Source organism: Pseudopodoces humilis, chromosome 3 (assembly GCF_049639895.1).
Source record: "Pseudopodoces humilis isolate 2021_Gansu_Grassland_sample_001 chromosome 3, ASM4963989v1, whole genome shotgun sequence".
Classification (NCBI taxonomy): Eukaryota; Metazoa; Chordata; class Aves; order Passeriformes; family Paridae; genus Pseudopodoces; species Pseudopodoces humilis.
In genome coordinates, this window is record NC_142202.1 from 9,015,721 (window position 1) to 9,269,323 (window position 253,603).

General features: G+C 44.1%; 5 protein-coding genes, 1 long non-coding RNA gene and 1 pseudogene across 12 annotated transcripts; 3 read left to right on the forward strand and 4 right to left on the reverse strand.

Moving 5' to 3' along the window:
• Positions 1-10,718: 10,718 nt before the first annotated feature.
• On the reverse strand, positions 10,719-18,545 carry LOC148184570 (uncharacterized; annotated as a pseudogene).
• On the forward strand, positions 18,203-76,461 carry SPRED2 (sprouty related EVH1 domain containing 2). Of its 4 annotated transcripts, none has more exons than XM_014254706.2 (6): positions 18,203-18,316; positions 50,802-50,979; positions 52,331-52,499; positions 55,029-55,093; positions 72,446-72,595; positions 73,012-76,461. In XM_014254706.2, the coding sequence occupies exons 1-6, from the start codon at positions 18,270-18,272 to the stop codon at positions 73,660-73,662; spliced, it is 1,260 nt and encodes a 419-aa protein (XP_014110181.1). In that variant the 5' UTR covers positions 18,203-18,269; the 3' UTR covers positions 73,663-76,461. The 4 variants fall into 4 exon arrangements, with proteins under 4 accessions (XP_014110181.1, XP_005525467.1, XP_014110183.1 ...); XM_005525410.3 differs by lacking the exon at positions 18,203-18,316 and adding an exon at positions 43,020-43,104; XM_014254708.2 differs by lacking the exon at positions 18,203-18,316 and adding an exon at positions 43,365-43,446.
• A 21,455-nt stretch (positions 76,462-97,916) lies between these two features.
• On the reverse strand, positions 97,917-120,985 carry ACTR2 (actin related protein 2). Of its 2 annotated transcripts, XM_005525408.3 has the most exons (10): positions 120,829-120,985; positions 115,115-115,225; positions 112,254-112,268; positions 109,968-110,183; positions 106,396-106,468; positions 104,388-104,524; positions 103,462-103,611; positions 102,626-102,771; positions 102,105-102,237; positions 97,917-100,959 (listed from the first exon to the last, which is right to left on the reverse strand). In XM_005525408.3, the coding sequence occupies exons 1-10, from the start codon at positions 120,874-120,876 to the stop codon at positions 100,789-100,791; spliced, it is 1,200 nt and encodes a 399-aa protein (XP_005525465.1). In that variant the 5' UTR covers positions 120,877-120,985; the 3' UTR covers positions 97,917-100,788. The 2 variants fall into 2 exon arrangements, with proteins under 2 accessions (XP_005525465.1, XP_005525466.1); XM_005525409.3 differs by lacking the exon at positions 112,254-112,268.
• Positions 120,986-127,663: 6,678 nt separating this feature from the next.
• Positions 127,664-143,691, forward strand: LOC148184571 (uncharacterized). 2 transcript variants are annotated; one of them, XR_015772289.1, is made up of 6 exons: positions 127,664-127,797; positions 128,492-128,643; positions 130,072-130,223; positions 136,080-136,172; positions 138,843-138,991; positions 140,757-143,691. It is a non-coding gene; the product is annotated as an uncharacterized LOC148184571 (long non-coding RNA). The 2 variants fall into 2 exon arrangements; XR_015772288.1 differs by lacking the exons at positions 128,492-128,643; positions 130,072-130,223; positions 136,080-136,172.
• Positions 143,692-147,249: 3,558 nt separating this feature from the next.
• On the forward strand, positions 147,250-160,848 carry RAB1A (RAB1A, member RAS oncogene family). Its single transcript, XM_005525406.3, has 6 exons — positions 147,250-147,635; positions 153,820-153,892; positions 155,924-156,019; positions 157,380-157,475; positions 158,454-158,585; positions 158,803-160,848. Exons 1-6 carry the CDS (start codon positions 147,250-147,252, stop codon positions 158,998-159,000), a joined length of 981 nt encoding a protein of 326 aa, XP_005525463.3. The 3' UTR covers positions 159,001-160,848.
• An 887-nt stretch (positions 160,849-161,735) lies between these two features.
• CEP68 (centrosomal protein 68) lies at positions 161,736-170,185 on the reverse strand. The gene is given in 8 exon segments (XM_014254585.2): positions 161,736-162,110; positions 162,805-162,835; positions 162,837-162,948; positions 163,410-163,506; positions 163,732-163,854; positions 164,919-166,379; positions 166,902-167,330; positions 170,155-170,185. Coding segments are annotated over 7 exon segments (2,259 nt in total). The 5' UTR covers positions 167,286-167,330; positions 170,155-170,185; the 3' UTR covers positions 161,736-162,059.
• A 6,670-nt stretch (positions 170,186-176,855) lies between these two features.
• Positions 176,856-210,420, reverse strand: SLC1A4 (solute carrier family 1 member 4). 2 transcript variants are annotated; one of them, XM_005525405.3, is made up of 8 exons: positions 209,897-210,420; positions 200,629-200,671; positions 199,390-199,452; positions 194,609-194,775; positions 191,673-191,906; positions 190,291-190,485; positions 188,726-188,860; positions 176,856-186,501 (listed from the first exon to the last, which is right to left on the reverse strand). In XM_005525405.3, the coding sequence occupies exons 1-8, from the start codon at positions 210,418-210,420 to the stop codon at positions 186,267-186,269; spliced, it is 1,596 nt and encodes a 531-aa protein (XP_005525462.3). In that variant the 3' UTR covers positions 176,856-186,266. The 2 variants fall into 2 exon arrangements, with proteins under 2 accessions (XP_005525462.3, XP_087908670.1); XM_088052544.1 differs by lacking the exon at positions 209,897-210,420 and adding an exon at positions 200,744-200,760.
• Between the last annotated feature and the right edge of the window lie 43,183 nt (positions 210,421-253,603).

The window sequence follows — 253,603 nt, forward strand, 5'->3', positions numbered from 1 at the left end:
CCTCCCATCCAAACTGATTAGCAAGACTTCCATATCTCCAGGACATGCGTAATGAATGAGCTTCCTGTGATTATAGCCAGGCACACTGAGAGGACTCTGGTGTTGGCATTGACACCACTGGATCAAAAGCTGTGAGGACCACACAGAGTATCTGCTCATCAGAGACAGCAGCAACTTTTTAGCATGGTGAATGATAACCCCTGTAGTCTTTGACATTGTAGACATTAGTAATCTGGACTAAAAAACAATTTTAAAAAAACCTGTTTCACACCACACAGTGCATTAGACTAATGGGAAAACACTGGAGTTCTGGATTCCCTCAAGCAGGCCAGAGCAAGGGGAGCAATGCCAGTTTGGTCTTCCTTTACAAAATGTGAAGTGCAGCTTGCTGGGAGAAACACGAAAGTAATCAGAAGCTTCTATCTCTCAAAAAGACAAAATGCTGCCAGCAATTAATGGATGGTATCTTGCTTTCTTACACAACAAGCCTCACTCCCAGTGAGACGGGAATTCAGCATGAGCTGGAAGCTGCAATTTCTGACAGCTCCTTCTCTTGTGGTGGCATGGTTCCCAGTTGCTGATCTTACCATGTGCCAGGCAAAAATCTGTCCTCTTGCTATCTTTGGCCTCCATGCTATCAAATGCTGACCTTGATTCAGAGCTGCTCTGGTTTGAATTAAGTGGCATCACAGCCAGACAGCAGGGCTTCTCTGCATTAATGTACTCCCTGTTGCTAAAAAGGATGGGAAAACCAGGCTGGAGATCCAAGCAGGGACATGATGGTCACCCTTCTCTGTCCGGTCCTTCAGATCAGATGTTGAGCCAAAGCCTCTTCTCCAGCTGCTTTCAAGGTAGAAAATACAAGCTGCCACTGTCACTCTCAAAAGAATGAAAAATGAAGCTCAGCCTTAGCACACAGGCCAGCATCCCCCTTCCCCCTGGAGGAAAATGGTTTCTGTGTTAAACTTTCACAACTAAACCCGAAACCCAGAGATGTTTGTTTTAGGTTTTGTTACAAAGCTAGAACACAGGCCAAGTTTGGGGAAAAAAAAAAAAATCCGGGCAAAGTTTCAAGCATATCAAGACCGATTTATGGTTTTGAGTGGAAACCCTACTCAATTCACTACTTTCACAGAGGTTTGATGTGAAACCAGGCAATCTGGCAGCCTCAAGCTGACTTTTGCTTCAGGTTACACAGAAAATCAAACCCAGCACATCTTCCCAAGTATCCAAGCCCATAGCATCCTTATAAAAAGAAACAAGTCACAAACACCAGTGCTCTAGAGCTCCCATAGTTGCACAGCAGTACCTACAGACTGGTGTCACTCCAGTCTCACATAAGCAATGTATCTGCCATCAAAACAAGACTGAAATATATGGTGAGAGTTTTTAATATAAAATGTGTTATACAGTTCAAATTCTAGTCTGTAATTTTTAATTTGTTGGAATTTCCCTCCCTCCATTTCCTTTAATTGTTTGTTTTGCTTTTAATCTCTTTGCTGTTTTGGTACAGTTGGCTTTTTATCAGATTTCAGACCAAAATTCTGGTGGTCTTGTATCAAAGATGGTAAATTGTTGCAGTAATTGAGAACACTGTTGTGGCACTGATAGTAATTCACAATTTTACTGAACAATAAGGTGTGTGCCTTACTACTTGCACATACTGCATATCTCTGAGCTTTCTCTTCTTCTGCCTAACACTGATACTTGTGGATTTGTCAGACTTGCTTTCAAAATATTAAGCAAAAATGTCCATTTGGAAAAAGTGATGGCAACTGTGTCATTTTTAGATGGACAGCACAGGAGTCAGCCATTCACAGAGGCAGAAGGAAGGCTGAAGTAAATAATGAACAACCAAATCCATTATTTAATGATCCTGTACCTGGCTTCTACCATTATTTCCCATTGTTAAATGTAACTTCTTGCCTATCCTTTCCAGCCCTCCATTTATCAAGTCCTACTTAATACCTTGTAGATGCAGACAGTGAGGGTTCAGGCATCCCTGAGTTTGAGGACATGCTCCAGACATGGGAACATTCTCACTAAGTCAGCACATCAGTGTTAGGGCTGTGCAGTCCGTGCCTTATACAGATGTATGTGTGTGCTTGAATGCACACTGGGAGTAGACTTTCATGGGATTAGCCACTGGGAACACTAAGTGCATGCTTAAGTTTTTGTGGGCCTGCCAGGCCTATCTATTAACAAAAGAAACAGATACATAAATACTGCTTTGCACATATCCAGTCCCCCATCCTAATTCTTTGTATTTTCATCAGGTTAAACTTTGCAGAAACATATTATTTCATGACAAAAACACCATAAGGAGCAATCCTTTGTACAGGGTATCAAAGAACCATCTTGAGACATGGCTCCAGTTGAGCTGGCACGGAAAAGGTAAAGCATCCCAGCCACGAATCCTCCCCAAGCCGGCAGGAAGCCACAGGGAAGTTTGCTTGCTGGAGCCAGGCTCCTGGAAATGTGCTGCTCTCTGTAGTGGTTTCGACAACAAAAAATAAACCAAAAAATATGACAGCAAATATGATGGGATTAGCATATGAGTCGTTCTCTATGCTGCCTGCTTGCTTTGCTTCAATAGATGCAGGCAAATTGTTTCATAGCCCCCTTTTTCCCAGGTCTTTGCTGAGCTGGGCTTTGCCTCCCAAGCAGCCCTTTCCCAGAGGGAGGATAGGGGTGGAGCTGCACATCCTTCTCCAGCTGCAGCTGTGCTGCTTGAGTTGCTCCCACCACCAGGCCCCAGAGGTCCCTTGACTTGCTCTCTTTAAAATCTGCTCTTTAAGCCATTTGTCATGTCCATTTTCACCTTACTGTGACAAGGAACTGGAGAGAGGCTGTGAGCAGCAAACATCCGCCTGCACCGTCACAGGCACGGCTCCCACTGGCCAGGGGAGCTGGATGCTTCGGCTTCCTTCTCCGGGACACCTTGAGCCATGACAGCCACCTCTAGGTAGTTTTCTGAGCTGGGGGACAAGGGGGATGCTGGCCTGTGTGCTAAGGCTGAGCTTCATTTTTCATTCTTTTGAGAGTGACAGTGGCAGCTTGTATTTTCTACCTTGAAAGCAGCTGGAGAAGAGGCTTTGGCTCAACATCTGATCTGAAGGACAGGACAGAGAAGGGTGACCATCATGTCCCTGCTTGGATCTCCAGCCTGGTTTTCCCATCCTTTTTAGCAACAGGGAGTACATTAATGCAGAGTGGATTTTGCCTGCAATTCTTCACCTCTGCATGGACTTTGTAGGGGGTTAAACTGAATTAGTGAATAGCCCAGCACTGCCAAGAAATCTGAGTAACCCCAGCCCTCGCCAGCCAGAAGGCAGTTTGTGTTGCTAGTGTTTTATGTATCCTTCCCAAATTTACCAGTCTGTGTGATCTTTTCAAGTGCAAATCACCTGAGGTGACTAAGGTTAGGAATGAGTTTCTAGATTTTAATAACAACGGCCAGTTTGTGCACGAAGCTGCCAAGTAGCAGACCAAATTCCTCCCTAATATAATCCAATTGAAAGGAAGGTTATTCCAGTAGGGTAATTTTTACTTCTTCATGCTAGGCACATGCCATTTCTTAAAACAAGTTTTCTATTTACATTTAAAGTATACTCCTCAGAAGACAAGTGAGTCAGGCAGCCACACTGTCTACTAAGACTGACTGAAAAAATGAGAAAAGTTGTCCAGCTGAAGTACAGCTGGACAACTTTTCTTGTTCTTATTATTTGATGCCCTTCAGGATATAAAGAAAGTCTGTGCTCCATTGTTCCAGTGACAGAATAAGGCCTGCTGAGACCCTACCACTTTATTACAAAGCATCTCATGATGGAGCAAACACAGAAGGCCACAGCTGGCCAGCTCTGGGAAAATCAGAAAAAGGGGTTTCTAACTTAAAATGGCTTGAATTCAGAATGTCTGTCCCCTGCTAGTCAATGCACACCGCATTATTTCTTCTTTGGGAAGGAAATGCCTGTCACCTAAGCTGCCAGTTACCCTACATCTGGTTTTAAAGGGCTACTGCCTCCACAGTGGATGTTGTGGCTGCAAAGAGAAGCTCTAGGACCTGACTGTCCACTGGACATCATAGTGCAGCGTGGTACCCCTGGACCAGCTCCCCCTGCCTCACTGCGCCAACAAGTCAGGCAAACACTTGTGCTGCAAACCACATTCTGCTTCAGTCGGTTGCTTGGGTTGTTTCCCTCATGCCTATCAGCATCACCTCTCTTATCTGGAGTGAGCACAAGGCATTTTGCTCCTCCATACACCCTGAGCCTGCCTGGAGAGCGAGCAAGCCCACATCAAGAGCAGAGGGGTAGCAGCTCCGAGAGCACCTCCCTATCTCCATAGCCCTAACAGGGCAAACCCACCGAAGGAGAGAGCCCTGCAGATCCCCTGCAGGAGACAGGGTGCACAAGAATAAAACTAGTCCCCAACATCCCTGGCATGACCCAACACATGGGCCCCAACACCTGAGGCCTGACAGCAAACAGAAAACCCAGGATGCAAGGCTTGTGACAGTGATCTGGCTGATGGAAAATCAGCCCTCCAGTGGCACAGCCACTTAAAACTGAGCACCCTAAACCTTCACACATCCATCCCCTGTTGCCTCATCTCTTTCCTCACTGCTGTTTCTTCAGTAGCTTTGCTGGGAAATATGAGAGCGCTGCTTATGCTTTTGCCTTCAGCCATACGTTGGCCTCTGCCCCAGGTGTTGTTTTGAGCCCTGTCCTGCTCCCCGAAATCTCCCATTCCTCAAGCTACATCTTCCTTTTGTTGTTTCTACAGAAGCAATTCCTTCAGCAGAAATTGAACAAGGCCAAAAAAAACCACAAAAAAAAAAAACCACCAAAAATAACCCCTAAAATATCTAAGGAAAAAAAGGACAAACCCAAACCATGCAGTTTTGGAGTTTCCAAAATGAATGAAACATGGCAAACATTTTCAACTGTACCCAAAAATTTATGGAGGAAATACATAAATATCTACATTTCTTGAAAGAAATTGTTTTGAAAATGCCACAGCATTCTGTTTCACTGCCTCTTAAACACAACCCTCTGATTTGCTATTTGAAGTGGCATTTTCCACTCAAAAGAGACGTGAAATAAAAGAAAGTGTGAGAAACAAGAGGGGTAACCTCAAAACAAAATGTTACATTCAAAACGCAATTTGGGCTGACCCAAAATAACACATTGGGGTTTTTTCCCATTTCCCCCAAGCAAAAACAAGTTTAAAAAATCTATTAAAAAAAAAAAAAAAAAGGAAAAAAAAGAAAAATTACCTTTGCATTGATGCAATCTAGTTCTTTTACTCTCCATTTTCCAACTCAGCCCCTGAACTGAGGCAGCTATTATTTCCCCAGGTCTTTCAGAGGTTATCTTCTCTGCTTTGTGCCTTCCTGACACACAGTACATGGGCAGACATGGAGTGAGCAACAAACCTTTGCTCCTTTGGGCCAAACTGAGCCCTCAGGTACTCCATTTTACTCCATCCTTAACTTCTGCATAAAAAGTGAGTCAGTATTATCCAGGCCACCTGACTTCAGAATTTCAAGAGCTTCTAAAATTCTCAATGCAGATTCTGTTGTCACATGAGCGTGTGAAGAAGGCAGGGTAAGGGCAATCTGTTCATATTTAATCTTTCTACCTCTGTCACATTTACTGTGTGACTTTGGTGAGTTGATTTGCTCCCATGGCTCAGTTTACCTAATGCAGAGCAGAAATGAGCTTTATCAGCACAGCAAGCTGCTGTGCCTACTCATGGGTGAGCTCTCCTGAAAACATCACATTAACCACTGCACTAGTGTGCAGTGAAGTTTCTTTCCCTCTACTCCACCATCTAAAGAACTCCAAAAGGATTTAGTGGTCTAAACCTGCCTAACCATGTGGTCTCTTTTGTGATGTTACTCTGCTTGCAAGGGTAGCCAAGCTTTGAGAAAAACATTTTCTTCCCTCCCTGCCTTTCCCCTTTTCACTTTTGGGTTTTTTTTTGCATCTTCCTCTGTGGGTTTCCGGCAGTTCCTTACAGCCCCACAACAGACAGCTGTGCTCACTGTACCTGTGTGTGTGTGTGTCTGACTTTTCCCCCCACCAGGAGATTTGTCTACAAGATAAGCACCAGCTTGCGGAAATCCTGTGTCACCGATTTTACAGCAGCTTTTTGTACTGGGGATCCCAGTGATATTTTTTCCTTCTGGAAGTCTTGCTGACAGACACATCCATTTATTTTACACCCCTTGGAAATGTGAAGTAAAGATTTGGGTGCTTTACACCATCTCCACAAACACTGGAGGCTCCACCAATGCTCTGTGGTTTTGCTTACTTTCATTTTCACATGGTCAGGGGAAAGGTGGTGTCTGGGTTTTGGCCAGGGAATCCTGGACTGAGGTTCTGCGTGACGCACCCTAAAGTCACTGCATGCACAGGAATGATCCCTCTGCATGGGATTTACAGGGAACTTACCCTTGAGAACTGGGAGAGCAGGGGTATAACTGCAGTGAAGTTGCAAAGCTCTTGGGTGATAACTTTGAAGAGGGGAAAGGAGCAGTGAAGGGAGGATGAGTTGAGCAGTGAAGGGAGGATGAGTTGAGGAGGGTGGTGAGATGGGTGAGGCACAAGTCTCCCATGGGAGACTCCTGTCTTCTTGATGTGGAAGATCAGGTCACTGCAGATGAAGAAGGGCTTGCTGGGGAAAAAAAAAAAAACATATCCAGAAAAAAAAAAAAATGGGACAAAACAATATCCCAAAGATGCTTGTTAGGACTTCAGAATGGACCCAGGCCTTGGACATCTGGTTATCCTGAGCTAGTGGGGTGCAGAGTCCCTGTGGTTTTAGAGGAGTTCATGGGCACCTAAGAACAGGCAGCCACATTTCAGCCTTTCCAACAGAGCCACCTTAGTGCCTGGAATTGCAGCCTTCTCCTCAACATCACAGTAAAACTTCCCAAGACTGACTCCTAAATATTGGTAACAAAGACACACATATACACATAAGAAGACAACGCCAGGCTCTCCTTTTCCTGAAGCTGGCACTGCATATGAGACAAAGATGTTCCAATTCCACTCCAACTGAACAGGTATACACATGCATTTCTTTTCCTAGTTTACAAAAGAAAAAAGTATTTATTTGGCTTTTGTTTCAAAAATCACTATGCTGTGACATTTTTCAGGAAAATGTTTCAATTAGAGTTTTATTGCTCTATATTTTTTTTTCCAAGTAAGATGGATTTAGTGTCTTGTTCCATATACTCAGCAAGAGAGTAAATCAGAAGTTTTAGGAAACTGGGAAGTCTCAAGTGAAAATACCTGAGTACCAAGAAAAGATTTAAGATTGGGGGCATGGAAGTAAAAAGAACATTTCCTTTGGGAGGAGAAGCTGCAGTTTAAACAGAAATGTCTTCCCTCAGCAATTTTGCATTGCTGGCAAGCTGGGAGATGCAGCCCAACTAAAAGAGGGAAACCTCTAGGACTCGATGACAACGTTAAGGAATTCCAGAGACCCTCCTACAGGAAACAAAAGTCAAAAAATGAAAAGGAAAGTGGCCAACAACACCTTTCAGTTAAAAACTCCCTGTGATTTCTGCCATTGTTTTACAGACAAAAATGCCAAGGGAGACAGTGTATTCTGGTGGCATATATTCCCATATTTCCTCTTCCTTGTGAGCTTGGCTAGGACATTTGTGTTGAGCCCAGTAATCCCACAGGAGGCTGAATAACATCTACTGCAAGGTCTAGACATGGGAGAGCCTTGTGCTTCCCAGGTTAGCCCAGGATACTCTCCAACCACAGCACTTCAGGAGAGGGATTGCCAATATCCCATACTTGAAAGAGATTGTGAAAAAAATCTTTTCTCTGAACAGCTGCAAGTGAAACTGACATAGAATAGGGGCAGGAAGGGAAGACTCACTCAGGCTGAAGTTTGGGGGGGTACCTCTGATTACCCTCAGGCTAATAAAGCTGATAGCTCTCTGAAATTACTGTTTGGTTCCTGGGAGCCATGGATGTGGAGAAAGAATTTGGCATTAATCCCGTGAACCCCGAAAGGAGGTCTCTGATTCTGCAGGGGTGCCTGTGGCAAGCCTTGCATGGCTGCAGGGAGCGAAGTTAAAGGCCAGCTGCTGGTCTCACCATGGAATATACATCCAAAATAAATGTGCAGTGGTCTTACTCCTGATGTATATCACCATACCAGAGAGGAAAAAAAATTCTCCAATGACTTTAATTAGGAGAAAGACATCTAGAGCTAATCAAATAATTCTTTATGCAAGGCATGGCCAGCCCTTCTCAGCCTGCAAACTACTAAGCAAAATTTTCATGCCATGGGGAGCCACCAGATTCTGATCCCTGAGCCTGAATACCATGCAGAGGAGGAGCTGAGAGGCAGAAAGTGAAAGCTGCCCATGCCTGAATTCTGCATCTCCCTGGGTCACGTTGGGTGTTGGACCACAGGGGCTCCTGCACAGGCTCACATCCACCAGGCAGTCGGCCACCCCTGATCCAGCACTGGGCTTCATTTTCACAGTCACACACATCGCCAAACATCGCTAATTCAGTGGGAATTAGAGGCTTTAAGATCCGACTTCCATGATTCAGAAGCTTACAATTTTGTGGGACGTGGGTGCGCTTCCCTCACGTGGGACATCTGAAAGGCCAAGGCTTGCTCATCTTCAAAATTACACGTAGTGTTTGGATATCTTTCATGTCGCAGTGCAATTTCCAGGATGAATGCATGTGCTGCACCCCTTTATGGTAAGTGTGTTTTAATTTAGGCCTCTGTGATGTAAGACCCTGAAAAGTGCATTTAAAATTGAAAAGGCAGCTGGTCCTCAATACTAAAGGCACAAAGGCGATACCACAAAACATCTTCTGAAGGGTGTGCCTTCTTCAAACACACCTTCATTAGAAAGATTAAAATTCAGAAGAGAGACGGCACATGTCTTACAGTCATTATTAAAAAACAAAACCAAAAAAGTCAGTGGAAGCATTATAACTATGCATCTAAGTTTAGTTCTTTATCCAAGCTGCATGTTGGCACAAGTGCAAAGGAAAGGGCTCCTGTTTAGGCAGCAAGTATTTGTAGGTGAAAACACTACTTTAAAGGGTGAAAAACGTGTTTCATCTCTAGAGAGTTATTTTTGAACTTGGAAATCAGGGCATAAAGGATTTTCCTAGGGCAGAAATGCACACTGGAGCACTTTTACTCAGGCCACACAAGGCAAACAACTACAACCATGTTCTGTTTGATGGGGCACCTTCACAGCAGCATTTCATTTTAATCCATGATGATATAAACTATAAGAAGAGAATTTGCAGTGTGCTATTTAGGCTTGAAGCATTTAACTTTGCTCCAAAATTCTTCTAAGTTTGGAGTAATTCTGGTATGTCTCAGAAATATGTTAGAATTTATTTCTGTCCTTTCCAACAGTAAATTACAGAGGAATGGAGGGTCTCAGGTGATTTATACATCACACACAGCCAAGCAACAAGACACACACAGTCAAGCAAAGAGAACTAAACTCAAGTGGATGTTTTCTTCCTGTCTTAAATGACTCCCAAATGCTCCTGAGTTCGAGTCCTCTTCCTGGCACCAGGTATCTCCTTGGGCTGTAATTCCTTCTGTTGTAATGGAAGACCAACAGACTCCTCCACCCCTACAAATGACTGAGAAGGACAAAAATTAGCATATAAGATCAGACATGATTATACTGATACCCTAACTAAATCAAAAGTCCCAATATATAACTTATTATTAATTTTTTTTCAGGATCTTATGTTTCTCAGTGATTATCTCCACCCCAATACTTGAAAAATCAATAGAAGAAAATACTGTGTAACGAAGTGCCATTGTTAAAAGCCCCTTTTGGGGTAGTTGTGTGCAGCAAAGTTACTGCAGAGCTTCCACAGCTTCCTGCAATAGGAGACATTATGATCAAAGAAAGCCCTGGCTGTGATTTTGGTGATAGCTAAATGGTAGTGGCACAAAGTCCTTACCACTGCTTGCACTCCTGAGAAAGCACAGGGAAACAGGCTCTGGTGACCTTTCTCAAAAGGTGCCTTGCTCATACTGTTAGCAGGGTACCTCCATCTGCAGGGGGGAGAGAATTGACCTTGCCACAGGAAAGTAGAAATCATCTCTGCTTTCTGCCTTCTCAGGATTTTAAAGAAAACAGCCATCCCTGTTTCTTTCAAGAAAACAAAGACTTGTCCTGCTTTGCTTGCAAGCCAGAGAGAGGCCAAAATTTAGACTGCCATTTCACAAGACTTTGATCAAGTCTTGTGGGAGAAATTTCACGTTTGTTACTTTCTTAGACTGAAAACCATCAAAGAGAAGACCCAAATCTCTTTAGAGCTGAGCAGGAACCAATTTAAAGGAAGTGTTTCAATGTCACAGCTTTCCAGAGTATTTTGTGCAGCAACAAATTAAATACTGGTAGTGTGGCCATGTCTTTGGCACTAGGAGAAGCAGTTATGTGCAAGGTATTGCATCCAGATCATGTGGTTATAGAGCAGTTATTTTACTCCTCTGTGAGTGTTGGACTACAACTCCCATTGTATAGAAGGAACAGATCAGGTGGGAAAGAAGAAGCAGAATGCAAAAAATAAAGGAAGAGCCCAAACTCTGTGATATGTTTGATGAAGACAAAACTGATAGTATTAAAAAAATACCATCATTCACCAAAATGTCATCTTCATAAGCTCTCTAGCTCTCTTTTAGTTGTTTGGGTTTTTTTTTAAATGGTGACAAAATGCAGAGATTCGTGTCCACACTGAACACATGACCATGAAGTCATGCATGGTTCCAGCATACGTGTGTGCTCTCCACTGTGTGAAACCAGGAGGCAGGGATTTACCATAAGTCACTGAAGGTCCATAATGGCTGTTTAAAATAAAATATCTCTTCTGGATCATCTGATCCTGCTTCCACTGCCTTCAGTGGGGCTGAATCAGGCAGTTATCATCAGTGCCATGTAACTCCTCCCTTTCAAACCATCCCTCCAGCCATACTTTGTAAAGCTGCAGTCAAATAATTATCATGTGTAAAAGTACATGCAGGAGGGGATTAAATTCTCTTCCTAAACATAGCTTACAGCACATCCATTTAAGTGTAAATGCTGGGGTTTCTAGACTTGAAGAGAAAAAGAGAATCAAAGGCAAATGTTTACCTGCCATGGATATGGAGGTTTCCTTCATAGTCTCTTCAACTTAAGTCAGGTACTCCTGGTTAGGGAAGTGAAGCTTATTTTTCAGAATGTTGTCCATTTGCTGTTTTCTAAATAATTCTTTTTGGTCACACTAAACCTTAAATTAACCCCCACTCCTACCCGCTTGCAATTTTAGCACGATGGCATTAACTGCAGAAGGGACAAAAAAAGCCCTTCAGCTGCCACTTCAGCACGCCCCATATCTTGGATTGTTTTTACTTTCAGCTTTTAAGGCCAGAACAGGCATCCAGCAATAACCAGCCCTTTTCTGATTCCTCTAAGAGACTGGAGAGTCTACTGTCTTAAACAAGGGAGTTCTGTGAGCAGGATCAAGCTTGTGCTTTTAGTCTTGTTGGTGTGAAGCTCTCATAACCTGGGCTTGCATTTCTGGGCTTTGTTAAGCCTGGCAGAAAACACTGCTGGGGATGCAGCTGGCAGTGGGCACCTGGAAGACCTTGCATCCAGTACCTGCAAATAGCAGCTTCTGTTAACAACCACACACAGAGCAGAGCTGTGAGCCCTCAATCCCTTCTAGATGGAGCTGGCATCCATACTGGAGTATATGTGCAGTCCCCAAAGGTTTTTGTGTGCAGTGACTAATTACTTTTCTCCTTAGAACTGGGCAGGGAAGCATAATATGTGTGTGATTACCAGAACATAAAAGGAGCACAGGATTATTTTCCATGGGAATCCTTGGGAACATCTTGGAGGGTGGCTGTCTAAAGAGGTGTTCTCTTTAGGACCATTAAACTCCCCTCCCAGCTTCTTCATCATGTCCTGCGATTTATCCCAAAGCTATTCCGTGGTGCATGGGGTTAACCATGAGCCTTCTTTAGCTCTAACTCTCCACCTCTGAGTCCTTCCAGGACACTCATAAGCCATGTGCTATATTTGCCTAGCTGGAGTTGTTATGAGGATGTTGACACAAGGGAAAATATCTGCCTGGAGAAGAGGGTGGACTGGCACCCTTTGAAATTAAATATGGCCACGCATCTGCAAAGGACTGAGTGGGTCAGTGTCACTGAGCAGCCCTGAAGCCAAGGGCTGTGTAAATGAGGATCCAGGCAGGCTACATACAACTCATTTCCTCTGTGTACCATACACCATCAAACATCTGACCCAGCCATGTCAGCATATCCATATTTCAAATGCTTAATTTAACTCCAGAAGCCTTTCCTGATTGATACCTGTGCAGGGGTTTCTCCCACAGACAGGTCTAGACTGGGTAAACCTGCAATTATAACCACTCAGACACTGAATAGGACCCTGCACTCACAGCAAGACACCGGATGCAAAAAGGAGGTCAAGCCACAAAAACTGGTTTTGCCAAAGTAGTCACTCAACTGTTCATCATGTCACCTGCTGAGGCTGATCAAAGAGCTTTGCAATAAAGGGGATGTGGTGTTCAGAGGGGATGGTCTCACAATAGCTGTGAGAGAAAGGGAGGAACACCCAAGTGAAGTTTGGCTATCAGAAGGCAGCTTTCTGAAATGCATTTAAAGGTTCAAACCTAATTCAAATAACCGTCAAGGAGGGGAGGAAAAGGTGTGCACAAGTCCAGTGTTTTTCCAAGAGCCATCACTTTTGTGCTCCCTGAAGTAAAACCAGATTATTTGGCATCTGTTTATTCAGTTCCCATGAGGCCCTGGAAACAGCTGTATCAAAAATGCAGAAACCTCTCAAGGGTGGAAAGGCATCTCAAGAGAAGAGCAGCCCTTCCCTCATTCCAGAAGTAGCCTGGCTTTAGGACTAATCCTGAGGTTGCAGTGACACTTGCAAAGTTCCTGCACACTTATTTTTCAGTTTGATGGGCTGGGGCATGCTGAGTCAGGAATGCACAGGAGCAAAGCACTGCTGCAGAACTGGCAGCAGTAAGTGAAGGTTTCGTCGCAGTTTTTCTTTCCAAGCATTCAGCACAAAAAGGTATGCAAAAAAGTTCAAGAAGCAGCGGTGCACCCATCTCTTCTTGAGTCCATGCCAGGGACTTGACTCTAGTGGCACTCCCAAAACCATCATCCTGCACCACTATGTGTGAAGGAATCACCCCCACCAACACTGCTGCCTCACTAAACCTGCTAATGCCACCCTCTCACCAGGGTGGAATTTGGGGGTGGGAAGGCTGAAGTGTTGAACTCAAGATTAGAGCATTTTCCTGCTATCTGCACCACAAAGACAATGTGTCATGTGCTTGTGAGACTACGATTTAGGTTTGTTATCATCCCTTTATATCAAAAGGAAGTTATGCACACAAAGGAAACACCAAACCACCATGTCAGGGGGGCTATAAATCACTTACTGCTGAATATTTAGAGGGCAACAGAGTGCCCAGTAGGAAAGCAAAGGTTTCGAAAATACTGCTTTTCCTCACCATCTTCCCCTATTTCAATAAACTTTGCTTTTATTTTGGGAGAGGATGAAGGAGAGCACGAGGTTTGAGGAACATAGCTACGAATGACACCAGATTTGTCCCATAGGCATGACTCATGCCTGGCTGTGTGCACTGGTCAATGCCTTCCCAGCCATCAGCACATTCGTTGCTGTTGCCCAAGTTGATTCCACGGTGTCCTGAAAAGCCATACAGCTTTCTAAAAGGCAACAGCACAGAAATCACCTTAATGCTGCCACTTTCTGTCCTAGTAAAATGCAGGTTCACAAAAAAACAAAAAAAAGGAGAAGTGGGATAGTCAGCTCATCTGGCAGCAAGGGTCCTTTCTGCTTGCCTGCTCTGGTCTTAGCAGCCTCCAAAAGGACATCCTGGGAAGACTGCAAGGAGCTCTCCACATCCTCTTCCCCTGGCAGGTGCCCAAAAGCATCCTGACAATTCTCCAAACCATATGCTAAAATCCCTCTGTATTTTCAAAAAGCCTCTGTATTTCCAAACTCTGTGACCTCCCAAAAAGTGTCGGCCCTGAAAAGACTCTACCCTACCTAAATGTGGCAGATTGTTTCTGTAGCTCTTAAATTCTGAGCAATTATGATGGGGAAAAGCACAGATGTAATCATTGCTTTTAAAATATGATTGCTGCTTGAAATAATTATTGGGGTGGGGGGTAATTGTCTGGAGGATGGCATGATTCAGGACTGCTGACTTCCAGTCCTCACTCATTCAAAGTCACCAAGTGAGTCAGTGGAAAAATCATTGACTTCAGCAGTCAACAGGGTACCAACATTCATATTTAGGTTCCTAAATCAACAGTGTGAAAGATTTCAGCTCAAAGGCTGAAAGGTTTTACAAGTGAGAGCAAGTGAAGGCAGAAGGCTACATTGCAAGCCTGCAGTAAATGCCATCCTAAACTCTGACACTTCAAATTCCAGTGGTTCTCACCCTAAATAAGCGCTAGCTAAAGGTGTAACAGCACTCAGGGAAGTTTATTCCAATCCAAGCAGAAGCAAGGTTCTCTGCAAGAACTAAAGTATTACTCTGCCAAATAAATGTTTCTTTTGAATTTAAAACACAGGACAGTCATAGCAGGCAAATTGTTAGTATGCAGGAGGTGCTGCCTTGAAGCTCTGCCACCAAAGACTAATTAATTCTAGGTACCTTAACAATCGCATCACAGGGAAGCGCTATTCTGTGTCTGAGCAGGAGCTCTGTATACAAACAATATAACACACAAACAGAAATCACACCTCTGAGAGAGAGCCTTTTCATTCAGAAAACTCAGTCAGCTCAAAAACGCTACTTACAAGAGCCGGCACGGTAACCTGAATATTAGAAAAATAAAATTCAATACTTGGGTGAAAGTAATACTAAGAGGTTTTTGCAGTGAGTGAGAGAAATCATTAAGAGACTAAATCGCTTAGCAGCTTGCAAATTGGCAGGACAGTGGAAGCAGAGATCAGAGATCTTGCAAATCCACAGGAAATGACTCAAGAAGCTAGATCAAGTAAAATTTCAGCTTCCAAGCCTCAGACACGTTTGCTTCTCACCATCAGGGTAAATATGTGCACACACAACATAAGCACATAAAAATACATCCAGATCACACAGACAAGCTCTCAAGTATTAATCAGGCAGTGATTAATACCCAGTCCTCCTCAGAGGTATAACCATTATAATGGCCTTTTAATTACATGATTGTGCCCTGGGTTTTTCACGCAGCTGTAACTCTCCCCATATTCTGCTTCTGGTGTAACCAACTGCTAAATGCCACGCTCCCCACTTCAGGCACATCAATGTTCCTGCTAATCACAGAAATTTTTGGCATGAAAGATTGTGAGGATGTTAGGGGTCTGTGTAATCTCAGCATCCTTTGGGGGGAAAAATAGACATAGGATGGGTGGAAATGTGTCAAATCATTACATCTGGTCTTTTATTGTACAGCAGCTGAAGACGTTCCTGCCATTTCCTTGCCCCCAACCGCTTACTCCTGCCCTGACACTTCCTTTTGCTGCCAGCTCAGCTTTGCCAAGATGTTTACCATGCCATTCTGCAAGCTGGATCCTTGAATAACTTTCCAAAAGAAAGAGGTATTGGGGGGTATTATTAGCTGGGACCATTTAGCAGATCCAGCAGTGTCACTCCTCAGCGGGGGATGCATTAGCACAGCCGAGGGGGTGACAAACTGTGCTTTGTAAAGGAATGGCTGGGAAGGGAATGGGGGGATAGGCAGCATTGCCACCCAAAAGAGCACCCACAGTCTGCCAAAGGGAGGGCAGCAGGCTTGCACTCTCACACATTATCTGGTGTTAGGGCCAAACCTCTAGCAGTGACAGGAGCTTTACTATAGTATTGTGCCACAAAGCTGCAGATTCTGGTACCACCTCCGAAGGACATGCTGCTTCTCGCTGAGGAGAAGACCTCAAAGCTTTCATCACCTCTTGCCTCCATCTCAATACTAGCAGTCCACAAATTTCTCTCCGAGTTGCCACTTCTGCTCCTGAAAAGAAAATTTACAGCACTTAGAAACTGAAACCCAGCAGAGCAGAAATACAATTTCCACACCAAAATCTGAAGGCCCCTTCAAGACTAAATCCCACAGACTAGACTTGAAAGTCAAATCAGTATGTGACTCCCTTAGGAGCTGCAGCCATATCGAGACTGAATATCCCAAGGCAGTGAGAGCAGAGATGGCACATCTCCCTACCTGCAGCGGGAAAGGGATGCTGCAGTGGAGGGGCCTGCAAAAGCTGGAGTGAAAGGTGATGTGATCTGGTGGTACAGACAGATTTCTTCTCCCAGGATTAACTGATCACAGAGAACCCAATGGAGGAAGCAAAACCAAAACTCATGACTAGTTACTCAACTTCATGGGCCAAACTATCTTTTCAATAGTCAGCTCCTGTTAGTTCTCCTCTGTGGACCAAGCAAGTCCTGAGGGCAGATGTCATGGTGTAGCTATGAACACGACACAACTTGGTAGAGTGTTTACAGTCATGGCACTGTTCAGTGCAGTAAAAAACATTTGAACTGACCCACGAGAAAAGCCATACGATGTTACCAGCATGTTAGCATGCACCCCACAGCAATTCTGAATGTGGCTCTAAGGGGGGGATTTGAGCTCTTGTAGAGGGCGAGGTGGGGTGGGAAGATCACAAGGGTGGTGAGAAAACAGCACCTGAATCTCGGGACATGCTGCTACGGGGACAACATTGGCTCTCTGGGCTTCTTCCACTGACCAGCTGCCAGCCGCTCCCTGGCACACGGCATCACTTTATGGAAACACTTCCTATGGGTCTCATCAGCCAGGATGAGGAGCTGCACCGAGCCAGGCTGCCCTGGGCTGAACCAAACCAAGCTGAGCCAGGCTGGGCTGAACCCAGCCAGGCTGGGAAAAGTCAGGTTGAGGTGAGCCAAGGTGTCCACAGAAGGGCAACAAAGTTGCTGAAGGGTCTGGAGCACAAGTTTCATGAGGAGTGACTGGGGGAGCTGCGGTTGTTTGGCCTGAGAAAAAGCGGCTCAGGGGTGACCTTATCACTCTCTACAACTACCTGAAAGGAGCTTGTGGCTAGGCTTGGGGTTGGTCTCTTCTCCAAGTCAACCAGTGACAGGACAAGAGGACACACGCTCTGACGCTGCACCAGGAGAAGTTAAGGCTGGGCATTAGGTGGAATTCCTTCACAGAATGGGTCATTACACATTGGAATGGGCTGCCCAGGTAGGTGACACCACGTCACTGCCCCTGGAGGTGTTTAAGGGAAGACTGGACGTGGCACTCAGTGCCACGGTCTGACACCGTGGTGTTCGGTCGTGGGCTGGACCCGATGTTCCCAGAGGTCTTTTCCAACCTAATCGATTCTGTGATTTTTGAGCGCGGCCTGGCAGGGCTGAGCCAGGTCCCGCTGGCTCCGGCTGCGCAGGGCTAAGCGGGGCCGGGTGAGGCTGAACCCGGCGAGCCGGGCCGGGTCGGGCCGGGCCGTACGGCACAAGCCGCAGCCGGGCGGGCCCCGCCGCCCCGGCCGGGCCGAGAGCAGCGGCGGGCGGGGCGCGGGGGCTGCGGCGCGGGGGGCGGCGCCAGCGGGCGGAGGCGAACGCGGCGGGACCGCACCCCGGGCGCTGCGCTGCGCCGCGGGGGCTCGGGGGGCCGGGCCGGGGCGGCGCCACTGCCGGCCGCGTCTCCTCCTTCCCCGCCGCCGCCGCTGCGGCTCCCTCCCTCCTCCCTTCCCTCCTCCCGCCCGGGTCCGGCGCTGCCCTGCCCGCTCCCGGCGGCCGCGGCAGCGCCGCCGCTTCCTGCCGGGGCTCCCCGCTCCCTCCCTCCCTGCCCGCTCCGCCGCCCCCCGCGGCGCCCCGCCATGGCGTGATCGCGGCCATGGGGCTGGCCCGGCGCCGCCGCCTGCCCCCGGGCGCTGCGCCGCTCCCCCGGGCCCGGACCCCGCGCCGCCGCCGCCGCCGCCGCGCCCCGCCGCGCCCCCGCGGCGCGCTGACCGCCGCCTCTCCTCCTCCGCCCCCGGCCGCCGCCCCCCCGCGGCCAGCGCGGGCGTAGGCCCCCCCCTCTCCCCCCCGCCGCCGCCCCCGCTCCCGCGCCGTCGGGCCCGGCGCGGCCGCCAGCCCCGGCCCGCCGCGGCGCGGCCTCCCTCGCCATGTGAAGCTCGGGAAGATGCGGAGGCGCAGCCCGGCCGCCCGCGGCGAGGGATGAGCCTAGACGGGGAGAAGATGACCGAGGAAGCCTACCCTGACGAGTGAGCGGGGCCGGGGGCGGCGGGCGGGTGGGGGGCACGGAACGGGGGGCGCTCTTTGTTGCCCCGGCGGGAACCGGTGCGGCTCGCTCAGCCCCGAACCCCGTGGCGCGGAGGGACAGACGGACCGGCCGCGGGCGGACGGAGGGACGCGGACACGCGCGTTCGTGTGCGCGCCGCCCGCCCGCGCATCCGCCATTTCGCGCTCCCCCCGGGCCGCGCTCATTTGCATACGGCCCTTTCATTCATAAAAACCCCCGGGAGGGCGGCGCGGCCCCGCCGGGGTGCGGGGCCTCGGGGCACCGCAGGGAGGGGGTGCAGCCCCGCGCCGCCGCCGCTCCCCGCCCCGGCCGAGGGGCTCGGGGCGCCCGGCGGGGGCGCTCGGAGGCGGAAGCGGCGGGGAAGGGAGGGGGAAGCGGTGCGCGCCCCCGCCCCGCAGCCCCGGGCCTGGGGAGGGTCGGGAAGCGGAGCCGGGGAGGGGGGACACACGACGTCGCGGATCCCCGCCCCGGCCGCCGCCGTTTTGTGAATAGGAGGGCGGCCGCCGCCGCCGTCACATGACGCCGCATTCATAAACCCGGTTCACCGGCGGCCTCCCCATTCACCGTCACCCCCCGCCGCCCACCCCCGCTCCGCAGCCCTCCCGCCGCCTCCCCGCTAATAAACCCCCCGGGAGGCCGCGCCGCGGCTTTCAAAATGCCCGACGGTGCCCTTTTCCCCTTTTTTAATGCTTTCTTCCCCAAAAATAAAACCTGAAGCTACTGCGGCGGAATGGCAGGAAGGGCTCTTTCACGCCGTGCTGGCCCAAGGGCTGTTCCTGGCTATCTCCTTCGGGGTTTTGACAGTCAAGAGGAATGACTCACTGGCGTGCAGGACTGGGCTGGTGCCAAGCGCCATAGGATGTACCGTGCTTTAAAACGACTCCTTGCAGGGCTTATAAAGCAGCGTCGAAATTGTGCAACTTTTTCGCTCGGTTTTGAGGTCCGAAAAAATCCTAATTGGTGGCGTGTGTCACGCTTGGAGCTTCACCGTGGTAAACTTACTTTAGGGCGATATACTGGAGAAATGTGAGTGGCGAAGGAAATGGCTTCTGCCCCCAACGTGTGTGTTGAGAGGAATTGTTATTTTGGCAGCTCTTAATGAAGAGACTGTAAATACGTGTTTATATGTAGCTTCTAAAATTGTGGTTATTTTGAAGTTGGTAAGGTTCTTGCAAAAAATCCAAAAAACAAAACAACCCAAAAAAAAAACCAAACCAAAAAAGAAGTAGTTGCGTGCAGATTGCCATGACATAACAGGCTGGAAAAACGTGACCAACTCATTTCCAGTGAAAACCTGGTTCTTCACTTGGTTTGGTTTGGTTTGTTTTTTTTAACTTTGTAAATTGAAGAAGACGAAGATAAGTGGGTCCTTGTCTCTGAGTTTGAGAACACGGGGCTAAACCTAACCCAATTCAGTGGACAAAAATCTGGCGCTCACCGGCCTTCATCTTGAGGCAAGGTACTGCTCCAAAGGTGTTTTCCTGCAGGGCTCGGTGCAGAGGTGAGTGTGTTGGTATAAAACACCAAGCACTTGGCTCTGATGGTTAGCTGGGGATTTTTTTTTTCCCTAACTGTAGGCTGCAGTTTGTTTTGGAGTGAATTCTTCTTCCACGTGCTGCTGCACTGCCATAATGACAGAGGCTTCAGCTAATGGTTTTCATGTGTGTGGAAGCTCTTGGGTCATGCCACTTCTCCTGGGGTCACCTGTCAAGCCAGCAGCGTTGTGCTTTGGTCTCTTGGAGGTGGGGAGTGCTGGTGACCACAGGGAGCTGATACCCAACCCATTCCCGGGCCACTGAAAGCTTTTTTGTTGGGGTCTGGGTGTGTTGACTTTCAGGGTCAGTGATGCCTCGTGGTCCTTACCTCAGTGCACATCCCAAGTGGCTCTCCTGGAGGCCGTGTTGGGCTTGTCAGAGTTGAGTGCAGGCCTTGGCTTTGTAGGGCACGGAGAGGTGTTTTAGGTAAGCCATGGTTTCCTCTGTAAGCTCCTCGCTTCCAGCCTTGCATTGATTGATAGCGTTGCTGAAGTCGGTGACTCATGGGTTGTTTTTTCATTTCAGTGGTGGGTGAAGTGATTTGATTTTTTTTTTTCTCCAATATATATGGTGTTAAAAGAAATAAGGACAGGCTCTCCTGATAAGTTTTCTCAAGCTGTCAGAACAATGGTAGTATAGCGCGCTATTTGCCCTAGATATCTGGCTTTAATTTGCATAGCTATTCTTGTTTCACTGAGTGCACTGTGAGCAAATGTTAACAGCCAGATTACAAAAAAAAAAGGACCACTGTCAGGATGCCTTTTAAAATAACCCTCTTCAAGTAAATAACAAGGGTTTTTCGCCCTTTTTCTTCCTTTTTTTTTTTTTTTTTTGGTAGTTTCTTAAGAACGGCTCAATTAGACTTTGAGTCTTGAGGTAAATTTATAAAACCGAGGAGGGAGACAAAACAGGGCTTACGATGCTGGAAACTCATCGGTCCCTTCAGAACTGCACCATTTCGGATCGATACTTAGAGGTCAGTTTGTCATTGCCAAGCGAGCGCCTCTCTCTGCATCTCTGCCTTTATTTCTGCTTCCCTCCTTGCCCCTCGCCCAGCCCGTGCTGCCTCGCACGTCGCAGGATGGGGGCAGAACGGGGATGCCAGGTAATAAATCAGCCTCGAAGCTGCGGCGCTGGACCTGAGCCGTGCGGGGATTTCAGGCAGCGCTGCACCCAGAAGATGGGCGAGCCTCTCCGAAACCATCCTGGATGGGCTGCCCGTGGCTTTTCCGCCTGTGAAGAGGAGGAGGATGGAGCTGAACCCTTGAAGCTGTTCGGTTCTGCCCAGAGGCTGCCGCCTGCTCGTTCCAATGCACAGTTCCAAGAAAGTCACAGGAAGTAATTAAATGGAAAAGGTCAAAGAACGAGGAAGTGTTGGTCCTCAGCCTTTAGCTGCTTGGGATGGAGCCGCGATGCCCTGCTCGGGCTGTGTCCCGGAGTGTCCCTGCCGCTCCAGCGCACGCCTGATTTATTCCAGCGAGCTGGGAGCGCTCCTGCCAAATGTTTGCAAGTGGGACTGGTCCCCCGGAGGTTTTTAACCAGCTGGGTTAAGTGACATATGTGTATAGTCGCTGTGGTGGTGTCCGGGACAGCAAAATGTGGTGTGAGATCACACCGATGTATTTTTCCAGACTAAGGAAAGAAAATTAGACTTAACTTGCTGGTTCTTTTGCTCTTCCCAAAATCTCACTTCCTTCCACCTCTGAGCAGACACCAGCGAAGTTTCCTCTGAATACTGAGTCCATCAGTATTGCAGTTTGCCCTTTGTGCTGAAAAAAATTATTCCCCCCCCTCATTTTCACTACATTTTTCCCCCATTCTTATGATTTTTCTGTACGTATCAAAGGCAGCTCATTCAGCTAAAAAATTTTGCTGCAAGTTTCAGCCAGGGAGGAAGGCATAGGACACACTGTGTGTTATGACATTATCGTTCACAAATAGGACAGGAAATGAAGGATTGCCAAAATATAACTGTTTATTTCTTGGCCTGAAAACATGCCTGTTTAAAATATGACATGTAAGTAGCTGCTTTGTTTGGTCTCTGGGAGAAGTTGTTGTTTATAAGGGAATAATAGATCTGTCAGATGAAGAAGAGGGAGAAAGAAAGGAGGGATTTACCCTTTCTACTCTTTCTGCTTGTTTTGGAAATGCCTTGAAAAGAAGTTGTAGGTGGAAGATGTATGGAGAGGGTGTTTGGTCAGACAGCTGGAAGGGAAACATATGGGAAGAGGGTTGCCACAAGCAGAAGGGAGCTGCATTTTAAATTTCTCAGCACGTTAGACCATGTTATGGGCCCATGCAGCCCATAGATAACCCAGATGCAGCACTGAAAAAGAGAAACCAAGCCAACCTGCCTTTGGGCCAGAAAGTGGGGTTTTTGGTACAGCTCCCCTCCTCGCAGAGTGTGGTGGGACGGTGTTTGAGTGCGGCACAGATGCTGCACCAGCAGTGGAATCATCTTTGACCTGTTTTTGCAGCCTGTTTTTTATCTCACTGAGGCACACCCTGGAGCGTGGGTTAAAAGGTAGGTTTTATCTACCTGTTTAATTAAATCCTGAGGCTGCAAACAAAAGTGCGTTGTGTGGCAAGGCTCACTCTTAACATGGGCTTGGTTTGCTGTTAGCCGGATTTAAACCACAAAATTGTTTCCTGTCGGCCACCAAATTGCAGGGAGATGATGGTAGTTGTACTCCTTCTTCTGGACCAGGCTGGAAAATAGGAGCTCAGGAATGAGACACAGCTTAACTATTGGTTTCAATCCCTCCTTTTTCTTTCTTACATGCTTGAGGAATCGATAAATTCAATTTCCTTCCCTCCGCATAATGGACATAGGAACTGCTCCCTACAACAAATCCATTGAAAAATGTGGCTTTTTTTTGTTTTCCTTTTTTTTCCCCTTTTTAACAGCACGAGGTGATCTTTCTTGAAAGAGCTGTGCAAGGGTGGAGAGGGCACAGAGATCAGTGAAACTAAAAGTACAGCTCTGGAGACTGTTTTTGATATATGCCCTGTTTGCTAAGTGGAGCATTTGATTTTTGGAGAACTTAGGCTTCTAAAGCAGTGTAGAATTTAAAAAAGAAGTAAAATGGAAAAGGTCAGTTGACTAAAAAAGGCACAGATAGACTGTGGAGTTGATTGACAGGAGATAGGAACTGCAGCAGGTCCCCATTTCTGTAGACTACCAAAAGCAAGCAAGAAGCTGTTGTCACATAAATTCCAGCACTGGAAAGAGAGGTCTGCTCCAAGCCTGGCAGCAAGCAGAGCAGAGCAGCATCTCTCAGCATCTTTCTTGCACTAGCCATTTCTTTCCACTTTTGCCATGGGTAAACTCAGCTGATGATTTCTAATGATTTCTCTTTTTTCTTTTTTCTTTTTTTTTTTTTTTTGGTTTATTTTCTTACCTATTGGTTTTCTGCCAAGATCTTCTGAGTTTTCCTTCCTTCCCATTTCTCTACCCACGTCCACCCCCTTTCCTTGTCAAATTTCCTTTAATCATTTATTTTTCTGGTGCTTGCTCAGTGCTGTAAACCTGACCCTCTCAAGCTGCAGAGAAATGCAGCTGGGCTGTGCTGGCCACCTTCTCTCTGTGTCTGACCCTTACCTTGGGTTTTGCATCAGCTCTTGGGAGCAAAGGCTGGGTTTGCCCATGTGATTTCTCAGGATTTGGTTCCTTGCAAGGCAAGGAAAACCATCTGCTGGCCCCCACTGCTGGATGAGTGGATGCCATGGGGCTGCAGGATGGAGCTGGGATGAGGGGCAAGCCCTGCTGATGCAGCAAGAATGGAAAAGCAATGTACTATTACTGTACTTCTGCTCACCAGCACAGCGGTTCTGGGAGGCGTATTGCCATCAGTCTTGGTACCCACAAATGCTCCCAACCTCTTTTTTTCTGCTCCAGCTTGATGTCAGACAAGTGTTGTGTGGGCAGGTGGACATCATCTCCAAATCCAGGAAGATGTCTTCACTCCATCTCATTTCCCTTTCTCCATTTCCCTTTCTCTGCACTCTCAAGGGTGTTATTTTGCTTCTTGCCTATTTTATTTCTATTCCTTCATGTGTCACACCTGTCTGGAAGCAGGACTTCTACAACTCATGCCTCATGGCAGTATTTTCCCCTCACATCAGGAGAAGGTGATCCCTATAACATGCACCCAATGTAGCCAGTGGAGTAAAAGACTGTCTACCCCATGCAGCAGAAGTAGATGCTTCACCTTAAAATAAGGTGTTTTTTATAAAAAGCACTATTACAAAACCTGCTTTCAAGGCTGATGGAGACCTTTCTGCCAACAGCCAGCAGGTTCTACCTGTTGCAGTAGGTCTAAAGTGAGTTTTAACCCAGATTACTGTTTTTGTCTCTAGTCTGCTTGTTCTTACAGTCCTTGAACAACTTCATTCTTTGACTTCCTTTGTTTGCAACTTGCACTTCAAGTACTATGTTTTGGGGATATGTTGTGTTCTCCCTCCACTTTGTTCTCAACTCCTACGTGTAATCAGAGAGATCTTGAGTCTATCATCTGAGTACTGCTGATGGCTATTCCAGCTAGGAAGGAAACTTCTTACTGGCAAGCTTGGGGAGGAGGGCTTACGGGACTTTCTAAGAACAGAAGTTGATTTCCCCATCTGTGGTGTTTTCAAAAGTGGGATTGCAGGGTTGCCCAAAGTGCTTGGACTTTGACAGCAGTGTCTGGCAAGGAGAAAAGCATTCCATGACCTGAAGACTGAGATGGTGATGAAGCTTATTCCTTGCTAGCTAGAGCTTTTTGTCTACAGAAACAAGGAAAAATGCAAGCCAGAATTAGTGTCTTCAGTGAACTACTCAAAGGATTAATGGGCTTTCAGAAGTAACATTAGGACTCATTACCTGTGTACATCTTTCCCTAGGAACAGAAGTGTTTGTGTCTTGTTAAGACTAACCACTTCCCCCTCTTTTTTAATAGGAAGGTTGAGTTGGTCACTGTTCCACCTCTGCTGCTGCTCTTTGCCAGACTGGCACTGATGGCGCTGGGAGATGTGTTGTAAAACCTGATAGCGTCTTTTGATCCTGTGTATGGGAAACACATCTCCCGGCTTGTAGGGACCTGTGCTGCCGTGCAAGGACAGGAGCACGTTCTGCACATGCACTCAAGTCCCGAGGAGGTCTGGAAACACTTAGGTTGTTGGTTTTTCTAACTGCATTATACATACATCCTGTTTGGATAGTCCCATTACTTTTCTTGTTAGCTAGAAGTGGCCGCTTCCCTCCTGTGCATTAAAATGTAGAACATCGCTTGCTGAGTTGAGAGCAAGATTCGTTTCCATTGCAATACTTGAAATACGCTGAAGGCATTTGTACAGCAGTCAGAGTTTCAAAACACTGTGGGAAATCACAAAGCTTCTTCCCTAAACACTGGAGCCTGTTGCAGCACCACAGTTCGCCTACCAGCTCCTTGCTGGTCCTCCCCTCACCTGCTAAAAAAGCCATTTCTTAAATGATGTGGTTTAATAGGAATTAAGTTCATGTTTAGGATTAGTTGATGCCACTAGCAGCAATTAGTATCTGAGCTAAAGCACACCTGTGTAGTTTACCTTTTTTGTTTGAGTCTCTAGACCATTTTTTCTTATTTATTTATTCCCATACTGGTGGTGGAAAGCATTTTTCTGGGGGACATACATGGGGTTAAAGAAGGGTCTCCTTTCTAGTTTTCTTCCTTTAAATATTGGCAGTACTTCCTTTTCTGCAGCTGTAATGACTCCTAACCCATAGCATCTTCAGCAGGTCCCTGTTCCGAGGGGAATGCTGCCCAAAAAGAAAGATACCCATCATGATCACCCCCCTCACTAAAAGCAGAGAGCTCAGCTTACCTCCACTCGCTGCATTTCTTTGCTGACATGTCCAAACACTCCCACCTTGAGCTTCCAAGTGCTTGGAAGGCATGCTGGCTGTTTACCTGGTTTTACAAGTGGAAAGGTATGCCCCGGAGCTGAGAGGAGGTAACTAATGCTTCAAGTTGCAGCACAGAGGGAAGCATGTGCTTTGCCTCAAGTTGGGACAGAAGGAGGCGAGGGGCGGGTGAATAGCTGGGATCATGCCTTGGTAGAGCAATCAGCATTCTGGGCTCATCACCACATCCATCTCTGTAAAACCTTGAGGGCTGTGAAGGGGAAAAGTATCCAGGTTCTAATACTGGAGAGGTATTTCTTTTGTGATCCAAGGGATGCCATAAAAGGGCTGCTGGAAGGCATCGGCAGAACCGGCGAGTGCTGTCGGCTGCTGCTGTGTGGATCTGGCTCTGGAGTTGCAATTATTTACAAACTGTCACATTCTTAAAAATAATGTAGAGGTTTGAAAGTATTACCTAGGTTAATTTAATGCATGCTTGGAGGTTTATAGATGAGTAGCTTAGTTTTTGTTCAATTACTTACTTTAGTTTCATTTATTTTTGTGTGATTACTGTGAGGCTTGGATCTTTGCGCCTCTCCATCATGCGTCTGTACTGTGTGGGTGAGGGTTTGAGGTCAGAATTCCAGTGGTTCAGTGGAGTGATGAATGCCTAATTTTGCCTTAGATGCCCCATGCAGTGGGTCTTGATGATGTTAACAAGGTGAGAAATTCACCCTCCTCTGCTGGGCAGGTTGTCTGTGAAAGAGCTGCATGGGAGAGAGGGGATGTTGCTGAAGGTGGAGACCAGACCTGGACCTGCCTTTTCCAATTTTCTCCACAATTTCAGCAATGCAGCCACCTTACATGATCACATTGCCTAAAATGAAGGTGCTGATTTATTTTTAAAGTTTTTATGTGCATTTTTGAAGTTGTATTAGAAGCCCTGCTTGCCTTGGTGGCAGTGGAGGGCTGGGGTACAGACACATCTGTTAGACCTCAGTGTAAATCTCTTTATTTTAGGAGCTTGTTATGCTCCATGTATTTCAAGTGGGTGTGTTTATAAATTACGGAAAAAGCCACTGATACTTCAGTGGTGGTTTTTTTTTATTTTAAGTACTGCTGAAATTACAGCAGAAACTTCAGAGATTTATAATGCTGCCAATGTAATTCAGTCTTGAAACTTGGCATGGGAGGTGTTAAGCTGGTTGCAGCCTGTCATTGCTTTACTTTTTACTGTGTGTATGCAGTTTGGTGGCTGTAAAGATAAAAAGGGTTAGGAAATGGTATAGAGTTCTATAAAATAGTAATTCTCATACTTGCATTGCTTAAATGACCTTGTATTTTTAAAAAGGCACTTGATGTTTAGTTGAACTAGGACAAAAAGAGTGCAGAGCTTGTTTTCTGTGTTTAAAAGCAAGAATAAAAGGCTGCAGTACAATTAAGCCATTAGAGCTGCTTAAGGGAAAAAATTTCCTTCTTTTTCTGTGCAAGTATTCAGCATTTTGTTACAGTAATATATCATGAGTGTATTGAATGGCTGGAAAATTACTAAGCAGTGCTGGAGATGAGCTTCTGCTTGTTATTTGAAGGAAGTGACATGCAGAGTTAACTAGATTGGTTAAAAACAATAAATAAAATGAAAAAATTAGAGGGGTATTGATAGGAGAGGGGCAGGCTGGTGTGGAGAGGGAACTGGAGGAACACAGGGAGCACGATCTCACAAATGGAGTCAGGAAGTTCTAGAAATACCCTTTATAAACACCGCATCCTACAGGAAGAACCTTAAAGTCCAAATAAACCTTTTCCCCTTGTGCCTATGTATACATAAACTCCACTGATTTGGAAGATCTTATCAGGTCAGTGATGTGACTTTTTACAGTAGTTTCTAAAACAAGTTATATGATAAATATCAAAATTTTTTTTAGCTATTTATTGTGTTTCTTTTTGTTTTTGTCAGTTATTAAAGTCTGTGTCTCCCTACCCAAAAGTCCTAAGCCTTCCCAGGTCAGTCTGCCTGGATAAGTGACCATTTTTGGTCAGTATCCCTACAAACACAGAGTTGTGTGGATGGACAGTCAGGAGGAAGGTGAGGGATTTTTATCTCCTTGACTTGATGTGTCCATGGGGGAAGATGATCTTCCCCTACATCAAAAGTTGTGATTATAGGAATGTGGCATGCATAGAAATGCTTAGCAGACAGCAGATAAAGGGGAGACAGAAATAGCCTTATTTTGATGCCTTGGATTGAACTCCAAAAGAGTTTGTTGGTCCTGGGATTGCTGTGGCCATCTTGCATGATGCTGGGCTTAATGATGTTAAAATGTGCTTGCCTTACAGTGATGTTTTACCCAACTTCTCTCCTGTAGTTGCACATTAAAAATCTTGCTTCTCTCCCAGGCTTTTAAAATAATTTTTAGTGTCCAAGGAATAACTGTGTGCCCAGAAGCCAGGATCTAGCCAGGGTCTCCCAGTTTCTGGGTGTGGAGGTAGCAGTTGGTGTGCCAGTGACTTCAGCTGTGCTGATCCTCCCCCAGTGAGCAGTTGAGGAGCCCTTTAAAATCACAGCCTATGAATGAAAAAAATTACAGCTTAACATAGTCTGCCACCAACCATTCATTTGGTTTGGTTCTGCATGTGTGCCTTCAGACAAGAGTCCTGAAATAAGTTTCTAGTGCGTGCAGAAAAGTCCCCTCTTCATTCCAAATCCCCATTATCAGCAAAAACGATTGTTCCCTAGAGTTAGTAGCCACATGGACTATTTTAGAAATGGTGGTCCTGAAGATCCATAAATTGAAACACAAAAAGCCCCCATCTGCTGCAGTTTCATCTTGGTTTGGCTGTGAAATCCTGCTTACTGCTTCTACATCTGTGTACTTTGTATTTTCTAATTCAGGAAAGCTCTGGGTGAGCTGTAGACTGGGTTAATTAGTTGATAAAATTTGCTGTTCAATCCAAAAGTCATTAACTAATATATTTAGCAGCTTTGTTACTGGTGGGGGTGTTTTGGTGGGTTGTTTGGGTTTTTTTTTTCCTCCTTCCCTTTCTTATATCCTTAAGGAAACATGGGCTACCTTTATCAGAGTATTGGTGGAATAGCTTCCCCAACCTTTCATAATGTCAAATAAAAAAATAAACAGCCTTTCTTATGGCAAGGAAGGGATGGGGAAAGAAGGATGTTTGTGTACACTTTCCCATTCATGTTTTAGAGAGAAAATACATAAACTTCTGAAGTCAGTGCTGCATATCTTGTGCCATTATAGGAGTTGAGAGTTGGAAGCTTAATTTGCTTTCTCAGTGCTGACTTAAACAAAACCAAAGGGGAATAGCAGTGAGCAGGAGAGCACTTCGCTGCTTTGGGTTTGGCTCTGTTGGCCAAATGCACTCCACGTTCTGCAGTGATTGAAGCAATAAAATCACAGTGATTTTGCTAATCCTTTCTCTTTGGATTCTGAATATAACTAAGGTTTCTATGTTGATTTGGGGTAAGGTGATACAGAGGAGAAAATACATCCTTTTTTCCATCCACTTAAGTGATGAGATTTTAAAAGGCATACTTTTTGTGCAAATTTCATATAAAGAAAAAAAAAGCAATTAAATGTTATTAGACTGTTCCCTCTTTTGCTTGCTCTCTGCTGCAGGAATTGGAGGAATAATTTCTCACAAGACCATTTACCAGGTTTTGTGGTTCTATGTGAGTCTGGTACCCTCCTGAAAATAGTCAACTGAATGTAGTGCTTGCTTCTACATATCTTAAGGAAAAAATTACTGAGATTTGTGTGCTTGGGGTACCAATGGTAGAGGTGGGACTGAAAATCAGCATCCCTGGTTAGGCATTCTTCAGATCGTCATTCACGTAGGGTCACAAGTAGTGAGCCCTGGCTATACCTGCTCACGGTGTGGGTGTTTTAAACAGCCACGTGCTGCCTTTGTCCAGTGAAGAAACCCCTGCCCTGTAAGCCAGGCTTGGAAAACCCAACTACTTTGCAGGAGGCATCTGTGTCTGTTGCCTCTGACCAGTTGTCTATGGAACAGTTAGACACAATAAGCTATTTATTGTAAATAATGCTGTAAAGAACTCAATAATGGGCTCCAGGGAGCTAGCTAAAAGCTGCTGCTGCTGGTTGCACAGAACATGCCTGCATTTGGAAGAGGTTGTCTCTTGAAATGGTCAACACTGACTCTCCTTCAGTTGAGAACTGAGCATCAAAGGTGGATCCTTCACATCCTCTCTCATCTTTGTATGAAAGTGACTCTTCAAATCTTAGCATGTATTAGAAAATGCTTGGTAGGTAGCTACTGATGTTACTTCTGAGTGTGGTTAGAACTAGATTTATTTTACAGTGGATATTGAAGTAAACATGTCTGTGTGTAATGAGAGCAGTGGGGAGGAGCGGCTAGAATGGAATGGCAGAGAAATTTACCTTAATTGGTGATGGGTCAGCAGAAAAAACATACCAATTTTTTTGTACTGATTAATTTCAGCTCATGGTTTTATTAACTGCCACAATGTGAATTTGGGCCACTTGGGTCACCCTTTGCTAGAGAGGGCACAAGGAGGTGGTGACTATTTTTCTTAGACCAGTAGAAGTGAACTTTCTTTGTGTCTGCAGATGGTGTCTTCCAGTGTTAGATGGTGAGTCTTCCTTGGTTTATTGTTGAGGGGTGCATTCCTTACCTGAGCACCTGGCAATTTCCTTACCTGTTAAACCTAATCATATCTTATGTCGTGGATTCTGCACTCTTTTAAGCTCTTGTTTCCTTAGGTAGATGGAGTAAATGTTGAGCCCCTTTCCTTTACTTCCGCATGTGACTTTTGTCAGCAAGAAACTTCTGCTGCTCCCCGAACTTCAGAGTAAAGCCAGCTCCTCAGGACAGAAAGGGGAAACTCCTTGAGAGCGCTCTGCAGCATCGAAATGCCCCACATAAAAGCACGTTTGTACATTTTGTTACATGAAGGAATTCCTGGCCGTACCCAGCCCTAGGTAAATAGCCAGGGAGAAGCAGCTGAAGCATGACGGATGGCGGTGGTTGGAGAGCAGGGACGTGAGGCGTGCAAGTCCACGGTGCAAAGCAAACAGCGAAGGGAAACCGTGCTGTGTTTTACAGAGCTGGTGTTGGGTTAGGACAAAACTGTCTGGCGCCTAAACTTCTCCTCAAGATCCTGTGCAGCGAGTACAGAAAGCGCAGGAAAGCTTGTTGAAGTTTGTTTTTTTTTTTAATCCATGGGTGAATTTTCCTATTATGTCATGCATTTCAAGACACTTGATAAGTATTGAACAATGAAAGAAGTAACCCCTTTGGGGTGTTTTGCTGATTTGGTGTTTTGCTTCAAATTCTGGACAGCAGAAAACTTGGAAAGTTTATAATCTTTTTCTGAAAAATGTATTACATAAGGTCCAGGGCAGTCCTACCTGTCAGACAGCCAGAGCTGTCCTTAGAGCTCCCTAGGTTAGTGAGATGGCAGAAAACCAAGGAGAGTTTTCCTTGGATGGCTTTAATGGGATTGTCTTGGTTGAGCACCTGTTTCAGACATCTCTTGCTATGTAATTCATAAAGGGGATTTAGAAGCTCCCTTGACACCAAAGGGAAATCTTTGAATCCCAGGAAGAAACATATGCCTGGAGAGAGGGCAAAGTGTGATTTGTTGGAAGCTGCTGCATTATAGGGAACATGAATGAGTTTCTTCAGTTAATTGAATAAAGAAAGGTTGAAAGGTTTGTGCTTGTTTACAGCTTGTATATGTTCTTGCTGTTTTATATGTAACTTATTTTGAAAGCTAGACTTTAAATATGGGGGAAAGAAATACCTAAAAGGCTAAAATCCTGTCCCTGTATGTTAATTTTATTTTGGAGCATTTTAAATACAGGAACTTCTTCTGCAGCACTGTGGCTTTGTCATTCCTGAGCTAATTAAGATGTTAAATATACTAACCTCTTCTGTGCTTAAAAAAGATACTTGCTTCTCTGTGTGATAACTTCCCCTCTGCAGGATAATCCTTAGTTTTGTCGAGAGTGCTTTGTTGGCATCTCCAAGGCTGGTGCAGGCTATCCCCCCACACTGCATAGCACAGCACTCCTGGCTTGTGTTGTCCGTGGTTGTACCTCTAGTTTTGTGAGCACTTTTTGGCATTCAGCACTCCTCTGCCTTATATGCAAATACTAGTCAGTTCATGTCATGGAGCAGGGTTGTGGCAGAGTGGGTTTTTATTTTTTTGTTTGTTTCTTCAGCTAGGCAGTGTGCTGACTCTGTTCTTCCTTTTGGCTAAAATTAAACCTTCTCCCCACCCCACGCTGCTCTCCCACCCTTGGACTTCTATTACACGAGGCATGAGAGACATGCAGAGCAGACCATAGGTTGGCATGAAGTTTCAATTAACTATTAAGTTTATTTAGCTAGGGATGTGATCTAATTAAGCTTGAAAAAGCATGCTTGCCCCAGGTGAATAGAAAGCTTGCCGGAACAAGCATTGTGGCACCGCACAAAAATCACTCCCTATCAAAGGAAAAGCTTAATATTATCCCTGCAAATCTAAATGGGTTGTAACACCTTCAGCAGCTTAAAGTTAAGTTAATAAGGCTAAAGTTAATAAAACCAGCTGTGTGGAGACAGTGTGAGAACCTCTGGGCTCATCAAAGCCCTCTCTGCCCATTCCACAGCAGCATTTCAGGAAGGCAACTGAGGAGCCTCTTGGAGCTTGCAATGCCATGTGCTTGGCAGAGGAAGTCCCAGGCACTATCCAGGAGTGGGATTTTTGAAACAGTGCCTGTACCATCCTCCATACTGGCAACAGCTGGTCATTATAGGCATGATGGGTATTCTGGGGTCCCTGGCACCAGAGCTCAGCCTGCCCCATCACTACCTTGGTTGGCAGGAGAGTCCAGAGTCTGTAAATGCCATGAAGATTTTCAAAGCTGATTGAATTTTATTATTGTTGTTGTGATTTTATTTCTCATGTCATTGGTGTGCCAAGTACTGATGGACCTCTAACACTGGTTGATTAATGCATAAGGCAGAAATGCCCCATGCAGCCAGGACTGTGCAAAATGAAGCCATGAGATGTCCCAGAACAAAAGTCCAATGCTTTCAGCATCATCTGGCTTACAACTGTCCTGGACACTGTGTCCTGTCACCAGAGCTGCCAGAGCTCAGAAGCTGGATGAGGCACCCACCATTTTATTGTGCTTTGCTGTTACTTCTTACTGTTTTCATATGCATTTAAGAAAAGGACTTGTAGAGCCAGTCCATGACTTCTGAAAGTATCTCTTGAGTATTGGCAGACAATGGAGTAAAACACTATTGTATTTTGCTAGTGAGCTCTCTACTGATGACCTGCCTCAGTGGCAGGAGTGAAAGTTTGGTGCTTTTGTGGAAGCATTGCACAGGGTGTTTTGATGGCTCATTCCTTCATCTGGAGCAAAGGGGTGAAGTCAGGATATCTGGGTGTCATTTCAGAGTTGAAATGAGTTTTCTATGTGACATATCAGGGTGGAAAGCACAGGAAGCCTTGGTAAGCACTGTGTATGGGTGCAGCTCCTTACCACCACCTCAAGTACTTAATTATTAGCCAGAGAGCATGAACTTCAGCAGTGTTTCTGGTAGTGATTTCCTAGAAGCTGGTGCTCATGAGCTCCATCTATTATTGTTGTTATTATTATTCCAATTTCTGTTTGTAATTGATGCAAGTTGTTTAATTACCAATACCAGTACTTAACAGGAGGAGCTACAAGGTGGTGTAGAACGTTTGGTCCCATAAAACCCTGGTACAGGAGCACACGTGGTGCAGACAAACCCAGAAGGTAGCAAAGGTAAAAACTGGTCTTGCCATTTGCAGCAGGTCAGCAGGATTTGAATGCAGGTAGTCATGTGGAAAGGAAATGTGAATTGGTAAAAGGTGGGTACCCACTGATGACTGTACTGTTACAGGCAGTTCTGTTCTTAATACAAAAGCAGAAGGCATGTGGCTTGGTGTAGCATGTGTCAAATAGCAACTGCTTAATATCTGATCCAGTATAGAGATACTAAAATATTTGTGTGCAATAACCGTACAAGTAACATCTGCATCATTACTGCAGTCATAGTAGAGGTCAAATCCAAGTGGAAAGCACTGATGGTGTTGCACTTGCATTTTCTTAACGTGTATCATTTTCCCTCTGATAGTTAACTAACATGCACTAACTAACGTGGAAATTTAATTGTATTTTCTAAACTGTGAATGCCCTAGTTCAAAGGGATGACTTTCAGTGGACAAAAATAATTCAACTATAAATGGTACTGAGGAGTGATGAGGACATATTAGGAGCATAAATATTTAAACCTTTTTTTCAGGTTAAGTTAAGCTTATTTTCTGCATTGATGGCTTTCTGTGCTCTGGGAATTCTGCTCTTAGGTTGGCATTGAGTACATGCACATGGCATTGGGTGCAGTGGGAATTATCTAAATTTTTTGCAGGCTTTTGCAAGAAAAAGATGCTTCTAAAAGATCCTGAGTGAAGACAAATTGATGGGGGGGGTGGGGGTCCCTGTCTCCTACTCTCCCCACCTCCTTTAACAGCAGAAGACCCCTGGACAGTGCTGTGCCTCAGCCTGACTCACTCATGGAAGATAAGTTATGTATGATGTAAAAGGAGTCTGAGGGCTCCTTGTGATGCTGCCATGAGTGCACACAAGATGTTTCTGAGACAGAAGTTTGGTGCCTCCAGACAAAGTGATGGGGTCTGTTCAGCTTTGGGGACCTGTGCTGGTCTGAAAATAGTGCCACCAGGTTGCTGCAGAAGTGATGGTTGGCCCCAGCACACCCCAGCTGCATCCTTGTCATTCACAGCGGTGATGTTTTATTTTCACTTGAACGAAAACTTAAGGCAGGAAAGTCCAGAACAACTTTTCTGTTTGTGGCAGAGCCCTTGTTTCCAACAAGCACTGCCTTAATACTGCTACAGTAAATATACCAAAATACATATCTGGAGGGAACGCCTAGTCCCGTGCCTGTGGGGGAAATGCAACTTCAAAATAACTTGATTTATTGGTGTCAGCTACAGAGCATTGTCCATGCATCAATTCACAATGGCTTTAGATGAGGTGAAAACTGAACTACAGTGCTGGTTAGGGAAACAGCAGATCTGTAATGTGCAGGATGGCCTCCCCATCTGACAGCTCTGGGGACCTGGGTGAGGAAACTCACTGCAGCTGCTTTTGTATAGAGAATAGTATGACCTGCAGATGGAGGTTTTTGCTGGTATCTTAAGCTTCAGAAAAACAAATATTCCCTCAAAATAACATTAAAAAAATAAACTTCCACTTCTTCCTGTTTTTATAGTTTGCTTGTTTCCTCAGTGTCATGGTTTTGTCTCCAGTACTGTAGATTGTTAATCTTCAGAGGATCAGGACCTTCATAGAAGTATTTCCTGTACATGTTTATCTGTCTTTTTTAACAAATTAGTATCTGCTTGTTCTCCTCTGAATTTTCCTTTAAATAATAGGAAACTCCCCTTAGTAATAAGGCTTTTTTGCTAGAAAAAATATCTAGATTAATCACTGCCAAGGGTTAAAGTACCTTTTTTATGACTTGGTTGATGGCATCCTTTAGGACATATGCAAGTAGCACCAGATTCCAGAGGTCACTGTCATTGTGTTAGTTTTGGCAAAACGTTGTTTCAGCTAAACTTCATTTACTTGGTTGTGAATGCATCTGGAGGACTCCTGTCTGAGTGCTAGCTGGAATTCCAGAGGAGGGATGCTGCTACATCCTAGGCTGTCTCTTGAGACAGCCACAGATTTCCACCTAATCCTTGAGCAAGGTCAGCATTGGCCATTAGTCAGCAGGGAAGTGCCTGTTTTCCACATCCAGATGTTGCATTGCCTTGTTATAATGGGATGGAAACAATCTTTTCAGCTGCTACACTACTAACTTTTGGAACTTCTAGCTAATCTCAACACAGTTTGTAAGTATAGGCACTAAATGTGTAAATATATTCCTCCTAAAACATGCATTTGTGTATGTGTCTTAACTCCCAACTCCTTGCTGGTGTCATTGCAGCCCAAGCACATCTGGACAGGGTGAAGACAGGAGAAATGTGATTTCTCCCCTCTCAAAATTGATGGTGTGCATCATCCATGCATTTCCAAGGGAGATCACTGGATTTGGGTGGGTAACTGACTTTCCCCCTCAGCTTTGTATTTCGAAAGGAGCTGTTGTCATCTGACTCCATCACTGAATCCGCTGGAGCTGGGCCTGTAAGTCAGAGCTCCTTCTGGCACCGCCTCGGGTTTCCGTGGCGGAATGCCCTGGGTTGTGTTGATATCCACAGCATCTGCTGGCTCCCAGGTCTGTCCCTGTGCTGGAGGAAGCACAGGTTGGGCAGCAGCCTCCTGATGGTGCTGACATTAATAAAAAGGCATCCCTGGACAAAGGAGCAGCTTGTAGGCCTTTGCCCCACCTTGCAGAATAAAGCTGGAAATATCCTTTTATCACACTCAGAGAGGCGTGGAGGAGTTTTCTTTTGTTTGGGGTTTTTTTCAGACCTCTTGTCAACTTGTGATTTCCCATTATGGTGCAAAACTGCAGCAAAGTTTGTACTCATCTTGCTTCTGGACAATGATATCTCCTTTAGGAGGCTGGAAAGCCATTGCTGTTTTCTCTGATTGTTAATTTCTAGTGGAAGAGAAGGCCTTGCAGGGCAGTCTCGACACATCACTCTTCTGCTGCCATTTGTCTGGGAGCCAGAACATCACAGCAGAGTGCTGGGCATAGAGCTGACCTCCCTTTGCACAAATACAGCAGAGACCCATCTTCAGACCAAGGCTCTCCTTGCTAGAATTTCTCTTGCTCCAAGGTATTAGTGGACATGGTGGCAAAGACAGATAAATTCTAAAGTCACACTTGTAGCTGGATGAAACTGCCTTAAGGGAAAAAAAACCAAATTTGTAGGTGGAGCATAAAAGGGTAAGCATGTACCTTTTGTCCTTGGAATTAAAACCCTAGTTAAATCTGAGTTTAAGGGGAGGAAAAAAATTAAGCCATTTTGGATTGAGATAAACACTTGCGGTTTCATTATCATCTGCTGAACATGCGTAGAGTGGTTGTTACACAGCTTGAGACAGAGAAGAACCAGTGTGAAGTTAGAACAAAAAATCAGGGTATACCTTCTTTCTCCCGTTTAGATACTTCAACAATTTATTGGAAATTGATGGTATATGGTATGGGGCTTTGCCTGAACATAAAAGGTAGATGCGTTCTTCCCATAGGTCATCTGCAAGGAGATAATGTTGCTTCTCTTCAGGGTTCATTTTTTGTTGCTTTTAAACAGTGCTGTGGACATTTAAATTAATAGATTTGCATAAGCTCTTAGCAAGTTTTTTTGGTCTGATGTGGTATTCACCAATGAATCCAGAAGATTTGAGATGGCACCTCCCAGCTAACAGTGAGTGTACCAAAAACCCTGGTGGGTACAGGATGAGAAGCTGCTTCACCATCTTTGCTGCTAAAAGGAAAGACCATGGGAGTCTTTGATCCCCTTCATATGTATCAGAGGACTCCAGCTGTCCCTATACTGAAACTTGTCAGAAGGAATTGAGATGTGAGAGCATGAACGTGCAGTGTGTTGAACAACTCATCCTTACCTGCCAGAATGAGAAAGTAGGATGACCCCAAGATGATTCCCCTGGTTGGCTCCTCTGCTGTGTGCAAGCAATATCCCTCCTGCCAGCGACACATTCAGCAGGCACTTGGCACCACCGTATCTTTCAGCATTTAAAAGATTCTGCCTGTTAAAGCAGAGCACAGGAAATACAAGCCATTAAATGCATGTGACAGTGTTGTGACCAGGCAAAGGACAGTGGTAGGGAGAGAGGCAGAGGCACGCAACTGCCAGCATTTTGAGGAAACGCTTGTTTGTTTGTCCTTTTTCCAAAGCCCTTCGGCTGTGCAAGGGAAGCGCCGGCAAAGATGTAAACAGGAAAGCTGGCTGCAGGGAGAACAAAGTAGGGGTTAGGAGATGCACACAGTTGGCCAGAGGAAACCAAAGGTACTGGTGAGAAATCTCTGCCTGCTATTGAACTTAAATAATAAAATCAGTAAGCTAAGAAATAGAATCATAGAACCATAGAATGGTTTGGATCGGAAAGGACCTTAAAACTCGTCTTGCTCCAAAGCCCCTGCTGTGGGCAGGGAACATCTCCCACTAGACCAGGTTGCTTAAAACCCCATCCAGCTGACCTTAAACACTTCAGGAAGGGGCCATCCACAGCTTCTCTGGGCAGCCTTTGCCAGTGCCTCACCACTCTGTGAATAAAGAATTTAATATTTAACCTAAACCTGCCTTCTTTCATCTTAAAGCCATTCCCCCTTGTCCTACACTGCATGCCCTTACGAAAATACTTAATGCTGGATCCAAGGCAGTCCTGTTGACACTTGCAGTACCTCTCACAGGAGGGGAAGCCTGCCTTGTGTTTTATTCTGTGCTCCAAAGAAGGCAGAATGTGAGGATCGCTGTCATAAATGAGCAATAAAATAATTCCCACATTACTTAAAATGAAAGTGGAATCATAAGCGTTAACCATCTTCCTTTTACGTCTATAAAAGAACAGCTTGTTCCCAAGAGCACTGAAAAGAAGAGCTGGACAAGGTACATTTTAAGGGCAAGATAATGTTTTACTAACACTGACAGAGAGGCAGAGTGATCCTGAAAACTTAAGCTGGGTAGTTCAAGTCAGTCCCTGGCAAAACAGGGAGCTGGCTGACAGGAAATACAGTCAACATCAGATTGGAGAGTGTGAAGCTGGAGCTGGTCAGCACAGTTTTACAGGAGTTTTCAGTGATTTTAGGAATGTAGGTGGATAAAGGTTATCATATCCTGGTGTGTGCCTCTTGGTCTGCAGGTGGTTTTACCACGGAATACTGAGTTGTGGCATGGGGCTTTCCAGAAGATAGTGCCAGCCTTCAGAGAGCAGTAAAGATTATTTGAAATTTAGAGGGAAGAAATTGGAGAAGACAAAAAATAATACATCTGGTTTAGGATGTGCATAATCAGTCTGAGAGTACTCACATGGTAAAAAAAAAAATTATCCTGAAGAAAGGGAAAGCGAAGATGCAATGGTTAAAAGATTCACACTTGAGTACCTCTACTTTGAGCTACGTATTAAAGTGCAAAATAAAAAGGGAGGAGCAAGGCCTTGGTTTTTTAGTAGCTTGCTTTTAGACCCAGTTTCCTATCAAGAAAATGAAAGTTTGCAGTGTGCCCTGTGATGACTGAGGCCGTGTCACACAAGTAAGGCAAAGTACAGGGTTAGATTTCCTGGAGTATATTACAGCTGTTTGTCCAGGTATCAATTAGGAGCCATGGAGGAAGGGTTTAATTAGAAGAAAAGCACATGAGGCTTTTCCGGCGTAGAGGAGCTCGGTGCATTTCATTTGTGTAACCTCTTTTCTGGTCATGGATGTTTATTTGGAGTCGAGTAAGACGCTCTTGGCACTTTCCTTTGATCTGTCTTCAGGAAAATGAAATCCATATGGCCTCCACCCAAATCCTGGCTGGAAATACCCATCTGTGCTGGGGTCATTTTTTGTTGTCATACATATGTACAAAGGTCCATTCATCTATAAGAATGACATTCAAAATAGGGAAAACATGGTAATGATATGTAAGGAGGAGCATTTCTGTGCTCCTGGAATGTTTAGCAGCCTAAAACATATCATAAAATGTCTGAAGTCCTTCCTAAGGATCTACTTTTGTGCTCTTCTTCCTATTTTTGCCATACTTCCTGCTCTTCCCTATGACACAGCTTAATGAACCAAGTATTCAAGAAAGCTTTGTGGACAGCAGGGATAGCGTAAGTGCAGTGGGTGTCTCTCAAGTGTTGGGCATAAAAATACACTGGCCCTGTCTGTGAACTCTTTTGTTAGAATTTGTTGTTTGTTTGGAGGGTGTTTGATTGTTTGGGGGTTTTTTGTTTGTTTGTTTGTTCTATTGGTGTGGAATTTTTAATTTATTTTTTTTTAATTTAAACAAAAATGGTGAAGAGTGACCTTCTTCACCTCTTACAAGGCACAGCAAGCAGCGTTCAGACACTACTGCTGTCTTCAATCTTGAATGCTACACTTAAGGTAGGTTGCCTGGTGTTTCCAGAGGACGAGGAATAACAAGTTCCAGTATTTCTAAAATGGACCTGGGACTGCAGGTGCTGAGACACCTTTGTGCCCAGTTCACAGCTGCCAGGGCCTGCTCCTGGGTGCTCTGTTAATATTTTGCTGCAGAAGTTCAGCCCATTGACATGAGTGCTGTTAACAAGGTGATTGAATTTCATTCTCCTCTCCAAAAGTGCTCCAGCAGCTGCAGTGAAAATGGGCTCCTCTTGCTTCAGCCACTGTCTCAGCTCTTTGAATTGTGCTTGCATTTGGCTGGCAGGCAGCAAAAGGCAGATCCACCGCCTTGCTGGCTCTCCAGGTGCAGAGTTTACTTTAGATTTCTAGCAGCAGAACCCTGTAGCAGCATGAATTTTGCTGGGAAACAGCGAAAACGTTCATGTGTCGGCACAGCCACGCACCAGTCCATGTCAGGAATTGCAGGAAAACTTCAGAGGATATTTCACTGTAGAACCAAGCTGTAGGGTTGGATGTGCAATCTGCTGGACTGGGCAGCATTTAAGGGATAAAATACAGTTATTTTAATAATAATTTTTTTAAAATGGCAGCAGCATTGCTAGTCTTGGAGCTGAGGTTTGTTAGCGTAGCCTTAAGGTTAAAGAACATGTGCAAAGGTGAGAACCCAACCAGTGAGTGATTCAGTTGATGCTGATCCAGTGACTTGGTATCTGCTTCCCTTTGGAGAAAACCCTTGGGAGCAGGGCTGAATGAGTTGGTGATTCTTCTTGACTGATGCAACAGCTTCTGGATGTAGACAAAAGGCAAGGGCATTATTTCCATCACTATGGATTGAACATGCTGTAACATTTGTATCAGAGCTTTTCTGTCTTGCATTTTCACATGCAGTGTTTGTCCCCCTGCTCCTGACCCTGGGCAGAGCAGCAGCTTTGCAGAGATTACCCAGGTAGTGGCTCAACCCAGCAGGAGCTGAGAGCTGCCCCACAGCAGCTGTGAGATTGTGGTACCTGTACAGTGTGATGGCTTTTCTGTAATGTAATTTGTTATATTGGAACTGTTTGTTAATGTTGCTCATCTGTAAGAACCTTCTGATGGCCCCAAGTCTCTCTGTGTGTTGAGCCTTGAGTTTTTAGGAGGACCAGTGGCAGGATGGTCTGCAGACCAGTAGGAAGGCAAGAAAACAGGAAGGCTTTGGGGAGATGTAACTGCTCAAGATGTTGCTTCAAAAGCATGATTACAACACAGCTTATTCAAGGATAGTTTTGTCTTACACAGGGAGGCTAATTTCATCTTTCCCCATCCTGTGGGAGAAAAGCTTTAGAAACTGGACTTGCAGCAAAAATTGCCAGGCAGCTTCCTTGAATTTTTCTGGCTGAAGTTGCTTTAGACTTACGTTCTGAGCTCTTGCTGAGGATTGAGCTGATGGGTGCTGCATTAAGCATTTCAAGGTAAAAGCAGTGTTGCTGCAGAGCTTGAAGTGGAAAGTGAAGTGGCAGTCTGGCACATCTGGATAGGAGAAGATGTGGACTGGGGATGTGCAATTAAAATCTAAAAAAAAACCCACCTACTATTTTTAATTACTTGAATAGCATGATGCTCTGACTGATGATTTAACCCATTGGTTGCAAATGCACTTCTACCAACACAGACTATCCATTGGCCATTAAACTAAAGATCTTTTTATGTCGTATATTGAAATTCAGTAAATGTAGATACCCATTGATACCACTGTAACAAACTTTGCATGCTGCCTGTTGTCTTCATCATGGCTTTGGGCTGTAGCTTGATTCCATTGTCATGACAAAATCCAGCCAAGCTACAAATAGTTGCCTCGGCTGCACCTCCACACTTGCTGGGCACTGGCAAGAAGCAGTGAACAAATGTCAGAATGTCACAGAATCAAAATGGCTTGGATGGGAAGAGACCTTTAAAGGCCATCTAGTCCTACCCCCTGTGATGTTCCAGCATCCTCCATGCAGCCTGGTGTCTGCTCACTGAAGGTGGGTTCAAGCCTCATTGGTCTTTAGCTCAATATCCATGGTCCAAGTTTTCTGGAGCACTTGTGATTTTAGGTTGTCAGTGTCTGTGAAGTGGGGATGCAGCTTTCTGCTGAAGGATGCTTGCAGGCAGCATCACTTCAGTCACCATTCTCCACCTTGGGGAAAAAGGGATTTTTGTCCCAAATCAGGGTTAAAGCCTTTAGATTTAAGGCAGACAGAAGCAGCTGAGCCTGGAAACAGTTAGCTTTCTTCTCCTCTCCTGCCTAATCATGAGCATAGATTAGTTCAGAAACTGGGCAGATATTTTTAGACGCTGCCTTCAGAGCTCTAGTGTCAACAATTTTTATTCTTGTTACCGATGCTGAGGCATTTCTTGAGCAACATTTCTGCTTTAATGAGAGGGCATTAAGGATCATCATGGAACTTGTGGGGACATACACAACACCCTGGCTGAGTGAGGGATTCCTGCAGTTGGGAAGGTTTCTGAGCAGCGAGGGAGCGTTTGAGACCCAGTCTCCCAAACAGAGCTCCTGTGCAGGGATGTCACTGTTGGCACTTAAGTTGTGTGGGCTGCCAGCAAAGATGGGGTATATGAGGAGCTATAGCTGATACTTAGATATACCAACTTGTATTTAAAGAAGTATTTTAAACCCCATTAAAAGGTGCGATGGAGGCAGACACATTGGAAGGCTGAGTGCTTCCTCCAAGCCTTCTGTGTTGGTTGGACCCTTGGTCCCAGCGCTGTGTTGGCAGCTTTTGGGAATGCTGACGGGCTACCAGAGGAAATGACACCTGCATTCAACTTTGGACCTGTTTGCAGCCCTGGGTGCCTGGTGACAGGCCTGCCGAGCTGGGGCAGCCTCTCAGCTGCACGTTTGCCCCATCAGCTGCTGCTAAACACCCCAGTCATGAGTTTATGGCAGCTGTACCGTCATTATTTCATCTTTTTTTTTTTCCCCCAGCCTATAACCGGGGTGGGGAAACAAGGATCTTTGGTCGATGTTCCCTTCCGAGCCGGGAGGATATTGCAAATGAGTAATGGTCCGGCTGGGGCTGTAATGTGCAGAATACCTCTGGGATGACTCACGCCGCACAATGCAGCACATCCCTCAAGGAGACTGAATCACGCATGGGGGGAAGCCGCCTGCCCGCCCGCTGGGACGCGGGGTAACCAGCACAGACGGGGAGGCTGCTGCTGCCAATGCTGCTAAAACGGAGCAGTAAAGGTTTAAAATGCAGAGGAAATGGCATCCCCCAGCAGGTAAGCGTGCTCTGGCTGCGTGTAATTCCATATTTTTTACTCTTGGGGTTCTTTCTCCTCCGCCTTCCCCATCTGCCCCCACAGCCCTTCTGAATGTTGTCTAAATCAGCATATAATTTATCAGTGAATATGTATGAAGTCTTCTGCGAAACACAGCCTTTCATTTATGGTTATATGTAATTTTTATTTTTTTTTCAGAACTAATGGTTTAACATTCACCCTTTCTTTAAATACCAATAGGAAAAAGAGATGCTGCCTGGGAAGCTGCTTCCCTTGATGTCCCTCTCTATGGACATATGATGGAGTAGGGGATTTATAAAAAAGGTTGAAGGCAAAAACAATGTGAGTGCTGGTTTTGATATAGCCAAGAATGTCTTCTTTTCTTTTTTATGTTCATTTATCTGGCAAAAGATGAAAACCCTTTAGATTTAGACTGCAGTTATCCTGCTTACTCCCTTACCCCTCCTCTGATAAAGACCCAGCTGGAACCGAGTCACAGAATTGTTTTATTTTTTCAATATTTGCAAAATATTATCTACTCTTCACAGTTATAAAATACATGTCATTGAGGATGTTTACAGAGTGATAAATATAGTTGTAGTCTCGAATGATCAAAATGGAGGAGAGTGGGGGAAAATTCAAGTTCCATTGGGAGAAAGTTTTTTTTCTTTGTAAACTTGGCGTTTACAGGAATACTCTGTATATGCTTGTCTGCAGACATGTTCATTTTTATGGAATGCAGTTTCTGTGGTTTCCAGTTGAGATTTTTTTTTGCTAACTATTGCTGTTCATTAGCTAACATAGGGATAGCAGTAATGGAGTGCTTATGGTCAGTTTATTTTAGGAAAAAAATTAGGGTAGAACTTGGTTGTGGTATTTCTTTGAGGTGCAGGGAATCAATTCAGGATGCAGATCTTAAGAATCTACCTGTTTGGCTGGCTAAACTTTCATGTGATTTTTGCTTATCTCACACGTAATATAAAACAAATAACATCCGTCATGCAATAACAATTTATTACTCATTAATGTAAATGATAGTGCTAATTATCTTCCTTGTAATCTGTTAATATTTTGTACTTTTGCACAAAAGTAGGAGGACTTGATGCTGTAACTCTTGCCAGTACTGCATGAGAGGTGCAGGGCAAGTTATTCAAATATATTATGCTGTCCCTTTTAACTTTTCAAGACTTACCATGTGCACCTATAACCATTTATTGCAAAATTGATCTATTCAAGAAATTTGAAGGGAAGTCTTTTTTTAAGAAATTTCATTGAACAGTTGCTCATTAAAAGTTTTGTCATTAGTATGTGTGTCCCAGTGATGTCATGGCTGCCTTTTAGGAAAAAAAATCAAACACTGTTTTGGGTATTTTTGTAACAAGATTTGCTGTGACTTTTGATAGTTCTAACACAGTTTCAACAATTTTACATAAATGCTTCAATACAGACACAAGTCATAAGTTAATCTGCCCCAATACCATTAAAATGTCATTTTAATTCAATATTGTTTGTGTAATAAGCTAATTTCTGGGAAGAGACCTTAAATTCCATGTGCTTGAGCTGCATCAGTGGATCTTTGTTTGCCTACCTATCAGCATGCTTGTAAGCCACCTTTTTTCCCTAAAAAGCTGCACCCAGTTCATTTGAGGTTTTGCCCACGTGTACAGCACTTTGTGGGGATCATTGGGCAAGTTTGGCATAGGAAAGGATATGCTGGCCAAAAAAAACGGATTTAGTCCATGCAGGACTACATAATATGTATATTTTTGAGTATATATATATATATGTATGTATGTATGCATGTATGTATTTCAGGAATGAATTTTCATGTACTTCCTGGAAGGATCTGAACTAATTACGGGATTATGAAATCCCATTTGAGCTAGTTAGGATAGAGCTGTTTCTTGTAAACTCAATAAAATCAGCCTTAAATGTTGAACAAACGTTTTGGTGAAAGGGTTCCTTTGTTCCTCACTGCCTCGGCATTTAAGGGAGATGTGGAGGCGGGCGGCTGGGTTGTTGCAGGTGTCTTGGTTTTTTGAGAAGTCCTTTTTCTTCTGGAAAAAAAAAAAAAAAGAAAAACCAAACAAAACTGCTGTTAGTTTTTCCTATGGAGGATTTTTGGATGTGCTGCAGCACTGGAAGCAAACCCAGGCTTGCCAAGCACTGGCTATGGGGACCTGACCCCTCTTCATTTTGCCTTTGGGGCTGCTCTAGGCTCAATCAGCATCTCTGGAGCAAGGAAAGTGGAGACTGAATTGTTTGTATTTACTCTGGCTGTGTGGAAACTAAAATTTCCCAGGTGCCCCTTTATTCTGGTGGTATTTGATATGAAAAACAGAAAAATACAGGTTGCAAATTGGTTATACAGGAGTTGGGTTACAGATATAGTGGTTCTTTGTTCCTGGTATGCTGCAGAGGTGAGGACAAGAAAAATTTTTGGAAGGTTTTCCATGGTTTTCTTCTTCCATTCTAACATTTGATCTGGCCAGAGAGACACAGGTATCTTTTTTTCTTGGTGATACTTAATGAAAAAGTTTCAAACCTGCTGGAAATCTAAGTGGTATGGAAATACCAACTTCATTTGCTATAGCTGCATACACTCAGAAGTTTTGTTTCAAATGAATGGGTAAGTTAAGATTTGAGGAAGAAAATGCTGGTTATAATCTGCAGATACATCACCCTTGCTAGAAGGTTCACGAACCAACCAACAGATCAAGGAAGTGGGACTCCAAAAATAGCAGCTTTTAATGTCTTCCACCAAAATGTCCCTGCTTTCTGGCTGTGGGAGGAACTGCAGAGAGGAGCATCACAATACAACTTGCAGCAATCACCTGGGCAGAATGCGATGCCTTTCACTCCAGCTGTTGGAGCTGCTGAGGCAGGGAAAAAACCTGGCACTGTGAAATACATCCAGGTCAGCCAGAGACGGGTTGTGCCCCAGTAATCATAAAGTTACATTTGTCTGGCTCCAAATAGTTTAAATTGTGTTTATGTGCTTGAACTGCTTGACCTCTGCTGCTGTTGCATTAGCAGCCTCCTGCTGTCCTTTTGGCTCTTCCCTGAAACCTGGGATCTGGGAATGTCAATGCATGGATTAAAAGACCATGATGTTGAAGTCCAAAATGTTGGAACCCATTATATGCAGATACTTTTTTTCTGAGACCTGGATCTCTCCTGGCCTTGTGAACTGTAGAGTTGGGAAGGGTGGAAAATATCAAAGTGCCTTACAGCAGCAATAGTGTGGAAGTTTATGAGCTTGTATTTTGGTCAGCTTGGCTAGAGGGAAAAATGTTACTGAGTTATAGAAGGTGTCTGGGAAGTGTTTTAGATGCCAAATGTGACTCAAAAAAATAGTAAATGCAGTGGGTTGGACTACTTCCCCCCCCCGCCTTGGGATTTTTAGACATCTCAGATGGTATTTGCAGTTGCTGCTTTGGAAGCAAAGTGGAAAAGAAGAGCAGCTGGTGGAAGGGAGTTGTCTACTTTGACCCTCCTTTTATGAAGACAGTGGTGAAATTAAAGCCTTAATTAAGGAGTGAATTGTTTCGTGTTTAGTCCTGGATGCAGGATTGCAGCCATACAAGGGGCTCATGGTTTTTTCCCCCATTAGTGTTGCTGGAGATGATTTGGTTTATGTCTGAGAGCACAGGATGATGGCATCCCCATGTGTACATGGTAGGGGACAGCACTTCTCTCAGCCTCAAGTGTCACCTGTCTCTTAGACACACCAATGCTTTGTGAGCTGGACTGTAGATACCGAAACCAGGGTTCAGTGATGACAGAGGTAATATTCAGTCACTTCTTGTTTAGGAAAACTCTGTGTCCTCCGGAAGAGCAATTATACATGCACACACTCTATTTTACTTTTATAGATATATATGCATACCCACGAGCTATAATTTTTATAGAGTTCTCTTTTCCTTCCAATAAAAACAACACGTGCTTCTCGGCACTACCTTTACTACTCCCCAAGTTTATTCTGTTTCTTTTTTTTCACTCAGGGTGGGGCAGGCAGACAACCTGGAGCAGCCCTGGAACATGCTGGCTGGCTGCCATGCAGCTGGGTAATCCCTTCAGATACTTTCTTTCTAAGCTTTTAAGGCTGTTGAAGACAAATCTTTGGGGTTAAGCTAGCATTTAAGAGCACAATTAAGAATAGTTAGCATGAAATGCATAGAGCGTAGGCTGTAAACCCAACAGTTAGAGTAGTCTAAAAAGTTTCAAGAATCCAATAAAACAAGGGGAACTAAGGCTGCTGTGGGGTTTTCTCTAATTGTTTCATTTTTAGCTATCAGTACGTCATTAATTGTAATGGACCGAATATTTCCATGTACCTCATTAACCATCTCTTGTGAAAGAGTCAAATTGCAGTTACCATGATAGAAATGCAGGTGGATGGCTTGAATGTGGTTGTTCTGCTACTCTGGTGCACCAAGGTTTCATCAGTGGCACACACATGGGATTTGTAGATCACTCCTTTGCTCCTCAGGATTTGGAATACTTGGAACCAGCCAGAGCCTTGATGCAGTCGCGTAAAATTAAATAGCAAAGAAAATAAACAGCTTTTACACTAAGGAAACGAAACCCTTATATGGAACTGAAATATTTGAGTACCTCCCAAGTATTTATCAACACTGGCATGAGGGAAAGAAGCATTGCCTATTCTAGGCTTGTGGATGGAAGCAGCAGGCAGGATTTAGATAGAAGGCTGGAGGAAGCTGTGTGTAGCCTTGAAAATTCAATGTGCAGCTTCTGAGTCCTAATCCAGTGATTAAACCAAGATGTCAAGCCCTCAGAACCCTTAACCACCTCATTTCCTTTTATCTTCCCTTTCTTTTTTCCCAGGTCCTTTGGCACAGGTTGCGCTTTGGGAAATGTGGCTGGAGCAGAGTGGAGTGGGAGTGGGGACTGGGCTCTGCAGGGAGCTCAGCGTCACTGGTGACTTTTGATCGTGCAGGAAAGCCTGCCAAGGGATTATGTTAATGGAGCCAGGGCTCTGCCTGCCCTGCCAATGGTGAACCCTTCTTCTGGACAAGGCTCTTGTCTAATAGGGGAACAGAGGTCGTCTTGCAGTGGTAGGGGGATGGAAACTAGATTTTTCTGGCTTAATATATTTGAGGAGGTTGGTCTTCAGGATGGGAAGAACACAGTGGAAGTGGTGTTCTCTCAGTATGTGGTGGCAGAGTTTGTAAGGGCCATAGGTCATGGATAGATGTGGATATGAAGAGGAAATCCATGTGTCTCTGTGCCCCACCAGATTGTCGTTATAATGGGCAGGGATAGCCATGGCGACTAAATTTAATGTATAGCTATCCATTAATACTCAAATGTAATTATGAGCCTAAAGGATTCACTGAGAGGTGATGAAAATGTGTAAATAACTGTCAGGAATCATAAAATACTGAGTAGCTGCTTCTTGCTTAATTTTCCTTTAAGTGGACAGCTTCTGCAAAGTAACTGAAGGCAGCATTGCTTTTGGGACAGCCAAAGGCTCCAACTGCTGCCATAAAAGTGAATGGTAAATCCTGCAGGAAGCTGTAATGCCAGTGGCAATTTTCAAGTGTGGAAGGAGAAGCAGCAGTTTCTGTGGATGACTTTTGCGGGAGGATAGGAGGGAAGGTCGTATTGAGCGGCTCTGACTTCAGAGGAGAGCTAAAAATAAGTCCGGAAAGGATCCTTGGGGAATAGCAGAAAGATGTAGAAATGTATAGTTGGCTTTCTTTTTACTTCATCTGCTAATTGCTAATCCTTATAGACCATATGGGAAAGGTACAGAGAAGGAAACAAAAACTGTCTTGGATGGAAGCAGCTCAATTTTTGCACAGCAGGAAATTAGCTGAAGTATTTTGCTTGTTTCTGAGTATCAGGAAGTCAGGAGATTATAGTTGCCACTGTAAAATCTACAAACGGGTTTTCATTAAAAAATCAAAAGGTAACTGGATCCATTTATAGGCACACTTGCCCTGTTTACTGTTCCAGGAAGCTGCTTTAAGGATTTGGGCAAAAATATTCTGAAAAACATAGTTTCTCAGTTCTGTGAGTACCTTGTGTGTGTCAGCTGTGGCCGTGTATCAGATTGGAAAGCTTTTTATCAGCCAGTGCAAAGTACTTAGGACAGCAGGGGTTGAACTTCCAGCATCTGTGCACTGCTGTCCGGTAAAAAAGTTGGCATATCCATAAAATAAAGGCTGTGAAGAGAAAATGGCAGCATGTGTTCTGTGAGATCTGTGTAGCTGCAGAAGAGATGAGCTGATCCCAGAAGATGCTCACTGCTTCTCTTGGTTTGTCCTCAAACTGCCTTCAGGTAGGGTCTGTGAGGCTGCTTGCTTAGATGTTAAATCTGGTTGTGTTAGAGAAAGGGAAGCTTGGAATTTAAGTGTTAGCACCTGAACTGCTGCAAAAATAGTCTGAAAATGAGGCAGTTTTACCTGGTGCAGGATGAAGAAAGCTACTACTGCTTGTCATGCTGTACAGGATGCTGGTAAAATATCGATACAGGGAGGAATTTCTTTCCATGAAGGATGATATCTGTCATTTTGAAAGGCTGCGTTTTGGAGCTCTCTGTGTGTTGATCTTCTTTCTCCTGGTGAGGTCACCTGGTGGCCTGGAGATGGACAATCCCTGGGCACTTCCTTGACACGTCCCCTTTCTCGCCCTTGTTGATGTTCCCAGGTTTGAGTGCCCTGCAGCAGCTTTGTGGGCACCTTTGGGTGCCTCAGCAGCTCTGCAGCTGACAGCGCCGTGGTTGTGCGTGGCTGCCATCCATGCCATCCACATGGTGACTTCCCTGTGAGGGTGTCACAGCCATTGGCACTGTCCTCAGCATCCCAGTGTTAATCGGTGTCCAGCATGTGATGAGCAGCAGTGATGCAGTGTCAGCACGAGGACAGAAAAGCGAATTTGGGTATTGCCCAGCAGTTCTGTGCTGGGGACAGCCTGTTTCAGCTTGCAGTCTGTTGCATGTTCCATGCAAGGTGCGTGGCTTTTGCTTCCGTCCTGTAGGGGCTTCTCTGCTTCCAAATGACCCTGGTGATGTCCCCAGTAGATGATGGAACAGTTGCTTTGTGGAAAGGGTACAGGAGGAGGCCCAGAGTCTCTGGAGGGGCTCTTCTGAATCTTTGTGGTGGGCATCTGGATTATCCCCAGATCATAGGTGCTTCCAGAATAGTTTCTTGTGAGGTTTGATGCTCTGCCTTTCAAAACCCCATGAAATGCTAGTAAACTGTTTTAGGAGGAGTTTGAGTGTCATCTTCCAAAGCCCACTTCACAAATTTGATCACAGAAACCTTGAAACACTTTGTTTGGAGGTTATTTGAGTTCCATGTGTTTCTCCAGCACACTGGAGACCTGATGCCCCAATGTGGGAGTTGGCCTTGGGGTGATGCCTGGGTCGCCCACCCTCTTGGTCCCTGTCCCTAGCTGCTAGAGGCAAAGAATGTCAGGGACCATGGGATGTTTGATCTGTGTGTTGACATCTGGAAACCTGGCAGGTTCATTCCTTGAGGTTTGGAGGTCTCCTTCTTATGGTGGCTGGAGTGTTCCAGGCCATCCATGACAGGGGTGGACTTCCATCCCGGGCAGAAACGCTCCGTTGGGGTCAGCGCAGCGCCGTCTAAATACCTCCCTCAAGAAAAACTGCTGCGATGCAAGTGATGCTCACAAAAGGTTCTGTTTTTGTTTTGTTGCCATTGCAGTGACAGCTATATTGTGCGAGTCAAAGCTGTGGTTATGACCCGAGATGACTCCAGTGGGGGATGGTTGCCGCAAGAAGGAGGCGGTCTCAGTAGAGTTGGCGTCTGCAAGGTCACGTACCCGGAGGGCAATGGAAGAAGTGGATTTCTAATCCATGGTGAAAGGCAGAAAGACAAACTGGTAATAGACCCTAATTCAACTTTTGTCTGTTCTTATAATGAGAATTATCCCAAATCTATTGCTATTGTATTCTTGTGCAAGTTTTTTGGGTGGTGGTTTTTGGTTTTTTTTTTAAATATATAAAAAACAGACATGTGCAAATAATACCAGATCGGACAAAACAAACCCAGTCCTCATCTGGAATTGACATCTTTTGCTACCTAGGCTGGTGTGATGCCACCTGGAAGGAGCAGGTGCATTTTTGACATCCATGTGCAAAGATCCCCTTTGAATGAAAGAGGACCTGTGTTTTTTTCTTTTTTTTTTTCCTTAGACCTAGTGCGGGGGTAAGTGAGAAGTGAATTGAAGTGTAAAGAGCCCATGAAGCCAGTCACATTGCACTGAGTAATGCAGAGCAAGCCTTTTAAAAGGGCCATGAATTATTTATGCTGTGTGCTGTTCAAGGTTTGAACAAGCTGAGTGAGAATATGAAGACAAGTTGTCTCTTATGAATTGACACACTCAGTTTCTCCTGGTAGCTGTTTATCTAAAAAGGAGCTCTCTTCTATCCCTGCACAAATCAAATTAATAAAGCCTTTTCCTGATTTCCAGGGGCCACTTGAAATGTTATAGTTTGTTATCTTGTTTTTATGTATTTGATTCTTCTGAAATGCACTCCTGTGAAGATACGGGCTAGCTTAAAAGCAGCACTTCCTCCAGACTCAAAAAATGCATTATTTTGAGTCAGAAATGATCTTGGCTTTCAAAAAGACTGGTGTTTTAAAGCTGTTTCAATTATGGTTTGTCTTTTGAAATGCTGTTTTGCTTAGGATGCTTTTTTTGACATTATTTGGGAACCATGCTTATGGTTTTGAGGGGTGGAGTAAGACATGACAAGCCATTCCTGTTGTCCCTGAGCATCACTCTAGAGATGGTTTTTGGCACAGCAGAACTTGAGATGAGTGTCTGGCTGGGGGTGAACAATTTAAAAACAGTGAGGGGAGTGTTGCAGCACCTCCTAAAACTGCTGCTGGTGGATAAAGTTTCTGTTGAGTAAAATTATTGAGGGAAGAGGTTCTCCTTCCTCCTGAGCCCCCTGCTAGCTTAACCTGTGCCGTGCTGGGTCTAAAAAATGCTCCTGGGGTAGGGAACGAGCACCTTCTCAAAGCACAAGCAAAAGATGAATGTGCAATGGTTTTGAGAATAATTACAGTGTCTGGTGTTTATTAGTCATAATTTGGTAGGGAAGGATGTTCCCCTGTGCAAGGCATGACTTGGCTTGCTTTTTGGGTCCGGCCTGAGACGGTGTTGGCTGTGTCCTTGGGGTGGGGAAAGTGACTTTGCTCTTCTTTCGGGGCTCATGCCCTCCCAGGTGGTGCTGGAGTGCTTTGTGAAGAAGGATCTGGTGTACACGAAGGCAAACCCCACCTTTCACCATTGGAAAGTTGACAACAGAAAGTTCGGGCTCACTTTTCAGAGCCCTGCTGACGCTCGAGCCTTCGACAGAGGAGTGAGGAAAGCCATCGAGGACCTCATTGAAGGTACTGTGGGGATGGACACTTCCACCCTTGGAAGAGGGGGGAAGGAGTTTGAGTCAGGGAGCTGAGAAGAGGGATGTGTTTAAAATCAGTTCTTGGGCTTGGAGGTCTCTTGTGCACGTGTCCAAGTGCACCTGGGGCGCTTATCCTACAGTGAGCAAGCCCCAGCTTTTAAGAATTTAGTTTTCTCATCCCTTAGAGGAGATAAGGTGTTTCAGTCAAGTATTTTTCAGTCCTGTCTGTCCAGACTTCTCCCTATTATTTTTCATCAAGTTTGTTGTTACTGCTTTTTTTGATAGGCTTGGATTTCACACTAGCAATGGCAACTCAAACAGCCCAGGCTCTTAATTTGCAGTCAAATCTCATCTTACTGAATCTTTGTTAAGTCATAGGATTTAATTCCTGCCTGGAGTTGAATAAAACTCGAGTTTGGTTTTGATTTTATTTTCCAGTAATTAGTTTTGTCTGCATCCTCTTAGTTGAATGGTAGTTCTTGAAGACTTTGTTGTGTTTTGGGGTGTTGTTTTTTTAATTCTGTAAAAAATGTGTTTGAATTGTCTGTGCTTTGAAGTTGTCATAAATTTTTCCTTTTCACATTTCATTGCGATCAGGCAATCACAATACAGCTATAATTCAATTGTACTTTATTTTAATGAAATTTGATTCTTCATGCATTTTTTTTCTTTATTTGTTTTTTAGCCATACTGCTTTATGTAGGGACTTAGTAGTCCAAAGCCTTTTGCCTTCTCTTCCAGTGTGGCCAGGATATTTTTATATACAGATGGTACATTTTCTGAAGATACTAACTCAGATGTATGTATAGGTGTGTATTCTTTTTGAGGACATCAGCTCCATAAGACAGCTTAATGTTCTGTATGGCCTGTCCTTGCTTTAACATGAGCATGGTAGATATTGGGAGAAAATTAATCCCCCAGGGCTCCTTGCTGGTAAAAACCTCATCAGTTAGAGGAAGGATGTTCTCAGTTCATTTTCTTTTTTCTGTGCCATTAACATCAAGAAAGTACAGGTAGACATTCTTCTTTCTTCATCTTGTTAAAAAGCTGTGAAGCATTTTGAGTCATAAAAGTGATCTTTTATGTAAGTGGTATGGGATTGTGCAAAGTTTCAAGGAGATAATAACTCAGCTGTATTGAGTAGTATTTTGGAGATGACAATACTTGGCAACTCCTGTTTTGCTCTTCTTGATCCATTTTACAGTGGAGGTATTTAAAATCAAGTTCTGCTGCATCTCAGATATTCAAAATCAGCAAATCTATATTTATCCCATTAACAGTACAGGCTGATCCTCATGAATGTGTTCCTCGTTAACTTCCAAATAAGGCTTTCTGAATGAAAAACAATAACTTGCTCATGCACACACAGCGTCGGGCAGCGGATTTCATTTATCATTCATTTTTTGTTCACATCCTTGATCAAATTCAGCAGGTAATATTAAGCACAACTAAGTGTGCATTCAGGACTTCACTTCATGAAGTCACTGCTTTATTGTGGATATTTTAAGCAATAGTTTGTTCCCTGTAGGATCAGAAGTTTGGGGCACAGGTACAAGAACCCTATGCAGCTTCATAGAGCTTCAGGGGTTTTTTTAATTTTTAAGCTAATGTAGCAAATGGCACAAATGTTTCCACATTACTCAGTGTTTTAAGTGGGCTTTCACACTTAACTCTGCACATCTTCGTGATGATGCAACTGAGAGCAGCCAAGGCTGGTGCCAATAGCGTTATATAAAACAGGTTATTTTAACAGATTTCCAGAATGAAGGCAGTACAAACTGTTCTGCTGTGTTGGTCAGGGATGTGATGCAGACATAATTCAGTCTAGCAGTGGGCTTCCATCAGAAAAACAGACCTTTGGCTTGAGGGTTCTCCTCCCCAACAGATCCTCTTGCTGCACCCACCCCCCTTGGCAGCCTTAGGGTAGATGAAGCTAGCCAGGAATTGGGTCTGGGATCTTGATTGGGAGAGGAGTCACTCCTTTTTAGGTACAGCATAAATTTGGTGTCAAGTCCAGCAATGGTGAGGGCCCCCTTCCAGAATTAAAAGGAAAAAACATCATCTAACTCTCCATCGTCAAAGTGAGGTTCATTTTATTTTAAATTAAAGGTTATTTCCCCTCCACCCCCTTCCCCCTCCAGATTTAGGGAGTAAGTGAAGGAAAACTTGTACGTGGTTTCTTGACAGCTAAGAATCAGCCTGGAGCACTGATTAGTACATAGCTTTACCATTCTTCAGAAATTAGTCTTCTGTAATTGGAAATGGTAACTGCTATTTTTATCATTGTTAATTAGCATTGGCAGCCACACAGTTGTGTTTCAAGGAACTTTTTCAGATTTTACCTCTCCAACCCAGCTACCAGCAGATGGGTTGTTCTTCCTTAATTTGAGCCACTCTTCCACGCATGTACAACACAAAAACCTGTGAGAATCTAAATGTTTAACTGCCTCAAAAAAAACCAAAAAGTTTTATGGAAATGTCATGTGTTTAAAAAGCTGTTGTTTTGTTTTTTATCTAGGATCTACGACTTCTTCGTCCACCCTTCACAACGAGGCTGAGGTCGGCGATGACGATGTCTTCACTGTAAGTTCATGTCACCCAAGGGCCTTCTCTTATGTTCAGGTTTACATGGTCCAGTTAGAAAGGGTTTTTCATTTTATGCCTCAGGGTTAGCGTTCAGTCACCATCATGTTTGGACACTGGGTGTGTTTTATTTGATGGAAGTATATCCTCTATAGAATGTTAGGCCTCCTGTTGCCACGTGAAAAGCATGTCAGAGCAGGGGATGTCAGGGGCTAGAAGGGAGGAAATAATCACCCTTGAGTTTCTTTTGGCTTAGACTGAGCTGGTGCACACACCTGCCAATACTTCTCTCTGTCCTCAAGAAGCTTCCTGCAAACTCAGGTAGTTAGCAAGGGGACTGCTACTCAGGTAAATAAGGAAATAAGGTTTTGAATCACAGTTGTAAACAAGCAAACCTTAAAGGTATTTCACCTGTACATGGAATATAGAAAGTTCAGACAGGTGTTCTTCAGGTGGAGGAAGACACAGCAGTGTGGCATCTGTCTAAACAGCAGTGACTTAAACAGGAGTGAGCTCTTGGAGGTTGATTCCTTCTATTGTCCAAAATGTATTAAGTTTTGCTGAAACTAAAGCTAGTAACTTCAAAAAGAAACTTAAGAAGTTTAAAAAAATAAAACTTGCTAGGTGAAAATGTGACTCTGATTAGGACTATTCCATGGGCTGGAAACAAGTTGCTCACATTGTATACTCCTTTCTTAATAAAGTTATTTGCTCACCTTAATTCAACCCCCACGTGCACATATTAGTTGTTTTACAAATGCCCTCCTTGTGCTGCGGGGCCGGATAGCAGGAAAGGGCAAGGTGGAATATCCTCAGTGCAGCACCACCAAACTCAGAATTGTCCTTGGGATACTTCCCTGGATTTTTAAGTTGAAGGAGAAAAAAATCAGTACAAGCATCAGGCTGCTTGAAAATGAGTCCCAGGAAGCATCCAAAGCCAAAAGGTGTTTTTTGAGGGTGAGGCTGCACTGGCATGGGACCATGTCAGATTCCCTGCTGAGTTTTGACCGGATCTTCCCAGCGGCTGGCATGCTGTCCACATCTGTCCTTTTGTCACGCTCAGGGAGACAAACAACAGCAGGCAGGGTTAAAAGGTGACTTCCTGCACTCTGCAGCAGAACTATCATTAGCAGCTGCTTCCCAGCTACCTGCCAGAAGTGATTTATAGGCACTGGGACAGGACAAACGGGGGAGGCACCAGTGGAGCCAGAGCTTTTTACCAGTACGTGCTGCTTTGTTCCCAAATTCACTGGACGAGCTGTGTGCTCTGCTGGGGATGGACAGTCACTCTTGATGTGTGTGTAGCTCTTCTGTGCTCACCAGAAAGCGGATGACTGTCAAAATGTGCCTTGGATGGGCGTGTGCCAGCTCTCACTGGGTTACACATTGGAATACTCAATGTTTAAGCAGGGATGAGTGGCCTGTGGAGACAAAGAGAGTATATTTTTGCTAAAATCCTACTAGCTGATGTTTAGGCACCTGGGAGTGCTCCTGAATTTCTCCACAAGCTTAATCTTGTGGCTGAGTGTTGACTTTTAAACTCAAAAGAGTTATTTTTACAAGGAGGAAGAACTTGTTGCCTTTAAGTAGGTGGTGTTTTACATTGAAAAAGTCGGATGAATCCTGCTCCAGCTGCATCAAAATCACTCCAACTCCTGCATTCAAAATGAAGAGCCAGAGCTGCAGGAGGTTTTTCCCACCTACTTGACCCTGGAGAAGTGGCAGGAGACTCCCTCCCATGCAGACATTTATGGGTAGGATACCTGATGGAGAAGGAGGAACAAGCTGCACAATATCATTAGCAAGGAGGGAAACCTCAGCAGTGTTGACATCTTGTTGGGACCTGGGGAAATGAATTGTGTCCTGCCTGGCGGTGCTTTCTGCAGGGTTTTGTAATTTCCAGAGTGCAAGAGGGACCTCATTGGTGATGGGACCTCTCATGGTGTTGTTTGTCAAGATGGCACACCAGGGCGGATGTGTTGTCATATTCTAAAAATAGGGCTTTGGGGACATCTCCTTCCCCAATATGTCTTTGTTTTCCTGGGATGAAGTCTTTCCTTTTCCTGCAGTCCTTAAGCTCTTCAAAGCTCTCGACTTCCTATTTTTCTGGTAGGTTATGGTGAAATATGAAGACTGCATAAGCCAGAAATAACACACTGAAGCATAGAGCAGTTTAAAACTGGAAGAAATTGATAGGGCTGTGAAATGTTTTATTTTTACCCTTCTGCTCCATTCTTTCTTTGCACATATTTTTGACTTGTGTATCATAGTCCATTTGGTCATCCTTCCGCACAAAACTTCTCTACAACTTTCTGTAAACTCTTATTCAGACACAGCAATGGATTTTTTGGGTTTGGTTGGGTTTTTATCTCTGTTTTAAAGAGAAAGTACATTTGTTCTTTTTTATTTCCTAAGGTAGTTATTAAAATCTTCACACTCCTCCCCCTCTCCCACACATGCATGAATAAACTTAACTGCGTGCGGCAGAATTTTCAAAAGCATCTGCATGATTGAGTCATTTAATCAGTCATTTACCCGTCTCTGAAAATCTCAGCCATTGCTGCTGCACTGCTGCCTCAAATATTTGGCCCGAGGTCCCGCTCTTCTTGAAGATGTTTCAGTCTGTTCAAACACAGCGGCCCAAAACTTCACATTTCTGGGGCTGCTTTGTGGCCAGCCACCCCGACTTCATCGCGCACAGATGTTTGCCCCAACATAATGCTCCCAGCTTTAGACCAGCCCCCCTCATTACATACAAGCCCTGACCCCGATATGCTGTTGGCTGTTGATTGACACAGGGCTTCTGTAAAGCCCCTGATCCTGTTAGCTCCAGCTCTGTGGGATGTGTAGTTTTGTGTGTGCGACTGGTGCATCATCCATTCTGTGTATTCCTCAGCCAGTGTGCAGCCCTTCCTGGCATCCAGCAGATCACTTCCGCGGGGAAGAGAGGGTTTGCCCCAGAGGTAGAGCTCTCCTGCAGCCTCTGACCTTGCATGGCTTAGTGGAGGACCACTTGTATTGTATTTTCTTGTATCAGAAGGTGGACTTTTTTTTTGGGTTTTGAATTATCTGCAGCTGTGGCTGTGGGGGCATTCACTTGGTGTCAGTAGCCTTGTCTCCTCCCATGACTGTGACTTGCAGAGCCGAGATGATAACGTGGGCAGCAACATCCTGCCCCATCACTATGGCAGAAGCTCCCCATCCATCTTTCTGAAACATGGGTTATATCTTCAAAAACAGGACTTTGCCAGCTAATACTTCTCCTGTGGCTTAGACCTAGAGCAAACAACCTGTTCTGAAATTCATACCTGACAGGGCGGGAAACAACAGTATATAGAACTAAATGTCACAGCCTCGAGCTGAAAAATGCTTCTTTCTAGAATAAAATCTCCATTTAGGAGTTTTAACAATATGTAGTTGTGTTTCTTGAGTTTCAGATCCTCTGAAAAGCCCATAAATGTTTTCCATATGTTAGCAAATAAATTTCTTCTGTCTTGTACATTATAAATCGTCCTCTCAAGAGATGCAATCTGAGTAAGACTGGCCATCCGTTCTGTCTCCGTTGGGGGAAACGCTGTCATTGCAACGGGCTCAGATTGTTCTGTTTGTCTTCATCCATCCAGCCTGCATCTTGAGCCTTCTTTAATTAACATTCATTTCAGAAGTAAGGCTTAATACAGACTGAATGTAGTTCCTCAGCCACGGAATTTGCCATATAATTGAGTCCTTGTGTAAATTTTTTTTCCCTAATCTACACTTCTACTTTCAATTACAGATAATAATCCCACATGACCACGAAGTGAAAATTGTGAATTGATTCCAAGGAAAAAAGGTCAATGTCTTCCAGAGTCTGCAGAGTGCCTGAAATGGCCTCTTTTAGCATCCCATCTGAAAAAGCAGAGGTGTTTGTTCTGAAACCTTATGACCAGTTCAGCTGAAACACCACTCATGTGTTTTTCAGATAAATCTTCAGCCTTGTGCCTGCTTTAGTGCTAAAGAAAAGACACCCACTGGCAGGAGGAGCAGCAGCTCCCATGTTTGTTCTGGTTTGTGACTCTTAAAAATGACTGCAGTCTCCTTTTGCTTTAAGGGAAATGTAAGTGAGAACACAGCAAAAAAACCATACTAGATTTGATATTCATGTTAAAATCACAGGTATTTTATATAATCAATAATTTTTTTTTTTTTTTTTTAATCCTGGTTTTTGTTCAATATGAGACCTTCAGAGTTTGGCAGATCAAACAGGTGTGATCTGGAGGTGCATGGTTGAGCAACAGCTTGTGTTTCAAGGTGCACACACTTGATCCATTGCTTCTCTTGCTGTCTCCTGGCTAAAAGCTTACTTATCTTGGTTCCCCAACTGCAAGATGGGGGAAATACTCTCCAGCTTCACTATGGTGATGCGGACAGATCTTGCTGCCACTGCTTTTCTTTCTGGACTTCCAGCAGGAGTCTTCAGACTCATGTTTTCACTAACAAGTTGTGTGTTTGGAGCAATCGTGTGCCTCTTCTATCTGTTTCTTGTGAGACGTGGATTCTTGTGCTCGGGGGTGTTTGAGTTAGGAAGTTTGTTGCTGACAGTCATTTCAGAGACAGACACAATTACATCTTCTCCACCAGAATGATGGTGCATATTGGGGCAGATATTTGCATTACAGTCCCCCTTGCATCTCTCCTTCCTTCCTAATTAAATAAACAGATTTATCCCTGCTTTTCCTTGAAACATTTTGTCTATTTTCATCTCCCTTCTGAGCTTCAAGCATGTTACAGCCTCGCTATTAAAATTTATAAGATTTATATTAGTTAGATAAACACTAAATCTAATTTTTCTTGTTGGCTTGGTCGTTTCACATTCAGATGGTTCTTTTAAAGAGCAACTGGGTCTTTTTTTTCTTTAAAGTAGACAGTATAAACCCAGTCCAAATACTTTGGAATATATTTGTAAATTCTGTGGGATGCTGGAGCATCCTCTCATCCCAGCCCTCTATGGAAAATGATGTTGCTGAGAGTAGAACAACACTGAGTTGCAAGATGTGTTCCAGTCAGAAATTGTGCTCAGAGATTGAGCAGCTGCAAGAGCTTGCAATTTCCTTTTTCTTAATGCTGTCCTCAAGCAGCAGAAGGGGAAAATGCATTTTGGAGGCGCACAGCTCTCTGTGGGAACGATGGGGCTGTCACCTCAAGCGAATCCACCTTGTTTGCTCTGTGGGGCTGAGCAGACCAACAAGGGGATTGTTACAATTGTTACAGTGACAGGACATGGTGGCCCTACTTCTGTTCTTCCTGCCCAGCAGCCAGCTGTGCTCTGTGTGAACAGCCAAAGGGTTCATTGCTGCTAGCCACATCCTCTGATGTCTGGATTTTGGGCTTGCATTGTAAACCACAGCTATTCTAATTCAGATTTTAAAGGGGGGAAAGAAAAAAAAAAAGTACTTGCCAAGAAGGGAGAAATTCACACACAGAAAAACCAGCAGGCTCAAATCCTTCCCTCAAAAACCTAAAAAGGTCCTGACTATCCACCAGTTTTAAGGCTGTCTGCTTCTTATCTGTTTGGGTTTTTTTCCTGCCTTCAGGTTAACTTTGCCCACACAAATTCACATCACTCAATGGGAATGGATACCAGTGCTGAAAGAGATTTTTCAGTAGGGAAGGTCAAGTGGAAAGTTTTTTCTCTGGCTGTCAGGTTTATTTTCTAGTGTTGTATTTCTCCTTTTCTTTCAGGATCTCTTGTTTCTTTCAAGTGGTGCTGGAAATTAACCCATTTATTTTCTTGCACTTTCTGCCAATACAAGCAGGCTGTACTCACTGATAATTTAATACTATTGTCACTGAAAGTGGTATCATCTGGAAAGGCAGCTGCTCTTTTCCTTAAGTCCTTCAAAAAATGTAGGGGCAATTACTATGTACTTCAGCCTATAGATTGGCTTGCTTTACCCTTGCTCATAACCTGTCATTTGGACAGAAGGATATGTAAAAATTACTGTGGTGTGGAGCTACGCAGAACATAAAATCTGTTTATTCCTGTGTATATAGCAGATTCATAAGATGTAAGTGAAGAGCTCAGGGGAGCAGATAGCAGAAAGTTTGAAGATTTGTTTGCTTCCTTTAAAAGAAAGGAGGGGGAGTAAGGGTCTTGCGTGATTTATGTATTGCTTTATTGTATTTATCATGAGGGTTTTTTTGCTTTTGTGTCACTCTCTGATAGATAAGCATGCTTTTCTTACTACAGATCAGGAATTGGCTTTTTAGCACAATGCCCAAATGGACTGAATTTCAGTTGCTTTGGTGCTGTTTCACTCTTAGTGAATTACAAATAAGAAGGACAAATTAATAAACAGAAAGTATCTGCATTGCTGTCAGATATTCTAAGGCTCACCGCTGCATGCTTGTCTTCTGAAAAAATAATTTGGCTGTGTAGTAATATACTTACTATGATATCATAGTAATATGATATCCGTACATATTGTAATATGATGAGTTAGAGTGTGAAGCTGTTTATGAGTGTGTTCCCTTTTAATTCATCTGGAAATGAATGCTGTAGTGCATTTGTGTATTTAAGGCACAAATGTGTCAGAAGCAAAATACAACCAAGAGTGAATTGCTCTTTCTTAACATACAGTAAAACAGAGGGGGAAAGGGGTTTTTTGGGGTTTTTGTTTTACTTTTTTTTTTTTTACTTTTGCTTTTGTTCAGCCATGGTTCCCAGGGCATTTCTTTGGTATTATGTAAGGGGGACCTGATTTGAGTTAAGATGGCTATGAAAAGCAAGTTATTTTCCAGCCAGCTCAGTTCCCCCACCTTGCTTTTGCAGCACAGTCATGCCAGGAGTGAAGTTGATGTGGGGGAGCAGGATTTAGGGTTGCAGGAGTTATTTTAGCACCTACATGAAACCACAGCTGAGGGATGCAACTTGACTGATGCATCTTTAGCCTGAGCAGAGACGGGCTCTTCCATCCCCCTTTTCCTAGCACAGCTGACTCTGTGCTGAGCCAACCCGGGGAAGTGAACCAAAAACTAGCCCTATAAAAGAAAGTGAATGCTTTTCCGGTGGTTTAGCTCCTGGAGCCAGCTCGCTGTAGGGCTGGAAAAGCAGAACTGCTGGCTCAAGGGAAACTCTGGCTGATGGGCTGAGCAAGAGGCAAAAAACCTCTGCCACCCCACCAGTGTTCATGGTGCCACCTGAAATTCATTGCGTACCCCTGGCCCTGGATACAGCACCTTCTGCAAGACTTCTGCTGTGCTGGGGATACAAGAAAGATGGTTCTTGCACTTGTGTCTGGTTTAGGATTTGTGGCATTTTCCTCCTTCATGTTCCTACTGTGAAGTTCATCCCTCAGTTGAGACAAGGAGGAGATGCCAGGATAGCTGAGGCAGTGTTGATGGGGGTGTGTTGTGACCAAATGTATGCTTTTACCTTGAAAATACATGGTTGATATGACTGCAGCTTTCCATTAGATTCCCTCTTTAATCTGGGTTATGCAGTCAGCCTTTGAAGTGTATAGGCCTTTCTTTCAGCTTCAGGGTGCTTGAAAATTTGACAAAGGCAGAAAATGGCCTTTTCTATTACTTGCATATCCAACCTGAGGAAATGGCTTTCAGCAGACAGCTATATTTGTAAGCTGCAGTCTCACTGGCTGCTGTGTTGGAACAAAACGCCTTGTCCCAGGGCGCTGGCAGGAGCAGGCACCAGGGACAGCTGGATTTGGGGTGTCTTGGCTGGCCCCAGGCAGCGCCTTTGAAGGTGACAGGCAGAGCCGATCCAGCGCAGGGTGTAACCACTGTTGGAAGCAGGCAGCCTTGGCTGGGGGCAGAGTGATGATTGACAGCTTCCTGTACTGCAGCAGAAAGGATTAGGGAATGGCTGCCTGGCACATAACCCGGAGTGCCGGTGGGACCGCAGGGATGCGGGTCTGGAGCGAGCAGACAAAGCTCGGCCATGGCCTCCCCAAACGATGGAGAGGGGGAAATGCATCTGGCTCCTGGTGCTGAGCTTGGAGCATCCCTCTGGGCAGTGATAGGAAGGAAGGGAGCCGAGTAGGAACTGTGGGGCAAAGGAGGTTGCTCTCCTCTTCCTGAAGGAGCCTGTAATTCTCACCTGCTGTGTAAATACTGGCAAATGTGATTTGAATCTGTCGCCTTGTGTAACAGGTAGAAAAGAAAAACCCAAAACAAACAAGAGAGTTGAGCCTGCCTGGAGTGTGTCCTTGAATTTTGGATCCTCTCAAATGATTGGAGTTGGGGGGGATTTTTGTTTGTTTGTTTACTCTGGCTTTCTTTTTTTGGAGAATTTGGAAAAGAAAGGAGTAGTTTGGTAAAGCTTAGCAATGAAACATGCTTTTTTTATATCAGGCTTCAAGATTTTTCCTTAAGTTGACAGATTCCCCCTCTCACCCCTATAAAGAAAAAAGAAAGCAAGAAAGAACAAAAGAAAAGCCATAAAAAACCCCACAACTTTTTGATTGAGAAAGTATTGTAGCGTGGTGTTCCCTCTGTCCCCCAGTATGTTTGGTAGTAACTGAGGATGAACAATACAAGAGTCTGGGGACCTCTGCCCAGTACAGAAATGCATTATAAAGAACTGCATCTAAATAGGTTTGCTGCCTTCCCTCACCTGTCTAATGTGTTTTGTTAAGGGTCTGCTTGCCCTGTATCTTGTGAATACTTTATGAAAATTAAATCAGAAGTGATTATAGGAAGCAGTTCATAGGTCTCTGGCTCTTTCTGCAAAAGGAGAAGGAAAGACAGAAGTAAATAAGTACCATTACATTTTTAATCAGAGCCTGACATATTTGCAGTGCATATGAGGAGGGTATTTTAAAAGTTTGCATCAGCTGTTGGATTCTATTTTGGTGATAAATTCCAGCTAAAATATCATCGGTGTTCATAACTGTGTGAATAAATGACCCCTAACTGACTTCCTAAAATATTGTATCAGTCTGCTGTGGGAAGTTTGCATTTAATTTAATTTTTTCTCCCTCTGTAACCTGTTGTATTATATAGGAGGAGCATGGCTGAATTTAGAGGCTGCAGCATACATGGCAAAGACATTAATGATGGATTAGGTGCATCAAAGACATTAATGATGGTTTAGGTGCATAAATTCTTGTAACTTGGCTAATTTAATTTTCTTTATTGTTTTTCTTCCCCCCTTAATATTATTTCCTTCCACCCTCCTTGAAAGTTTTTATATAGAAGAGCATGGTGAGTTTTGTGGAGCCATCTGTTCCCAGCTGTGCTCAGCTGTCCAGTGTTTAACACCCCCTTGTGAACTTCCCTCCTTTATTTACTAGCATCCTTACCCATCTTGCAAAAGGAATGCTTTTTGGCAGTGTTGGACATGCTAAGTTTCCTGTCAGCACCTGAAAATTAGGAGTTCCCATTCCAGCCTCCCCCATCTCTGCTCTCTGTACCTCTGTGCCACCACATGGATGATCAGCTGAGGTCAGGGAGCTGATGCAAAAGTGATTTTGGGCTGCATTCCTGTGGTCCTGCACCCACGCATGCCCACAGAGCAGGTGATGGAACTGGTGGGGGGAAAAGCGGTGGCCATCACCTCTCCTCGGCGGTTCAGACCATGGTGGCCATTCTCCTGGCCTTAGCAGAGGACAGCTGTGGTAATGTGGATAATATTGTTAGAGAAGGAGGCTCTGCTAATCTTTGCAGAGCTGTACAAGCGCAAATGTTGGATGCTGGAGCATCCAACTATGCTGTAGTCCATACCAGGATGTAATTTTCAAGGTATAAACAGATTACCAGAGCCTCTGCAAAAGGGCAAGGCCAGCCTCTATCCCTAGATAGAGGGATATTAAGCAGTTGGTTAGTTTAAACAGTTCCCAGGTTTAAATAAAAAGATCCAGTTGGAGCAGTGTAGCTTGTCTCAGCATGGAGAAATCCAATCAGGCCGTAGCACGGAGGAGTTGCAGGAATGAGGAAGAAAGCGTGGGAGTCCTGGTAAGGAGAGGCTCTCCGCATGGATGAGGACACAAGCACCTTGTGGGTAGACAGAGCTACCCTGCTCTCACCACTGTACTGCAGGATTGCTGTGCTGCCTGGGGGAGCAGCCCTAGAAACTGGGCTTGTGGTTTGGGTTTTTTCCCCCTTAGAACATTCTGGTTTTCCCTTATAAGTACCTGATGCAAAGACTTTCCACCAAAGTGGTGCTCTAGCCCAGTGGTGGAGTAACGGGGAGGGGTATCCTGGGAGGGAAATGCTGAATAGACCTGCTCAGAGCCTCTGGTCCAGGTCTGAGTCCGAGCAAAATGGGGTACTCACTTACTTCAGTCCTCCTCTGACTTTTGCAGACAAAGTTTCTCTTTGTATCTCTTTCAATGCCTGCTTTTGCAGTCATGTCTGATGCCTTGTACAAGGCAAGTAGTGAAACAGGAAAATCTCCCTGAGGTTTCCCCCTTACCACATCTGAGTGTTTGTCATGTCATTTAATCATGTCTGGGTCGCATATATTCTTTTCACTTCTTGAAGTGAGCTGTTAAGCCACATCTGTGGCCCATGCAGAGCTGCCTGATGATGCCAGAGTCGGGTTTAGCAGGGGTTTAATGGAGATGATCTTGTGCGCTGAATTCTTGTAAATGTTCCTTAAGTTTTGCTGACTTCAGCCAGCACAGCCACCAGCATCTTTCTGGCATTAAAAGCTATAACCACAAAAACTTAAAATAAGAGAAGGTAGCAGTAAAAAATAGTTAACCTTCTGCACTTTACGTTGGTGTCTGTTTCGGGGATGACTAGAAAACAGTCCAGACATTTGAGAAATTCTACTCCTGTTCTGGTATTGGACATGTCAGACCATTGTAATGGTTGTGTATGGCAAATTTGTCTTTGAACTGAACTGGAATATGATCTAACATGAAACTTTTCCGTCAGACGTTCAGCAGAGTAGAACTACATTCAGCTCCAGCCATCCCCAGTGGATGAGAGTGGCAAAATGTTTCAAAAATGTGTGGAAGCAATTTTCTGCAATACAATTTCTATCTTGTCTTCAGTGATGGGAAACAAACAGAAATTTGACAAAAGCATTTTCTTCTGTGGCTTTGTCTTGCCATGACAAATTAAAAGCTTGTGCTTAGGAGACAGGAGTCTCAAATCTTAAGATTTTTCACACTGAATCTCTTTCTTAATACTTGGATAGTCTAAGCTGTCTTTGAAATAGGCTGTCTTGAGTATATCGGGCACACTTAGGAGTTGATGGAAAATGTCAGCTGTTCCCTTTTCTAAATTCCTTGAATAGAGAGAAAAAGGTGTTTTGAGACAAAATTTAGGATTTGTGCTGTTCTACTATCTGTGAAACTCAGAGTGCTGTATCTCTTTAGGCTTTAAAAATAAAGAAAAAAAAGCTGGAGGAGAACGGAAGGACTTCTTGTGGTCTGGCAAGATTAAGCTGAGGGAGTTCTGGGAGACTATATTTTATCTTAATTTCTTTGGAAAGGTGGAAGTTTCTCTGCCATGCATCCGAAATAACTCTCAGACTTCCTCTTTGTGAAGTTCCTAAACAGCGGCTCCGTAGATAAGGCCCGGGCCGACACAGAGCTCGGTATCACTCACTTGCTGCGCTGTTTTGCTGGCTTTATCATTCTTCCTTTCCGTGCTGATAGCACAGCTGTGCCTCCCTGTATTCCAGTGAAAGCAAAGGGTCAAGTGAAAATGTGCTGGGGCTCCCGAGGGATTGCACCTGGGCAGAGCACACCAAGGGCAAGTGGGGAGCCCATTGCAGAGGTGTTGGCTGCTGGTGGTTGGGCTGTGGCACAACATCTGGTTGGGATGCAGCTCTCTGGCTGTCACTTTTCTAGGTTCATCCTCAACCCAAGCAGAGCTGAGTTTCTTGTCCTGGGAATGGTGGGGGATGCTTTCTCAAAAGATGACCTGGCGCTGGGCCCTTCTTCAACTTGTTCAGGCCTCCTCAGGTGAACCCAGGAGCTGCTGCGAGGAGCTTTGGCTGTTGCAGAAGGACGCCTTTGGGAAAGATGAGACTGCGAGCCCCACCAAGTTTTGGTTTTCTGTGCTGCATGTCAAGAGGCCCCCTTGGATCTGGATGTTGTGGTGTGTGGGCTTGCATGGCAGTGGGAGATGGGGAAAAGTGGAGCAGGGCAGTAGAGAGCAGGTTGGCTTGTGCTTTGCAAAGGCCAGGCTGGCACTGGGGTTTTGATTCCCTCAGGACCATTTCTTGCAAAGCTAATTGTTCGACATCGTGATACATCTGTTCCCCCCTGCTTCATGCAACCATTAAAATTCTAGAGAGGGAAAAAAAAATCTCGTCTTGCTTGACCCACAATTATTTTTGACAGCAAACTTGCAAATCCTTCATCTGGCAGAGAGCACTTCTGGAAGTTTTAAGTGACAGAACTCTTAAAATTTCCCTCTGGCAACCGATTTCTGACAAGCTGCCACAGATTGCATTGCTTCATAATTCTGAGAGGAATCTTTCTTCTTTTTTGTAGTCAGCCTTGCATGTTGCATCACACACAGTGAACCTATTCTGTGAAGTCATTAGAGGCAAGGTGATCAGTCCAGTTCAGAAGTAGGAGAAGACTTCTTTTTCTCGTGTGTTTTTTTCATAGATGCTCATCTATGCTTATTGCTTAGGTATCTGATTAGCCTTCTTGTGTAACAAATCCATTTCAATGAGAAATAAACTGCAGTAAATGATTAACATAATCGTCTTTACTAATGACTGGGGTTTTTTAATTTAATGAGTCACTTCTGAAAGTCTGAGGGGGAAACAAGGACATGCTTTTCTTTTTTTTAAATTACCACAGTGCCATCATTTGCCTGTAGAAGCCTGGTGCTGTTTCTTTAAGCAGCCATACCACACTTGCAGTATGTGTGCTTGCTCAGATATATCCAGCTCTCTTGCAACAGGAAATGTGTTGCACAGGTTTTATAAAATTACCCTTATGGTCATGATTAATGATTTTGTTATCCAAGCAGTGAAACCACAAGAGTTTGTGACCGCTGTAGCAGTCAGAAGGTTCTGGTACAAGCAGCACAAATGTCTCGTAATTGAGCATTTGAGGGCATGTTAAAACAGAGTTTGTTATCAGACTCCCTGTTCCAACAACCTTAGTTTTGGACTCTTTTCTCTTTTGTGACTACCAGGCATGCATTCAGTAGTTTCCCCTCAAAGCCATATGCTGGAGCTGGCTTGGTTTTAACAGGTTTGAGAAGAAGATGGTGCTTCTTTGAGAGACCAGTGGTTTGGGACCTGATTTTCCATCTGTGAAATAGCCTGGCTCTGGAGGCCATGTCCTTTCTAGATGTGTATTTGCAGGTGAGTGTGTTGTATTTGGAAGACTTACAGCAAACATCTCATGTCTCCACCTTTCACCACCTTCTCCAGAATTTTCCCTGCTATGCTGATGGTAGATATAATCCCAACCAAGTCCCAGTCTTCCTGTGGGGGATGGAAGTTGTTCCCCTCTTCTCTCACTGACAAAATCTTGCCATCATTTGTTCTTAGTGGCACTTGTCTGAAATGAGTATATGTCTGATTTTCACCGGTCACCAAGTCCAGATTCAGTCCCAGTGGAGGGGCACTGAGAAAGCTGTACACTTTCAGAGGCCTGAGCCATCATCATGCCTCTAATCCTTGGTCACTTACTTTCTTCTGAGGGTTTCCCTCTGGCTTCTTGAACCGCATTTTAACCATGGCCACCATCAGAAGTACCTCGTTCTGCCTGAACCTTATTTCAGCCTGTTCCAGTGAATGCCTTGTAATCTTCCTTTCTGAAGGATACTAGAATTACCCCTTCCTGCTTGCATTCCTATGGGATTCACAATTCAGTAGACTTCTCATCTTCTTGGTCCCTTCCACGATCTCTTTCCCAGGCTGGAGGGACACAGCTGTTGTTGAGAAGCCATCCCATGTCTGCTGTGGTCCTGACCGTGGCTCTGTGGGTTTGCCATGGTGGAAATACCCTTATTGGGCCAGGGTGGAGGAGGACCAGCACCACAGACAGCTTGGAGCAGCACAGCAGATAGATGCAGTGCCTTAGTGGCTGTGTTTGCTGCCACTGGTTCTTTTTAAACTGTTTCTGAGCCACCAAGTGGACACTGTCACAAAGCCACCTATTTTAATCCCAAGACCTCTTTCCTGAACAGCAGTAACTGGCTCAGAGGACATCATTCTATGTGTCAGATCAAGGTGTTGATGTCAGGTTGCTCTTTAATTTCAATTATGTTTGGGGGTTTTTTAACATCCAGCATGTTAAAAGTCTCTCAGTATTATGAGATTCTTGAGCAAGTTTTCAGGGTCAGCTTTTGAGTCTCGTGAATAGTTTCATCCAGAAACTCTGTTGTCGTCTTGTTCATTTCTCTCCTCATGTCATTGATGTGTGCCCACCAGCACAGGTGAGGAGCCTGTGGGGTTCATTGGTGACCTTCTGCTTGGGAGGCAGGAGTTTCCTACCTCTTTTGTTTCCTTCAATCCTCAGACCACGCTTTCATGTATGTTAGGGGCACTCTCTCCCCTTACGTGAGTTTGAATCAGTGAGGGACCTTGGTGGAAAGCACCAGTGCTTATCTCAGGTGATATTCAGCAGGGTAACTCTGCAGACACTGCATTTGTCACCCAGCTACTGCCTTTAGTGTCACCAACCAGGGGTCAGCATGAACTTCTCCATGGACAGGTGAGCAGAGACCTAGTCTTGGACAGCTTGATTTCCTCTTTCTGGGTGCATAGAGTAAGTGTTTGTGTTGGCAAACTGCCCGTCTGATCTGAGGACACTGAATGTGGAAATACAGCGATTTTTAATAAGGTGAAAGCGGAGAGCAGCGCCGCAGACTCTGGTATGCTGCAAACAGGTTTTGTAGCCATGTCAACACATGTGGAAGAGAGGCTCGGTTGCCCTGACGGGTCTAAAGGGAGAAGAAGGTGTGGAGGAAAGCAAAGGTAGATACAAATCAGGCAAGATAAAAATCACTGCAAGCTCTTTTCCAGTTGCCTATTGCAAAAATGCTGCCTTCCCAGAGAGGCAGCAAATAGCACAATGCTTGGAGGGCTAGTTATAGCTCCCAGCTGCCCTGCTGAGATTATCAAGGAGTTATATCCAGTTTGGGTGGGATTTTTATTTTCATCCAGGACAGGGAGGCAGTTGCAGGACAGTATGTGCTGTGACCTCCCACTGGGTTGTTTACCCAGGCTGCATTGTTCGGACTATGAACACCCATCGTGCTTTCAAAGCATATCCACAAAAGTCTTGTCCCAGCAGGGCTCAGCTGTGGATCCACTGAAGGTGAAGGTTCCTGCTGGCTGCCATGGTACCATTTTAAAGCCCTGTGTCTCTTTTGCTTCATGCCAGTCAAAGTTTAGCTTTGAGAGCAGTCTGGGGGGCTGCCTGGGCTATGGGGTGTATTGTGTGACTTCCTTTGAAGCTTAAATCACAGCTCAACATCTTGGTCTGCACCACATACAGCTGTGCAGGAAAGGTACTTGTGTGAATACCAACATGGCTGTTGTAACTAAATCCTGACTCTTCTCAGGGTTTTCAAACAGGTTTTAAGCTTAATGTTACTACAAAACATTTGTAGAAGCTGCTCATTTTTTTTTTCCATTTTGTAAGTGTCCCCAAAATATGCTAGATATATTGTAGGGCCTGAAGTTAAGTGCACAAGAATTGGCTTTGAAAGGTTTAAACTCCAGATTTGAAATGCCTTTGTCTACTAAGTTATGAAGACTGGGCTGATGAAACCTCTTTTTTGAAAGAGCCTGAATATTGGTGCAGTTCCACTTTAGAGCTGTTATTAACTATGTTAAGAGTTGATCTGCTTCTATGTACTTGTTTAAAAAAAAAAAAAAAACAAACTAAAACAAACACACATGTTAAAAGTCTGTTCTTAATGGGAGTCAGCCAATCAAAACTCATTCTCCCTGTTGTACCTCTCAGATAACCCAGCCTGGCTTTACATCACACTGCAAACAACTGTGTATTTGCTTTCAAGAAAATTAGTTGGGAGTTCGGTACTTCTAAGGTGCTGTAAGAGTTAAAGAGAACCAACACCTATTTTTGTGTTGTAATGCTTCAAGGTGTTCTCACCTTTGGACAGAGTCTTTCAGAGTGTTGTTTTCAGAATAAACAAATATTCACAATGAGGGTTCTTGTATTCTTGGAGCAAGAAATGCGTCTGGTGCAATTCATTGGAAAAAAGTATTTGGAGAGTGCATTCTTGACAAGGAGAGAAGGTTTTTCAGGTAAAACCAGTCTTCTGCTACTACTGATAGGATTCTTCTCTGCTCTTGAGGCTGTGTCTCAGCTGGCTGCAGTGGCAATCCTTTTCCATGGACTTGTAGCTGCAGCATATCTTGTTAGTTGAGAGGGGGTGGGGTGGAGATTTCTTTCATTTCAGGCACCAGTGTTTCAGGCACATGCAGTGCTACAGCTGTGCTGTTTGTTGTGCATGTCTTTTACCTGCTCTTGGTTTTCTGGTGCATTTAACAACTGGCCATTTATATTCATGGTAATATGAAAAAGCCCAAAACCTATAAATAGAACGAATGGGAAAAATCCTGAATATTATATAGCAACTGTTTTAGTCAAGGAAGGGCTATGGAGAGATGATGGCTGACATTATTACCTCACTGTGTGTTTCTGCAGGAAGAGAAATATGATTGTCAAAAAGCAGTAGGTATTGGCATGTTACTGTGTGATGTTTTGCCCTTTTGTGATCATTGCTGCATGATGATGTAACTAATTAACCTAAAGAAAGTACTCACAGGGAGCCAGGAGTGTATAAAAACAGAAGTAACCTTCATTACACAGTAATCGTGAGTGGCAAAAAAGTAACAAAACAAGAAAAAAGAATCCTGAAGTTTTTAAGAGAAAGCTGATTATTCAAGTAGCCAGTGATGAATTGGAGTACAGTGAATGTTTGGAGAATGTGTAAAGGTTAACAAAATTGCCAGTATTTTTGTAGCCTGGGTAATTGGTGGGGTACAGCCTGGGCACACAGATGCTCTGTCTGAACCCTCAGGACCTACAGGATTGTGTCATTTGCCTGGCATTTAACTTTGCTCTTCAGAGGTAGTTCCTGGTGAACACTCATCATCCCGCCATGCCCAGGATAACAAATACCATGCCAAGCGAATACAAGTGGTGTTGGTGAATGTGTCACGGGCAGGCTATGGCATATTAGTTTTCCATGTGTGTGGCGACAGCTTTTACTGCCTGGCAACAGATCTGCCTCTTTCAAGTATTTTATGTGAAACTTCGTGAAGCCTCCAGCGGTCAGGCGTTGCCAATATTGCAGGTGTGCACAAAGTCAGTGAGTGGCAGAACATCTCTTAATGCCCTGTGTGGTAACAGCTGAATGTATGACTTTTTTTTTCCCCCTTTCCATTTAAAACAGAATGCTACAGATAGCTCCTCCAACTCCTCTCAGAAAAGGGAACAGCCTGTGCGAACTCTGGCTTCTCCTGCATCCTGCGAACATCGAAGAATTTGCACTCGTGGACACCTTCACGACCATTACAGCTCTGACCACTACCATCTAGAACAAGTAAGGTTTCTTCCCGGTGTTGCTGCCTCTGTGTCTGCCAGAGTTTGCCAGTGTTTGGTTTTCCTCCACATGCCTGAGAGACGGCTCCCTCCTGCTCTCCCCGTTTCCTTCTCAGTTAGCTTTAAATGGATTCCTGTTCTTTAAAAAAAAAAAGAGGGGGGGCGGGGCAGGTAGCACTATGGTTTGGCATGTTATGTTGTACCACATGCACACAGGCCATTGTAGGACTGTGACAGTTGTACTTCGTCCTGAGCCAAAGGCTGAAAGTCTGATGGATCACGGTGAAGGGCATATTAAGAAGGAGAGACGCAGTTGTTAAATAATGGCTCTTCAGGAAGCAAGGAGATAGTGATTACCAGTAGCAAAATGAGCTTATTTATATTTTCTCTCTCTCCATCTCCTTCCTACTTCCACAGTCAGTACCACGATCCTACCGGCACGTCAACTTTCCAGACGATGATGAGGAGATAGTGCGCATCAATCCTCGGGAAAAGATTTGGATGACTGGATATGAGGATTATCGCCATGCCCCAGCTCGAGGAAAGAACTTTGATCCTGATGACATGGACTCCTACGTACGTTTTGCCAAAAGCGAGGCCTCGAAACACGAATACACTTATCCTTACGTAGACAACTCGGACTTTGACCTGGGTGAGGATACCAAGGGTGCTGTGATAAAGACTCAACCTGTCAAATTCAAGCCCAGGCGGAAGGAAGATGGTGAGAGGTCGCGGTGCGTGTACTGCAGGGACATGTTCAACCACGAGGAGAACAAGCGGGGTCAATGCCAGGATGCTCCAGACCGCGTCAAGACTTGCATCCATCGAGTGAGCTGTATGTGGTGCGCAGACACTATGCTCTATCACTGTATGTCCGACCCAGAAGGAGACTATACAGATCCTTGCTCGTGCGACACCAGTGATGAAATGTTTTGCCTCCGGTGGATGGCCCTTATCGCCTTGTCTTTCATTGCTCCATGTATGTGTTGTTACTTGCCGCTTCGGGCTTGTTACCACTGTGGGGTCATGTGCAGGTGCTGTGGTGGAAAACACAAAGCTGCTGGATGACTACAGATGTATTCGAAGTGTTAGGTTTTTCCTGTAGTTCAAGGAACACGTTGGTTTTGGAGCACTGAGGTCACTCACTTTAATGCAGCCACTGTGCCCGACAGCATCCGGAAACCACCAGTTTGGATCACTTTACATTGGGTCGTCTGGGGCTCACACTGCATTGATTTGCTCATCAACTGTTCTAACTAACTAACCTACAGCATAGACTTTTGTATTATTAATCTGTAATCAAAACAGACTGTCTTGTACATGTTTATATTTTTGTTTTCATTTAAAATGAGTTTGAGAGAAGAACTGCTTTAAATGGTGGTGGATTGTAGAACATCTCCAGGTTGTGTCTGTCTTGCCTCCGCTTGTGTGGTACCATCAGCGTGTTAGCAAGCTTTGGCATTTCTAGAAATGGGGCGGTGTAGTGAATGAGATCTCACTTGGAAGATATTTTAACTTACCGTCAAGCTATTGTGCGTGTATAGAAGGTGTGCTAGTAACAAACTTGTACCACAACACAGTATTTCTGTCACTGGTTTTCTTTGGGTTTTTTGTTCTGTTTTCCGAAGCTAAAATAGCCATCTAAGCTGCAGTTTCTCTTCTAGGGTCCATCGTCATTTCCTTCAGCAAACATCTTAAATTATTCCTCTGTTCATACAGCTCTGTGAACAGAAAGTAAGGTTCAGTTACCATAGTCACATAACCATTGAGAATCTGATAGTCCTCCTTACCTGTAATCATTTCAGACCACTACTTGAAAGGGAAACTTAAATTTTAGGCTTTTCTCTTTTCCCTAAATAACATTGGAAGAATGTGTTTTCAGAGCTCTGCCCAAAAAAGAAAGGGAACTTCTTCATTAGCCAGCAACGTAGAGATCTGTGAATAAAACACTAAGGTTACAGATGAGGAAAATTGTTGATATGCAAAGAATTACTAACAATGCAATGTCAAAAGCACTATTATGGCAATTCTGGGGAAATGCTGCATTAAGTGGTGGATTATATCGAAAATTGTGTGTGTTTGTTTTCTGTATACATGAGCATGAGAACATTTGCATCCACTGTAGTAACAACATTTAGCAATCTAAGCAGGTATTTAAAAATCCAAAGCCAGGATGTTAACTACCACTTCCAGTCTCTGACCTGCGGTCCCAATCCGCCAGATACTTCCACATGTCTCAGAGCATTGCTGTGAGCCCATGTGTGGGATGGAGCATGTGAGTCTTTGCAGGAGCCAGACTGAGGCGTCTGCCTGGCTTTCCCCCTCCCCAGTTCACCACCCAGGTTTATCAAGTGGATGCATAAGGTGCATACAGCAGGATAATATTAATTTTTTTTTTTTATTATTTTTTTTAATGTCATGTTGTCTTGTGTACAAGGCTTGTAATTAGCTTGGAAAAAGAGTATTTTTCTAATATATTACAAGGAATAGCCAAATAATTTTTATTAAAAAATAAAAAAAAATGATTTAGCGCAGTGAGCTCTAACTAGCATAGTACAATCTGAATACTTTGAGGCAGCTAGGGATTGGCTTGTCAAAGCTGGCACTGCTGTTCCTGCCATAATTTCTTTCTGCAGTAAATTGCCAGTGGGCGCATGTCCTTTCCCTCCCTCTATTGCACATTGACATCAGTCTTAAAAGAGGATTTTTTTTTTGTAAGAATTAATTTGCCAAATAAATGTAAAAGGAGCGCTTGCCATTCTTTCTTAGTGGAATGTCCCAACGGTTCCTCTGAGAGTTAATCACAGCTTTTTAGTCAACCATTAAGTATGCAATGTGCTTATTATACACTATAGAGTTGGGTAGGTTTAATTCATAGCAGTTACTGGGGATTTTTTCAGTTGGAGAAAAAAAATTGAATGATAGTGGAAAAGGGATGGAGTGTTACACTCTGGGTGATGTGTCTGGGTTTGCTGAATGGAATACAAATATTTTGTGCCTAATAGCAGTTGACAAATCTCTCAATGGTGTCTAGTAAACATCAAGCCAGCCTCGTAAAAATAATTAATGAAACAACCTTTTCCTTTTATTTCTGTTCTCAAAAGTTGTTTCATGTAAACAAACATCTGTAAGATCTTCTCTCTTTAAAGCACAACACTACAAAAAGATCTTACAGTTTTTTGTCCGGTCTTGAAGTGCCCCTATTTATTTAAGTAAGGAAGACATACTCCAAGCCTTTCTGTATGTCTGAAGATAAAAGTTATAAAAAAAAAGTCCCTCTTTCTTTATTTTGTTTTCTTTCCCTCCTCTTTCCTCCCTCTTCTCTTGGGTTTTTGTAATACTTGTAGATTTTGCTGCGTACGTTACTTGGTTCATGATGGCAGTGGTGTAAGGGCACAAGGATAGAAATGGGTGGTTTTTTGTAAATATTTCTCCTTAATTTCCACACTGCTGCTGAACAGTGTGTAGCATTCTCCCAGTCAGCTTTGCAATACTGACATCAATCATTTGAGAGAAATTATTCAGATTTTATTTTTGTATCTGTGGTAACAAAAACATTAACCAATTTTTTTTTCCTGTTGTGGAAAGGTTTTGGTTTTATGTTTGTTTTTTTCCAAGCTATTGCTCACGTTAACAAATTAAAGTGCCTGAAGCCTCATCATTATGTATCTATATACTAAAAGTTAAAACCCTGTTGTATTGATTTTTATAAGCCTTTTTACCTCTGTGTAAAAAAAATATATATACAAGTGTATGATGTACATTTTAGTTCTTAACTTCTTTTTTTATTGTTTCTAATATGTATGATCAGTGTAGCTATTGCTTTAAAATGTACCATGTAAATACAAATACATCATATCAAAACGATGCCGTTTATTGTCAAAATTACGCTGTTTATTTTTGCTGAGGTGGCTGGGGAGTGAGGGGGAAACAGAATGGGAGCAGCTCCAGAGCTCGGGGTTTCTGAGGGAAAAAAACAGCTTTATTTTAGTTTTGGGTGGTAAAGGCTGCCTAAGCCTTGGGCACAGGCCATTCTCATCAAGATGCAGCAAGGGAGGATGAGGACCGTTGGATTTTGTTGGGTGGTTTTTGGGTGTTTTTCAGATATTTGGTGGGAGGACGTGGCCTGGTGGCACCAGGCCCCAGTAGGCCTTGGCAGCCATGGCAGCAGCGCCCAAGGCTCCCTCTTGTTCTCCTTGCTCTTCTCCCCTGAGGCCTCACCCTGCACAGGGCTTTGGGCTCAGCTAGAGATGCTGCAGGGCTGTTGTTACTTTACTTTGTTTCATCTCAGCAAGGCTCTGAGGAGAAGCGGGGAGCAGGGAAAGGCCGCTGATGTGGCTGCTGAGCAGGGGTCGTCCCACTTGCTGAGGGCACACGGAGCCGGTTTGCAGCCGCTGGGAAGGAGATGTGCCCTGCACTGCCACCCCTTCTCAGAGAAGTTTAGCATGGAAAGAGAATAACCCAATTTAAATGGAAGCCAGGCTGCCACAAATCAACAGGGAAAACCAGGGAAAAAACAGTGAGTATATTTGATTTTTTATAATTATTTCCAACAGCTTGGTCAGGCCAACACACCACATCTGCAGAGCCCAGGTTTGTTTTGCCGTAGGTATGTGATAACCAAGCTGTTGCTCCTTTTTTATGCACTGCTGGTTGTTTTGCTGCTGAACAAAGCTACCTGAAGCAGTATGTAAGAGAGGAGGCAAAGAGCACACATTCATTTATATTTGTTTACATATTCCTAGAAACATGATATGCTCATATAAACAAAGATTTCTTTCTACATTTATTATACAACTAGTGGTATATATATGTTACATGGTTTTTTTTTAAATGACTTGCAGCCCTCATGGGAAATGCTTGCTGTGGGTCAGGTGCTGTGTTCAGGACTCACAAAATTATTCAGGTTGTGTTGGTGTTTGGCTCCATCCACAGCAAAGCTCCAAGGTATTGCTCACAGTCCATCATGCTCTCTTAACTAATGAAGAACTCCAACCCTATTCCCTGGCCATTTAGATTCAGCTCATCCCACAAAATGCCTGGCTAAACCATGTTTCTTGCAGCCTGCAATGTTCTCTTGCTTTCATCCATAAATCAAAGGTGTTGCTTATGCTTGGAGATTTCTAAATTGAACCAGAAAATGTTATATTTGGGCACTGAATCTGTGGAAAATGTGTTATCAAGATAGGTACCAAGGTAGGTTGGTACCATCAACCAACTTTCTGCAGCATAATTTACTCCTGTTGTCCATCTGGGACAACATCCTCTTGGCAGGATGCACTCACAGAGACTCAGATTGGAGAGGACACAGATACTGTAAGCTTGCAACCATATGAAACCACATGTTGAATATTTTACGGCTTTAAAAAAAAATCTAGTTCACTAATAAATGTAATACAAAATACATTTTAGAATAATATCTTCACCCAGGCTGAGTTTTAGGGTCTGACAAATGCAGCTTGGCATTTTCTAGCAGGGACTTGACACCGAATGTGCAGCTACCATTGCCTGGGTCAGAGTGGCTCTCCAGGCGTCTCTTTTCCCTACTTAAGCAGCAAGTGTGCTGACCCAGGCTTTTCCCATGGGGAGGCATCCTTGGTTTCAGACAAACACAGTTCCACCTGTGTGAATTGTTCACCTCCTAGCCTGTGAAACTAAAGAGTCAGAGGGTAAGAAGAGGATTTTCTTGACTACTCCCTCAGGAAGCCTACAAATGCTTCTGAGCAGAAGCCTTTCCTCATAGAAGCAGCACCAGGTCAGGAATGGCAAGAGTGAGTGGAGGGCAACTGCAAGGGATAACAACCAGTGTGGCTCTCTCCATATCTATTCTTCTCGAAGGGACCAAGGTAATGAGCATTTCTCAGGAATGCAGCTGCCTGGCATTGCCTTCAGGGGCAGGATGCATGAGGGGAGTTCACCTGGCCTCCTTTAATCACTGGGTAGGAAGTTTTTCTCACTCTGCTTAGAGAGGTTGTAGTTTAAATGGGCAGATTTCCAGTTAGGAAAACAAGTCCCAAGAGTTTTAATGACTTCCATAAAGTCATATGGAGGTTTTGTGACACAGTCTGGCCTGGAGTATCCTGAGCACAAGTTCACCACCATCTTCATCCAAAGGTCATTTCTCCTTTCATCCTGGAGATTAATTGGGAAGTTCGGGCTTTGTTTGCAGGAGCCTTGCTGCATGAAGCATAAACCAAGCTGCCAGCAAGGGGTGTGTAAATCTCCTTTCTCTGCTAATTCCACTTAAGAATGCAAATTTGAAGTAGCTGTCGAGATGCCTGGAAACAAGAGGTATCATTGCATGTGTTCTCAGTACTTGCCACAGACACAACTTGTCTTAATAAAAGAAATGCAGTCTTTTTCTGTGAGAGCAACGAGGAGACACTTCCCTTTCTTCAGCACACGATGTTAGGTGAGTTAGCATCCTCCTAACACCTTGTCCTTCTCCAGGATCTATTTAGGCAATTAAATTCCTAAGAATCTTGATGACATATGTGGAAATAAATAGAAAAATGTTTGGCTTCCACCCAGAGACAAGATATTTAAATGGTGGAAAGTATGTGTGTATTTTTGGGGTCGTATACTTGGATCCCCACAAATATTTTTAGTTGCTTTTCTGCAGTAATGCACAACCATCTCATGCCATTCATCTCATTCCCTCATTCGCCGCTTGTAAATTCATTTAGGAAGAGTTGACAGGCTTTGGTTTGGCCTCTGTTAGATTCCAAGCCTGCTGCCTAAGGTCATGTGAGACGGGATCTCAGGGTAGCACTCTGGGTGGGTGTAAGGAGAAAGGTTTGTGAGGACTGTAACACATCCCATCTGCCCGCTTGAGCCTTCACAGCTCCCTTCTCCGAGGTGGCAAGGAAAGTACAAAGTGATTTTCAGACTTAATATAATTCATGTAATCACCTAAGGAGTCACTGATGTTAGGAGTAAGTATCACTGCCTCAGGGAGCGAAAATTAATGCATACTTCAGGATGGATAAGACATTGCCAAGTCATACACAGCCTTAAACTTAATTCTTATCTATATTACTTAATTATTATTAATTATATAGAAAATGTCACATGAACTGGCATTCCTTTTTTTTGCATTTTCTGAGCTTATGTCACGATGAGCTACTGAATTGGCCAACATCTGTTTTAAGGCAACTGACAGGACTACTATCAGGCTTACTGCTTTGAGCAAGCACTTTGCTGATTTTTACACTCTGAATTTCCCCACTTGTGCCAGTGTTATCTTATTAACTGATAGAGCTCTTGATGTTGCATTTTAGTTGTAAAAAAGAAGATCAGGGATAGGGAACTTGTCAATACAGTGAGACCCTTGAAGTATCAAGTCTGATATGTTTCCAAATGTACCCTATCTTCAAATCTGAGATTTCCAATATGCAGATTACATTTAGCTCTGACCTTATTCAGAAACTAAAAGCTCAGACACTTCTAAAGTTTGAAGCATTATCATCCTTGTCCCCCAGAGGGTAATTTCCAACTTTAAAAGCCCAGTTCCAGAACAACTGAACACAAGTGATTTCACTTTAAAAGTGCTTACTCTTTACAGCTTCCTGAGAACAATGATAAAAGCCAGGTTACAAAGTATAACTTTCAACCCCATTTTTTTTTGTGCTGGCCACAACTTATAGAGGAGAGTAATTTGGTATGGGCAGCCAAATAAGCAGTACTCTGCTGGTTTTGTTCAGGAGCCTGAACATTGCAAAATTCAAATCCCAATAAATTTGTTTCTGAAAACTCTGAACAGCTAAAACGAAAAAGGAAATGGAAGTTAGGACTGAATGCAGATGCGGGAAATATGGTTCAGCCTAGATATGACACATAAGAAAAAATACAATCTTCTTTTTTTATTTATTTTCTTTTGAGGAATACCTAAAAGGAAGCTCCCATTGTCACAGTGATGTATGGGTATGGGGCCTGATGTTCAAGCTGGAATGCCCCCATGTATTCCTGCCAAGAAGGACGGATGATCTGTGCCTCCAAGAAGAGCATTCAGACCAGCACCATGGCTCAGGCTGTCAAACTGGAAATGTGTATATAGATATGTATATACATATCCTTTTGGAACAGAAATCTGAAATTACCAACATGATCTAAAGGCCTAAGTGATAGCTACCCTTTAACTAAATAAACAGGTAAAACTCCAGCTGTAAGGCTGACCCTGGTGGCTTGGCAACAATGAATGGGGTTTTCTGTGCAGTGGCCCCAAGTCTTGCGGATGGCTGCAGGATTTCTCTGTTCGCTTAGTGAATAGATCTCAGTGAACATCCTCATCTAGGGCAAAACCCCAGAAGCTTATTAAGTGGTTGAGCCAGCCACAGAAATGAGAAGGTTTCCAAATAGCAAGCAAAATAGCAGTAGGGTGAAGCAGAGAGACATATTCTGCTCAGAGGAGTTTTCTGCTTTGCTGTGGCTCGAGGGTCACGTGCTGGATGGTCAGTGACACTGTTTCTTAGGGGCCATTGACTGGGCTCTGGGGAAACCATGGGCATTTTAGCAAGCAGGAAAGCCTGTGCATTCATTCATCTGTCTGAAATGGAGGGGTTTGTGGCAAGCCATTTGGCCATAGCAAGGCAGCCTTTGCAACAGTGCCAGTTCCACAGTTTAAATACGGTTTCTGCCACGGCTGAGACATAGTTGTACTTCCACATGTGGCCAGAAATGCCACAGGCCTGGAGGAGGCTGCAGGGTGAGCAGAGTCCTCACACTTACCCCTGTCTTTGCAGAAAGATCTTTGCAGAGAGATTTGAAGGGCTGCAATGTGATGAAGAGGTAGTAAAAATGCCACATACATTTAATTGCATAATTCTAGCAGCCATTACCAATGCAATGCTATTTGCTGCATTTGTGCTTCTCTAGACTTTGAATAAATGGACTCCTTCCAGCAACAGGTAGGAAACAACAAGACTGCTCTCCAGTTCCCTGAGGTAAAATCCTAATTCCACTTAAGTCAGTGGCAAAAGACCCATACAGTAAAGTGAAGCCAGGATTTCTCTCCTGGGATTTGAAGGGTTTGAGTGCCAGTATCTTAAGGTTTGGCACCCAAAGCACCTCCTCGACTGGCAGCTCTCTGAAGTGAACTTCCCATGCTCTTCTTGTTCAGCCTGGAGGAGACTGAGGGGAGACCTCACTGCAGTTACAACTTCTTCAGGAGGGAAAGAGGAGGGACAGGCACTGATCTCTTCTCTCTGGTGACCAGTGACAGCACCCAAAAGAATAGCCCGAAGCTGAGTCAGGGAGGGTTTAGGTTGGATATTAAGTTTCTCCATTCAGAGGGTGGTTTGGCACTGGAACAGGCTCCTTGGGAAAGTGATCACAGCACCAAGATTGACAGTTCAAGAAGCATTTGGACAACACTCTCAGGCACGTGGTGGGATTGTTGGGGTGTCCTGTGCAGGGCCAGGAGCTGGACTTTGGTCATCCTTGTTGATCCCTTCCAGCTGAGGGTATTCCATCATTCTCCTTCCCCCATCCTCCTCAGAGACACTGGGTACAATGACAGTCTACATCCATAAAGGGGGACTTACACAACACATTGCACCAGCTCCCCAGTTCTGTCTTAAAAGGGCTGTTTGAAATGGGAGCCACTTTCTGCTCCTGCAAAGGAAGAAGTGTCCTAGTGACAGATGAGGGTTTTGTGGGACCCTAGGATCACTGACTTTAAACTTAGCACCTTCACTTGTCACCCATTTCTTTCCTGCACCCAATTACCAGGATGTTTCATTTATTTGGACCTTCACGAAAGAAATATAGGTAGGAGGAGTAAACAGTTTTGACTTAAAAAGTGACAAATTGGCAGGGAGGTTCCCTCAGCCACCTTTCACTCATTTTTGGCAGCTTGCAGGGTTTCCAACTGGCAACAATTATTTATGATATTAGGCTGAAATTCCAATCAAAGATTTCGAAAAAAAGGCTGAAAGGATGCCTATGTATTAACATTCATGACCAAAAGGTCTCTGCAACAAAGAAGCACCTCTGAAAAGACTATGTTTTCAAACCCACTCACATACATAACATTTTAAGAGCTGCACCATCAGAGCACTTTTTATGGCCAGTTCCTGAAGGAAGTGGTTGTAAAGATGTGGCATGAAGAGCAGCAAATCCAGGTGCTGAGCAGAGAGCTTTTGAACTTAGAGCAAATGCATGATACTTTTTTCTAGCCACAACAACTGCTGTTTGTGACCATCTGAACTTTGAGTTACAAGAAAATGTCTTTGGGGTTCATCAGGCTGATATCCTGTCTCTAACCACAGCCTGTACCAGATACTTCAAAGGGAAAAAATACAAGAAACTCTGTATTGGAATCATCTGCTAGCAGAGGAAATTTCTTCCCAACATCAGACAATTTGTCATTGATTTATCCCCTCAAGCAGGAAAGTTTATGTGCCTCTTAAAATAAAAAAATCCAATTGAATGTAACATTGATGTAAGTTTATTCATTAACCCTAACAATTTTTTATTTTAAATGTATTTGATTTCTCTAAAATAACAACTCTTCTATCATTTTCTCTGGTGATTTTCCTAGCAATGAAATGACTGAGGTTTTTCTCCAGCCACTTTTTTATGTGTATTGTCCTTGAAATGTGACGATGTTCAGGACCTGTGGCCCTATGGCAGCTATTTTGCAAATGACAGTGTCTCCTCCCCCAAATCCTTCTCCTGGGAAGAGATTAAATCCTCTATTATGTATCCTATAACCATAATTTCCTTATTGTTGGGATGATACTGTGTTCTTATTGTTGTACAGTTTCTCTGGAGCCTCCTCCATGCCAAAACAGATTGAGGGTATGAGGCAGGTAGTGAAAACACAGCAATTTATTTGTTGTGTTTGTAAAGTTATTAAATTTAATATATTTATCAGATTGCTGACATTGAGCTGGATTTATAACATTTGTTTTCTAGAACTCAGATATTTTCCAAAGCAGCTGTGCTGTAGCTGTGAATATTAACTAGGATGAACAGGATGTCTGACAGGAAGGTGTAAAGCCTGCATTTAGGCTCAATGGGCTTTGCTCTGCGACGTGTTGAATGTCTTAATTTTTTCTGAAACCCATGAGCTTGGTAGGTGTAAAACATTGGCCCCAGCTAAGGTCATTGGAAAACTTCCTACTGACTTTAGTAAAGTATAATCACCCCCAAAATACAGAGTTAGGACACCAATTATTGGCAGCTATTTTTCTAAGAGCCTGGCTAATGCACAGAACAATACCAGAATGCCTCTGTGGGGTTTATTTCTTTGAGCAAAGACTATGCATTTTCCCAATATAATGAAATACAGGAAAATCCTGCAACCTAAGTTGCCATCACAATCCATTTAAGGGTCATTTATTCTGTCTTAGTCACAAACAACACAAAGACCTGCTTTGCTTAATATGAGGCCTGGGCAGTTGAGAAGTTCAGCCAAATGGTAGAAGCTTGGTGGTTCTTCTGCAGAAACTGGTTGATGTTTGGATCCTAATGTGAGACTTCTAATTCGGTTGTTTAGTGAATTTTAATTGCTTCAACATGAAGTACAGATGAGCAGCATCTCCGGAAACCAAGCCACAGATCACTGAAAATAGAAGGTACAGGGCTCTCTAAGATGTGGGTCCTAAGGCTCTGCGCCTCATTGAATTTAATTACAGCTTGGAGTAAAAAGACACATACAAATTCATCTTTGGCTTGGTTTCTTACAGATTTGTATTTGCACCATTAATCTGCTTATCCTGTCCGTCACTTCAGTAATGCTTCTTGAGCCACATGTCTAGGGAAAACCAAACTAAGGTCTCAAAGACATTAATTTCTTACAGGCTCCATAAAAATAGGCAGCTGGGTAAAACAGAGAGCTCTTAGTACTCTTGCTGAGCTCATCCCTGATTAGACACTGGGAAAATAGTGTGGGAAAACCCTTGTTACGAGTGCCTTACCTGTGGATAAACTCAGCTGGCAGTCATGCCCTGCTGGACACTAAACAGCCACCCTACACGAGCAGCTTTGCTTTCACACCATACCTCTCACTTAAACAGCTAGTCATGCTCAGACACATCCTTTAGAAACCAAGCCCTGTTTATTTCATCACTTGTGGATTACTTGTTTTAACATATACCAGTGATATCTAGGAGAGAAGTGACATGTTTTCCCAATCAGAGCAAAGAAATGTGTCAAGTAATGCCCTGGGTTTTTTCAGTCTGACTCTAGCTGCTAGAGGGTCTGCTTCACAATTTGTTGATTCAGCTGCGAGTGTTGGCTGCATCTTTGAAGGATTGTAGGTGGATGATTTTTTGTTGTTGTTGTCAGATTGAAGTCTGCTTTCACCTTTTTTTTACCGCATTCTTGTGCATCAATATGAGTATTTTTCCATCTATGAAGCTGAATTATTGTAGCTAGAAAGCTAGTGATTCCAAGAGATTTCTCTGGGCTTCTTGCATGATGAGAGAGATTCCTGTGCTCCAAAAGGCTTAAAATGTCTGGGTCTTGTTAATAATCACAACCCAAAAGGGAATAGTCCAGCTGACTGTATGTAGGCCAGACTTAATCAATTAACACACTGAGATAATGACATACCAGCCTATGGAGCCTTCTAAATATAATTGTGTGTGAAGAAGGCCACTGGCTACAGGATGGCTTCACAAGTTAAATAGCACAGAACTGCCAATATTTAGATCTGGGATTTCCAGAAGGCCACACAGAGACAGAGAGCAACAGCGACTTCTGAATAAATGTGCATCTTTCCATGCTAATATCTCTACTGAAACCACAGCTCAGGGGATGCTGAGATCAGAAATTCATTCCCACTGCTATCCTTCATGGCTGGAAGTTGCAAACTGATACCTGTTGGAGTTGTTCAGCCAATGGGGTTGTTCCCACATACATCATTGGGGAGAGCACACGGAAACTGTGCTTGCCTTGAAAGTTTCGGTCGTATTAGCCACCGTATTGTTTGAGCTCATGTGAGCTGAAGTTTGCATAACAGCTCTTAAAAAAGTGGGCCTCAAAATGTCAAAGGGAGCCCCCTTTCATGTAAAAGATGAAAGCCACATTGTCTTGGCTGAATTCCAGCATCTATGCTTGTGTGTTCAAGCGGATGATGGAGGATTTCTGGTGGTGGCTCCTGAACCAGGCACCCTTTTACAGCCAATAAAGCTGAGTCAATTTGCCTTGATTTTGCCATGGGCTAAGTTGGGTACAAAGGGGTTACAGTAAACTCTTAATTGGTGGCTGCTTGAATGTGTGTGTGAGCCCCTAGTTCACCCATGTGTACAAGGAGGGCAAAAGAGGGGTGCCTTCCTTTTTGACCCTTTTGTCTAATCTGGTTTGATTGTAAGATCTTCCAGGCAGAGATTGTTACCACATGGTTGCACATTGTGTGCTGCTCTGGAGACCCTGCTTCCAGAGGTAAATAACAGCCCTGAGCACTTACTCTCACTTGAATAAAATATGACCAGAGGAGTGATCTGAGTCATCTATCAAATAACCCCCAGCTCCACCCGTGTACAGCTCCTCCATATGAATCCTGAGGTTAATTAAAAGAATCTAAAGAATGGTAGGGTTAGAGTGATTTTGGTTGAGTACTGAAGATTGATGTAACCTCACAAGCTCCCCATGCTGTTCCTCCAGGCTTGGGGTTTTGCATTGTTGCTGGCTAGTCCCCCAAAGCCCAGGACTAGGTTTCTAGCTGCTCTGTGGAAGCTATGCCAAACTACAGGTTTAAATATTCATTGCATTCTTCACATGCCAAATCATCTAAGTTGGAAAGCAGGAGTCTAAGATTTTGCAAAGCTGCTCTTGCACAAAAAGACTATTAAAAATTCATCGTGACAGAGAAAAAACAACAACATTGCCAGTAGTAGGGAACTTTCTGTTGACTTGGCTAATGCTGTGTGGAGCTAACCCACATTAATCCACTTAAATGGAAGGGTGAGCCTGATCCAGTAAAAACAATAAATCCTCTTTAGAGCTGACCAGACTCCAGTTGCACTATAGGAGAACCAGGCTGAATGGCAAACAGTTGGCAGGAGGTAATTGGATGGGGCCTGAATTTCCAATGCACCAGGTAATTTAATCCACAGCATCTCCTTTCTCTTATATGTGCAAACCATTTGTGGGTGGGACCACATCCCAAAGTTCTTGGCACTAGAGGTGGAATGATAGACTGCAGGATGGGGAAACTCCCTGCCAACACAGAACTGGAAAGATTGAAGCAGCTCTCTGTCATCACAGGGACTGGGTACCTGAGATGCCTATGTTGAAAGAGTTACGATCCCAGGCAGCTAAAGCAAAAGGCGTGAAATGCAGAGAGCAGAGATGGACAGAGAAATGCCTGACCTAGAGCTGGTGGGCTCTGCCTTGCCTTGGAGGCAGCTTGCAGATGTTAAGAGAGAATGGTCAGCTGCTGCTGCCTTGCTAGGGCTGAGGGACTAAGCTGGTTGTTGTTAAACTCCACAGAATTATATCTGAAGCTGAACTGGCTTGGGAGCAAGTGGATCTGCGTGCCTGGGAAGTGGCTGTTACTATCAGAGAGCAATTTTCTCAAGGCTGACCCAAGACATGGAACTAAACCCAGACTGGGTGAATATCTCTGTTTCCTTATTCCTCTGAGAAACTGGGCCTGAATTTAAAAGGCTGTTTAACACTTTGAAGCCACCCACAGTTCTGTCTTTGCCTCCCACGCAAGCTCCAAGGAACTGACTCATTCCCACCGTATTTTCAGCTGTGCGTAGATCCTGCTCACAGCTCGGGAAGTTCCCCGTTCAGCCAAGCAAATCAAGTGCACATTGTGACTTGAGTTAGCTGAGCTTGAAAGGTTTTGCGACACCGGCTCACAGCTGACAGTATCTGAAGACATCTGGCCTGCCTTTTAAAGTCTTGTAGGAGCTGTATTCTTGAGTTAGCTGTATAATTTATGCCTTATCTGCTGTTCTCTATTCATGATGCTTCCTTACGTTAAATAGCTGTTTGTGAAAATAAGTGACACTGTCATCTGCTGTTAAATGAAAAGAGGTCTGCTCACAAGTAGGCATTCACCTCTCCTCTCCCCTTCCAAGTGGCAAACTCTCGTTTCTCTCACCATGGGGACACTGCTTTGGGTTTTGCAGAGCTTTCAAGGGTGTGAATGATACATACAGCTCTGGATGGTTTGTGACTCAGGAAAGCTTTTCTGCAAGGGGAGTCATCCCTCTGTCTCTTGCCAATCTGGTGAGCTGAAATGTTCTTTCCGGTTTGGACTAAAGTCCTGACATCCCTGGATTTCTAGCTCACTAATTCTTTCACTGCTGAGGAGAGTAACTCACTTCTTGCTGACATCATGCTGTCCTCCCGCTATGCCGTATCCACTGTGAGTCTTTAAAGCTTCATGCTATGCCTGAACAATTACACCCACGTTTTGACTGGGAAACAGAGACAAATGAAGGCAGTTAGAAGGAGGATGTGGGAGCCTTGCCTTCTATTTTCCTGTTCTTCACACTGGGTTCATTACTGCCATCTTTCCTCCTGCCTGGCAGCAAATTTCCAGCAAATGTATTGGGGTCACCACTCCTTTCTTCTCTGTAGAAAATAACTGGTCTTTTTGGGCTCTGGACCACTTCTGCATGCCATGACACCACAGCACAGTCTTTACAGATAAACATTTGCAGGTTTGTAAGCACAGTCCTACTCACTGCATCATCACAGAAGAGAGGGGGAGTAAACATCCTTTGGAGTACAAAGGAATTGTCAACAAACTCAGAAAGAAGGGGAGAAATATCCAAAGGCACTCTTCATTTTCAGCTTGTTGCATTTGGTTTCTTTCATGCTACTCACTGAGCATTTTCCCCCCCTCTGCAAAAATCCAGGGCAAATGCCTGGATGTTGTCTGCACTATTAACTAATGAAGTCAGGAATCTACCTCTGTCACCACCTGGGAATTGAATAATATAAAACCCAGCTCCTCCATCCTACTGGCACTGGGCTGAGTTCCATCAGCTTCTGAGGAGCTTTTTTGGAGCGCAGAGTCCTGACCTGCTCACAGTGGCTAGTATGAGCTGAGACATGAATAAACAATAAAGGAGATAAAGGAGAGGCTGGGTTGAAAGCAACAGCTGTTTCCTATGGACTCCTGAATAAACTCCAGCTCCTCTTGCTGATGGGCTGGGCTTTTGTCCTTGTGCAAAGGAATGAACTGCGCTGGGAATCACATTCTGATATGAGAGCAGTGGTGCTTGTATCAATAAATATAAAGGATCTGCTAAAAAACTTTTAAGAAGAAAAAAAAGTCTACTTCAAAATATATTTATTTCAGGTATTTCCCAAGCTTTTAGCTGTGTTATCTCACTTCAGCTATGGTTCTAGAAGCAGAATTGCACCCAGACTTGCGCATGTAGCTCTTATATGACAAAGAGCAAAGTCTTTAGCCCAAGATAGCCTTTTGCTGACTCCAGTTGTGCTCCTCTGCCATAAAACACTTTGGAGGCCCAATGCTACAATTACATAAGCCACTTGGTGGCTTTAACATTCATTTCACCAGGAGCAATCCCTTCTCTATGTAACTAAGCAAAAGGTTTGACTTGAGCCTGTTGCTATAATGAATTTCTAAAGCTGGGCTTGTGGGAATGACTCCATCAGTTAAGCATGAGCCTCTGCTCTGCTCTACCCTCAGGAGTTCACATCAGGTTTTGGAGCTTTAGGCATTTACTCCTGATCTCCACCAGTGGAGCAGAGAGATGAGCTTGGCCGGGAGAAGTGGACTTTCCTCGTACTTCTGTTGCATAAGCTTATCCCCTTTGCTTGGAAATCAAGCATGTTTCTTTTATAGAGGCAGAGGTTTTGGTTATCTCAATAGTACAGCAAGAGGAAATTCTAATATCAGATCCAGGAAACAGATAAATGTAATATATCTTAATGCAACAATGCCCTTTACAGTTTACTACTACTAATTTACTATATCTGAAAATCCTGAAAAGTCTATCTGAACGTCTATTCACTCAGGTAATCTCTTACTTTGGGGAAGACCTGGGCACTTTTATTTATATGTGTAGATCCTCCCAAATTATTCCAGATTAGCAAATCCCAATCCTTCCTCTCTGTCTCCCACCTGAAGAAGGATGGTCACAAACTGCCATTGACACTGTCATTGCAGAGATCTTCCCCAAAAATATTAAGGTCTTGTACAGAGCTAGAATTTCAAGTAGCCCATTTTTTTTTTTTTTTTTTTTTTAAGCAGAACCTGGAGTGGGTCCACTGGGGTGTACCTCCCTCTTCAATATGAGCCACTTGGCTTCAGCTGCAGTGGGAATTGAGGGCAGCTGGGTCTAGTGGGCTGCTCTGTGGGCATCTTTGTGACTCTGGGGTGCTTGCAGGGTACCTGGGCTGCTGGCCAAGTGGCCACCTTAGGAGAACAGAGCCCCCTCTCCTCAGTGAATAGCAAAATGGAGCTGTGACTCCATCCAGGTTGTCTGTTTCTTCCTTTTTTTTATAGGGGAAAGGGTAGGTAAAATCCCTGGAAAACTGAAATCTAAGGGCAATCAAGGCCTAAAACTTCTATTTGTATATTTGAAATGAGTAATGCCTTGCCTTAGAGCAAACTTTATATAAAATTACAAAACTGCTAAATTTCTAATGCTGTTTCTGAAGTCCGTGTATTTGTTTTAAAGTTCAGTGTTAGTTAGAATTTAATTCTTCAATATTTCCTTTTTAATTTCTATTTTTCACCAAGTCTTGCCCATCTCAATTGTTTTCCTGAGGCTCTATTTTGTTTATCCTACACAATTTCCTTCCTTCCTTCAAGTGCAGACCCCCTTGTTCCTCTGGGACTTTGTATGATAGCTAGGCACTAATCATGCACTTCTGCCCCAGAAGCACAGATAGGGGCTTCCTCCCCCTGCTTCCAGTCAAAGGAGGATGTAAGGCATAATGGTAATCTTAAACAACACTGCTATTCATTGTTTGGGAGATCTGGGAAATATCCTTGAATTCAGCTTGCTAAATTAGCTGCTTCTTGAGTAACCCACAGCTGCTGCGTATCTGTCCCATTACATTTTACAAAAGTGCAGCAGTTCTCATTACATATGATATTCTCTAAACATATGGATCTTCCACTAGTTTATGTCTCTGTGTAGCTCTGTTGCCATGAATGTACACACAGAAACATTTTCTTTTGTACTTAAAAAAAAAAAAAAACCCTAAACCCAACAATTCTTGAAAATAGATTAAAGACAGGCATTTGCAGTTACTCAGATGGAGCAAAGATGTTGGAGCGCTTCAGAATACAGCCTTTGTCAGGAGCCAATACTTAGATTAAAATGTTGCTTCTGGCAGTAAAAGTGTAACTACCAGTGGTTTTAAAGCTTCATCCTGCCTGTTGTGCACATGAACATCTCCCTTGAAGTTGGCAGGCATCTCTGGGTGCTTGCAGTTATTGAAAGTCAGATGGACCATCAGTGTAAGGTGATGCTTAACTGTCTATAGGAGGCAACGACATGGGGTTTGGATTTGGTCTTGTGTGCCTGCTTCTTCACATTGATTTACAGAGGAATTTGTTTGAGAGAAAATGTATTTCTGGTGTTACTCTGTTTATACTTCCTCCTCTTTAATAACTTCTCTGCAGGAGCAGGGAACTTGAGAAAATCTTGAAGAGGAAGGTTTCTGTGTCTCCTTCCTCTAGCGTGGTTTTCTAGGTTTTGTTCTTCAAAATGGAGCAGCGTCCTTCAGGAAAACGCAAACTTCCACCTTTACTGTGTTCCTTGTGGCATAGCTGGCTCCATCAGGGAGTAATTGAAGCATCAAGTACTTTAACTAAAAATGTAGTGTTGAACAAGTGAAAATTTTCCTTGGACCCCTCGAGCTCTGTTCAATGCCTCTCTGATCCCATTCAGGGCTTATTTCATTTATCTCAGGAGGAGTCTGGCCAGGGATGAGCATCTGCTGTACTCTAAACCTTTGCACATTTGCCACACATTTGCACATTGTTGTCACCTCACACAAAACAAGGGGTGACAAACTACGTCCTCTGTAGTGCATCCTTGAGCTATGCTTGATTCTGTGGTCACCAGCAAGGGGCAGCAAGTGTCTCTGTCACAGTGGTCTTGTCTGTGTTATTATGGTAAGCCAGTGGTGTCCATCTCCTTGCCTTCCCTCCCTCTGTTCCTGGTCATCTCTTGTCCCTTTTCTGTTTTACTCCTCTTTGCTCCTTTTATACCTAAAGATGGCCCCTCAAACACATCCACCTAAGTACAGGTACAGCCTGATTCTCTTCTGTATCTGAGCCTTCCTGCAACACACGTTTATATCCAACCCCTGCTTAGTGCTTTGGTGCTGCAGGAGGGGAGATCATCTCTCTCCAGCAGGAGCTACAGAGCAACTGGAGATGGGAATCCATGCAAGGAGGTGGCTTTCCCACAGCCTGGGAGAGCTGCCAGTTCTAAGGGCTCTCAGGTACCCCTTCCATGCTGGTGCATTTGGGAGGGTGTGTAATGGATCCCTAGGAGCCGGTCAGCTGTGGGCAAAGAGCTGCAAAACCCTGGCAAACTGGAGAGGTTGAAGACACAGCTGTGGGCCCTTGAAGCCAGCCAGGTGCTCCATCTTCTGTTACAAGGAGATGTCTCCTCCTCATCAGGATGCACAGGCAGGAACTCTGCAAGAGAGGCCCTTCTCACGAAATAGAGGAAGAGGGTTTGGGTTTCCTTTCAGTGGCCTCTAAATCATTTGTCCAGAACACAGAGCTGTCTCTTCCTGGAAATATTTAGGCTCATTCCTTTAGAAGTCATCTATGATTGTGTTAGTATTTGTGCATAAATGAATATTAATGGTGAATGTGGTCTGACTACTGGGCCCATTTCCTCCCACAGCTGTTTTTGTGAGAGCCCTGATCCAAAAACATCTTGTGCACACATCTTCCAGCCTGGCTCCTCCACAGGCGAGCTTGATGGAGAATGCTTTGCTGGTTGTGGTTTAGGCATGGAGGCAGCACATAGCTGCTCAGTGCTGTCAGGGTCTCAACAGATCTGCATTCATCTTACAGCAGACATTTAGGTACCAAGGGAACTTGTGTTTTAACTGGAAAAAAGCTTATGTGCCAAAGGCCTCTTGTTATAGGGTAGGTTGCAGCGGAGCAGAGGTTTGGAGGGGCTTAATGCTGGAGTTGGCTGCTCCAGCTGGCTAGGAAAGCCCACCCACAGCTTAGGTGGGACCAGCACCTGAAATCAAGTATTGAAACACCTGCATTATAACACTTTTATTTTATTTGGATATGATTCTGTGCAGTTCTGCATTTACCTGTTTTTGTGGATTTATCCCAAAGATAGTGCTGGTAGTGAGCCTGGGATTCCTGCAGAAAAAATGGTCCCAGAGATAACAGGTTCTGAGAAGAAATAATTCAAATGCCCCATTTTTTAATCATTAAATGAGTATATCCTAACAAATGTAGATTGATTTAAGTAGGGAAAAGGATTTTCTGTATGACTCATATGTCTGAACTATTGCTACTCATTTTTTGATGTAAAACCCTCTCAACTGCTTGCAAATGATCTGCAAAGGATTTGTGTGCTCGGAAACTCTTGAGCAAGTGATTTTGGCTTCGAACATTTCAAGAGGTTGTTTGCAAATGATGCACATGCTGACCACTCCTGTAGAGAAGGAACCTAATTCAGAGTATACAAGAGACAGCAAAAAGGTTCCCATTGGCCCAAATTAGTCACAAATAACTTACCTGACTCTTAGTTTTAATCACATGATCCAATTATGACTTAATCCCATCAACAGGAAATAAATGTTCCCACCTTTGATTATTCTCTTGGTGTGGAAAGCTGCTCACGGCCTCACGCCCAGCAGTGAGTCTGTGTTTTGTGTTCCTGTTGCAGAAGAGGAAGGGGGACACAGGAAGGCTGGTTGGGGAAACAGGCAGCTTGAAGATATTTCTTTCAGCCCGAAGTGGGAGCAGAGCAGCCCATGGAGATACTGTCACAAATCCAAGCAGGCTGGGGTTAAATGGTTTCCTCAGCTTCTCTTCCTAAATCAATTTGAATATTCTTGGCAAGCTCTGTTACTATGCATGGTGGGCAGCTGTGATTCAAGCAGGGAATTTTTTTTTCCCCTTTCTACTGTCCCAGTCTTCCTGTCTTGTGCAGATGTGATCCTTTCCTTCTGTCTGCCTAACAGCTAATTATTTTCCCAGATGAGTCAATAGTCTGAAGAAAACAGACCATGCATATTCTTGAAAGCAACAACTGTGTTAGAATGTCGGGGGGATGGGTAATTAAAAAAATAAAGAGTCACTTCCTTCTGACCCACTCTACTCCTTAAGAAAACCTCCAGAAATAGCAAGCATTCTGATTTACAAGGGACAGACCTACCTCCCAAGTTAGTACCCCCCACATTTAACAGCAGAACCTTGCGCTATGCTTTTTGGGAAAACAGGGAAAAAGCCAGTTTGAATATGTAAGACACCCAGCTAACAGCTCTGCAATCTATGGTAACCCAAAAACACACACACCTCTGTAACTGCAAGAATGTGGACAAGAGCACATCAGCTGCTCCCCAGAAACTGCCTGGGTGCTGCTGCACTCACTGAACCTTCAATCCTAACCCAAATTATGCTTTTCTGATTAAAATCGTTAGTCCCAGGCTCTGGAGAGGGCAGAATTTCTGCTTCTCATGTTTGGTGGTTACACTAGAGGGGGCTTTTCTGGTGGGGCAGATATCTGGGCTTTGTAGCTCACTGCAAAGCCAACAGCTCTAAACCAGTGTCTGCCACTGTGTCCCAGGTGTGAGCCGTGAGCTACCAGAGTGCACCATAACCACGCAGGTGTGTTTTACAGCCTACAGACTGTGTTTTGAGAATGTCTGCAGTATTGGGTTACACAGCAGGACAGGCAGGGGAACGCTGCATTTCCAAATCCCACAGAAGCTCAGCACCTGCTGCTTGCTGGAGCACCGCTGCGATAGGAGCTGAAGTGTGTGGTCCTGCCGAGCCACGCCTGCCTGTCTGCCTGCCTCTCTCCCCAGCACCCCAAGAACAGCAGGTCAGCAGTGTTGGCCCTGGGAAGGCAGGCATGTCCCTTGTATTTGGGGGACTCTGGTTTAAGCAGTGAGGGGCTTGGTGTTTTACCAGGGCAACAGTAGCATGTGAATGCTGAGAGGCAGGAATGAGGGCTCCAGAGAAAGGCATGTGGCTCAAGATGACATAGGGGATGTCTGGTACTTTTTGGAAAGTTAAATTAGGGCCTAAGGTGCTAATCATTGTTGCATTTGGCGCGATAAAGGTTTTTACAGAGGTCTACCACTGCTGGAGCAAAAGCTGCAGGGTCTAGAATCACAGGAAAATGCCACCACTTTTTTTTTGACAGGCAGCTACTTTTCCTAAGCAGAGGAAGCATGCCTCAATATGGAATAAAACCAAGGCCTGCCCATAGGACACTACATCCACACCAAGGGACCAAGTGGTCAGATTATTTTACCTTTAAAATTCTGTACAAGCAAACATAAAAAGTCACCCTTACTGCTCTGAAGGCCAGCATCAGCTGCCTTCCTGGATAACCTGGGTCAATGAATCCTTCTTCATTTTGAGCTGTAGCTTAAAAGTTGAGGTACTTTTGACTAAGCAGACTAAAAGTAAGCTTCCTGCCTCAATCCCTGCAGCAGGATGGAGAGAACTCTGTCCATCTTGGACTGTCTCATTCAATTCTCAAGGAACAAGTGACTTTGCTGACAGCAATGCAACAAGAGCCAAAAGAATGAATTTTCTTCATTTTTTTTGTTGCCATTTTAAGAGTGGATAACCATTTAATTAGTTTTCACCCTCTGGGGCTGTAAGTTCTTGTATAATTAGATGATGAGCAATTATCATTACCGCATTTTGTTCTCACATGGCACTACGTGGATTCCAGCGGTGACCACACTTCAAAGGCTCATGTTATTACCCAGTAATGCCATGAGAAGCCCTAATACCTCTTAGAAGACTTTAGAGGGGACAAATCTACCACAGGTGCTAACATAAATCCCACCTGCTCTTACTGCACTTGTCCCACATGATTTGTGCCAATACCCACTACAACACGAAAACCCTAAAATATTCCAGGGAGATTATGTGGTTGGGTGCTTCCCAAAATACCGCCTTTCATGTCCTTAATGCCACCCTTGATTTTCCTGCTTTGGCAGGGAAAGCCAAAACCAGGGTTACACAGAGTGGTTTAGAACAGAAAGCTACAGGCCAATGCAAAGGTTTCAATTTGGAGTAGCCCCCAGAAGCGCTGCTGTGCTAAGTGCCTGATGGGAGTCAGGACTTACAGGATCTACTTGCATTGAGGCCAACAACTAGCAATTAATTAATTCGTTAAAATACCTGGAGAGATTTAAAATGGGCACATAGTGAGAACATGCGTGCAAGAGGAGGATCTTGGAACCACTTAGGCTTTAGGGCAAACAAAAACCAGATGGGAGATGGGTGCAGAGATGAAAAGGTGTAGGCAAGGGGCCCATATCTGTCATTATTCCTGCAGCTACAGTTTAATTACTACTCCTAGGCCTTGGGAACAGAGGTTTTTTTTAATAATAATTAAAAAAAAAAAAAAGGTATGTGAAGGAACATGAGTTCTGAGGCTGAAGATGGCCTTTAGTACCATCCCAAGTATCTGCTAAGACTCTTAATATGCTTTATTCATGACCCAGAATAGAAACAGTTTCCCTAATCTTCAGTGTTAAGGTTGCTTTCACAAAGGAAAAACAAAATTTAAAAGAAACCCAAATAAACCATTTGAGAAACAAAGCCCCATGCTGCCTCTCCTCCCCGAACTTCTCCTTTTTCCAGAAGCACCACAACAGAATTCTTTAGAAGGCACAAAGAAGGCAAGAAGCTCTTCTCCAGCTGTTTGGGCAATAAGCAGATGTGCACAGAAATCTTGTTTTGTGCGGCTGTTAGTTGGTTCAATGGGCTGCAGCACCAGGTTATGGGAAGGTAAGCAATTTACATGAAGGATGTTATTAAAGAGCAATTTTAATGTTGTAATGCAGTGAAGGTAAGAAACAAAATTAGCAGCTTGTTCTGAATGGTTTTTTTCTTGAGGCCTATAATGGCAAAGTTGCAGCGACAGCACAAGGACAACAAACCAACCCATTAGGAAGAAACAAAGCATGACATAGCAGGGCCCAAATAAAGCAAAATTTTAGCTGAAATACTTACTGAAAAAGTCCAAATCAATTTTCTCTAATACCATTCTTAGTTAGAACATCGAAGCAGATATACTTGGATTTTTTTTAAAAAAAGCAAACAAAAAAAACCCAAAAAAAAAACCTCCAAAGACCCACACCAAAGCAAACAAACAACATCCCCCCCACCCCCAAACAACAACCAAAACACCCCCTCAAAACTAGAACTTCCACAGTTTTGGAAAAGCTAATGACACTTGTTTGTGGAAAATAGCTGAAGTGCCCACAGGGAGGAATTCACTATTGAAAAAGTTGACTAGTAAATGTCGACTGAGCTGTATTTAGTCCTTTCCACACAAAAGCCATGTCAGCCAAAACAAGCGAAAGGGGAGGAGCAGGGAACATGAATTAGTACTGAGCAGAGGTATAGCCAGATGTACTTACTTTTCCCAAAGAATGCAGAGTGATGAAACACAGATTTGGGGTTAAGGAGGGCCTTACTTTTTTTCCCATTAAAATCCTGTCTATCTGCATCTGTCCCTAAGATGGTAAGTGTTTGACCCAACCACTGAGACAGATGCATCCAGAGCCAAACTGCACGTAGTGGTTCCATCTAAGAAAAACAAACCCATTATCCTACCCGGAACAAGATGCCTGGGGAACATTCCTCCAGCACAGCATGCGCAGTGAGCTGGGGGGAGAAGCTGGTTGAGCTCATTTCAAAAGCCAGTTAAATGCACCATGAGTGGTGGACCAGTCACTAATCCACTCAAGTCCTTCTAAATGCTACAGGTCAACCCCCACATGCACTTTTTCTATCAATGAAAATCAGGGATGCAGGTGAAATAGCACATGAAGTCACAACGCCAAGGAAACTCTTCCTAAACAGGGCACCATTATGTGGCTTCTAAGCTTAGCAAAGGATGCTGAGGTCAATACAAGTTGAGGGTTCTTCCTATTTTGCAGTATGGAGGTTGAACTAGAAAAAAGAGTCCTGTCCAAGGATTAGAAATTTTTCTTTTTAAATAAAAGGATGGAGGGAGTGCAGTATTGGCTAAAAGATGGAGTATGACAGCAATCAGTAGACAATGTGTTATTTTGTCATGTCAGATTTCCTCAGCAAAAGCAGCTCATGATGGTTTTGTGATGGAAGTTAAGTTAGAGAAAAACTGACAGAACTGTGATTTCCCAAAGGAAACAAAGCAAACATAATCTACTTTGAAAAAAATCTGATTTTATTTTTGTATTGAAAAGACCTGTCAATTTAAATAGATGTTTATTTCCATTCATGGTCTCAACCAGTGTTGTGTGTTAACATTATTCAGAACTGTATAAAAAGCCATCTGTGTTACATTGGTTAACATCCTAGAACACTGGGGGAGGGGAGGGTTTGAAGCAGCTTAACATTAAAAATAGGATGTTCCCAAAAAACTTACAACTGATGCGGCATCTTCTATTCTAATTTTATAGGAGCTGAAGCATTTTGCAAATACAATTCAAGTTATTTGGTCTTCAAAAAAAACTTTAAAACCAGATTGCTTTCATAGCAGTATTGAAGCTGTCAGCTGAGAGAACACACACACAACACTCTTGTGTGTGCAAACACATACATGGAGAACCACACTGAGCACAACTGGAACACCCCATTCAGTATTTGGATTATGAATGTGTTCCTCTGGAACCATGATCACAGTTAATTTAAAATGCTAGTTGCTTTTTTTAATATATACATGGTTTCCATGGAAACCCAAGGTTCTGCACAATCAACTGACATTTATTACTCATGGTGCTGTGAAGTTCTTTAGTCAAGGGGCCAAATTCCAAAACCTTTACTCAAACATGCACATACCTCACTGAAGCCAGTGGACAGGGGAGAAGATGGTTTAGAAAAGGGGTTGCAGGGTCAAGGTCTAGATTTGAAAAACCACATGACAGATTGTCATTTAAAAAAAGGTTTTAAGTCATTCTTTGGTTTATTTCCATGATTCCCAACACTGTCTGAAAAGCCCAGAGACAGTCACATGAGAAATCATAGCTCTAAAGCAAGCCCATAGCATTTTTAAGTCTTGTGTATTAAATGTTTAGAAGACTACAGGAATTCAGAGTACCCCTTACATTCGTGTCCCCAAAAATCTAGTAACTGCTTAAGTGCATGCACTGAGGCACGACCGGCATGCCTGTAAATTCGTATTGTTCAAGTTAAGAGTAAATATAGCTGCAAAAAACCCCACCCACCTATAATTAAATGGTCATTACTAGCAATGCTATAGTGACTGTCTTGTTATTAAAGAAATGCAGACATGGTTTCTGCCCCTTTGGCTCGCTCAGCCAAAGGAAACTGTCTGCTCGATTTAGAAAGGAAGCACATTTTAACAGTCCAAGGGAGTTTAATATTTCCACGTTTCTGGGGTCAATTATTAATGTAAAGATGTAGACAAATGGCAAGTATATGAAAGCATCTCTCATACATTCCAAGGTTTGAAAGTCAAAAGCAGATCTTGACTTCCTTATGCTTAAATGTTATGGTAGGCTTCAAAAACCAGTAAGAAGTAATACAATATTTCTATGGAAAGCAAAGTGGAACTAAGTCTAGCTAGCATTTGTATGCAAGCAGTTTTTGCTATGCTTAATGTAAGGCAGATTTTATTGCAACGATAGTTAGCAGTCTGCTAGTAGGAAAAAAATACAGGCAACTATACTCAGAGAAGGTGGCTGATAATTACTAGTGACAACTTCTATTTTTTAGAACAACTCAGCTTTAATATACTTTCTGGAAACAGCATTTTCATCACTGGTTTTCTCTTCCTTCCCCATCCCACGTTAAGTATCAAAAATCAAGACTGGATAAAATGAATTGTGGCTATTTACCAACCAACATCTCCTATTTCAATATTATTCTTAATTGGAACAAATATAAGTTATTCTTTATAACCTACTGCCACTGGTTGTTTATAAATATTTGCTTGCTGCAATAAACACTGGTCATTGAAATATTCATTTGCAGTAACTACTTGGCACTAGGTTAATATACTTGTAAAGTTTAATGGAAGTGCTTCTGATGTACATACAAGCACTTAAAACATCAGACTTTTTAAAACTTTGTTCTGGGGGTTTAAATAACTATAGTTACAGTTTTCACGAGCATTTCTGAAAGAATTAAATATCTTCAATAAGTTTAGATGCTCCTTTCTCAGCATATCTAAGTTTCTTCAACAATTACAGAATAACCAATTTAACATTCTTGCTTCCTATGCTGAGACAACATGGTACCAAAATTTAGTTATGAAGAGGCATTTTTGGTCAGGCTGACCACCCCCCAGCTGTCCCTTAACAAAAAAGAAACACAGCTCAATCCTGTCTCCTCTCTCCAGAAAAAAGACACCTAAGGCCACAAATGTACACTTGCCAGAACATCAGGTGTTTCTCCATTTGTGGCAACCGTACATTCCCACTTAGAGAAATACAGTCTGAAGGCCCCACCACCACCTTTAAGGATGAACCACCTCAGAAGCCAGTTTAGGCAGCAGTGCATATGAAACCACATTACATCAAAACAGTGTGTTAAAGTCACTCCAGCTACTTCAACTAGTTTTTAACAATGTTTAATCAAAATTCCTAATTGCAGGAAAGAAAAAAAAACCAAACTTAATGTAGAGAGAGGCATAGAGATGCAAAGATAACCACCACAATGATCCAATAGCAAAAACTCTTGTTTAAAGGTTTTCTTATGCTAAAAAAGGCACACAACCCTTTGTGAACTAGAGACAAAAGCTAGCAGGACTACAGCAATAAACCCAGAAGAAAAAGCCTACCAGAATTACCCAATTGCCTACTGGGAGGGAACAATGAAGTCGACAGGCTGCTCTTGCTCCGTTTTGTTTGCAGGGAAGTGGTCAAATTTAATAGTCAAATTTAGCCACATTAAGAAACATTTAACAAAAGCTACCCCAAGAAACCAGAACAAAACCTCACGTTTGGGTCAAAAGGCCACCAACAGGCCCTTCCATAGCATGTAGCTGAGTGAGTTCAGAGATTGGCAATGAAAGAAAAAAGCTTTAGACATGTGACAGGAACAAGCTTTGGGATTTATCGAACAGTCACACCAAGCTTCTCCAGCACACGCACTCCCTTTTCTTGGTATTCTTGTCGGGTCATCCAGAAGTTGTCTTTGTCTTTCATGATGTCTGCTAGAACGGCACCCCCCAGAAACACCATGTGCTTCCGACGAGGGGGATCTTCGATTCGGATCTTAAATTTCTGAGAAAAAGAAAATAAATTGTTACTAGGATTCTTGAAACAAAGCCTTGCAAAATAAAATTGGGCTTTTTACCAGAACAATGAAGTGGAAACTGACTATTGAGAAAAATGCAACTAAAAAATGAAATCTTAGCACAGGGCACTCTGTGCGATCTTCCAGCTTGCGCAACCCAAGTAAAATAATGACTTTGCATTGGGAATTACACACAGTTACTGACACTTGCCCAAAAATTGTACTTTCAGTATACCAACAAAAAGTCCAGGATTCAGAATACTAACAGAAAATTAAAGACTCAATTTCTGCATTTCAGGAACACTATTAAAAGTGAAATAATTCCTAATCTTTGATGGCTAAACTTATCAGAAGTTACCAGATCATCAAATCACAAATGTTTTAGAATTATACCAATCTACACAATCTAAACCAGTTTAACTATTAATATTCCCTTAACTTCTTCAGTGCTAAAGCTCTAACTTCAAGAGCAAGAGTACAAAACTATGACTGAAATACTATCTCAGATGTCAAACATTCTGTACAATTGGGTCGTTCCACAAAGACCTCCAGAGAACACTGTATTAAGAACCAGGGAAATTCAATTCAGTTCACCATTAGAAACTCCACTCAAAGGAATTTTCAGTACAACACACTGTTACCTCTGTAAATGTGTGTGGCTATCGCCTGTTTATCACAATAACCAATGGAAAAGGGAAACTTACTCCACCTGAAAGTGTCTTAGAACTCTAGCCTCTCTCACTTTTGAGTATTTCACTTGTAGTATGAACCAAAACTTTCACAGATTAAAAAAAAATTATCTTTTTTTTCTCTATGACAACTTTAAGGCACAGAAATTCTAGCTTTGTTTAACCAACATAACAATTTGTGCCCTGGTATTTATCAGCCTATTTTACATTCGAAACAACCCAAGACTTCAGAAACTACCTGCTACTAGCAGGGTCTAGAAGGTCACTTTATTGCAAGTATGTACAAAGCAAAGGCAGGGGGGTGTGAGGAAGAGGGGCAGCGATTTTGCAAGCTGCAGGGAGAGCCACCCACAGCCTCCGTCATTTCTGACCACTTGGTTCCCTCTAGTGGGGATTCCGGGGAAGCCTCTGCGCCCCGTGGTGCAGCAGCCACCGATACCCACCGAGAGTTTTTCCACATCTCCTTTCAGAACTCGCTCCAGGTAGAGCTGTTTCAGTTCCCGCTCCAGTCGTGAAGGCAGCCCAGGGTACATGGTGGACCCTCCAGACAGCACAATGTGCTTGTAGAATTCAGACCTGACCCAAAAAGAATAGTCTTTGTAGCATTGTATAGTTTACTCTGTACTGTGGTAGCTACCTGAACTGACAGAGGCGTAAATACAAACCTAAAATATGTCACTACACAAAAAAAGATTGCACAATTTCAGCAGGCTAGCTCATGCTTTCCCAGAAAGCAGAAATAAAAAAAATATTGTGCTTTCAAGATTTTATCTTTGTTCATTCTTATTGAAATAGTTTCCAGACAATCTGTTAAGCTCCAAAAACTCAGCCTGAGCCCCACTCCCAGCATACACCCTTCTCCCAGGAGCACACATTAATGTCTAAAGCAAAAGTTGTTACTTTGAATACAGTTCTTGCACCACCCCTGCACCAAGACCAAGGATTTTAAATGTTCTGCTCTTACCTGGTATCAATGTCAGCAGCCTGGATGGTGTTGAACAGCAATTCAGCCACACCAACCCCTTCGACATTGATTAAGTGAGGCTGGAAGAGAGCCTCCGGTGCCTCAAACCGTTCTCCACCAACTTTGATAATCCTGCCATCTGGGAGCTAGGGAAGAAACACCACCATTGAAAAGACTACTTTTAGCCACTTGAATGCTAAAAAAAAACCCAAGAGGAAATGACCTGCATTGCTCCCAAATGTTTTAACACAGGAAATTGTTGATAATTTTCAGCAGTGCAAGAAGTCATTCAGTAGTACTGAAAGAATATACAAATTCTTTAATCACTCTGCAATTCACTTGGAGACATCAGGGACTAGACACATCGCTATTGACCCACCAAATATTTCCTTGCAATACCAACTCCTAGTATCAATTTTAAAAATTATCTAACAGCAAGAATAATGCTTTTCTGCAAAATTTTCCAACTGTGATCACGAAGTTTGCACTAAGAGCAAGTTTACCTTTTGTGACACCAGATATCAGTCTCATGTCTCACTGCTGCATGGATAAAGCTGAAACAATCTCATATGCTAGAATAAGTCCACTTTCTCTACAAATCCCTGTACTATAGTATTCAAATTTCAAAGATCTACAATGACAAAAATGAGAACCAAGTCTTACAGAAAATCTGAAAAGAAAGCCTGTAGAACATTTTCCCAGAACCTATCAATTTGATTCTCCAGGCCGAGAGGTGAATGGCTGCCAAGAAAAATTGTGAAGAAATCGAAGCTAAATGCTACCTGAATTTAAACCTAGGAAGTTTAGCACAAGGAAAGCCGTCTTGAGACACTCACCGTGTAGGATTCAACTAGAACTGTGGTCTCTAGTGCCAGCTTCTGCTCCTGTTCAATGTTGTATCCCACGTAACACAACTTCTCCTTGATCATGCGAACCGTCTCAAAATCAGCAGAATGGTTGAAAGCATAACCTCGCAGCAAGAGGAGCTGGAGGGAGCACAGCAGGTTAGCAGGAAATGAGAGGAACAGTCCAGATGTCAGTAGAGGGGCACATTTAAACACATATCTCTTCAACTCCCCTTTTTAGCTGCAAATTCGGGTATTAAGACAAATCTGTCCCAGTGTATCAATTATACCCAGAAAAGAAGCAGTGTTACTCCAAATGGGAAATTTTCTTTATCATTACAATTTTCAGCATAACCAGCACAAAGACAAATGAAAAAAATCCAAAATAATTCTTATCTTTAGAACTTCAGAACATTCCCATATATCAGTTTAACCATAAGATTTCTCAATATAAGGTGCTGCTTATATTTCAAATGCCCAAATAAATACATTGTCTATCAAACATGCTCTCTTATTTAATCATCAGGGAAGAATCATTACACTGTTTTCCACACTGTAAGAAAGTCTAAAACAGATGAGTAGAACTGAGAGAATACAATTTAGCTTTCACTTTAGGTATTGCGAAAGCCAACTTTGGTGCTTTTCCTTCTCAAATAGGAAATAAATTCCCATGCTACAAGGTTGCCACTAAGAAAATGTCTCTGAATAGCATCAGTATCATCACAAGTGATTTAGATGAGGAAACACAGTAAGAATAGACTGAAGTAACACAGAGAATACAGGAGCTCTTGATGTAATTAACATATGAATAATAAAGTGAAGTATGTAGTGGTTTTGTACTATCAAGGAAATTTGACTTGAACCAACATACCACAGATACCAGCCTCAACCTTAAATCCTCTTCCCTCCCAGCTTACCTTAATGAGGTACCTAGTGATATCCCTCCCAGCGATATCTAACCGTCTCGTGAGGTGAGGGAGGGAGAAACCTTCATAAACTGGGCAAATGTGAGTCACACCATCTCCAGAGTCCACGACAACACCAGTCAACAAACCTAGAAGAATGAGCAGGAAGCACAACTGTTATTGCACTTTCATAAAGAGAACAGAACAGCAGTGAGTTTAAGACAGGATTTTTCACTGTAAACTGATACAACCTCTCTTCCCTCAGTCATCAGTAGATATTAAACTTTAGGTTTCCATAGTAACAAATGCTCCATACATTTTTTGTTAAAGTATTACTTTTACTTTTACCCAGATGTTTAGACCTCTGCCATTCACAATTTTACATGGTGTTTTGACATCTTAAATTGCGCTCTAATTAAAGGGAGTATCTATGCTCATTAAATGCTTATTGGGGCAGAAATTCCTCCACTGGATTTAGTTGTGTGATCTTATATTCATTTTTGAAATATGAAGAATCTAGAGATATTCAAGCCACAAGTTTACCTTGTGAAATCCTTAGGACTTGTTGATTTTTACTGGAATTCAAAAAACCAAATACTTTTGTAAAGTGGAGAATATTAGGACTATATAGCACATGCCTAGTATTTCCTCTCACAAGTGGCATTAGGCTGAATGAGATCTACCTTCACAGACTATAAAATTCATCTCTCATGAAAAAAAGTTTAGCATAAATCATTAAATTATAAGGTATACAAAACAGGTATCATGAACATGTAGAAACAGAAATTTCTATACTTAAGAGGCAAAAATCAATATTGAAAGTTGATCAGAAACAAGGTACCTAAAGCAAGAAAGCATATTTTGAGGAGAGACCTTAGAAGTGTGGTGCACTGAAAGAAGGCACATCTCTATATAACTTTAGCCACTACTTCAATCTTTGAAACAACAGAAATGTGTAGGATGTTTTAAAGGACTTCTGTTTTTAATTTTCAAAAGCAAATGTTTGATTTATGTGCCACTTCATTTTTACAGCTTCGAAGATCTTCAGCTTTGTTTTAGATGATGGTATGTAGAAACACTGCAGACTGCTCTAAGTTCTCTCACTTTCTGTTATTCTGTTGAGCACTACAGAGTAAGGTACATGTACAATTAAAGCAGAATTTAAGACTGCAGATGTCAATTAACTATTTGTAAGGAATCAAACCAAAGAAAACAAACAAAAAAAAATAATAGCACATAAAAACATAAAAGGGGAAAAAAACCATAACAGCACAGATTGCAACAAATAAAATTAATATTCAGGTTTGCAAAAGCGGTTTGTTTTGGTTCAAGTAATTATATTGACTTGCAGAGCCATCCTTCCAGTATCCCATTGCTTTTGGTCATGGACTGAGACCCTACAGTGACATGTTAATGGACATGGATACTTATGTCCTGCTATGTGGCAGCTAAATACACCAAATTGCCAACAAACAGATACAAGGAGTCATGGCATTAGAACTGATGTGCTTTAGTAACTTCTTAAAATCCTAGATGGATTGAAGTCGATGGCAGAATTTCCATTGAATTCAGTCAATCCATAATTTTCTGCTCAGCCTGAGGACCATCTAGATCTAGTTTATCTACAGCAAAAGACTCAACTTTTTATTTATTTTCTTTCCCCTGAATATAGTGTAAAAGTCACATGATCACTTTCTTGAAGTTGTTGTCATGGTAAAAAGTTGTTCCTTTTTCAGAAAATCCAAAGTAAGCCATTAAGAATTGATGACAAAGGCAAAATGATTACACCCTGAAACAGTGAGAGCTCTGAGGAACCAGGTTTTTGCATTTATTCATGAAAATAACACCAACAGTGCTACCTATCCATAGTTCCTCAAAAGAAAATGCAAGCTGTCAGTCAGAGCTGAGCTTCCTTAGAGAACAGCACAGAATTAAGCCCAGGACCCAGTGATGCCATGTGAGTGCTTGGGCCCAGTAACACATCTGGAAACTGAAGAAATTTTAGATTAATTTTGCCTACCTTGAGCATACAGAGTAAGAACAGCCTGGATGGCTACATACACCCCAGAAAACTGGTATGTCTCAAACATAACCTGTAAGATGAAGGCAAAAATCAGCTTCCATAATTTCCAAATACCTCAAAGAAATTTCATCAGTGTTTGACAACTGTATTTCTAGAATTTTGTATTTTTACTAATCAAAAACACTTCCCAAGAATTTTCATCACACAGACTCTACATGAACATTCGAGACCTATGTGCTTTGGGTCAGTAAGAAGTACATTCAGTTTTGTACCTTACCTGTTCACACCAGACAAGCCAGACGAAATATTCCACCTCCCTTAAGCAACAAAAGCAAATACAAGAAACCCACACATCAATTTTTGCAGCTTTACACAAATTTTCACTTTTCCAAAGTGCTTAATGAGTGGGAGGCAGTACTTGTAGACCAGCCAAGCAGTTCATTACTGAAGTGTGACTTGGGAATAAAATGTTTGTTTAAGATGTATGCTTTAAAACAAAGTTCAGGCATTTTTCATTCTTCATATGAAGTGATACAGAGTTTGTACAACTGCACACTCTGTCAAATAAAGACCAGACTCCCTCATATCTTAGTCTAGAATAAGCCCAGTATCACAGGTTGTTCTCTGGATCTGGACCACTTTCTTTAAAGGGCAACCAATGAAGAACTTTTAAATTTACTGTAAAATCCACTACAGAGAGAAAACTGCAGGTTTGCAGAACACGTACTGAAACAGGAAAAGTAGCTCCTGGTCTCGTACACTAGGTTTCCCTAATCACTGAACTAGTTTCAGCTAAGAAGCAGGCCAAGATTAAAGGATGTAGAGTTTATAGGATCTTGTCTTCTTCCTAAACACAAGAAAAGGCCAAGTAAACAAATCATGCTGTACAGCAGTTTTCCCCTCAATAAGTTTTACCAGAAAAAAATGGATGAACTCTGATTATCCCAACATATACAGAAGATTTGCTTTTGCTACCCCCTGCAGCCTTCTGAACTCTTCTGCAACTTCAAGGATTGGAAACTGATTGAATCCTAAGTGCTCCCACAGCTCAAGTAAAAGATAACTAAATATTTTTGAAGAAAAAAGCTCATGCCTGACAATTTTAGAATTCTGAAATTCTATTTAAAGAACCTCCTCCGCTAGAACAGTGTGAAAAGGAACAGAAAGGGAACAGTTGAAAGGGCAGCAACTCAAAATAGATCCCCTTTTAGTAGTCATTGTCTAAACCCAACACTAATCCAATGGATATTTTCAAACAACCTGAGTGCTTATTAAATGAAGAAATAAGATAAGAAAAATCTAAATTATCAACTTCATACAACAAAATCAATATTCAAACAGCACTAGTTACTGCCTTCACATGTACTAAAGGCCTCTACAAAACCTTTTATAACCTTTGGGGGTTGTCATTCTTTATTTCAAAAAAAAAAGAAATGCATTCTCCTCTGCATTACTTTCTTTGACACGGAAAATGCCTTGACATAGGGCATATATGTTAACAAACCTTAACATATAAATACTGAGCAGTGTGTTTTCATGAAAAGATTCTTCTACAGCAGGTAACAGCAGATTCTGAATTACCTACAAAGTGATGTTCTAACTGGGTACAGAAAGAAAGAATTAAAACTGGGAAAAAATACAAGGAATCCTAGGCTGGATTAGATGAAGTGACTGCACTCCAGTGTCTCTACAGCTTCTTGATTCGCCACTACAGTCTGGCTGCTTCTGGGGGTGTTACACAATGAGAGTGCAGCAGATAAAGACAAACAGTAAATACTCCGTTAAGCTGAGGAGCAAAGCAGGTCTTGTACGTGCTATGAAAGGAAAAGAGCTTTTTAAATATATATTTTACAATACAGCTGACATGTGAACACTTGCTGCCTTACTATTGCAGGTGGGTCTGACAAAGTGATGAAATGAGGAGAGAGAATCACTGGAAACAGAATGAAGGACAGCATATATAATTATCTATCATCTTTTCAGGGTACAGATGACTGAGATTTTCTTCCAAAATGTTACTGCACTGTATCCCAAAATGCAGAGACATTATTATATTTACTGCAGGCTTTAGGAAGTATCTTCATTCAGTTCTCTGCCTCATACTGGGCTCGCCTCCCTGGAAAGGAGGAGGCCATGTCAAAAATGGAAGGAGTATAAAGACATGGTACTCTAAATATTGCAAGTTCTCATAATATTGCATTCCATTAAAAACATTAATAGAAACAATGAGCTTCTGTGTAACTCAAATTTAAATTCACAAAAATGGATTCTAGTTCTCGCAAATCTCTATCACGATTAAGAATCTGTGGTCTCTGGGGTGGTGTTATAAAGACAAGTGGAGCAAAGCAAATATTCTATCAGAATTCAGAGGCCATACTAGACTCCTGAATTTTTGGTATAAAATCACTTGGCACGAGAATAACTAGAATCCATCCTTTTGTATTTATCAGGAAAACAGAAACAAGAACAACTATTGTTGATAACTGAAAAGCAAAGAAGCCTGGACAGGATTCCTGCTACGTTGAGGCCACCCAGGATAACCTGCCCTGTCTATCACACCACGGGTGGCTGAGATACAGTACAGTATATTACTAGGGCTGCATTACCTGATACTTAGGTCATCAGACCCTAATGTCCAAAATTGCTAAAAAAACCACTGAATTTAGATTGCACTGATAGTCTGATTTTTTTTCACTCCAGTTTTCCCAACTCTGCTAGACTTCATTTGCTCCCTGGTCACTGAAAGAAAGGATTAGTGCAAATGTATTTGCTGCCAAGTTGCAGAAAGCACTACTGTAGCTGTGACATCAAGAAGATTTCAAGGAAAGGCAATCATAAATGTAAATTCTTAATAGACTAAGCAATTAATTTTTAATATATATATATACAAGCTTTGATATTCAAACTTATATTAATTGAAAATAGCTATAATGCTTATGAGAAAAAAATTCATCAAAATAGAAAACTCAAACCTGAGTCCTCATCACATGTACAGGAGCTAGACAAAATATATCTGACAACCTACACTGAATACAAGGTTCAGCTGGAGCTTAGACATCCAGGGCAGCACTGACTGAGGATGCAAGAACCAGGCTTTCCTTCTTAGAAGGCTTTCATTGATAATCCCTAGCACTAATTAAAGATTAGTGCATTGGTTGTCATCACACCTTTGTCTCAACTACCTTCAACAACACTGCTCCATCTGGTAAGCATCATCTAGCTCCAATCTCCTCTGCATTACTGGCTTACAGAAGTCCAAGTCATTTAAAGTAATTAACATTCATCCAACAGCTAGTAATCAACGTATCCTGGGTATGTGAAGGCAGACATGTATTTCCAATTCTGTGTTTTAATGCTGCTATTAATGCTTGAGACAAGAAACCTGCTTACAGATTGTGAATGAGATCAGCTGGTTTGAATTTAAGCACAGCAGCATTCATGCCTATGGCTGGGAACGGGTTTTGGTTAGAGAACAGAACTGCTTTGCTTCAGTCACTGCATGTTGCTGGAACAAGGAATCTCTTAGCAATGCTCCAATGACTGTGTATCAGCTCCTACTAGACACATACCTCCACAATCTTCTCCCTGTTTTTAGTTGGATTCATGGGAGGCTCTGTGAGTAGTATTTTACAATTTTTTGTGTCAATATTAAGTTTTTCTGGTCCAAACGTGTAATCCCAAAGGTGCTTCATATCATCCCAGTTTCGAACTATGCCATTCTCCATCGGATAATTCACTTCCAGCATTGATCGTAATTCACTGGCTTCATCACCAACCATCAGATCCTGTAAAATTTTAATACAAAAACATGTCAGTGTTTACAAAGTTTTCTAAACACCCAACTCCTCAAGAATGATAGTGAACTGCTTCAGCCTGTGTCCAGATGTGTTCTTAAACAATGCCCATATTTTTGAATCATTTGCAGGTACTTAGGAGAGAAGTAGAATATATTCCATGTAATATTTAAATTTGGCTCTTACCCATCCCAAAGCTTTTCCAAAATAAACATTATTAATTTTAGTTTTTCAATTAACCTTAAAGAAACCAATAAACCCTGTTAGAGCTAGAGACTACAAAGCCTTTGTAAGTACAGATGTTTCTCCACTGACACCTCCAAAATTATTTTAACAAATACTATTTTCTAAGAGCCGAGATGCAAAACAGCACATAAGGGTAGTAGGTGGGATTGGCAGAATATTTTTTCCATGCATGTTGCAAATTTCTGTGCACAATACCAAAAAAGGAATAATGAGTGGTGAATAAGCATACCGAACAGGAGCAAAAGCAAATAAGAGATTATAAATTCCACACCAGACATTAAAAGAAACAGTGGTTTACATATTGCCTGTGTCAATAGGGTGTGAAGAGACACATCTGAATATAAAATGTAACCTCATCTGTTCCTTGCCAAAAGTCCCAAGCCAGAAACCCCAGTAATGCATTCTTGCACAAACACAACCAACTAATGCAATTTGTATAGTCATTTCACACTGATTAAGCAATCTGTTTATTAACATTAGTTATGCAAACGTTGCACATTCAAATTAGTAGCATCACATCTTTTCCTTTCCCACGTATCTCCCACAGGAAGTATGCACAGTAGCATCTTATCTTTGCTCCTCCTTATATCCCATACTTTCCTAAAGAAGTCTAAACTGACTCACTTGTACTTTGGCTGTAAGAACATATTTCTAGGTACCATTAACTCCGTGTCCATAATATTAGTTGGAAAAAAAAAGAAATAAAAGAAAGAAAAAAATTTTAAAAAAAGAAAAAAAAAAGCCAGCTGCTTCATCCAGACACATGCCACAACAGTTTGCAGTTGCTGTGGCACAGTGGAAGTGTGGGTTACTCAACCTACTATTCAATGCCAGGGAAAAAAAGATGCACAAGAAAAAATCTGGCATCTGGTTCATAATGCCTGTTTCAGAAGTAACCCAAGCAGTTGCTGTTGGCTATATAAAAAGGAAGTTACTTGAAAATAGTTTAAGTGAAACCATTCCTCTTTCACCCCCTCTCCCTGACAAGGTGTTTCATTTGTTTTCCCCTGCACAGCAGAACACGCTTCAGCTCTCGACTGTACAGAAGACAAAAGTCAGGACTCCAATACTTTCAATCAAAAGCACTCTGGTAAAACCATACTATGAGAACTCCACCATGTAGCCACATTACTCATGAGAATTTAAGACAACACAAACTCCACCAGTTAGAAGAATCAGAAACCTTTTTTGTGCACTGCTCTTTGAGGCTCTAAGCTGTCCAATAGGACACAGCCCAGGAAAAGCTGTTATTCAAAGATGCAAAGTGAAAGTTGCACAAAACTTTCACATCCTTTTAAAACAAAACTAAAGGGCAGAACACTTGTTCTCTCTTGAGAACACCAGCACTAGCACACTAACAAACACGTACACTTGGCAGCTGAAGAGGAAGAAGGACAGCACAACCAAATTTGCAGAGAGGAAGCAGTATTGTGGCATCCAGTGTTTTCACCACTTCAGTACTCATTAATATCTATCTAACTGAAATCTTAACATTTCTTCAAACTCTTGGTTTGTAATGTTAAACAGAGCAAATTCTACTGTTAAAGATGCTGAGTTCATGTTGATCTTTCAATGTTATTCTTGCATCTTGCAAAACTACAGGTTACGTAGCATTTAAAAGCAATACATAAAATATTCTCATTAATTAGTTGCCAGTAAATCAAAGCAATGAACAATGTCCAAAATAATTATGTATTCAAATGTAAAATGTAAGACAAGACAAAACAATGAATAGCATTTATAAAATAACATAACAGCTACTAAGTCTCATCAAGCAAAAATGGAAAACAAAAAGCAAAGGGGCACCTCACTTACCATCATTTTGTTATTCTACTTCAACAGGTCAAGAAAGGTGAAGAAAAGGTAGAAGCAAGAAAGTCAGAAAAGGCCTAAATGAAATTCTCAAATTATTTTAAGTACACAGTAGAATTAGGCTGAAAAGAGATGCATGTACAGCAGGAAATGATCTGAGTTAGTTTAGTTAGGGCCAAACTAACATTATCAGGACATCAGATTAAATTGTCTCTTTAAAGAAAGCTATTGCTACATGTCAGTGGCAAGTCATGTTTAGGCTTCCTAGACTGCAAATAAGATCACTGTATCTGCTTATCTCTCATAAATAGGATTCTGTGTATAAATATTCTGTAACAGTGGAGTTTTAACTCTGGGCTAGGTGTATGTCTGAACTAGAAAAGACTCTGCACAGGACAATTGACCGTAACTAGCTCTGACAATTGCTAAATTTACATTTTGTTTTAAAAATTCACTTAATATATCCAAGAACTGAAAACTACTCTGTAGTACTGACTTATTAATACCCCCCAAACCTGCTGCAGACTAGTAAGTCAGTAAAAGCCAAGAGCAGCATCTATGCTTCTAGTTTGAGTTGCAATTTTAAGCAAAATAATCCCAGTAATAATTGAATTCCTGAGCAGGAGAAAAAGCCATATCCTTGCTGCTAGCTAAAATGAGAATCCCTAAGGAAAATATGGTCAAAGCAACTTGAAATTGGTAACTCAGTGGATGATAACTACTGTTCTGATCAGCTTCCAGGCTCCTTTCACAGAGTTTCAAAGGAGTGCAGTTTTCCTGAATAGTTTTGAAAAGTTAAACTAATAATCTCCTTGACAGCTTCCTCTACTCAGTTTTAAACTTATCCCATAAGAACTCACAGCATATGCCTAGAATTAAATTTTGGCATAAAACTCATCTGCTAAAATACATTTTTTAGGAAATCTGCAAGATTTTCACAAAGGAAAACGGCACTCACACTTAACAAGTCTTTCTACTGTATTATCCTACTGGGATACCCAAAGTGTCTGTGGCAGGGATTTCTTCTCTTGATACACTGCTGCCTTAAGAAAGGGTGACAAGCTGTTATAAGCAGATGATATAAAACTTCTAGAAAGAATCTAGACACAGTTTATACTCTTTGAAATACACCCACATGATCCATGCTCAAGCAGAAGACCAGTAATGCATGCAAGATGATCATTTACAGGTTCTTTTGCTGATCTCATAGCAATTACCCACGTCTACCTCCTATCTTTTCAATGCAGCACTGTTATCTGCAGCAATATTAAATTATCAGATAATCAGAGGATACCAAAACTGGTGGGACAGGCTGTATTGAATCAGCTGGAAAGAAAACACGACTTCTACAGTGAGATTTCATGCAAGAAAATTTCTGGGGGAGTTTAGACTCATAAATCACTGCATAATTTCATAAAATTTTACCAGGACCTCCTTTAAGAAGGCTCCTCACATTAAGTTCAAGAAGACACCCAACTAAATACCTCTCCCCAAATCTTACTAGAGAAAGGATTATGTTTTCTGTCCTCTTACAAAAAAAAATCCCCTCTATTGTGAAAGGGAAAGATCTCTATCCTCTCAGCCAAATTGTCCTAGCTGATACAAGGTAAAGCATTCTTGAGATAGTAACAAGACAAACCCACAATCACATTCTGGGAAGTTCTAGCATCTTGCAGCCTTTTGACCTCATTGTATGGCCTTCTGCTGATACTACAACCATTTCACAGGCAGAAGCAGAAACCCAACAACTCAAGTTCTTGTCAGCTACAGGGTTCTGAAAATAAGGAACAAGTCTGGACTGATTTTTTTTCCCTCTTCCTAAACTGCTGCTCAGAACCAGTAAGGAAAGCAAAATTGAAATCCTGTATATGTGTGATCCTATTTAACCTTCACTGGCCTAAGTGGGAACTTCTATAGTTCTGCACTGCCACCTGCTTCTCCCTCACTCTCCAACTGAAGTTTGCTCGATGGTCTTAGGAAGGCATTCACTACTTTACCTGACCAAGAAATCCCTCTCTTTCAGCTGGATCAGCTCACTAAAGCAGCTCACAACATGCCTGCACAAGCAGCAGGACCAACACAAGGTAAGAATTGTGTGGCTAGAAGCAAGAAGGGAGGATGTGACCACAGCAGGGCCAAGACATTTACCAAAGCCTACATAGCAGAAGCTACTAATAACATTTGAAGTGTTACTCTCTAATTACAAAATAAGTGAAAAATTATAGCTCCCTGGACTTCAGAAAATGAGTTCTCCAACAGTGGTTCTCCCCCCATGTCTTGGAATAATGCCCCAAGACAAAGCAGCCTGAACAGAGCCTCTCCATCTAACTGGTGTCACCCCAGGACAAGCACCTACATCCACCAACAGCAAAAGGAAAACAAAAACCATAGAAACAATGAAACGCAAACACAACCAAGATTAAACATCTCATACAAGATCACAGATGATCAACTCTGAGTAGAAAGCAAACCATACAGAAAAACCTGGAAGCACCAGCAGTTCTTCAACATTGTTTCAAAATGCCAGGGTACAGCTTGGTGACAGTCACTTCTGTCTGATTTCTGCCTTCTAATCTTGACACCATTTGCATACTGGCATTTGAAGCCCCTTTTTGCCCAGAACTACTCAAGCTCTACCTGCTGCCTCCTCAGGTGTACTATCTGAAGGCCTCCAGTGCTTTAGATTACCCTCTTCTTAACCTTGCAGTTTGTGACAGGCTAAAATCCAATACAGAAATTAATCAAGAGATACTGAGACAGAACAAAAGGGAATTAAGGAAAAAACATTTCCAAACATCACACAAGTCAAAAGCTGCCCTAAATATTTTTATCTGTCAGAAAGAAATAACAGTCAAAAAATTTACCTTGATTTCAATGTTTCCTACTTTAGCAGTTGATCTTATAATGGGTCTTCCAACCAATGCTGGAAAAATGTGCTCTGGAAAATTTGAGCCTGCGTAGCCACATTTCACAAACTGAAAAGGAAGAAATAATTTTATTAGAATATGCATTACTTTAATTTACAAATAGAAACCTGGTTTAAGTTAAAAAATAAAAGTCCAAATTTAAGAGCATGTGCCCTACTGGAAACCAGTCTGATTTATACTTTCAAATAAATTTTACACATTTTAGATGATGCATAGATTTTTAAAACTAAATAAAAGTATTTTGTAGAATGTTTTCTAAATCAAGACTACCAGATTTTTGAGAAACAGTTTAAAATTAATAAGTACATTGCAAAGTGTAAAAAAGAGTCCATGTCTGAATTTGCATTTCCTGCCACTCTATAAAAAAGTTCTCTAGCAACCAGAAATCTGTAATTTTATAATGGATCACCTTATAATGAGTACCCAATGAAACCTAATTAAATCACTTCTCCAATTAGAGCACATGGTAGCATAATGAATAACACACCAGGGAAAAACCCTAAACCTTGTGAATTCAAGTTTTCCACTCTTCTAAAAAGTGCTCAAATGTGAACTAGCAATTCACATGGATTTCTCAAAGTTTTGTAATTCTGAGGGTTTCCTTTAAGGATAAAGTCAGCAGTAAGCCCTTCTAAAACCAACAGCACAATCAAAACCTCAAATGATGGCAGTTCACACCAAACAGGATGCTCTGAAAGAGTGTTTGTTACCCAGATATATACAAAAGGAAGCTTTATATCACTGGGTTCCAAGATAGTATACACACTAAGAAAACAATGACAATTTACTGAACAATAAAAAAAACATATAGTCACTAGAGGAAGTTCAGTTGTAAAATGTGAACTTTAAATGTGCCAGCAAGAAGTTACAAGTTTAGTTCATGGGGATCAGCAAATCATGCTCTTCAGCTCTCCTATTTTGATAGGATATTTTAATGTATCGTACTCTGATGTTCCACCCGCACCTCTTACAAAGAAGACTCCTCTTTTATTCTTGATGCACCGTTTGTATACTGGACTAGTTTAACATGCCAAAACAAAAACATTTTCATCTGCAAAATTACCCAACCACTGAGGTGCAGCAGTGGTAACCCAGCACCATGGGATCCTTCAGGTTGGAGGGAACCTCAGGAGCTGTCTCATCCAACACTGGGCTCAAACCAGTCGCCGCTGAATTCTGAGCAGGTTGCTCAGGGCTTGGACCAGCTGGGTGCTGGCAGCCTCCAAGAACAGGCAATTCACAGACTCCTTGGGACCCTGTCCCAAAATGTAATTATCCACTGCAGGTTGTATTAAAAGCCATCTGCTAGAATTTTTCAAATATTCGCTGGGTTTTCTGAAGCAAGGTCTGAAGACTGCCACTGGAACAATTATCCCAGTGAAGAGTACAGCTAATTGCAGCTGAGAGGAATTCTGTCATTACACTAACGGTAACATGAAAAGCCACTTGTGCTGTTGCTCATAATTATTCACCTTACTGCAGTAAAAAAGGGCACCTGCTGTGGAAAGAAATGTAGAGAACCAGTTACAGAAAGAGCCATAAGATACTTTAATTAAAGCTGGGGTAATAGAGGGGAGAAAGGATTTTTATTTTTCTGTTTTGTGACCCTAGTTTCTTTCACTCCTTCAGTGCTTGCCCTCCAAACGCAGAGCTGTTTGGAGTATCTGAAGAATGACACTGTGTACACAGCTCATTTAACTCATCCTACTTCAAACCCGGAATACTCTGAAAAGGCAAGTATTTACCAATTCTTTTGGTTATACTAAAGCCAGAAGTGCCTAGGAGTTGTACAGATCTTATCTGTGCATTCAAGAATGCAGTGCTGCTATGAGAAAGCAAAGAGCAGCCACAAGCACTTCTGGATCATATACCTGAATGCATCAGTATACCAGAAGTAACAGGATAAACAGTATCTAAATAAGTATTTACAACTTAAAACTCCTAGAACACCCCCTCAAGAAGTTCCACTGCTCCAACTTTTAAAACCTGCTAAACCCCCAGTATTTATATAGCAATCCTGATGTATGCAACCAAAACAACTACTGCACAAAAATCAGTGCCTCTTGGCCAGCCTTTAAAACACCTCTCAGAATCACATACAACTACACTGACCTAAAAACTGCTGACCTACAAAACCACAAAAATTCTTACTATTTGATATGAATAGTAACTTCCAGCCTCTTTCTGCATGAAGACCTTGATGCATCTTTCTGGGAAATTAACTATGTTGGCAATTAACAAATCCTAGATTTTAAAAACAGATTGGCATTTCTCCAACCACCCTAAAACACAATCAAAACCAGATTTAATTGATGAGAACTAGAATGAGCAAGATTAAGCTTGGATATTCACAGTCTGTTTCCCACCTCCTTCTGGCCAGAACAGAGAGCCTTAAAAATTACATTTTAGAAAGTTTGATTGTTTGATAGACAGGCAGGAATTTTAACTTGCCTTCAAATCTGAAATTTCAAAAATTTGGTGAAGATAAGAACAAGCGAGAGTCTTCTTTGTCAGCTTCCCCATCAATGGGGGCATCCCCACTGTAGTATTCTCCCTGACACTATCCTGAATATTCAGCTGGTTCAGTAAGTTTGTGATGCCTAACACTGCCTATCATGGCTGAAGAAACTGGCTCAGTAAAACTACCCAACAGGTAAATGCACAGATTGGTATAATAAGAGATTTTGGACTCTTTTAGATTTTTTGAAGGGGTACAGTAGAAAGAAGATACCTCTCCCTCCTGCCCCTTACAGGAAATCCTTCAAAATATTCAAGTAAACATTATGAACTGCAGTAATCTGGAACAGCTTCTCCTTTCTAAGGCCCAACATTAAACGCTCACTGTTCTGCAACTCTCAGTTTGAAACTCTCTAATTTAAGTACAGTGCACTTGTTTCTCTTCCACCTCTTGCTGTGCACACCCCTCACAGCAATTATTGAACAATTTCAGTACAATACTCATGTTTCCAACAATAAAACAAGCACTCCATGAATCTACCCATTTCTGCAAGGACTTCATCATCATCATCTGTTTTTGCACACATTTGCTATACATTCAGAATGTTCTAAGAACAGCTATGTAGCCTGTGTGCAAGACCATGTATGCAAGAATTTTTACCATATATAGTTTCTTCTCCATTTCACTGTGGTTTATAGCGAGTCTTTCACTTCCTACTGAGTCATCAAACACTAAGAACTTGCATGTATAAGTGTTCTTTCAAACTAAAAGAATGAGGAAGCTTGCAAACACGTCACGTGACTGGTTTTAATATGAATACTAATATTCTTATCAGATCTCCGTGCTTGATCCTTTCCACTGATGCAACTCTCAAACAAAAACCCTAAATACAGTTACAACAACTTTACAGACCAGTAAGTAATGTTCCTTTTGGCCTCTAACAATAAGAACATTCACCCCTAACCCTTTAGACTTTTGAGGTGCCATTGCCTGCCTCCCACACTACATGTTGCAAGAAGTTCCTTTGAGTCACCCACCTCTTCCTCAAAGGTTGGCTGCAGCCTAACAAGAACAGTAAATTTCGAAGACAAGCCTAATGTTAAAAATTCACCAGATTTTTCCAAATATATTAGCCAGTTCTTATCTATAAGATTCCTGACACGCGGAAAGAGATTTAATTTCTATCATGCTTTTAAGTGTGAGATATCAGAAATAACTCTAAAATAAGATGTCTGTTGTCACATAGGAAAAAATATTATCAAAATACTGGTTTGACGATACAGAACTACTTGGTATCTCCACTTGTAGTTGAGACTCAAAAGTTTTTCTGAATGGAATTTTTGTCCAGCTTAGTTATCCCAATCCTTGTTCAATTATCCCAAATCAATCTAAACATTTTGAGCTGACTGATTTAACAATTACTTCTGACACTTTGCTCTCCCACCCAAGGAGATCTATGGCTTCCAGACACACATTGTTCTGCCCAAAGGCTGATCACAACCCAAAACTGCAAAAGCTGAAGTGACACAGGCCCCTCCTCTTGCACCATAAAGGCACCTTCCACTCTCCTGGTTATTTATATCCTGGTACATCAGGGAGGGAAAAAATGTATCGATTCAAGACCTCTCCGGAATTAAGAGCACGCACAGATACCCTAGGTTGTAAAGAAATCTGTGTGCCATGTGCAGCTTGGGAAATCTGATTGGAAAAAGCACTTTTACCCCCTGTGTCACACCTGAGACCAGACAGGGTTCAACACTGCTGTCACCACCAATACACTAAACATTTTACAACTCAGTGATTATTGCCATATAAAGGACCACACCAATGGGTGAAGCTCTGATTTTTTATTTTTTTTTAAATCTGGGCCTCACAATAGAACATTAAAGAAAAAAGAACAAAAAAAAAACTCTAACAAAAAACAAACCAACCATAAAGAAGCTTCCATATCCCTCTGTAACAAGTAAATGCTACTGACTGAGACAGCTATCTTTCCTTCTTTCCTTTTTCTAAATGATAGTGTAAGAAGTGCCAAAGGCTCTGAACCCTAGCCCTATTAAAAATAATTTTTGCTATATGAAGGTTAACAAAGACATCAAAACTGTCAAATCCCTGAACTTTCAAATATGATGTTCTTCTTCCCAAACCATTCTAACAATTTCAGATGCTAACTGAAAAACCCTCTAAGTTAGGATGCTGAATCTCTAGTAACAGCATCTTTTGTCTCAGCTATTCTTTCCTAGGCTCATTAAAAAAGAAAAAAAAAAAACTCTTTATTGCAAGTATATAAAATACACTTCCATATAAAATGAAGCCTTGCTTTGTTTTGCCATTCAAGAGATTTTAATGTACCACCAGTTAAGGTAACTCTCCAAATAATATTGCTTTACTAGGGGAAACCCTAGACTGCTAAAAAAATTACCAAGGGGAAATATCCACTGATAGCATCTGATCTCTTTCTGCTTTAAAATGGTATCTTTTTCACTTCCTGCCAAGGTGCCTCACAGCCTGACAAAAGGATGGATTTCCAGCGGGTGCCTGCAGAGGTGCGTGGAAAAGATGGGGAGAAAACCTTTCCTTAAAAAAATGCCAATTTGGAGGTACGTGGCAGATCAGAGAGGTATTAAGGAAAGGATGATGCTCTATTTTGAACAGCAGCTACCAAAAAAAAAAAAAATTTAAATCAAACAAAACCCCAACAACAAAACCCCCCAACATTTTCCTAAACTAATAATGCTGCAGACACAGGACACATCCTGACTGCTCAACGCATAAATTCAAAATTCATTCAGAATTTTTAAAAATCGCTATTTTTGTCTAAACGCTCGTTGCTACTGCGAGACTCGCTCAGGTCACGTAGAGAAATCGGGATCTTGACGGTAAAATCAGAACGCCGAGGGGGTGGGGGCGGGCACAGCAGCCCCAGCCCCGGAGACCCCCGGCGGTGCCTCCGGCTCGGGAACACGGGGGCACCGGGCCGGGGGCCGCCAGCCGCCCCCGCCCATTCATTCCGCGGGCCCGCGCGAGCGCCGGGATGGGGGCCGGGCCCGGTGGCGGCAGCAGGGCCGGGCGGGCGCGGCCCGCGGGCGGTGCCGGCAGGAAGCCGGGCCGGCTCCGGGGGGAGTCGCCCGGCTTCCCCTTCCCCTCCGCCCCGGCAGCAGGGCGGGTCCCGGCGCCGCCCGCAGAGACTCACCCCGGTGCCGTTGTCGCACACCACCACCTTCCTGCCCAGCGTGTCCATCGCTGCGACACCGACACGGCTCCGCACCGGGACCGACACCGACCGCGACACCGGCACCGCCCCGACCTCCGCCGGGCCCCCCGAGCGCGCCGCCCGCCGCGCGCGCACGCCGGAAGCCGTCAGCGCGCGCCGCCGCCCCGCCCGCCTCCGGCCCCGCCCCCGTTGCCATGGCGGCGGCGGCGGCGGCGGCGCCGGGACGGGGGCGGCACAGCGGCCTCGAAACCGAGGCCTCGAGGCGCCCCAAGCCTCTGGGAGTCACCCCAACTTGCCAGGTCGGCTCTTTGTGTTCGTCTCCTACCGATGCCGAGGCGGGGATGGGTCACCTGAGGGGCCGTTCGCCTCCCTCCCTCACGCCGTCCTCTCCCCGCGGGGGTCTGTCTGCTCTCTCTCCTCGCACTCAGCGAAATCAGGCATCTCTTAAAAGCTTCTATTTGCTGTGGATGTTGTGTTATTCCATAGATCGACATCCCGGAAGAACTGCTCCTCCCAGGAAGCCTTGCCCAGGTCTGCCTGGCGAGCAGTTTGCATTTGTGTGATGGGTTCTGAATAAAGGAAAAGATCAGTGTGATCTCCTGGCTCCTCTCTGGCAGCCCAGTATTTGTGAAGGGTAAGTATGACCTCCTACATTGTCTCTGGCAGCCCAATATGTTTATTGTGTTGCCTCAAATCCACTGACTTCCACCGGCAGTCAGGAGCAAACCCCAGGTGTTTCCCTCCGTGCCATGAGCTATGCCGGTCCACTACCAGCAGCCTGTAACAATTACAGGTTACAAAATTAGGTATCGCACAATGTAGCCACGAGAGGGGTTGTATAGTTAAGAGAGTTACATTTTGTGTGGAAAAGCATGCTGTGAAAGGCCAGTGTCCACAACGCAAACGGAGGAATCCAGCAAAAATCAACTTGATTTGAATAAAGGGAGAGAGCCCACTGGGCCAGACCCCTGTGGGATTTCTCTTGACTTTTTGGAGGACACGTGGCCCTCATCCTTTCCCTAGGTGCAGCCTTCCCAACCCATCTACTACATATATTCTCTTGACCATGTATGCCCCCCTCATCATGCATTACATGACCATTAAAATTAACCATTAGCCCACCCTGGGTGGAGAAGTTAATACTCATAAGTCTATTAGGTCTGTTCATTTTCCCACGAAGTTCAGAAGTTCACACTGTGCTTTGCTCTTCAGCAAACTTGCACAGCTTGATGTTGGTAAAGACCCCCACACCCATTCTTCCAGAACCTGGCAGATCCTTTCAGACTGAGTCATTTGTAAAGATTTTAAACCCATTTCTCCTGTCACATGTGGAGAGATGTTTATGCTTATGGTTGTGATTATTTTCTGCCTTTAATTTTACAGGATAGTGATAACAATCCGAATTTTTAAAAATACCAGAATATAGGCCATAATATTTGACTTTTTAAAACTTTAATCACATCCAAATATTGAGAATGAGGAAACAGGGTTGTCATACCTAGTAGGACAAAGAGGCTATGGAAACAAACACAGGCTAATCCAGTGGCATGCAGCTGCGATGGAAAGACATCCTGGTCACTCTGTTCAGCTTTACCTGGGTACAGATTGCTTTCTAATATACATGTGATTAATGATCTTATTTTAATCTGCTTTTCAGAGCATGGCATGGTTTACCTTGCTGGTTGAAGCCAGATGTGTAAATCAATTGCCTTAAAAGTCTGCTCTTTGTTCAGAAAAAAAAATTAATCTGTATGTTTTAAATCCCTCAGGTTGTTGAACCTGGAATAGAGAGCTTGTTTCCTATTCTGCTGTTGGACTTGCTGGTTAATTCTGGACACAGCACTTAACCAGCCTTAGTCCTACAAAGCTGAATATGGTACCATTCCACCTCACACTAATGCTCATGGATAAAGCATCTGCAATCTCTGAGTGAGAAATGTTTCATTTTGGGCTCAAATTATTTGTCAGAAAGAATGATGCTTCAGCTGTGCCTCCTCATGTACAGTGGTGGCAATATTTACCCTGCCCCTAGGAAAACTATGTTTTAATATGGCAGAGATGAAGTAAAAAAGGAGCAAACTTTCTTCACTAACTTTTCTGAGGTTAGATAGTCACTAGATCCTTAAATAGGTTTTATATAAATGCAACTCCTTTTTAATAATGTTTTGTAGCTTTTATCAGATGAGCCTTTTCCTGCCAGGAATTTAGGCTATCAGTTAAAGAAAACGCCGTATGACAAAGGGTTAGTTTGATAATTGCCATCAGAATTTACAGTGTAATAAAAGTTTCTCAAGAAATAGTGATAATGAAGTCTGGCAAATATAAATTATTAATTTGCTGTTTATAGCCCAGCATAGAGATTTCATATCAAAGGGATACAGGTTCTGTACCAGAAGTACCAGAACTTACATCCTGCATGGCATAGCCAATAAATTCACCACTGTTCTTACTACCAACTGTTGTTGCTGTTAGCTGCTGGATAGCCGTAAAAGATTTTTGTATTTTATTAAATTTCATGTACGGTGCAGGAGAGGAAATACAATGTGCTTTGAACAGACATCTCTTAAAACTTATTTTACTGATTTAGCTGAACAGAGGTATTACTTCTTGTTTTAAAGTTTTAAAAAAAAAGCAGTGTCTGGAAGAAAAGCCTTGGAGAGAACTAGCCACAATCTCCTAACAGGAGAAGGTGTTGTGATTTGCTGTGACTTTTGAGAGTGAGCAAGACATCGTGATAGAAGATAATAAAATCTTCTAATAAAATATTAGAAATATTATATTAATTTAATAAATTTAATTATAAATTAATTTAATATTAATATAACTTATATTTCATATAAATATAAATTATAATTTAACAAATATTTATCATATTAAAATAATCAAATGATGACTAAGCAGAGTGCTGAAGCTTATCAGAGAAAGTACTACCTCTCTCTTATACTGAGTTTGATAGACTTTTATGAACTTGCCAATTAAGTGCTCTGTGTTTATCCTAATGTGCAGACATACAAAGAGAGGCAGGAAATACTCAGAATTAAAAGGGAAAACGAGTTATTGCAACAGCTGTCCTATAGCTCTGCTCAGTATAGAAGAGGAAGGAGGGTCTAGTGATATCTTGCTTGCAGCAAAGCAAACAGTGTGTTCCTTAGTCCCACCTCCACACCCCACAGGGCCCTCTCTCCCAGTGTAGGTGTATGGAATTTGGACCTGCAAACTCTGGCTGGCTGGAGAAACTGAGGTCTGTTCAATCCTATGCTGATGAAGCAGGTTCCAACGTTGTATTGGCAGGGCAGGAGAAAGACATTCTACCTGAAAACTAGCATTAATCTTTTCAATAATCTTACTGAGTCATTTTATCTTTGTCTTTGATTTATTTCATTACTTTACCAAAACTAGAAGACTATAAATATTCACAGAAAGTGTTCCCTAACTAAACATTGATAATTTTCTGGATTTATCAAACTGTGGATGTAGTAAGATGAAAACAGTCTGGATGCTTCTGAATAGATCATGGTTTAAAGGGCAGCTAAGCCCTCAGCAGACACACCTTCAACATTGTGTGACTACCTCATTAGCATTAAGGGACTCTGACCTTCACCAGATCCTGAATATATCACTTTTCTGGTTATCAAAACCAACCATGCTCAGGTGCCAGAGGCAGTGTGGCCATAGGGACCAAAACAGGACAATTTTCCTGCTAAGAAAAGACAGCTTGCTTGTCAAACTGCCCCAGACCAAGAGCTGTGCAGGCCTGGATTTCTGTGAAGGACAAAAGGGTCTGGATTCTCCTCCCCATAAGCACCACCCATTCTGAGTCATCTGAGCTGGAAGTACTGGCATAATTGCAAAACATCTTCATACAGATGGTGTGATCCAATGTAGGTTACATGAGGATTCTTGAGTGAGATATTTGGCTGTAATTAAAATACTTTGAGGAGAGGTTTTTATTGTTCGGTATTTTTCAGAAACATTTCTTCAAAGGGCGGAGAAAACATTTTCCTTTTTTAGTGTCACAGGGGTACAGAGTATGAACTTTTATTTTTGTTGGCTCATTTCCAGATAAACAAAAGAACACATTGTAAAGGTCACTGTGTTTTAAATTCAACAAAAATTCCATTTCATGTAGTATCTCTAGCATATGTCCCATCTGCCATTCAAGACTTTTAAAACTCGACTTCAAAGTTATCTTACAGAGTTCAGGCACTGCAAATCATCATGAATTTTGACCACTGTAGATATGATGATGCTTTGTCACGAAAGTCCACATCCTTGCAGGGCATATATCTGTGCTGATTTCAGTAAAATTTAGAAGCCACGAATAGTTTTGTGGTAAAGAAAATCTGCCTTTATAGCTTTGCTTCTTATTTGAAACAGTTTAATTTCTAAGGCCTTAGGATGAAGCAGTGAAATGTGCAGATGAGAAGTACGGGACACTGGACTCATAGAAAACCCCTGGATGCTCTCTCTGGACCCTGTTCTCCATTGCCCTAAATATTTTGTAGTTGTTTAGGCATGTGCAGTGGATGCAAGGTATTAATAAATCTGAATTCTCCACTTATGTCACTGGTAACATTTTGAGTCCACTTTCCAGAGATATAAATGGCACTCAATGGAATTTCAGAGTTTCAGAAACCTGATTTCCAGATATTTTGAGTTCTTTTTATACCAGCTGAAGTGAATTAAACCATTTTCTGAAAATCGGGTTCCAGATATTAAAGTCTGGCAGGCAAAGCTGGGTTATCCAAAATTAGATGCCATTTCTGAAAAGATAATTGTAAGTGATGATCTCATAGGGAAGTCTGAGACAGAGTTAAGACTAGAATCTAAATCATCTGACGCCCAGTCCTGTGCATTAACCACAACAATGATTTTTTAATACTGTGAGCTTGAATACTGACTTGTTAAAAGAATAAAAGTAGTTTCCAAAACTTATTCACATCACATGCAAAATAGTGTTTTGGTGTAATTTGCTGAATTCTGGTAGCTGAAGTCAATTTGCATCTCAAATTTTCAAAGAAAGTGGTTTCAGATAAATTCATTCTTTAGTGTGATGAAGTTAAGCCCCATGCAGGTAAATACTACTTTTAATTAATTGATCAGTGGATTTTTTTTACTATTCATTTGTATATATAGTATATATAGTATATATACTATATATACTATATATATATACTGTATGTGTATATATACCTGTTTTCTGCGCTTCTAAAATCAGTTCTTACCAAATACTTCTACATGAGATTAACTGTGGTTGCTGTAATATACTGTATGTATTAGAAGATAGAAAGCAGTGAGGTTTTCCATTTTTCCTATGAAGGCAGGCTGAGTGAGCTGTGGTTGTTCAGTCTGGAGAAGACAAGGTCCTGGGGAGACTTTATTTTGGCTTTTCAATACTAGAAGGGGGCTTTATATGAAAAGTGACAGAAGACTTTTTCCCAAGGGCTACAGTGACACAACAAGGTAAATGGTTTTAAACAGAGATGGCAGGTTTAGATTGGATTTTAAAAAGACATATTTTATGACAAAGGTGATTAGACACTGGCACAGGCTGTCCAGAGATGCTGTGGATGCCCCATCTCTGTGCATATTAAGGGTTCGGCTAAATGAGAGAGACATTTCGGAATGAAGTGCAAGGTCCTTCATGAAGTAGTTTTTTCAGAAGGCATACAAATTATCAATATGTGTTATTGCTGGGAGTTTGGATTGCACCTTTCACTTTTTCATTCTTTCTTTGGTATTTAAAAATACTAAAATAATTGGTATTTTTAAAGCCCTTTTTTTTTTTTTTAACCAAGTCCAAGAACTTACTAAGATTGGGAAGGAAAATGAGGAAATACCTCAAATATGTGGATGCACCACTAGCTTAAAATAAGGAAAATGTCTCTTCTCTTGTCACACTCAATATCACAAACTTTCAACTAGAAACTTTGTAGAGATTATTTGCACCAAATTTCAAACTGAATAAGACAAACAAGAAGGAAAGGAAATACAGCTTTCTTAGGGGTTTTGTTTGGTTTGTTTTCTTTTGTATTTTGCAGGTGAACATTGTATGTACTTAAAACTTTTGTGTAAGAATTTTTATGCTTCTTGATTAGGGAGATATTGATGTCTCAGACTAGATAGTAGCAGAGGAATGTGAGTTTACTTGGATTCCAGCAGCCAGGCTCGTGACAAAAAAGTCTCAGATGCAAATAAAAGTCTGTGAGGTCGCCACCTAATTGATTAGAAGCCAAGAACTGTCAGACATCTGGAGTTTGCAAAGCATAAGACTGGCCTCTAATTTCTCAACTTTGGCAGTTTCAATGCCACTTGTGCCTTAAATTAGTATTAATACTTGGGGAAAAAATGCAGCCTTTTTATCTTTAATCTTTCTCTCTTTAATCAACAGTTTATAAATGCAGTAGCACATTTCAGATGTCAGTAATGTATTTTTATGTGGCAATTGATTAATGTGCATAATAAGATGAATAGGCCTGTCCGCTGAGATGCAGAACAGTGAAACACAGCATAGTGCTGCTTGAGAAGGAAATAATCTTTTAGGTCTCATAGCTTTGGCTATCCATGGAAGTCAATAGCTGCTCTAAGATGGATACGACATATTGCATGCTTTAGTTGCTCTAGTTCCTGTAACTTATGCAAATATTTGTTTCTGATTATTTTTGAGGAAACATCCTTTCTACGCAGAATTAGCTTTACAATCAAAGCCGGTGTTGGGAGGAACACCCGGATCAGGTTACTAATCAGCCCGTCAGCGAGTGTAGATTTAAGACAGGAGGTGGCAGCCTTGAGTAGCAGCTCATTGCTGTCTCTGCTTAGTTAAGCTCAGATCCAAATGGAGTCAGAGCTGGGCACAACTCAGCATCTCAGCCCTTTTTCTTAAACATCACAACGACAAGCAGCCTGGATAGTGAAGATGGAAACAACTAGTTCTGTCCTTGTTGACTGGTAATTAAAAATGTAGCTAATTAATTTAATACTTTTAATATGAAGCTGTATGAGTTTTCTGGGATTTTTTTTAACATTTGAATCAGTAGTTGTAGCAGGAAAGACTGCAGCACACTGCAGAGGCAGAATTTAATCTGTGTTGTTCTCATCTGGGTCTGTTTCTTCTAACTAGGGAAACCATGTTGCAGAGAGGAATACCTAATAAAATATGGAGTTGATTTATTAAAATAGAAGTTGTGCCTAATTCTGCTTTCCTTTTTGGTATCCTGGAATGTTGGGTGATTCTTCATCCCTTAACTGTGGTGTACAAGCAGGTCATGATGTACTCCTATCTCTCCCATGAACTACCACACAGTAATAGCAAGATAGCCTACTTTTATTAGCAATATCGCTGAAATTTTCTAATCCATAAATCAGCAGAAAACCTTGCAACTATACAGTCTCAGCAGAGAGAGGAACTTGATGACATCATTGTTTTTCCCCTGTGAAAATGCTTAGTTGGAAAAAGACAAAAAAAGATTAAATGAATCAGAGTAGCTTCATGCAACCTCCCACTTCTAATCTTTTTGAAGAATGTGAACAGTACCATTCACTGGTAAAAAATGTAACCAAGACAGTTCTGCAGTGTTGTTCATTTCTGCTGGGTATTGTAAATATTGTGTATATATTGACTGATTTTCCCCTACAATTCCAGATTTTAAAAATATGTATTTTGGGCCAAACTTCAAGTTACAGTTTTTTCCTTCGGGTGCATGTGAAAAGTCTTCATTGGAAAGTTTGCTAAGCAACAAATCTTTCAAATAGAACAGGTTGAAACTCTGCTCTGCCTGGAAAGTACACATGCATGTAAGTCTTGATCCATAACAGAACTAATTTTCTGAGTTTGTTTTTTGCTACAGTCTGTAGGCCAAAAATAGCATTTTCCTCTTTTTCTCCTGTGGCTTGAGTCCTGCAGTTAACCTGTGCACGCACAGATCTGTCTGCTGCATGCAGACAACTTAGTTTGCCTGCATGCATCTTGATTAGAGACCACGTTTTCTGTAACAGTCCTGTCCTGTTAGGCACAGTAGACATTGTCAGGGAACCTTCTGTTTAATCTTTTTGTTAAGCAAATATTTCCTTAAGTTTGCATAAGCAGTCGCCCGTCCATGGCTTCCACACAATCCTTTAATAACTGGCAGGGTGTGGTGATTACATTTCCTCAGAGGCTTCTCCTCCATCTGACTACCAAAAGTAATTTATTCCCCAGTTAACAATCATCACTTATTTGTTTTATTTCTTCACTTCCTTTGTCTGTCACAGGCAGGCAGATCAGGGATTTAATAGCTGTCTTTTTAGTGCAAAAAGTGGGTGGGGGATGATTCTTTGAGCCGAATTCCCTAAAGAAATAAGGCTTGTGTTATCATTCTCTGCCTACTCCAACACTCAATATTCAACACTAATAATGTGGAACCCCACTGGCCATTTCACTTCATGTAGAAGAGGAACAAGGGACTCCAGTCTTCTAGCTTCCTAGCAATTTTATAGAATTATGGAAGTGGATGGCTGTGGGGAGGAAAGAGAGCCTACTACTACCTTCTAGTATTAAGGTACTTGTTAATTTAGGAGATACATGCCAAGTTTTGAATATAAAAAAATTTGAGAATTATTTGGAGTCAAGATGAGCGCCTCCCTTTTTGTGTGTGTTTGGTTTTTTTAAAAGGCTACTAACTCTGAAAGAATGTGTAAAACTTGCTTGATACAGATGATCAGTACTGATCACTACTTTTAGGCTGAAGGCTGAGTCATAACAGTTGTTCTGTGCATTAATTTAATTTTCACTCCTTCACAGCATTTATGGGATTGAAAAATGTGCCAAAAAGCATTTTGTTCTATGAGGAAGTGCAATAAACTAGGGACCTATAATGTTTGTGTTGCTGGAGAAATATGGTTTTCTTTTTTTGAGTAAGTAGTTCTGGAGTCTTAAGGGCTCTCTTTCTGATTGTTGCTTTCTTGGAACAACAGTAGCTGCAGCCTTGGCTGGATTAGGACATGAACAGATGTTTTGTTCCAGATCCAGCTGTGCAGAGGAACAAAGTTTTCCATCCACAGCCTCGTGGGTGCTTCTAGATGCTACAAACTGGCCTGTCATGAAGAAGTTTTTATGGGTTCTCCCTAATTCATACTAAGCACAATTAGGTGTTTCATTTTAAGAGTTTAAAATCCTGCTCTGAGGTATGGCAGCTGGCTCTGCCTCACCTGAGTTAGCAGTACTGCCATGGACTCTTCTGTTAGCACCTTGAAGAGTGGTCAGGAACTTCTGAGGCGGTTAACCCCATCCAGTGGCGCTGCTAGATGTAGAAGAAACCACCTCTACATAGTCTGAAGCCCTTTTGATAATTCACAGGAATATGGCATCATGGGCAGGACTTCTGCCTGCTCAAAAGGTGAGTGAATATAATTTGGGGATTTAAATATCTGAGCTCAACAAACAGAAGGAAAAACACTGACTCATATGCTTTTACAAACCAGTTCCAGAGCAGAGTCACATTTTAAATTGAGCCACATGTGAAAATGGCTTATTATGCTGAGAAAAATTGTAGATATGTGGAAAATGTATTTAGTGGTTTGGGGCACAGAGACCTATTCTGAGAGCATAGCTTGCACGGTGAATGGCATGAAGAGATATTTAGGGAACCCTAGTCCTGTGTGTGGTAGAAAAGTCTAAGAGAAATGAACAAGAAGTCCATGAGTAACAGAATCATTGAAGCCTGATTTCCAGTGGAGTTGTGCTTTAAGCAAGTTCTCCCCCTGGCCTCTATGGTCTTTGTCTTAGATGGATTGTCTGATGTCTGATAAGAATGAGGCTTTTGCTACACTCTTCTCCATGGCTGAGGACACCATCTGGATATCTTCTTTTTCCCAGCTGGTTGCCTACTTTCACTAAACTTTGTGTCTTGAAACCTGTGATTCATTTTCAAATTTAGTTTAAAATCGGCACTGGATTCAAAAGTTACTCTAAGAGGAAGTGAAGACAGCAGAATAAGCACTCACACACAAAATATGATGACGAAGGCCTTTTTTTCCTTAGGGAATCAGAACAGTTGGAGAAGTCACTTCCTTCATATTTGGTGATTTCCTTGCACTGGCAAGGTCACCACCTCATTGGGACATAGAAAGGGCAAATGGAAGCAGTTTTCTAAACTTAAGCTTTGAAATCTTTATAAGATTTCATCTTGCAGCTCTGTTTTATAGAGAACTGAGGGACAGGTTAACAATATTGTACTCTTTTGGGGCTTTGTTGGCATTTATTTGGAACTTGGTTATTCATTAGGTGAAAATGTGCTAGAATTCCAGGAGCTGGTCTGCATCTATATGTAGATTGCATTTTTTTAACTGTTTCTTACATTGGTATTACTAATAAGATATAATTTTGCTTAACCTGCTAGTCATTCCAAAATGACATATATTTGTCTAGTAGGGATGAATGAGAAAACAAAATCCAGCAGCAGGTGCACAAAGCAATCTACCCAAACATGTAGGTCAAGTTTAATATGCACATTTTCTGTAGTTCTTATCAAGATCTTCATCTTTGATCTTCATCTCACTAGGTAAGAACTCCATTGTTTTGCTAATGCTTTGGTTGTCTTGAAAAATAATCATCCTTTGACTATTTGAGAACATGTAGCTGAAATATCTGGTAGTGGCAAGCTATGCTTTTGTCCCAGGGAAAAAACACAAAAGCTTAAATGGAAAATGGAAGAGGAACCTATCAGGAGAAGTGTTCAGAATAAACAGCTGTGCGCATGTCCTCTCTCTCTGAAAATTTCATTTAGCTCCAGGCATGGGCTTGAATAACTTACTTCATGTTTACTAGCACCAGCTAAAAATTTATTCTACACAGAGAATATACACCTTTTTATTCTACACAGGGGATGTATACCTTGTATCAGCCTTGGTGAGAAGGAAAGGTGGGTTTCATTTCAATTCTGTCATTGCCTGTAAAAAAGATACATCTTGACTGCAGAAAACAAAAGGGCTTTATCTAGGTGCTTAGCCAAGTGCAAACATTTTTCTACCAAATAGAAAATATCTGTTGACATAACTAGGATGGAAGAATCTGTATAGATAGGTGTGATAAAAAGCCTTCTTTGCCTCACTGAAATTCTCAGTAAAAATGTACCCTTCAGTAGGGCTAGTAACAGAATAATATTTCAATTAAACAGACTGGAACTTAGGGTTCCAGAAAGTAATTAAGCTTCTACAAGAACTATAAGTACAGTACACCCTAAGATGAGTTGTCTAACAGCACAGTTCCTAGCCAGGGATAAATACTTCTTAAATCTGAGGAAGTTAATTCTTATTCCCCATTTTTATTTTATTTCTTATTTATGTATTATATATATTATTTATTATATTATTTTATTTATTATATTACTCTATAGTATATAGAGATAGCAGACTTCTGCACTGAATTCCTGCCTTCTTGGCCTAACTTTTTCAATTTTATTAGGCAATCAGTTTGTAGGGCATGAGCCCTTCTTTCAACAGTCCCAGTTCATAATATTGAACAACACTGAGGCAGTGAGATCAGTATTCCCCTCTGTAGGGAATTCAGGGTGGTGTCAAACCTGCCAAATGACTTTCACAACACTCTGATACAGGTGGTGTGACCAGGGTGTTTGAGTGACTCCTGCCTGAGCAGTCCTGGCCTTGTAAACTAGCACATGTATCCTGACTGCTCAGATCCGTGTTTGCATAACCTTAGCCAACATCTGAATCAGTTCCAGGACCAAGAAAGGCAGTACTGGGGGGTTTTCCAGGCTCCTTAGGCCGTTTTCTTGCACACAGTGTTTGCCAGCAGGTTAGAACTGAGCCTTGTGTATCATTTATGAGTACTGGGTATGTTTTGGAAACAAGAGCTCTCTTCCAGTACAAGGCCTCTTTTAGATACCTTGAAGCTTAAGTGCCTTCTTTCTGTTAATACCAACAATTTATCTACTACCACCTGAATCTAAAAGAGTAGTGTGAGGTGATCTTTGTACTTATCAGAGTATGCAAATAAACTGGTTCTTTTGATTCTGTGGAGGGAAGGGGTTTGTGTGACTTTGGGTGCAGGCATGGGTATGTGTCCCTGGCTGCAGGAGGAACAAATGGTTGTGGATTTTGGAGACTGGGACACTTCTTATGAGAAGTATTACTATATGTTCATCCTATCCAGGATAGCCTTTCTTTGACACTGTATATTGGAAGTGTCTGTATCATGGAAAACAAGTTTTAACCACAAACATTGTGTGGAGTGACGCTGATGCCTGAGAGCAGAGACCATACCCAAAGCAGCTGTGATCTTCCTCTTAACATGCTCAGTGTAAGTCACAGCACCTCAGGTCACATTTTCCAATTCTATTTTCAGTGTTCCTTGGGTAGTATTTTGAATATTATCAGCTTAAAAATTAACTGCTGCCCAAGAATATTTCGCTGATTTCACTGGTGGATATCTAAGAAAATCTGAAGGCTACAGGGCAGTCTTTCATTTAATTTCTTTTTTCTTTCCTCTTTGCCCTATTTTTTTCACCCTTGAAGCTGGCGCAGACTCAAGTATAGAGATTTTTACTCTCTGATCTCATGCCCTGAATTGTGACCTCATCACTCCCAACCAATTTTTGGTAGTCATTTAGCAGTACTTCTGCTAAATGGGGATTTGTATGTTAACTGTGAGGATAGTCGAGTTAACAAAAAGCAAGTAGTTTAACTTCTAGAACCCAGGCTAAAACTTTAGTGCCAAAGCATGGAAACTCCATGTTTTTCCTAATGAAGATGAATAGACTGAATTATTGAGAATAAAGATGGAGTCTCACAATGGTATTGTAAGCAGGTTTGCTTTTCTTATTACACAGATCACTTTTCTTATTGAAGAGAGCAGAAGTAATTGAGAAAGTAAAATGAACCACCCTATAAAGGCCAGCCGGCTTCTCTCACCAAATGGTCAGTAGGCAATGAACAGGCAATTCAGAAAATAATTTGTTCTTTCCATCTTTGATACCCATTTCAGGAGAGAGGAACTCGTCCCTCAGAAGAAGGAAGGGATGCAGTCTTGTATGTGCAGCTATCATTGCTTAGCTTTCAAATTAACACTAACAACCTTATCCAACCTGTTTTTGTGACTGGAACCTAATGAAAATACATTCAATATTTGCAAATGCAAAGCTCTGCAGCAAAATTAAGTCTTTCTACTATATTGCATCCTGTTCCACAGAGCAGCAGAGGAGATTTTTAATTTACCCAGTAAGAACAAAGTGCTGATTTGGCTCTGTGCTTCTTGGAAACCATCTTTGCTCTGCTATTTCCTGTTATTTTCTCCAGTTCTATATTTCAGAAGAGAATAGGGACCCACTCAAAATCTCTTTGTGTTTGTGGTAGTGTGAGGTGATTTCTTGGACAGATGTGGAGGGAAGCTGTTTGCAGGTGAAAAGGGAATGAAGGGCAAAAGCACAGCAGAAAGTTTTCTTTGTCTAGTTGTGAGGCTTTGATGCCCAGCTGCCAGCACGGCACAGCGAGCAGCCGCCCGCAGTGCTGACCTTGCTTGACACGTTCAGCAGACGCTGCTACATCTCGTTTCCTCAGACTTTCAGCATTTTTCATGACTGTTCCTCCTTTCATGCCGAGACACGAGCCAGGAGCCAGCTCATGCTCACTCTGGAAGCTCCTGTGACACCTCACCTATGTAGGTGGCCTTATTTCAAACCTTTTTGGATGCCAAGTTGAAGAAAGTGCTTCCAGAATCTGCGGATGACCTGGCAGGAACTGAATGATTGTCCATAAAAACCATTTGCACTTTCTGTTTTGTGCCCTTGACAGATCAATGGTTGGGAAATTTGTTCACAAACCATCTGCACCTGCTAGCCTTGCCATGCCAGGAGTAGATTATTTCTTTCCCAAACATGACTGGCTTCTGGTATCAGTGGGAAATTGGAAGCTCTTATATCAAAACAGTAGATTCCAGTTTCCTCTTTTCGATTTTCACTGAGATAGGGAGTTGTTATTGTTATGGTCTCAGTCCTCGATCCAAGTTCTCTTCCCAACATAACTGCTTTTTCAGTCATTCAAAACCAGTTTGTCAATAGTACACAGCATCATATCTTCTACTCTGTGTGAGAGTGCCATGAGATCATTTTCCCCCAATATCAAGGATTCATTCTAAACAGAACTGCACAACCTACAGTGAAAATATATCCTTCTTCTTTTGTCTCTTGATCTTCCTTCCTCATTTCTGTGAAAGAATAAGAGAGCGCAGAATAAAGTGTCTATCTGGTGCTGGTGGTAGGGCTTAAGAAACAACATTATGGAATTGAAGTGTACTTTCCTATTTCTTCGTCATATCAAAGTGTTGATGTCAAGTGTCACTCACAGTGCTTTCCGTTTTTTTCTGAAATGGCAGAAAGCTGTTGCAATAACTCCTTTGTAAGGGGTGTTTAAATCAGCAGATACAGAATCAGTGGTGCTGGGCAGGATGCAGGAAGTTGCCTCATCTCCAGCCTCAAGTATCACCTTTGCAGAGAGCTGCAAAAGAGTTGTGTAGCTTACAGTAAGACAGTGAATTTTGTTTCCCCTCTCAACAGCATAAAGCAGCTATTTTGGCTTCACAAGTGATTCAAAGGTTTGCTCTTCCTTGAAGTTAGGGTAAATGTTTTGTGCATCCAATGTGTGCCATGTGTCTTTTTCCTCCTGTCAGTTACTGGAGACAGAGATAGAACTGTGGTTTTGTCTGTGCTTTCATGTAGCATTATTAATGAAACAGGTAATCCTATTTGTCTGAAAATCAAGGCAAAGATCTCTTGTGTTCTGTCCATCTGTTCCAGACACCAACAGCATGCTCATCACCATGGTATTGGAACAGCCTGGTACACAAATAGCAATCAGCAGTTATTAACATAATATTGTTACTTGGTCCATAAAGCTAATATTGGCAGAGACACAAGACATCACTCACTGTGAGACAGTTTCTTGGGTGATGTAATTTGTTCTGCCAGAATATGATAATATTCTGTATAAAAGTCAGTAAAAGGATGCTTGGGGTGTTTTTTTGCTTTTTTTTTTTTTTTTGTTTCATGCAAGTAGCAAAAGTTGCCAGTATAATATAAATATATCAAAATTCTGTCTTTGCATCCAGTAATTTACAATCCACTTTTATCTAGTTCTAGATCAGCATTCTTTAGAAAACAAAAGGGCTTTTTTTTTTTTTTTTAATGTATTAGATCAAATCAAACCACTTAAAGTTTCCCTTTCCTTTCTTTTTTCTCCAGCTGCTGATATAGACTGATACAGGAGTGGCTTTTTGCATGCAGAACACCATTTATCTCAAACTTGACCTAGACAAGTTCAGGTCTATTCAGCAGGTGAGCTGTAGTGCTGAAGGAGTGGGACATGATTGCAGCCCACCAGGAAACTCCAAGTGTCCCAAAACATCCAGAACACCCACAAAATTTGGATGTTCCTTATTTGTCCTTATTCCCTTTCATACATCTCATTTATACATGTTCAAAAGCCCAACTTCAAATGCCTCCCTTTTGTTTGGTCACTTTTCCCTTTGATCTAATGTAAGGATTTTTTTCAGAGTTGAACAGACACATATTTTAAATCCCTGGTATTTAAATTTCTGGTTGAAATGAGTATATGACTCTGAAGTGGCATATTTGTGGCAATCCAGTTAAATTAAAAACCCATTCATACATCCTTTTTCTTCCCTTCTGAATCAGAACATACTCCTGGAAGACCTATTTTGTAAGCTTGTCTACAGAGACTTCTGTATCACAGCAAGATGGAGCCTTTTCATCCTGCAGCTTCACAGTTGCTGTGTTACAACATGAAACAAAAGTGAAACCAAGGCATTACAGTTCCTGGGTTTTATACACAACTACTTTTGCTCGCTCTAGAAGGCAAATTGCTGCAAATTTAACTTTTCTGTGAGCATTATAATGCCCATACAAGTGCTGCTCTAATGAGAGGGAACATCTTTATCTGAGCTGGTTGTGATGATGTCAGTAGGGATGAGCAGATTGCTCTTACATGAGAATATGAAACTTAAAGTGGTCATGATGTTGGTTCAGTCTCCATTTTTATATCAATAGCTTCTTTTTTTTTTTTTAAAGTTAACTACAATATCTAACTACTATTAATAATTAACTATTAACTATCACAATAAACTAATTAAAAATGTAAATGGATTCTTAAGGATGTTGTTGCCAAATGGAGACATCCATTTGTTTGGAAAGGCCAACAGGATCTTGTTATAAAAAAAAAGAGGATCATTTCCTGCAGGTCAGCTCTGTCTTGAACACTTTTTGTGCTTAAAGTTAATAAAATTAATAAAAACTAGCTTTATTCGTAGGTAAGGGAAAGAGTCTAAAGTACTGATACATGTCTAGATGCAATGAAGGGCGGAGGGCAGCATTTTTATCCTGTCATTCCCTGTTATCATTCTCAGTTACTAAGTAAGTGGTGGGTAGTAACAACTTTGCCTCAAACATTTAATAGACATTACTTACTAGAAGAAGTGCATGTGCCCCATGTTATTTCTTTGAGGGTCTGTTTCTGACTGGATGCATGCCAGATTGTCCTTTGGGATATAGCCCAGTGAGCAGGAGAAATGGGTTTGAACTTGGCAAAATGGCAATAAGCATAAAGGTACAGTTGGAACTTTCTTGGAATACTTTCTTCTATCTTATTATCCTAGGCCAGTATCTCAGTTCTCTGCAGACAAATGCTTCAGAGCAATGTTATGGAGAGGAATGAGTAATTTCTGACTCAGTTTAGTGAGTTTATCAGGACCAAAAGGGCTGCAGCTGGACTAAATGCCATGTCCTCAGCTTCTTTCATGTAGCTCTTTTTGTCATTCACAGTGACTGCCCACCAAAAGAAAATGAAGATGCATTGCTTCAGCTTTTATAAGAAAGATCTGTGGCAGGTTGTGTTGTAACCCTGAATACAAAGTATTTCCAGGGGCTGTTAGCTCTCTGCTCCTGTGCCTGCAATGAACATTGCAACAGTACATGTTGCCACTGCACAGTCTCCCCTTGTCCTCTTCATTTGAGATAGGCTGCATCCTCCTCAGTAATCTTTGAGATTTATGACTTACAGCATAAAATGTAACCACTAAAATAGGGCAGATGGTTTTTCTGCACAATTCTGAATGACTAGTCAAAGCAGGATTTGGAGGAGAATGTGTCATGGTTTTGTAGAACTGAGTGCCTTTCAAAATAGCTGCTCAGAGCGGGGTGCTCATTCAATTCACCACGTGTTACACTGGGCACACTTTAGAAAAGATCAGACACTGCTTTGAATTAACGAGGAGGGCTGGGATCTCTGATATTGTTAATTATGTGTTGGTGGAAAGCACAGTAGCCCATTGTTCTTTCTGAACTAGAGTATTAGAACAAAAAAAAGCAGCAGAAAGTCATCACTGCAGAAGTTGTCACCCTTGTTCTCTTGTGTGTTCTATCTCTTCTGTGGGGAGGTCTCATGGATACCAAAGAGGAAAGCAAATGTAGTTGTCCTGATTATTTATTTTTCCCTCGAAATCCCATCACACAAAACAATCTTTTGTGGTTTTCTGCCCCACACGATGTTTTGATGCTCTTGATTTAGGTATGATGTCGCTATGTCTTTTGAACCACACATTTTAGCAGATTTTGCATTTGGACATAAAAGCCCAAACATGGAATATTACACTGGGTAATATTGTGTTAGAAAACAGGCAAATTTAAGCACTTTATCCCATGTACTCAAACTGTCACCCTTTTTTGCAGGGTACAAAAGGAATCTCATTAGTTAATGAATACAGGCAATGCATGCAGCATGTAGGGAGCATTTAACTGCGAATTCCTTTTTTTTTTTTCTTTGAAAATCTTTATTTCTTAAGGTAAAAGGAACTAATAATTTCTGTACCTTATCTCAAATAATATTATTCGTAATTATTTTTCACAATAGCAAATGAAATGTAAATAGGTAATGGTGAATTTATAGCTCCTGAAATTATATCTGTTCTCTCTCCCTTTGCTTGCTTTCAGGACAAAACTGGAGAGCTGCTTCATCAGTGCCAATCCATACTGTGATTGGTCTCATGGAAGGGATCATATTGATGAATTAGTGTTGTTACCCTCCCAGGCATGGAAGAATACCTCGCACAAAAAAAATCCATAGGTGACTTATAGGTTTGGTAAGCAGCCTGTGAGATTTGGGAGAAACATTCTGGTATACCTGGAAATCAACTTTGATCTAAATTACCTGCCATTGTGGATATTTTAGTCTTAATTCATGCATTTCCACCACATTTCAGAACATGTCCTTTATCTGAACAGCTTTGCTGTCTTGTTTGTTTGTTTTTTATGTTTGTCAGTTATTACACAGTGCTATTTAGAATCAATTTAGCACCCTTCCATGTGCTGAGTGGTTGTGGTGAGTGATGATTGCAGGATTAGCCTGCTAGTAATTAAACATTGCTGCCTCTTACATTGAAAATGAAACATCTCTATGGAATTTCAGAGTTTCTTGCTTTATTTAGGTTGGGTGTGCCTAAATAGAATGGGAAGGTTAACCAAGTCAGTGCAGGCACAGTGCAATCATCAAAAAAATAAATTTTAAAAAAGCAAAAAGAAGAAGGGGAAGGAGCAGACAGAGAAGAAGAAGAGAAAAAGAAATTGAGAGAAGGAAAACAAATTCAACCAATCATTAAAACTTTGAATTGCATGGGAAATTATCCACACTTTGCTGAATTTTGGGTGTAATTTCCTAATTTTGGCTTTGTGCAATCCAGATAAAGGTTTCCTGTCTGGACTCATTTTTACTAACAGATGGGTCTTCAAAATTTGCAAGTGTTAAGTGGTGTAAAAGAGGACATGCTGCCTGCTTGTTGAAGCCTAGAGGGGTACCTGTCTCAGTAAAGCGGAGGCTGGGTTCCTCACCATTTGTGGACCCACTGAATGCTTGATTTTCATATTGGCTTTACCATTATGAAGAGCTTTACCTCTTGAGTTTATTGATTAATGTTTTAAGCAGAATTAAGCCCTTTCTTATTTTTTTATTTTATTATTTTTTTCAGAATCTGCTACCTAAAATCACATTATTTCACCATTCAAAGACAGTTCTTTGCTTCTTCAAAGACTTATTAGACTGATCTGTCCCACGCTCCTCACAGGACCATAGCAGTGTAACTTCATATCATACAAATGATAAGCTTCTGTTTGAAATAATAGGGATGATGCCTAATCCTGAACAGACATGAGAAGGATTTTAAACAAAGGTTGTCACTGAGAGGCCTGTAAGCTACCCTCACTTAGTTCTGTCTGGCCTGTGTTAGGGTGAAGATGAAGGCCTTTGAGTGTCTTAATTAAAGCAAAATGAGCTTTTTACCTTGAGTTCTTGTTACATTTAAGGATTCATGCTGAATAACAATAATAAAAGATGAATCCTATCTGGTTTTCTGTTGACTGATAGCTTAATTTAGTGTATGACAGCTCAAAGTTTAGTCTGCCAGCCAACAAAAGTATGCAGTTATCAACATTACTGATAGGATAAACCAATTACGTAAGCTTATTTTCAAATCTCCCCAAATCCCATAATACTTAACAAAGTAAAACCCTTGAGCTAAAATGTACCTGTTTACAGAAAGGTACAACATCAAATAGAGGTTTCATTCAGAATTTTGGGTAGACTAAGTGGCCTTGTTGGCTGCTTTTTTATTTTTCCACCTGTTGCCATTTTTAGCATGAAATATATCAAACTGAAAAGAAAGTATGGGCAAGAAGAACACAGTTGTAAGAGAGAATTTTGAGAGTTTTCAGAAAGACTTCTTTGCCTGCAAGGCTGCAGAGGCCCAAGCGCTGAACAGTGTGTTCTGTGTCTTGAGTGTCTAGTAGTTAGTGCTGCATCTTTGAGCTGTAACAGTATTTCCCGAACCCTGTGTCTAACCATTGCCTTGGCAGGACTCCAGATTAATCCTGTGGGGAGACGAAAGTGCCTGTGGAGCTTGGCAAAAGTTGCTTGTCCTTTCCTCCTGAAGATATGCATTTGTTCCTAGGTAGTGTGGGAGGTGGCTCCTCCCTCCTGCATTTGTAGCCACCATGGAAACAGATAATTCCAGAAGATGATCTAATAAGGCAATTGCAGACCCAAATGTCATTACAGAGGTCTGAGACTCTCTCTCCTGACACTAAATTGTATGTGCATCTCCTGACAGCTAAATTGTACGTGCACGTGGCAAGCAGTACCACAAGCCTGCTCATAAATGCCCCGAACCAAGTTAGATGGAGACTCCAAGGGATGAATAGGGTGAGAACAAAATGCCAAGGGCCAAGAAAGACAAAAAAGCACAAACAGATTCAAAGTTTAGATCATGAAAAGTGTGAAATTATATTGTCAATGTGAGGCCATCAGACAAGGGAGGCATTCTGTTGTTGAATCACACGTTGCAGGCCCCTGTAAGCGTGCAATACAGAAAGTACTGAAGATGCTGTGCAAGGCAGGTGCGTAAAAAGGATGAGCAAACAGAGGAGGATTGTGAGCAAAGAAAACTTGAGAAGAAAGTTTTTGAAAGAGGAAGAGGTCAGAAGAGAGCCTGGTGGCACAAAAACTGATAGGGAAAGGAGTATGAGAATAGAATGAAGGCTGAAGGAAAGCACAGCCACTGATTTAATTTGCTGTTTTCATCAGAAATCTATCCTTTTGCCAGTTCTGGATGCCGTGCACATGCATAAGAACATACAAGCTTTTCAGCTTACCAGGGTGAAACTGCCTTCCAGAACTCTGTCGTCAAAGGCACCTACAAGACCAAATAAAACAACCTTCAGTATTAAATCAATGTCAGTGTTCAGTAACATCCGGTGCCAGGCAGGGAGATGCCAGCCCAGCTGGGTGAGTACATGCCAGAGTATTTGGATGGTAATTGGCTGATGAATTGAACTCTTAAACAGATACCTAGGCAAAGAGCAGAGCGGCCAAATTCCAGGGAGCACTACCCTGCTATCTCCACTGTGTTGCAAAATCTGTGAGTCAGAGGGAGAAGAAAGCCCTGGGCAGTACCTGCAGGGAGTACTCTGACCCTCACTTCAGCAAACTTGTGTTTCTGGGCCCTTTTCAAGTGTGCTTCCAGGCAGGACTCTGCCCCGATGTCTGTGAGGAGGTGAACCAAGGTCTGCAGCAGGAACAAAAGGTTCATCTGCTGGAAGGAGATAAGTGCTGTGAGCAGGACATCAGGAGACAGAACCTTCAAAGCCCAACCTCCTGTTGCAGAGTTGTGGTCCAGAGCCTGAGCTGCCATTATAAAAACAAGCAGGCCAGATCCTCAGCTGGCACAGAGCTGCAGAAACTTGGCATATTAGCTCAAGCTGCATCTTCTTTATTGCTTGGGGCACTGAAGATCATGATTGAAAAGATGCCCAGGATGTAAGAGATGAAGTAAAGTGTACTGAATTTACCAGCAGCCTTAAGTAAAAGCCTAAGTTGCTTAATTTATCCTTGGAATCATTTTAGCAGTGAGCTTTTTTTACCTATCTTGTGGGTGCTGTCATAAATGGCCTGTGGGAACAGTGGAATTGTCATATCTGGACGTTTTCAAGAATATCACTATTGAGATTCAAATAGATGCAGCTGAAGCAGAGGAACTGAGGAGATCATCTCTTGGAGTCTCTTCTAACCTTATTTTTTGCATGATTTTAGCAAATCTGTTCAGTTGCTGTCCTAAGCTGGTGATATTATCCTGCTTCCAGAGGCTTGTGTCCCAGAAACTCCAGCTCCCAAACCCGTCTACTTCCTCCATGGCTACTCATACAATACAACATGTGGTATTGTCAGTTTTGCAAAATATTGTGAAATCAAGATCTGAACTGTGGCAACGGTGTGAAGTAAAACAAAAAAGATATCAAAGTTAATAGGTAACCTGCTTATTACAGTGTTTCATGTCCTGCTCAACATAATTTTCTACTTCAAATTTGGCTGACAGTTGCCCTAAAAACACAAGTGTGCTCACAGCAATACTGAAGCAAACTGGGCTTGAAGAAAGGAACCAGAACAAGGTGCTAGATCTCCTTCTAGGAGTTTCCCCAAAGATATTTAGCTCACCAGGGTTGGACATCTGCTCCCTGAGCATCCTGCTATCGCTTCACATCCAAGTGCTCTTGACACTCCATCCTGCCAGTACCTCTTGTCTCCTGCCTTTGATTGGGACCAGTGTGAAACCTCGGGCTCCATTCCCCTCACTGTAGGAGGTGAAAGCACAGGCCAGATGTGCAGCTAAAGTGAGAGGTAGAGCTGGACATCAGCCGGTTCCTGCTGGTTCACAGACCAGTAAATTCCCTTAAGTGATGTGTGATAGTGCACCAGCTCTGTTAAACAGTTCCAGAGTACCATTGCCTCGCCATGATTATTTTTCAGACATCTTACTACGTCTGAGTATGGATACATTTGTAGTTTCCCTGCCAAGGGTACCATAGGTCCATCAGAAACTTACTTCTCCCTTGCCCTTTACTTCCTAAATCAAGAATTAATAGGAAGAATTTGTTGGCACTATTTTGGGTGTGCTGCCAACACATCTGAAACAGCCTGGTCATATTGTATAAAAAACACTGGTAGCTGACAAGTCCTGCAGAGAAATGGTGCACATGGGAGGGCTGTGAGTGAGGCGAGAGAGACGCTCTGCTATTGATAAGCTAAAATCAGTGTTTGTTCCCCAGCACTCCCAGGATCCAAGCAGCCAGTTGCAATGTTGTGTGTTCCTGGTGCCTGACCTTCTCCCGAGGCTGCTGTGCCTTTATCAGCCTGCGAGCTTCCCATTCCATGGACCAGACACTGAGAAGGGGGAAGGGAAAGGAAGGGCAGGGAAATGCAGGAGGGCAAATAAATTTATTACTTTTTATAAATGTATTACTTTTTTTCTTGATTTTATTCACAGTCCAGGGAGAAAGACCTAGCAGGGGGCAAATGATTTCTGAGCACTGCTGTGCTAACGTGACAGCTGTATGGGGAGGCAGTTCTGGGTCAGAAGCTCAATTCCTCCTACCTTTGGTTCAAGAACTGTTATGCAGGGGAAGGAAAAACATTTCCAGGATAAAATTGTGGTAGAGTGCCAGATAGCACACTTGAAACCTTCCTTTGCCCTGTGACTGTGTGGTATGATTATATAGCTTAAAAATATGGATGATTTCCTAAAAAATAAGGGCAGAAAAGAAAGGCAGAATGGCTCCTGTGCAGGTTGCTGCTCTCTGCAGGTGATCCCATCCCAGTCCCACAGACAGCCCCACGGCAGGGGAGGAAAGGGGGCTCTGTACTGCGATGCAAAACCTGCGCTCATGCAGCTGTAACATTTCTTCTCCCTCATCTGTGATGTTTTTCCTCCTTCCTTTCCCCTCTTACACCTGACTGCTGCCACTGAAGCTTGCTTTCTCTCTCCCTCATCCTCTGTCCACTTGTCCCCTCATTCCTCAGAGCTCCTCTGGCATGGGCCTTTTGTGGCCTGCGGAGGAGAGAGATGGGAGCAGGGGAGGGCAGATCACCTGAGTGGAACCAGGAACCAGCAGAGTTCAAAAACACGAGTTACTGGGTCAGTAACTGCCCCAGGGTGGACAGGACTGAGGAAGTTGGTTACAGGTGGAGCCAGTCTGTGCTCATGGCTTTTCCTTGGCTGTTCTGGTAGAGCACTACAGCCCAAGCCGAAGGAAATTCTGCAGCTGATTTTCCTAACAGGATAAAATAAACCTCTCTTTTCATAGGCAGAATTCAGCCCTGAAGGTATATGAATAACGTCCCCCTAACTGGCAGCTGATACTGCTCCCTGCATTACACTCCTGTTAGCAGGAAACAAGTGAGGCCCCTCTGACCACTCAGTGGTTCAAAGTGTTCAAGACAAACCACAAATAACCCCTGAAGGCAGGAGGAGGGACAGGACAGAATGTGAAGAGGGTTATAAATCATTGCTGCGATCCCAGATAGGAACCAGACAGGGGTCCTGAGCCTGCTCATCCAGTCAGACGGGTACATGTGCAGACATTCGGCTGCAGATGGTGACACCACAGCAGCAGGTGACCTCAGCCCACCACATGGGAAGCAGAAAGCCCCTCCTGCACCTCTTGCAGCGCTGGAGGAGACCCACTTCTTCCCTCTGCCCTTACACCCTGCAGCCATGGGCTGCTGCAGCTGCCACGCTGCCCAGACAGTCACACAGATTAAATACGCTTTTAGACATGGAAGCTGTTATTTCTCTGAAATGAAACAGCTTCCCACACTCTTATTAACCTGTGCCCTACTTCAGAAGTAAATCTAATTTGCAATTTCATAGTTAGCTGGTGCTGGTGTTGGTTTGTCCTTGTGTCTTCTCTGACTTGGCTGGGTACATTTATGCAGCGCCATATGTGGCAGAGTTCTATTTAATGTGGCTTGCGAGCATTATTCCTCACAACAGAGTGAGGAGTTGGGGTGCTTTTTGTTTCACTGGGGTAGAGAAAAATTAAAGCACAAATGTTAAAAATGTCCCTGCAAAACCAATTTTTGTATTCAGCAGAGAATGAATTGCTGTCTGCTAAATGAAGTTTGTCATCTGGAGTATTCCTGCACATCTGGTCATCTTCCATGCATGGAGTGCCTAAAGAGAACTACTGTACCAGAGAGGAGAGCACATTTCAAAGGACTCGCTGGATTTCTGATGGCAAACATCAAACAAAAAGAGGCATTCTTTCACAGACACACAAAGTAATAGAGAAAGGGAAGTGGAAACTTCAGCAATGACCCCACAGAAACAACAGAACATACAGCAATTTCTGTGGTAGATTCAACTGCAGATTGTGTTACCTAACCAGCAGTGCTCACCAGAGAGAGCAGAGGAAACCCAAACCCTGTGTAACCAGTGCTCAGTGTTTTCTATTGCAGCCAGCACACTTTCTCGACTGTTTGTAAGGAACTGAACGTAATTAAAACTTCGAAGACGTGTGCAGCATGAGTGACTTCATCTTATTGTGGGGAGAAAAAGGAACAAGAGCACAATTTCAGTTCCACTGTGGCTTCAGCTCTATTCTGATGCTGTCCAGGTGAAAGACACCCATTCTTGTCAGTTATTCCAGTAGTCCCTGGGCATGGAGCACATTTAATATCTAGATGTCTGCAGTAACACCTCCCAGCTTGTAGCCCAAATCCTGCACACACACCCCTGCACGGGACATTTCAGTGATCTCACAGTCCATTTGCAGATTGTTCCTCCTGTCCTTTGAGCTGGTTGGAAGATAAACTTTGGTCAGGGTATTATACTATGCCCTTTGCAATGAAATAATGTCGGGTAATATGTATTTAGTGATGGGATTTAAATTCCCCAGCTGATTACAAGGGGCTGTTAAGACTTGTAGGGTTTAGCAGTGCCCTGTGTGCGAGTTGGAATGACGTGTACTGTTGCAGCACTTGTGCTCTCTTTGATGCTGTTGAAAAGGCCAGGGCTTTGCTAGGAGCAGACCTGAGAACATCAACAACTGAAGTGTCAGCAATACAATTCGCAATTCAGTGATACTGTTACAAGTGGTTGACCAGAAAACCAGCCTCCCATACTGTGTAACCTTCCAGCTTTAACAGGTTGCTCACTCGGAGATCCCAGGAGTGTGGCAGTCTCTCCATGGCCGCTTCCCAGCAGTCACTAGAGCCCAGAAATATTTACCGTGCCTAAAGAATGTAGTGAAATGTGATTAATACTTTTAAAGAGGTTTTGATAAAAGATGCCATGGGAGATTTTTTTTTAATAAAAGATGCAAAAAGGGACAGTGACTTATTAATGCACGTGAAGAACCCAGGCCTCAGAGGAGCTAAAGATGCCCTGTGCTGCTCCGGATGCGCTTCCGCCGTTCCGTGCCAAGGCTCCATCGCTGCCCGCCACCGGCGCGGAGGGGAGCGGCGGAACGGGCGCCAGAGCGGGATCTCCCTTTGCTCGCCGCCCCCCTGCAGCCGCAGGCCTGCCCGCACTCCCAGCGAGCCGTGTCCCGCACGATGCTCCCTCCGGGGCTGCTTCCCCCGGCCCCCGCAGCCCGGGGCACAGGCCCTGCTGAGGCACTGACAGCGCGACCGGCCGCGGGGCCGGGGCTCGCCTTGTGGCCCGCTGGGCGCGGAGCAAAGGGAACCATCGGGAGAAACGATGGCCTGCCCGGGCCGCACCGGGATGGACCGAGGCCGCTGGCAGAGACGGAGGAAGGGACGGAGCCCGGGCCGGCGGGAGGGACGGGAGGAGGGACTGAGGTAGCGATAGAGCCCGGGATGGAGCGCGGCCGAGGCCCCGCCTCTCCCCGCCTGGCGCGCTGAGGCCCCGCCCCCGCCCCGCCCGCGCCCTGACTCGCCCGAGTTGCCACGTCTGCCCGCTGACGTCACCCCTGGCCGGCGCCTTCCGGCCAATCAGCGGAGCCGGCCGCCGCTGCGAGCCGACGGGGCCGAGGGAAGAAAGGCCGGCTATCGCGCATGCGCTGCCGCCGCCGCCGCGGCCGCCGGGAGAACGAGTCCGCTGGAGGGGGCGCGGCCTGGAGGAGGCGGCGGCGCGGACTCGGTTTCCCGTCGCTCCCCTCGGCCGCCCCCCGGCCATGTAAGCGCTGCTCAGCGAGCGGCCGCCCCGTTTCCTGGTCGGGCTCCGGCGGCCATTTTGGGCTGAGGCGCAGCGCGGAGGCCGCGGAGCGGGCGCGGGGGGACGGGCCGAGCCGAGCGCCGGGCGATCGCGGCTCCCTCGGACCAGCGCACCGCGGAGCGCCTGCCTCGGCGGCGGGAGGTGCCGCCGCACCGCCCCCTCACAGCGCGCCCGCCGTCCCTCGGGCCGCGGGCCCCACGGACATGTCCAGCATGAACCCCGAATAGTGAGTGCGGGACGGGGCCGCGCCAGCGCCGCGCTGGGGGCGCCGCGGGGCGCGGGGGAACCGCGCTGAGCTCGCGGGCCCGAGGAGACGGCCCCCCCCCCCCCGGGTCCCCGCGGAGCCGCGCCCGGGCTCGAGCGGCGGCGGCGGGGGAGGAGGAGGGGTGGGGGGCGGGAGGCAGCGCGGCCGCCCGGGGGTGGGTCCCGGCGGGCCCGTGGGGGGTTAATGGTGTCCCCGGCGGGAACCGGCATCCGCCGCCACGGCAGCGCCGTGGGGCGCAGCCGCGGAGATTTTCCCGAACCCCGGGAATGCACATCGGGGCCTCGACTCCAACAAGTGACCGGGGGGACACCGGCACCCTGTGAAAGCCGATCCCCCCGGCCGGTGGCGGCTCCGTAGCCAGGGGTCCACCCTTCGCTTTAGCTGCAAGTCATGTGTGTGTCACATGGCTCTTGCAAAACACTTCTTGCCTATGTAGATTTTGCAACGCTGTGACTTGATAATAGAACGCTCTTGGGGCTGTTTCCAGCTGAAATAGCACCTGCTTAGAAAACCTCGTGACGACAGAAGGGGCTTTTGGGAGGGTCGTTGTGTGAGTATGGCCTTTTTCTTTAGTTGGCCTGCTCGAGAGTCGGGCTGTCTGAGCTCTCTGCCCGGGGGTTGTCTGTATTCTGGAAACTCGGGGAGCTGTATCCTGCCCACCAGGCTGTCGGGAGCAATAAACTTTATTTTGCTCAAGACTTTCTTGAGTTAGAGGAGGGACTTGGGCTTAGTTTAGAAAGCAGTTCAAAAAATCAGCTGCTGGGCTTCCAACCCTTTAGCTTTGTAGGGTGTGTTTAGGATCCTTTCACAGATGCTGGCTTTGCTGGCACCCCACTTTGGGGTGGCGAAGCCCCTGTCCCATGTGATGCCACTGGAGTGGCTCTGGTACTGAAATGCACGTGTGGTGTGACATTGCTGCTCTGGATATCCATGGACTCTGCTCTTGGAAGACACGCACAATTTTGTTCTCATGGCTCACTTCTCCACACAGCTGAGGCTCCTGACCTGTGTGGCCATGGCTCCTGTGCTCTCCACTTATGTTAGTGGGGTTGGTTGCAAGCACTCAGTCCATTAAAATCACCTGAGGAGCAAATAAGTAGTCATGGGCTAGTGAGGGAGCTGGTGACACCCAGGAGGTACAGCCAGGAACTCGAGTTACATCTTGGCAAGATTACATCACAAACTTGCTGGTGTAGCTTTGGAAAACACCAAAACGGTAGCTGGAGGTGGGCAGTAGATAAAAAAACCCAACAAACTGCTGGTGCCCCATGGTCTTAATGGCTCTCAAGAGTTAAACTCAAGTTTACCTTGCAGACTGTTGAGTTTTGTAGTGGGAAAACCGCCTGCAGAGTGTTAGGCCGCTAAGAGAAATAAGTTGGAGGGGGCTTTTTCCATAGATTTTTTTTCTTTCTTGCAGTCTGTTAGCCCTCTAGTCTGATGCAGAGGGTTGTTCCCTGCAACGAAGTACTGAATGCTGAGGACAGTGTTTTCAGAGAGACTCATTCTCAGTGAAGAGTGCTTGGTCCTGGTGGTGAGCACAGCCGAGTTCTTGAAAGTGAAACAAAGAGGAAAAGCTGTAGTTTGAGATTAACTCGCAGTGTTAAACTGACGCTTCCTGAGAGGGTGGCGTCAGCAGGATGAGGGGAGGAGATGGGAAGGGTGTGGTGAGATGGACAGAAAATACCTGTCACTGTGATGTGTGTACTTGGATCCCTGTTAAGACAGGAGTAAGATTTATGAGACTGACATTGCTCCTTCTATTTCCCTATAAGAGATACATCCATTTTTCCTCTCAGAAGTGCCTTGCCTATAATGTAACGCATTCTCACTTCCCTATCACAGCTTCAGATCAGGTTGCAGCCCCAAATCCTCTCTTCTGGCCAGAACTCCATCAGAAGTCAGTGGGATTGCTAGTTAAAATTTCTATCTAAAGACCTACTTCCTTCAGCTTTCCTGCTAAAGCTGCAGGGTTAGATACTGCTCATGCAAAGGTTTGAAGGGGAGTTGTGCTTCTGAGAGCCTCCTTGAAGCTTCAGGGCTGTGGGATGGCAGAGTGGAATGTTAATTTTTAGATTGAGTGAAGGAGCTGAAAAGGGGTGGATGAGATTATAAAATTAGTGTTTGGAAGCCAAATTCTGAAAACACCTGCCCAGCCAGTGCTGGGATGTGTTCCCTCTGTTCCTCCCTCCCTGGCGGTGTTTGAGTGAGCAAAATGTCAATATTGACTCTGTTGTGACTAGATCATGTCAGGTTCAGCATTTCCTGCCCTTCTGCAACTTGCCTGTAGCGTAAACACGCTGGTGGTGCACGGTGCATAGCAGCCAAGTGGTATCAGGAGTTAATCTTGATCAGATCAGTGTTCTGCCTGGGTCTGGTTCTAGATACCTTCCAGCACAGATGAGGAAACTCAGTGGGTTTTGGAGCAAATCTTGGGGGGTCTTTTTACATTTTTCAGGAGTGTTTGGGAATACCAGTGAGTTGGGTTTCAGTCTTTGGGTGATAGTGGTTAGTAGATGACAATTGAGTGACAGCTCCTGGGTTGCTGTAATTATCTGAAAGTGTTTGTGTTCTAACCTTTCTAAACAGCAATTTGCCATGTAAAGTGGTATTGTGTCTTCTGGATTCTGTTTACTTACACAAGCAGTGTGTAATCAGAGTGACAGTCATGCTCCTCTTCCAAATTTCTGGGGTGGTAGAAGAGTGGGGACTGAGGCTGCCCTGAGTACTTGTTTACAGTAGACCTGCAGCTGACATCAGTGATTAAAGCCAATTCCAGCAGTTCCTTGCTGCAGACAGATGACTACCTAGCCTTGTCTGTTTTGGCATAAAACCTCCCTGGCATTTAAAAAATCCCTACATGCCTCCTTGTATAAATTAGATAAACAATAGTATCTTAGAGGCCCACAGGTCCCTTGCTCCACACAGTTTTGACCAGGTCTCTCCTCAACTTGATTTCCTGGTTTTCTGCTGAACTTGCTGATGTGGGACATGTGTATCAAGAGGATGCTGCACTGCTCAAAACATCAACAGGGCTGTTTTGGAGGTGCCTTTTTTTTTTCTTTTTTTTGGCAAGAGGCAGTTACATTTAACATCTTTGTCCTTTATCTCTGGCAAGAGGAAGTTACGGGGAGGATTTGAAAGCCTCACTCTTACTCACCGTACCCACCTTGCTGCACATGCTCTTCCAGTGTGCTGTTATAAACAACCCAAGTATGAGTGGCTTATGTAAATGGTGACAAATAATTGAATGATTAACCTGAATTCCCACTGTCTCCCAAGGAGCATGGAGAAGGCTGTGCTGCATAGCTCAGCCAGCTTTATGAAGGCTCCCTAAACTGGAGGAGATGATGAGTTTTAAGTATCCCAAATTAAAAGAGCAAAATTCAGTGGCTTCAGAAATGTTTGTGTGGCTCTTCAGGAGTAAATACCATATAACGTGTGTGGCTTTTTGGATGCATTGCTACAGTTGAACCCCTTTGCCCAAATATTCTATTGGTGTAGCTCAGTCTAGAAATGGGTTTCTGCAAATTTCATTTGATTTAAACTGTTGCCGTACCCAAGAGCTGTCTCAAGCGTCGCACTCTAACAAACTGCACATTTGGTTCTTTTGGCCCTAAATGGGCACCTGCTATATTTTGAAAGGTCTTGGGAGCTGTATCTTTTAAGGCTTTTGGCTGTAGTTGGAAAGGAAGTAATACTGGAATATGGAGTGTTCTAAAAAATTAAAACCCTAAGTTCCTAAAGTCTTACTTATATTATTCCCAAACTGATGAAAGTCTTACCACCAAAATTAGGTTTTTGTGACACAACACCCATTTCTAAGGTCAGAGACAGAGCTAACTCGGTAAAGGCTGTTTCCAGCTGTGCTGGTGCTGGCCCTGGTTTTGGTGGGGCTGGGGCAGGTGGCTTACACCACTGTACGTCTCTGTGGTTCTGGAAATACTGAAGCCCAAAGTGAGGGAACAGCTGAATAGCCAAGATATCAAACCCAGTTTGGCTTCTGAGTTCTTGTTGTATTATCACAACATTTGTTCTGTGTACACACTGTTACTGTTTCTGTTTTCTGCTGAAGAGTAAGAGATTTAATGGGTAGGTTTGGCTGGGAGCTGCTCTTAGCACGAGAAGTAACAGAGGAAGACCAGTTTTCATGTTTGGGGCCTGGGGAAACCTGAATTACTCTTGGAAGCAAGTGTAGGTTTTTAAGTGGATCTCAGACCTACGGCTGAAGCCTTATCTCAACCAGGAAGGAGATACTTTTTTCCCCACTAATTTTAATGAAGACAATACAGTGCTAATATTCGTGTGTTAATATTCTCAAGGGAATTATAATATGCTGCAAGCTGAAAGTAATAATTTGAGTTCAGGATTGCTGAGAATTCTGTGTTTGTGGGGGACTGAGCAACCCAAACTTCCTGCTGGAGTTGGAAGGAGCTGAGTGAAGCCTGAGGCACAGTGGAGGGGATGAAGGCATAGGTGTAACACTGGACTGGGTCCTGGAATCCTCCTACTTTTCCTTGGTCTCCAGGTTGCAGAGTTTCTGCTGCCCTCAGGAACCAAAATGTTACTGGGGGTGAGAAGTTTTCTGGTCTGTAATAGTGCTTCAGGCAGCTTGAACCTACTGAGATGTGTGCATTGTGGGGTAATGTAACATACATCCCCTGAACACTTTGGGTTAATTGTCATTCTCCTAAAGCCATCTTGCCCTGTGGTAGTACATGGCTTGACAGGTGGAGACAGGTGGAGTGGTGAATTCTGTGACTGTAAACTGCTGGGTATCCTTTGACTTTTTTTTATGCCTTCAGTGCTTTTACACTGTTAGGAAAGGTTGCATTTTAAGGATTGGGTTATTAGTTATACATTTAGCACCTCTGACTCCTCTCTAGGCTTGGCAGAAGTGCTGCAGAGACTGGAGGTTTCAGCTGGGTCTGTTCTGCAGCCTGGGCCCAGCCAGGTGAGAGGCACTTGGGCCCTTGAGCAGAGGAGTGGTGAGAAGCCGTGGTTGGCCATCTGCTTGGCTGTTATCAGCTGGGGATGGATGAAGTTTCCTTGCTGGATCCCTGCCAGCCAGAGGCAGTGGTGATTCTAGGGAATAATAGGTGGGGACAGTTGACTTCAGGCACTTCACATATCCTTAATCTTTACTCGCCTTGCTTAAGTGGGCATAAAAATATGGCTGTAGAACTGTTGTTGTTAAGTGGGAACAGGACTTAGTCCTGGCCATTACAGGGCTGAAGAGTTGTCAGCTGAGAATTAGTTAGCGTAGTACTTGAGAAGCAGAATAAGTGTAAGTGGTGGGTTGTTTTTTTTCTCTGTTACTTGTTCCCTAGCGCGAAATTTCCCCATTAGTCTTAGGACTAACACAAAAACTCATATTTTGCCAACTTCACTACTCTTTGAAGTGTAAATATAGGCTGGTCGGTGACACTGTGATTATTCTTTAATGTTGGGAGGACTCAACATGAAGCACAAGATTTGTCAATTCTTCCACTGTATCTTGAGAATTGCTAATACCACACCTGCCATCCCCCAGAGATGTATCCTCATCTGGAAATGACTTGAGCTTTGCTTTAATTCCTGGAAGGCAGGTGTGTGTGGTAGTGGTCACTGCTCATAGTCTGTTGTGGAAGGTGGATATTCAGTTGTGCTGTTGCATTCTGCTGGAACTTAAATATAAGGAAAGAAATGGCTGGGTTTGGCAGCTCCCTGGTGTTGATGAAGCTGGGCAGTGGAATCAAACCTCTGAGTCCAGAGAGCAAAGATAATGGCCCTGGAGGGCAGCAGGCTGTTACCACCACCTGTGTGTTATTTGAGTCACTCAGCCAAACAAGGGGGCTTGCACTCAATTGCAAAGCACGATTTTCATCTCAGCTAGACCACAAAGGGCTGAGGTAGGACTGTGGGAGTAACTTGCCAGGAAGGCACAGTTCCACACAACAATGCTGTGTTCAGAGCATCTACCTCATACTTCTCTTACCAAGTAAATTGTGAATTTCTAAACCGAATATAGAAACTTGGAGTTGTAGGTGATTTCCCTAGCAGTGAATTAATTTACCCTTCTCAAAAGTCATAATATACTGGCTGTAAGGAACTTCATTCTTGACAGCGTTTTTCATTAAGTGACCTAATTTTTTTTTTCCTTCTGCAGTGACTATTTATTCAAGCTACTTCTGATTGGAGACTCCGGTGTTGGGAAATCTTGCCTTCTACTTAGGTTTGCAGTAAGTGATCATGCTTGGCAACTATGTAAAAGAGGCACTTAGCAAGAACTTCCCTTCAGGTAGCAGGGCTGATGTCTGACAGGCCTGGTAATACCAAAGAATAATTACAGCATTGCAAACTCCTCCTGTCTTCTGAATTTGTGTCTATCTGATTTCATTGTTTGACTAAATTGGAAAGAAATAACATCAATAATATGTCCAGCTAAGGTTAATTCTAATTTTTCTGTTACTTGAGAACAAGATACCCTAATTTAACTTCCATCGTTACAGTAGTGGTAGAATGCTGAGGATGGAAGGAATTCTGGGGCTGTGTCATTAGGCATGAGGAGTACAGACCTTGATCAGTTACTACTTGATAAGAACATTTCAGCCAGATGAAGTTTGATATCTGCAGTAAAAAGACCTACCAGTTGTTTAGTCAGAGAAGTAATGGAAATAATACTCTAGGAATAACAAGACCTTCTGCTTTCTTTAGTGAATGTTATATTTGCTAGTGAACTGTTCTGGCTCTAGTTTTCCTGACAACAAGAAAATGTAAAATGGGTTTGACAGCTCTTAGTAGAAAAAGCTGAAGTCCAGTGAACTTCTTATCTCTGTCTATGCCAAAGTGCAGCTTTACGTTGCCGTGGGAGGAGAGGAAGGGAAGCAGGATATGGGGCATGAACTTAGAAACTTGAGTGTGACACTACTGCAAGATGATGGCTTCATTTTCACAGCCTGAGAAATTCCTGTGGGCACCTCTGGAAGGAGCCTGTTGTACCTGATGTTATGAATAGGAAATGGTGATCTGGGTGTACAGACAGCCTCAGTTAAAGCCATTGTGGCTGCTGTTGGTACCAGGATGATCACTTGCTCTGCTCATAGTATGGAGGCAGTGGTTTGGAAGTGACACCACAGCTGGAGCAGCACTCTCAGAGCAGTCTAGCCTGCTTCTCCTGCAGTTACTTTTAAATTTATTTTGGTTTCATGTGAATAATCCAACTTTTCTCTTTTGATAGCAAACTTAAGTTTGTGCTCTGTTATCTGGTGTTTCTTCAACTGAGTAGCCTTTTCCTCTCGAGATGTGTTTTTCCAGCTAAGCTGTTTTACTGTGACAGAAAGAATTACCACAGCATACCACACCTGTGTTTTCTTGCTGCTGTAGGTTAAATTTCTTCAGGCTCTTCAATCATACCCTTTGGAGTACTGAAATGTTAAGGAAATAAATGTCATGTCATTCTGAAAGGCTTAATGCTTTATTCTTACTTGGATGTATTACCTAAGATGTCTTCCATTCACAGCCCAGAGGAATCCCTTGCTTTTGTGATACCTACTGGTTGCATAAAGCCTTGTGTGGTATATTGTACCTGAAGTTCTATCCTTTGGGTACTTTAGGAATAGAAACTTCCTTCATGCTGACAAGCTGACAATCACTAGAAGGTAGCAAAGGCTGACCCAGCAGTTCCTGTGTGCCTTAAGGCCTGTTGGAGACTGCAGCCAGGTCCCTGCAAGCTGCTGAAGCAGTGTTTTCCCTCCTGTATCGACACAGGCTGCAGAGCAGAGGCCTCAACACAAGTACTCCAGCTGTAACTCTAACCTGCCTTAGCAACCAGCTGCAGCAGCAGAGGATCTGACACTCATGTGTGACTGAGACAGAGCCTCTGAGTTGTTCCAAGTAGCTGCTGTGTAACAGACGAAGAACCATCAAAGGAAAATAAAAATGTGATGTGTTTCAATAACCTAAGTGTTATTCTAAGTAACTCTTCAGTCTGAAGCAAAGACTGCATTTTATGCTGCAGCTCACAAGGACTGACATTACAGGATTTCCAGAAAAGAGGCTTTTTTTGACTGGTTTTTGAAACATGAGTCTGGTTGGTGCTTTTAAAAGGTGCAGAATTTTTGAAAAGTAAATACTTGATGGAAGACTTTGCCATGAGACATCAGGCTGGTTTTACAAGGAAATTAAGTTCTTTTGTCTGATTGGTGCATAATGAAGTAAGTGACTGCAGAAGAAGTGCAGCTGGCTTGACTTATGTTCACTCTCTCTCCTAGGATGACACGTACACAGAAAGTTACATCAGCACGATTGGTGTGGACTTCAAAATCAGAACTATAGAACTAGATGGGAAAACAATCAAGCTTCAGATAGTAAGTAGTACTTACCAACTCCTGTGTGTTTCAGTCTGTTGGGGCACAGAGTTTGAGCTATTGGTGGTCATCTTTGTACTTTAAAATGCATTCAAACACAAGGGATATTTTCCCTGTTACAAGAGGCCAGGCAGTTTTCACAAAATTTTCCACAATCTGCCCTTAAAGAAGGGTGCTTAATATCAAGGCTGTTTGCCTGGAAGAGGAGATTCTGTGCTGGAGTGCCCTCATATCAAAACTGGTGCAGTTCTGCAGTATTTAGCCAGGATTTGTGTAAGTGCAGCAATACCACACAGTTGTCCAAGACGCCTGAATTCCACAGCAGCTGTTACTACCAGGCTGCACTGTCTTAAGTGCTGGAAACTGCTTTTGTTTACCTGAATGGAAAAACTGACACAAAGGCTTGTAACTGGCCTGGCTGCCTTATAACTGGGCAGTGTTTTCTGGTTATGCTTTTGGCCTTTCACTTGGAATAAACAGGGGAAGAGACTTGGCAATTCTTTAATCTTGAAGCAGTCTAAAAGGGTGACTGGTGTGATGAAATCTAATATCTGTGCAAGGTCAGACAATCCTTGTCAGCCCCTGCTTCCAGCTCAAGCAGAGGCTCTCAGGACTTGAAGGCAATGACTCAGGGATTCAGTGTTGTGGAGCAGAGTCCAGCTTACAGCCAGAAGCCTGAGCCTCCAGACTCTAATGTAACTGTCCTGAGTACAGAGCAGCCCACTAGGAATGCTGTCACTGCTGAAATCTGTCTGTCTGTCTGTTTTTAATACACAGCCAGCCCTGTTCTTGACACAGCTCCAGGGAGAGAAATATTTGGGCGAGTCCTGCTCATGTCCTGGGTGGGAGAAGAGGTCAAGCACCTTATGTCCTTCCTTAACTCTCACAGCAGGAGAAGGGAACCAAGTTTGGCTTGAGTTGTTGCCTTTAAATACCTTTGCTGAAGCCTGTGTGCCAAGAAAGTTGAAGGGAGTGGTCATGTAAGAGACCTGTAGCTCCCTGACCTTATTCCTAGCAGGTTTTCAAGTCCTGGCATGTGTTTGCTCTTCTGACCACTGAACCATGGCTGCTTCATGGGTCAAAACTGCTTAATGTTTTCCCCAGAGAGACCTCTTGACTGCACTTGGTTGAAACCAAACAAATGAGCACTTTTGAAAAGGACGTACAGAGTGTAATTCTCAGTTAAAATACATGATCTCAAATCCTGTTTGATGCATACAGCTTCAGAGCCACTGCTGTAGCTGTGGCATGGATGTGGTTGTAGTTGGATGGCTGCTCTGCTGAGCTGTGTTTCTGGAAGCTGATGTAGAGCACTGGCTCAGCCACGCTGCAGGAGCTGACCCTGTCACTTGTCTTGCAGTGGGACACGGCAGGACAGGAGCGGTTTCGGACTATCACTTCCAGTTACTATAGAGGAGCTCATGGCATCATAGTTGTGTATGATGTTACAGATCAGGTACGTAGAGTTTCTCCAGGCTGATGAGTAAACTGGGAATTATAAGAGCTGGGCACATCCTAAGGAGACAGTGACACAGTTCTACAGGCTGTGTTAAGACTTACCAAGCTAAATGTATGTGTGTTTGCCTCTGGTTTGGCAAATACAATAGAACACAGAAATGAAGAGAACAGTGGAATTTGTGGCTCCTAAGCAATTGTATCTTAGGCTTAACCTAAAATTTGGTGAGCAGGTAACTGATTGTTCTGTGTGAATACATCTCACCCTGCCTTTGGTAGCAGGAAGTCTGAGTTACTGATGGAAGATGTTGAAAGATTTCTGAATGTACTTGAACTGTGGTCTGCAGTGAAGACCGGCATTTGGAACAGAAAATTGTCAGCCTGTGTGCAGGATACAACTGAGCCAGTGTTTTCCCTGAAAGGGTCTCTGAAGAAATGGTGCAGTTGTTTGAAGGGCACTTGGGAAGTATAGGGTTTCCTGAATTAATAGAAAAAGAACGCTTGTGTTCAGTCAACAACTGGAATATCAGTCCAGCATTTCTGGAGTCAGAGGTTGTTCCAGCATATCTGCAACAAGGTGGCTTGCACCTAATACCTGATGCTTTGTAAATATGTGGGATGCATCTATTTTCAGCTGCATGCCATGTCTCTTATCTCTGCTACAGGAGGAGGAAGAAGAGTCCCAGGTGGTCGAAGATGTTGACTATTCAATATATGGAGCAGGGAAAAATGACAGGGGGAAGAGTGCAGGAAGGGCTGATCGTATAGGGCTGGGAACAGGAGCTCTATGGGCCCTGTGGTGACTGACCTGTCCTGGGGCCATCAGGAGAGTTGGGCAGCATTAGAGGGTCCTCTCCCACGGTTGTGAATCACATGGATAAGTGCAGTTCTTCATGCTCTTTCCTGGTCATGACCAAAGGAATAGTGCTGAACATTGCTCTTTATCAAGGGCCTTGCTTACAGATTTCTTATCTCCTAGGAGTCTTTCAATAATGTCAAGCAGTGGCTGCAGGAGATAGACCGTTATGCCAGTGAAAACGTCAACAAGTTGTTGGTGGGGAACAAGTGTGATCTGACCACAAAGAAAGTAGTAGACTATACAACAGCAAAGGTAGGTGTGGGCTCATGTGTTTGCTTGGCAGAAGAGGCTCTGCTTGGGTTTGTCATGCACCGATGTTCCAGTGCAGAGAGATGTCCTGGTGCCACAAATGGGGGGCAGTTTAATGACCCCCTGCCCTGCAAATCATCCTCGGACTGGAGATGGGGTGTGGGGAGGGATCCAGGAACCTGCAGTATGAGCTTACTGTTCACTATTTCTCGATTTGCAGGAATTTGCAGATTCTCTTGGAATTCCGTTTTTGGAAACCAGTGCAAAGAATGCCACAAATGTAGAACAGTCTTTCATGACCATGGCTGCCGAGATTAAAAAACGAATGGGTCCGGGAGCGACAGCTGGTGGTGCAGAGAAGTCCAATGTTAAAATTCAGAGCACTCCAGTCAAGCAGTCTAGTGGAGGTTGCTGCTAAAACTTGCCTCCCCCCTTTTGTCTCACAACAATGAATTTGCAATCTGAACCCAAGTGAAAAAAAAAAATTGCCTGAATTGTACTGTATGTAGCTGCACTACAACAGATTCTTACCGTCTCCACAAAGGTCAGAGATTGTAAATGGTCAATACTGACTTTTTTTATTCCCTTGACTCAAGACAGCTAACTTCATTTTCAGAACTGTTTTAAACCTTTGTGTGCTGGTTTATAAACGTGTAATCCTTGTTGCTTTTCCTGATACCAGACTGTTTCCTGTGGTTGGTTAGGATGTATTTTTGTTTTGATGTTTCTATTGGCATGTTTAGATGTCAGGTTTAGTCTTCTGAAGATGAAGTTTAGCCATTTTGTATCAAACAGCACAACAGTGTCTGTCACTTTCCATGCATAAAATTTAGTAAGATATATGTAAGATCTGATTTGCTAGTTCCTTCTTGTAGAATTATAAATGGAGAGATCACACTATCTGATTAATAGTTTCTTCATACTCTGCATATAATTTGTGGCTGCAGAATATTGTAATTTGTTGCACAATATGTAACAAAACTGAAGAAATGTTTAATAAATATTGTACTTATTGGAAGTAATATCAAACTGTATGGTGATAAATATTGTCTTAATTTGTAAGGCTAAGGGGGAAATCAGGCTTGCATTGTGCACAAAACAACATATCTATGTGTGCAGCCATGGCTCTCAGACCTTCCCTGCAACTCACCCAGTGACTGTGGCCCCAAAGCCTGAGCTGTCTTGGTGCTTAAGGCACAAGTGCTGTACCAGAAACACCCAGCCAAGGTTCATGAGGCATAATGCACTCTGAATGTACAACAGTTCCCTAACTTAGTCTTGGAACTTAATTTATTTCTCAAGGACTTGAGGTAGGGAATTCCCATCGGTTTTGCATAGCAGGGGATAGAACAGTATTTCCCTAACGTGAATGATTTCAGTGTAACCTTGAGGAGGTATAACTTTCTACCAGTATATTATGTCTTTTCTATATACTGTTAATTCCATCCTCTTTTAATCAATATCTTCTGATTTAGTGCAACAGCTTAGCTTCTATTCCCTTCTGCAGCGAGGCACCAGGAGGGTGACATGGGGATAGCAAGGCCCCCACCAAACTGTTGCTCAAAGTAGGCGCTTTCTCAAACAATTTGGAACTAACCAGCAGCCAAGAGGTTTTGGATGGTGTGTGATTCTTTGTACAGAGCTAATCAAATCATTAGTGCCTGATGTCTAGCTAAAAGCCACAGGAAAGCTAGCCTATAACACTTCCTATACATGTAAAATTGTTCAGCTTTATCTAAACTCAAATGTTCAGCCTATTCTGTAAATAGTCTCATGTTTGAAAGACCATGTAACATTCCCCTAGTAGTAAATACACCCTGTGATAGTAAAAATATAGCCTAGGTATGTTGTGAGGTATAAACTAAAACTGGTGCAAATATCCTCTGATTTTTTTTTGGGGGGGGGTGACTTTGGCTAACAGCTTTCTTCAACATAGTTGCATAAATCAACAGGCAATTGTAATACATAAAGTATTGTCATGGTTAAGTTGAACTCTTCCACTTCAGACCTTCACAATAAAGTGATGTGCTTTCTAGTAGAGATGTGCTTGTTGGTATAATTCATTATAAATGTGACCTGCTGCTCCTCAGGAGCAGAAGGAGCAGTGAGCACTGCTGACATCAGGAAGTGAAGCAGAAGGAGGTGTGTTGAGGGTAAAACATCTTCCCTGCAGAGAGTGCACAAATGAACTTCAATGTCGAGATGCCTGCTACATACTATCCAAACCAATGTTAATATATACAGTAATAAAAGCATTGCAAAACCAGTTGGGCTACACCAGGTGTTCAGTGGTTCTTTGTTTCCCCCTCAGTCACAAATGGGTCACTGGGCTGGTGCTGTTCCATGCTGAAGCCTGGGGTTGTCAGGCTGAGCTGTGTGAGGAGAGTAGAGCAAGCCTAAAACTCATGGAAAAAGGCACTGTAGTTTCTTACCTGTAAGCTCAAATATTGAATACTTTTGACACTGGGCCAAAGAAACTTGCTCTTCGAGCTGAGGATGTAGAACATGGGAGAATATCCACCTCCTCAAACCACAATGAATTATTTGCCATAACTGCTTCAGTTTAACTTTGCTTTCACTTGGGCAGAACCTTCTACTTGTGCAGAACAGAAACTTCTCTGTGTTCTGTTCACAGGAATGGGAGGAAATGATGTATTCTGCATAAGAATGATGATCACCACTCAGGTTAAAGGTTAATTAAAGCCAAGTACCAACACTAACTTTTTTTGGGCACTTACCTTATGCTGCTTCAGAGCTGCCCTTTTCCTGTTGGAGTAGGGGTTTGGAAACCCTTGATGAATGTTCTGAGCAGTGATTTAACTGCAGTAGTTGGAAAGGGGGAAGGCACAACTCTTCACCCTGGGAAACCAGCACAGCACTAACACAGCTCCTGCCAGCAGCAGGTACCAGCAGGTTACACAGAACCTGGCTCCTCCCTGCCTGAACTCTCCTGTTTATTATTTTATTTGGATTCAGTATTGCAGCTTTTTGTGTTCATGAATAACAAAATGGAAAGTTAAGCAGGCTCTGCTTCAGCAGGGAGTGATATTATAAACAGGCCTTCAGTTTGCTCCCAAGAATCAGAAGGGGTTGCTATTTCTTGGCTTCTCACACCTATTTTTGACGAGCATAAACAAACCATGAGGACAGGGCTATTAAAATCACACGGCTTTACTTAGCGAGCTCACGGCACACTACGGATTGCTCAGTTAAAAAACTGTTCCTGACGTTTTGCTAACACAGAACAGCCCACTTCAATAAAAAAAGGGAAGCTATGTTAAAAAAACAAACCAGAAAAGGCCAGCTGTACATTCCTTACACAGCTCTGGACATCACAGCACACTTGCTGTACAGCACACCTTTCTCAAGCCATGGCACAAACCCACGCTGAAATCGGCCCCTTGGGAAACTGTGGACACAGATTTTGGCATCTCTGGAGAGGTGATGGAGGTGGTTTGGGACTTGCTGCAATTCTTCTCAGCCCTCCTGAGGTGGGTTAACGCAGCCTAGGTCTGACAGAGGCAGCACCTGCAATAAAATGAGGTGTTTGGTGCTGTGCTGTGCCTGCAGTCTGGCAAAGAGAGAAACTCCCATGCTCTGCTCCCCATCTCACTAGTGCAGAGGGTACAAGCTGGGTAGAGACAGCAATTCAAAAACCACAACAAACCAAACACTACTTAAGACACTGTTTTTCTCTTCTAAGAGGCTGGCAGCCCTGAAACACTTGCCTCCAGTTTTCTTAGAAGGGAGACAGTCAAGAAATAAACAAGTTTTCTTGCCCCTATATTATACCTGAAATCACTTGCTTCCCTTTCCCACCATTATACAGCAACCAGAATGTTTCTGAGAAAATACAAAACCAAAAAATATCCCTTCCTCACCTCCCCTGTGCTGTGCAAGGGATCTGGGGAGAGCAGGTGTCTGTGCTGGACTGCTGCTGTCCCCCAGCCCTGAGTGACAGGGACCTGCCTGCTGGGTCCCTGCAGAGCTGCCATCGGTCCCCTCGTGCTCTTGGGTTTCATCAGCTGGTTCACCCGCACTGCTCTCTCCCTGACATGGTTAAACACGACGGGGCATCTATTTTGAGCCTCCCTGCTGCCTTCTCAGGCTTTCCAAACAGAATCAAAGAAATAACGATGGAGCCTGATGTTTGGGGTTTGCTAATTCGAGTGTTTCTCTTCCTCTTTGCTCACTGCAGCAAGGCTGGTTTGCCCCTGCTTACCAAGGGAGCAGCCGTGTGCTGCAGCCCCCTTGTCCTGCCCCGCGTCCTTGCCCACAGCTGCCAGGATGGACTTGTACAGGTGCTCCGCGTGGCTTTCGAGCTCTTCCGACTGTTTGGCAATCAAACCCAGCGTGTCTTTCAGAGCTGGAAAGCAAAAATGTCTGAATGGAGGTGACAAGAATGCGGTAATTCAGTCTCAGAGCTGAGAGTTCTGCTTGTCCAGACAGACTTTGGAAAGAAACCAAGTGTTAAAAATCAATAATGTGCTGTTCATCCCATCCCCATTGTGATGCAGCATTTGCAGAGGGTGGGGACTGACCCAGGAGGCTCCAGGTTCATCATGAAGATGCAAAAATAGGGGGTCTTAAAGAAAACCTTTGGAACTGTGCAAGAAAACCCATCCATAATGCAGCATTCAACCTCTAAAGCCCCTTTGGTGACTGCAGCTACAGCTCACTCTTTAGAAATCCCTTCTAAATCACCAGAGTAACCACTCCACGTGTGCTGTGGTGCTGGCCAGGCTGGGACAGGGATTTTGGGGGGCAGATGCCTTGGCCAGCACCACTTGTGTCCATGAGCAGCCCCATACAAGTGCTCCTCCTCACCTGGTGAATTCGATGCCATGCAGTCCAGCAGAGCTTCTCCTCTCTCCAGCACGCTCTCAGTCAGGCTCCGGTGGTCAGCCACATCTTTCCTGAACTCCTGGCAAGGCAAGGAGAAGAGCAGCATTTCTTAGAAGGGTTTTTGAAATGCACACCTGTGGCAGCTTGCCCAGGCAGCAGTTTCCTCCAAGCAGGTTCCTGGTGCTCCCAAATTTGGCTTTGCAAACCCAGTGCACCCTGGACCATTCCAGTGATGCCTGGCTTCCCACTGCTTGCTGCCTGCAGCACAGGAGAGGGGAGGAAGCAGAGCAAGGGTGACACCCACCAGGTAGCGCTGCAGCGATGCCAACACGCTCTCAGCATCCGGTGAGGGTGGCACCCAGCTGCCTGTGACATCCACCACAGTGTACAGCCAATGGATCAGCTCTTCCAGCTGGCAGCAAAACATCTGCTCAACAAAGCATGAAAAAGGGGTCATGGATCTATTTCTGCAACAGAGACGGCGCAAGGACATGAAAATGTGAGCCAGTGGTGTTTTGGAAAGCACCTGTTCCCTTTTCCTCACCAGCCCTGGCACACATACCTGAGGTTGGGAAACCGAAGGTCAGTGGGAAAAAGGCAAAAATTAACTTAAACTCCTGAACAGCTCCAGCACTCATTGTGTGGCAAGAATCGAGGGCCACCATGAAATGTCTGCTTGGAGAGCTGCTGTAGGCTGGTAAAACCCAGGCTGAAGGAAGAGGTTGGCCTCTACCACCTCCCAGCCCAAGAGGTATCCTCATCCTCCTCCTCACCAGTTAATTTGCAGTTGCTTTTGCCCAAGGGATTGTCTCGTTCAATTAAGTGCTTTCATTTATTTATAAAGTGTCTCGGTAAGGGATTATTTTTCTAAGATGCTGTGTGAAACCCAGGGGCCTCTGCTGGCACCAAAATCAGGCTTAAGACCTGCTCCTGCTCCTCAGGAGTTTGCCATAAAGCAGTGCTTTTCCCTGGCACTGCAATTTGGCATGACAAATACACAGAAGACCCTTTTAAAACAGCAGAGTTATTTCCATACCAGAGGAGGGGATGAGTTTGCAGCTATGAGCATGATAACACTCTTCTGCAAACAGCCTAGCATCATTTCCAAATTTGTCCCAGCACTGGGGTGGGAAGAAGATGGAGAGGAGGGTGGGAGCACAGTGTTGGGACAAATTTAATAATCCACAAAATAATCAGGAAACCCTTCAGAGTTGTTGCTGCTCCTGCCTGGTGCAGCAGTGCTGCAGGACAGGTGGGATGGGGGACCCAGCTGAGTAACACATCTCCACCCACTGAGGCCCAGGGAAAGCAGGCTCTTGCTCCATCAGAAGGAATTATCCGCTCTGGTGAGCCCCCCTGCATAAATTACCACCAGCTGCCAGGCAGGACACATCATGCAGAATGAGAAGATTTAATTAATCACGCCATAAAGACAGGCACATTTTATGCAAGATCTTCCCAGAATAAACTTTATTTCTGGTCTTAGCCTACCTTAACACACTGGATAAGGGATTCGCTCTGCTGGCTCTTCTTTGGATGCCCTTTGACCCGTGGTTCATTTAGGCACATCCCATCCAATGTGTCCCTGAGACCAGTTGGTAGATGAAGCCCCCGGGGAGGATCCCTATGGATCCAGCCATCAGATTCTGTGTTTTCACAGCTGGACTTTTGGGAGCTGTGGTGTTGCCACAGCCCAGCATAACCCTCAGTATTCCCTCTGTCACCCCCACCTCTCACTTCTCCAAAAGGAGCCAGCCTGGATGAAAGGGGCTGTTTGCTGGTGCTGTGATGTGGAAGGTTATGGTGGTCATGCCCGGGCGTCCTTATAGTTAAGGAAAGATTGGACAAAAACTGAGCGAGCCTTTCCAGCTCCTGCAGTCTTGGAGGCAGGGAAAGAAATTCTTCATCACCCTCCCACTCCTTCCTCAGGGGCAGCACTCCTGTGATGGGTAAAAACCTACTGGTGCTTTTCACCTGCCCTGTGTAGTTTGGGCAGGGGCTTCCTCTGGTATCCCAGCTTCTCCCATTGGCAGCAGGGCCCCCAGGTGAGCTTGGCCCAGATGATTCCACCCTTACATCCTGAGCAAAACCTCGGGAAGGATGAGAGGAAGCACTTCTTGCAAATGATGCTTTGGCAACAGGTAAAGGTTCATAGTACGAGCCAGCTCCTGAGCAGCCTCTTTTTCCAGGCCTCGGGGTGGAGAATCTCAATCTCTCTGCAGAGGCCACAAACTCCCAAAGTCCGTTTTCTCTGTTTCCCCGAGCCTGCCCAGCTCGGCCGTAGATGCTGGTGGACCTGGACATGCCCCCAGGAGAAGTAGAAAAGCTGTCCAGACCTATTCCTGAGTCATGGAGGAAAGGCTCTGGCATCCTTCCCAGCTTGTACCTCGGCTTCAGCGGGTAAGCGTAGTCCAGCAAGTCCTCGTACTCTTTGTTGGGGTTCCAGTGGGGTGAGCTGCGGTCCGGAGACGGGGGCAATGAATCCGGAATGGCACAGGCCCAGTAATCGGCTTGGTAGGAGGAGATCTCCCGGATGTGCCCCATGGTGCTGCGGTAATCGAGCAGAGGGCCCGGGGGCTCTCGCTTCTGCAGGGCCCTGCCTTCCGCTCCCCATCGACAGCACAGGTCCCGGGCAGCCGTGGTGGCCGCAGGAGAAGGGACATCCGTGCTGGCTGGCAAGCTTCCCGACGGCTCCTCGGGGGGGCCGTTTCCTTCCGAGGACAGAGCCGAGAGGCTCAGCGCGGAGCGGCTCCGAAGGGCGCTCTCGGGGCTGGGCGGGGTTTGGGGCCGTAGGAGCTCCGGGGTGGAAGGACTCGGGGATTGAGCTCCCAGACTTTGTCTCCGACGGCCAACATGGGCATCGTGGCGGCTGCCAGCAAGGACGTTCTCCTCGGCAGAGCTGCGCCGGCTGGGAGGGCTGGACACCGGGTCCCAAGAGCCCGATGCCTTCACCTGCTCAAGGATGGGATAGAAAGGGAAAGAGAGAGAGAGCCATGCATGAAATGGAGCACAACATCCAGACAAAAGGCTCCTTTGTGATGGATGGGATATGGAGATAAAAGCCCAACCCTGGACCTGCCATGAGCTAAGGCTGGAAGCTGAATTCTGTTCAGTCTGTGGGATGGCCTGCAGCTGCTCAGAGCAGGGCTTGTTTTTAAAGAAAGGCATCTCAAGGTTTTGGGAAGCTGCACGAGTTGTTTGGCAGCAAGAGGCTTATTTAAAGAGCACTGTCCTGAGCAAGTTCCCAGCTCTGCACTGGCAACATGGGAATGGAAGCAACAGCTTGGGTGTTGGAGCCCAAGTCCTTCCCCACCACACATCTTAGCCTAGGCAGGCCTGGGCAGATCTAGCCAGATCCCAGCAGATCTGGCTGGGAGAGATGGAAAGCCCTGGGTCAGCCCTGACAATCAAGTCCCCACCTCTCCTGGGACCTCCCCGTGGTGCAGCAACACCTGCAGGTCCAAACCCTCTCACCTGCTCTTCTTCTGAAGAGAGGAACCAGTGGCCAACTCGACGAGGCACGGGGCCACCATCAGCAGCTCTGTCCACTAACACCCCTTTCCCTGAGGAGTTTGCACTTGCTCTGGAAAATCTGGGCACAAATGCTGAAGACACTTTTGGGTGGCAGCTTGAGCCTCCCTGGGTAACACCAGTGGCCATGTGACTGTGCCTGCTCACTGCCACACTCTCTGTGCCTTGCAGGCTGGGCTTGGCTTCCTCTGTCCCTAAAAGCTGGTGCAGGCTCCCTGCCAGCTCCAGGAAGTCCATCTCCGTGTCTGCGCCGTCCCACCTGCCATTGCCCTCGGCCTTCCCGCTCAGTGACTCTTCAGAAGGTGATTTTCCCACATCCACGGCCATCAGGACAGAGCTTCTTCCGCAGGTCGATGCTGAGCCTCGGGCTCTCTGGAATACACAGCACACAGCAATGACATCTCAGCGTCCCCTTGTCTCCATGCCAAGAAACTGGGTTTACCCAGTAATAAAGAGCTTAAACATAATCTGGGTAAGATTCATAAAGAAGCATCTTGATATGCCAGGTGGGACAGTGGAAGGAGCAAACCCTCACATCTCAGCAGCATTTCTGCTTTCAAGGATGTGACACACAGGGAAAATCTCATTCCAGCCCTGGCCATGCCAAGAACAAACCCAGGCTTTATACCAGGCACTGGAATTCTCCACTGATGGCCAATGCCACCAGCAGTTTGTGCACCATAAACTCACTGGGTCCAAATGAGACATCATTAACTGGGACATGAAGCACCTCCTGGCATAGCTGAGCCCTGAAGGCTGCTGGAGTGGAAAGCCAAGCACTTTTTAAAGGTACAAACCTAAAACCTTGAAGCGGAAGCCACCCAGAAGCAAGAAGCAGCTATAAAAAGTTAGAGGGGGAGGTAGGAGGCTGTAAACCAGAAACCCGGCGCTCAGCTCTGCATCTTCTACCTCAGTTCATGAAATTAACTCTTTGGGAAATTAATTAATGGAAATACATGCACTAACTGGGCTTGAGTGAGCTGCTGCAGAATAACCTGTGAGCCAAATGAAGGACACCCAGCCCAAACCAAGGTGCTGGCAGCAGGGAAACGTTAGCAGAGTGGTTGAGACCAGCCAAGGGAGCACGAACAGCAAATTCAACTAAAAGGGTATTTAAAAAAAAAAAAAAGAGAGGCGATAAAGAATTCCCAGACAATACTTGGAAGTGGGTAACAAGGTAATACTCACTCCCTCCGCCAGCTCTTTTGTCACAGCCTCGTTTTATGATCCACCCCTCCCTCCGACAAGCGGGCTTTTCCCACGGGCACGGGAACAAAGAGCGGCGGGAGGACGCGCCGGGTCTCCAGGGGAGACCAAAGCCCCAGCGCAGGCACAATCTGTGGCAGCCCCCGCAGCCGCCCGTCCCCTCCCCAGAGCCGGCAGCTGATCCCGCACGGCGGCGGCTGCCGAGGGGACGAGCACAGCCCGGCCCCCGCCAGCCCCCAACCAGTGTCCCCAGCCCACAGCTGGAGCCTCCTCAATCCACCCCTTCAATTGCCACCAAAGCCAACCCTACGCACATCACGCTATCAGAAACGGCCTGCACTGCCCTCGGAAAGGTTGTATTTCCACACAAAGAGGTGGGGTTGTTGTAAAAAATGTAATCGATAAACCTGCCCTTGTTACGTGACTTAAAAATATATATAAAGAAAAGCTTAACAAGGCATCAAAGAAGCCTCTAAAGTTTAAAGTAAATGTGCTGTAACCAAAAGTCGACCTCAGGACAGCTTTATTTTTAAGATGCCACGATAAATTCAAGGGGATTTGAACATCGTTACCTCCACCAGATTTAGTAGCTTGAGTCAGGTGTCAGCCCAGTAAAAACAACTGTAAATAACATTTAAGTTCAACCTTAAATCTGAAAAGCATGTGTTAAGCAACATGAAATAAAATTTACAGGCCATGGCCCTTCTGTTATTTTCCTAACTATGTGGAGGAGGGCAAACGCTCCAAACTTCAGATCATTTGTTATCTTATGGAGGCAGCATGCAGTGATTTACATTTCTACAAAGCCATTGGTCTTTAAAAAAAGAGCAAGTGCTGGTTCACAGGTTCATTAAATCTCCAGAAGCTAATTGGATGCTAAAGAGAAACCAGGAAACCTGCCAATACACAGGAGTGAGAGTAAATCTGCTTACTGCAGGATTTGTAGGAGTATTTAAAGGGACACCAGAGATCTCACTGCATTTTCCGAAGTCTCTAATTCAGGCAGCTGATTTCAATTAACTTCAGAGGGAGCTGGATATCCAAACCACACCCGGACACAAACGAGACGGGGATGTCACACACATCCCCCACACAGAACAATCGGGCAAAAAGTCATATTTAACAACAAAGTGACAACACTACTGCCACTAAGTGCAACTCCCAGCTACACGAGCGTCTAGAAAACAAGCTTTCTCACCATTTTCCAACAAGCCCAAAACAATCCAGAGGTCAGGTTGCCAGTGGCAGCGATGCATCCAGATTAACCCTGGCGACGGGAAGAAGCAATCCCAAATCCTCGGGCAGGGCCGAGGAGGGCTGTACGACCACAGCTTTAGGCTCGGTGGAAACTTTCCCCTGGCCTGAAAAGCACGGGAAAACAGCCCAAACTCCCCGCTACACCCAAGCCCTCAATTGTCTCACAGAAATTATACCCGTGGCCGTGTTTTGAGATAACAGAGGAAGACAGTGGGGCTGCTTCATTCATTTCAAAGGGAAGGTCCGCAGGGATCTCTCCTGAAAAGCGATGCCTGAGCTTTTTTACGCCGTCAGAAGGGCCCTGCCGGCCAGGGCGCTGCACAAAAGGCGGCGGACAAGGAGGGCTCTATCCCAGGAGCGGCTCCCACCGCCCGTGGATATCGCTTGGCTGATGGAATGCAGTGAGCGCAGCGGATGCTGATGGAATTTCCGTCTCCCGCCAGCTCCGCTTTGGCTGGGGAGCGTTTCTGGGGTCGTTTTGGGGAAAAAACGACACCGCTCTCGCCCCTCAGGCCTACGGGATCTGAGGGTTGCTATTTTCTGATCCTCTCCTTGCCCACTTTCTGCCCACCGGTGCGCCGCTGGAAAAAAGGGGCGATTAAGCAAAAACACAAGATAAAAAAAGCGAAGAGGCGCCGCACCCGAGGGTACCGGGATTCCAAAGGGAACGCGTCCCGGGACCCCCGGGATCCCCCCCGGGACCCCCTCACGCCGCGCCCCGGCCCTCACTCACCGAGCGCCGACCCCGCCCCTCCCCCTCCGTGCCGGCAGCCAATGGCAGCGCCGGGTGAGTCAGCACGCGCGCCCCCGCCGCCCGGCAGCCAATGGGAGCGGAGCTCGAGGGCGGCCCCGCCCCCCGGCCGGCGCTGACCCCGGCACGGGAAGGGCGGAGGCGAAGAGGCGCTGGCCCCGCCCCCTGACCCGCCCTGGCGCCTCACGGCTCGGCCCGGGGCTCGCTGGGTACCGGAGGCTGGGGAGCGTCCCGGGAGCACCTCGAGGAACTTGTGTCAGCAGCAGGGTGTTTTCTTTTACCCCTGTATTGACCTTCCCGAGGCCGAGCTGTGCCCTGACAGCGTTACCGCGCTGCAAACCGACTGAAACTGGCCCTCCGCGAGCCGCGAGTGCCCGCGGGGCGGCCGAGGGATCCCGGGATCCTCCCGGCACGGCTGCAGGATGCGGTGCCGGTGCAAGACCTACCCTAGGGGTGATCCCTGTGGGATGCCGGCCGTGCCCTGCCCTCGGGACAGCTTTCTGGGAAGATCCCCAAGCCAGGCTTTAAAGCAGGCTGCTCTGGGGTTGTACCTGGCCAGACCCTTCCTTGGTGGCTGGAGTGGACGTATCCTGATGAGTTCCAATATCGTGCAGAAATACAAACCTTTCTCCTTGTTGCTGTCCATTGTCTGATTCTGGTTTTTGTCTGTGTCATCTGCTCCTGGAGATTGTTTCTTAGCTAATGCTGAGATTTTCTAGTGGTCAAATGTCTGATAAAGTGCTTTATGGACAATATTGTTCTCAGCTTTAGGCCAGAAAGGATCGAAGAGCCATCCTGGGTTTGCTTATCCATTTGGAACCAGGGTGAGGGCAACAGCACAGGTATCCCAAGTCCCTGTGATGCCTTGTGAGGCTACCTGGAACAGAGGCTGGACAGTGTTAAAGGAATAAAGTAGGTATTTATTAAAAAGGCCTTCAAAAGCTGCACCTTGCGCAGTACAAGAACCTGGCTGTGGCTCCACCCAAGACAGACAGCCAGTCATGAGTTTCACACTTTTATAAGTTTTGGTCCATTTACATATTTGGGTTAATTTTTCAATTACAGCTCCAGGTTATAAAGTCCCATCCTCTCAGATCACTCTCCTCAATTTGCTGTTGTTTATACTTTTTGGGCCTGAAGCTGTAACTGTGTCCTTGGTTCTCGGGCTGGAAAAGGATTGTTTTGTCTAATTAAACTGTGAGGAGAACTTGCTAACACTTCATATGAAGTTCAGAGTTATACACCAACACAGTACAGAATCTGGAAAATATGGAAGTTAAAACTTAAGGCTAATCACCTAATTAGTGCTTTGTTCCTCACCATACTCCTTGGTAGCCTGTTCCAGCTCTGCTATCCCAGTGTTATGGTCCAGATTCCCAGTGGCTATGGACTGGGTTTATTCTGCTGCACCCAGTGGAGCCAGCCCCGTTTACATCCTGGAGCATCTTGCTTTTTCTCTCCTAGAGAAGCACAGTGGGAATATATTTTCCAGGGCTGCTTCAAGAAGCGGAGCTGTAATGCTGTAGTAGAACATGATGGGCGCTCTCAGAAGAACTCACAGCCAGGAAAAATCCAGGATCATCTCTGTTTCTGTGTAATATTTCTGTATTTGGGGTTTCTTTGATGAATGTTACAGCAACTCTTTGGGCAGGCTGCACATCCCTCTGCCCCGGATGCACACTTTCTAGAGTTCTTTTTATTTGAATTCACACAAGCAAAGCCCTTGTGAAAGAAAATCCCTTTAAAATGTTGTTTATTGCTCATTCTCCAGGGAGCCGCTTGCCTGCCAGTAGAGGCCGTGCTGATTTCAGGCCTCTGAGTGGAAAGGCGGAAGCAAAGACGGATGGGTCATGATTCATCCCCAGGCTGGGCTGTTTTTAGCCAGGTTAAATTACTCGGGAGCTGCCAGGCATTGTTCTGGGAGCTGAATAGCACCCGGCTGCGGCCTCGGCCCCGGCAGGAAAGGTCTGCGTCCTGTTCCGCCCCCGATCAAACAAGTGCCAGGATGTCTGCAGGAACAGCCAAAGCACCGAGAAATTGTTCCCCTCCCCTTGGGCTTGGGCTGAGTGGGTGTAACAAGGGGGGAATCAGCTGGTGATCTCAAGGAGAGATTATTTAAGAAATTCAGGAGGACAATACCGATTTTCTGCTGGCATCTGGCTGTTTTTGTTAGGAACTTTGCTGAAGAGAAGCTGGCTTATTTGATCTATAATACAGGGTCAACCCAGCCAAACTCCCACCCAAAGTCACTCAAGGCTGGCAAAGAATAACAAGGATATTTTCTTGCTGATTTGAGATCTCAGGATTCATTCACACTTGGGTTTTTCCAGCCTAGACAATGGATTTCTCGGCACCTGTGGATTCAACGATTCAGCAGTAATCTCCATATCTATGACATGAACTAGAGCTTCCTTACAATGACCAGATTTGAAAGCAGGGTACTTGTGATATATGAGAAGTTACCTTTACAGTGAGAATATGCATGTTTTTCACACAGAACTGGATCCATCATCAACACCAGCTGCATGTATTCAGAGTTTTAATATGCCCCTAACTGCAGTGACCTGCAGTTTATCCAGTTTCTTTGGTACATCAGTTTGTTACTTCTTTCTACCCTGAAGGGTTTCACACTACAAGCCAGTCAGCTCTCTGGGATGAAACCTGAAGCCTGGAGCTGCACCATATGTTCTTGCATAGCATCTGCACCATCTTCAGCATCAAATTTCAGTCTCGCAATCCAAATGTTTGGGATGGATGAGACTTCAGCAAATGCAGGGCTTGGACCAAACCTATCTGTTCCCCAACTGATAACAATATTAATTAGTTTTCATACAAACTGCTCAGGAGTCTATTTTGTCTGCCTATGCCTTCTGAAAGGTGTTTGCAGGTGTTTGTCCTTCTCTTCTCATGGCTAACAACCCTTTTTCTTTCCCCGGAGGTCAGGATTTCCACATCTTGGACCATTCTCTTTGTTCTTAACTTCATTCTCATTCTTTGGGCCACATTTCTTTGAAACTCAACACTGATCCAAAGCTCTGGCATGGGCTTGGCTGTACTTAGGCAGATTCAGTATGGTAGTCTGGGCTGTGATCCTGTTACACACCCTGGAACAGGATCTGGCTTATTCACAGCTCAGGACTCCTGCTTCTGACTGCCCATAACTTCCTGATCCTTCTTCTTCACCTACTGTTTCCCAGCGGTCTAAGTGCAGGTAATTACTCTTATCTAGATTAATTCTTTCCAGCCCCTGTTTCCCAGGCTCTCTCTCAATTCTTCTGATATTGCTGTGAATTTCAGCCCTGCAGTTTTCCATTTTCCCAGACCTTCTTCTCCAGGTAGGGCCTGCAGATTTTCACTGTTCTGACATTTGAAGCCACCAATCAGCTACTTATGATCCTGGAACTACAGCAGGCTCCCAAGGAATCCAGTCATTCAGCTGGACAGCGGCTCTGATAATGCCTACATAGGAAGGTTCAAGCTCAGCCACGTTGCTTTAGCTTCTTTATAAAGCCATGAGAAGACTTGTCCGAAGACTACACACTTCCCATCTCTCCTCTAGATCATCACTGCACTATTACTGAATGTTCCCTAAAAAAGGTAGCTGCTGCTGTTTCTTCCTGACTTTGGAGAACCACCTAAAATACGACTTAAGCACACCCATGGCAGCTGACAAATGAAATGTGAAAGGCAGGATTAAGGAAGAACAGAGGGAAAAGTGGAGTGACAAGTATTTTAGCGTCAGCATAGAATTGTGGAGTTGGGTGTGTTGTCCAGTGCTAGCAGCTGGGCAATTTGAGTCCTTTTACCACTTGTTTGCACAGCTGGACCGAGTGGCAGGACTTAGCCCAGGGAAAAGGTCAAACACGAACTGCACTTCTCCTTTCTGGCCGCACGATGTACCCATCACACCACAAACACAGCCCAGCCAGCCCGCCAGCAATAGCAGACCTAGTCACAAAGACAGGGGGTTCCAGCGGTTTGTATTCCCTCACAGCACCTCCTTACCTCTAGCCAGGCCCCCTAAAACACTCACACAGCTGCAGATCAGGGCCAGGTGCCGTGGAGCAGAAGGCAGTGAATGGGATGGAGTTGGTGTGGTCCAGATGCTTTGCCTTTGAGGAAGATGACATGTTGCTGTGAAAGAAATAGGAGCCAAGTGGTCAAGAGGCAGTGGCAACTTTTCGTCAATGTGAATTATAATGGGCAGTGAATAATTGGAATTAAATTTATTTACTAAATGTGAGATTTTACTTCTGCTTCCAGTGGGGAAATGTGAGCAACTTCTTTTTCATTCCAATTGCTGGGATGTCTTGGCCCTCTGTCATTTGTATGTTCTTCTAAGCAGAACCAAGAGGCTCTTCAAAACCAGAGCTGGCATCTGCAGGAACCAGTCATCAGCACAGAGATTTGTAAAAGAAATATTTGGATTAGTACAAATAAAAATCTGTTTATGAAAGTGCCAGAAGAAATAGCAGAGCTGGGGGGCTAAGAACAGCTTGAATTTATAACAAATGACATCAGAAAAAGAAATTTGGGACTGATAATTTGAGCTATTGCTAAGACCACAGGACACACAACTCACTTGAGGGAGAGCTTCATCTCTGACAGCAGAAGGATAGACATCTCCCATTTCCCTCCCTTGCACCCAGGCAGGGAGACTGCAGCAAAGGATCATCACAAAACAACTACTGACTTTAACTGTTGTTAAAGATTATTAAACAACTGCCCCAAAACTGGGAGGTTTAGTGAAGAATTCACAGGCATCATCCCTTGTGGTGTATGGTTGCACACAAGTGATTGGGGCTGGACTGAACTTGTTGCATGAGAATGAATGAAATCTGTAAGAGAACCAGTGCAGGTGGCTACAGTGAGCTTAAAATGTAAATAAATACCACATTCCCCCTCTGTAAGATCTCCTACAATGACTCAAAGGTACTTCAGTGCTCATAATGGGGACATAGCAGAGATCTGACTTTCAACAAACCTACACATTTTAAAGGTGACCACTTAGTGCAGCTGTACCACACAACCTGTGTGAATCAAACCATTCATTTCAGGGCAGAACAAATGGTATTGTCTTCTGTTCAAGTCACAAAGCACTTCCCTATAATTCTATCTACCTTAATCAGACAAACTGGGGATTAAAAAAAAGGACTAATCTGCTTGTTGGCCATAATTGCATTTCCTCTGCAAATATTAAATTAGAACAATAGCAGTGGCTTTTGTAATAAATTTACTTTTAAATGTTTTTCATGTGAATGAGAGAAATGTGTGTTGCCTGCCTAGAGCTTAGAAGAAGTGAGGAGCATTTTCCCAAAAATGCTCTTTTTTCCTCTTAAAAAAAAATAATCAAGAACAAAAACCTTAGAAAACCCCAACAAAACAAAGAAGTTGTAAAGTAGGTGGCCAGATTTGTAGGTGGTGGTAGAAAATCTGAATAAAATAATTAAACTTTAATTAGAATTTATCCAACTTTTATCTCTTTGTTGAAATATTACAGGGATCTCTTTATGCATAATAATGCCTAACAAGTGCTAATAATGTCTGGCTAGAGGCAGCTGGGACTCAATCTAAGGCTTAGCTCAGCTCTCATTAAAGACAAGTAATCATTCCACCTTTTCCATGGATCTCACAAAGCTTCATGGGTTTCAAATGGCAAATCACTATGGCTCTGACAACCACCTCAGAAGACTTCAGAAAACCTGTATGCAAAGCTGACATGTGAACATCTCCGGGCTCTGGTCCAAGAGGACATCTCCCTGCTCTAGTATTCCTCCAGATTTCTCCTCAGGGGTTCAGTTAGAAAGTGAGAAGCCAAAAACACAACCATGGAGTCAGATAGGCTTCTTGGAAACCACCACATTGATGGTTTTGTAAGATTCACATTCCAGGGCATAATACCAGTCACAATTCGTAAGTCATAAACAGGCAGATCCTTCAAATTATGCTTTTCTTTTGGTGCTTGCAATTCTTGTGGATTTTATCCCCTTGTTTATTTGTTCTGGGAGTTTAATGCTTGAAACTAACCAATCTACACTTACAACATTAGATGTTTTTCCCTGGATTTGTGAAGTTTTGTGTATGCACCTCAGGACAGACTCCACCCTTTGGATATATATAAGCTATTAATGGAAAAGCTGTATCAAACCCACTTAGATGGCAAACCCAGGCCTCCAATTCTGAGACCAGCACACTGCTTGGATGGGCTGTGTGGCAAATCTAAAATTACCCTGAACTTACCAGCCTGGCTGCCTATTGGAAAGCATTTCCTAATGATTACTCTCAATCCTTCTCCATGGAACAAAATCAGTTGGCTTGGCAGAAGGGCAGCAGGTGTGTCTGTCAGCCCTTCCACCCCACCACTGCATAACCTCCAATCCAGGCTCTCTCAAAGACCCTTTAGAGCTCAGTACCTGTGCAGAGGGCTTGGAGAAATGCCAGCAGGGAAAGGGTTAAATGCTGACAATCAGTGACACCAGCATGCCAGCAAAGGGCAGGGTCTGGGAAAGTGGAACCAAACACCAAACTGCACAATTCCCATCCAGGGGCATTTCCAAAGGAGTCTTTGCTCAGGTGGAACAGCCTGGTCCCACTGTTCAGGTGGAACAGGATGTCCCACTGCCTGTGCAAGGCTGATCCAAATAAAAGCCCAGGTGTTCTCCAGACAAAGATGAAAACATGGATTCTGTTTGGGGTGGTGTTTATTTTAGTTTGAGAAGCTACACAAAGAGAGAACAAATATACATTTCCATGAGAGAAGGGAAAAAAAAAAGAGTATCCCATTGTGTCACCCTCCTAATACAGCCAACCATCCCAACCCGAGCCACAGGACTGGCTGCTCCCCAGGTAGGCAGAGAGCTCTTACTCCAAAGGGTACAGCACACAACAAACATCTGTAACATCTGCCCCAGGGTCACACACCCCCAGACACAGCAGTATGGTCTTTTTTTTGCATATGTGCACGTACATCTGTTTTTGGGAGACAACAGAAAGGCTGATGCAGAGTCACATGGGTGAAACCCACAGCTTTAAAAGAGGAACAGCTACTGATGCACAAAAGGATCAACACACCCACATGGCACAGACACTTCCTCAATGGAGTGGTTACTCTAAGCACAAGGTTCTGACCTGAAGGCAGATACCTTTGTATCAGTGATACTGGATTGTACTGGAGTGGATGACAGTGAATTTCAGAGTTCATCTTTCTTTTTATTGAAGTAATTAATCAAATGGTTTAGCATATAAAAATACAATAATCCTCCCTCCTAATTAGAGCAATTTGTGTTCAGGTAGAAATAAAAGCACACACACACATACACACTGCAGGATTGCTGCCAGAGAGCTCACAGGATAAAGAAAAGAAAACCATTTTCCTTGTCTCACACTAGGGCATCACATTCTCCCTCCTGTCTCCAGGGATAATGGAGTCTTTCAGCTTTGGTGCATAGTAATATTGAAAGCCAAACAGCAACTTGGAATTTGTCCTGAAGAGAACCAGGACAAGGCACCTTTAAGGACAGTAAGGCAGAAGGGGACTCCTCATGTGCAGGGGTGGTCCTGCTATCCCTGAATCTGAGGGATTAATCAAAATCTAATCAAAGTCTTCACCCTCATGGAGCGTGAGTCAGTCTCAGTTTGCTGTAACCAAGAAGCAGTTCAGGAGCAGAGGTTTGCTCAGCTACTTGCAGTGCTACACATGGTCTCCATCCCATACAGCACCACCTTACGAGAGTGCAGCCAGGATAGTAACTGAGGATGTCTAAATAAGACTGCGTTCTTAAAAGAATGGAATTCTCATGGATGGCAAACACATCACCTCCACAGTGGCCTTCAGGGAAGACAAGTCAACAGAATATCTGCTGTGGAGCAGAGCAAGGAGGCAGTGATGGCTGGGCCCCCTTGGTCATAATTATTTGACTAATTTAGCGTAAAATGTCATTAAAGTATTGCTTTAATGAAGCAGGGTCTGTTCAGTCCAGACACTCTCCAAAGCTGAAACCACATCTCTGTCCCCTCCTAAAGGACAGGAAACACTCCCTGTCCTCACATGGGGCCAGAATATCTTTAAGTTTGATCTATGTACTATAGGAGCCTGATCCTGCTGGGATCTGGGCAGACTCCAAGGAACACAACAGTCTCTGCAGGAGGGATATGGAGAAGGTAAACTGAACAAAACACGAGGAAGCTGCCTTCTGCATCAACACCAACCACTAGGAAAACGCTTTTTTATTAGAGGCACCACATCATAAGAATAAGTAAAATACCTTTAGTTACAGCAAAGAAGTTTTAAAAGCATTGCTTTACTGCTGCTTTGCTGATAATGATCATCTTTAAAGGCCCAGACCATTCCTCTATGCTGCTATGGAGGTATCTCCATCAGAAATCCAGAAACCATGGAAAGCTCAGGAAATTACATCAATGCACATCAGTGAAGGCTCTGCCTGTCCTTTTAGTGGCATTCCTTCTGGTTCTTAAAAAGCTACAATCCAAACCAGTTAATATCTGGAGTATTTTTTTATGGTTAAGCACAACTCTTTCTGTGGGATTCAGATGTATAAACAATTCCTTGAGAGTAGAGAGAGTAGAGAGTAGAGTTCCCATTTCTTTCTGCAACATGTAACTACAATTAAGTTGCACGCACATGCCATATGCAGTTTAGTTTCAGTTACTAAATACATGCTTGGCAAGGAAGAGCATTACTTTCTCAGTGTTGTTTTACCAGAAAGAGCAAGTGAAAACTATCCTAAGGAACATCTAATACCAAATTTCTTGGTCTCTGTGGCTTAAAACCACACCATTAACTTTGCATTACAACAGAGTTGGCTCAAAATCCATTTCTCCGTGCCGGGTCCTGTTGGTAGCCCTGCTTGCCTTGCAAGCAACATTTGTGGCCTTGGGAGACAAGTATAAATGTTTCTTGAGTAGGGTTTTACATAAGGGCTGTTGGCCTGTTGAAATGTCCACAGTCCTCACCTCCTGCTGGCACCAAGATCTGAGGTTAAATACAAATGAGATTTTATAACTGTTAAGGATGATGCATCTGCTGACACTGAGATATAATTTGATAAGTAACCACACTGTGAACTCTTGAATAAAAGATTTTTTTTCTTTTCCTCTTAAAATCCATACAGAATCAAATATATTTATAAACCCTCAGATGTGGATTTTTTTTAGGAGGTGATAATTGTTAGCTAACAATGAACCTGGCTTTGGGACTCAGAATCTGCTCCTAGCTAGCTTGGCAACTTTTCATGTGACTCAAGAGAGAGTTCTTTCACCTTTTTCTGTATTCATTCACTTGTGCAGCTGTGAACTGATGCCTGCTGGTCACAAATGTCTGTAAAGACCCCATGCAGAGAACAAATTCTGTGTTAACATTAACTTCCCAAGACAGTGCTCAGATGTGAAGACCTACGGGAGCCAAATAAGGCTCTTGATCACTTATTGTCAGAGTTAAAATATTCAGGGGCAACTGTCTCAATGTGTTGCCCAATGCCTGGAAAAAGTTTTAGATCATTTGTCAAACCCTCTTCCCTCCTGCCAGAAACTGAAGCAGCAAGTGAGCATGGCTTTCATCAATATGCTCCCACAGATAACAAGTTGGTCTTTGTCCTCGGAGAATAATGGTCTCCATGCATTTATCTGAGGAGCATTTGTCCTAGCTATCCTGCAAGGAGGAATGTGGGTCAATCCCTGATCCAGAACTGTACTGCTGTTCCTCTGGTCATGGCCAGCAGCCAGCAGCAGCTTATCAGAGCTCCACGCTGGCCCTCTGTATGCTGCCTTGTTGCACTTCAGAAACTTCAGCACTCCTGCCTCTCCCTGCAAATCCCGCCCAAGCAGCAGGCAGGGATTTGCGTTGTCTCTGCTACATGCCAGACAAATGCCTGCAGCCTCTTTGATCCTGTCCATATCAAGATGCCAAGGAAAGATGCTTCTTTATCCTCTTGCTTACCCTGTCTTCTGTGACGGTGCTCCTGCAGCCTTCCAGCCCTTCCTTCTTTTTCTCCACCTTTGTCACTCATACTGACAACAAGACAACTTGTTCTTTGAGTTGAAAAGCTCTTTCTCCCACTGAAACTAGTCAGGAACTAAGCTGTCAAGACTCCCAGTTTAGATGTTGAATCCATGGTGATGTCTGGTAATTTACCTGAGCCTAAGCTTTCATGGCATGGCAGGTGGAGATGGAAGGAGGCAGAAGATAGAACAGGGCACTGTGTTGTCCTTGACTAAGTCACATCCATTTTCTGAACTGCACCTCACACTGACACTAGCTCCCCTGCTCCCCCTGAATTACCCAGAAAATGCATCCACCTGATCTCCTTTCCATCAGTCATTCCTCCTCTAGCACAATGCAACTCTGCATACTTTCATTATTTGATTCCTTTCAGATTTTTGAGAAGTTCATTACTCTTCAAGCTTTACTGCTCTGTGTCTTAAGAGTGCTTTCTAAACATTGCAACTATCTTCCACACTATGGCCTGTGAGAGACACGTAAATATCTGTAAACTTGATTTACAGAAAAGGAAGCACAGGTATAGGACTAATGCAATCTGCCTAATTCTGTGCTGTTCATCTGTCACCAGATCAGTCATTACAGGCAGCTCTGTGATCATGAACTGCCAAGGCTCTGTCAAATCAATCTAGATGTGACAATTTTTCTTTGGTGAGAGTTTGTATGTTGGTCTTTTGACTTGGTACCTGAGGCCCACTGCTCACTGCCTGGGGGAGGGTCAGGATTAAAAATTATCATTTCCAACAGGATGATCCTTTACAGTGGCTGCAGAAATGCATTGTGTTAGCAGAGGACCAGAGTGCAGATTTAGCCCGGACTGTTGACCAATGCTGCAAATGTTTGCAGAAGAGGTGGTGGTTTTGTCCCTTTTGCAAGCTCTTGAGGACACAATCTACAACATGTGGCTGGGTGCTCAGTCACAGAGATTACAGGGACTTTGACTTGACTGAAAGAAGAACTGCCTAAATACCTCAGATTTCATTGTTCTTGCTGCAAGATAAAGAGGAACCACAGGAGAATAGGAATGGTGACACTGGGTCATGTCCACATCTGGCACCAGCCACAGCAAATGCCCAGGGAAGAGTATGGGAACAGAGCAAGCACCAGGAAAACCTTCCTACCCCTCACACCCTCCTCTCCAATCTCTCACCATCTCTAGCTCAGGGCCATCGCCTCCTCAGGACTAACCAGAAAAGACAAAGCAGAGATTGTTTCACCAATTGATGTGGTACTTTGGCTGGCTCCACATCTCTGATATCCGAAGGACACAGTCCTGTTTGTCACATCCCAGCAGGGGAAGCCCTGGGATTGGCTCTAGCCCATTCTCAACACAAAAGCCATCCTGACTGCAAGGGACGTCCCCAGAAGAGTTTGAAGTTCTTTGCAATTACCAAGTCCTGTAGTGCAATTACCAACACCAAGACTCAGCTAAAGCTTGTAGGAATACAAGATCTTTACTGAAAATACCCAAGAAGAGTCAAGTCCTGGCACCTTCCACTGCCCACTACAGTTTTTCAGGCTACAGCCACATCTCAAAGCACAGAACACGCACCTTTCTCAATGGGAGTGACAGATATTGCTCTGCACTCTCAGAGCAACTCTGAATTACCAAGGCTCACGAACCTCTGCTGAGTTCAGGACAGGAGCAAGGCAGAATGCAAAATTGAGCTCTCAAAACTCTCTGCACTCTTCCATTTATTCCTGAGGCACTGAAACATAAAAAGAGCATAGAGTATTCCAGGAAACAGGATGACATCAAGCAGTGATGAAGCATGGAGTGAAATGTCATTCCTACAGAAGAAATAAAAGATGGTTCAAAATGGTCAAAGAAACTTCACTGAAAAAAGGCTTGCAAACTCTTCAATATTTCATAGAAATGTAGAATCCACTGAGTTGGAAGAGACCCATGAGGATCATCGAGTCTAACTCCTGGCCTTGCACAGGACACCCCAAGAAACATACCATGGGATTTCTGTGTCTTTCTCTCAAAAGAGGGTAGGACGTGAGCTGAGGAGAGAACTTGTTCCTTCCAGAAAAAAGACAAAAACAACGAAAAATCCAACCTAAAATCAAATAGAAAAGTAGTGTTTTGTATTTCTTCTATTTAAGAGGAACTTCTTTCCTGTGTCAGGAGAACAGAAATGTATGTCCAGTCAAGAGACACTGGAGTAAAGTACCACACTCGGCAACAGATTTGTGGAGTGCCTGGCTAAGAGCAGAGCAGAGCAGGTACCCCTGGCTGCACCTGCAAGGCTCCTGGAGTCTTTTCAGCTCATAGCCTCCTGGAACAGGAAGCTCCCAGTGTAACACATTTACACTGCAGGTCAAGAACAGCATCTCAAATGCATATTCCTCAACTGCCCTCTCATTTTTCTCTCAGTGGCCTTTCTTGAAGACCCTGACCATTTAAAGCAAATGGCAAGTCTTCTATTTCATCAGGCTTTCCACTAGGATGCACATTGTTACAGTGGCAGTTGTTGGAATGTGTCATTTTTCACAGTCTGAAAGAAAGAGGGCAATATTGGATCTCTCATATTCCTTCCTTAAGAAAAAAATCCAGGTAGAGAGTTCTAGAATGCATCACAGCTATTGTGAGGAATGGGAACAACACAAAAAAAATAAGAAATGTAAATTCTGACACAAATGATAAAAAAAATGGCCAACAAGATATTCTGACAAGCAGCACCCTGCTTCCATAGATCCCTCTTGTTCTGCACAAACAACAAAAGAACTGGCATATTTTTAAGTCTAAAGTAGAGCTTCTGTAAGACTACAGATTTCTGGCAGGTTAAGAGCTGAATACTCATGGTTCATATAAATCCTATGATATCTGTTTCCAAGAGAAGGAATGTCAGATTTCCTTGATTAAATTCCTGCTATGAGAATGATCAGACCTCCTTAAATCCAACTGCTCTAACAAGCTTTACCTGGGACTAGACATTCACATTGATGCATAACATGGCAATCCACTAGTGGGGACTGGAGAAGTGTTCAGTGAAGACTCTGAGCTTTTGCATTGCTATTGGAAAACACCAATACTGGGGTATTTGCTTTAATTTTCCATTTCCTGGGATCCCCTGTCAGGAACAATGTGCCACAGCCTATAGGATGCTGCTACAAGGAAAAGGCACGCTCTGGCTGCAGCACCAAAGGGAAGAAGGATCATACGGCAATGCCAAAGTGCTGCCTTGCAAGGAAGCCCAGCCTTTGGGTTTGCCCAGGGCAGTGCTTTTACCTGTGGGTAAAAAAAATAAAAAAATAAAAGTTTAGATTTGTTCTTCTCTGAAATGGTGCTGTGATGCTTCATGAATTGTTATTTTAGTGCTGCCCTCAAGTCCTGATCCTAGCTGCATGTGTCACAGCGAGGGAGAGAATCACAGAACCACAGAAGGTTGAGGGGTTGGAAAGTACTTTAAATATCACTCAGTTCCAATCCCCCTGACATGTGCAGGGACAGACCAGGTTACTCAAGGCCTTATCCAGCCTGGCTTTGAACACTGTCAGGGTTGGGGTATCCACAACCTCCCTGGGCAGCCTGTTCCAGTGTCTCACCACCCCCACAGTAAAAAAAAAATTAATATCTAGCCTAAATTTCATCTCTTAGTTTGTACCCACTGCTCTTTGTCCCATCACTACAGTTCTTGATAAAGCCCCTCTCTGGCTTCCCTGTAGGTCCGTTCAGATACTGGAAGGTTGCAGTGCAACCTTCTCTTCTCTGGGCTGAACAGCCCCCACTCTGTCAGCCTGCATTTGCAGTGGATGTGGTCCCATCCTCTTCGTGGCCCTCCTCTGGACTTGCTCCAACAGTTCCATGTCCTTACGCCGGGAACACCGGAACTGTAGATAGTATTCCAGGGGGTCTCACAAAAGCACAGGAGCTAAACATCTGATGAGGGATAAAATCCAACTACAGAACACAGCCCACAGGGGACAGTCAGGATTTTCAGCTTCCTTGAGACATCCATATACTATTTTAAAATCAAAGTACCTGGTGTTTTGGTGCATTTAGATATTTCAAAGAGATATTTAGACTTAAAAATGTGCTTTTGGTTTCCTGAGTTGAAAGGAGTCGGGATGATTCTAACAGGAAGAAATGCAAAGTTGATCTGTTGGGCAAAAGACATCCCTACAGAATTGTGTTTGTCTCCTTCCATTTTGAAGGTAAGCCAAGGAATGACCACATTTTGTGGACATGATTAAAAATAAACTGGTTAAAAAGAAACTCCACCTGCAGTTTCCCAGTGGGCTGACTAATCCTTTCCTACTTGGATTGTCTGCATGGCTCCAGTGCACAGCCAGTCATGATGCACTCACTGCACTCTCCTTCAGGGGTGGACACATCTCTGAGCATCTTTCTGCAAAATTCATTGTGTCCCTTTACCAGAAGGGATGCTTTGCAAAGGAAGGTTTGCTGCTATGCAATTGGAATTGCCTCTTCCTAGTGCTGATACCTTTCCAAGACAGATTCCTCTGAAGCAAGACAGGAGCAAGAAAAAGGAGACTTTAGCATTACTTTATATCAAAGCTAAGAGTAAATATATATTGTTGAATTAAGTGTGGAGATGGACCATATGCAATCTCTCGTTGAAGTAGCCAAGGGAAAACAGCACAAGTCCAAGCAAATCTTGGCCTGTGCAGTCATAATTTTTTAACTAGTAGCATCCAAAGAGCCAATATAAATCAACAGGATCTTTGCAATGAGTTTGCCAGACTCTATTCAGATTTGGGATGTAAATTCAAGGACACTGTAAAGGCAAAAAAGGAGGAATAAGAATCCAGAAGCATGTGTCTGAGCCTTAAGCAAAGGTTACCATCTGCCATTAAAGCATTAACCCGGCTCAGCACTACCCACAACTACTAAAAGTAAATTGCTGCCAGAAGAACATTTATGGCAGGACTAAACTCCTAGCAGGAACAGGTAGCCAGCTCCCACACAGAGATCACTGGGATTATAAACTCACCTCTTCTCTTCCCTTTTCAAGCCAAGACTCAGACTTGCCCGTCATTAGTTTCCACATGATGTGTGTTCAGAATTTTTCCTCCCCTATTCAATTTAGCTGGAAGAGAGTATGACTAAAACTGTTTGGATAGACCCATTAAATAAACATGAACAAGACAGGGTGTGCTAACAGAGGATCATGTGTTTTCATGAAGGGAACTGACGTCTGCATTTATGGATGGTGTCACAGGCAAACCTCTTTCAGACATACTAAGGCTGGAACAGACTCTACATTTTTTTCAGCCCCAAAGGGTTTACTTGAACAAAATTAGTGCTTCCTCTGGATTTTTTCCTTAACAGCTTGGTTAGAGGAAAGGAGGAAACCAATCCTTGATCTGCATGAACATCTCTGTTTGGTCCCACAGTTTGGGAGTTATTCACCAAAAGGTAGGAAAGCTGCTATGAGCTGCAATGAAATGGGAGAATGAAACAGGTCCCTATAAGCTATTAATTTAGGTATGAAACAAAAAAAAAAAACCATTAAAAATAGAAAACAGCTGGTTTTAAGGACATGTTCAATGTTTTTAATGGATCAGAGAACATGAGAGGAAGGGGAGTGGGAGAAAAATGTTGCTTCATATCATGGCTGTAATGGTCAGTGTTTCCAGGCTAGAAAACAAATTTAAGCAACATTTTTACCCACTCTGGAGTTTCTAGACTGCTTCTCCATTCAAACAGCAGCAAAAATAAGCTTACTAATTTTTCCCTACAATAAGCACATACTGGGTATGTCTACCTTCCTACCTTCAACCCATCTGAGCCATCACTAATGGAAGTCTTGTTACACCAGAAGCCTCAATGGCAGTTCTCACATACATGTACACAAGTGTGCACGCGCAACACGTATACATGTACACACACAAACTATCAAAATATTATTATAAAGCGAGTGTTTCTTCTCAGAACCCCTTCTCTGTCCACCCCACCTCCCTCCCCTTCCCCAGGCCAGCATATTTCAAAACAGACTGGAACTGAGCACTTCCAAGAGCCATCCAGCCCCTGGTTGCACTGCAAACGTCTGGGTGCGTTGGTAAGTCCCTGGGCCACTTTTAGGACTGGTCTTGACGAGCGGCCTCGAGTTCACAATACTGATTCCTTGGATTCAGGGTCTGCTGTGCTGCTTGTGTTGGAGACTGGGTTTTTGTGGGTTACCAAAGGTGACGTTTCCGCTTCAGACTTGCTGTTAGCAACTGCTTCTACGGTGACTTCCTTTAGCTCCTGCTCTCTCTCTTTCTTGTCTTTTTCGTTCAGGTAATTAAGGATGCCCGCTCCCAGGGCATCCCCTTCCACATTGACAACTGTGGTGGTTCGGTCCCTGGTGAAGATCAGAAACAAAAACCAAAGCAGCAGGCTTTTAGTTTTAAGAGAGTTACAACATAGTAAGGGGGGCTGATTCACCCCTGCTGAACCACTAACATTAGTGGAGCTAGACAAGGGAGATGTAGTTATCACAGGTGTTTTCCACAAAAGTCTCATCACTATTTCAGAACTAAAAATGTGTGCCAGAGCAGGTTTAAGGTCTGTCTACAGTCTGTTACTATCAGCTGGTTCTGGTCTCTCTGTGGGTTGCAGCAATGGTACAACTCTTTCTCAGGCATCCTCCTTTTCACAAGTTATCTCCTTCCTCTTCCCTTTCTCCAGGCCAGCATTTTTCAAATGCATGTTCAGAGCAGGAACTTACTTCAGGCTTATCCAGAAAGTGACTCAGAGCACCCAGCTCTCTTTTTTAACTACTGTGACTGGTATCTTAATCCAAGCACCTGCTTAAGGGATCCTTCCAAAAGGAGGTAGAATGACTTGTGTTGTCTGCATTCGTTGCCCATAGCACCTGCCCTAATTTTTGGTCCTACAATACAAAACTAGTGTGCCAGGGGTAATGGAAGAGATTTATGGGTCATAAAAATAAACAATGTTTTTATGTGGCTTTTGAGACTTGCTAGTCATTCTGCAGCCTAACTTTAACAGAGGCTCAACTTGTAGTTGTGGTCCTCTCTGGTAATTAAACAGCTGTCATTAAAGCAAGACACGGGACTCCTTCCCCCTTTTGTTACCACAAGGCTGAGCTCCTTGACTAGAAACTGTTGACCACAGAGGGATGCTACCTATTTTAGAAGGAAGGCAACCAGCACAACATAGGCTGAGAGCAGCCCAAATGAAAGGAAGGGCATGTTTTTCACTCTTGTTTCACTCTTGCCTCAAAGCACTTGCAAGTACTGCTGTGGAATGCCCAGCCACTACTGTACTTCCTTAGAAAGACAAGATAAAAAGGGCTAGCCACTGCTTTGCCAGTATCTCCTGTCCTCTGGAGGTGGCTGATCCCCAGGAGGTTACAGTAAGAAGAAGTGTGATGACCCTAAGGAAGCTGTAGGAATATGTTCCACAGACACATGCTGTATGGGAAGGGAAAGTAATACAGCTGTCACCTTCTCCAGTCTCTGAAATTCAAGGGTATCCTCAGGCATCCTTATTTCCATATCTGCTGTGGGAATCCACCATCTATACAGAGGCTGATGTTTCCAAAAAGCAATGCCGAGGGATTAAGTGCAGTTTAAACCAGGAACTGCCCAGTAACCCATCAACTGGAAACAAATTACCTAAGCAGGATTCACTTGACCCAATCTGACCTCTTACTTCTTTCCCAGAAGACAAAAAGGAAAGGTGGTAATACTGTCTACTAAACTTGTGGCTCTCAGCAGCATGTTCCAGCCACAACATCGGTCACAGCAGTGACAAGTGCCACAAATCCTCCATGCTCCTGCCCTGCCAATGGACAGCACCCCTCTATGACATCTGTTTTAGTGCTTTCATCAATCTTGAAACTATATAAGAAATCAAACAATAGCTGACAAGAGCTTCTGATGGAAACTGCTTCCCACATGTGACCAACGAAACTTTCCACAACTGATATTCAAGAGTCAAAGTCCTTTGTCTTCCTCTGCCCTTCTACTGGCCAATTAATTTCCAGCAATATCAATATCTTCTAAACTGACTTTTAACAACTGTTCTGATGGGAATTGAAGCCAAGAAGAAATACATTTCTACAAAGGCTGAATAAAAAAAGCTGAAGAAGGATTTTAGCATACTGACTGCTTTAACTGGGAAGACACCACCTTTATCATTCCCCATTAAGAGTTACCTGTCCTGTAGACAGACATCTTAGAGGGTCTTATTTTCTACTGGGTTTTATTTTATACTGGGTCATATCTGTCTGTTCACCATGTTTCCAGCTAAACATGCTACAAGGATGCTGCAGTGAGGTAGATGTCCACATAACAAGTGGAAGAAACTGCCTCAAGTTGCACCAGGGGAGGTTTAGATTGGATATTATAAAAACATTTTCCATGGAAAGGATTGTAAAGCATTTGAACAGACTGCCTAGGGAAGTGGTAGAGCCCCCATGACGTTGGCTTAATGGTGAGCATGGTGGTGGTGCCACACTGGACTTGACAATCTGAATGTTTTTTTCCAGCCTTAGGCATTCTGTAATTCCATGTTTCTGTGCCTTACAACAGCAGGTATTTGAGGCCTGCAGTACTCACACGATCCAGTCCACAGCCAGGATGAGGGACAGGTCGTTGGTGGGCAGCCCGATGGCCTCCAGGATGATGGCGATGGTGAGGACGCCTCCGGCAGGGACTCCAGCCGCTCCCACGCTGGACGCCGTGGCCGTCACGCTGCAAATCAACGTCCATGCCTGGTTAGAGGAGCTCCCAGCTCCCTGCTGCACTCTGTCACGTGCTTCCCCACCATGGGAATTGCAAACAAACACTCCAGCATGGGACACATGGAGCATTTGCTTCCCAGGCAAACCTTTTCCTGCCTGCTGATGCAAAGGGTACAGAGGACAGGGGCTCAGCAGGGATCCGCAGCAGTTACCGTGGCAATGGCTCTGGGTTCAACACCAGGACTGCCTTTTCAGGATAAGAAACAACCAACACAACTGGATCCTGCTGCCTTACTAACATTCCCAGCTCCAGTAGGCTGAGTGACTTACACCTCCTGACCCCACATGTATAAAGGCAAACTCTGCCATGCAGGGCACAGCACCTTCTCTGGGTCTTGTTTGCATCCCAACACAGACCCTAAGTCAGGTGCTGGAAACCTGCAGTGCATGTCCTCAACCCACCTTTTTGTGTGCAGGTGTCTGCAACTGAGCTTTTCTCGGGCTATCACTGCATCATCCTCAGACCTACCTTCACACCTGATTCACTGAGAGTACCTGAAAAGCTAATTTGGCTACCTATCAAAAAAACCTCAATGCCTCAGCCCTGCCTTAAACAGACATACTGGGAAACACAATCAAGAAGGAAATAAAACCTGGCCAGGCAGGGTTAAAAAATGCCAGGAATCAGCCCTAGGAAGCATCTGGTGGACACAGCTGTGGCTGCTGGGCACAGTGAGGAGCCACTCCAGTGAGGAGAACTGCTTGTAGCATCTTAATTTAAGGGATTTTGAGGAGAGAAATTAAGATAACAACAGTTCATGGGATATGGGACAGAAAAGGATATTCCAAGCATAGAGGGGAGAGAGTCTTAGAGAAGGAGGTAGGAATGAGGTGGTGGAAGGGATAATGGAGCAAAGCAGTTAGGAGGGGAACAACAAGAGATCTGATCAGGAAAGCCAGCAATGTGATGGTAGGAAGGACAGAGGTGAGCAGGAACAGAGTCTTTAGTACGAAATAGATGCATAAAGAACCAAGGAGCTGGCAGGAGAATTTTCTAAGACATCCAGAGGGTGAATCAGGGGTTGCTTTCTGGGCAGCACAGAATGCCTCAATTACCCAGCCTAATGGTGACTGGAGGATGGAGGAGTGAGATGCTTAAGGAAGGAGAGGAATTTCATGTGAAAAAGAGCTTTAAACAGCTCAAAGACTGTTTCAGAATTCAATTACCCCTCCCAGGTTCCATCTTTTATTAAATTGAGACTCTTGGCAAATCTTGTAAAGGTTTAAAGACTCCATCCTTTAATCACCCTATAATTATGTTACATAGCAGTTTGTAAGCTTTAGATCAGAGATCTGGAATGCTAACTGTTAGTTATTAATGGAGAGACCACAGCTTGAATGTGTCTGGGGGCCAGAAGGATGTGGTTGCAAGCAACTTACAGAATTGTGAAGATCTGCCCAGGGTTGAGGTCGACATTGTTCAGCTGAGCAATAAACACAGCTGCCATGCACTGGAAAATAGCAGCACCATCCATGTTTACAGTGGCCCCAATGGGAAGGATAAACCTGCTGATCCTCTTGTCGACTCCGTTGTTCTCCTCAATACACTTGATCATGGACGGGAGTGTGGCTGAGCTGGAAACAGAACAGGGAGAAATGAAACACAGAGCACCAGGGTGTTCTGAATGCCCCAGCACTGTCTCATGGCTTTCATGTTTCTAGCATGCTGCAGACAGGACTGTCAAGACAACAATGCCATTTTATAGTTTTATATGATGACAATGAGGGACCCTCCACGTTGAGTTTTGAGCAGAGGTATTTAATAATCTGCTTTCATCCAGAAATAGCTGATAAGGACTTTAATCTCCCAGGAGCTACAACTCATGACTCAAACACAGTATGCAGCATTACAAGGCTGTGGAATGAACAAGTCTCAAACTACAAAAATACAATAACAGATGCAAATATAGCAGGGGAGGTTGGAACTAGATGATCTTTAAAGTTCCTTCCAACCCAAACCATTCTATTATTCTATGATAATATAAACACAACAGATGCAACAGCAATCTCTATTAATGCTGTATTAGGACCTCAAATGAAGAGAAAAATAATTAAAAATAAAACATCACTCTTGGATTTATTTCTGGCACTACAAATCACATGGTTTTACTCATAAACCCTCTCCTACTGTGCAGAAAGAGAGAATTTATGAATAGTATTTCAGCTCCTTTGACAGACATGCATCTACTTTTAGAGATGATGAAAATGATTTTCCATGAATTTAATGATTTTATATAGAGATGTTATTTGTTCAGGTGTTATAGATATGTTATTTGATCAGATGTTTGTACTTGAGAAAAGTGTAAATGACGTGCTCAATCATTTGGTTATGAAAAATAAAACCTGATCAGGCCAGATCTTTGAAATACATACTAATGCCTTTACACTAGAAAGCAAGTCTGCTTTGCTCCTACAAAATTAGTCTAAATTTGTTCCAGCTCCTTCTGAACTTCAAAAGTAAACTTCTGAGGACAAGTCCCTCACTGCTGACCCTTACTTTACTTCAAACTGAAAGGACAGCTGGCAGGATCATTTAAAGACAATAATATTTCCAACTGAGCATCATGCTATGGCCCCAGCATTTTGAGGAATTCTTTTCAACAGCAATGTGCTGTGTGGCAGGCTGATGACAGTAGTGAGACTATGCTCAGAAGACTCTTTTTGCAACCTCAAGAACAATATTCACACCTAAACCTAAAACTGGATAAAGCCAGTGACAAACATAACCAGGCTATAATCCCAGAAGTGGCACAGAAACCCACCTGGAGCAAGTGGCAAAGGCAGTGGCAAGTGGTGTGATAAGTCCTAAGAGAAAACGATATGGATTTTGCCGTGTGGCTGCAAAATAAATAAGCGGCAGAATGATTCCTCCATGGATGACATGGCCCAGGATAGAGGCGAAGATGTATTTTCCCAGACTGGTCACCAGAAGCACAATATCTTCCATTTCCACAATCTTGCTCCCAACAAGGAACATAATGCCAATAGGTACATACCTGTGGAAATGAAATATTGGTTGTCATTAAGTACAAACAAGAAGCCTTGGAAAACACAACATTTTCCTTCCCGGAGATAACACTCCACTTAAGAATCTGATGCTCCTACTGAAAGGTGGTTCCTTATCCACCACAAGCTCATGATAGCCAAATTTGGAAGGCTTTTCTCTAAGACTCTTGTTTGGTGGATGATAAGCAGCCAAAATTTAAAAGGTTTGCTCACTTATGCTCTCAGAGACACAGCTAGAAGAGTGCCAAAGGAAAGGTGAGTGGGAAGCAGAAATGCTGCCTGGAGCTACCAGGACAAGACACCAGTGGGGAAGGGAGGGAAGGGGAGGGAAGCATTACATCACTGTAGTAGAGAGGTGTGAAAGAGTTGGGTCTTACACATGAAGAAACTCCCAAAGGAGTACAGAGTCAGGTCATCAAAATCACAGACACGCTGGGAGCCAGCTTAGTAGAGGTTAAGAAAAAGCTGTGCACATACCAGAGAGCTCAGCTAAAGGCTGCTGATGCATGTGCCAAAGACAGCAATTAACTCTGCTATTTGCCTAAAAAGGGATAAGTTAAATGATCAGTCTTCCAGAGCTTCCCCCAAGCCAACAACCAGGCACTCACACACATCCATGCCTCCCATCTAGAAACATGCCACGTCAGCATTTGTTTGAGATTTGCTTTGTCAAGAGTACCTGGAGCTGCTCCAGGGGAAGGGCCATCTGCAGGGCCACAGCCACACCTCTGGTCCCAGTAGTGCAGCTGGGATCAGCCCTGAAAAGACTGAACTGCCCTCGAACCAACAGCACAGCAGCTCTAAACAAACTGTGTCAAACACTGCAGGCCCAGGGCCAGCTCCTTCCTAAGTTCTACTGGGATGTTTATGTCCGAGTACCTCTGCTGATGCTGTCCATGCTCCATCCCTTTCTGCTTCTAAGATTAAGAAATACTAGAAGATCACCCAGCTCCCCAAAATCCTGCCCCAGGAAAACATGTGGCTACAAAAGATTTGCCTGTACATCTCAGGAATAAAAAATCCAATGTCCATGCTCAGAGAAGCTGATTTATGGAGTCAGGACAAACTTCAGAAGGTCATGCAAAGGTCTGGAAAGGTGGGAAAGCCTTAAGGCTGCTCAGATCACTCACTTCTTCCAGGCCTGCCTGTCCCTCAGTGTTTCTGCAGCTCCCCTGTTCCATGCAGAGAGCACTTCCCTATGTCCTAGATCCATGTGAGCATCCTCTCTCCTCCCTTGGCCAAATCTCTAGGGAGTCCTGTGGAACATTCTCTACTTAGTCCCTGCAATTCTGCCTTTGAACTGTGTTTCTGAGGACCCTGATTAACCAGATCCAGCTGAGCCCTGTCCTGCACAAGCTGTGAACACTGAATTCCTCCCCTTGAAGAGGGAGGCTGGAGAGGAAAGAACTGAAAGTTGAGACCGAAGTGCTGCTAAGCACAAGAGTGGCTCTTGAACAGGATCAGATATGAGCTCAAGCTGCCTTTGCTCCAGGTAGTATGATTTCACCATTCCAAAGTATCCCTTGGGAAGCACATACAGCTTGACAGATTTTGAATAAATACTGGACTACACAAGAGCCTTAAGGAAGGAAAGAGAACAAGTAAGGGCTTCACTGTTAAGGGTCAGCAGTGGTCCTTATAATCCACAAAATAAAGGATTACATACCAACTGATTGGCTTGAAGTGCTAGCACTGTAATAAGCTGAACACATTAACTGCCTCTTATCAGTATTCAGTGTCCAAGGAATTACACTCAAGAGCAAAAAGCTTAAGCGGCTTGGAGACTGAATTTTTCAATGCCTTATGATAGCAGCTAACACAGAGCTCTGCCTGTGTAAAATCAGGTGTTTTGTTAAAACCCTTCTACTTCTTAGAGAAAGGAAAACAGGAGGAATGAAGAATGCAGAATGAAAGAAGAAAAAAAATACCTCTGCTAAGGTAAACTTACAGCTTTTTCACCAGCTTTGGAAAGGGAGTGAGGAACGTCCTGCTGTTAATTTGTTTGCTAGCTATCTTTATGAATATTTTTTATTTTGCATGTGAGATGTTATTACTGTTGGTTTCACAGGAACAGCCTAATTCAGTACAGCTACCCAAGGACAGCCTTGATACTGCTCTGAGGCCCAGGTTCATCCTACCTGATGGAAAACCCAGCCAGATGGCTGCTCCTACCCCAGCTTAGGCGACTTGAACCACTCTCTAGAGGTTCCTGCCTCCTTCAACTCTGGTTTCTTGCCTAATGATTAAGTCCAGTGTGCTCCAGTTCCTAACAGACTTTTTTTGGCATCAAAAGCTTTGTGGGATTGATAAGAGCAATATTCATCCCATAAACTTTTCTAGACTCCAAGGAATTAAGTGAAATAATGTATTTGCTTATTAATAGGCAGGAGAAAAAAAAAAATCAGCCTTAGGAAATACTGAGTCTTCTTTCCCCTAAATAATCAAAAAGGAGTTCTGGAGAGGACTTACAGGCAACCCTTTTAAGTTTTCCAGCCTGATACCTTAAGCTATCTGTGACTGTCTCATTACAGGGTACAAGCAAGGAGAAAAGACCCCATTGTGTGACACCACAACATTCACTTTTGCTGGGATGAGGGATCTCACAGTAAAAAGCTGGAAGAGAGATAAAATGTGAGTTTTCTGACCTGAGCATAACACTGCAGTGCAGATGCATTTGCAGTCACACACTTACCACATTATCCAGGTAACCAAGACCATTGTTGCCTCATTGAATGAGTTAAAGAAGCGAATCAGATCTTCCCCCTCCTGGCCAAGCTTTTTCAGTGCCACTCCTAAAACCAGAGCAAACAGCACCAGTCCCAGGATGTTCATCCCTTTGATCTCAGTACCGACAGGGATCTGCAGAGACAAAAAAAAGAAGGCTAGTTACATGTGAGAAACAAAATCTAGAGTCACCTCATTTTGTTGCTGTCTGATTGATCTGAAGTCAACAAGCAGAACCTATTTCGGAAAGGAAGAGCTTATTTTGTTGAAGGGAATCAAGGAGATTGGGAGTCTGAAGACAGTTCAGATACAAATCCCCTTAGTTACGAGCTGGCATGGATTCACTGGAAAAGGAAAGGCCTGGTAATACCTGCCCTTGTGCCCTTCAATACAATAATTGTGTTCTCAGTGACCTGAACAAGAAAACTCCCCAGTTTACTCAGGACTTTAGTGCAACGATGATACCAAGGTGAAAACCACAAGAAAATCACCAACATTGTGAAGCAAAAGGAGAGGAGAAAGGCAGGCAAAGGCAAAAAACTGTGGCAACCTACTCCATCTGTCCATGTCAGCTGTGGGAGATGGAGAACAGAAGAGAGATACCTGTTCCCCTTGTCAGAAATTTGTCACTGTCTGGGAAAAGTAAGAGGATAAAAACAGGATCCACCTATTGACAAATAACAGGTCTGCTCTGTTAGTCCTTCATGGTTTGCTTCTCAGAGAAAGCCGGAGCTCTCTTTGGCAGTGTAGTATCATATGAACTGAATGAGTGCTCTTGTGGCTACATAAAAATATAATTGTTTTGACAAACTGGGGTTTTTTCTCTCCAAGTTGGCAGTACAAACACGTCAAATTGTTGTTTTATTTGGAAGAGCTTCTATAACAGATGAAGTTCGTGTACAAGTTTTGGCCTTTTGGCTAGTTTAAGTGGACACTAGCTCAACACTATGAAAGAAAAATACATTCTGAGCTAAAAGTTTGAAATGAATATTGACTAAAGAACTCAGGATACCGATCTGCTAAATCTGATAAAACCAGCCTGCTTAAGATTTATGTTTTTGCTGGAAGTACACTGCTGAACTGGACTGTCTCTCAATGGCAGGTGGAAATAAAGTCCTGCAGGGAAGGGGATAACATGTAAATTACACACAAAAACAGGAAGGTCAAACTGCTGTTATGAGAAGTGTTTACACTTTTTTCATTCACTAGGTAAAAAATAATTAGATATGGAATCTGCAATTTTTTATGGTAGTTGTTTGTTCAGGGCTAAGCTGCCACATCAATATATTTGATTCCTGATTGAAAGAACTGAGAACATGGACAGATATTAAGCATGAGGCACAGTGTATCTCCAGAGGTGTCTGAAGAAATATGCTGTCTCACACACTAACACTTTCCTGTCTGGATAGTTTTGGCTATATTCTGGTTTTTGTGACTGAAAGCTCTAAATTCTTCTGTGGTTAGAAAAGTTAAGACAAAACAAATTACACCCTCCTATTAATTAAACAAACCATCTGTATACATGGGATGTTATTTTATATATAATTTTATACTATGTTCATTTGATACAGGGATAATATGAAAAGTTCAGCTGGAACAGAATTTTACCATAATGGGCCCAAACCATTCCTTAAAAAAAAAAAAAAAAATATCTAAAAACAGTGAATACTCTTTTGTTTTGGTTCCCATTCTTAAAAAAAAAAAAATATAAAACTTTGCTATGGAATAGAAATTCAGGGTTTCAGTGCTGTAAGAGCCCAGCATTCTGACCTGGATGTTGCTGGGAGAGAAACTTTGTACTCTCCAGAATGACAGCACATGGTCTTCTCTCACATTTAGAGAGGTCTCTGTCTCCACCCTGCTCCCAGCACTGTGGTAACTGCTGATGCTGTTCTCCAAGTGCTCACACTCACCAGCACTTCAAGCCTGGATTTCATGATCTGGGGACCCCCTGAGCTCTTGGTGACCAGAAGATGACTGTGTGCTGCTGCCAAAAGCAGTCTCACTATATTCACTGCCATCCTGTCCCCACTTTCGGATCTTGCTCTCCCCTTGCCTCTCTCCCTCCGATTTCTTTGCAACACACAACATTTACCACCACCTCCCCACACTGCAGATGTAGGCAGAAGATGCACCACTTGCCTAGAGTAGTAACTTATTACAAGAAATCTCTCCCTGCAAATCCAGGGGACAATCTGCAGCATTCAGGGAATTCCACCTCGTTGTGACACAATATGGAACGAGTCCAGCAGAAAATCTTCAGCGGAAGATCCTCACAACCCCGGCCTCTAAAACTGGCAGATGCTGAACAGCCTTTTTGTACTCTCACAGAAGAGTGCATCACCCCAAAGGGGCAGCCAAACCAAGCAGCATTGTGGACACCAAACAAAAACAGCTTTAATGAGAACTTTGTTCCTGGACAAACTATGGGACACATTATTGTTTGCCTGAAATTATGCATTCTCTTAAGAAGATTCATGGAGCTCTTCTGGTCCTTGAATCCCTCTGAAGATCCCATTGTTTTTTTGCTCTTGAAACAAAACGCTTATCAAGGAAACAACTGCTGACATTGAACAGTCCCAGTAGTAGGGGGCTGTAAAGAAAATGCAGCCATGTGATGTGAGGAAGAAGAGCAACCACTGGTTTGTGTATTTTTACTCCTGTCCAAAGAGGAACTGAGCACCCCCAGGCTCCCTGTGCTGCAGATGGTAAAGTGAGATAGTGTGTGCCCCAGGAAGTCTAGCTGCCAGAGAGAGAGAGGATGTAGCCATAAAAGCTGGGTAAACATGAGGTGAGCATGTGAAACAACAAAAAAGGACATGGCTGAGCAAACAACTACGTGTCCCACTATTCATTTCATCAGTGAGAGAAGACAGGGCCTATTAACCAATGGGGGGAAAAAATATAATAATGGAAAATTTTATTCTACACTATTTGTACGGAAAGTTGAAGGAAAATATTTCTCCAATCAGATATTCTGCTGATGAAAGAAAAAAGTAGATAGGAATATGATCTTATTCCCCTGGAAGCAAACTTCTGTCACTATGATATCCAAAAATCACACTTTTCTTTCCAAACTTAATCCTCATCTATCCATAAATACTATGGTCAGACCAGTACTGAAACTGAGCTAACAAAACTGAGAATGATGCTCTCTTTTTATTTGGTCTGTTCTTCCCCAGAGACATTAGGGCGTCTTCTGGAATTAAAGAAGCTCAGTGTGGTTTTGCTCCAACAACTTAAAAAAGGTTTTGGAAAAGTAATAGTAGAAATAACCTTTACATCATCACAACTCTTGGCAAAAACAGACACCAATGGCAAATTCAGAATATTTTTTCTGATGTTACATCAAACAAGAGACTGATAAGCAGGAAAAAGAGGAAAAATGAAAAAATGATGTTGCATTTTAAAGGGCCAAAGGATGCATTCTTATCTCTTACGGAAAAGTGATGTTGTTGAACAAGCATCAAAAAAAGTACTTGACAGCCAGCACTCTATCCAATGGATATGGTTAGCCTTAATCTGTGCTTGGTCGTTACAGAGCCCACATCAAACTTGAGAGTGAATATAAATAAAAGATTTACTCTCCTTTCACTTACCCTTGCTTAAATGTCAAATAACTCTGCACTCTGCAACAAGCACACAAATCTAAGGGCACGTTGCTACAGCCTTTCATACCGAATGTGTTTCACAGCAGGAAGCTGCAGGGCCATGCCCTGCCCGAGGGCACAGAGAGAGAAAGTGCTCTTTTGGGATTCTGCAGTCACTGACTGCATCCCTGTCACACAGGGTGACTACGGATCTGGGCTAATGCCATCCAACAGGCACGGGCAGGGGGAGCTGCCTCCTTCCCCAGTGGAGCTGCTCACCCTGTGATGCCAGGCTCTCAAGCCAGGCATAGCCTTTTCCCCTGCTCAGTTCCTGTGTCATCCCAGTCACCTGTCACCCCATCCCCAGGGTAGGTGAAAGTTCAGCCCAGGGCTGGAAGCAGAGTTCACAAACACTGTTCTGCATCACCTGCTCACACACCACGCATGGGGAGGAAAGGTAATGAAGCCAATGCTTCCTGTGCTCTGGGATAGGCTCCAGAGTCCCTCTGGGTGAGCATAAACTGCTTTTTACTTGATGGTTTTACAAACTGGTGGGCAAATCCCAGCTGAGCCCTTCTATGTCAAATGCAAACATTACAAGTCTCTTGCCCTGGGGGACTTCAAATCACATTAAAAATGTACTAACCCAGCATCTGATACTGATGTATCAGCCAGAATGATACATTTGTTACTGCTTAAAACAAAATTTCAGCAATGAGAAAAAAATTCTCAACCCAACAAATCTCTTTTTTATTTTTATAAAGAGCCTTGGGTAGAGGGAAAAAACTCATTCTCTCCAAACTCTTAATGAAGAATAAGGTTTAAGGGACATACCCAGCCAGCCTGATTGCTATTTAGTTCCAAGTCTACAGAAAGTTATTTGGAAACATCAGGCAGACTGTTTAGATCAAGTGAGACCAGGTCTAAGAAGGCATGACCTTAAAAAATAAATTGTCATGGGTCACATCAGTTGAGCTCAGCTCTCCACCACAGCTTTCTCATTCAGCCTGTGCGTGTCTCAGTTCTAGGCAAAGAAAAGTACTTGTTTCTTTCCCAAGAGTGCTGGAAAGAATTAAAGGCTGTGAATCAGCCTTAATATTTGTTGTCAGTCAAATATTACTGACAACAATTTTTTTAAAAACCTAAGAAGTGACCTTACCTTTTCCCATGTGGCATTTCCAGAGGTAGTGTTCCTGAGCAGCATCTTATAGTCTGTCGCATACTGCAAGTAAGGAAAAAAACACAACTAAACAAAAATGGTGAGGCAGGCATTAAAATTGTCAGCAAAACATCTAAAATCTAGGGCAACAGTTTACTTTGATAAATAAACTAGGCATCTCAAAAAAGCAGGGCACCTCTTTGGGCTTGTTTTCTTTAACTATAATATGAGGGGAGGAAAAGCTTCTCGTCTTTCTCAATTCCCTGTGACAACAGCAGCACAGAGGAAAAGAGGACTGCTTTATTTCATCCCTGAACACACACAACCCTGACACTAGAAGCATCACAAAATATCCTTTTCATAGTATTATTCTTGTACTGCTTCTGTTTTTACCCATGGAATATTGACTTGTACTGTATTATATATTCATGCAAAATGGAACTTGATTTTAAGAGTTTACCCTTGGTTTTGATACAAAAGCAAACCCACAGAACAAAAAGCTATTATTCTGCTCCTGTATCATAAAGAATCACTCTGCTCCATGACATTATTCTCAACACTCTCTATCCTGACATTTAAAATTAGCATTTAGAACTAAATCAAAATACACATACATATATACATATACATACATACATACATATACATACATACATATATATATCTATATATATATATATACATAAAAACAGCTCCTATCCATAATTTTAAGCCACACTGTGCTCTGGTGGCAGCTATCATCCCACCACACATAGTCTGTTGGAAGAGAAACAGGGCTGAGAAATTAATCCAGCAGGGGATACAATGGAAACTACTGAATAAAACCATCAGGCAACAGGTAATGCTTACACACATGGGAACCTAGAGGTCTTCAGCCTTGTCTGTTCTGAGCCCAGCTCTAAACTACATAGCCAAAGGATTCCCAGCTAGCTCCTGCAAAATGGTTAGCAGCCTGGCACAAAGCAGGATTGCCACTGCTGCCCAACATGGCACCCAAAGTTTAAAGAATATTTTTGGTGAAGGTAGAAAAGATGGGCTTTGAATATGCTTTTTTTTGAGGAATATTTTTCAAATAATTTGCCATGGAAGAAGTATGTCTGACTATATAATGTGCTTTTATAAACCCTACCTTCTATAAGTAAATTAACTTCTGGTATTTTCTACACCATCTTTCTAGTCCTCTTCCAATGAAAGAGCCTATACATTGTAGCTCATGTCCAACATCCACACAGATCTTACCGTTTCGAAAGCTGCAGCAACAAGATTTGCAGGAAACAGGTTTCTGTAAAAGACAAACAAGAAAATTAAATATGTCATGGAGAACTTCTTAAATGAATGCACCAATTTATCTTACTCTCAGAAACAGCATTTCATTTTCATGGGCAGGCACACTGGCACTGCTCAGGTGTGCAGCACGGAAGCTACATGGAGCTTGCTCGGTGTCCAGAGGTGTGGATGCCATCTTCCTCAGCTCACATGAAAGAGATGACAGATGCTTGCTACCACACCTAACCTTTTGGGCAGGGCCACCAGAGGCAATCACACACAATGCTGGTTAAACATCAGCCCTGTGGCTACAGAAACTGGCTCAGCCACACCAGCTGCAGCACCAGCTCATGGCCTCTTAGTGTCAGTCAGGTTTTTAACACTGCTCATGTGATTACACTTCGCTCACAGCATCAACATGAAGGACAATCCAATCAGCAAAATCCACTTATGAGAATGGCTTAACCCTTCAACGCAGCAAGGCCAGCTTCCCTGATCACCAAGGCAGAGAACAATATCACAGGCCAGACTTCTCTATAAGGGCTTACACAACACAGATGGAAAGTACAGGCAACTCCTATGGAACATCTGAATCCAGAGGTGCCTTCACACAGAAATGCCAATCTAGCATCAGATTAGTGCAGAGAGGACAGCATGTAATGTAAAGTGATGTACACTCTTTCTGACCATCCCGTATGTATCTGCATACAGGATGCAGACAGGAAATTCAAGGGCATTCTTCCAAGCTTCTTGTCGTATTTTATAGTTGGTTTTAATGCTATAATTCCTTCTTCCCCTTATGGGCAAAGGGCACGTGTTTCCCCAGCCAAACGACCACTCTTGGTTTTCTGTGTCAGAAAGGAAAATAGGAATAAAAGCTTATCTCTGGGGTCATGGCAGGACCCCAATTGGCAAGGGCAGGAACATGATGGGTATGAGCTGAAAATACTGCCAGTAGAAGGCATCCCAGAGGCACAAGAACTCTTATGGCACGGAAACAGAAGACCTTAGCCAGAGCCAGTTAATTGTGGTAAAAAAACATTTGGATAGCTGCTCCCCATCCTTTGCTCTTTGCACTGCTCCTAGGAAGCTGCAGCTCCCTCCAGGCTGTGCCCTGCTAACTTGCCCCTATTTTTGCTGTAGCTACCCAGACATTAAACCAGGCTGTGGTCATTCCACGAATGGCATGGAATGTGCAAATCCAAACCAGAACAAGAAAAGGAGCAGCAGAGTCAAATCTTTGAAAGCAAGAAGGAGATTAAAATATGGCCCAGATAAGGACTTTGGTCTATTTGGTTGCATGGTTCTGTTCTCCTGCCATACAGGGAGTCTTCCCATAGCCTTGACAGCAACTGTAAAGGACATGGAACTTCATCAAACACCTATCTGCTGTGAAATACCTCAGCCCCTCTCTCTCTCTCTCTGTGATGCACTACAAGTGTATTAGGAGGATTGCTGCAAAAATAATTTATCTTCTGGAGTCTACATTCCACCAAGCATTAAAGAAACAGCAACTTTTTCTCCTCTAAAGCTGACAATACAGCTGTCTGTCTGAAAGCAGGAGAGTGAGCTCTCACTCAGCAAAGACGCCAAAGAATTGGTCAAATAAGATCAATGGAACAGCTAACGCACATCAGTTCTTGCACAGCTGGAACTCTCTGGTGGATAAAAACCTTGAGTCAAGTAAAAGCAAACTTGCTTTTATCAGGAGTAAAATATCACATATACAAATGGGCTCATGCTGTTGGGAAAAGAAGGATATTTCTTTTCATAGCAGGATGATTACTTTTTTAAAAAAAGAACCGACTGGACTTTGAAGAAGTAAAGAGATGAAAAAAGACTGAAAACCAACCAGAAATCAGTTCTTTTTTTTTTTCTTTATATCAGCTTTTCCATCCTGATGAAAACAAAACCAAAGGAAGCAATCCTAAAGCCTAAACAACATGGTTCTCCAATGTTTAAATGTGGCCAGGAAACCAAACCCTCCATAATTTGCACAGTATGTCAGGCATGGGCCTCAGTAACTAAACATTAACTTATCTCCAAGCATATACTTAAAGCACATAGCTAAGCGATGCCAGCAACCCTATTACATCAGGACAAGGGACAGGTTCTTACTTCCAAGTGTGAATAATACTAAAAAAGAACCTAGAGTAGACACTTTGCTTTATTCCTCCAACACCAGTCTTGAGACTTGAAACACCAGCACTGACTTGAGAATTTGCCAAGTAAAAAATCTGCATCTTAAGCAGCTCAGAAAAGAGTTGTATGTTCTGTTCAATCCAACTTCTAAGTACACCTGACTGCAAAATACCAAAACCACATAACATAATGTTTTGCTTCTCTGTTTCAAATCCCAAAGCTTAAGACCAAAATGTGTCGGGTCATAAAAAGCAATCTACAAATACATGGCTTATCTTAGAGGCACAAGGTCTGCACAGACTACACTTATGCTCACCTAAGATCAGTCAGCATGTGAATTAAATTCAACTTTAATTACAGGTGGGTTAGATCACAAGTTCTTGCCTTTGGATGGAATTGTGCAAGAACACCACTGCAGCGCCTAAAAAATGGGGCAAGATGCTGCATGCTTCAGGGAGAGATAAAAGCTGGCTGGTGATCCGCCTGGGCTCATCGTGGATTTGTGCCTGCAGGGTTTGCTCCTCACGCCTGGTGAGGTGAAGCTCACCCACCACAGAAATAGTTCTGTCCCTGTGAGCAGAGGAGCTCACAGGGGAAGTGTGGACATCCCTCCTGTGAGGGTGAACCAACAAACAGGAAAGCTGATGAGCTGGGTAATTGGGCATGCAAATCTGGGTGTCTGCCAGTTGGTTTTTCTGCGAAGACCAAAGGTTTAGAAGGTTTTTGTGCTTTGAAAGCCTCTATCAAATGTGAATGTGGAGTTGAGGGAAATCACCCTGGTTGTATGGCTGGATTGTTGACTGTTTTTGATGGCCCCATGCCCCTTGCCAGAGAACACGGCTGCCTTTCTGAAGCAGATGTGGATTATCACAGGAACACGGCGCTGGCCAAACCCTGGGTCTGGGTGATAAGGGGCCAGCACAGCAGTGTGGGATCAGACAGCCTTGGCCCCAAATGCAGGGACACAAAACTCACTGCATGTGGCACTAACGAGCCAGGCCAGTAACACACCACAGCAGGGGGACAGATGTGCTGCCTGTACCCCAGGTGCTCCACTGCGGCCAGCACCTCACTCCACACACACAGAGACCCCAATTCCTTTGTGCCGTAAAAGTGAGGTAGGTGGCACAGAGAGACTTTATTCCCCTTACCAAGCACCAGGCAGGAAAGCCTCTCTCTGCCTGCTGCAAGCTGCACAGACAGCCCCAAAAAAAAAGCCCTATCAGAAATCCATCAGACAGCTGCCAAGGGGGACAGCTGTGTCCTGGGGCTGAAGTAACAGCTGGACTGAGCCAGGAAACCTCCATGTAACTGCACAACACAAAGGGTGAGAAAGCACTCTTCTCAGATCCTCTTAAAATTGGAACAAGAAAGTAGCAGCACCAAGTGCAGGTGTTACAGGGTGTATTTCCTGCTTGAATACTGCGCTCATCACACCATCTCCCCATGCACAGCTGGATAAATGCACCTTTCTTCCTGTGAAATGCTGCTCCTTCCAGTCAAAAATGGACCATTACTCCCCAGGAAGACCCCACTGTATTTCTGCTGTAATAGAAATCTTAATTTAGCTGCAACATCCACTCTTTGGAATCCCAGACAACTAAGAGAACCTGGAGCCGACAAAGGGAGAAAAGTGGGGCTGTAATTCTCTTCCCTTTCCATTTTGATATTATGGTCAAATTGCTCTCTTCTTTACAGGCCTGTATCTTTCCATCAGCAGGATGAAGATTACACAGGAACTCCTCCATTGTATGTGTAAGGGATTATTTTTAATAACTGTTTTTAAATGATTCGTTTGCTAGAGCTCTGCAAACAACTTTGCTCTGGCAGCAAAAGCATGAAGGGAAATCCAGGCAAATGGAATGAAACCCTAAAATACTATGCATTCCTCTTGCATTGCTTCTTACAAAAAGGTTCCACTTCTGAGGCCAAAGACTTTGCTATTGAAAAACACACTTTTTTGAGAAAACCAACACAGAATATTTTTCTGTAGACTATCTCCAGTTCTCAGGGCTTTTTTCCAATTGTACAAGTCTACTCGCAGCAACTTTATTGCTGTCTGTGGCAAAATGCCAGAGCCCAGTTAGAATTCCTCCAGCACCTTCATTTTTTTTTCTGTCCCAAGATTTTCATTCAGTATCACACAGCAATTTTCCTCATCTGATTTTTCATATGTGGATGCACAACACATGCCCTGCTCATACTCATATTTGTGAGTGTGTGCATTTGTTTTAACTCAGAGAAACTTGAAAATGTGTTTACTTATAGCAGATATTTGATACTTTTTTTGCCTTAATGGTCCAGTCTGTATTTTTGATTCTTGGAAAATAAAACCTAACTGGAAGGAGTCAGTAGTAAAAGGCAACAAATATAAGGAACAAATGGAAGGAGCAGAAATGTTCACAGGCTTACTTAAAAAGCCCTGCCAGAGAGTGCAGGCACATGAATGAAAGCACTGAGCTCTTCCTACAAAACTCAGTCAGAAACCCCTGTAGTTTGAGAGAGATTCCAGACTCAGAAAGTGACACAAGCAAAGCAGGACAGTTACTTCACTTTAAGAACTAGCCATCAGCTTCAAACCAAGGGGTCAGCCTGTCTCTTGGCCTAACTGCAGCCATTGCCTGGACGCTTTTTATTCTATTTATGAATTCAAAGGCAGCATCTCCCCCTCCTCTTCTAACAGTCACATTTTATTGGTTTTCCACATTGGGATTTCAGAGACGGCTTTCATGTTTGCTGGTTTGGGATGACTCACTGGGAAGACCAAGGCTGTAAGGAACAAGTGCTACTGGAGCAACTAGTGCCCAGGAGAGGGTCACTGCCTGAGTGGCCCACTCTGGCCACCTGCTCTGCAGCCCAGACAGCAAAACACGACTGATGCTTCTCCCTGTGCTCATGTCTGCCTTCCCTACAGCTCTGAAGACATTTGGCGCAAAGGCATGAGCTTGCTGTGGGTGCTCCTTTTGGCAGCTCAGCTGCTAACATCTGACAGAGAGACAGAGAGGGCATTGAGAAGCAATGAAATTTAAACAGCTTTTGCAGACTTGCCTGGCAAACTGGGAAACCCTGACCTTACTGCTTGGGGCAGACGTGTGGACCTCTGTGCACTCTTCCTACAAAAAAAAAGGGGGGATTACTTCCTTACCTTCCTGGACTCTTATAGCTAAGGTTGGATTAAAAACAGAATTCCCTTCCCCATAGCAAATTCCACAGTTGCAAAACATGTTTTCATCCCAAAACTGGGCAAAGAAAGCCTGTTTCAGATCCCTTTTTCCACTAAAAATAAATTGTAAAATACTCTGTTGAAGTGTTCCTTTTTTGATGAGTGAGATTTTCTGCTTAAGTCCTTTTGACCTCACTGAAACGATCACCCACTGACAGAAATTTTGGCAGGATCAATAGGCTCCTGTGAAAACTGTTCAATTTTGTTGAATCAGCAAATATAAATCAGAGCTAGAACAAAACTCTGACCTTACCGAAACATTCAGTTGTGACAATTGCCCATCAAAAGTGTTAACAAATCAATAGATTCTTGCAAAACACTTCATCCTGCTGTTTCAACAGCACTCCAACAAGCTGCAGATGGGCTGTGTGAGCAGGTGGTTGGAGTCCCAACCTTGGGACTCCCTCTCCCTGGTTACATGCTGGGCACAAGCAGAGCCAAGCTGGCTCTCTAAACTGTCACCTTCTCAGGTGGTGGCTGAGCTCCAGAGCCCACCACATCCCAGCCAGCCCCTTCCTCCAGCTGCCAACCACTTCACAATCAAGCTTATGAGCTCTCTTTATCACTTTATCTTCTCCCTCAAATAAACGAGTAAGGGAAAAACCCAGAAATTCTAAAATTTCCCTTCACTCCCCTCATCTTCTGCCAACAGATTTAAGGAATTCTAAGATCCTGCCTTGAGTTCAGGGAACACCCCACTTTCTAGGTGCTTTTATTACAGTTATTTTACTTGTGGAAGTAGCTGTGAACTCTTGATTCCCTCCCATGATCACTGCCTTTGGCCATGCTCCTCTTTAGGAAGCTCCAAGGAGCTGCCCACATGACAGATTTGAGATGAGATGAGCCATCAGCATCCATGCTGCAGGGATTAAAAGCACCTTATGACATCTCTGTTGTCCCCACCCCATGTCCTGGGGGAGAGGACAGCATGCCTAAACCCTGACTAGACATGCTCAAGGCTCACTTGCCTCTAGCACTTGCCAGAAGGAAAACCAGGAGGGTGCTCCAGCACCTCCAGCCAGACAAATCAGACCTTGAGGTTATGGTGGATGGACAAAATAAAATAGACAGCCTCTGGGTTCACCAGTGAGTCATCATTCATTTGATACCAAAGCCCAAGATAAATCTTTTTCCCAGAAGTCGTTTCTCCATGCCTAGACACCTGTTTGTGGGGAAGCTTTAGACTTCAAAAAGGAAAACCAAGAAGTAAGCTGGCCTCCAGACATCACTGTGACAATGAAAAGCAACATCTTTGGTCATTACCTAATAGACTTCCTAAAGACAGAAGTGATCTGCAGAACCAAACAGTGACACACAGCTGTGATTTCCTCTGCTGTTTCTTCCTTGGGTCATGTTTTACATTGGTCTTCAGTGCTCTAGGAGCACTCAGTTTACCCATTTGCAACTCATTTTTACCTTTCCTCTGAAACCAAGCAGCAGCGAATCCTTGAAGGACACAGCCTTGTGCCACAACTGAAACAGTTTTCTTGCATCTAATAGAAAGTTTCATGGCCAAAGGAGACAAAAGGAGAAGCACAGAGCAGGATGCTGCAAGACCCACCCATGCAAAGATCAATCATTTTAACCCTCCAGGCCCTATAGAATCAAGGCTTTGTTATCTCAAGATGAGGTTACTCCACTAACTAAGTTCCATCACAGCAGGGACCAAGTTCAGCGCTCAAACCAAAACACCCACGTTTATGAGAATGGTTAAAAAAATAACATTACACGGCAGAGAGAGAGAGAGAGAGCGCGCTTATTTCCTGAAAATCACATACTCTCTCCATCCCTCAGTCTGCCAGGGATTTGTGCTAAGACTGAAAGTTTTAGTGATGGCTGATTGTCCAAACACAACTTTTCTGGACTGGATTTCACTGTCACTGCTGTAACAACTTGACTGCTCAACAGTGTGGCTGCAACAGCACTCCCCTGGGGTTCCGAGAAAAATCTGTATTCACAGCGCCCCATAAGTGCAGTGGGGAAAAGTTCCTGTCTCCTCATCTCCTTGAAGGAAATTCCTTTGCAACCCACCATGCTTTACCCAAGTCTCATGATTATGAGCCCTACTTTGGAATTAGGGACTCAATCCTATCGCCATCATAACCCCTTTGAAGATAAACTCTACACCTGCATTCACAAAGCAGACCAAGAAACAGCTGTCTGCTCTGAACTTTAGATATTACCCAGAGCCTGAAGCTCACTGGAACACCCCTGGCCTGTTCCTCAACTCCTACTCCATGCTGCCAGGTGACACAGGGATGTAACACCAGGTACAGCAGCCACGCCAGAATGCGCTGGGACAGCCACCACTACAGACATTTTCCCAGCTCTCCCAGGTGTGCCTACTCCTTTTTTTTTGCAATTTTCCTTCACCTCCCTCCCCTCCATTCAACAACATATCACCACCACAGCCAGACTACCTACTCCCATCGTCCTGCTATTCCTTCTTAACATGCTGTCAGGAATTGCTGGTCCTTAAGAAAGGTCTTTAATTGTTAGTTAAGAGAGAGAGAGGTGAGCTGAGGACACTAAGTACATGACTGCCAGTGGAACAAACCAGACTTACTTTCTGTCCAAAGGGAACATACTTGTCTCAGGGGGAGAAAAGGACATTAACCCGAATTTGTAAATACAGTTCTGGATTTGGGGTAGTTTTTTTTTTTTAAAAAAAAGTCTTTTTATCTCTGTTGCCACATCCACTTATCCAGACAAAAACGCAAAAGAGTATCTCAGCTGAAAAACTGGACTGATAACAGCAAAGCAAACAATCAAAATAAAAACAAACAAACAAACAAACAAACCCACTCAGCTTTGTAACTACCAGGATATCCACTATCAACTCAACTTTCTCAGCTACTTTGCTGTGACACAGGTCACCTCCCTTATTCTTGTGTTTGTACCTGGGTACAAAGCACAAGGAAATGCAGTTGGAAGCCCAATACTCATAGCACCATCTGGATGCTTGCCTCGTTTCTCTGTGTGCTCCTATCTTATTAAAAAAGCCAGACAGATCTCAACAAGACATGGACTTTGAGGAAAAACAGAAAAGGTGAAGTCTGCTACTTGGCAAGGACGAGTAAAGATACACAAAAACACTATCATCTGATTAGAAGTGGAAGCCTTGTTTGATAGATTTTGATAATGCAAGTCTTGTCTTTGCAAGATGCAGAGGTAGGATAGGAAGCTCACAAACCCACAGAGCATCCTCACACTGGACGATTCCTCCATGGAATTACAGGGCTGTGTTTCCTCTCCCACTTCTATGGGAGGACACTCAAAGGGTCAGAAAGGCATTTGGGTGAGGAGACTGAGTAAAATGTTGGAGAATTAAAGAAAAAGGTGTGTGTGAGGGATGAGAAGAGCTGCCCAACCCTGCCCTGCCTGCAGGAGACAGGCAACAACAGGTAGCAGGGCAGGGGAAGGAGCCAGGCAAAGCCTGCCCTGCAGCCAGCACCCAGGAGCTGCTCTCCCTCCAGGCGGAACCAAAAACGGGCCTGGGCACCCAGAATTCTGAGCAAGCCTCGACTCATCCTTGCAGCCACCGAGGCAAACGAAAAACAAAACGGGGAGAAGCAGATCACCATGCAGCCCTACACCTGACCGGGCTGCGGGTACTTGGGCAGAGAGCCGTGCTTCTGGAGAAGCCAGGATTAGGATGAGAAGGATAGCAAGATAAAGGAGATAAAGAAGGATATTGAGAAGGAGAAAAATGAGGGGAAGGTGCAGGAGGATGAGAAGATGCAGGAGGATAAGAAGATGAAGGAGGCTGAGAAGGGGGAGGAGGGCTTCCCGGCTGCAGCGTGCAACACTGCCGGGTCTGTCATCATCCTCCAGCAGCGGGAGGGCGGGGGAAGGAGGGGAGCGGAGCGGCCTCACCTGATGAGGTCGAGGAAGGAGTCCACCGTTTCCTTGCTGGGGGGCAGCGCGCCCGACAGCCCCAGCTGGGTGTTGAGCGCGGAGGCACCGGCGCCGGGACGGATGATGAAGCCGAGGGCTACGGCGAGGCCGGAGGCGAGCAGCGTGGTGCCCAGGAAATAGGCGAGCGCGATGCCACCCAGGCGGCCGAGCGAGCGGGTGTCCAGGCTGGCGGCGCCCGACACCAGGCTGCAGAAGACGAGCGGCAGGATCACCATGCGCAGCATCCGCAGCAGCAGCTCCCCGGGGAAGGCCAGGTAGGAGATCTGCGCCGGGCTCAGCGCCGCGCCGCGCACGGCGGCCCCCAGCGCCACGCCGGCCACCACCCCCGACACCGTCAGCAGCACCAGCGCGTTCCGCCGCAGGAACCCACGGCAGCCCCGCAGCTGGGCCCCGCCGCCCTGCCGCTCCTCCGCCGCCGGGCCCTCGGCGTGGCCGTTCCGGCCGTGGCCCGCCTTGCCCTCACCCGCCGCCGCCTCCTCCATGCTGCGCTGAACGGCGGCTCCGCGTGTGCCGTTATCGTGCGGCGCTCCAGGCACGGACTGAGCGGCCGCCCCGCCCCGCCCCGGCCCGGGAGCGGTGCCGGCCCCGCCCGGGGGAGGGAGCACCGTGCCCCCGGCCCGCCTCCATTCCCCGCCGGCGGGCCCGGGTTGGCTCCGCGCCATCACCGCCCTCAGGGCCCGCACTGCCCTCGCGGCCCGCGCCTGGGCGCTGTCAGGCCCTGCAGTGCCGCGGAGGCCTCGCCGTGTCCTCGTGGTGTCCCAGAGATCACGCGTGTCTCCCCAGTATTTACACACGTCCCCATCGGTGTCACAGAGCTCACAAGTGTCCCCACAGCGCCCACCCTCGTGTTCCTGTGGGTCACGCTTGTCCCTCTATTGTCCCCCCTCAACATCCCCATTGTTCATACACACCGCCGTAGTGCCCCCATAGTTAACACGTGTCCCCTCAATCAGGTCTTCTCAGTGTCCCCGGGGTCACACGTGTCCCCTCACTGTCCCGCTTCAGTATCACCATGGTTCGTACACACCCCTGCAGTGTCCCCACAGTTCACACCTGCCCCCTCAGTGTGCCCTACAGCTCACACATGCCCCCTTCCATGTTCTCATGGTTCAGTCACGTCCCCTCAGCGTGCCCAGGGCTCCCACATGTCCCTCTCAGTGTCCCCGTGGTTTGCACACATCCCCATCAGTGTTCCCAACAGCACACATGTCCGTTCAGAGACCCCCTCAATGTCTTCACAACTCACACGCTGTCCCCATTAGTGGGACACATGTGCCCTCAGTGACCCCCTCTCCTTGCCAGGAACCTCTCATGGTGGCAGGAGCCATCCTCTGCACCAGGACAAGTTGTGTCTGTGTCCCTTGTCCGCACGGTCAAAGCCATTCAGCAGGTCCGTGGGTTCATCAGGGGCAGGGTGACGTGGACACAGGGACTCTGAGCACCCTTCCTTGAGGAAACCCATGTCTGACCACACAAGCTGGTTTTCTGCAGAACAGATGATGTCTGTGACAATACATGGGGCTGATAAAGGGCACTTGGGGCTTTCAAACCCACAAGAGCTCCGTGGGTGCGCTACTGTCATGTTTGCTCACAAGGGCACTTCCAGGAGCTCCAGCTGGTGTTTGGACTCGGTCAGGGGCTCCGTTTCAGTTCATTCCCTTGACATCAGCAAAGCACAGCCTAGCAGAAAACACGCTGTGAAAACAACCAACCATACATCTGCTTTTGGAGTAGACTGTGCTAATTAAAGAGACTGACAGGGTGCAATGGGACAATAATCCTGATTTAATAAGACTTTTCTGTTTTCTAATCTCGTGGATAGACCTGAAGATCGTTATACTACAGCTGGAGCTCCTGGGAATTGTCTGTGTGTAAATAGGTAACAACACCACTAACAAGCAGTTGTGTCCACCACCATCCACTTTAGAGATTGATGAAAATTCATGATTCACTCTCACACTGAAATTAGACTCATGATACCAGCACGTTCTTATTGATTTTGTATTTTTTTCCTGATAACTTTCCTTTTGAGTAACACTTGGTTTGTGGAAGTTTGTGAATCAATGTCCCATCAAATCAGCAGAGATAGGAAACAAAGACTAAACAGGAAAACAAGTCTGCAAACACTTTTAAAGACATATAATTCCACAAACCTCAAAAGGAATAAAGAATTATGTTGATCTTTTAAAATAGGGTTTGAGTATTTTTCTGCAGATGTGTATAATAAACAAGTTATTGTCCAATGTAATTGTTTTTTTCTCCATCAGAAGCATTTCTAAAATAGTTTTTTATTAATATTTTCAGAGCATTCCTTGTAAAAATGTGAACTTGTGTCATGCTCCATTTTTTCTCTGCATTTTTCCTTGCAATTCTCTCCTGATCTAATCCCTTTTTCTTTCCATTTACCCATGAAAAGGGGAAGACAAAAGCAGAAATTACAACAGAAAATTATAAGATAAATATAAAAATACAGAAATCTATTCCTTGTTTCAGTTGAGAAACAATTCTAAAACTTAGCAACAAACATAAATACTGTTCCCTTGTGCAAACTGAAAGCAAGGGGAGAAATTCAGGAAAGTGTCAAAAACAAGAATGCATTAAATTAGAAAAGTCATTGACAGCAGCACATGTATGAAACCAGAGCAAGAACTAACACAGAACCTTTTCCACCATATGACAGTAGACTCCTTTTCTTTTGGAGTATCCCCCCCATGTCCTTGTGGGACTGACCTTGCTCAGAAGCAGTGCCATGAGAACAGCCGGGTCACCTGCGGGAACACACACCTCCAGAAATTTAGATCCCAGTCAAAGTTCTTTAACCCATGCTGAGGCTGTTTGGTGACAGCCAACCCTTCAAAAAGAACACTTTGACATAGGGATGTGTCACCCTGTAAATCAAGCTTTCTGACATTGTTTTCATAGTTTCTAAACACTTTCCCAGGAAAGTAACTATAAACATAGATGTTTATACATTCCATTAAAGATATGTCTTTTGATGGACGTTTCTTACAACCAGTGTGGTTGGGGAGGTGGTAACCTGACTATCCAATCCCTGGTCATTGTCAAGAATCTATAAATACTGAAATGACAGAATAAAGCTGCTTCTTCTTCCTTTACCACACATCGAGCGGTGTCTATGTAAATCATTTTGTGTCCAACAATGACAGGGATGCTGGTGTTAAACTTCCTGGTCAATGACACCCTGAGAATCCCTTCCAGTTCCCCCTTCCTTTTTTCCCCCCCTCTTGATTTTTTTGATTCAAATACTGATCCAAACAGTTATCTTTCCTCTCTTGACATATCTCCAGATGACAAAAGATGATCTCTTTTGCCATCAAGAAGACAACAGAGCACATGAACCTCCCACCATACAAATGGGCATCATCCCAAAGACGTTCTAGGCAAAGCTAACTGGTTTTCTACCCTGTGAGAGTTCATGGATGGCTGCAGTGATTAACCTTGAAGCCCGCTGGCTTATTCAGTAGTAATCATTGACTGATCCATTGTGTCATGTTTTCATTTCAGTGCTTGTAGATCTTAGGAGCTTTCCAGTGAGTGAGTCTGCATGTTTCCAATGTCCACCCCGCTGATGCTTCTAAATTAGGGATTTTGACTTGCCCTATTGGAATTTGAAGATGCTTTTTTTGGCTTAAGTGGCTTTCACTTGCTTAGGGCTAGGGTGCTTCCTCCAGAAATCAGCAGAGGGATCACGAACAGACAACAACAAAACAACAAGAAAAAAAATCCACTTTTGTATAAATTTTTCAAAAATCCTTTTGCTTTCAGTGAAAAAACAGCCAATATAGTTTTTACCACTGGCCCAGGAAGGAAGATGTCATGCTGTTTTCCAGTCAAATTCAACTTGAAAACAGTATTTGATGGTAGGTATTTGAAATTCCAGCCTCAATGGAAGGAGTGAAAAAATCTTAATGGCTGTAAGGGAGCCAAGTCCTTCCCTTCTATGCTTCACCTTCACCTGTTCATCTGCATCAGTGCAGATGGACACTTATAGTAGGATCTATGTAACCTAGCTGTTGCCTCCTGGAAATGAAGGATTTCAATGCCCCTAGGAAAGAGAGGCGATTGTTTTCCACACCTGCGGAAGGTCAAAGCAAAGACTGGAAGAAATCAGATTTGAATTTCTTTGCTAGGGGAGGAGAGGAAGGCCTTCAAAGAACTGTTTGCAGCTCCCTGAGTCTCATGCCTGATACATACAAGTCTCAGCACTTGGCACAGGTTAGAGTTGCCCTGAGGCCACATTTCCTACAAACCTGCATAGCAGCAGGAGTGCAGAGAGCACTCATTGTGCCACCTCTGCTTTCCCCTCTTCCTCCTGCTGTTTCCCTCTTCCTAAGCCTGGCAAGGTCATCTGCTGCTTTTTTCTTTGGGTCTGGCTGCTGTTTGCTCTCTGTTCTTGGGAGACCCAATAGAAACATCAGCAGGCTTGGCTTTGAGATGTCATCCATGAGTCATCTGCTGCAACTGCTTTGATTTGAAGTAGTTTGAAGACTGATGCCTCAAAGGCATGGTGGGGAGGATGGAACAAGATGAAAGGGAAGAGGGCAGGAAGGGGTTGCATTTTATAGTCATGTTTTTCAAGAGAATAAAGGTGCTCCCAAACGTCCCAATGGAGATGTGCTAGGCATCCTGCAGTGCCCTAAGGGGCTTTATTACAGTGTGGCCTTTTTATGAGGAGGGTTCATGAAGAGCACATGGGAGAGATCCTGTTTTCTAGTGAGCAAAATGAAGTCCTCAGAAGAGCCACAGCATGTAAACTGAGGCAGGAAGGCCTAGAGCATTTTCTTGGTATGCAGACTTTAGTTTGGCAAGAAGACTTTGTTGGGCCTGGGATGCCAAGCACTTTGGACAGACTCCAGGCCCATTGCAGAAATCCCCTCTCCCTGCATCTGGGAGGAACATGAGATGTGTTCCTTGGCTCTTCCCAGTGCCCCTGGCCTGCTCACCTCATTGCAAGCTGGATGCAGGATGAGCCACCCATGCATAATTACCTGGATTTACCAGAATGAGCCAGATTTCAAGACATCTGTAAACACAAAAAGAAAACCAACTGGCCTCCTGTGATGACAGAGCCAAAGAATATCGCTCTGGTCTGACTTCATTTAGGTTCATGGCCAGCAACTGAAATAACACAGTCCCAAACACAATCCTACCACAGTGTCACATGTTGATTCAGTGTTCCTCCAGGCTAGGTAAGTGCTCACACCTGATCAAAACTATTCTGAGTAGGAAAAAAAAATAGTCATCTGTAAATGCGTTTTCTAATAGCAGTGGCAGGCAAGGAATTTTGCAAATACCAATTGCTTGCCCAAACTCCAACAAAATATAAACTCTGCAGACAGGGATGGTTGACCTAGGGTAAATATTTAACTTTATCCTTCAAACGCACATGCAGATTTACCAGAAAGAAAATGAAAAATACAGAATAATACTCACACACACATACCTTGTTTACTCTAAGGATCCTTTGATGGCTCTGGAAACAAAGTTATACTGAGGCAGGAGTAATTTTAAAGCTGTGTGTGTTCTCTTTTTCAAAACTAACATAATATAGAAACATGAAGAAAAACCAATCACACACACCCCCCCCAAGAATAGTAGAATCTTCTCTGTCATAAGTTCTCCCTGAGATTTTTCTTTGAGTTTAAAGAAGGAAAAGCAGGGGAAAGTAGGGAAAAAGGGCAAGAACAAACACAGACATTCAAGATCTTGGATATGTGACAACCTGTCCTAGCAGGGGACATTGTCTCTAGCTGGTGGGTGAAATTCAGGGTCAGGCTTTTCAAAACAAGCTGGGCTGATCTGAAAACAAGCTGTGTGATCTCCCCTCGCAGTGGAGCTTTGCTACTGAAGAAGCGAGGGAAGCGACCGGAGTGTCTCAGCCATGGGAAGCATGCTTGAATGAAGAGCTTGAGAATGCTCCAAGTGCCTGCTGATTTCTCCCATGGTAGTGGGTTTATAAAGTGCCTTGTCACTGGCAGGAGGTGGGTAAGTTGGACATCTGAGGGCTTGCCTGGTGTTCAAGGATCCATACACAAGCAAAGCGTGCATTGATTTACATCAGTTGTATGGAATAGGCTATAAAAAGCTACATTAGGGGGAAAAAAAATGCGTGAGCAATTTCTGAATGTTGATTGTGATTCAGTGGCTAGAAGCAACAAGGGGAATCTCTATCCTTACACATTTTATCCCTGATTACGGTATGACAATGAATACTGTATCCCTGATTATGGGTGACAGTAAACTGGGATGACAGTGAACAGGAATAACAAAGCTTCTGCCAAGGAACATAGGGGAACAGGCAGCTGCCATTTGCCCACTGTGAGACTGTCTTCCCATGCCCCCAGCTTGCTGCAGGATGTGACAGCAGCCACACCAAGGAGCTGTGGGAGCCAATGTGGGGACCAAACACATCTCTGAGAAGTAACTGGAAAAGAACATAAGGGTAAGCAAAGCAAGAATGTGATATTTTCAGAAAATGCTTTCCAAGTATCCAACAATCTGCAACTCAGATATTTCCAGGTGGTCCACTGATTTAAAAGCCTTCCATTAATTTTCCACCTGGAAATTTGTCTGGTGTGTTTTTTTAACCCCATCTCTTTCCCAGAGAAGTGGTTAGTCCTCTGCAGATCTCACTGCACGTTTCTGTCACCCTCTGCACCTCTCCTGGTGGAGACAGGTAGCTACCAGGACTGAATCCACTAAAAATCTCCATGTTTGCTACAGTCTCTGAGATACATATTTAAGAAAGTGTTACAGCCTTTTGCTTCTATTCTCCAAGGCTGCTATTCAGCCACCAAGGGCAATTCCCTCCTTCATGAAGAAGGGAATTTGGCATTCTCGCTCAGGAGATGTTATTAGGCTCACCAGTCTAATAAGGCTGTAGGTCTCCAAGGCTGTCAGTCCTTGAATTTCTGCTCAGAGGTAATCTCAAGCAGCTTCCCAGTGGAGTTTCTCTTCAGCCAATCTGCCTATTTTTGTGAAAATCATAGAAATACACTTCCTGTGATATTTCCACCCTTCAGCAAAGTGTTCAGTGGAATTGCATGTTGGAATCAAGTGCTGTTAATGAGGGATGGGTGGATGGAGTCAAGTAGAGACACATCTCCCAATGCATGTGCCAATGTACCCAGCTAAAATTTACCTTTATGTTTACTGTTCCATCTCTCTGTGCAATTCACAAAGTAGTTCTCCTGATATGGGAGAAAGGGCTGATGCAGGTTTGCTCTTTAATCCTGAAAAGAGTCATAAAAATATGTGTAAAATACAGGGCAGTCACATATATCTAAGGAAAATTGTAAATGCATACTCAAAGGAGAAACACAGAAATGTGTGTGATGAGTCTGCAGGTTAGTATGAAAATAACCTCAAAGTCTTCAAAGTCACAGCAGGGTGTTGCATTGCTACTCTTTCCCTTTCCTCCCAACACGTTTTTCATCATGAGGTTTTTGCTGCTGAAATCCACAGTTTCAGACACGTTTCTTAGCTGGACCTAGGGAAATACATAGGTACCTGATGTTTTTCTGGGGCTTGTAGCTCTCAGTGATCTCAAAGCCTTTGAGAATTTGAGCTTACTTTATCTATCTATTGTACAATTTTCAAAGCTGCCTAGGCTACTGTAGGTATGTGAGATACCTCCATGCTGGGAGCTCCAAAGGCCCTTTTACTCCCCTGAACTGAAGCAATTTTAGCTCCCTAATGAAGCAGCATCATTATTAAAACCAGGCGAAACAAAACAAACAAACAACATACTTGTGCAGAGTAGATTACACACCACTGTGGCTGTGTAACAGTCCTGTTACTGCAGGTTTTGGAGTAATAGCCCAGCTGGGAATTAAGATGAGAAAAACAAGGCAGGAGGAGTGTGAACTTTCCACCTGCCTGAGATCAGAGCCAAGACCTCCTGCATCAGGGAGTGCAATTCACCTCTGGCACAGTGCAGTCACAGGGCAGGGAGTCAGCCCCAGGGTGAAGCCCCTGATCCTGCACCAGGGCTGCTGATCTGTGGCACATGTGCTTCTTGGGGGTGGGCAAAGAGGTCCTAACAGCCTTGTCACCCCCAGCTTGCAAAGGAGCTTTGAGAAAAGTGAAGAGAGGCACCCTCTACCCCTTGTTCACATGCCAACTTTTTTCAGAGGTGACAGAGTGGTTCTATTGGCAGCAGAAGATATGCTGAGCAGAGCCACCACATCTTTCTGGTGGATAAGGAGAGGCAGCAGAGGCTGCTGCTGGAGCAGACTGATCGTTTTTTTGGAGTACCACAGGAAAAGAAACCATTATGAGAGTGCTAAAAGCCTATTCATTGCTAAGGAAAGGGCTGCTTAAGAATGTGGGATGCATGCCGAAAACTGCCAGCCAGAGCAACAGAGAGGTTATTAAAGCCCTTTGCACAGACCCCCATCTTCTTCCTCTGGCAGTAGCAATTCTGGACATGGAGTGGTTTTGGCCCTACCCATTGAAATCCTGTAAATAGCTGTCTGCATGGAGGCAGAAGCTGGGTTACAGCTGAGGGGGTTTTTCGTGTGGGAACTGTGGCTGTTCTCAGCTGTGCTCCTCAGCAGAGAGCAGTGCTGGCCCTCTCCAGGCTGGCTGCTTGTGCAGGGGCTGTGCGCATGGGAAGCTGGGCCTAGGAAGCCTTTTGGTCTTCCAGTAGGAATATCTTGCCCTGAATCAGCAGCTACCTGAGAGCTGTCTCCTGCTTTCTCTGTCCCATTTTCTGCCTTCCTTTCCTGCCTGCTCTTGCGTTTCTTTCTCTTACCCCGCCTTAGCTTTTTATCTCCTCGGTGTTGTTCGGGATGAGTGCCTATGAGACAAACCCTAGCCAAGGTGAACCCATCCAAGGAACAAAGCCCTGGAGCAATGACTCCTCTAAGACAGGCTGTCCCCTTTGCTCTCCAAGGTGATGCTGTGAGATTGCTGTGCCCATAACTATTTTGTTTTAGGGTCTGGTGCACTCCCTCCCTGCACGCTCAGCCTGGTGCCTGTAGTAGTAGGTGCTGTACAAACACATCAGGGAAACCCCCACCCCATCAAGGATTTCTGCAGAATGAGTAAAGAAGTGGAGACAGGTAGGTAAAGAGACATGCCCAGGATTACCTGGTTCACCCAGCTCTTTCATCTGCTTTGTTCCATGCTGTCCCCCCTGGCTCCTGTGTCACATATTTGGACACAATAGCACAGCTCCAGGCTGGGAGCATTTTCCTGTCTCTGGGAATGGCATGGCAGGGAACCAGCAGGAAGGAGGAGGCTCTACCCTCCGGGGGTTGAGATGGTCTATTAACTACTCCTGGCTGCAAGGAGACTCCAACATGACCACTTCCATACCCAAGGGTTTAAAAGTCAAGAGTCAGGTCCCTCCATGAGACTTTATAGTTTCTAAAGCATGAGGTTTGAAAGAAAAATAAACACATTCTCTTAATTTGCCTTTGGTACTGTAACCCTTAGATCATATTTTTGAGTTTTTAGCCCAACAATCAGTGTTTATTCTGCCTTTTGGTTAGGCAGACACCTTCCTTTTCAGAAACTGAAGTCTTTGAACCCTCTGACCCTCTGTCCACCTTCATTAAATTTGGTTGATGGGTTCAAGTTGTGAGGGAGCCAGCAACTATGTTCACACATAGTACCCTTAAGTAAACCTCGTGTCCTTAGAAAATGGGACAGAAATAGAGATGTCCAAGGTTACTGCTACATTTTTAAAGATACAACAAAATCTTCTTGGGGTGGAGGAAAGACATGGAAACACTTCATGTGTTGAAAAAGCAGCTCAGAAGCTGGACCAGGAGTCTTCCTGGAAAGAAGAAAGCACATTTAATAACCAAACTCAGCTGAAGCAACCATAGAAAACAACTGCCTGCACCGGGAATTTGGGGGAAGGGCCAGTGCTGGGAAAGGGGGAGAAAAGAGCACAGAGTATTATTTAGTTCAAGTAAAAACAGAGCAGTGCATCTGAAGAACATAACAGGGAGGTGCATGTTACAACTGGCCAGGATGAAAAGAATCAGAAAAGAAAGAAGGAGAGGCAAAGACAGCTTTAGGAGTAATGACAGGGAGATCAGATTTTCAGGCAGAGCTCAGACATGTCAGCTAAGTGGAGCATTGTGAGTGCTGCATGATGCTTAATCCAAAAGGCATCCCAAATTCCAGTAACAATATCCACTTCAAGCCAGCAGATGCACTTCTTCACCTATACCCTTGGGGCTCAGAAAAATTGTGGTGTTTGGAGGTTTGCCCTTTCTTCCCTGCATCCATCTTGAATCCTGACTTACCTTTGCAGGGGCCACAGCTCCTAACAAGGCAGAAATGGAGATGTTCAGCTGGGCTCAGCTAATGAAGGATCAGAGATCTGCCTGCAAAACCCTCATGGCATTTTCAGCCCAGTGCAACCTGGAGATGAATGGCTGAGATGGAAGTACAAGTCACTTTCATCTCTCTGGTTTACCTCCCCAGAACTGAATGATGGTGTTCTTATAATTTCTTCTCCAGGAGACTGTATGCACTGCCAGGAAAGGTTCAGATACCCCCCCGTGCTGCAGCACATTTATGCAAGTGGTGGCCAGGTAGTACTTGGTCCCTGAATGATCTGGTACTGAGCAGAAAGGCAGGAGAGCAGCAAGGGTTCTCCGGGATGTGACAAGGATGAATTATCACTGTGAGTTCTGTGATGGGAGACTGGCCACCCCTTGCTCCTAGCTGAAAATGGAGAAAATGTTCAGGAAAAAATTTGAGATCCAGCCTGAGCTGAGAAGGTGAAGCTAATGGGAACAGGAGGTCACTGTGGTGGGTCTTGCAAGGTAGGTAGGAAATTCCTCCATGGTAAAACACTACTTCCTCCTACTTCTGCTCAATCCAAAGTGCAGCATGAGTGGCTGGGCACTGCCGTGTCCCACCCTTGGCAGCACAGTTTTCTTGTTGGTTCAGTTCATTCCCAGTGGGACAGGATGGGGCAGGATTTGGCCCTTTGTTTCTTGGTGTCTGTCCCATCTGTGGGCTCGCAAGCAGTGAACCGTAAAAAAAGAAGAGTTGACAACTAAATGCTCAAAATCTACTAGGACTTTGTCCAGAGTGGGCTAAGCAAACAAGTACAGATGGAGCAACCTATGATTTGCACAATTACGTGAGCTGTACAGTTAAGGGTGTACTCTACAGTGCTTAATTTGCTTTAATCATACTAATTTATGGCCAAGGTTTCTTGCTTAATTAAGAATTAAAGAATGAAAAGTGAATACATAGAATTAAGTTTTGACTTGTTAATCTGGCTTATAACCTCCATTACTGAGCTGGAAGAGCTGTGTTCATTTGGCGTCTGGATGTTTAATGTGGTTTTTCACATGGTGCAGAAAAAGGTGAGGAATCAGCAAAGAAAGGGACTGAGCTGATCAGGAGCCCTCAACCTCAGGGCCTCTCAGTGAAGGCTGAGTCACTGACCATATGATGTCCTTGGAGAGGGCCATTTTGGCTGAAGGGGGATGCAAACTTTTGAGATGCTACTGCTGTGCATGACACAGCATGTGCCTGCACATCTGGAGCAAAGTTCCCACTTCGTCCCCAAAAGGTTCCTGCAAAACTCAGCATCTTTCATGGGAGAGCGTTACCAGCCAGCTCCAGCAGGTTCTGGATGCATTTTTCTTCATGGGGCATTGACCACTGTTGTTCCTGCTCATGTGGAACAAGACAACACCGTCTCTCATGTCTCCAGGGGCCTGAAGAGGACCTCAGGGAAAATGGCACAAAGTCTCCCCTGGGTTAGCATTTTCAGACAGAAAGCTGTTTTTAAAGAGTGAATTCTAGTGATAAGGCAGAGTTGTTTTTTTCCCACTTTGGAACCAATCTTTTTCTACCTACAGGGGGTTGTTCCCTCCATACTGCCAAATAGGAAAATTAATTTTAAAAAATCTGATGGAAATGCCTCTGTTTTCTTTTGTCCTCCCCTCTTTTTTCTTTCTGCTGCTTTTAATTTTTGGACTTATTCTATTATTGGATAATTGTATTGGCTAATTGCATTTAAACAGTTTTAGCAAGATTGGGTAATTAAATTCAGAGCAATTGGGCTGAAAATGCACAGAATCTGGTAGAAGTATTTCACAAGAGGCTGAACTAGATAAACAAGAAGGGATGTGTTAGTTTGTGTGAGGGTACATGCACACATACTTAGGGTACACGGGTCCAACTCCCAGACAGGAAATGCCATATTCATTACTCTGGGCCCTTCCCCAGGACCCGGAATCTATGGAAAACAATTCTCACTGGCAATGGAAGGAACTTGTAAATATAGCCTAGATTTTCATTAACACCAGATAAACCAATTCCAGAAGTGAAAATCCCACAAATACCTTAGGAGCTCCTCTTGTCACTGTATCAGAAGCCTCACTGGCAAATACAGCTATTATTTTTAAATGCATCCAGTGAAATTCAAATTTCCAGTAATTCAAATTTCCAATAATTAAACGGTTGCAGCCAGGTGTGTAGTTGTACTCTTGGTTCTCTGTAGCCAGCAGGAAAACAACAATTCTCTTTTAACCTTGTGCATATTCTGAAATAATTTCCTGGGAGCTTTCTCACCCACCATGTGTGAAGCAGGTATCCACCATGAAGAGACATGGGACACATGAAGTTTTACCCAGATTCTTGTTGCTGGCTCCTTCCTTACTCCTCCTTGCAGCTGCTTACATCATGCAGAGTTTCCTTCTCCAGATCTCAGGCATGTGGGAAGGCTGATGGGAAATGCAACAGATTTTGGTGAAGGTTTCCCAGGCAAACCCAGCAGCCCCAGTGATGGAGCCCTGTACAGTTCTCACTGTACTGTGCCAGGCCACCACAGCACACAAGTGTGAGGAGCCATTTCCCCTTCCTAGCACTGTTCTTTGGTCCTGGTGAGGAAGTGAAATCCTCTCATTTACTGCTCAGAGGGAAGGAGCAGGCAGGAATTGCTTGTCTAAAGCCCACCAACAACACCTCTATTGTAGCTAAAGCAATTTGCAGAGCCTGGAATGAAACTTGTACCAGTCTGCCTATTTACCCATCCTTCCTCTATCTCTCACTCTCATCTGAAAGCAAGACACAAGTTTGTGAGTCACAAGCAGACTAATTTCAGAAAAGCCACTTCTGAGAGCCTCTGGCTCCTGGATGAGACACTGGTCCCGCTGGAGCAAACCTCTTGCCAGTCCCACCAGGGCAATCCCATCCGACTGAGATTAAAACAAGGCAAAACACTTCTCATTAAATGACCCTGGCAGAAGTAATTTCATAAAGGGCATCTTGTTGATAGCAAGGACTTCAGGCCAGGGCTGTGACTCCACCACACCAACCACAATGTCCACACTTGGCGTGATGAGGACTGATGGTGAGCAAAGCCGGGAGAACAAGTCTGAGCCAAGCACTTGAGCCTTGATCTTTTCCGAGCATTGCAGCCTGTGTGGGCACTGGACAGACACAGGTCTAGACAAAGCCGGACATTTCCCAGTTGCAGAGGCAGAATTCAATTTTGCCACTCAAGACCTGAGGAACTGAGGCACACTTTATATGGGAAGGGGACGGTGGGGACAGATCTTGGGCGATGAGCTTCTGCTCCCATTGGAGAAAGAAAGATGGGAAGCTGGTGGGGAGGAATCTCAGGGTAAACTCTAGAAACCCTAGAAAATTACAAGACATCTCCAGCTCTTACATAGATGACAGGGCCATAGTTGCCTGACTTATCATAAAACCTCACAGATTTCACTACCAGTGCAGATTTTGGCTTTTCCAGCAGCATATACAAAATACATATGGACACTAACCCCAGCAGCAGATGTCACTCAGTGCTCCCTGCTATTGCTCTGCCCACCCAAACACAGAAAATGCTGTGAAGGAGATAGTGAAGGTCTGACCCATGTGGTTCATACCCCTGAGCCCCAGGTCCTCAGCAAGAGGGAGCAGTGGGGCTGACATTCTGTTGAGGTCTTAGCCAGTTGAGATCCTGCAATGTACAAAGTCAAGGTGCCTTGGGGAAACTGGCATTTTCTCACACTCAGGCATCTCCCCTGGGGCAAGAGCCTCTTGTTTTCCTCTTCAGTCCCAGTAAGATGAACCTTGCTGGAGCTACACTACGTCAGGATCTAGACATGACTGATGTATAGATGCTGTAGAATCTGAAGTGCTGGCACAAGGCCCACAGAGTCACCTACTTTAAAATAAAGTAGATCAGGATATGGCTGTGAAAGGAGTCACACACTGTTTGCACAAAGGGTTTGGGACTGGTCACAGGCCAGCATCATGACAACTGTCATCCCCTGAGGTGGACACAGTGGTACCTAGAGACAGCAGTCACCTGCTCTAGCCTGCAAAAGCTGAGTGTGCTTTGCAGTTGCCAAAGAGGTATCTTCTGGAAGTGGAAAAAGCAGCACAGTCGTGTCTTTTTGGTGGTGTAGCTCTTCTGGAGTCTGCAGTGAGTGTCTACCATGTGGCACCAATCCTGTGTATTCTTGCCCAGTTTCTCATTGCACCTCAGAGGGATTTGATGACCATCTGCTACTCTCCCTGCAAGTAGGGGCTGGGTTTCTGAGTGCTGTGAAAGCCTTTTCTCTAGTCTGGGCCCTCAAAAGAAGCACTGCTATTCTTCCAAAGGCTTCCTCCAAAGTGAATTATTAGATGCTGCACAGCTCTAAAGAAATCTATAGCTTCCTGAGGTCCTGGGGGTGCTCTCTTTGGAAAAAGAAGCTTGATCCCATGTCACCACCACAAGCAGGGTTACCCTAAGCCCTCCTGGCTGCCAGCACCAGCACAAGCCCCATTTCATAGCACTGAGCATTTCTAGTTCAGCAGCCTCACTTTGTTTGCATTTTATTGCTCAGGCATGACTTATATCCTTGCTGCTGGATGTGTCCACAGTCAATTTGCCAGGCTGGGCACAGTGTGTCCTCTAAACTGAGCCTGAGGTGCTGCAGGCACAACCAGCAGCTCCTGGTGCCACACATTTTTGGCTCAGAAGATGTTTGTGTTGCAGTTTCCTCACCTGGGTCCTCAGGGAAGTTGAACTGGCCAAGACTGACAGAGTAGAAGAGCCCTTGGGTAAAATACCCACAGGGAGGTGATGCATTGTTGTTCTACAAACCCTCCTTCACCAGGGTACTACATTAACTCGGGCTGCCTGACTAAAGTGTTCTGCTCCTCTTTAGGGACCATTTTCACTAGGGTGAACCCAGGACTTGCATCCCCTCTGGTGGGTATCCGCCTGTTCTATTTGAAGAACCAAACAGATGTTTTAATTCCCCTACTGACCCCTATAAACTCTGCAGCTTTTCTCTGTGGACTATGCTGCTGTGGAAAGCTGGTCCTGTTCCTCTGCTTAAGGCAAGGGCAGCTTTCCATTGATCAGATCCCAGAGTCCCAATTGCAAACTCTGAGCAGCTCTTACCGTGAACCCCCCCGCAAGCACACAGAGCAGAGGCAGGAGCCACTGACACCTCTGGGTATCACTATAATATTTATATATTATATATATTATAATTCTACATTATATATATAATGTAGAATTATATATATAATATTTATAATATATATAATATTTATATAATGTAGAATATAATAATATATATGGGAAATTACTCACCAGCCATTGCCTGGGGAACTCTGCTTTGGGGTATACCCAACACGACACACTGGGTTTTACCCTGCTGCATATGGGCCACCTTGGAACCTGGTCTTACTTTGAGGTGTCAGGAGATTCTATGTTTTTGTCATTAATACATAGTTGTTTTCTTATTGTTTCTTTATCAAATCATGGTTTTCCTGCCAAGGTTGTGGTTTAGCTTAAAAAAAGATCCATTCAGCTTTTAAATACAATTTTCCATACAGATCAGTGTTTGCTAATATTGCGGAAATTTTCTTAATTTTTTTGAGAACAATATTTTTCATACAAGGCCAGCCCAGCTGGTGAGCCCAGCAATCTGGGCAAACATTTCTGTGTCCTTTTCCCTCATGATAAACCTGACTGTGCCATTGCTCAGGGACTCACAGACCACACTGTCTTACTGTTGTTCACCTGAGATCCATTCAATTTGGCAGAATTTTTGTAATGGGAGTTGATTAGGGAGAGGTTGCTGATGAGAAGATACTAGGGCAGATGAAAGTCAGGCTCAAGTACCTTTCTTTCATCTTTAACACAAGTGAAACACAAATAAAAATTTTTTCAACAGATGCCAACCAAGTTCCACATCTCTTCTTACCAGGAGCAAGTCACAACTCTGAGTCTCAATATTTTGAAGTTGTACGTAAGAGAGGGAGTGTCACAAAATAACGTCATCCTGGAAAAGTAGACTAGAAACGATTCTCTGCATTTTTCAAGAAACAAAGGGGGAAAAGCAGCAATCTTACTTGATTTATCCTAATAAATACTTACTGTTGCTTAAATAATAGAAGAAGTAAAGAAGAGCATAGCTCAAACCAAGCTAACCCTTTTGGAGTAACTTTACCATTTCTGTTTTCATAAGGAAGCGCCCTCCAGTTCCCATCCTATGAACCTCAGCTTAGAGATGCTGTCGGTACTGGCCTCCCTTGTCCCTCCAGAACCGCAGGGCTCAAACTCCAGCTGGCAGGAAGATGAAGGCAGTGGAATAAAGGGAAAGCAAAGCTATTTTGATTGCACAGTGCCACCCACTGTCGGAGAGACAGGCGGCACCGGGGCCGCTGCGCGGGATGGGCGGCGCTCGCTGCTCCCATCAGTAACAACGATATTTATCTCAGATAAATAATTCTGATATCTAAGAGAGACAGATGTCTGTAAGGCAGCTCTCTACGTACAGTAAGATATACACACACAGATAGATACATAACGCTGGAGTCAGTTGTATATTATATATATATATATATATATATATATGCTTTAAATATTGTCTACATCAATCAATATTTGTGCACCATTCTGAGTCTTGACGGGTCACAGAAAGCTGAGATGAACTGAGTGGAGATCCAGAGAGGAGGAGACCGTGCTGGAAAAACTTTGGATGGGTCTGGAGGTCACAAGTGTCTGGGAAAACACATCAGTTGGGTGCCAGCCCCCCTTAGTGGCCTGCAGGTGTAGAAAGGATAGTCAAGGAGATTGGGAGGGGATGGAGATGTGGTGGTGCAGGGAAACACGGGCCCATGTGCATGTTTCAGTGAAGATGCTTAATTTGTCATTTGCAATAGATACGTATTTTGATTATCAGCTACTTATGTGTATCAGGATGGATGGAATTATGTGATTAATTTCCTCTGTCTGACATCAGGTGGAAAATATTTCACCCAAAGCACCACGTCATTCTCTGGGTTATGCCATTCTGCATCTACAGAAGGGAAGATATTTCCTACAGTTTTATGAGGAGCTCAGATCAGAGCATCCCAAGACCCTCCAAGCCTACAAAACTGTGTATCCTGGGAAAAGACTGAGCTGTATTTTTCTATACATCCACCACCCATGGCCAAAGGCAATTCAAGCAGCTGGAGAGCAGGGCGTGCTCTGGTGAGCTGGAAGCTCTTGCAGGATGGTGTTCTCTTCTGCAGAGAAGAAGAGAAGAGATCTTTCATTAAGATTGTCTTTTGCTACCGTTTCCATCCCTGCAGAGGCTGCCTCCTCCTCACAGGCAGCATCCCCTGGGAGGGAGCTCTTGTGAAATATTCATACATCAGAAGAAATTACATTCGTAAGCATGGACTGCAAAGCGACAACTGGCTGGAGGGGCGAGCAGGGAAAAAACAACAGGAGCGAGGGAGGGGGGAAAAAGAGGCAGAATGTGGGAAGTAGAAGGTGAGCTGTGATTTCTCCCTGTCAAAATGCAGCGAGGAGCTTTGTGGGCTCTGCTGGGCCTCATTTATGAGGGCATGTATAGGGAATATATTTTCTCCTCATTCAGGGATATTTAAACAGCGTTTGTGTTCGTGCTTCTGTGAGTCTGGAGAATAACCTCACCCAAGCATGTACAATGGACAAAAATGCCCCCTAACCACTGGCAGGTCTGTGTCGGGGGTTTGAATAGTTTGGGCATTTCTGCAGGGTCTACTCCAGTTTTAAAAAATGTACCAAAAAATTCCACATTAGGGAATTTTTGGTGAAATGGGATTGAACAACAGGAAAAAGGCAAACCCAAGCCCTTTTAGCCCTGCATGTCAGGAGACTTCAGGCCCATGATGGACAGGAGGCAGCTGGGTGCTTGGTGCAGCCTTTGGGTATTCCCAGCACACAGCTGCGAATCTCTTACATCCTGATGGACCACTAGTGCTCCACAAGCACATTGCAAGAACTCCTTGAGAAATACATATTCCCTCTTAAAAACCACCCTTTGCATTTTCCTCTTCTCTCTGTGTCTCCCCCTGAGGACTGGATTCCTTATAGAGATCCAGTGCCTAAGACCTCTAGCAGTGGCAGTAACAGTGAAAACTGGAAGAATCATTGTTTTTACTGCTGTGATCATTAAGATCTCCCCATTACTGATGCAGTCTGTTGCCTGCTGCTGCTTAATTTATCCAGTTACCCTATAGGTAGAGGAAAGGAGAAGGACAGCATCCTACAGATGTTTTCTCGAGAGGATGGTTTCTCTCCCTGCATAGGAAGGATCCTGCGCCCTCCTAGCTGGGTCCTCGCCTCCCTCGCAGGAAGCACAGGCACACTCACATGATGTGGGAGCAAGTTTTGACTATTTTAGGGCCTGAAATTTCCCTGTCGGCATGGCAACTTTCAACTCCTCACCTCTGACGGAAGCTGCTTAAAATAGAAAATCCAGAAAGCAAGCGTTGTGCTCCATGCTCAGCAAGCCTGGCTCCAGCATGGCAGGCAGGGCAGCATCTGGCCTCACAGGGCCAGAGGAACGCCAGGGTTAAGGAAGATGACCCACAGGCCATCACCACCCACTGCTGCAGTTTGTAAAACACCACCTCAGTCTTCATGGTCTTTGCTGCCTAAAGGTATCCCCTCCCTATCCAGCCTCCTTAGCTCAGGGAAGCTTTGTCTCAGTATTCCCAGACTTATCCACAGCCACTGGGCCTCCATCTTTCCATGGATACTGTCTCCATCTTAGATATATTTTCCCCCACACCTCCAGGGCTATTCAGTACCATATGAAGAAGGCTCCCTTTTCTTCCTCCAAGCTTACTTTTTATTTACCTTTTTTTCCCCTGCCTTTGGAAAACCCGCTAATTTTTTACACCTACTCTTTTTCCCAAAACAATTTTTCCTCCAGCTCACACATAAACAATTGTGATTGCATGGGGTCAAGTGGGCATGTGGTGTGTCTCCTCTAATCCCTGCTTAACCTAATTCATTTTCTGTCTAAGAACAAAACTCTGAGAGATTCATTCAAGAGTCTGGATTATGTCTCTCTTGGCCTACAATGCTCACATAGGATTAGGGAATAAAAAAGCCTAGAAGTCATTGGTGAAGCACTAAACCTGCAAACAACCCAAACACCTCAAAAATCCCTTTCTGTGCCTGGATTTGAGGTATGAGCCAGGATGTGCAGGAAGAGCTTCTCCAGTGAAACATCATTGACAACACAGAATCCAGCCCTCAGGGCTATTTTTAGGTCAATGGGGATCTGGACCTTGATGTCATTTTTTGTGCCTGAGGGGTTTTTTCCCTTATTTTCTCCTCTCTGCAACCCAAAGTTTTGTGGGGTGTTCAGCGGATGGAGCTGGGATGTCTGGGGGGTTTTATTTGTCTTTCGTATGGGAAAAATAAAATCAATCTTCTACATCAGGAAGAAGGGCTTGTTTTGTACAAACACAATCACTGCTGCTTGTTGTTGCTTCTAGGAGAGCTTGTTGACATTTTTCAATCAAAATATTTTCCACTCTCCCTCCAATTGATGTCTTCTTCTTTTCTCCCCTCCTCCTCCTCCCCTTCAGTTTGGCAGGTATTGTTTTTTAAACAATTTATGCACTTTCATTTCTATGTGTTTTTGAAAGGGCAACAAACACCCAAGCATGTTTCTTTCTCTTTCTGCAGGTGGGCAGTGAGTATTAACATAAAGAATTTTTCTCTCTCCTGTCTTTATTCTATTCATTCCCATCCTTTTTCCCACTGCTTCCCTCCCTCCTGAAATTGTCAAAACTGCTCCAAGCAGGCAAAGGGCAAACCCCAGCTCTCTCTCTGGAGAGCTGGAAGCACCCCACTGAGCCAGGCAGGGCCAGTAACCTCTGCTTTCCAGGATAAAAATTGATTCACTTCACTTTTCCTTCTTAATTTGAGATCCACGGATACTTGACTGAGGCACCTCCAACAAGGCATCTTCTCAAGAGTCTGCTGCAGGCTCCTGGCTCCAGGGGGAAGCAGGATTCAGCTGTGAGAAGTTACCTCCAAGCACAGGGATGAGCTCTTAGCAGAAGAAAGCCTGGGACACTGTCCCCTTGCACCTTTTTTGGGTATCCTGACTCTTTTAAAAGCTGCCACTGGAAATGGGGATACCTGTATTTCACCTGACTTGTGTTTCTAAATCGCCGCTCACAGATACCCTTAAAGGAAAAACAGGGATGCCCATTCCCCAGACCAGCTAGAAAACCTCAGGGTTGTATCTCTTACACAAAATGCCAGAGGAGATTTTAATGCTTTACTACCACAGTGTGTGCTCTTGTTCAGCCTAAGAGGCAGCAAATCCCCATTTCCCAGGCAAAGCTCCTCCTGAGCTCCTCTAAGGGCATGGGAGCTGCTACAGCCTCCAAGGAATACCAGGGAGAGTGTGGGCCATCAAGAAAAAGCAGTCAAGCTGGACAAGCAGGTACCTGCAGCTCATCTAAAGGACCTGCAGATAAGAGAAAAACAGCAACAGAAATTTCAAAAGTAGATTAAGGGAGAAAAAAACCAGTACATTTAGTCTCATTTCTAAGGCAGGCCAAAAAGTTAGGTGTTTGGGAGTGATTTACTGAAGTGTGCTCATTCCAAACATCGGCTTTCCTGGAGCAATTGAACAGTGAAGCAAAGTTAATATACTCATGTTGTTGCCTTTATATAAATGTCTATGGTGTCATTACTAACACAGTCAATACCAGGAGCTTTATTTCTTGATTCCCCTGAGTGAGACACAAGCCCTGAGGTGCCCTGGGAGTGAAGTCCATCAGCCTGGAGCTGCAGGTGGCTTCCTGCAGGACTACAAAGGGTGCCTGTGCTCAAGCTGCCCAAGCAGACAAGGTAAACACCCTCAGCCCTAACTATTATGGGAAAGAGAGCCCACATGTCCTGACTCACTCCCTGAGGGACACCCAGCAGAGGAGCTTGTGGTCGCCCATGCATCCCTCCTGCCCCACCACTCGCCTTTGCTGTGGCTGCAGCTGGTTCCCTCTGAATGCTGGAGCTCTCTGACCCCTGCTCCCAAGGGAGTGCACCTCTCCTTTCTCAAATTCACTGTTTGTCTCCTGTTCCTCCCTCTGTGAAGCCCCAGTTGCTCCTTCAAATTCCCCTCCCTCTCTGGCAGGGACTGGCAGTGATGTAGCTCCCTTTGGGGCAGCCCCATTGCTCCCTACTGACAGTGTTCATCTTGCAGAGGTACAAACAACTCATTGAAAATAAATCAAAGTTAAATATCTAAGCCCTCTTCCTGGTTTGGAGCTTCTCCATCAGCCTCACAATCTTACCCTGAATGATGGCCATGCAATCACAGTGCTTTGAGCTTTGGCACAGGGATAGGACAGAAATTTGTGTGTGTGTCTACAGAGGAAAGGGATGATCAGGATGAGGAGAAAGGATCAGGGAGCAGTGCAGCAGATTTGTGCCAATAAAGGACTCTTTTCCTCCGTGCCACCTTCATTCCTGTTTAACTCCCCCCAGCCCTCACCAGCCACCAGCTGAATCCCAAACCAGCTTTGAGTGTTCAGGCTTTTTCTGAGGGAATAGAAACCTGCTGTGAGAAGCCCAGATGTTGGGATAAACGGAGAAGAAATTTCCTAAAATTATTGCAAAAAGGTCAGCTACTATTTAATTTAGATATTGCTAATGTGAATTGCCTGGGTAGGCTGTACAGATTACTAGAAAGTCCCTTCCATACTGCTTTGTTAGTCTGACTATTTAAAACCCACTCTGTTCCCTCCCTAGATACCCCTCGACTGCCCCTGCTGGCAGGACATCTGCCGGGGGAGGATGATAAGACAAAGAAGCCACCATAAATCACAGCTGCTAATTGCAAAGCCTCGTGTATCTGTCCTTGCCCTTTTGTGCCTTCCCCTTCAATCCACGGCTTGCCCATCTGATCCATCTCCCTGTCAGTCCTGCTCCTTCCTTTCTCTCTGTGCTGCTCCCCTTTATGCTCTGAAGCACAGACTCCTCTTCTTCATCATCAGCTTGGTTCCCTGTGTCTTCCTTCTTGAGCACTCCTGGCCCCTTTGCCAGCTTGTTCACTCCTTTTATATTTCTCTTTTTCCTCGAGCACCATTACCATCCTTGCTTCCCTGCTTGCCTCTCTGGACAGACACACATGATATGTTTTGCTGTTGCAATGCTTTTCAGACATTAATTATGGTCTGCAAGCCAGAGGGTCAGCAGTAGGCTCCTTATTTTTGCAGCCCTCAATCCCACTATGTCAATGCATGCACAAGCGTGGATGGAGGTCTTTCAGGGAGATGGTTAGGCCCAGACATCAAAACCCTGTAAAACCAGTAAAAAAGGCTGGTTCTTACCACAGAAGTACTCACATGTCAGCATATGCTGCACCCAGTGCTCGAGAGAAAAGCCACGTCAGCTGCACTTTAATGTCAGAAATAATCAGGAGGCAGAACTGCCAACCTGCCAACCTTTGGGTCATCTCTTCATCCTTAAAACATTAGCTGGCCTCCAGATTTCCAGGGATGGGTTTTTTATCACCCAGAAGAGTGTTGGGAGACTACAAGAGGTCATACTTTTACATTCAAGTGATTTAGGAAAAATAGCAGGAATAGGTCCCAGGGAGAGAAGGAAACCCCTTAGGGAATACAAGGAGCCAGTTTAGTGCTTTCCTGGGGGAAAAATAAATTGCTGGGCAAACCAAGAACTGACAGTCTTTGTGGCAGTGTTTGACTACCTGCAGAAAGCTATCCTTGATATTTGCTGTCAGTGTTTTGTTCCAGCCTGAACTGCCTCCACCCAAGCAAAGCTGTTCCACAGGTTTCACACACTGAAAAATTGCAGGGAAAACAGGGTTAAAATATTTCAGAGAACAAAGCAAACCAGGAAAGTTCTTCTGTGAGCCAAACACCATTATTTTTTGCAGAGACTTCCGGACTGTGGGACCCCAGCATTAGCAAATCTTGTTAACAATTTGCTTGAGCATTTTTGTGAGGCACCAGAAGAATGGGTTACGTGTCTTATTGATTTAATGACAACTATCGCTGCTGAGAATTGATGCTTTCATTAGAGAAAGCAGGTTAGCAATAGACTTGTGAATGTCTGACCAACTCAGGAGGTGGCAGGGAACAAATGGTTTCCCCTATTGAAATAAAACTTCCAGTCAAGGTGTAATACAGGAAGGCTCTGCTAATATCACTGAGCTGTAGCACAGCTCTGGTTCACTGGATTAAAAAATCCCATAGTTGCTGAAATCCTCCAGAGATTATGATTAATATAGCATCCCTTTGGGAAAGAGCAGTGAAATACCTGATCAAAGCTAGTACTGGTTGCTGAATATCTGCCTTTGAAACCCTGGGAATAGGACTCAATTTCCCCACACGGGAAATCTTTGGCTGATGTTGCCACGTATCTTGGATGACGATTCCTAGAAGAATATAGGGCATCCAAGGCAGAAAAGGCTTCCTCATTTGGAAAAAAAAGTCAGAAAGGAAATCAGAATCACAGCAGGGTTGAGGTGGGAAGGGACCTCTGGAGGTCACCTGGTCCTGTATCATCTGTGAATTCCCTGTGGATGCATCCCTAGTCTCTCCTTGAGTTCCTTAACAGAGATGTGGGGCAGCACTGGGGGGGCTCCACTGTCAATCCCTGGCAGCTCTATTTCCCCCGAGGGGGCTTTGTGCCACCAACCACAACATTCAGCTCCTTTCAACCCAGCCTGCCAACCCCTCCTCTAACCTGCACTTTGTCCAGGGGCATGTCACGAGAGACAGCGTCAAAGCCTCTATGAAACTGAGGTAAAGAACATCCACCACTCCCACCACATCCACCTGATCACCTCCTTCGTGCTGGTTAAGCACAACTTTCCCCTCTCCTTTCCCTTTTTCTGCTGAAATAACAGCAGAGCCCAAGGATGTGGCATTTTAAGAAATCAGCGAGATTAAGAGACAGACGCTAAGTGTTCACAGCACTTCTGACAGAGATAAACCACAGTATCAGTCTCTATCAGATGGAGAGCACAGGCCCCACGCTTCAGGGGAGAGGCTTCATGATTTAACAGAGCTTTCCCACCTCTCACTAGTGAGCTCCAGCCCTGCACACAGATATGTGAGTACCAAGGGGAGACAATCCCACATATAAATAAATCATTAGAAGCCCTCACTAAGGGTCTCAGCCCTGAAGACATGGGCACGTTTCAAGCAAGAAGCAGAGTGGGTTTCCCTGTGTCAGGTTATGTCCCACACCTCCTGGAGGAGGGTGGATATCTTTCTTCATTCTTCCTACTGCCTCTTGGGCTGTTTTTTCTTTGGTGTTTCAGGCTTTTAGCAGGTACTTAACTGGTCATGTGAGTGTATGGTGATCATGCTGGAGGTGGGAGAGGGGGATCAAAGAATTTTCTGGATCCTGCTTCCTCTTTGTGGGTTTTTGTTTGTTTGTTTGTTTTTGTCTGTCTCCTTCTGCACCTTGGTTTTCTGCTCCCCAGTGGAGCTGCTCCACATTACCCTACCAAGCAAGCACAGCTTGGCTCTGCAGGTTGTCCTCCATCTGCAGCCTCTGCTCCAACACTCAATTAGGTGGAAACTTCTAACCTTCAAAGAGATGGGAAAGGAAGGAAGAAGAGAAGCTTCCACGTGGCTGCTTGTGGTGCAGCAGCTATCCTGTTTTTTGGGAACAGGGTCATATCTCTGGCATCCTCACTGACTCCATTTCTGAGGAGGATGTCCTCTGCAAGCTTCATCTTCCTGGTCAATGTGTATCCAGAGGCTTTGCCCACTGAGGGCTGATGTTTAAGCATTTAAACATGACAGCCTATGTGGATCCAACAAGACCTACCAAGTTTTATCCACAAGGAAAAGGAAAGCTTGTGATGGGGCCACTGCTCTATTTCCTCTAAACTCATTGACATGTATTTACCATGACACTTAATGCTCACGTGGTTTAGCTTGATGAAATGAAGAAAAAGAAAGGGAGAAGGATGCAAACATACAGATTATGAGAGAGGAAAAGTCCCGAAAAAGCCATAAAATCTGTCAGGCATTCTTATTGCTGCTATTGGGAATAAGATTTTTTTCAACTACAATGGCAGCAAATAGTTCAGCGAAGGAAAACAAATATATGATTTCAAGGGCCCCTTAAGAAATCCTCCTCCTTGCTTGTGTGAAGCTTCACCTTTTCTGATTGTTTTTTAACATCCTGCTTAGACCACTGTACTGATTACAAAATTAAGTTGCTCCTCTGAAATCAGGATGTCTACACTAAGTAACAGCCAAAGAAGCTTTAGTCCCAAATCCCACATAAGAAGCTCCAGCACCCACAAATTTCACAGGATTTTTGGGTGCTCACCACCTCCCAGGCAGGATGTGTCCTCAAATGACTGAACTGAGGAGAAAAAAAAAAAAAAAAGAAGAAAAAGTCCTCTCAAAAGTAAAACACGCTTCAGATGCAAAATTAGCATTTGGCAGAGAAGTGACTCATGGTGACTGAGGGCTTCGTGCAGCCCTTCTCTGAAGCATCCAGAATCTTTTTCTGGCTTGTGATTCACCAGAAAATGGTAGATGAGCACATCTTGACCTAAGCAAAAACTGAGGGTGTTACAGAAGAAGATGAACATCTCTCCTCTGCTCTCTGAAATGGCACTGCTGGCAACTCTGTGGTGCCAGGAAGAGGGAAGACAGCATTTCCAGGGGTGGGTTAAAAGGCAGAAAGCTTCATTGACAGAGTTTTGGAAGCCTGATGGTGAAGCAGTGGTGGATTCCACTTTACACAGAGCAGGATCCTGCATGGGAGGGGGACGTGTCAGCTCTTCCGAGGGCCTGATGCCTTTTACTTATTGCAGGACCTCACTTTTGGCATATTTTCCACATGTTCTTGTGACCCATAGCCCCTTCCAGGGTCCAAAACTCCCATCTTCAGGCTCTTCACAAAGACCCTTCACAAAGAATCTTTGGGAGTGGGGATCAGCAAAGCACCTGAGCACCACCCAAACCCCCTGTCTATCATTCCCGTTCAGACACAGCCTCACATCAGCGGCACTGTGTGCAGCAAAGACAGAATTTTATCAACACACCACATGAACTGCAGTTTTACCACCTAAATTGCTACAGGAGAGAAGGATGATGACATCTATGTGTCTATAAGACACATAGATGTTTACTGAATGGAGCATGTATATAATGAATTTGGGTTAGAGCCCAGCTGCATGAAATGGGACAAGCAGAACACCGCCAGCTCTGCCAAGTTCTGGCAAAACCTTTCTGACCAAGGCAGGGCACAGTGTGGAGCCAACAGGCACATCTGGCTGTCCAAGCACTTCACTGATGCCCCAGGGACTCTCCTGCTTTTTGCAGGAGGGGTGATTGCAGCAGCCCCAGCTGCCCAGGCAGAGAGAGACAGTGAAATACATTTTGTTTGTGGTTGGATTAGCTGGGTTTACTGATGGCTAAGGTGAAAAGACCAGCCCATCTTCTGCTTCTTGTTTCATAACTATGACCCTTGTCATACTTCATTTCTACATCTCTCTTAATTATTTTTTGATCCAGATGACTCCCCACAGCAAAGTCCCTGAGTCAAGCAGTCTCTTATTCTCTAGCAGTGAGAAGTAAATGATCTTTTTTTGACAATGATCTTTTTTTTCTTCACAGCAAGTAGAATCAAGTGCTTTTGTCATATTTTGACTACAAAATATTCTCTCTTGGCCGAGGATTCCCTTTGGATAAATGCTCATCACAAAATAACACCTTCCCAAGCATCCCTCATTAATTATCCCCCTGGTCAAAATTTCCAAGACCTTCCTACTGCAAAAACACGATGACACTGATGTCATGGTTTAACCTGAGCTCTTCTTAAACAATCTAAATCAGGTTTTGTGGGAAGGGTAGCCAGGACTACAGAGCAATACTGAGGGTAAACACTTGAGGTGGTGGATGTTAGCTGAGCTCTGGTGGATGGCAGCATCATGCTACATGAGGGTGAGTGGCTGGGTGTGTCACTCCCCAGGGCTCCAGACATACAAGTGCAAAGTCCTTCTTGCCACTTGTGTTGTGAATGCAGGCAGGGACAAGTGACTTCAGGCTTTGGTGTTTCCCTCCTCTGGGCTTTCCATGAAAAGGAAGGTGAAAATTGCTTCCCCCGTGCTGTTACTGAAGGGAATCTGAGCAGGAGCCCTTTTGATAAGGATGCTTTGCTGTAGGATCATCCACCTGCCCTCAGGTACCCACTGAACCTTTTTGTTGAATGGCAGAAGAGCAATGCAGAAGGGATATCGGGGCCAGCCACGCAGACCTGAGCACAAAATGCTGCCTCAGTGAGGCTGCAGCCTTGAGCAACAAAGGCAAAAAAGAAAAAAAAAAAAAAAGGAGTAAAATTCAAATCCTGCCACTGCTTTCACGGTAATCAGCATGGCATTATGCAGAATGATTTGTAATTTTACACTGACAGCTATTATCTTCTGGCAGCCACCATGACTTAAACAAATGTCTGACGTTGCAAGGGGCTGGGGGTTTGTGCCTTTGACAAAAACCTCAGCTCAACAAGGAGCCCAAAGAGAAGATGATGCTGCTCTGCAGTCCTCATTTCAATCCTGGCCTATGGATCATGGAATCCTTCCTTGGTGCCTGTGGTTGTGCTGTGATGTCAGCCTCACCTGAAATTCCTTTTGCAGAGCAAACAAGAAGCACAAACTGTGGACTTTGCTTTTAATATCCTCCTTTTCTTCTGATGCAGAAGTGTCCAGAATGAGAGGAGGTGCAGGGATAAACCCTACAGCTTGACCCAACATGGCAGATTTTGAATATGAATAAGAAATGTCAAAGTAATATCCAACCTCTTACTTGGGCAAAAACTTTTATTTTTTTAATGCCTTCTAGACAGGCAAAGCAGGCAGCAAGTGCCTGAGAAATAAGTGATCAAGTAATTCTTCAGCTGTACAGGTTCACAGGAAATTGTCTAATCTTCCTTACAACTCACAAAACAAGGGAAGCAGGATACAGAAAATGAGAAATATTCTCTTTTGTCTTGAATTAACTTGTCTTTTCAATTGAATTTCTCAGAAATCCACGTCCAGTGTCTGGAAGAGCTTCTGCCTTATGAGCTGTCTGGTCCTGGACACTGAAGAGGATTAAACACAAAATGGGATGGGGCTCCAGAGCTGGAATGCTCCAGTTCAGGTGCATTCATAATATTAATATTTCTCTCACCATCAGGTCTTGTTCATTCAAGATAACCTGGATAGCTCAGGCCCTCCCACCAACCACAAGAATACCCTGCCAATCCACAGGGATTTCCTATAGTGCTATTTTTAGAAAAAAATTAGAGTTCTGAATCAATAAAAACTGCTTAGGTCAGAGTTCCATCTGTGTCGAGCCTGGCTGGTTTTCAATCAATCTCTTCATTAAATTTTCATATCTTGATAGAAAATTGGAAAAAAAAGGATGATTTTTTTTATTGTATAGGAAAAAATTTTGCCTTTCAAGCAAAGCAACTATAATTTGTCCAAAGTTGATCCACACTTACTGAACTTCTTTGGCTTCTGTGAGTATTTTTAGTTTTTGTCTGGCTACTTTTGATGGTTTATTTAAGGTGTTGTTGGCACAAGTGGGAGATTTCTGGGAACTTTATAAAAGATTTAAGTTTTTTTGCTTTTATTCTGGAAGCTTTTGTGTGCCCAACAGCTGACAAGCTGTTTCCAGCTCTAGTGGCTTGTCCAATAAAATATATTAATGTTCCCTAGGGCCTTGATACATTTCTGTGATGCTCAGAAAAATAGAGGGCTGCAATTCCCACCTCAAAGCCTCTCACCAAGTACTCTGCCTGATATGTAAAAACCCTAGTGTCCTGAGGCATTTGTAATATAAAGCTGAGGTTATATAATGCACCAACCCCTTCAATCCTGATCGGGACAGATCCAAGGTCATTTCCCTAGTAACTTCAGGAGACCTTGGCACAAACCCATGGCTTCTTCTTCTATAATTACAAGCCACTTTTGAAAATCTTGCCTGATACCACCAACATTTCCTCAACCCAAAGAGAGATGTTTTTCAATTTTTTTTCCTTGCAATGCTTTTTTTCCCCCCCAGGTGCTCCTTTTTTAGGGTGAGGAGGTGTTGGCATCTCTTTTGATGTGCTGCGTGCTGTCCAGCAAGAGAGATCCAGCGGGAGGTGGCACAGTGGTCCCTCCAAGCAGAGGAACCGTTCCCCCAGCTGGCTCTGGCACATCTGTCTGGGATTTTGTGCCCCCTGAACCCCTTCGGTCTCAACACGTGAGCCTTGCCAGCTAATAGATTAACATCAAACCAGCCCCATCCAGGTAAAGCCATTTTTTATTTATTTTGAAGATGTGGCTCTCCTCAGTGGGCATGGCTGCACAGCCTCTCCACTCCCCTCCTTCCCAAATCCTGGCTGGGCCCTGGGGTCCTTTAATGTTTGAGATCTTCCTTTTAATCTCAGATTTAGGCTTCAGAAGAGTAAACTCTTCGCAGCCTGAGTGGAGCCAGCCAGGAGCTACTCCCCAACAAACATCTTGTCCTTTGTTTTGCCTGGCAATGTTATCTAGGTCATTGTTTTACCTTTCCTGCTCAATCCCACTCAAGGTGACTGAAACCACATAGAAACCATAAATGCGGAACACCCAGTTTTCAGGGCCCATCTTCACCCATTCTTTGGATGCTCAACTCACCTTCTCCACCCTAATTCCCACCATACTGAGAGTTCCTGAGATTTCTCACTTCCTCATGGCAGTGTCTCACCAATCCCCCCCCATGGGTAGGATTTGCTGAGGTTATTCTGCACAGAGGACCTGGCCAGGTAATTGTCCCACTATGGCATCTGGTGGGCACTGGGGTGGACTTCAAACACCTGAACACTGGCTCTGTAAAGAAATCAACCCCCTAAGGCTCAGCTCTGTAACAGTGAGCAGGCCTGAGTGAAAAAAAAATAAAAATTCAGAGAGTTGACTTTTATATCCCCACTCAGCTCTCCCCACTCAGCTCTCCCCACTCAGCTCTGTGTTTACCTCTGAACATCAGCACTCATGACAGGACTGTGTTTCCATGTAACACACACTCCCTCCCCTTAGATAATTACACTTAATTGCTGGTGTTGGTGGCTCAGACGTCTCCCAGGCACCATCATGATTCCACCAGCAGTGCTCAGGAGCCGAGCAGGGCCACCACGTGTGGTCCAAACTGCATCCCCGAGATGCCCAGTGCCACTGGCACCCCCTCCCTGCTTCCTTGGCAGCTCTGGGAAAATCAAAAAGGCCCAGGATCTGTTACTGTAGGATGCAGAGGTCTGCCCCAGCATGCAGGCCAGGAGTTATCTGTGAAGTGGGAATAGGCCCTTTCACCTCAACCAATTAACTCAGAAGGATAAAGATGGTGAGGGAGCTGACAGCAGCTGAGTTTATCACAGCTTTCAATTTAGAAGAAACAACCCGCTAATGTGTGCTCTGAGCAGATGGATGTCACACAAGCCAGGGTTTTAGGAAGCATTCCTGATTTTTCCAGACTTCTCTTCTTAAGACCTTCCCATTGCCTCTTCTGAGCTCCAGGGAGATCAACAAGGGCCAAAGTGGGATGGTGGGGGAGCAGCAGCCAAGGAAAGGTAGGAAGGACTGGCTGGAAACCCTCGTAGTCAGGATAGGGAGCACTGAGGCTGGTGTAACTTCTGCTCCGTGGGGACCTGCAAGAGATAACCCTCCCCCATCAGGAAGGGATTTGCACCTGGAGCCTTGGTTCCTGTGCTCACACTGCTTTTCTCACCTGGAAAATGCCTTCCTCGAGGGAAGGACCCCACAGAGCTCTATGGAGGCAGCAGTCTGACCCCAGCACATAACTGAGATGCCAGGTTTGCAACAGCCTCTAACACAAACATTTTGTTTATTGCTCGAATGGAGTATGAAGAGAATCATTATTTTTTCTGTCTTATTTTTGAAGCCCTTCACTTGTTCTTTTGTAGTTTCTGAAATGCCCAGCCCTGCAGGAAGGTTAGCAAGAGCTTGGTGTTCTGCCCTCAGGGTATGAATCAGTGTGAGTGGGCACAGGATAACTCATAGCCTGCCTGCCTGCTCACTTAAGGATCTGCTCTTTGCACAGCACCAGAAACAGGACTTTATTGCCAAATAATCCTTCATTCCTGAAATCATCTACCCCAGCACTCTGAAATACCAAGAGATAAATACTAATTTCAGTGATTCCCTAAGCCATGCTCGCAGAACTTGTTCACAGTGTTTATCAGCCAAAAATTGTTGTAATATTTCTTCTTGGTAATTATTTGAAAAAGCCATTGCAATGTGCCACCTTCCCCTCTGCACAGTGTGCCTGTCCCCTTCTTTTATGGGCAGCTACAGGAACCACATGCCAGGGCGAGGAAGATAATTCCCCCATGGCAAGGAACATCTGGCTCTTTGGCCAGCTCCAAAGACCATCATGTCAACCAATCTCTCTGGTGTCAATTCTGGCTGTACAATGAGGTTGTACGTGAGCTGGTTGTACTGAAAGCTTGCTCTTCCAGGCACCTTCTGTCTTCAGGTGATTTTTCAATGTAGAAGATTGGTTGCTTTGCCCAAAAGACCTGGTTTCTTGAAAGCTTCTCAGCTTATCTATGCTGTCCTTGTTTCTCAGCTGAACCCTTTGCTAGCCTCAGACCTAACCACATTTCTGCTAGGCACAGTGGCTTCTTTTTTCCGTGGAAAAAGTTTATGCACTGACCTTTTCCCCACACACATCACTTTTGCCTTCTGTTTGTCCCACCCAACTTCAAGCAGTTCTCTGAAAAACCCAAAGAAGGAATTTTGTCATCCTGGATTGTCCCTGTAGTCGATGCCCCAGAAGACAGAAGAGATATTTCTCCCAGCAGGAGTTAGAGCTGGTGTTCTCCAGGTCTTTCTTTCCATTTGAATGACTGTGGTCCTCTCTTGGACAGCTTAGTGGTATGCAATGATATGCAAGGTAGCTTAGAGCTGACTTGTAATTCACTTATGCTGTGGTGATACCAGAGATGATTTGTCCAGGTGTCACTCAGGTGATGTGGGCTGTGGGGCAGGGTGGGATTCTTCAGGTCCCAGACCAGAAGAATTTTGTGGAGTCTGCTTTGGGAGTGTGTTTATGGGTTTAGAAGAGCCAAGAGCCACATGAGGTGCGAATGCAGTGAAGAAAGTAGCCTTTGACTAGTGTTATTTTTTGGCTGGTGAAAAATATGCCTCCTGTCTTCTATCAAATGCATTGAAACGGCTACATTAAATTAAATAATTTCTTCCTCTTTTTTTTTCTTCATTAAATAGCCAGTGTTTTGTTTCATATAGTAACATTTGCTATAGTGGAATGTCAAATTATTGTGGTAGAGCTAAACTACTGTGGCTTGTGCAAAAATGTGGGGTTTTATATTAGACAAACATGGAGATTTGGGTTAGTCTGAGGTAGGAGCAAGTGAGGCAGAAATAAAAAGCTTGGAAAGTTAAGAGACTACTCTCTCTATTTGGTTTGCTACTAATGTAGGAAGCATTCTTGATTTTATAGGAAACTTTCTTTCTGCCCCTTCTTAAACTGATGTTCTACTTTGCCAGGACCTGAAACGTAAAAATTAAAAATAATGGACTGTCCTGCATCAATTATGAGACATTTAGACCTTGAATGCATCTTCTTTCTATTATTAATTGTCCTTTTCCCATTAGGGATTGTGAAATATGGGCTGCTTTGAAAACAGTCCTCCCCAGCCTGCTGACTGAAGGAGGGACGATGGACATGGTTTGGATTCTACATCTTGTTGCTCCTGGAGCACCTCTTGCCTGCTCCTTCTGCCTGCAGGAGAGGAGAGGGGCCCAAGAGTACAACTGCCAGGCCAAAAGTCACGGTTTTCATGAGTTTCATCCCCAAACCCATTGAGATGTTCATGCTGAAGGGTTTCTCCCTTGGGACTTTAATATCGGCAGCTATAGCTGAACAAAGAGAGAGAGACCACCAGATCCCTGTCACTGCAGTGGGAAACAGCCCCAGGAGACCAGGTTAGCTCAAAAGTAGCTCTGGAACAGCTGCTCTTGCAAAATGGCCATGCATTAAGTGTCTGAGTGGAAAAACTTTACTAAAAGGTGCATTGTGCTGCCTAAAAATAACCACCACGTCTTTGTCCAAACCACATCCCTCCAGAGGGCTCCAGTATTTAAGCACATTTGGATCTAAGAGGAATCCTAATCAGGGAGATATTTTGCTTTGGCCACAGATCTCTGTGAAGTCTCTGGGAAGCATCTGCAGAGGAGCTGGGAGGACTTGGCTGTCACCCATGCCTAGGCACTGCAGCAGCGAGTTGGCTCTTGGAGTGGTTTCTTTTAATTGGGGTGATCGCTCACATGCAGAGGAGCAAATTAAAATCCTGGGAGCTTGGCTCCATAGAGAAGCTCAGGGCTGCCCAGGGAAGGCTGAGGGACTGGAATATAATTGTAAGCCACAGAACTGTGGCTCCTTTAGGTTGGAATAGGACTTTAAGGTCATCGAGTCCAACCATTAATGCAGCACAGCCAAGGCCACCACTAAACCGTGTCACCAGGTGCCACATCCACACATTTTTAAAATACCTCCAAGGACAGGGACTCCACCACTTCCCAAGGCAGCCTATTCTAGTGCTTCCCTAGGAGCTTCTCCAGACCCTTTCCCAGCTTTATTGACCTTATCTGGACATGCTCTACCGCCTCAGTGTCCGTCTTGTAGTGAGGGCTCCAAAACTGAAGACAGGGTTTGAGGTGCAGCCTCATTTGTGCTGCATAAGAGGGGCAATCACTGCTCTGGTCCTGCTGGCCGCACTACTTTGGTGAGCAGGAATTACCACTTGTCACCCCATCCCCTGCCCCATGGAAAAAGTTCCCCTCCAGACGCTGTGTTTGCCTTTTCAAGAGTGTTTGCCTGGAGGGAAGAGGGTCCCCAGAATATTGTGTCTTACCAGGGTTGTCCCAGCATACTCTGGGGATACCAGGAGCTTCCACGCTGAGCCTGTGCCTCCAAACTCACTTCTCATCTGTCTCCCCTGTCTGCAGGATTCCTCTACCTTCCTCCTAAGTAGATGGATGAGGTTTTGGATGGGAAGGGTCAAGGTCCAGATCCCCATCCTCCTTCACCCTCACCCTGCCAGGGCTGTCCTTTGTGGAGCTCAGCTTTGCTCTTTCCATAATAGCAGACATTTCAAACGCTATTAAAAAAAAAAAAAAAAAAAAAAAAAAGAAAAAAAATTGTCCCAAAACTCTCTCACTCCCCAAAGCTCCTCTTTTTATTTTCCCAGCAACTTTCTTTCTTTAAATTTAAGGTGCTCACCTTTGGTCCAAAAATACACAAAGCTGCTGCATAACTATTTTCCAAATAATTAATCTTTCCAGTGGAATAACTTAAAGCCTCACGTTTCCTGTTATGTTACACAGCTGCAATTTGTAACAAGAGATCCCGCACTGAGCTATGTGGGCAGAGGGCCAAGGACGTGGCGCTTTACCTACACAAGAGCCCTACATAAATAATCCTTCCCTGCATGTTAAACAGTTAGGTACTGTTCAGTTCAAGGAAAAAAGGAGATGGAAAACAAAAGCCTTTCTTTTGGTTGTCATTTCACAGTTTGGAATTAAATTTTCAGTGGTAATCTGTTTTGTTTCGTCAGCTTCAGGGGTTGGGAATGCACCTTCTCAGCTGCCAGGGACATACATGCTCAGTTCCACTACCAATAGCAGTTTAATTGATTAATTCACCTGTCACACAAATATTTTGTCTGCCATAAAGCTTACGGCCTCCTGTATAACTGGGATCTCGAAATATGCCAAGTGTAAGCAGAGTAATCCTGACTTCTCTGCCCAAAACCAGGCTTCGGTGGAAATCATGGGAGATGGCCAGGAGAGAGTGGATGTCACTGGATGGGACAGCCCTTGGAGGGCCACTGGAGCCAGGCATAAATCAGAGCCACCCTGAGCTGGTGAGAAAGGATGCCAGGAGCTGCACTGGTCCCCTGCCAGCTGCAGCATGGGGACAGCTCTGAAATTAAACCTCCCTTGGCAAACCTTCGTCCCTCCTATGCCTGGCACAACATGCAGCTCCCATCATGCTGGAATTTGGGGATCTGGCCTCCCCAAATCACTGAGTATCTCCTGTCATGTGTGTTTTACATATCTATAATAACAGCATCATATGGACTGTGGGGTGAATGCAGGCCTTGGCTGAAGCAGTAGCAGTGTTTATGAGTATTATAAATCATCACCAGAATCATGCATACTGCAATTGAACTTTCAGGATAACAGTGAGAAGGACTGGGATATGGCATAAATCAGTTGCAAATTGTTGCCTTATCAAATTGAGGGAAAGGATTTCAAAGGCTTTCAGCAGAGGCACATAAGCCCAGTGTGCATGCTCATGGGTCAACCTCCTAATTTCATCCCTAAAGATACAAGTAGGAGCTTGGCAGGAGTTGCCAAGGATGGGATGGGAAGGTCTGAAAGCATCTAAACCAGTTCAGCACCTAACCTCCTGTGCTGTAAGTGGAATTTTAGGCTTCATTCACTTCCAGTCCTCTAGATACACTCAAAGCATCTAACCTGTGGTTAACAGGACTAACATGCTGGAGGTGGGATGGACTGGAGGATGTGCCCTCTGTAAGAGCAGATGCTGCTGCTTGCCTCCTCTTTTTGGTAAGGAAAAGAGGGTCTGAGTGCACTCTGTAAAAATCGCAGTTCACTCAGCCCAGTGAGGCAATGAGCCTGGAAGGATTACTCCCAGCACCTCCCAGATTTGAAGGACTTTCCTATCTGTTTTGGGTGGGTACCATGAGACTTCCAGGTGATGGAGTGGTCTTGCTGGGAGGAGTGAGTGAGGAGACTGCAGACTGTGGTTTCCCTCAGCCCTACCTGTGGCTTGTGCTCACACTGCCAGGATTTACTCAGGTGATGGAGAAGAGCCTGGTGCCCATGTCAGGATCAGTCCCAGCTGGTCAGGTCTGCTGTCCTGGTCACATCAGACACATCAGCTACAATAACCTTTCAAGAGAGAAACAATTTGAAATTAGGCAAACAGGAGAACAGCTTCCAAAAGGCATGAAAATTAGCTTGTTTCATGCTTAGAATAACCCCATTACCTCAATATCCTGAATGAATTATGCCAAACTTCCCATGCACACACACACACACGCACAAAATCCCCCTTTGGGCTACTTAACAACAGTGAGAAATTTCAGAAGAAGCAGCTCCTGAAAAGAGAGAATTTGAAACAAAAGTGTTTTGGAGCAGAACTATAAAGTGTGTATCATCGTGCTTTGATATTTAGAATGGCAATTGTTCTTCTTATTGTGAAATATATTTCTTTTGTACCAGCAAATCCTTGAAAAAAGCTTAATCTTGCCCACATTGTGCATTAGGAAAATTCTCAAATTAAGACCTCTTTGAGACACTGATCAATGCAGTGGTGAGGAAGAACAAGAGGCAAAAAAAGCAGCTTAGAGAGGGAAACTTATTTCCTTCTGGACAGAGAGTATAATTTATTGTAAACAAGGATGGGGGGAGCTTTCTCTGCATTATGAGAAATGATGTTTGTGACTTAACTTCTCCTGTGTAAGACCAGAGCTGGAGGGTTTGCACCCAGGTAAAGCACCTGTAGAGGTAATTGTGCTTCAAGAGTGTTTAATATTCTCCTCATATGTGGGTGCTGTCAAACTCCATGCATCTTTAAGAGATTAAAAATCTGTTTGTGAACTTCTTTATTTCAAAGCACAGAATAAAATGCTGGATTCACATTAAATCCTTGCCTTTTCCTCATGTCTGGTCTTAGTTGTTTCTCCACATGTGGCTAAATCACGAGTCCACTTTTTTCATCAGAGTAAACCATAAGATTGTGTGTCACCTGGAAATGATTTTGTGCCAGCACAGCGCTTATCAGATGTCAGAGTGTCCTTACCAGCAAATTGGCCCAACCCTGGGAATAATTCTACCCTTTCTTGCATGGAAGAGACACAAATCCAGGATAAATTTGTATATACTTTTTCCACCACTTGCAGAAATTTGTAGTTTGGATATCTTCTCCCAAATTTGAAGCAGTGGGTGGCAAACCTTGGAGAAGAAATGGAAAGGACAGGATGGGAGATCATACATGGCTGGGGAAAGGAATGTAGCAGGAAAGATGATGAATTGGTGAAAAGAACAAGCAAGCAACCAAAAAGTAAAATAAACTCACAGAAACATGGGGAAGTTCCAGTGAAAGGGGAAAGAGAAACAATCTGGGAATATCAGGCAGCAATGTGGACAGTATATTTAGTTAAGCCACTGACACTGGTGGGAAAAGTGACAATTGCAGGGTTCAGATCTTAATCCAACAAGGGAATTTCAGCATGGCTTATTTTTAGACATGTGAGTAATCCTCATATTTTCAGATCAGAAAGGTAGATCCCAGCTGGTATCATCCTGTTGTCAGCGTGGACCTCACTGTTAGGGAAAAAAAAATGTTTTAAACCTCTTTTAAGTCACATTTTATTTTTCCCTGTGAATTAAATATACATACCCAAATTATTCAGATTAATAAAGACATGGAGGTAGCTACTGTGAGATGGGGAAACAGGGTTTGAGGTTTCCTGAGGGCTGAGACATGTCTGCCTGGGGAGGCTGCTCCTGCTGCAGTTGTGTTTTGCTGAGAGCAGGCAGAGCCGGAAAAGCAGAATGGTGGAGTCACTTCTGCATGATGGAGTGAGCAGCAGGACATGGACACCCAAGACATCACATCCTCAGGAGTGGGACTTGTCTGGCATGGAGAAAACAGGGTAGGTCACAATTGTGTTACCACAGGCTCTTGCAACCTGTACAGAACATGGCTTGGGAGGAAAGGGAAACAGAAGAGCACATCTGAGGGTGAGCCTGGCTCGAACATTCAGTGCACAATTTATTATATTTACGTTTTAGATGAGATAATATTACAATAGTAATTTATTGATTGTTTCCAACTCTGCTGTCTCCTCTTAAAAGTCAGACTAGACAGAAGTTTGATATAAAGTATTTTATTCACTGGATTTTAGGGTGGGTTTTTTGGAAGGGGAGGCAGGATTCTCCATCTATCCTTTAAAATGCTCTCAGCAATAAGTTTTTGAAGCTTTCAGACACTGAGAAAACAGTGATGCTTGGAGTGATCCAGCTTCTAGTGAGCTGTTTCTATGTGGAGAAGGTCCTGCTCTCTCTCAGTGACATTTTATCTGAGACTGCAAGAACTGCAGTGTCTCTTGACACAGCAAAGCCCACCATGGGCTGTTCCTTATGTGCCACTGATCTCCACTAATACCAAAAGATTAACCATAACCTCATCATCCCCTTTTTGTGCTGGGCTTTGTACTGGTAAACCTGCTGGCTATTGAAATATCCACAGAAAACTGCAACTCTTCCTGCACAGGCTGCACTTAGCCAACTCCACACTGCTCCAGAGCTTCACCATCTTCAGGGAATTTAGGAAATTAGGATGCCTGAAGGGGTCTCAAGTTGCTGGGTGCAGTGTGATGCCATGGAGAGATGGTTCCTCCACTGGACATTGATGTGGCCCCCACGGAGAGCCCCAAATCTGGGAGAAATTACCACCTTCCTTGGAAAGGAACACATCTCAAGGCATTAGCTGATCAGAAAGATCTTTGCCTGCTTGTGACCTGGAATCTTCTGCTTAACAGGTTGATTTTTAGCAAATAGACCCATATCAGAAGAATTTATCAGCAGGTTACTCTGCTTCTTTCCACTGGATTGACATGAGCAACTTCAACAATATCACATGATTTAAAATTTATTTTGGAAGAGGATGGAAATCAGTGAGATTTGGCTAGTCCATCCTCATCCTTTTATCAGTGACATTATGAGTCACTGAAATTTAGGAAGTTAGGAAAAGATAAGGAGAAGTCTATTAACTGGGCTCCTCCACATATACATCAAATTGCATCCAAGTTTGCCAAACCTTCCAAAGAGGAATTAAGGAATACAAAAGAGATGGAGAAATGACTGATATGAAGCAGGTCAGATGCTCAGAAAATATAGCATTTTTGAAAGAAAAAAAAAGGGGGGGGGAATAACTGGAGTCTCATTTTAATCAGTATAAAAATTCAACCCCATGTTTATGCAAGCATTTTAAGCTTGGATACAAGTTCTGTGGAAGAAGTGTTTTACCATAGCTTGCTGCTACAGGGATGAGAGCAGGAGCTCAGGAAAGCAAGGGCCAGGTCCTCTATCACTCCAGTTCTGAAATCTGGATTAAGCAGCAATGGTTAAAAAGGACCAGGCAGGAGCAGCAGATTTGTTTTACAGGAGGACATTCTCCAGTGGTGTGGAGTTATGGTGACAACGATGGGAAATTTGGGCAAGAAACGCTCACTAGCATCCCTCAGAGTTTCGCCTTTAGTCAGCTTTGAGAGCAGCATTTAAACCTGCAGAGGAGGGATCGCTAAGTGGTGGCACTGAACCAGCCTGTGCATCTGCCCAGCTTCAGCTCCTCGTCTTCCTCTGACCTTTTACTACGGGGAGAGGAGGAGTGGGCTGGGGGAGCAAACAGCACAGCAGGACTTCAGAAACCTTCCCAACGTCCAAATCAGGAGGAGGCACAGACCCTGAACACCCATTTATTCCAGTGAGGAGCATTTATCAGTGCCAACCGGGCATTCTCAAGAGCGGGAACCAGAACACACTTTGCAACACTCGGGCGAGGCAAGACGGCTCTTAGGGACGCGTGGATCATTTCCCCCCTTTTCTCCCCGAGCCTGGCTGCGGCAGACAGCTTTCAACCCCCTTTGCACCTCCCGGCCTTCCTCTCCCGGCTCCAACCCTGCCAAGCCCAGCTGCTCGGCTCGGGTGCCGCCGCAGCTCCCGCTCCCGCTGGCACGGCTGCTGCGGAGCGGGGCCGGGGAGGGCCCTGCTGACGCACCCGATTGGTATTAGAAGACTTCACCGGCTATTTATAGGCCCCCACCGACCGCAGAAAGCTCTTGGCCTCGCTTTTTCTCCCTCCCTCCCTCCCTCCATCTCGCTCACTGGCTTTAGCTCAGCACAGGAGGGGGAGCAGAAGAAATGCTGTCAGTAAACCAGCGAGTCCAAGTGCGACATTCCCAAGCACAGCAAAATTTCTGCCCCTCCGCTAGCGGATTCAGTCTGAACAAATTATTTCCAGCATGCCGGTCTTTCACTCTGGTGTTCTTTCCTCCTTTTCAGCCTGTATTTCTTTCCCGTTTTGCTTTTTGTTTCTTTTTCTTTCTTTTCCTTCTCTCTCTGCGCAGTTTTACTTTCCAGTTCCTGGCATTGGCTTGGCCGTTCCTCAGCAGGGCTGGATACAGACCAGAGAGGGGGAGACCTCTCTGCTGAGCTTGGCAGATTTCCCCAGTTCCTGCCAGGAGCTTCCCTGTGTGTCTCTCTCCAATACCCAGGCTGAGCCCTGACCCTTATTTTTGCCCACGACATCTGATGCTCTCCTGACTGCAGGGCCAGCCTTCAGACCCCACCATCACCCTCTGAAGGACAGATCCACGGTCCTCACCCTTGTCACCCATGTCCCTCCAGCCCCTGCCCTGTTCCCGTGCTGGTGGGTGAGTCAGTGAGGACTAAGCAGAGCTGTGGACGGAAATTGTTCCTACACATCGACCCTCGGTGCTCCTTCAGCATGAATAACCACAGGAATAACTTTTAAAGTGCTGTTGTTGCAAAAGCACAGTCTGCTCCAGTTTGGGGCAATGGCAGCATTTGGAAATGTGAGTAAAAAGTTCAGTACACCTGGATCTGGGCAATGAGGTAAAAACAATGCCTTGTGTCCACAGCAAAGGCACTGATGGAGAAGTAAAGCCAGTTATAACCACTTCAGTGAAGTGAAAAATAGAGGTCACTGGAGGTGCACATCCATTCTTTTTTTAACAAAACAATGCTGATTTCCACAATATTTATTGTCAGAAGCATTTCTATACAGAAACGCTCCTGCCTGCATTCAGGCCCTCAGGTTTACAACAGAGGTAAGAGAGTACGACTGTGGGAATTAAATCTGGAGCAAGCTATTCTACTTCTGCTTTCTCACTAAATTAACCATTGCCCCACCTGAGAGACTCGGTTCCTTGCAGCTCCATCAGCACTTCAGGGCTAAAGCAATCAAGGGATGGGAGTGTCTTCTCAGTCTTATCCTTAAGTAAATCACTTTACCTCAGTTTTTGTATGGCACCCTGTTTCATGCTTATCTCTGCGGACTTGCAGGCTCCAGGGCTCTCTCCCACTGCAGGGCAGAATGTCCAGGACCAACTCCAGGCATATCCCCAGATTGCTTGCAGCAAATAACAGGGCCAGGGTCTTTCTCTTTGGAGAGGAATGGCCACCCATTTGTTTATGTTTATTTAATGTTTACACCCAGGTGCAAACAGTTGGTCCCAAAGTTAATGCATTATGTTTCTCAAATTTATTATTATTTGTAGTATTTACCATGTCCAGCTCTGGGCTTCTCAGTATAAGAGACATTGAGCTCCTGATCCAGCAGAAATCAATTCATCAAGGGACTGGAGCACCTCAGTTCTGAGGAGAGGCTGAGGGAGCTGGGCCTGTTCAGCCTGGAGAAGAGACACTGAGAGGGAACCTCATCAATGTCTGTCAGTGTCTGCAGGGAGGGATCCCAGGATGGACCAGGCTCTGCTCGGCGGTGCCGGGCAAAGGGACAAGAGGCAACGGGCAGGAACTGGGGCTCAGGAAGTTCCACCTGAACATGAAAAAAGAACTTCCCTCTGCAGTGCCCAAGAACTGGGAAAGATTGCCCAGAAAGGTTGTGGAGTTTCCCTCATTGGAGATATTCCAGAAGCACCTGGACACACTGCTGTGCTGTGTGCTCTAGGACAACCCTTCCTGAGCAGGAAGTTTGGATGTAATCACTGTGGTCCTCTCAAATCTGACCCATTCTGTGATTCTGTAGCTCATTGAAGTGAAAACACAGGAAATTCATTTGAACCTGGGGATGGTGCTTAACATTTGGCCACAGAACCAAGAGTATTCTGCTTTTTCTTGACAAGCTTCTCCCTTCGTAACTTTCTGATCCTATTTCTAAAACTCAATGTGAATGAGGCTCTTGCTAAAGGTGTCTCACTTGCAGCTGTGTCATGACCAGGTCATGTGGGATGTGTGGGACTGAAAACTGGGTAAGGGAAAGGAAATTCTTATTCCTTCTATGCAGCTCCTTTAGAGGCTTCACAGAATTGCGTTTGCTGTGTCTGCCAAGGTGAGTGGGCTGCCAGTGGTCAAAACAAGCTGATGGGAAGGGGATGGGAAGTGTCCTGGCAAAGGGAAAGCACCCCTTCTCATCTGAGTATTCTGGAAGGTGCACGGTGTGGTACTGAAGAGCCATGTACCCCCTTGACCCCTCTCCTCACACAACTGAAAGCCTACAGAACCTTTTTCAGAGGCAAATAATTACATACGGATTCCCCTTGCCACAAACCACAGCTGGGACACTTCCTCGGTGCATCCTTCTCAACCTGGAGATGCTCTAGCCCTGCCTTGAGAACTGTATAGTCACCCTGGAAATGTGGGATAAGCCAGTAGAATTTCAGGATGCTTCTGGAAGACTGTTTTAAAATCAGATCAGAAGCAACAGCCTGCACAGGAAAATTTTGATATATTCCTCCATTCCTACTTCTTCAGTTTTGGAGAAACTGCAACATTCATAAAACCATAAAAGCAAATTATGCCTCCACTGACAAAGATCCAACCTTGACCTTTCTGCAGCACAATTAAAATGTAAAAGCACTTTTGCCATATGACTAAAATTGTTCCTTTCATTTACACCCCATTTTCTGCCAGCACCAATGTGTAAGGTGGTCATGACTCACAATAAATATCTGGTAGTTATCCTACAATAAAATCCTGATTTTGAGGGACTTGCAGCTTGAGCTGGACAAAAACCTCATAAGATATAACTTAGTCTTGAATTTAGCATCCTTGCCCACACACAGCTTTGTTTTCTCAGATTTTTGTGTGTGAAATTTTCTCACTGGGCGTTTCCTAGAAATGAATCTTGTTCTCGTGGACCACATAAAAGCATCCCTGCTACAAGTACCTGACCCTTGCCATTTGACAGAGGAATGTGCTTGGTTCATTGCTATCATTTATGGTATTTTTGCCAGTGCTGTAGTTCTGCCACTCCATTCCTAAGCAGGAAAAGCCACACAGGCTCTGCCTTGGATGGGCTGAAGTCAGATGACAACTGATAATTGCTGAGGTGCTGCAGGTGCCACACATGGCTGGGGAAGCTTGCACACAAGCACCCCTTAGGCATTTCAGAGCTCTACATAGAAGTTATGTTAATTTCTACAATACATGCTGGGGGAAAGAAACCCATATTTAAACTGCATTTCAGACCTTGGACTTAAAAGTGTTCACTACTGTATTTTAATACAGCAAATGTCATGTGGTT

Bases quoted from the DNA above. Each gene is read 5' to 3' on its own strand.
- SPRED2 (XM_014254706.2), top strand. From the start codon at position 18,270: ATGAGCCTAGACGGGGAGAAGATGACCGAGGAAGCCTACCCTGACGA. The intron at 50,980-52,330 runs GTAATAGACCCT...ATGCCCTCCCAG, and splicing joins AAAGGCAGAAAGACAAACTG to GTGGTGCTGGAGTGCTTTGT. The intron at 52,500-55,028 runs GTACTGTGGGGA...TTTTTTATCTAG, and splicing joins CATCGAGGACCTCATTGAAG to GATCTACGACTTCTTCGTCC.
- ACTR2 (XM_005525408.3), bottom strand. From the start codon at position 120,876: ATGGACACGCTGGGCAGGAAGGTGGTGGTGTGCGACAACGGCACCGGG. The intron at 106,469-109,967 runs GTATGTGTCTAG...TTCATCTTACAG, and splicing joins ACAGGGAGAAGATTGTGGAG to GTTATGTTTGAGACATACCA. The intron at 102,238-102,625 runs GTAAGAGCAGAA...TTTTTGGGTCAG, and splicing joins GCTGCTGACATTGATACCAG to GTCTGAATTCTACAAGCACA.
- RAB1A (XM_005525406.3), top strand. From the start codon at position 147,250: ATGCGCTGCCGCCGCCGCCGCGGCCGCCGGGAGAACGAGTCCGCTGGA. The intron at 153,893-155,923 runs GTAAGTGATCAT...TCTCTCTCCTAG, and splicing joins GCCTTCTACTTAGGTTTGCA to GATGACACGTACACAGAAAG. The intron at 156,020-157,379 runs GTAAGTAGTACT...CTTGTCTTGCAG, and splicing joins AAACAATCAAGCTTCAGATA to TGGGACACGGCAGGACAGGA.
- SLC1A4 (XM_005525405.3), bottom strand. From the start codon at position 210,420: ATGGAGGAGGCGGCGGCGGGTGAGGGCAAGGCGGGCCACGGCCGGAAC. The intron at 200,672-209,896 runs GTGAGGCCGCTC...TGTCTTTTACAG, and splicing joins TCCTTCCTCGACCTCATCAG to AAACCTGTTTCCTGCAAATC. The intron at 186,502-188,725 runs GTGAGTACTGCA...GATCTTCACCAG, and splicing joins CTGGCTGTGGACTGGATCGT to GGACCGAACCACCACAGTTG.